The sequence below is a fragment of the Ammospiza nelsoni genome, chromosome 14 (assembly GCF_027579445.1).
Source record: "Ammospiza nelsoni isolate bAmmNel1 chromosome 14, bAmmNel1.pri, whole genome shotgun sequence".
Lineage (NCBI taxonomy): Eukaryota > Metazoa > Chordata > Aves > Passeriformes > Passerellidae > Ammospiza > Ammospiza nelsoni.
The window spans coordinates 9,263,232-9,551,589 of NC_080646.1; the positions used below are offsets into that span (position 1 = coordinate 9,263,232).

General features: G+C 39.6%; 3 protein-coding genes across 7 annotated transcripts; 1 reads left to right on the forward strand and 2 right to left on the reverse strand.

Annotated features, from left to right (window-relative positions):
- Nucleotides 1–3,132: 3,132 nt before the first annotated feature.
- ADAMTSL3 (ADAMTS like 3) lies at nt 3,133–172,331 on the reverse strand. Its single transcript, XM_059481814.1, has 30 exons — nt 172,140–172,331; nt 169,069–169,160; nt 141,668–141,787; nt 96,736–96,863; nt 94,539–94,584; nt 87,449–87,685; nt 74,351–74,477; nt 65,766–65,840; nt 60,478–60,635; nt 59,397–59,508; nt 56,625–56,763; nt 54,978–55,028; nt 50,774–50,978; nt 49,832–49,979; nt 48,961–49,045; nt 42,049–42,335; nt 35,191–35,320; nt 33,958–34,150; nt 33,158–33,337; nt 32,265–32,418; nt 26,462–27,533; nt 24,304–24,431; nt 23,791–23,919; nt 13,647–13,829; nt 11,513–11,632; nt 10,657–10,869; nt 8,439–8,622; nt 5,844–6,048; nt 4,877–4,983; nt 3,133–4,321 (listed from the first exon to the last, which is right to left on the reverse strand). Exons 2-30 carry the CDS (start codon nt 169,147–169,149, stop codon nt 4,099–4,101), a joined length of 5,220 nt encoding a protein of 1,739 aa, XP_059337797.1. The 5' UTR covers nt 169,150–169,160; nt 172,140–172,331; the 3' UTR covers nt 3,133–4,098.
- Nucleotides 172,332–178,413: 6,082 nt separating this feature from the next.
- Nucleotides 178,414–192,587, forward strand: LOC132079316 (lamin-L(III)-like). 4 transcript variants are annotated; one of them, XR_009419388.1, is made up of 13 exons: nt 178,770–179,164; nt 182,699–182,855; nt 183,567–183,692; nt 184,594–184,764; nt 185,643–185,768; nt 185,895–186,115; nt 186,791–187,016; nt 187,699–187,806; nt 188,637–188,753; nt 188,850–188,954; nt 189,088–189,158; nt 190,412–190,443; nt 190,989–192,587. XR_009419388.1 is itself a non-coding variant. In XM_059481817.1 (12 exons), the coding sequence occupies exons 1-11, from the start codon at nt 178,429–178,431 to the stop codon at nt 189,127–189,129; spliced, it is 1,473 nt and encodes a 490-aa protein (XP_059337800.1). In that variant the 5' UTR covers nt 178,414–178,428; the 3' UTR covers nt 189,130–189,158; nt 190,989–192,587. The 4 variants fall into 4 exon arrangements, 3 of the variants coding, with proteins under 3 accessions (XP_059337800.1, XP_059337798.1, XP_059337799.1); XM_059481817.1 differs by lacking the exons at nt 178,770–179,164; nt 190,412–190,443 and adding an exon at nt 178,414–178,502; XM_059481815.1 differs by lacking the exon at nt 190,412–190,443.
- A 760-nt stretch (nt 192,588–193,347) lies between these two features.
- On the reverse strand, nt 193,348–250,453 carry SH3GL3 (SH3 domain containing GRB2 like 3, endophilin A3). Of its 2 annotated transcripts, XM_059481818.1 has the most exons (13): nt 250,386–250,446; nt 248,163–248,243; nt 243,609–243,706; nt 239,902–240,015; nt 238,753–238,839; nt 207,575–207,643; nt 206,892–206,964; nt 206,273–206,416; nt 205,450–205,583; nt 203,929–204,087; nt 201,063–201,166; nt 199,708–199,835; nt 193,348–194,148 (listed from the first exon to the last, which is right to left on the reverse strand). In XM_059481818.1, exons 6-13 carry the CDS (start codon nt 207,581–207,583, stop codon nt 193,943–193,945), a joined length of 957 nt encoding a protein of 318 aa, XP_059337801.1. In that variant the 5' UTR covers nt 207,584–207,643; nt 238,753–238,839; nt 239,902–240,015; nt 243,609–243,706; nt 248,163–248,243; nt 250,386–250,446; the 3' UTR covers nt 193,348–193,942. The 2 variants fall into 2 exon arrangements, with proteins under 2 accessions (XP_059337801.1, XP_059337803.1); XM_059481820.1 differs by lacking the exon at nt 239,902–240,015 and having other exon boundaries at nt 250,386–250,453.
- Nucleotides 250,454–288,358: the final 37,905 nt, after the last annotated feature.

Sequence of the window (288,358 nt, forward strand, 5' to 3'; positions counted from 1 at the left end):
CTTACTCTGTTAATGACACAGCAAGTCAGTTTTACTTTTCTGTCTGCAAATTATTCACCTCCCTCAGATTGTGAGTGACAAAGGATGATGTAAATCTGTGAGGTCCTAAAAGCAGGACAGGAAAAAGTCCAATTGATTGTCATCTTTCTGTATCACAAAAGAAAAAATACACTCTATTGAGTCATTCTCTGTCATGCCACAACTGAGGAAACAAAGCCAAAACTTTTGAGGAAACAAAGCCAAAACTTTGCACAGTCACACCTACTCAGGTCCAAATGCTTTACACAGTCCTGGTACCTCTGGAGCCATTTACAGAAGCTCCAAATGCCCTCCAGCTCTCCTGTCTAGGGAGGGAGAAATGCAGTCTGAATCCATGAAGTTACATTTGCCTGCATATTCTGCTCAAAATGGCTCTTCTGCTGGGCCTGTGAGGGAGCCCAGATGCTTTTTTAAATTTTCACAGCTGTTTTTTCAGTTCTGAAGTCACTTCCCTCCCTTAAGTTATGGAAAGTCATTTGCTGCCACCTACCAGCACTGTACAAGCATTTTGAGAGGAAGGGAAGTGGAGGGCATACTCAGATACATTTAACAGTTCCTCTGCAGATGTGTTTCAAGGCTTTTTTAGGGTGGATGGGCATATTTCCTTTCATTTTGTCCATAATGTTTTCCCCTAAGTTTAATAGTGAAAGAGAGAAGCCTTTATTACTTTACAATTGAAAAAGCCCCAACACGCTGATTGTGCTTCCAGGAAAAGCATCAAATGATATTATAAACCTTCAGACACTATTCAATACCTGACGTCAACCTTTTCATAAGCAAATTACTGAAATGCAGACCAAGTGAAGAGACGGCTGGAAAACTAATATTTTTCCAAAATAACAGCTGTTAAAAAAGCATTTTATGATGTCATGCTAAACCAAGATGTAAAAGCAGAAAAACTATTCATGGATTCAGCTGCTATTCTGAGTGTGCTTTCTGTGTGCTCTGCCATCCAGCAGCAGGCTCCACAGCACTGCTGTACAGAGCCTTTGCTTTTTTTGGAGACTGCACAAATGGAATTCAAAAGGAAAATTAAGCCTTTGCCAATATTGTTATCTAGGATAACTCTGAAACATCACCATTAAATTGCTATGCATTTATTTTCTATTTAATAAATTTTTCCTTAAAGCTTTTATTGTTCATACTATTTCTTAGACTATTCTTTCTAAGGACTACACTTATTGGATATTCTGAAACAATTTCTTTTTCATGGAGGTATTCCCATCACTCACTAAATACAAAACATGGAGTTGTTCTGTCAGATCTAAATGAACTCTGCTTGGTGAAGGCCCAGAAAAGAAATGCATTTTTATTCCACCTTTTAAAGAATCCTGATTTCAGTGAATCAGACATTTGGATCTGGGCAAATTATCTTCCCACTTTTTCAGTCAGGCTACATCTATGTTGTCTCTTAATAACAGTGCAAAGCAGACTGCAGTGAAAATTGACAATATGTCTGACATACTGTTAAAAATAAGAACTAATCCGAGGCTTTGAAAAGATCTCAGAATTATGGACAAAGTAATTTGAAAAAATAACAAAGAACAAAAGCACAGTTACCATGCAAATCATGGTAATAAACAATCTCAGGGTGATCACAGTGGTGAATAATCAAACTATACTTTATTTCAGAAAAATCAAAACTACGTTCAGGAAGATAAAATCTTCAGGTACTGGAGAAGCAATAAAATAATCTACAGAGGAATGTCATGCCCATTGCAATCACAAACATTTACAGCACTGCTTTGGTATAGCATGCATACTTAACCAAAGTTAAAGCAACAAAAAAATGCTATGTGTTAACATTTGAAAACTTTAAATATAAAGGGAAAACATGAATAAGAAATTTTGGTAATAAGAAAAAATATATGTCCAAAAATCTTTATTAAACACTGTACAAAAAAAATATTGCACTTTTAAGTCAGACAATAAATATCTACAAAAGTATCTTACAAATGTTTAATTTAAAAAACTGCTTAAACAATCAAGACCCATTGCTGATGAAAAAGGTAATGATCAGGAATATCCTCTCCTTGCAGTCAGCCTTGGACACAATAGTCCACCCTAAACATTTTCTATACAGTAGTGCTACCCTAATTCTCAGTGATGCAAACCCTCTGTGCAGGATGCTGTGTCTGAGCTGCCCCCACAGCACTCCCAGCCCTCTGCCTGTCACACAGGCCAGAGATGGAACACAAGAGCCAAGTCAAAGTGAGCATTCAGGCCTCCAAAATGAGCAGTAGTTTGGAAACTACAAAAGGAAAAAACCTCTATTTTCTGCCTCCTGTGGGTTCCTCTCTGCTTAAAGCCCTAGTCAGACAATCTGCAATACGGAAGATAATTTACCCAGGAATATTATGGTAAGAATTTATCAACTTGCAAACGACTCAAATGGTTAATGGTCATGATGGAAAAACCATCTTGATGGAAAAATGCTGAACATAGATTTCTTGCACTTGTCTACCTTCACAATTAATAATTCTTCCTTGGACATTTTTCCCCATTAATGGAGAAAAATAGAATGATTATTCAAGACAAGGAATCTGACAGCTATTTTGGCCAGTTACTGGCTCCTCATTTGACTTGATGTGCAAGAGAACAGTGCTCACAAGTGTTTGTTCACAGCTCTGACAAGGAAGCTTCTGTCTCATTTAATATCAGTACAAAAGTATAACCATGCCAGAACTTTGATTGTACTTCAGAGACTGGAATTAGAATAGAAACAATTAAAAATGACACTTCATTTATTCAAAAGAGATCCATTGCTGCTTTGAAAATTGTATTAGGATTTATAGTTTCTGCATACACAGAAATACAAGCAGGAAAAATTCAATGTACTTCTGTGTATCCATCTGAGAGCAAGTATCCGTAAAGCACATCCTGTGAGATCAACCCTTAAGCTCAAGCTGTTTATGAAAATGAAGCTGCTGCCAAAATTTTACAGCTACAAGCCACAGCTTCTGTAAATTTAAAAATGGTGTTAAATATGATGAAAAAAAAACCCCCAGACCAAAATCCTGAGAATCAACAGTTGCTGCATTTCCAAAAGTTCTTGAAGTATTTTTGTGACTCTTCCTCATAAGTTAAGGACAGTATTTGTTGCTTTTAGGTAATTTTTTTTTTCACAGACAAAATTATAAATGATAGCCGGCAAAATTTTACAGATGACATGCCACAATATTATCTTGCTAGTCCATATGTGTTTAAAACATTAGAAGTTCCATTGCAAAGAATGAAAAATGAAGGCTCCCAGAAACAACACCTTATCCAGCACATCGATCCACAATGCTGTGTTTTCACTAGGCCCACATTGCCATTTAAGTGTTACAACTAATGTCTCATTTACAAGAATATACTTCAGGCAGGTTAGTTTAATGAACATTTCTTCTCATCTCTTTACTGCAGCATCATGAGCTTGCCATAGAGGACTTACATTTCTTGGCATGACTGACAACATCTTTGTTTGTAGGTGTCTATCAAGCATAACTTTAGTTGCTTTACAAATGTACAGTAGTGAGTTGTATCCTTGCATTCGCCTTCTGAAAAATATATTTAAACATTACAAGGCTTTATAACAAGCAAAAGAGAAATAGCAGAGCTTGCCATTGTAATTGTAAACAACTGATGGATTCCTGCTAGATTTGTAATTTTTTTAGGGTGCATTTCTGGCAGCAGTGGATTCAAAGCTAAGCAAGGTCACAAGTAAGAGGTGTGATCTCACTGCACTCATTTGCTCATTGTCTGTTTCAGAACACAACCCCATCTTGGAGGCATTAACAGCTTGCTCAGAGACTTCTGAGTCACCACTGGCACAGTCATGTAGGGAAGCTTGCAAAAAACTTCCTAAATATCCTGTTTCTAAAAGTGCTTTTCAGGCTTTAATATCAAACTGGCCTACTTAGAGAAAAGAAATCCCAGGATTACGAAGTGCTCCTTGGAGAGGATAGTTTTACCTTTGATGTACAATCAAATGCTTGTAGAATCAATAGTGTACAACTGTGAGTCATTTTCTAATGTAACTGCTACAAACTATTACTATGCTCATATTTAAATAAACTTTTACATACTGCCACAGGATGTGACACTGCAGTGTTGCCAGGTCGCTGGTCTCTTCCTCCCTCTGCAGAAGTGCTCAGCCACAGGTTTGTTGCTCTGCCTGTGCACGCAGGACACTGGTCTGGACTGGAAGCCAGTCCCACAGCCCACACTGCAGGGCCTCCAGGGGCCTGGCCGCCAGTACACATCACACCCCTCTGAAGAACAGTTCCTTCTGGCAGGAGGGCTGTGCAGGGGAATAAATGGCACTGAAATATTTGCTTTTGTGCTAAACCCCTATTCACACAACAGCAGAACTGAGCAGCCCCCACACCCCTGCTCACAGCAGAGCCAACTAGACCAGGATGTCAAGATTGTCTCTGTGCTTGGAATATCTCCAAAGATGGAGATGCCATCACTTTCTGGGTAACCTGTTCCATTTTTTCTTATATTTAAGTTGTAGTCCCTTTATTTAATTTTGTGCTCACTCATCACACCTTCTCACTCATGAGAAAACATGAGTTTCTTTAAACCAGTCTCTTAACTGTGGAATAGAAAAGGTAGTTTATATTTAAGGAAACTTAACTGACCCTTGAACACTCCATAATGGATGCTGTGTGTTCTTCAGGCATAACCCCTCCTGGATTTCTGAATTCATCCAGTATCCACAAAGGGATGACTCTCTACCTCCTTAACTTTGCTTAACACAGAAGAAATTGCCTGCTTGTCCTGCAGTGACAATCCTGTACCTTCAATTTGACCATCTAAAGAATCTAACTCGTAACATCTCCCCACTGTTTACCTCTTTCTTTCATCACAAGAGTTTGGCACTGAGGATCCATTCTGGAGCTGGCATTTAAACCCACGGTGCTGTGAGCCTGCAGGGCGGCCTGCACAGTGGCCAGAGCACTGCCAATGGAGAGAAAAGGGTGAGGGCAGGGAAAAAGAAACAGCAGAGTTAGTAACAACAGAATTATCCTCCTGGAGTTACCCAGCTGCACAGCCCAGCCATGACTTTTTGCATCTTGCCTTCTTCAGCCCTGTCACAGCTCAGTTTGGATAAGGCCTGCACATTTTTGGTTCTCTCTGTGTAATTTTGCCAAGACTTTCCTGCCTGCTGCTACAGCTAAATCCATTGTCTTCTCTCATCATGCCACATCCCTACTGCTACAGAATCCTTTCTGTAGCTCTGCCCATTACAAACTTGCCTTGCTAAAACCTGTATTGGGAATGCAGCAACAGCAATTCTAATTCATTACTTTGCACATTGAACAGTAAATACAAATCTTATCAAGATGAACACAAGTTTGCTGCATGAAGGAAGAAACAGAAAATGTAGGAAAACAGACTTCTGTGAATTCTGTGAGTTGAACAATTTCAACGTGCTGTTGAAGGACATTCATACATCTTTTTTGGGGACTTCACAATTACAGCTAGGCACACTGTGTACTAATATGACTGCAATAAAAGCAATAAGCTAGCTTGGAAAATGGAATACATCTTAATGGTTTAGCTTATAAATACACTGCAGCTAATACTCTGGTGTCAGGTCATGCCATCAACAAAAAAATTGCTCAGAGAACATAAAATGAAAAACCAAGATTTCTAATTTTCTGGTCTGAAAGATAATTATAGCCACAGAGTTTGGGCCTTGTGCAAGAGGACAGATGTTGGGGCACAAGAGGACAGATGTTCAGTCAGTTCATCAGACGACGGCACTGTCCCAGTTCCATAAAACAAGGAGGCTGCAGACAAACGCTGTCACTTACCTGTGTGGTGGCCTGTGGTGGCCCTGGGGGACAGGGCCGCCCTGGGCAGGGTGTCCTGGCTGCAGGCTGGTCCCTGGCTGGGCAGGCCCCTGGCAGCAGGGCCAGGACGCTGCCATTGGCCATGGCCTGGTGACAGGAGAGCTGTCGGTGCCGAAATCCAGAGCCACAGGATGCAGAGCACTCGGACCAGGGCCCAGCTACCCACCTGCAGCATGCACAGAATGCACATTTACAGCAATTATTGCTGCCCTGCTGGTAGCAATGTTTGCAAAGAAAATGCAAAAGAACCTGTCCTTGCAAGTTTTAGATGTGAGAATGATTAGAATCAGCTTCACTTGAGCAAGGTCTTCTTAATGTGGTTAACTCATGACAGCATATTTGCTACAAACAATGTTTGCTACCAGAATCTGTTACCAGGTGAGCCCTAGAGACCCTACTGGATATGACATGCCAGGAGGAAGGAGAGTGTATTTTCCATTACTTATAAAATGGATGGTAACAATTTAGTTGGCACTAAAGTGACAGCTGCCATAACTCATCTGAATTTATTACACTGAGATCTCACCAGACAATGAATCAAGCAGAACATGTTATTTATTGATTAGAAGTTGATAATATTTAGTCAGTCTTGGCAGCTAGGAACAATACTGGGGAGGCAGCAGGTGGTAATACAATCAAATTGACTCGCTCTTTGCATAAATCTAGAAATATAAAATGGACTTTATGTCTACCACAGCAGTGATAGCAGGAAAAAAAATTCTATTTTCTTCAGCAATTATTTCATTCTCCTACACTCAAACAGCATTCAAGGAAGATTAATCTTTTACAGTCTGCACCCTTGTCTTTTTCTCCCTTTTAAAGCTCAAGCACTTTTGCAAACATTTGGTGCAGTGCATGCACAGCAAAGCACAAGTTAAGTAGACACTCAAGGCCTTATATTTGCTTAACTCTAGCTCTCCACTGTGACAGAGAGAAGTGACCAAACACATGCAAAACTCTTTGAGTAATTAACATCATACATCTAAACATCTAAAGGCTTTATAATTCTATGGATGCTTTCTAAACAGCTGCCTTGAGATGAGAAGATTGTGCAGAAATCAGTAAGTGGGAAAATGGAAAGGACATTTTGCATTTCCCTCCCAAGTCAGCAATCACAGGGAAGGAGAGAGGCTAAAGGCACCAAGAAACACACACAGGGCTATTTTCCAGGCATCTGGGATGCTCTTCTTGTATAGAAAGCATGGAATATTCCATAAAAGAAAACCAATTAATATTTCAGCATACAAGTATGGCTGGAGGCAGAGTTAATTATGTTAGTATACACACAATTGCCTTCCATTGGTGATTACATAAAGGCAAATTAAAAGCAGAACAAATCTAAGCATATAAAAAGACAATTCAGTTCCCATTCTCTCTAGCTCTATGAAAGAACCAGTTTGTTTATGTTGTGAATACTCCAAGGCCAGTGATAATCAGATTATTTAGTCATGCCCTGCAATCCACTGCAAGGCATGACCTTGCTCAGAGGAGCCCCAGGACCTCTTGCACCCTCCTGTCATCTGCTCCAAATGCTGGAGCTTCAGAGAGAAATCTGCAACTGAAGCTGTGTTTCAAACTATTAGTTTGATTTCAGTATTTTTCTACTGGCAAAATGTTAGCTTTCTCTGGGCTGGCTGGAGTTCAGTATCACAATTTAAGATAATCTGTTTTTTGGCTGCTAATAATGAAACATAAACAACTTCTCCTGATACATATCTGTGGCTAGGTTTTCTGCATTTAGAACAGAATTCAGAACATACTGGCAAGATGCACTCTCACAATGTCAGCTAAGGTCTTAACACTTCCCTGCCAACAATTTCCAGTGAGGAACAACTCTAAAGTGTGTTTAGAGTTTTGCTGATGATAATGGCCAATTCTTTAAAGCAACAAAAAGCACTTATTTTGAGGATCCTGTGGGGTTTCCTGTTGAAAATCTGGAGAAGCACCCCGTTGAGCTGGAATGCTCAGTGCAACTCAGATAGTCTAGAGGATGGTTTTGGCCTTTGGAATCAGATGTTGTGATACACTTGTCTGTGACATGAATATTTTCAGCCCCATGATCCCCAGCTGATCCAGTGAGAAAACTGGCAGGGAAGGACAGTCAAGGAGCACTGTGGTGAGGGCAATAGAGAGAAATGAGGCATTCCTCAGAAAACATCTTGCTGAGAGCTCTGCTGGCACCAAGCAGAACAGGTAAACACAGAGTTACCCTGGCCACCCTAAACACAACAAGTTTTCCCTCTGGGCAGGCAAAAATTCCACAAAACTGCACATCCCAATGTCTCAGAGAGATCTCCAGCTCAGCTTTTGAGGTGTGGTAGCAGCAAGACATGCTGCAGCAGCATGGAGACACACTCAGCTCTTATTTATTCAGCTGAATCAAGCATTTCCCTGCTTGCTTGTGATCCATTTCCACATCTCTCCTGCTTTAAGGTTCATGCTGAAGTAAACCCCACATTCCACACTCAGAGCACAAACACAGAAACAATTTCAGGAGGTGGTGAGTGCATTTTCATACACAAAGAGCTGATGGAAATAGAGCAGAAGGGAGTTTACCTGGGAGGGCAGTTTTCTCTGTTGCAGGGCTGGTAAACAATCCCTGGCTTTTGCAGCTCTCTGCATTGGGACTCATTTACTCTCTGTTTCTCTGTGTTCAAGCACTGCAGGCTCCTGGAGCGGGTTCCTGAATGCCCACAGGTGGCAGAGCAGAGACTCCACTCAGCATATTCCCAGGTGAAACCTAAGAAATACAATTGGAAGCAGTGTGAGAGAGGCACTGTACATTAGAACTGTGTGTCACACTTTGATTGATTTGGCAGCACGCTCTGTAGGCTGGATAGACACCACATCCTCTGTAGAAAAGCAAATATTTCAGCACTGTGAAAAGGGACCATGGGCCAAAGTAGAATTTAGTTCTGCTCAGCTTCCCCTCCAGGTCAGCCCTCACCTACGAGCATGAAGCCCTCTAGAAGGCAAATGAGATCAGCACATGAAGGGCAGAGCCTGGCTCACAGTAGGAACTGATGAGCTTCCTTTAAAACTTTCATAACATTTTTATACAATGAACATTAAAAAGAGGAAATTGTAAATCAGACTCTCTAGGTTTCCTGCTGTTCCACAGCAAGTTTGTCCTGAACAAAACTCATCTTACTCCAGACACCTCACATAATTTTAGGATTTAAGAAAATCCTGTACTAAACTACAGAGAAGTATTTAATATAAAAATAATTTGCCACTGAGGCATCTGGCAAGATGAAAAAGGAATTTGTTCTAAAGAGCGTTTTATATTAAAAACCGATCACCTCTAACAATTACTACCTTTATATTTAGTCAAAATTCCACACTTACCCCTTCCTCCACAATTTTTTTTGACACTTGGTAAAAGATGAAGTACTATGCAATGTTGACAGATTTTTATGTGATCACAGAAGGAGTCAGGTTTTTCTATAATAACCAAGAATAATTGATAGCTACCAGCTGTGTCCACAGACTCACTCTTGCAGCACATAATGAATTCTTTAACTTATTGTTTTTCAATGTTTCCTTATTACTTCTGGATTTCTTAAAATAATACAAAAGGGCCTTTTTCAAAGTAGAAATAGTTAAATTTACTGACTGCAGCTATGATGGAGAGACTGTATTGTTTGTTTAACTAGGATGACACTGCTCAGAAGTGCCCTCAAAATGCCTACTGTGCAAAAACCACCAAGGGGGTTTTACAGCCTCACAAATGCATGGGTATGGCAGTGATGAAACATTTACTTAAGTGTCAATCACAGTTAAAGCTCAGAACTAGAAAATGGAATCACCCCAAAATACTGCCCAAGCTGCTTCATGTATGGAGAGGGGATTGGGCAACCAAAAGGCAATCCAGCTGAAGAATGCAGGTGGACAGTTCAATAACTGGGAGAAATTCCTACTGTAATGAGATCTAGATTAGATATAGGGCTGGACCTAGTTTTGGAAAAGTTCTATTAGGGTGTTTTCTGATTTGCATTTGATTTTTTAAAGTAAATGTTTTAATTGTAGATACATCTCAGTAAGATTGCTTTGCAAATGTAACTTATTTTATAACATCAGGCACCCCAGAGCCCTCCTCACTCTTGAACAGTCACCAAAACATCCTCATAGAGAGCCCAGGGAACTGTTTGAGTCCCTTGCAGATCAATCATAAGCCAAATCAAACTGATACATGGAGAGATAAAACATAGAAAAGCTTACAGCAGATTATGCTGGGGAATCCTACATGACACTCTTGAGAATTTCACATGGAAATCTGTGAATGTGCAGTGTGCTCTAGTATACTGATGTGATTAAGGGTGTCTGCTGTAAGATCAGTACCATATTAATTGTGATGATCCTGGAATATGACAATTACATTAAAATTCTTTTTATTATAATGAAGATACTTCCAAAGTTGACCTTTAAGTCAGTTTTGCTTCAGTTTGGTGGGCTACCATGGAGAAGTTTGTTGAAGGGGAAGTTGATAAAACCTGTCTGATTTAAAACTGTTTCAGCAAAGACACTTTCTCTCAGCTTCTCAGATACACAGGCAAGCAGAAAGAACCCCCACAGGATATTTGGATACACATTAATTACCATATCCAACTCTGAGTATGGCATTGCCTACTGACTTAAATAAGACCATACGTTAAGCAAAGTATTGCTGAATTTCTTTCAACAGAGAAAAGAAGGTTAGTTATCAGGAAAGTCTTTACAGAGTAAAAGAAGACATTTTAAAATTCAAGAATTTGTCATATAATTGTCAACAAACCTTCCTTCTTGACATTTACCCAAACTGACATTGGTTTTGCACTAGCTGAGGTCCGACATTGGAATTGTCCAGCAAATTGACCAGAGTTGGTGTTCACCTCTAGGATACGACCCCCAACCAGGGTTCTGTATTCCAAGGTCTGAACTTCCTCAACTGGGATGTCTCCAAAGAGCCACTGGACTGTATTCCTGTGACTGGGCAGCACTGGGCAACCTAAAAATCAACAGCATTTTAGCAGGCTTTTCTCAGCACATTGAAATGTTTGTAAACAAGTATGTACAAGTGTGTGACTCTGCATAAAGGACATTCTAAATAAAAACAAGAACACGCATAAATGCACTAAAGTCCAAGCTAGGGCCCAAAATCCTGACTGGCCCTTGAGGGGCCATCAGCTCTGTAAGCTGATGTGTACTTACCACACTTCTCCATCATTCCCCTTTCAGTAAGTTCTTATAAACTTAACTTCTATAGGAACAAAGTGAAAGGGGGTAAGCAGTGATTTAAATGGAACAAAGATTTCATCCCAGACACTACAGTATGCAAATAGGTCTGCAATTAAAGACCTTCTATCTGTTTGGGAAAGGAGTCATAAACGCATTAAAAGAAATTGCTGCATTTTCACTCCACAGGGCACAGGCAGGGATGGAAACAAAGGCATTCATTTATAAAGGAAAAAAAACCACAAACAGAGCCCAGCTGAATCACTTCCATTTTTTCAAATAAAGCTCAAAGATCAATTGCATGGCTTTAGTGTCAGGGTTATTCAACTCACAATTGCACTCACTTTTTTCCATGGGGGCCCCTCTATTTTAATAAAATAAATAATATTAATGAAAAAGCAGAAAAGACAACACACCTATCCTCAGTGGATCACCAGGTGCCACAGTGACATTTGTACCAATCCCAGATGCCATCAGGACACGCTTCCTTCTGCTTCCCTTCAATAACTGAGTGTTATTCTCTGCAAGTCTTTGTTCTGTAACACAGTGCATGAAGATCTCTTCTGAGCAAGAATTAAATCATGATGCCAAAAAAACATTTCATATCCAAATATCCAGCATGGTAGACATGAAGCAGAAAGTTAACAGCAGTTTGGAATTCTTTAGGATCAACTTCATTTATGCAGTTAAATTATCAGTCTAATAAACTACATGTGTACAGGGAAACAGAAATTATTTATGTTTGTGCAAGTTTCTGAATAATTCAATAAATCAATACATTTACTGAATTTGTTAGAAAAACAAGCCTGTAAGAGTATAAAAACAAGACTTACAGGATGTATTTCCTGTTGATCATGACAACATTATTTATTATTTCACTGCACGCAAAAATTGTAAGAAAAATAATTCTCTCAGTGGAATCTGGCCAATTCCTCTGTTCCATTAGGTAGAATTATAACAAAATGTTATAATACAGAAAAGAACATCTTTTAAAATCTCATTATGCATGGAGATAGCAAGATGAATGCAGAGTCAAATGCCCATCACTATAGCAACTCCTCCTTTTCCTCATATGCTGGAAGAATAACTGCCAAAAACGTGGGCAATCTGTCAGTAACACACAGTTCTTACCACTTAGTCAACATTTCTGTTTTAATGAACGTACATAACATCTATGTCTCTCCTTCCAGAAGGGTTTAAATCTTTTGCTATATTCTAAATTCTCCGTGTCATTTTACATTGGTTCGACATTTTTCCTCAGTGTGTGATTTCTGCGCAAAGCCTCCTGCCTGTCTGTAAACACCAGGGCAAAAAAAGTCTCCACAAAACCACGCTGAGGCCAGCTCCACAGGCAAAGGACTGGTTGCCTTGTCATCCCTTAGGGACTTTTATTGGAAAGGCTGCACAGACTTTGTGCTACTGCCGGACTGGCCCTGATCAGGCAAGCAAGCCCTGTAGCCAAGCCAAAAACCTGATGGCATGTTTCACACAACACTGAGCCCCTGCAATCTCTAAGTCCTGACAGCAAAAGTCCTCCCATTTCACTGCAGCCTTGAACAGCCAAAAACTTGCAGAATTTGGCCCTCTCCTATCCACCCCAGATTTATTTGAACTAATGTCACAGGACCAGGAATTGAAACAAAATTTAGACTCTTGTGAGCAATACTCCAGTCACGTCATTATAATGATATTACTCTCTGGAACATCCGAAGTTTTGATGTACTACAGGCAAACTGAAAGCAGGAAGGCAGCTTCAGTCTGCACTCATCCTCACACAGAGACTCTTATTCTGTCTCTAGAGCATCCTCTTCTGCCAACAGCCCCAAACATCCACAGCCTGCCCTGGGTGTGTGCCCAAGAAAGGATCTGTGTGGCAGGACTGGTCACGGGGAGCTGAGCTGCACTCTGCACAGCAAAGGGGTGGGAGAGCTCCTCTCTAGAGCCAAAGGATCCAATGACTGCAGGGGTCTGCAAGGCATGGTTGCATTATACAGAACTATATTATTAACCTGCTTACAATAGAGCTATCTAAATGGAGTTTTTTCTTTACATTTTCTATTCTGAGAGTTCGGGGCTCATAACCAGATATTTTTCTTTTCATTTCCCCTACATTTTATTAGCCTCTATAATTAAAAAAAAAAAAATGAACACCAAACCCGCAAACCAGCCTTAGCTTTCATTTTCCTGTGTTTCCCTGAAGATTTTCTGAACACTCAAGCCTGCCCCGTGTCTCTAGTTAGAAGCACTGGGCTCACTGTAACGCAACAGTGGATTTAGTTCCTAATGGGTCAGGTGGTTTTAGGGCTGATTATTTGTCACCTGGAAGCAAGAAGATGGAGCAACCTTAAAGTCACAAGTCAAACCATCTGTACCCAGATCCACATTGCAGGGAACACAAAATACAGAACACATCCAAGGGAATCGGATGAAATCAAAAAGCTCAAATTTCCAATAAAGTGTTAAATATGCCCCCAACTATTTTATGGTCGAACTTTGATTATAAATTGGCTGACTTTTGTTATCAGTAAGGAATTCTCACTTAGCACTTACCAGTTATGTGGAGAACAGATGCAGCCTCAGCTTTTCCAAGAGCATTGGTTGCTCTGCAGGTGTATGTTCCTGCATCTCGGGAGGAGACATTGCTCAGAAATAAAGAGCCATTCAAAACCAAGGAAGAATTGATTTGTAAAACATCCCTCTTCTTCAGCCATGTTACATTTGGTTTGGGAACACCTTTAAAATGAAAAGAATGAAAACACTTATTGTGAGAGATAAGCCATGAAGTCTGAACTGCTAACTGCTACCACAGCAGTCAGAATCCTGAGCTCCTTCATCATTTCACAGAATGGGAAAACATAAGTTTGCAGTAAACTACTACAACATTGCAGTAAAACAAGCAGTTTTCACACTCACAAGAAAACATCTCCGTTCTGAGCCCTATTAATAATTCAGCACCCCACTAAAAATAAAGCTCAAAGGTTAGATTCTGCAAATTCTGCTACCAGTCTTACAAAAGCAATGTGCTCACACACCTCACTCAAAGATGCAACACACTAAACCCAGCCAGGACCAGCTGATGGAAAGATCTGCACAGTACCTTCTCATTCAGCCTGCCTCCCACAGGGAAGAAAGGACAGAAGGGAGGAAAGAAGATTAAAATTTTTATCAAAAAATAGAAAAAAAAAAAAATGGAGTAACAGTATTCCTTTTGAAGAAAAAAAAAATATTAGAAAATACACGTGGCAAATTTATGCCAAAATAGCTGTGACAACTTCTCCAAGTTGCAGATGTGATCTGAACAGCTTGTAATGACAGAGGGTGAAGGAACAGAAAGAGTATTAATTTCATTAATAATGAAAAGAAGGGTTCTCTTGTTAAGCAATCTCAGTTACAGTGGTACAGAAGCTGAAGGTCTACCATCATTGCTGCTACAGCGCTTGAACTCTGAGAGCCTCAGCTCTTGCAGATAACTTGTCATTTTCAATTTTAATCAATAAATTACTCTGAATGCTTATTTTTAATGAAATTATTTTTCCACTGGCACGCTACCAGTGGGAAGACTGTTTTATTTTCCTCAAACACTTGCCTTTAGAAAGAGATTTTGCAAGTTGGCAAATCAGACACCTCATTGATGTGCTCTGGTTGAGCTGCTGCAGCAGAAATGCTCTTTCCAAGTTCCAAAACCCTGGGGAAGCCACTGGGTAAATTGGCACACGTGGCACACTGAGCAGCCACAGACATGCACAAAAGTGTGGGGATGGGACAAGTCACACATGGAAAAAAAACCTCTCACCTGAACCCTTTTTTCACTAAATAAATTGGTCAGTGCTCACTGAAGGCCCCTCAGCTAGGTTCTGCTGCAGGAGCTGACCCCAATGTGGGACGTTTGGAAGCTGCAGCCATCCTGAATGCTAATTCAGGCTCCTCTCCTCACAGATCATTGTGCAGTATTACTTTACAGATGATGTCTTCATGATGTGGAATGGCCTTTAGGAACAACTTTAACATTTCAATCACTGGCTTAGCACTTCCAATGCACACCTCAAGTTTTTCCTTTGCTGTAATAGGAACCAGACATATTTTTTGGAACCTGCTATTTCACTGAAGGAAAAAGCTCCCCCCGCCATTTTGTCTAGAAAGGCAGTGGAGAGAAACACTCTGGGTAATCACAGATTTTATTCTAGACAATTTAGCAGCTGTTCCATGCTTTTAAGCTCATGTAGAACTGTGTTTTACTGAATAAAGCTGATTAAAACAAGATCTGCAGAGTGCATGGCGGTCCGAAAACCAAGTTGTTTTTCAAGTTTCTAGAAGAAGCTTTATGCCACTTTGAAAAATCCATCTGGAATTAGGATGAGGTCTTGGTTTAAGGGTCTTTTTTCCATTTTACCCAGATTTCTGGCTAAAGTGTATAATTCTCAGACATTTTTCCTTTACAGTGTTATTTCCACAGCCATTCAGGCATATATACTCACTCTGCAGATGGGCTGAGGAGGTGGTGTGAGGATCTGAGCTGTTTTACTCTCAGACCTAGAGGTTTGCAGCCAGACTACCCTCACTGGCACCAAGGCCCAGCAGGCCAATCAGAGCCAAAAAGAAGCCAGAAGCAGCACAGCTGAGATGGGGCTGGAGTAAAAAGGTTTAAAGGCAAATTCCACAAAACACAAAAACGTTTGGAATGGTTCAAATTTAAACTTTTAACCTGAGCCTCTATCAAACATCAGTGCAATATCACCTCATGATAGTCCTCCCTCTGCTCTCATGACAGCATTCAGGAGTGTAGCTCATTCCCAGCATTTAACTGAAGTCAAATATTTTTCTTCCAAATGCTTTATATCCTAGAGCTGTCCCAGAAAAATCGCCATGTCTCTAATCTTCTACGTGTGCCTCATTCAGAGACATGTAGAGCCTTTAAAAATGTGAACTGGAGTTCAGTGTGCAGAAGACATCTGCAGAATAGCTTTGCCACTCATTTTAACTTCAAAACTGGGTATCTGTCACACACCTTAAACTCAAGTTATAGCAAATGATTCCTCTTTCTTTCTCCAAAGAGCTGTATTTGTTTCTCTTTGGGGAAAACAAGTGAGTAATACCACACACACAAGTAAATCGGGCCATTACTCAAGTGAATAATGTGAGCGCACAAACATAAATTGTAGGTCTGAGGAGAAGTGCAGACAGAGCCCTGCACCAGAGGCCAGCAGCCAGCCCGGCTGTCATGCACCAGGAATCCACCCAGGCCATCCTGGGGGGCTGGCACTGAGAGATAGACAGTGTGGGAAGGGGGGAATCCATGGAAAACAAGTGTTAAATAGAATGGGTGGGAGGGGGAACCCATGGAAAACAAGCGGTTAAACAGAATGTGTGTGAGGGGGAATCCATGGAAAACAAGCAGTTAAACAGAATGTGTATGAGGGGAAACCCATGGAAAACAAGCAGTTAAACAGAATGGGGGGGATGGGGAACCCATGGAACACAAGTGTTAAATAGAATGTGTGTGAGGGCGAACCCATGGAAAACAAGGAGTTAAACAGATCACACTAAAAGCACCAGCAATGCTGTGCACTCTGCTGCTCTCCAGCAGGTGATGTTACATGGACACCTTCAGGGTGCTCCCATTGAGGGGAGATGTTTGAGCTCAAAGCAGCAGTGGGAATAATCACAACACCCCTGCACTGTATTTCAGCCCAAACTATCAAGGAGTAAGATTTTTATCTAGGAGTTAATTATTGTTATGTGAACTGTGTGCTGAGCCCCTCTGAGCTGGCCTCTTCACAAGCATTTTGAGGACCCTTCAAGATTTTGCATTTCATGGTTCCATTTCTTTCCCCACCTCTGCATTGCATGGAAACCAATTCACTGTCTGAGAGTGAGACTGGGAAATATTGGACTGTGTGCTTAAGAGCAACTGGTATTTGTAATCAAGCTCCTTCTCTGACCTCTTCACTGGCTTTTGGTTAGGTTGCCATTAACAGAATTAAGGCAAATGCTCAGACTGAATCCTAAGCTAAGGGGAAGAAAAAAAGATTGCTTTAGAGAATTCAGGGACCTATTATAGACTGGAATAGAGCATGAAGAGAGGAGAAGAGAGGAGGACTCTGCAGCCAGGACACAGGTGAGATTTTTTTGCCAGAAATCTAACCAGGGCTTCTAACCTTGCCTTTCAGGGCAATCCAAAACTGTGATAAAATGCATCCAGAGAGACACAGTAGAGAAATCACTCAGAAAAAAAGGCTGATATTGCCTAATAGACACCCTAGAAGCAGATTAAAGAAACAAAGCTGGAGAAAAAGACATCCCTACAGTCCAGCTCCTTCACATTCTTGGGCTAAGCAGTACAAGCATTTCAAGCTCTTCTGGAAAGCTTCACTTTATCTGTATGTTCCTCTGGCCAGTGAAAAATCCTTTTCTGCTGTATGTCTCATGAGAGACAGAGTTCTTGTTTATATTTTCATTTCTGGAATTCCTATCAGGAGAAACTCCTACTCTTAGAGGACACTTAGGAAAACTAGCTTTAGGTGTGCATTTAGTTTTTTGCTTAGGAATACCTTGCATAAAACTCCATCTCATAACCCATCACAACCCCAGCATGCAGTCAGCTTTAGCACATTTCAGGTGCAAAACCTTCCATTGTGCAGATTTTCAGTGCTGCTTCTTTAGAAACCAGATTCCATATTTACTGCTCCTGAGATAAGATTTCCCTTCCCTACTGGCATGCAGCTCTGCACACTGAGCTAGGAGCTCCTGGGAAATAGCAGGCAAAGTACACAATTCCCACATTCCTCTTGTGACAAGGCTTCTCCAGGCTCTGGTGTGAAAAGCACCAATTTTCCTACTCAGAAACTGCAGGACCAAGTTCAAGCATACCATCACAACCAAAAAAAAGTTCAATTGTTTTTCCTAGGCAAGTAGTTAAGGCCTAAAACCTCTGTTTTATCCTTTAGAACTCATGTAAATAAAAACCTACGAGTTTTAAGCAGTTTTCTCTTTCGAGGAGAAATGAAACTAAGCAAAAATAAGCCAAAACCAAGTTGTTGTTTTTTATTTCTTCCTTCCCCTAAAGGAGCTGAAATTACTCCTAAGCTTTGGGACATATTTGTAGGAATTCATGGAGGATTTTGTCCTGTGCACAAGGTTGAATTTTACTGCAGATGCTTGACTCTTGCTTACTTAAAGATTGATTTACGCAGGGACGTTAAATAAACTAAAATAACTCCCATGCTGTCTTCTGGAGCATTTGTTCATTACAGAAATGCAGCAAGAACAGTCACAAACTGACTAATTCCTGGTTTGATCCACAGAGAGTAGGAAAAGGGGAAGGAGGAAGAGGCAAGAGATGGCCTGCAGCCACCTTTGTGTCCTTCCTACCCCATCTCCATGCGGATGCAGCTGAGGATGAGCCCAAAGACTCAGAATCCCCGAGTGCAGTAAAGATCCCAGGGGTTCAAATGGGAGATCTATCACTGGATCCAGAGAGCAGCACAATCCAACAATTATATCCTACAGCTCCAAGTCAGGAAATCACTTAGGCATGAGACTAAATCCATCCCTATCAGGGAATGCAATTAAACACATACTTAAAATTCAGGATGGCTGTAATTGTCCTTCATGAACAAAGATGCATTCCTGAACTCAGGCCTTCTTAGTTTTCAAAAAAACCTTGAAAATGCAAATCTTACTCTTACAACGGATCTAAATCCTCTTTAAAAGTCCTTCTATAGACCTAAGTGGCTATAAAACTTTAAAATTAGTTTAATCTATTTTTCTGACCTCAAACACAGGTTATTTTCCACTAGCACTGGAGCAGGTCTACAATACTCAATGTTCCATGAAAAAAGTCATTTTCCACCATGAGTGGCCCTGGGACAGCAAATGTTATGGAAAAAAACTCTAGCTCCGGATGGGACTGCAAAACACGTGTTTAAAAAAAGAGAAAAAAAAGGAATCTGCACTATAGGGTGCCCTTAAAATATTCAGTGTTCAAAAACAAATTTCCTCCAACCTTGAAAGCCCTGTGAAATATTACACACCATAAAAACCTTGGCCTACTAACTACCTGCTCTAAAACACTGGATATGTCTTCAGAAATTTCTCCCCCAGCTACGTAGGATCTCATAAAGTATTCTGAGTTTCCCATTCAAGAGCAAGGCAGAACTGTGCTGGCACAAAGCACATTTTGCTGCACTTCACTAGAACTTTGCCTTATTTCAGTGGCTAAATTTGCATGTCTGCCTTTCAGAGGAATCAATTCTGGGTCAGATATACCCACACAATGAATCATGATTTTTATTTACTCTATACCCCCTAACACCTCCAGTGCACTGAGCATAACCTACACAGCAATTGCACCCACTGCTACACCTTCGTATTTCCTCCAGCAGAATTCTCAAACTGCCTTTATATTCATCTGAGTTGTGCTTGGGCAATCAACTTCCAGTGAACCCTAAAGAGCCTAAACCTGCTGCTACTGAAATCACCTGTATGAACCTTGCCAGCTTCACCAGGAACACACCAGCATGGGGCATTTTGGCACTCAGTGTTACTTACCCCCAGCCTGCCCTCTGACTCTACCCCTTCTCTGGAAAGCTTTCAAAGCCTCTCCTGCTTCCCACCAGCCTTGCAGCAGCCCCTCTTCCTATGTGGCAGCAGCATCTGGCAGGATTTAGGTATTCTTACCAACATCTGGCGACCTCCTCAGACAGGTTCCCAAAGCAAGACCCCTTCCCACCCCACTCCTGAACCTCTGTCAGGTTCTGTTTAGCTCTCTGGCTGTCAAAGAGAACTTAATCTTTTTTCCAGCTGGAGAAGTTTAAGGCTAATATTTTTCAAAATCAGGCATTTAAAATAAGGCAACTATTATTTAGCAGCTAATGACTGCTAGAGTGAATTGTGCAGTGAGCCCCCAACAAAGACTCGGTGTGCATCAGGGCACTTCCACAATCCAGCACTGTTAGCACAGACTGATTTACCCAGCTGGAGTAATTATATAATTACACTTTCACTTCACTGAATAACAGTGCTGCATCACCAGGGATCACACTTGATCATCAGATGTTTATAATCATAAAGTAGATACATACACACGGACTTCAAAAATATGATTTTATCAGAAATCAAAGCACTATACAAGAATTGCTATCCTTAGTTAGACCAGAAGTCCACTTAGCTCTGCATTTTCTCCCCAACAACGGGCACCTGGGGATGTGTAGGCAGAGCACAAAAATCATGTCACTTATTGAACAACCCTTCCTCAAAATACCCTCCAGAAGTAGCCTTTAGCTCATGCCTGTTTCCGCTACTGCTCTTCTCTCTACCTCTTCCAGCTCTACTGTGTCGTTTTTGAGATGAGGTCAGCAAGTTGCAAACAGGATTCACCACAGTTTTAAAGAATGGCCCATTTATATTTTCTATTATTTCATCCATTCCTCTGCCATTAGTTTTGGTTTGGACAGCACCCAGCAGGCATGCTGGTGTTCCATGGAGCTGAGAACCATCCCTGCACAGACCCTTCTCTGACTGCCACATGCACTTGTCTCCCTTTAATGTTATTCGTTCTTGCCCTTCTATTATACTAATTATAAATACTGCCACTCCTTCCTCATAAAATAAATCAGCACACATTCCTTTAAACTTTTGAAATCTATTATTAATATCCTTTAGAACATAAAAAAAAAATCCTAAAAGAAATGAAGAGCCAAAATCCTCTGTATTAAAGTTCTATATTTCTTCACTGACACCTTCTAAAGGGGTTAAGCATAGAAGACAAAGAACAGCATCACAGTTACATTTGGAATAGTGTGGGTAAATGAAGCAACAGATGGAAAAATCAAAATCTTGATTTTTCTGGACCCATTTCAAGTTCCAACACTGACAGCAAATACTTGGTCCACCTTTGTGAAAATCCTGTGCAAAAAGATACAACAGGGTTTGTGTGTTTCTCACAATTTTTTATCAGTATGTTATTATTAGAGAGCCAAAATGTATTCGTAGGAATGCAGAAATTGGATGAAGGTGCAGATTCTACTTTTCAAGGCCTGCGTGCCAAGATATTTCAGAGCTGCAAGGAGAAGTGTAAACAACCTCAGCTCGGTGTGTGTCACTTCCCTGCTCTCACCAGCAAGTGGCACACAACGCACATTTTATTCACGTTTCCACTCTTCCCTCTATTCTACTTCAACTCAGAACTTTCAAAGTTTTTACAATAAATGGAGTCTGACAGTTTTGGTTTATTTTAGCAATAATCACAAGACGGTTTTTTTCTGAAAATACAATAAATGTTATCCAAGAGCAATTTGGAGCAATCAGTATTGATACTTATACCATGTGTGTTGATTGAAAAGCTCTTGGCTGTAAGAATGGAATATGAATCTACCCAGAACGTATGAATATCTCCTAACGTATGCTCGCGTGGGAGCTATAAAAGGGAGTTTATTATAATTACTGGAAAAATAGTCTTGTATAAACTAAAAAGAGAAACCATCAGTTTTTACAGTTCAGCTAACTTTTCTTATTCTGCTCTTTGATGCTTGTCTGTTCACTAGGGCACATTGGTCTTCAGAAATTCAAAGGGCTTTTTTCAATCTCAATATGATTTTTGGAGTGAGAAAGACTTTCAAAAGGATATAAGAGCCAAATTTGAAAACAAACTTGTACCCAAAAGGCCAATGCTGCACAAAATATTAGTTTACATCTTCAATAGGTCAATTTGTTTGCAGAAGAAACTATGGATTGAACAACTCTAAAAAGGTCCTTTAGGTTATTCATTCTACAGAAAAAACCCTCAGAGGTCACTGAGCCAAGAAATGTAAAAGCAATAATTCTGCTACTGACATGGCACTGATATTCTTCACACACACAGACACTTTATTCATTAGATGGTTTCTTCTTGTGAAGAACTGTTCTTGGGGCTAGCAGGAGTCCCCAGACCAGATGTGACACCAGTGAGAAATCTGCATGAGTAATGTCTGTGTGGAAGGATCCTGAATAAACTCCTGGCAGAACATGGAGAGCACAAAGGCTCATCCAGTGATGTTTCACTCAGTGAAACTCCCAGGGCAAACCCATCCTCTGCAGAGCAGTCAGGAGGAAGGGCAGCGAGGAAGAGGTGCTGCAGATCCAGCCTGACTCTACAAGAAGGGCTCTCTCATCATTACTTTTGCAGGTCTGATCATTCCTGTCATCTTTTATCAGCATTCACAGTGAAGTTCTCATCCTCCTACACTGCAAATGGCCACATTTTTGGGTCCCACCCATCAGACAAACGTACCAGCCTAAGGTGCTATTAAATTAAATCTTCTGAAGTCAGTGGTTTATTGCTTTCCATTAAGGAAAGAAGAACAGGAAAACTCTGCTTACATCACTGCAAAAGTTTTTCTGCTTCCAGACTTAGTGACATTTTAAGAGATGCAAGCTCTATTTTATTCACAAACAGTAATACTTACTTCCTTGGCAGTGACAGGAAATAAAGCAATTAGATAAATCATTTTTTAAGTCAACACTGGTGTCTCAGCATAACTAAAGTTTGGCTCACCAATATATACAATTCTAAAGCATTTGGAAATCTACAGTCCCATGTGAAAATATTAATTTATATTTAAATTGCTAACTGCTTACCCATCCTAACAATATTAATATTAACAGTGTGACATGAACTCTCTGCTGAATTTGAGATGTAGGTCAGTTATACAAGGAGTTGCCAAACTATAGTTGGAAAATATTACTTCATCAAAGAATTAGCCTTGGTACAACAGTGAATAGCAGAGCCACATGTCCTAATACATGTCAGCCTGGCGCCACTATTGTATGCAGAGCTATTTGCATATATATATTTCTATCACTACCCTGGTTCAGTATCAACACCCTCTGATATGCATTTCCCAACACATAAATGTGAGCAGCACACACTGGCTGCTCTGAGCTCGTTCTTTGCACTCCCTTGCAACCTTCGTGGTTATTTGCACTTTCACACATCATCTTCACAAACAGCTGAGCTCAGCTTGTTAAATGTTTGACAGAATATTGCTGCTGTGACTGAAATATTACACTTCAAACCTCACAGATAGAAATGGTAAGATTAAAAAGAAAATAGGTACCTTTCCAGCAAAGGGTTAGAAAGTAAAATGCAGCAGTGAGCTGCTTAATGCATGTTAATTCTGATTGATATTATTCTTCCTCCACAGATGTTGAGCTAGAAAATATCTGTATTCTCTCATAGCTCCGCACTGTCCTTTGTTTCCTCACTGCAGCTGCAGACTGATGGCTCTAAAAGGTGAGTTCACTTCACCAGCAGGTTTAAAGTTCTATTAGGCTACGGCTGGAGATTTCATTTTCAGTTTTAACAATAGTCTAGACAGATGTGCATCTCCAACAGGGGTAAGGAAAGTTCTTTGATGAGCAAGTCAGCTGGCCATGCTCACCACTGCAGCAAGACAGCCTCTCACCCTGGTGGGCTTTAAGCTCTCTAGCGAAGCCCTAGATCATTTCTTGGAAAGAAAGCCCATTTTAGGGAAACCCTGAACTTACAAATGTGTACGTAAATTGAAGTGACAGGCAGAAAATAAATAGGACTGCTGTGGGTGACATGCCTAATAAAAAAACATTAATGATCACTGACTTTCAGCCTTCACTGGTAATTTATTTAAGGTAAATTTCTGATTCCAACATTACAAGCAACATCACTGCAGTTCTCACTTACCTTTCACTGGACATTGAATCAAAATATTTGCTCCAATTCTTGCCACGATTGTACCTCCAACAACTGCTGAGAAACTGCTGGCTTCCAGATTCGTCATATTTAACACAGAGGACAAGATGACAGGCACCTCTTTGAAATGAAAGGGATAGTAAAGCTTTATGTAACTTCTAAACATAAATCTTTTATTTAAAGTCATCATGTTTGGAACAGAATTCAGTCTGCAAAGCAGCAGCCAGAAAAGACAGGTGGGACAGATACAGTCGGACTGAGTTCACACCTGCTGTGGTTTTAGAACAACAAGCCCATCTTATTGCTGCCTATTAAATCAGGCAGACTTTCATGGATTGCCAGTAAAAGAAACTATTTCACATTGCAGTGAGCATGGGTGTTTATATGCATATATTTATACACACACATATGTCTATGTATATATAAATATATATATGTGTGTGTGTTTGTGTGTGTGTGTAAAAGCCTGGAATGCCACTGTTTTTTGGAATGCCACTGTTTTACCTGCACGCAACAGCAGTGATGTTTCCATGTCAAAACCAGAGTCATTAACCACCAGGCATCCATAGGTACCAAGCTCCTTTTGAGTAGGATTCCGAATCTGCACTCTTCCAGGGGTGTCCAGGACCACCCTGCACAATAACCAAGGAAATACAAGGGTTACAACCCTGGTGCAAACCCAGCTGAATGCCCTTGCAAGAGTTACAGATAGAGCAGCAAAGCTCCTTTTTAGGAGTTTGCAGAGCCAGAACAGCACAGACAGCCCCAGCTCTGCCTCCTCTCCAGAAGCGCTCAGGGATACACACAGGGAGGATTGTGCACATCTCCTTCTCCTACTACAGGGCTGTGTCCTACTTGCAGCCCTTGGAAGGGCAGTGAGTTTACTACCACAAACCAGGATCCCCTGGGCACAAAAGTGTGAATAAATCAGAATACCACAATTAAAAGTATTAGGCTTGGCAAGAAATCGATCTCTCCGGACCAGGCTTGGTTTTCAGCAGGATTGGGGAATTCACAAATCTAAGGCCTGATCTGACTTTCAAATCACAATGGGGTTGGGGTTGTTGGGGCTTTTTAAAAATGTCACCATTGAAGGTAAAGTCTTCCACCAAAACCTCACAGGTGTCTTGAGTACTTTGCTTGTCCTCTGAGAGGATCACAGCCTGGGGAAGAGGCTGAAAATAACAACTTTTCTCCTCTGTTACGTTTCTCAGCACTATGTTACATGACTTGCCATACACTCAGCACATCTCAAAAACCTGCAGCTGGTGTTTTCCCACACTGAGTAGATTTACATAATAGATTAACAAAAAATAATATTAAAAATACCTGTATCTCAACAAAACAAGCCACCTCATGATGGCTCAAGTTCATCCCTTTACAAACCTGACCATTTACCTCCTCACACTCTTTCAGATGCAATGCTATTAACATCACTTTTGGGTCCACACACATATATGTAGATTTGTGTATAAGAAACCTTACTAGGAAAAAATTAGGAAGTAAACCTACTTTGCTTAATATATGTCTTAAGAGCAAGAATATCAATCTGGGCTGAAATTAGGAAGCAAACATACTCGTGAATAAACAAGACATCATCATGTCCACAAAAATTGAAGTATCACTTGCTACAAATGAATGGAAAATGATGCACATTTCACAAAATAAACATAACTGGTGTTTATTAACTGGTGGGAGCCACATGATTCCAAAAACATTTTCAATTTTTAAAATGGCTTAGTTTGGGTGTCTTTGCTTTAATTGATAGCTCTGCAGAAGTATATTTTTCTTGGCAGTGCATTTAATCAGTTAAATATGTTGAGAAATATCCAAAAGCGTCTTTATCATTTCTGAACCAGTTTTTTCGTTACTCAAGAGCTAGCTATAATTCCAAGAGGCTCACACACAAAGTTAATGTTAATATTACCAGGTGAGCTTCTAATTTATCAGCACTGAAGTAGAAGTATTTGCTCAGGCTTGAGTAAATATCTGATTGTAACAGCTTGCTGTACTCATTTGTCAATCTCAAATGTGATGGTAATACAGGTTCTTTATTAGTCTGAATTTCACTGTCCTCAACAGAAATATCTTAAAGTATTGAAAAACATCCATAAAAGCTCATATTTTTCTTTTTCAATTGAAGTTATGCAGCTCCAGTAATACCTAAATAGTGTGTTAAAGAATAGTGTGGGTACCATTAATATTTTCCCTTCTTAAAATAAGTAAGAGCTAAAACTTCTTTTCATCTATACCATGGCAGATGTTTTTAATGTGTTCCTACTGCATTTAGTATCTGAACAAATCCAACAGCCTCCCTAATTTGAGGGTAAATCTGCTCTTTTTCTGACACAGCTGAAATTATTAAAGCAGATCAAAAAATACAGCCAGGACATCCAAAACACTTCACCTTATAAAAATAGTAAATCATCCTATGTAGTATCCTGGAAATGGCCAAACACTTGGATGTCAGTAAAGCCAAACAACATGACAGACACTTGAAAGAATAAAAATAAATTACTTAACTAGAAAGACGGCAGGCCCAGTGGCCATGCTTATCTCATTTTCACAACAGTATGTTCTAATATTGCACAGCAGGGTGGATTTTTTCCATCGACAGTGGAAAGTAAGTCATTCAAAAGTAAAAGAGAAGCTATTTACTTACTTTGCAGAGGCTTTTAATGTCTCGCCATCTTTTGTCCAAGTATATTTCACTTCACTCATACCAGCTGTTTCACACAGTAGATTGACAGCATGAGTATTCTTGGTCAGAAAAACAGTATTTCCAATTCGTACAGTTACTGTTTTGTTGAAGGAAACTTGAGGAATTTCCCTTTGCCTCATAATAACTGGAACCTTCTGGTCAAACATTAACTTATCGACCGCTTTTGTGCTGAAACGTTCAGATTCGTTTGGCGATTTGCTTGGGAGTTTCGAGGGAACTTTCTCATCCTGGGCCCCCTTCCATTTTTCAGCAGCTGGTTGTGGATGCCTGGATAATTCAGCAATCAACTGGAAGATGAGCTGGGACGCCAGGTCATCGCTGACTTCTCCAGTTTCAACGAGCTGGCTCATGTTCCTCATGAGCTCCTCGAACTGAGCCGTGTCCATGCTGTAGGCACCCTGCAGAACTGCAGCCTCCAGGCGCTTGTTCCTGAACTCCCGAGAGCTGAACGCCTCTGCTGAATTGCTCCCAAAGCTCCCGAGGTTCCTCAGGAAGGGCTGATCATTGACTTGCCTGTCACCCATGTAGAGCTCGTTCTTCTTGCTCCACATCTGCCACATTTTGCTCATCTTGTGCCATTTGGCCCCGAGGCTGTTGGCCTCCTTGTGATCTGGGTGGCTGGGCTGCTTTTGGGGGGCTGGGGGCTCGATGAGCCTGTTGTCAGTCCCGATGAGTTTGAGCACAAAGGTCTCGTGCACAGAGCCCGCGATGCACCGGTACACGCCGATATCCGCAGCCTCCAGGGAATGGATTTTCAGCGAGCCTGACTTGGTGATGCCAAGCCTCTTGGAGTTTTCTAAGCGCTGTCCATCCTTCTCCCAGCGGATAAGGGACTTCTGGAACCTTCTCACGGGGCACTTAATGACCACAGAGGTTTTTGGGAGTAGGTAGGCTCGGCTTCCGATGGTAAAATTAATGCGCTTCTCCGGCCGTGTCTGAATATAAACCCGGTGAATGCTGACAATCTGAGGTCCATGGGCAGAAAACTTTGCTGGAAGCTTGGGCTTGATCTCTGCAAGAAAACAATGTGTTGAAAAGCATCTAGTCATTGGCAGTCATGCTTACAAAATCTGCTTTTCACAGAATGCTTGAAAGAGTTTTCCTTGACTTTGTTCAAGTCAGACTGCAACACACAGAGATTTTATCTGAGTCACAAAAATGCAAAAATATGAACAACATGAAACCATAACATTCCCTTGCTTTGGCCAAGAATTCTATTGCTTCTTCCCCAGATCTCCTAACAATAAAAGGATCCAGGCAACATATACCTACCTATGTGAAGGATGTAGATAGTGAACACATATATGAAAGGATATGTACACATACTATATATTACTCCATGTATATGTTCATATTCCAGTTATATTTCCTACTGCTGCCTCAGAAAGGCTAGGCATGATGGAAATGAAAAAATGGAATTAAAAAAATGTGAACACATTATCACTTTCCCCACATTTGAGCACTGTTGAGTGCGGAATGACCTAAATAAAACAAAATCTATCCAAAATGTAAGGCTCCCCTTGACTCTTATTTAAAATGTTGGCTGGCTGTGCTGGTTGCCTGAGTCAAGCCAAACTGATAGCAGTGCAGGAGGTGAAAGAAACAGTCAGTGAAGACACAGCACATGCAACAGGCAAAGCCACCCTGTAATCACATGCTGAGGGTAATTCATTAGGGTTGAAAGATGAGTTGCTGACAGTATTGTGCCAAGAAAGCAGGGAGGGAAGTGAGGAAAGAGAGAAATAAGGCAGAATATTGAAAGGCTGAATAGAGTGATCAGATGAATTACAAAAGCAGGCAATAACCGCATAAAGCTTTGTGCAGGCTGGGTATAGAAACACAGGGTAGTATGAAAATCCTCCTGCACTGAACTGCAGGCACCTGGATGCTGGAAGGTTTCCAGGAAGCTGCCTGGATGAAGATGCTGGAAGGTTTCTAGGGAGCTCCCTGGATGAAGATACCGGAAGGTGTCATAGACAACTTTTATGAAAATCCTTTCCTTAGGATTTTTCCTCCTGAGAAGCTGAGAGGCCTCATGAACAAAATGATTATGTGTTGCTGTGGAATGAAAACAATGATTATGTGTTGCTGTGGAATGCAACAGGTGCATCTGTGATTGGCTCATGTTAGTTTGTTTGTAATGAATGGCCAGTCACAGTCAGCTGGCTCGGACTCTCTGTCCAAGACAGAAGCTTTTGTTATTCATTCTTTCCTATTCTATTCTTAGGTAGCCTCCTGATCAGAACCTTTTCTTCTATTCTTTAGTATAGTTTTAATGTAATATATATAATAAAATAATAAATCAAGCCTTCTGAAACGTGGAGTCGGATCTTCGTCTCTTCGCCAATCCAAGGAGCCCTGTGATCACTGTCATGGGAAGGTTTCTAGGGAGCTGTGCTGGAAGGTTTCTGGGGAGCTGCCTGGGTGAAGATGCTGGAAGGTTTCTGGGGATCTGCCTGGATGAGCAGCCCTGTGGCAGGCTTTCCCGGCAGAGCTGGGCGGCACAGGGGTGTTTTGGATGCAGAGCTGTGGATGCCGCGGGGCTGACAGCGCTGGCAGCAGCAGTGCCCGCTCTGATGCTTTGATCAGCGGAGCGAGCCTGGCGGGAGCGCCGGGCAGCACGGACAGAGCACGGCATGAACAGGGACACACACACACACACCCCGAGCCCTTCCAGACCGGCCACACGGGAAGGGTCGGGAAACAACGCTGCTGGTGCTGGAAAACAGCCCCGCAGTGCTCGGTGACCCAGAGCTTTGGTATGTGATGCAGAGAAAGCTCAGAGCCCGCAGAAGGAGCTGATGGCCAGGAAATGGACACAGGGATCAAAACATTTCTCAGCTCGTCTGAATCTGAAATCGGTGCTGCTTTTCCACTTGGGAGATACTTAAATAAAAAGACAACTAGGCTGATGGCACAGAAATGATACCCGAAAATCTGTGTATACATGTGCTACAAATATGCTGTGAAGAAATAGGTGAAAAGCTAAATGCTTCAAGCATTCAATAAGTGTGTACACTATAGGAACTACACCCTGGAGTGCGTTCTTATGCTTATAAAACAAAATGGTTATTTTCAATGTTTTGGGTAATGAGTTCAGACCTGTGGGGATATCATGGTTTCATAATTACACAGCTTTTAAATTGGCATTTGTTATCCAGACACAAGGTTCCCTCAACCATTTCACATGGTACAACAATTAAATTGTTTTAGGCATTCAGTTTACTAAAATTATTAAAGTAGCGTCCTGTTTTTAATAAGTTATTGGGCCCCAAATATTTCTTTTCAGGGAAGCGTTCCAGTATTAAATATCCTACTTCCAAAACCCAACTTACAGACACAGTAAGTGTAACTTTAAACACACAAATTAAAATACTTCAGGCTGTGGTCTGTTTACACTAGTTATTCCAGCTTAGAATTAAACCCAGTGCATACTTATAAATATGTTAACAAGTCTCATCCATTTCATTTCTTTAAAAAAGACAGACCACTAGCTCTCATTAGCAGCTCAACACTGAAGGGTGTGTGTGTATTTTTACTGGTGACTGGTGAGCAAGGCTGAGAGTGAAACAAAGTTCAGAGTTGTGGATGGCAGGCCATATAAATATATAAGGTCACATTAATGTATGAGGCCACATAACTTTGCATCCTCTAGGTCCTTACTGTCATTCAATCTTGCAGCTGCTGAGGTAATGGACTGTTTGGGAGGGTAAAGGTAAATCTTATGGAATATGTGCTGGAGCCTTTGGACCTCATTATCACCTGATACAAATCCATCTGCATCTGTGACCTGTAATGGTCCTGAACAGCTTCAGCTGGGTTTCAGATCCTGGTGACCTCAGGGCTAGACTGGTGTTATTTCCTATTTCTCAGAGCCCAGAGTCAGGAATGTTTCTCCTTAATAAGCACTCCTAAGTCAGAAAACAGCTACAATTACCAGTCTCAGGGTAAAAGATTAAGTCTAAAATGACTCAGCATTGTCATGAGACAGTAAAAAAGGCACTCATGTGAGCCACAGAAGCATCATCTTGAGGAAGGAGATTTACAAACTGCTCTCCAAGGCAAGAGCCACCAACAGCACTCACACCACGCTGCTCCTCACCCATCAACATCGCTCCTTGTCCTACAGAGGAGATGTGGATGCAGAGGAGATGCCTCCTGGACATTCCTGGGACTCCAGAGCCTGCTGCTGTCCCAGCCCTGGCTCCTTCTGCCAGACCCAAGCAGGAGCTGCAGGTGTGGAGCAGCCTGACACCTTCCCTTGCCCTCCTGGTGCACTGTGAGAGAATCCCCAGGCAGATCCGAGCTGCAAAGGCTCCCCTGCTCCACAGAGTGATGGAAATGCAGGGAGAGGACAGTAATTCTCTTTATGGCTTTGATCTGCTCCCATTCTGGCCAATGCTGCTCCCTCTGCAGCCCCCTGTGCTGCTCTCTAGGCACCGTGCTGGAAGCTCACATGCTGACATTAATATCAGTCTGAACCAAGCAAATTGCAAAGCAGCTCCACTGCCATTCAACTATCCACAATTAATTAAATTCAGATAGATATGCAACTCAAAATATTTTATTAAACCTTATGCCAAGGACATTCCTGAAAGTCCACGGGGCTTTATTTAAGTGGAGTTTTGAACCTCAGGATTTTGGCATGTTAATCTGAAATGCAGGCCAGGAAAAGAAGTTTCATATTATGTATGAATCAGTAATTATTCTATTTCTTATGTTGTTTTGTGAATAATTTTTAAAGCAAAGCTTCAAAATGTATGAAGAAGCTATTTCTTCACAACACCATGAGTTGAGTCAAAACATGGCTGTGTCTGACCTGTGATCAGAACCAGGCCACTGATAAAGGCTTTTTATTTTCCCTCAGCTCAAAACTAAAAGCTCTTTTTTCCCCCCTGTCCTCTCAGCCCCCTGCTCCCCAAATCTGCAAACCAATACTCTCCATTACAAAGGAAGGGGAACACAGGTTCACACATAAGGAACCTGCATTTAGATCTGCCTATTCTGAATTAGTGGATGCAATTGAACACACTCTGTATCACAGAGGGTTTTCCATCACTGTTAAACAATTAGTGCAACTACCATCAGTATCACAACCCAATTGTGCCCAAACTGTACAATTTCCACAGACAATCCTTCTGAAGAAATTCTTATATAGACAGTAATAAAACATCAGATTTTTCAAATAATGTCTGTATTGTCACCACTCCCTGTGCAGCTAATGAGGCCAAGATTGTAATTTTTACAGGGAGAGATAGAAATTATGCCTAAAATTATCACTGGCACAGAATTTCAGGTTTTGAATTCCACCATGTTAAGCAAAATGTCCAGTGTAATACAAACATATAGAGAAAAGAAAAGGTAGAACTGGATCCTTATCTTTTCTAATGTCCTTTTTAATTTATGTTAAATTTATTAATTTTTCTCTTTTTTTTTCAGTTGGAATAGTGCAAATGATAAAGGAAAAATCAGGTCAAATGGTGCATAAGAGTGAGGGTGAGAGGTATGCACCATAATATATATTCAAAAACTACTTCTTGAGACCATAACCTTTGTTTTTGAGTGGTAGAAATAAAAATAAAAGCAATCCTGTTATTACTGGTATAGCAATTACGACACTCAGTTAGTGCCAAGTTATGTTGTGATAGTGTAGGGAGATGAGTGAATTAATGGGCATGCAGATTTCTCTTTATAAATAGATCATTCCAAATCAGCAAGGAACCAGATAAATTCACATACTTACTGTTGCAGGCATTCATCTGACAAGACCTTACAAGCAGGGAAGGAGACAGAGCACTGCACATCGATCCATTTAATGTGACATATTGGCCCTTTGCTGTGAGGTTTTGGCAGGCAACTTTCCTTCTCTGGATTCCAACACCGCAGCTTACTGAGCACTGTGAAAGGAAGGATGCAGTCAAGCTAAACCTGGGGCTCCACACCACACATGCTAATTTTAAACTAGTTTGTTTTGTGGTGGTTTTCTTTTATTTTTTTTTTAATTTTTTTAGTTCTGAAAGAATATACACACTCTACTTCATAAGAATCCTTGTGTTATCTAGTTATTAGACTGATTTAATAGTTATTAAACTCTCTCCACTTTTCCAGTCAATAAGAATATAGGAGAGACAGTTTTTCCAGCAAGCAAGTAATGAATTAAAGTAACACGACAGTGTTTACGCCCAGCCAAGGGCAAAACAGAGCAATGAGATCTGGTACCTTAGAGAAACAACTCGGCAGGTTCTAAACAGTCTCTGGCAAGTCTCCCAACCCTCTCTGAAACTGTAATTGCAGCTTCTAAATTCAATTTTCTAAATCATTTTGAATGGGGAGTGGTAGCAGGTTTGCATTAATCAGGAAAGGAGGAGGATGTATTCCAGAATAATGCAAAGATTTGTTTTTGGAAGCTATACCATGAAATTATTGATAGCAAACATGTCTGGTGGAAAGTCTGCAATGTCCCCCAGTGACTGAAGCACTGTGATCAGCCTGGCATGCACAGTTTAGTGCAGGACAGGCTTTGTGACAGCTTCTGCTGCCCTGGCAGCTCCAAACAGCTCATTTACCCAGGCAGAAACCTTCAGAGCTTTTGTTATAATGGAGGGGTTTGGTTCACCATTACTGAGGTTTGCTCACCTTGGACCATTCTCCAAAGACCAGCTGAGGAGGACAATCCACTTTTGCACAGGCTTTACTAGTTGGCAATTTGGGTTCCTGGCAGGTGTCATCAGGGTGTTTCAGGAAACTGCCATCTGTCAGCAGCTGCTTACAGGACACCCTGCGGCTCTGAATGCCCCCTCCACAGGTACGTGAACACTGAGGAGGAGAAGAATCAAACACAGCATTTACACCTGCATGGACATCTGTGCTCCTGAAAAATGACATCTACTTTCAAGGAGAAATCAAGCAGCATGGAAAATTCAGTGCTAAAATAGTTAATATACTGGAGATGAGAACTGGAGTTCAAATGTCAAACATACTACCTGAATGTATGGAAGTAGTAGAAATCTTAGAGAAAAACATGTGTCTTATGCATAAATCTATGTCATGAATATGTTAATAGAAGAAGGAGGAGGAGGAGGAAAAGAAGGGAAAAAGAAGGGGAAAAGAAGGGAAAAGAAGGGAAAAGAAGGGAAAAGAAGGGAAAAGAAGGGAAAAGAAGGGAAAAGAAGGTGATTGTGTTTAGAGAGCATAGGAAGAGAGATGATGTGTGGAATAACAGGTATCCAGCCTTCTGAAATCCTAACAAGGAGTTCCACCTCATCCTGTGACTACCCATCAGCACAGGAGTCTAGAGCAGTGCTTTTGGGTTAGTTTGTTCTGTGATGGAAGGTGAAACACCCACGGAAGGTCGGGAGCTGCCTTCCACGCAGCAGAGTTCCAAGTGTCCTTGACCAGAGGAGCCCATTTGGACTCTTGCCATGGCCCAGCCATACCTGCTGCCATTCGTCGGCGTGCCAGGCAGGAGGACAGTCAATCTGGTTGCAGGCCTGCAGGGAAGGCGGCCGTGGCTCCGGGCACGGGTGGGCAGCAGGAGTGGGCGCCCCGGGCTGCAGGCAGGACACGGCGCGGCTCTGGATGCCCACCCCGCAGCTCGCCGAGCAGCGGCTCCAGGGGCCGCTCTGCCACCTGTGCCAAAACACGACAAAATTCTCCTTCAAAAATCCACCTCACCCTGAGGAAGGAGCAGCCTCACCCAGAGAGAGCACAGCAAAAAGCACAGCTGCAGGCACAGTTATTGATCGATGGCTAAAACGCCCCTTGGGTTTGGCTGGAGCACAAAAGTGTAAATTGGTAACAAGCAAATGCAGAATTTATTAACAATAAAGTAATAAATGGTCATTTTCAGACAAATTTTACTCCAGTATTTACCTTTAGAGTGCTTCTCTTAAAAACAGCCTGCTGGCAACCTGCTGATGTTTACATTAATAAATGTAAATATGTAAATAGACCTTTCTTATATTTAGAAAACTTCCTTTAGATGCGTATATGTTTTCTATAAAACATCCTGTTCCTGTTAGCTTGTTCCCTACATTTAGCAAGAGCAGGTTTCTGCAAGCACATAGAAACAAATTTAAAAGGATCTCAGGGATGTCAGAGATCAGAAATGGGTAAACAAGTCAGCAGACATCAAAATTTCACATACGGCCCTTTCAAGTGATCAAAAGACCTAGAGGTTTTCTGGGATTTAGACTGGGTTTGTTCTTTCCCCAGAATCTCCAAATAAACATAAGAACTACATGGGGCTACTAAAAAAGCATTAAATTGAGATGCATTTAAATCATTATTTCATATTTTTTTTAAATTCAGTAAAGATAAAAAGTGAATATCCTCAGCTTTTCTTTTGTGAAATATCCTCAAAATTTTCCTTCTACTACTAGGAGAGTTAAGGCACATTTTCCAGCTCTGGCAGATATTCAACATGGAAGAGATTTATTTCAGAAAATGTCTCCTATTTCATCAGTGAGATATGAAGAGTGGAAAAGGAGCGAACAAGACCAAAAAAACACCCCAATCCCAAAACCTCGTTGAAAACGGAAGTCATGAAATTCCATCCCAAAAGCACGACCACAGTCCTGCAATCTGAACCCTTTCTGAGAAAGCCAATGTTTATTTAAGCCCCATTAACCCTTCCTTTGCCACCACATAATTCCATTATTCCAGGGTACCTCGGGGGGCAGAGCTTTGTGTTGCAGGTCCGAGTCATCGGGGGTGGCCTCTTGGAACTGTCACACAGGCTTTCACTGACACCTTGCTTTGTGTCCACGTGCAGGCACATGGCAATGGCTTCCTGTGTGCCTGCGTTTGAAAGGAAAACACACATGAAACACTGGAGATGGAGGAGATTTCTGTCAAGCTTGCTCTTGAACAATAATCAGTAAAAAAAGCTCTGGGTTAGATAGCAGGCTTAAAAGTAACATCTCAAGCAAAAAGGAATGCAGAGACAGTTTATATATTTAATACTCAGAAGATATTTGTTAATTATATCTTCTGTGATATTTAAAAGTCGTCATTTGACATTCTACTGCACTGAAAACCAATAAAACCCAGTTTCTTCTGTCAAGCGACTACCAGAGGCTGCATCCACTGGTTCAGTAATGATCCTAAACCAGCTGCTATCTCCATTGCCAAAATTGAGGTGAAAGTGATTCCTTCTCACTTACCTTGCCCTTAATAAAAACCTAAAGATCTGCAAAAATTGTTATAAAAATGCAGAAAACTTGCAAAGCTATAGTCAGGAGAAATGTTCTATGTTTAGTCAGCCATTCTCAGTGGCCAAGAGATGCAATGTTTTTGCTGAAGGCAGCAAATCTGACCCAGCCTAGAGCTTTCCTGACTAGTTACCATTCTTGGCACCTTCTGATCTGCAGCTCTTGCTACCTGGATCTTATTACTAAAACATGGAAGATTACTAATGCTCAAGTTTCTATGAGCAAAATGAAACGTAATATAAGTTTCCTTTAGAACAAGACAGCTTAGTGAACACACATTCAGTGAACTACTTCTATTTTAAACTTGTGCAATTATCCAATTTTATACATCATATTCTTTTAGTATAAAAGCCTTGCTCAGTTTTAAAGCTCACTCACATGCTCATAAATTACAAGACGGTTGTGATGTGCCTGGGGGATTCTGTGTATCTGGGTTGTTCTATATTAGCTATACTAATGATCCAAGTCCTGTAGAACAAAACAGCTGAAATCATAAAATACCTTTATTATTTCCAGGTAAAAATGGTTCTTGAAGAGCCACTTTCATTGAATTTAAATCCCTTTCCTTCTTATCTTTCACTTATCTTCAGTGATTTTATAAGGACACTGCTGACCACTACCCATTCTGATTCCAGAGGGCTGGAATACCTGACACAGAAAGTTCCACCCCCAGGCCAATATTTCTCTCCTGTACACAAACACTGTCATTTTTTCATAAACCAAAGATGTTCCCTTCATCTATAAGGAATTTTGAGTCAATCCAGTGCATTAGCCAGCCCAGGCCACAGCCCCCACCTGAGTCAGTCCAACTACTTCAGACACCTCTGCAGGGGTAAACCAGTAGCAATTTTCAGAATAACACAAATTCAAATTTCTTTCAGGCTCTCTGGTACACCTTGAGATCCCCTCTGGGACTCATTTGCAGTTCAGAAAGACCTTGTTATATAAATGTTTTGACTACATCCACACAGTGATGAATTTTTATAGAACAAAAGAGCTGACCTTAAATATGATTGATAACCTATTCAGTTCTCCTGTATCAAAATATTGATAATTCTATTAATGTAGAACACACACATTGAGGGAAAACTACTAGTCAGGCTGAGAATAAACATTTAACAACAAATACCATGACTGCAATACAGGCATGAAAATGCCCAAAGATGACAAAGCAATAAACATATGTTTTCTTATATAAGTAGAGGAATCAAAAGCTTTCTTTAAAGTCAATCCTCAAGTGTTTGTTTAACAGGAGCAGCTTCCCTTTCCCCTTACATAGGAAACGCACATTTGACTGTCTACAGGAGAAAAGGAAGCATTTAGAGTTGGGTTCTGACAGAAACAGGTTTGCCTTACCAGACAAGTAACAAAACCCATGCCAAGCATCCATATAATCTATATTTTAGGTCATAATCTACCCTATGCTACCAAGCTTTAGCTTTGCTGACCTCCCTGTGTTTCTGTGAGAAAACCTCGCTCCAAGGTGATGCTTTTGCTCTGGAACAGGTTGCACCACATAGAATTGTCTTAGCATCTCCCATAAAGGAGAGGAATGAAATGAAACTCCCCTCAGACCCTCTAAATTGTCAATAATGTCATGGGAACTTTTTATCTTGGTGTTATATAATCTAAACTGGCCAGCCAAATGAACAAGAGGCATGTCATACCAGGTGATGAGGTCTGTCTACAAATTGGCACCTGGAGTTCATTAAGGGGTTCCTGCCTTGCAGCAGGACCTGTGGAGCTTTAATCACATTAAGAGAAGAAAATGCTGATATGTGGTGTGTTTCTCATTTGACTAGAGTACAGAGCGCAAACTGTATTAGCAATTCTTCCCCACAGGGGCCTCAATGAAAGAAAACTTGCACCCTGTTTTGATGCTGTAAGTACAAAATGGATACTAAAGAGTTGTTAAAAACCCACCACGAAGTCCTTCCTGTTCCTTCGTTCACAGTTCAAGAACTCTATTCAATAAATAGCTGCTCCTAATTGATGTTAAATTTGCTTGAACTTAACTGTCAAAATGTCTTTACAATTAATCAGATTTCTCACCCCAAAGTATAATTTTCCATGAGCTGGGAACTTCAATCGCTGATAAACTTATTCTATGTCGATTGGAAAATGGAAAAATCTATTATTCAAACAAGCAAAGTTTTATATGTATGACTTTCTTGGCTTATAATATAAACATAGTAGATAATTTAACTAAAACATTATGTATGCAGCAGGGAGCATTAAGTATTTTTACAGTAATCTGATGCACTATTGTAGTAATTACCCTACTATTCAGTGAAATAGAATATTTTCTATTTTAACCCAGCATTCAAACCACATACATTTACATTCTTCTACAATCTTTTCTGTGCAATGAAATATACAGTGCTTGAAGCTGTTTTAAAAGAGCAAAATCCTTGAATTAAACCCAGAATTTCTCTTCCTGCATTTTTAAAGTTCAAAGAAAATGGGGGTGGAAAGCTGCAGTGCAAATGTTAAAAAGGTGGATCTATTCTCTATACCTGGAAGAGGAAGGACATTTATTTACATCAGATAGTCCCAGTTTGGTGGCTTCTTAAAAATATTTACTATAAGCTGAAAATAATTCAGAAAAAATGCCAAATAATACATATCCTTGAGCCTCTCAGTGCATCTATTTTATACTTCTGTAAGAGAGTAAACAACATCTGCAGCTAATGAAACAAATGACACAAGTGACCAGCTATCAAGGTGACTCCAACGCAAGCTGAGAGCAAATTTTCTCAGCTTTATATGTGAGTCTCTGAACGGTCATTGTTTTTCTTAGAACCCTCAAATTTGGCTAGAATCCATTAATATTCTAAGAATCTCAGGTTTCTCATAAATAAAATGGTAAACTTTTAGCTCTTATGGTCCAGACAAAAGCCTGAAAACACAACTTGACTGCACTCTGAAGTTACCAAAGCCACAGAGGCTATAGAGGAAATAACAGGAAGTGCATATGTTATGTATTGCTTAATCACATTATTTTTAGGCCAATGTAATGACTTTAGGTGGCCCAAATAACCACTTTTGAAGCATATAGAATACTACTACTAATAATAATAATTACATTTAACCACCAAAATCTGCCTCTTGCAACTAAACGTTTATTTAAACAAGAAAATGTTCAGAGATCTTTAAAGTGAAAAGCATCCCTTTAAAATATTGTTGAGTAGTAAATGATTGACAACACTAAAGAAATGCTATAGATTACAACAAAAACATTTCTCTTCAGGCATATTCTTTATTCTCATAATGATTATTAATTCCCTACTGATGATATTATGTAAATTATACTTACATCTGGGGCTCTCACATCACTGCCACAGTTCTTCAGATTGAAAAGAACACAAAACAAAACCAAAGAAACCCAAAAAAACATTCAGGGAAAATAAAGGCAAATTTTGAGATCCCCAAGCACGCAGCTGGCTTATTTTCAGTTTGGGATTTCTTCAGGCACTGAATAAAAAACCAGATCTTTAGATTTCAGACTGGTTACAGAACTTCCTACGGGTACTAAAAGGTGATGTCTGCCTATGACTAACAGGCCTCAAAAAATTTTATTCACACTCATGGAAAGACTGATGAAGGAAGCATTAATTATGCTAAGAGGCATAAAACAACTCGGCTGCACTCAAAACCTCAACTGGTTTGGCTCTTCACGTGCTGTGTGAGAAACTACAGAGGTTTGGGGCAGAAGGCACACAAGTGACCCGAGACTGGGGTGACTCTTGCTCTAGAACTGGAAAGATGATGTTTGATAACACCTTGCAAATCACCCTTTGTAAATCTAATGCCCAAAAAACCCAATGTTTCCATCTGCATTTTTTCATCTGCTTTGCAGAGGGACCAGAGGAGACTGAATTACAAGTCTAGCCTGTGTGAGGATTAAAAAAAAGGTGCAAGTGACAAGCTCTGAAAGAGAGATTGGGACTTTGCTCAAATATTGGCCATAAAAGCTTCCAGCCTGCTTAGAGCCTGCAGAATTTTCCCTCATTCAGAAAGAGTTAAGCACCAAGAAACGGGGGCAGGGAGTTCCGAGGATACAGAAATCCACAGGAATTTGTTTTAATAGCCACTGCTAGATGCATGCATACTGGAGAAAAAGCACCTAATATAATTTACATTACACTGGGTTATTCCAAACTCAGACAACATTTATTTCTTATAACGAAAGAGTTCATCTAATTGAAATGAGATTTGAACATAAAACTTAGCAGAAATGGATCAGCTCCTTTGAACTACACAATGGAAAAATAGTAGACAGTGAGATCATTAGCTAGTACATTGCAGTGAGCTGGAAACAGAAGAGATGTCTGGTTCCCTTAAAACTATTTATCGGCAGGTAATTTTTGGTCTGTTTGAAAGCCTTTGCCAAGGCAGCCAGAGGACCAGAGCTGATAGAAAGGAAAAATCACCTAACTAGCACACCAATATGGGGGTTTCTGAAGCTGCTCGTTGATAAAACACCCTGACAACTTCCCACATTTCCCAGGAGCATCACATAAGGAAAATGTCTAGACACAGTACCAGTGATACCACAGAAGTCTTAAAAACACAAACAGATATTGTCTTTCAGACTTCTTCAAGTGAGTCATTTCTACTGCATAGCAAACAAATTGTTAGATTACTATGAACACCTACAGGACAATTCTGGGTCAGGGAATCTCACAAATTCATGAAAGGGTCAGAAGTCAACAACAGAGTTCATGCTTGGCTCCCTCAGGAACAAAATTTAAGCTGAACACAAGATTCTGCTCATCAGTCATTTTGAAGTTCCTTGCAATGAAACTGCTGAGTTCAGCGCAGGCTCCTTAAATTACCATCAGTCTGCACACCAAGTGCAAGTTTTTATGGGGATACTTTTGCAAGGACAAACTCATCCTTGAAGATGCAGAATGCAATTGCAACATGTGCAATAGCAGGCAAGGACTAGAGATTATTTCAGCCTACATATATGATGATGTCCTCAAAATTCAAAAACCTTGGAGTTTAGAACACCTCTGGCAAAGACATTGGCTAAAAAGCAGTAAAGTGGATTTAAGATGGCAAGAAAATTGCCATTGGTTGTATGTTACAAAAATCAGCTGAGATACCAGAACTACAAATTTGGAATTAATGAATGGTTTGCTTCTGCTATATTCTCCACAATTTCCTTATTTCTAAAAACATTTATCTTATTAAAATATGAAACAGAGTCAATCAGCCACAATGGCTGTCACTACCATCTCATGCTGCTGCAAACACACTTGGACTACAGTCTCTCCTCCCCAGCCATGATGCCACTGCAGGTAGTGCAAGGAATGGGATGCTCCAGCTTTTGTGGTCACAGGTGCTGTTATTCCTATGGATCAGCCCCCTCAGTAAGCAGCAGTGTTAAACGATAAAGAGGCACTATCAGTCACTTACCATGCTGCTGATCCCATTCTGGGGCATCCCTCCTAGGTCCTGTCTTCTAGATTTGAGCTGGTGAACAGCACCAAGGAGGGAGGCTGCTGTCTGTGAGCTCTATCTCGCTCCCCACTTCCAATTGTTTCTGCTTCCCCTTTTTCTACATTTTTTATTTCTTCTATGGGTACAACTGTCTTCACTTCCCACTGATGTCAGCAGTCCTGTCATATATAGGTGTGTTCACAATTCCACTGCCTCCACTTAACACTTCATAACTCACTGTGCTCAGTCCCTAAGTACAGTGAGTAGTAGCAACACCAGCAGCCTTGTCTGGTAACATGTACTTAGGACGACAGGGAGATTCGATTACATCCAGGCAGGAATGTGCCTAACTACTTGCAGACAGATGTATGGCACAGAGCTCCAGGCAGTGATACAGAGCACCAAGACCCAAACCAGCTCCTGTTTGATCTCCACACCAGCCAGGCTGGAAGCAAGTCTCCCTAATTGCAGCTCTGCATTCCTACTGTTCTGCAGAAAATGGCAGATTTATAGAAGAAAAGGGATAAACATGGGAATTACTCTGAAACCATACAGTTTTGGTTCCTAGGAAAAGGTAGATCATCTGAACATCTCCATCACTGATGTATCAAACATACTGGTACCACAGAGGGCCTGGTAGCTGACCCTGCACCCTACTTTACCCAATAAGTTTTCCTCCTTTGCTGAAGGAAAGAAAGTAGTTTGAAATACTCTATTGATAACCAAAAATACATTAAAGCTTGTAGCTGCAGGTTTTCCTACAGATCAACATAATTACTTTAAGGTAACACTAACAGGAGGTGCAACAACACCAAACAATGCCAAATTCTCACAACCCAGGATAAATTAAGCAAAAATAAAAGGTACCTCCAAGACAAGTGGCTGAACATGGAGTGAACCCAATATATTCCCAGTCATACAGCACAGTGCCATCTCCAGCATGAGGAAATTCTGGCGTGTTGGGCACAGGATCACTGTCACAGGAGGCCTGGTGGCAGACTCGTTCTGTGGGGGGCCTCTCATCCTCACACTCCTCCTCGGGCAGCTCCACCTCGGTCTGGGTGAAGGAGAGAAGGATCCGGCACTTCACCTCTCGCACCTGGATGCCACTGCCACACGTGGCACTGCACGGGGACCAGGGCTCAGGAATGAACCTGCAAACATCGCAGCACTGTCATTGATCCCATGCAATTGTGCCTGTGTGTGCACAGCTAAAACACAGCCAACTAGCACAGCAACATGGGGGCTTCTGAAGCTGCTCGTTGATAAAATACCCTGACAACTTCCCACATTTCCCAGGAGCATCACATAAGGAAAATGTCTAGACACAGTACCAGTGATACCACAGAAGTCTTAAAAAGACAAACAGATATTGTCTTTCAAACTTCTTCAAGTCAGTCATTTCTGCTGCATAGCAAATAAATTGTTAGATTACTATGAACACCTACAGGACAATTCTGGGTCAGAGAACCTCACAATTTCATGAAAGGGTCAGAAGTCGATAAATGGGTGTTTATACACAGACCAGAAAATACATCAGAAAAAAACACATCAGAAAATACATCATACTGACGCTTAAGTAGAATGCACAATCAAGTATCTTATGTCTCACACTTGACTCTCACATCTGAGACCATTCACCAAAATTCACACAAGAAGATGTAGGAAAAGAGGAAGGATCATGAGGAACAGGGAAAGCTGTATCCTTTGCTGTAGCCTTTGCTGAGGAAAAAGGAAAACACCTAAATCTTTTCTCAGTCTCCTTCAGCAGGGAAAAAAGGAGAAACTCCAGGAAGATGCATCTGTACAATATAAAATAACTCCCCAGATACACAGACATGGGCATATGCCAAAAGTATATTTGCAATCTGCTTAAATCTGAGAGGTCCTCACCTTATGTCATACTAATAATCAGCAACCAGAGAAAAGAAGGTTTTTCAAATGGAGCCACATCCAGTGCACACCACAGCAGGCTCTTCTCTCATCTTCAATAAAGAGGTCTAACTACTCTACAATCCATCATTTTTATTAGAAAGCATTTATGCCCCTGATGAACTACAATAAAAGCTTGTTTTACAGGTCATGAATTTGTTATAATATTCTCTGATTTTGAGGGTCACATTAATATCTGAAAATAATTTTCAAAATGGCACTAGAGACAAGGGGTTGGATTTCATTAATAAAGTTGTCCTGGGTGGCTCTGGGGTGTACTTTATGAGAAATCAAATACAGACTTTCCTTGAAGTTTTTTTCCCCTATGAAAAGGCTGCAGTTGGTCTTTATTATATGTCCAAATGTAGCTGATGATCAAAACACCAGTGGGAGATATAGGAGGATAATTTGACCAATGTTAAAAATGTATTTGGAAAGAAAGATCCAAATTCAGATTCAAAGATTTGGCCCTTATCTTTGATAAAGAATGATCTTTCCCTTACTGCAGGAAAGCTGCCCTTACAAACATAAGAACAGTTGTGTAAGACAAAACTCAGTATTTACACTCTGCATACACAGCAAGCACAGAAAAATGTCATCAGTGTGGTTTGATTCTGTGCACAGTTTATCATCTTGCCAATAACTTCTTGCCAGAATACACAGAGGAAGAATCAAATAGAAGAAAGGAGAACAGATGGCTGGATAACCTGTAAGGATTCTCTAAGTCAGTCCTTGGGACAGTCACCAAGGCTGTGATTGGGACAGACCCCAAAAGTGACTTTTCCTGTGGAAAAGACTTTCCAACAGAGGTTAAAAGATTAACTGCTTATTCTTTAAGGAGATGTCAGTGAAATAGCTTTACAGCTCTGTACAAAGATAAATATATCTAAGCTCTTCAAAATTTCCTTGAGCTGTCTCAGAATTTTTGTTAGAGCTCAGTGGTCCTCACCAGACCTCAGGAAAAGGCACATTATCCCCAGCTCCTTTTGACACCAAGAGCTCCCAGCGCTCATCCCTTCACAAGTCTGATCACCTTCCAAGCTGGCCAGATTGATGTTATCAAGGATGCTATCAACCCAGTGCATGGCTGTGATCAAATCTGAGCAAATGCCAGGTTAGGAGCAGCCCAAGAGCCACTGAGTCCATGGCACAGCTGGTGGGGTCAACAAGTGTCCAGATGACTCTGATATAAACTTTAGTGAATATTCTGTGGGAAAAGCTGCAAAGGAAGGCTTTCTCCTACCGCAACAGATAAAATCAGCTTAATCCTGGAACATCAGATCTCAATCTTTTCAAAGACAGCCATGCAAACTACCTAGGGTGGCAAAATCACCCTCATCCAAGGAAATGCATGAGCCTAACTCAAGCATATTAGCTGTGCTTTGAAGACAACAGGATGACAATGAGTTCAGAGGGAAACTTGTGCTTAAGTGCTTTATTGGATCATGGCCAGTGTGCATAGGCTTAACAGAATGATTACTTTCTTCTCCTTCTGTGTAAAACAAAAAAAATAGGCGCATTTATACTTACGTGCCTAATTGGAAAAATAAAATTGATGGACTTTTATAGTTGAAAATAGTTGGTCTTCTAACCATACCTAAGTTTATAGTCTGAGAGTAATAACTTCTTTTGGTAAAAGCATGACAGCAGCATACCAGAAATTAGTGTTAGTTTTGTGTACTGTAGTTGAGTACACTTAAACATTCCAAAAATAATGTATCTCGAAGACATTCTTTTGAAATCCTGTATAAATTAAAGGAAATTTTGAACCACAGCAACAATTTCACTCAGCAACCAACTGATTTATAAAGAAACTCAGAAAATTCTAAGTATTTTTTTCCTTGACTTATAGCAAGCCTATATTAGAATTGAGCTTTTCCTGTTAAATATTAGTGTCTGGTATTTTTTCAGTGAAGTGCAAGATAAAAAATGAACACACTAAATACTTTTTATTTTACCTTGGCATTTGTTAAACTAGTCATGTGACTATTTACCTACTGAAATCCTAAACTATAAAACTTCTCCAAGGATGATCATGTTAAAGTCACACTAATTTCTTTCAACAGATGCCAATGGAGACTGCTAGTACAAAAGAAGAGCAAGGAACTGACTGAACACAGAGAGCTGATTTTTATCTAAATTTTGAGTTCAGGCAGATGGGGCTTTTTTATTTTTCCTTTATCTTGAATATGCAAAAGCAAAGCCTGTGACAGGTCATTAAAACAAACTCCACCAGACTCCTCTTTTTATTAAAAAAAAAAAAAAAAAAAAATAGAAAAATGCAAATTTGAGCAGGTACAACTTTTTATAATCAGCTTTTTTACCCAACCATTCTTCCCAATGCTACATGGAACTAAATTTTTCCCATGCCCATCTGAGCACGTATAAATTATGAAGACACTTCACATGCAGTGGAGGGCACATCCATGCTGCAGTGTTATCAGTCTAGCACTAATGGAAATGTGCATTCACCTGGCACATGCTGTAAAAGCAAGTGGAGGATGACCTGAGAAATGAAGCAGTGACCTAAACTATTGATGATTAAACTGGGACAGAGCAGCCCAACTCAAGCAAATCAAATCTGAACTAAAAACTGAACTCAGTGTGGCCCTCTGCAGCTTACTAAAGACTTGAAAAACACGGTGTCTCTTAATTTTTAATTTTCTTCATGCAGTTAAGACAGGAAATGCCTAAATTATGAGAAAAAAGGCAGGTCTAGCATTATTTGCAGTCCTAATGCACCAAGGGTCGTGGATAAAAGTCTAAGGAAGCACCTACAATGTGGTTTCTTACTGAGCAGAACTTCCATGGTGCTGGCACCCTACCCCTCCCTGCAGCACCACCCTGGCCTGCTCTGCACAGCCACACTGCTGCTTCATCAGCCTCAAGGGTAACACGTTGGACAAAATCACCAGCCTGCTTTCAGAGAAGGAGCTGTGAGAAATGGGTAATTCTCTATCACCAAAGGCACAGAGGGGACATGTCTGAAAATGACTCCAATGCAATAAATGGAAACCTTTATGGGGAACACTGCATTTCACATCACTTCTTAGCTCATATTGCTGAAAAAATATACCAGTTTTTGAAAGCATTTTAGTTTTTCCCTAAGCAATGACAGAGAAAGGCAGCTGAGGTGTCTGTTTCTTTAACTTACAAGTAATAAAAAGGATGCAAGAACTTGCTGGAGCTTCTCTGCGAATCCCACTGTAACTAAGAAGGCTCGAGGGAAGAACACTTAAAATAATGATTGGTATCAACTGTCATCACATTCCACAACTGAAAACTAAAAAGGTCAGACCTACATTTTTCTTGGCCTCACTTTAAGGACAGTCATTTTTTATTTTGCTAATAATAAAAAAAAAGAAGCTTTTGAACATTCCCCCTCTATGTAAATTCAGGACACCAGCCGTGGTAGACCACAGAGGCAGAAGTATTTATCTTCCACAAGCTACTTTTGGCATATCCATCACTTGTGGCTTCTAAAACACAGCTGCATTTATTCTCTTATTCATTATCAACTAAAACATCACACAAAAGCATAGAGAGAAAGTTGTCATAAAAGGATGGACTAGAAGTTGAGACTTCATATTGTGGTTTAAATGTGGATGACAAGAGAACAACTGAAATTAAAAGTGATTGCATTTTACCAAGGAAATCACAAGTCTCCTGCTAGGCAGAGGTGGGCTGTGAGTTATCACTGTGCCATGTCTAAATTACAGAAAACAAATTTAAACAGATCTGAATCAGAGAGAAATCTTGTTATAATTTATTCTGGGAGCAGGAACAATTTATTGTCACAGTTTCTCTTTAAATCTTAATCCCTGCCCCAAAAATCTGACTCTTCCTGGAAAGCACCAGAGCAGTTTGGGCATGAGGTTTAAAGCACTGATGGAGAGATTCTGTGGTTGCAAACCATTATTGTCCACGTGACCCACAGACAATCTGCAGAAAGGAATGAAGTCAGGCAACAGCTATTTCTCATCCCTCCTCACTTGCCAGCTCCCTTAGGAGACTAAAGAGCAAGCAGTGGGCAGCAGAAGACATTAAAATGAAACTCATGGGGAATCTGGTTACAGTGCTAGAGCTGGGTCCCAGGAGAGCCCAGAGTGGGGTGCAGAGCATCTCAGAGCATCTCAGCACAGAGAGGGGTGAGGGGAGCCAGCAAGAGGTGGCTGCAGGAACCTTTCAGACTTAGGTGAGGATGCTTCTGGAAATGGTGAAGGAAAGTCTAAGGACAGGATGAGGCTCATGAATGAAAGATGGAAAACATCTTAGTCTCCAGAGTAAGTGGAGAAGAAAAAGGCCACAGTGGAATGTATAATCCTATATTCATTCGTCTAGGAAGGATGAATAACTGCTGTCATTGTCAGGACAAGGTACAAGGCAGCCCATAACAAGGTTTCCAGCTCAGCTTTGTTCCATTCTACATCTCCTCTGAACCAGCAGTGCTCTGTCCCTGCCAGTCCTCCCTGATTGTTCTGTCAGACTGATGCTGGAGGATCCTAAAAACCCAGAAACTGCATTAGCTCATGGTTGCCACAGCAGGACTTTGTAATGCTAGAGATAATTTTCTTTATAGCTTAATGCTGAATCCTCTCTAAAAGTGACCTCATGTACCTTCACTCTGCTATCCTGACACTTAAAAGGCACATTTGATTGCATCATCCCCCTTTGACAATCACACTTTATTTTTATATCTTTGCTACTACCCTGTCTGAATTCAGGGCCACTGATTTGGAGAGTGAAATAACCCCTCACAGTAGGTTGACACTTGACTTGAGAGGCTAGAGCAGTGAAAAGTTTAAACTACAGTCACCATAACTATATAAACACCTGTTTGGCAAGAGGTTTCTTCTGTGAGTCATTGCAGGTGTAAAGATTTTATTACTCATGGTCACACCTGTTGCTGCATGTGTGCCAAAAATCAGGAATTGCTTGATGGAAGAAGAAAAATAAGCATAAGGTACACTCTGCTATCAGGGCAATATAAATCCAAAGCAACTTCATTAAGCTCATCTAAATTATTTCAAAATGACATTAGTTCAAAAAGTGCAGAATTCAACACAGCACAATAAAATACTGTTCAAAATCTCACCACATACAAAGCTAATACTTTCTAGAAATTTAAATACTTTAATGCCTATATATTGAATATATTACACATATAAATAAATACGTGTGTGTGTATATGAAATGTACACAGGGGATATAAGGAACTGTGTGGATGCCCTAACATATAAGGGTCAGGAACAAGTGTAGCTGGATTTAAATTGTGCTTTCATTCCCAGCACTTGCAAGGCTTAACCTCATCAGTTTTTAAGAGGACTCACAAAATCCAGATGTTATTTCACACATATACACATGTAAAATAGCACAACTTACCCCCATAGATGCAGCTAAGCACAGAGATCAGCAGGTTTTTCTCACTTTATGCATTGGTCTCACCCCCCAAGGAAATCCTGGCAACCCTACAAAGCACCTCTTAAGTTTTAATACCACCACTACATTCTTGAGGTAACAGCTATGACTGGGATAAAACTAAAGTTTTTAAATTTATTTCTGCTGAAGCATCTCCACATGCATTAATTAGGGCTTAATCAGGCTAAAATCCAGATCCCTTTGAATTCCTGAATGATATAGGGGCCCTTTAACAGTGTAGCTGTGTATCATCCAGAACAGGAGCTCCAGAAGCAAAGTTACTGGGATGTAAAATTAGGAACAGCTCACCACAGGACTCATCTCCCATGGAGGGCCAACTGTCAAAGCAAACTGCACAGCAATAATCATTGCAGAGGTCTGCAAAACACCCTGGAAATGTTTCTTCGCTGTAAAAGGCTGGGTACTTACGTTGGCTCTTCTGAGACTGTGATGGTCTCTTCCATCTCATGGGCCTGTTTAAACCATGGCAATTTTGCTTCCACAGGACTTTTTTCTGGTAGAGGACAAAGACTCAAAACATTCAGTAATTTCTCCAAAATCAAAGCAATATGTAAATGTCAGCATTAATCATCTCAGAATTTCACAGTTGACGTTGCTTATTGATCTAATGCTTTTGTAGATATACAGGATAATACATTGCTTATTGATCTAATGCTTTTGCAGATATACAGGATAATAACGCAAAAACTAGTAGAAAATTTCATCATGCTGTTTGAGCTCCATTCTTTGTTTTAAACTTGCAGAAATGGAGAAGGAAAAAGGAAAATAGTTTGAGTATAACTTAATGAGCTGCTGAATCATATTGAGAATGTTGACACCAGGACAGCACATTTTATTTAAAACAAACAAGAAAATCCCAGGTGATACATATGGAGTTTCAATCCCATTTCAAGTATTATTGAATACTTGAATACTTTTCATTCCCATTTTTCCCCATATTATTGAATCCTTTTCATTCCCATTTCAAGTATTATTGAATACTCCTCCTCCCTGTGTTAAGCTCATTAATTCTGGTTTTCCCAGTTTGACCAGACTGTATAGATTTAGTTGGCCCGTTCACTTCATGACAGTCTGGCCACATTATCAGCAAAAAATATCAGCAGGGCACTTTTACCAGCACCAATAATTAAAGCGCTCGTTTCTGCCAAAACTGGGAAAAAAACCCCAACCCCTAGTAAACTCCAGCTTCTGGCATTTCTGAAAAAGGTTACCAGGGGCTTTTAATTCGCTGGACAAAAAAACACAAAACAACAACAGAGCCAGACGAAACCCCGGTTACCTTTTGGCTTGTAGCAGGGCACTGGCACGATGCACTCCTCCTTGATGTGCAGCTTGAGCTGCGGGTTGCAGCCCCCGACGTGCTGCCCGCGGTGGTCGATGCACAGCACGACGCGGTAGCGCAGCCCCTGGCCGCAGGTCACCGTGCACTGGGGACACAGCAGAGCCCCTCAGCACTGCCCAGCACCACTGAGGGGCCCGCTAAGGTTTTCCCACTGAGATGTAAGGGTTTGTCCCTGCGTCGCTAGGTGGGTAAGGAAAAGGTTGGTGATGGGGGGAAAAGTCGAAGTTTTGGGGACGCAAGGGGTTTTTTGGGGTTCTGTGAGGCTTATCTGGCTGAAATAAGAGTGGCTGCGCACTGAGAATGCACCCTGTCACAGTGGTGATTTTCAGTCAAGGCTGGGTCAGGGGAGCTGCATGTTCTGCACTCTGGTGGCACTGATGTCATCTAGATGAACTAAGGAATTACAGGAGCGCTGGCCTATCTGACTGTATCAGATAACCACAGCCAGGACAAGCTGGCTTAGGCTATTGTTACTGTAATGAAAGGTAAGAACGCTGGAAAATCACCCTTGCAGACTTGCCAGCCCCTGAGACAGACATGCCTTTAACTATTACAGCCAGTGAAATACTACATTAATCAAGAACTGAGACATAAATGACCTGACTGCAGAGGGGCCTGACCTCTGTCTCTAACTTGTGCATGCAAAGCAGGAATTCAACAGGCACAAGGAATTCTACATTTGCATTTTGCTCCACACAGACACATTAATGTTTTGATTATCAGGCAGAACTGCTCAGAGCAAACTTTTCCCAGTACTATTGATTATCTTTCAGGGCTATACTTTTCTAATAGTCCTGCGCTAATAAACAAATGGTAACACAAGACCAGAGGCTTTCTTTAGAAAACAAGACAGAAGGTCCAAATTACTTCTCTACTTACTTGAGACCACTCCATTGCCACCCATTTAGGACAATCAAACAGATTGCAGGTCTGAATGACTTTGGGCTTTGGGGCATACATGCATTTCCATTCCTCCACTTGCAGTATCTCTCCATGGATGGTCTCCTCTACACACACAAAACTTCTCCTCTGAATACCACCTCCACAAGACACTGAACATGCAGTCCATGGGTTATGTTCCCACCTGAAAAAAAAACCCTCATAAGGCTCTTTCTTATTCCACTAACCTCTATTAAAAATGCAAAATATTGAGTCCAACCTTAGTGTCAATTAAAGCTTACTGGTAGTTTAGTTGTTGGATTCTTACCACATACAAATACATTGACTCTCAGACCTACCTTGCATTATTCAAGGCTTAAGTTCATGTGCAAAATCAGAAGTAGAATTGCAAATGTAAGCATATTTCAAAACATAACTGAAACTCTTATACATAAGTTAGAAACTGTGAATATACTGAGTTTAAATACTGGAATGAATTTATTTTCAAATAGTCTAAATCATCTAAATTGAATACTTTTGACAACTAATTTGCATGATCACATAGACACTTATTACCATTGTCAGAGACCAAGAAGCCTCTGTATTTAAGATCCCATGAAGTCTGAAAGACAAAGACAAATCTGGATGCCCTTAAAAATGTGTTCCTGAAGGAATTTTTATGGGATTTCTAATACTTTGGGTCAAGCCAGCCATTTCATACCAAACTGCTTTCATCCATAAGGACTGTGATGAAATTTAATTGTGGCAGGTACCATTTGGCTGGTCCTGACTGCAGTTCTGCAAGAGTTTCCCACCCTCATTAAAATTCCACTGAACAACCTTGTATTCACACTTTCCAGCTTGCTTCAAGCAAAAGGCAGCTGCTCATCCATCTCAGCTGCTTTGGCTCACTCAGCTGATTGCTCCTGCAGCAGGGCAAGGCACAGATTAAGGAAAATTTAGAATTAGAAAAGCCTGTGAATCAGCAGAGCTCTGGGTAGCAGCCTGCAATAGAGAGATGATAAACAATCTGCTGGGAAGAAATATCTTCAAAATGGACATCTATTCACAATCTTTACAATAAAGATGGAAAATGTTGCACCATCTGAAGTGAGAAGGACGTGGAAGTTTTTAGGCAACAAACTCAGCTTCATTCGCCTCTTAGCATGAATCCACATTTAAGCAATTACCTCTCAAAAAACCCTAATTTCAATGATATCCTGCTCCTCTCAAATTTAGACATAACAAGTTTCTATTGAAGTATTTGTCTGTAGGTTCCAATGACACCCATACAATATCTCCTCACCCTTTACTTTCCATCTCTTGCTTTCTTTCCATCACCCTCCTGAATCAAAGACAAGCCCTTGGAAATGATTGAGTCCTGCAGTACATCTTAAGGTTCATCAATGTCTCATTAGTTAAACCTTATCTCTGTTACTGCAGAGGCTCAGAAAGGATCATGAAAATAATTATATCTGTTCTGAACAATGGACTCAGCAGGGACTACAATATCCCACAAAATCAATTAATCAAGAGTAATCAGCTTGGCTATCATAAAGGAAGTTATAATATCAAACTCAATGAAGAAAAGGCCAATAAATCAAAGGTAAATTTAAGCAATCTACTTTTTATGATGCAGCAGGTAAATCAAGGATACTTCCTATTTTAGGCAATTCATTAAGCTGCCTACAAAAACATATTAATCATGCTTAAGCTCAACAGAAGAATAAATATGAAACACAGAGCAAGCCATGGGACATCAACCATGGAGTATACACTCAAAAGCATTCTGAATAAAGCTATGTCCTGAGATACTGATGTCAAATCACAATAACAAAGTGCATTTGAAGAGCAAGAGTTACAGTCTTCTTTGACTAAAAGGAATGGCCAGTGTTAACTAATTTTCTTTTTAAAAATCAGGAACTAAAGAGCAATTAACTATTTAATGAATTAGCAGCTCATGGATTTATAAATGTAAGGTTCACTGTGCTGTATGTAATGTAAGGCTTGCAAGTGTTTATAGCGTGAAGTTTTATAGTTGTTTTTCTTTATCCCATCAGTTTCAAACACACTCCAGATCCCATACTCCCACAAGAATTTTCAAGATGGAGTGAGGTCCATGGCTACTGAGGAAAAGGGGGGTCTTGGGCAAGCAGTCAAGGAGATGCTTTCCAGAACCCACAGCTGTCAAGGGATCCTCAACAGTCCAAGTCTGAAATAAATGGAGGCAGTCCAAAAGCTTTAAAAGAAAATTTTCATCCTGGGAAATTTTTCTATTTATTTCAAAAGAATTCTCCATCTGTAAAAATATTTCAGTGGGGCATTTACAACTGTAGCCACAGGAGAACCCTTTCAAGATCTTGTGGTGTGCACCACGACTTTCCCACAACTTCCTCGTGCGAATGGGAAAGCAGTGGTGCACTCCACAGGGCTGCCAGGCAGCCTCCACAGGGCCCTGGTGCTGTGGAGGAGGTGAGATGAAGGAGGTGAAGCCTGCACAGCTTTGCTCCAGCCTGCATCCAGGACTTGGGGTTTCCGCCCGCTTCGCAAGAACAGTCCCGGGTCAGCATGCAAGGAACAGGCAAGAGAGGAGGAGAAAGCAGAAAGCACAGGGTAATGCATTCCAGCTCCTTGCATGCAACAGCACAGACAAATCCTGCTGCACTGAAGCAAGACTTGCATCCACACTGGAGCAGAGTCACCTCCTCCTGCGGGTAAACAAACTGAGCTGCTGTTTTCTTTCAGCAATTCCTGCAAGAGAAGGTGTTTCTACGTCTTTGTGGTGTTTCCTTACAAGCCCTCCCAGTACAACACAGCCCATTTCCTCTCTCCTTCCTGCTGGCACCAGCTCTGAGCCCTGCTTGGCTGCCTGCTGTTTTACAGCCCTTCCTCTGAAGCATCACCCAGGAAGACCATGATGCTTTCTGACAGAGCACACCGAGGTGCTGAAATGAGGTGGGACTCTGCCTGTGGTTCTGAGTGTTTGAAATAAGAGATCCTGCCCACAGCTTTATCACGGACATGATCTATCTCACCACAGTGTCATGCAAACGTGCTGAGCACAGTAAAGCACAGAAAGGGGGATTAAATTTCTCTTCCAAGTGGTCTCCAAGCCCTAAGTGGTTCAGAAGATGAAATACTCCTGTAAATACATTAAGCTGAGTTCCAGGAGAGATCTCAAGTACAAAGGCATTGGCGGAAGAAATGGAAAGGGAGAGACACACAATGTAATTAGAGGACTCTACAGGATAAAGGTACAGAGGAAAATAATCCACATCTGTGCATGAAAGCCAAAGTACATCACAGGACAGCAGATCCACAAGGACAAATTGCTACAGAAATAAACTATGACATTTATATCAGCTGTAATCAGTAGCTCCACTAAGCTGTGCAAGTCTATGATTTCATTCTTATTACTTCATATCTTTACTTCTTTAGAAAAATACACATTATTCATTACATGACATAATAAAGCAGAGGTTCAACTCACATAAATATGCAACCAACTCATCGACTATAATTCTTTACATTAAAAGCAAATGTGACTCAATACTGTTTAATCCTAACATTCTTTCTAAAACATCTAAGGGTTCCTGAGAAGTTTTAAATCCTTGTAATTGATTCAGGTGTTAAAAATGAAAAAAAAAAAAAAGTAACAAACTGTTCTTTGATGCCCTAACTTAAGGAAACAGATATTTCAACAATTTTGTATTTTGAAAATGATGTGCCATCTTTGATGTCAATAAATAGTCTGTAGACCGTAGAATGTAAAGAGGAGAAGGATCAGTCCTCTCAAGAGAAAAAGAATTTCCAGAATCCTGTACATCGCAAGGTCTGTTTTATAAAATCTCATACATTGTCAAAAGAAAAACCTTTCAAGACAAGAATTCATACATGCAGTTTAAAGATGATCTTCTCAGCACTACAGCCAGAGAAGGCTGAGGGGGACAACTGTTTATTTTAAAGACTTCACATTGGTATTTCCAAGAAGAGCATATTAACCTCTGACTGTTAAGCTAATCATCCAGAGCACACTAAAATAAATCACAAGATTCAGAGATGTTTACAGGACTCTTGTAAACTTAACCTCCTGTATAAAAAAAAAATTAAATCAAAATATGTCCCATTATCTTAGTACTGAAGTAGTATATTTGCAGTGAAATTGTGCTAAAGCTGACACATGTGCTGTCCTGCTTATACATACCGAGGAAGTGGCTGGAAGTGATCATAGGGCATGATTTCTTTAAATCCATCACTGTCAAAGAAAATAAATATTGCATCATTACTTCTCATACCCAAGACTGTACATCAAGTACATACATTTATGTGATCATGCTTGAAGTAAGCAGTTCCCAATGTGAAATGCAGGAATCTTACTCCATTACACATGAGCCTTATGGTGAACCTTATGACTTGAATAATCTTACCTTTTCTGCGTGGATAAAGAATTATTCATACAGCTTCTCTATTTCATGCCACCATAAAATATTAAATGAGCAAGCCTCCAGCAAAGAAATTTATTATCAGTGACCCTTTAGGTCTGTGTTACTTCATTAACAAAAAGATATTCACATACTTCTATCTGTAACAAAGACTGCTGAGGGACATGAGTGTCAGTGAAATAACTACATCACAAGATTAATCCTAGATAGGTTCTGAATGCTGCTTAGGACCCTTCTAGAGTTTGTTTGAAGTGCATAGCACACAGCAGGTATAAAGCTGTTGTGGTGCGATGTAGGTATTAAATTCCAATATAAAACTTAATTTCCAATGCTAGGAAATATGGTATTATACACAGTACTACTTTCCTTTTCCTGACTGTATAAGCTAAATTTGCAAGCTAAAATATAATTACACCCTTTCTTTCCCCTAATTTTCCCATTCCAGCTTTGGAACATTTGGCACCCATTGCCATCAAGTATTACTGAAGTCTTTCTGCTTCATACAGTGATCAACTCTCCAGGAAAAACTCTTGAAAGTCTGCACATCTATAACTGTTAGAGGTCACTATCAACGATTATGTTCAACAGGAATGAAAGGAAATGGACAGTTTAGCTATAGGAAATGAAATCCATTGAGAGCGTTTCCTTTTCTTGCATATAACTCTAGCTCAGCCAGCTGGCATATTAATGTGAGGTTCTGGGACTTGATACTGTGATGTTATTTTAAGATTCTTTAGCACAGCCAGGAAACCTCACCAGACAATCCAAAAGTTAGTTTGAAATACTGTAGTGCAATTCAATACAGTTTATGTGTACTGTAGCCTTTACAATTTGGCACTAATATCCTGTGGCGTTTGTACCAAAGGATATTTACTTGGAATGATTTTTTTTTAATGCCTAGTTTTTAAAAACCCAAACAAATAGACCCAAGCTTCAATTATTAAATTGTCAACACTACAGTACCAATGAAGGACCAAACTTTTATGGTAGGCAAATGAATAAACCAAGTTAAACCATATGAACACTTGCACTGACTGGAGCTTCTGTCTGGCTGTTGACATGTTCTGAATGGCAGTATCAATAAATCCAAAAGGAGGCAAACTTTCTGTCCTCCTCACACAGACTCTCAAGATCCTCACACTAGTGCTGTACTACTCAGCAGTAGACAAAGCAGAATTAGCCCTTTAGCAAACTGATATTTGCAATATCTCTATATAAGCAAAATCTTCTATTCTGCAACACTAAATAACTGCCACACATCTACTGGCAGAGATATCAGCCTTTAACAATGCAATAACCAACCAAGATTAAGTAGCCTTAAAGGTAAAAAGAATTGAAATTAAGTAAATACAATTCCTGCTTCCTTAGTAACCGCCTGTGTCACACACAGATTTGTTTGCCATGCAGACCTGGAAGGGCAGGGATCCATGTTGCATTCCTTCAGCTTGGGCTTTGGCTTCTTATTTTCTGGGTGATAATGGCAGTAATGGTCAGGAACAACACGCTTCAGACGAATGTCCACACACTCAGCTGAATTGAGCTGATAACCTAGGGCAGAAGCAAAGTTGAATGTTGTTAATGGAGATAAAGTAAAACAGCCTTTTCTCCCCATAGAATTAATTTTCTGTCTTACTCTTTTTTGGTTTGCTTTTAAACAAGGAAACAGGAAATGCACAACCAGACAACATTTAAGGCAATTCAGCACAGCAGTTATATTAACCTGTCTTAACACTAAATGAGTTTCCAGCTCTTTATTATACTAATATTCTAAGAGTAGAGGCACACATATTTCCTTCTGATGCAGAAATACTTGTACTGCTCCAGCTCACCTGTCAGAAAGCAAAACTATGAAGCCATATGGCTCTAGTACATGTTCTACAATGCATAACTGCCCTCCTCCAAGGAGGAGTTACCAGTATGTTGGAGAGCTATATTAAACAGTCATTCATGCTAAAAGAAATAAATACTTGAGACAGAAAGCCAGAGGAATTGAAGATGGGATCCAAAAACATTGCTAAGGAACTGTAGAAAACCAAGAAATAGATTCAAGAACATTCCGAGTTGAAGAGCCAACAAAAGAAGACTTGAACTAACTACTCAGTGAAAAACAAATAATAAAATATGTGTGGAGAATGGTGGCAAGAAGGGATCTGGGTTTTATAAACCACTAGGTTATTTTTTGGCTAAGAAAAAAAGACTCATTCAAAAAAGCTTACTTGGACTTAAACTGAGGAGAGGAGGATGTTCTGGTATGTGCAAAGAAAAAATGTTTTAGACCACAAGAATTAAAATCAGACCGAGTCAACAAACTAGCAGCACAAGTCCCTGTGCCTACTGAAAATGCTAAGTATCATGTGTCAGTGGCTTCAGCTGTGTGTCTCTTGGCTGATCCAAAGTGTCATCAAGCATGAGAGTGATAACCATAAAGAGCTAAGCAGTTCCAGCGCTCACAGCATCTATGTTTCAATTCTTGCAAGTACTGAAAGGACCCAGAAGAAATGTCACTTGCAAACAAGAGAAACAATTTTTAAACACACTTGCTCATTCCAGCTTGACTGTGCTTTCTGAGATGCCCCTTCCAACATATGGAGATTACAGAATTAAAGACAAAGCAACGTCCAAGTGAGGAATGGCAATGCACTAATTCCAAATCTCTGTAGTGAGGAACCTTTTCTTTCACTGCCAGTACCAGATGCCAAACAGACAATCTGGACACTAAACCCAGATAAATCTAAGATAATAGGTTAAAGCCAAGCAGCTGCAATACAACTTCCCTGCATGCCATTCCTAACACTACTACTGTCATAGCTGCTCAGTTTTTGTGCTTCCTCAGTTCCTGCCCTCCCTGAGGACTGCCAAGCCCCTCTGACAAAGGTACCAGTTTTATATCATAGGCAAGCAGCCACAAAGCAGGGCTTTGAACACCCTGGATGGTTTCAAAGAGATTGACATGTAGCTATAATTTTCAAGCCATAACAGCAGTCTGAATAAGGCTGGATTTGAGCCAACACCTTTGAAGGTAAATATCTCCCTTGGGCTATCCAGTGTTTACATGCAGTCCTCAAAAGTAACTGTGATGCTTTATACTTCTTCCCTTGTCAGACAAGTTAAGGAAAAAAAAAAGTTATAAACACAGTGTGATGGAATCATCAGAGGATATGCATTGCCACTCAGAGCTCCAGCAAGGATCACACTTCATGAGGCCAAGTATCTCATAAGATACAGTAGTTTCCTGTGGGACTGCATATCAGACACATGTATTGTCTGCATTTCAGATCACAGGGAGGTGCAAATGCCAAAATGGATGGTCCTTCAAAAGATCCCCAGACTCTGCTTGTACTTTAAAATCTCTCACTCTCTTTATTCATGCCCCAAGTAACTATTTAAACCACATTTGCACTCTCCAGAAAATCCCTGTATCGCTATCACCAGGGTCCTGCTCTGTTTTCCAGGTGACCTGGGGAATGCTGGCTGAAGGGAAGCTGCTATCTGCAGTGTCAAACACTCCTCCTACCACGAGCTCACACTTTTTTTTGCAGAACCAGACATGACAGGCTGTGGGCTGGGCTGGATAAGCAGAATGAAGCTACACTTCATCTAAGCTGCAGGGCTTAAATCAGGAGTAGATGCTACAATACCACATGTGCTGCTCTAGCCACCATCAGGACTAAATGTCTAAAATCAGACAGCCAAAGGACTGATAGCAGATGTTCTTGAAATTGTATTTACTTATTCTGCCTTCTGTATAACTAATTCCTCAACTAAGTGTTCTAAAATTCACCCTCATGTATACTACTGAGGCTAGAAATACTTTTTCACCTCTTGATTATTCTTATTTTAAAATCTCATCATGTTTCTTTGCTTTCTTTCCCCAAATATCCACTATGAGCTGCAATTTTCCATTTTGAATTTTGTATTTTTATTTCTTAATGTTCTTACTCAAATGAACATCAGCTATGGAAAAACATGATTTCCAGTGACAACATGTAAAAACCTCTATGCTGATACCAGTTTAACTAGCCTAGCTGCTGCTCTGTCATTTATTTTGCTGAGAAATTTCCAGTGTTCAGGAAAGCACAAACATCTAACCATCTAACCACTAAAAATGCAGAACAAAGATTGTAAATCAGCTCCTTTGAATCTTGAGCTGTTATCACTGCTGAAGAATTGACATTACTTACCTCCTCCACACGTCACTGTGCAGGGGAAGAACTCTGTCTGTCTCCACTGGTGACTGATGGGTTGATAGAAGAAGAACTGAACCATACTCTCTTTTGATCCAGAGTACCTGGTCTGAAGAAATTTCCATTACAACACACATGTACATTGTGCTCAACTGCTCATGCCATTTCAAAACAGAGGTCATAAATAATAGCAGTGCAGAGTAAGATGATGACAGACAAAAAACTTCTAGAAATTTAGAGTAGTCATTAAATTTAAGTTCCCAATAGCCAAATATTTGAATGTGCTTTGTTTTTTCAAATTATTCAAGGCATTAATGTGACCATTTGATTATCTATCCTCAAATAGCAAAGTTCTTATCTGTATTCTTTTGGTTTATCTCTTTGTTAACAAAAATTTTGAAATTTACTGCAGAAAGAAGTCTAAAAGTGATCCAAGCACACTGTCAGGCAAGTCTAGCTGCACATGGTACTGGAGATGCAAAAGGAAAAGAACTGAAATTCTATTTCTACAATGCGCAGGTAATGACATGCAGTCTGATAATACTGAAACTTCTGTCACTTCCGATGGCAAAGTGTATGAGTGCCTTCCTTTGGCAGTCAAATACTGATATGCTCCTACTTATAAATATCTTGATGTGTGATGCAAGCCACTGGTTTGTGTTCTGGACAGAAAAAAATTTAAAAGGATTGGAAATGGTCAGTGGCTGGATGAGCAATGTCTGAGGGAGATTGGAGGTGCTGCTGGAAGCAGTGCTCAGGTTCAGTAGGTGGCAGTCTGCAATTGGATTAGCACTGCACAGGGTCACACTGTGACTCTTCCAGCAGTATTCAAAACAAAAATCCTGGCCATTTTTACCATTAAAGATCCTGTGGTACTTCCCACCACAGGAAAGATATTAAACATGTAACATTTTAGTTTTTCTGGATTTTCTTGGCATAAATGATCTCTGGACTGTAATTAGGATTTCTATCTTGCTAGCTAGATTTTGTTGTATTGCTACAAGCTGATGGACAGCCACCACTGTACTTGCAATGTACTTGCAATAACTTTGTAGATTTGTACATTCACACACCCCACCTTGATAATGAAATCTGCTCCAAGAGGTCCCTGGATCTTTATGATTTCCCTGTCTGTGCTCTTCTGAAATTCAACAGTTGTATTTTCAATGACAAATGTTCCAGGTGCATTGAAACTGTGCTCTCCCTTTTCTCCTTGTAGTGTTTTTGACTCTATAACTAAAGAAGAAACATGCCATTAGTAAACTTAAACAGCTTTTTGTTTTCAAGAAAGTCAGAAAGTAATGTTTACAACTTTGCCTTGCAAGTGCCAGCTGCATATGCGCAGTAAAAACACACCCAGAGAATCTGTGAGAATATGAACTGCTTCAGATTATAGCCTGATAGATAATTGCAAGACAAGTCAGTACAGGAATATCTGTCTGAACACACTATTCTTTCATACCAGAAGCACTTCTGAGACAGTTTTTCCTACACCAAGGGCTCTGTAACACTCGATATAAGTAAAAACTTGAGCAGGGAAAGCTGAAAGAAACTCAAAATTGACAGAATCAATATAGAGAAAAATACCTCATACTTCCATGCTACTCAAAAGCCAAGCAATCTGAGCAATCAGTCTCCAGAGAAGCCTGAACGGTGCCAAACCCACCTGACATTCACCTCAATACCTGAATCACTGCCCCAAGATCCCTAACTCAGCTTTGAGCATTTCCCAAGTGAGGAAGGAGCAGGGCCAGGAGGTGGGCAGCTGCAGGGACGGCCCTTCCCACAACAGCTGGCGATGAAAACCCTTTCTGAATTGTTCTCCACTCCTTGGAACAGATTAAACTAACAGCCCACAGCTTCCAGAAGACAGATGAAGCATTTTAAGATTAAATCACTTCCAGAAAGCTGACTGAACTGTAAGTGGACAAAGCTAAAGGAAGATATTCATAACCAAGGTAGAATTCTGGGCTCTGTGTAGTACAGCACACAGGCACAGCAAAATGCATGACTTGAAATACCCTGGTCTGGTTACAATCTACCAGAGCACTGCATGAGAAAAGCATGAATCTTAGATGAGCTCAGGCCAAGCTAAAAGGAATCTTTTGATGAGCTATAAATACCCTCTTTCTCCCACTACCTTGCCTTTTTTGGTACTTTAAACAAAGTTACCTAAGTCAGGCTAGATCATTTAGGTTAAAAGCATCTGGTTTTACCTGCACTGAAAACATACTCTGAGTGCTGAAACCCATCATTAACTGCTTTCTTCCTTCATATTTTTTAAACAAATATGCATTCTGGAGCACTCCAAAAAGAGAATAAAGAAATTATAGAATTAATTAAATTCCTTGAAAACATACCACAATTATCCCAAGCTTCTAAGCATTAGGTTCCACTGTGCTCATAGGTATAACAAAGATCACATACATGGCTGGAAGGAAGTTTCAGGAAGGATTTGTTTCTAGGAAATGACTTTATGTTAATCACAGGGTATGAATCTGGTGGTGAATAAACTGTACATCGTCAAAGAGAAAACATAAATCTCTGGGAATCAGTGTGCCCCACTGTCCAACACATTCCATTAGGAACAAATAGATATAAACTAATCCCAGAAAAAACAAGTATTTAGATGGTTACTACATATTTCTGTTTGTCACTTCTATGGAGTTTTCCTGTCCTGATTGCATTACAAAATAACCCTTTAAAATATACGGAACTCAGAATTCTTGGTTTAAGCTTCTGCAAGCCTTGATCCCAAACTTCATGCTTAAATCACAAACACTGCTTAAAACTAAGTAATAATGCATGGTGCCTGTTATTGTCTCATTTTTAAAAATAAGTGTAAAATCAAATCTTAAGTACTTCCAACTCAAAATAAATTCAGTAAGATGCTCAGGAGTCCAGGATCCTTTTGAAACTAACATTTAAGACATTACAATCCAGCTGGTGCAAAAAGATGATGAAAATTTTTATTTGGTGACCTCAGCTGCATTTCTGAACAGTCTTTTTACTACTTCTTTTAATTAAAAAAAAACATTTTGGATGTTTTTCCAAGAAGAAACCAAGAATACTGTTCAGCAACCAACAAGACAGTAACTCCCAGAGAGCTGACACGTTTACATTAGAGCTACACTAGATTTGGATGCAAATCATGTGTTTATTTGCAAGGTGCAGCTATGGAGCCACAGCCTGTGTCTCTGGAGGTGACACCACTGAAGCCCAGAACTGCTGCTCAGATTTGTCCTGTGTCACACAGGGAGATGAGGAGATATTCCCCAGCACAATGGATTACATCTGTTGCAATGCATTCCTGTGACACCAAGCATTTTGTGTATTTAACACTTACATAACATAATGATGCTTATTGGTGAGGAATTCCTCCCTCAAAAACTGTTCATTTATTGACTCAGAGAAGTAACTGAGAACACAGGTTTTATCAACTGGTTTCATGACAAGAAAAGTATTCACCAAATGTTTCTTTGTTCTGCAGAGCCCTGTTATAGAACATGCCTGGGAAGTTTGACTTCAGGAGTAAGCTTCCCCATCCTAAATCAATTCCTTGACAATCCAGATGTGAAGAGTCACATGGACAGGGAAATCTCTTGAGTGCTCACCTGTTTCTGTGCCTAGCAAGACAACCACCAGTGCCAAAGACCCGTAACTATCTGTGTTTAGTTACTTTCCCTCCCTTGCCAAAAATGGCAAATGCCTCGCCCAGCTTTGGGCAGAATCCCCCCATTCTCCTGGTGGCAGGAAGGAGCAGGGCAGTGAGGCACAGAAAACTCTCTGCAGGTTCCTCCCTGTGCATGAAGGAGTTCCCAGGGAAGCTGCTCCTGCTCCCAGTGCAATAAAGAACAAGTATGCTGCTGCCCAAAAGCTGCTTCTTTTCTGTGATTCATTTGTAGGTAGCACAAAAACAAAACATTCTTCTCAAAATGCAAGAAAAGCAACACCGCGCTCCTCTGAGCATCTGTCAAAGGCAGAGCAGTGCACAAACCCACTGCTAAAGGCTGCCACATGATGCAAATCTCTGTAAGCAGAGAAAAAAATTGACAAAAAGAAAAACATTTCAGTTCCTTTCAGTAACGTTTAACCTCCCTAAGTTCACGAACTCAGTTATCTAGCATTAGCCACTTGTAAAAATATTAGCTTCTGGTTTTCCTGTTTCTTCTGCTGGAGGATTAATTTCAGGGAACTTTCAGTCTTACTTTTGATTCTAATGCTCTTAAAACAACTACTAGAAAAGCCATGATACAGTCCAAATCTAAAACAAAGCCAACACAATGAAACATTTTATTCAGACCCATTTTTTGTGCTAATTACTCAGTTATTTTCCACCAAATCTTTCACCAAACCCTAGCAGGCAGAAATACAGAGGGGCCATATTTGTTAAAAATCCAAAGTTGCATGTTGACCAGTCTGCTGCCTGTTTAAGTGCCCAGAAACACAAACAAAGCACTTATTCTAACCAGCTGCAAAGAAATGCAGTCCTTGCTTATACACTAACTGCAGGTTGCAAAACAATGCTCAGAGCATTTGTTCCAAATCTGTTATGTGCTACATCTCCAACCACATTTCCATTTTTGATTAGTCCAGCAGCTGTGCTTTCCTGGAACAAGACCAGATCATAAACCCAGGATGAAGCCCCACTGAACACAAGATAAAGGGAAAAGTGCCAGACACTCCAAAGTGCTCTTCAAGTTTTTGCTATTGCTGCTGACTCCACTTGAAGGACAAATATATACTGGCAACAGGAGGCAGTATAAAACTTTAACAATAAGTAGTCCCTGCTTCACCTGTTATATTCAACTCATTGCAAGCCAGGAAAAATATCTCTGACAAATGGAACCTGTAATAGTAGATGTTTGGTTTTTTTTTAATTCTGGCTTTAATTCTACCAGCACACCCACACAAAAGTTGATGAATTTGCAGCAAGGGATCATTTGGTATTTTCTGTTAAGTGACAAACACCCAGGAACACGTACAGTGGGAGGGTGGAGAAACACCTCTGGGGTATCAGCTCTTGGAGACCTGGCTATGAAGCCAGAAGCAATTCTCACTTCCCTCCCCACAACAGCTCTCAGTTGTTTTTACCTCTGCAATTTTAATTTTAGGTAAAAAATGTCTAAATCCTTGCAGATTTGCAAACAGATGTGCTGGTGGAAGTGGTTAAGGGAACATTTCACAATTCCTGTCCAGCTAGAGAGTGAACTAACAAAGGTGATGCCAAGCCACAGCTTCTTTAGAGAACCACCCTGGGTAGGAAGCCAGAAGCACTCTGTACTCAGTTACTGAGCTGCTGCTGCATTCCTCAGGAGCTTTCCAGAAATCCCCCAAGAGCCACTCAATCTAGTGCTTTTTCCTCATACAAAGCTGAAACAACAACTTCCTTCTGCAGAACTACTTAAGAAAGTCCAAGAGTCCTGACCTGAACTGGTCAGGATCACTCCTTTACACATCCCCTCAACAGTTTTAAAGGAATATTATTTATTTCAATATAAATTCAGCTTTGTACTTTTTTAATATAAGTAGTATATCTAGAAGTTATTGTCACTCTGGAGCTGTTCTGAAGAGGGAGTTTTATTTCAGTTTTTTTCTTTGAAAGGATGTGACAATATATTTTGGAAAAGCAAACAAACTGATGAGCAATTTTCAAATAAAAAGTATTTTTTACTTCTGTTTACATATCTCAGACCTGAAGTTCTTTTTATTTCTATGATCCAGACTATATCTGGATGAAAAATTGTTCAAAGTTAAATTAATAGTTTATCTCATTGCTTGGTATTCCCTTACCATTGAACTGAAACCATCAATTCTCTAGGCAAACTAGGCCTACGGATAAGGAAGTTGCCATAAATACTGCCATCAGCCTTATAAGAAAATATTGGAAACAATTGTCTTGGAGAAGAACAAACTGTTTCTCATTGGTGGTATGCAATGAATAAAAGAATTACATGGAAGCAAGACTTCTGTAGTCATTCACCCAACTTCATTTGTACCTAGATCACTTGTCAGAGGCTTGAACAGAAATCTGGGGCTGAGTTATGCAAGGGTTGTTGGTTCACATAATCCTCTGGAAGTTGTTTATTTTGATGTTGTTTAAGAGTGTATTGTACTTGAGAGGCTTTATATTAGTTTAGATGGAAGGAATAGAAACCACCTCTATGTATTCTATTTCTCTTTACCAAGTAAACTTTCCAGTGTTCTCTAGGATTATCTCCAGGCTGGATATTAAAGATGGGAAGACGAATCAAGGTATTGAGGTCATGATCTTACCCATATTTTCCAAAATTTGAATGACTTCAGATACAAGGCTGTGTTTTTATCTTCTACCTATGTATAAATACATAAAACACTCAGTCATACCAAGGTGTGCTGGTCCTTTCAGGGTGATTCTTACACTCCGACTCCCATGTGGTACAGCAATCACAGTTTCTTCCCCTACAAACATTAAAGAACTGGTTTAGAAATTATCTTTCATCAGGGAATTTGTACGTCACATAATTAGACTGAAAACCCTCAAATGTGTCTAAGAAAATATTTCACAGCTTTCACAGTTTTTCTATTAAAAATAATATGTTATTTTATTAAGTACAGTGTACTGAGTCTGTTTGATATGTCATGCAACTATTAAGACCTATAAATGGACTTGTAAATCTTGCTTTCTCTTGAAAAATAATTTGCTATTAACAATAGCAACTGAAATGTCAGTAGTGTATTAGGAACATATTTACACTCTGCTGTCCTAGTTGTATTTTCTAATCACTGAATTGACATAAGGAATCTGCTAAGTAGTCCTTCCCCCTTACAAAAACCTGCAGCTGTTCAGTCTCATTTTGCCCACACCTCATTTCCTGCTGCAGGTCACAACTTTAATAAGTGGCAGGACTTACAGGAAATAAATCATCTACTTAACACTAACCCTTAACCAATTACAGACCAGTTAAGAGAAAATATATAATAGCTATAAGGTACATGTTATAAGGGTGTCTGCATCTAACTTACCATATAAGATCATTTCTTCCAGTAAGAGGCTCAATTTAAAATTAACTATAAACCAAACCAGCCCCCAACAGGACATATCAATACAAAACAGCTTTTGGCTGCCTGAAAGGCCTCTCCATATATAAATGTGCAACACACTTACTTCAGTGCATTTTACAAAGGCAGAAAGTTATTACTTCTCATTTCAAATGTAGGAAATCTGCGATTTGCCCAAGCAAACTGAGTTACCAGTCAAACCAACAGGCTAGAGACCTTCGTGCCAACAAAAGCAGTGCTCTCAGGAAAGGGTATCCACAGGGATATCCACAAAAGGAAGAGAGAAGCATCCAAGGAGCTGTCACCCATTTCCATCATGGCCCAACTGCATCCCTTCTGCAAGGCAGGCCCTGCCACACGTGCCCTGTGCACCCTGCACAAGATGCTCTGCTTGGTGATGAAACTAATGCACATTCAGTGGCTGCTGCAGAGGAAGTTCCTTTTCGCAGATTTAAAATGAAATGTGTGTTGAAAGTCAGTGATACACCGGCTCCAGAATTACCCATAAAATATTTAAGGGAAGAATAGTTGAGTTTAGTTTTAACTAAAAAAATAGTTTAAAAAGGTTTCTTTCCACTTCAAACTGGACCCCTTTATAGTAGATGCTAAATTATCAGCTTCTGGTTTACATCTCCTTAGCATAAGTATGATTTCCTGCCAAATGTTCAGAATACTTCAAGCAAATACTGCAATTATTTTTTCAGAAATAAACACCTTCTTATGTTACAGTTTTTATATCATCAATTTCTAGGAAGGACATTTAAATATAACAATTTATTTTGGATGTAATAAAATATGAGCTTTATTAATTTCATTCTTGTGTATTCCACCAGAGTGAAAAATACTACAGTAAAACAATAACACAACTAAGGAGTCCTGGAAAAAACATTAACTACCGAACCACTTAATATCTTTTTGCATCTTGGTTTTTCATCAGAGGAATTGCTAAAGATATCCAGGAGGTAGTGGGTGTGTATATCTTTAAAGTAAGGAAATAACTACTGAATTCACATGTGCTCGACAGTATTTGAGAGAAAGCAGGTTTGAGGGGCCCATCTGTGCTTACTTGGTTGGGAATTGAATCCCATCCTGATAACAACCAAGGTCAGTCACAGCACAAAACCTCCAGTAAAGGTCAGAGGATGGCCAGTTCAGAATGCATGACCTGCTGCCCTGAAGTGGAGCTGAGGGCAGCCCGTGCTGCAGGGCCACAGGCTGCCTTTGCAGATGTGCACAGATGTGCAGGACGGCTCCTTGGAGAACAGCAGGGCTGATCTGCTGAGCTCCCTGCACCTCCCCACAGGCAGACCCTGCAGATCCCTTTCCAGGATGCCTCACATTCCTTTTGCAGTACTACAGACATTCCACCCTCACCCAAGCACTCTCTGATATGGTCCAAAAGTCTCATGGGGGTGCTAAATTTGGTGTTTCTCTGTGGCAGAGACAATATTAGCAGAAAGTGTTTTATTTGCATTAGGGATGGCTGAGCTCACCGCCGCAGCAGCAGGCAGCCTCTGCAGCCCACAGACCTGTCAAGAAGTCTGACAGCAGGAGATTTTTGTAACCTGACTGAGATAATCATGACCTAGGGCAGTCTTTCCTTGAGATGAAGTAAATTACAGGAAAAAATAAATGTGGGATTTTTGGACTTCTGAACAGAGATGAGGGTTTGGAAGAAATGGGACAGAACTGACCATAAGGGTCAGTTCTTTCTCCTAAGGACAGCTTTGAAAAAATAGTTAAGGTTGTCCAGGTCTGGCTCCTAAAAATTATATATTCCAAAGGTTTCTGGCTCTCAGTTGAATGTAATTCATATCCTTAAAGAAACACAAGGCTCTGTAAACCCATTTAAAATGGTTATGCTGTACATTTCCCATTAAATCAGTAGGGTTCACACTGCTAAAAGCAGTGAACTCTTACAAAAACATGAGGGGAAATTGCTACCCTGAAATCCATACTGAGAATTTTTGATTAAATTTTTTTCCCCCTTACAGTATTTCTTTGAAAGTTAATTGCTGACCTTTGTCTACAGATGAAAACAAATTATCCCAAATCATCTGGAACATGCAGAAACACCAGACTCCAACATATGAGGTCAGATTAAGGCTCACCTTAAAAACTGAGAAGCAGGTGAGATATTGTCTCTCTATTCTAGCACTGCTTTCAGGACAGGCATTGCCAGCAGCACATGGAGCCATCTCCCTCCACTCTCACCCAGAGACTCTCTCAGAAAATGTGTGCACACAACACAGCACTTGCCGATTAAGCTCCTGGATTACTTTTACTTTAGATGTCATGGTTTGATCCTGTTTCTATGGTGTTAATGTGGATTTAGATTTTGGATCTCAATGAGAGCAAGATCAGACTCCCTGCTATGGTAAGACTGGGAGCTAATCCCCAGGATCAAAATAAAGGAGCCACATTCCTAAACTCAATCCAATTCAGCAGGTTTTATTTATTTTTCCATGTGGGCCATGGTGGACCCATTTACTGTTTCACATATGGGCCAGTTGGGATTTTTCCCCTCTCTCCTCTTATAGCAGGCCAGAGGTTTATTTCAGGTCTATAAAATGTGTTTCTTTCTATGTATTTGCTCAGAACTTATTTGCTGGCTCCCTGGTTCTGATCGAAGACCTTTGTGCTCTCAAAATACAAGGAGGAACAACTGCAGCACACAGGAACTAAAAATCTCAAAATATTTGGAACCTTATTGCAGTGGCTTCCCTCCTCCACTCTGGCATCAGGCATAATTCCAGAAGGCATTTCTGCTGGGTTTTGTGCTGACCTGCCTAATGAAAGCAAACCCAAATACATGCACTGGAGAAAACATAAAAGACATGCAGTAAACAGCCCCTCAAGAGAATGGATCTTAAGGAAATGCAGTACAAAATGAGTCATGAAATAGCCAATGTTCTTATTAAGAAATTTCTTCAAGACAAAAGGGACCATGAAAGTACAAAAGGAGGCTTCATACTATCTGTAACAGCCTCAAGTAAACCAACCAAAGTAAAGGGATGTCTAGACTGAACCAGTTGGTGCTGAAGACCCAGAATCCACACTACAAAATTGCAGGTGCCTTGTTGGGACCAATTCTAGTCTGATCTCCTGGACTGGATGTCCTATAGCTGCTGGAGAACATCGTTGCTTTTCTGGGACATATCTTCTGGTTTGGCTTCATCCAAAAAATTCCAATTTATGCTCTCCAAGACCACTCTGTGATGTGAACTAATGAACAGTATGTTAGGGCCATGGTGAAATTTGCTTCAAAAAACGTGCTCCTTATCCATACTGGAACACTAATGCATTGGCATCCTATCCCTCCCCACACACAGCTTTCCTGCCAGACCAGTCCCAATTCCCTCTTCTGGCTCTACAGATAGTTGATTTTTCCTCTTCCTCTCCAAGTGTTTTTGACTGCATCTCCCACCCAGATTGCTTATCTAATCTCAGTCTTCTCTTCCTCTTTCCTTGACTCAGTGTGTCTGCACAGCCAGTCCCACATCCTCCACCCACCTTCTCACATCTGCCTTTCCTACACTGCATGAACTAATGGCAAATTTTCCTGCTCAGCTCCTCTCATCTTTCCCTCTCCTCATGTGATCTCATCTCTCCCTGTCATAAGTCTGAAGCTCAGGAGGTTGGAAGCTCTCCACAAAATCTCTTCTGAATGCCTGAATGTGAGGTAGGAGGTATCACAGAGCTCATCCTGTGGCACCTGGTCCACACTGCAGTAAAGCAGAAAGTAAGAGTAAGCTCAAGGAAAAAATTTAATAGCTTATTTCTGGAAGAGCAACATGTATTCTAAGGAGGCTCCACACATGCAATCTGTTTGCAGTCAGAACTTGTAACAAGCTAGAGAACACTAAAAAGGATAAGTTTTCAGAAATTTCAGCCGTTAACATCCAAGAAGATTCCACTGAAACTGAAGGAAAAGGTTGGGGATTTTTTGTAAAGGTTGTATTAAAATATGTGTTGATGTTCACAGACATTGCAAAAGACTTATCCATGACCAGAAGATCATTGCCTGCCAAATTTCAAATCCCTGATCTGTGATCAAGTCCAACAATGGGGGGATTTTAAGACATATTAAATAAAAGGTTTCAAGAATGTTTTGACAGTGGGAAACAACATGTTTTTCTCTTCTGTGTCCTTGGAATATGCTGAGCTGTTTTGGCTGAATTTTCTCCAAAACACATAGCACCTGGCATGAGAAGTTACTGACACAACTGTCTAATTTTGGAAAATAACCCTTCATAGAAAATGAGGCATCAGGCAACCTTGACAATTGGGGTTGCTAGCTCCATGTATATTTATTTCAAAGAGGGAAAAATTACGTGAGGCAAGAAGTTGTCACAAACTTGAGCTGGCTGATGACACAGAAGAGGGAGCTGTGCCAAAGGCCTCTCTTTAGATAAATGACCAAAGTGAAATTAGGTTTTTGGTTAAGCATGCTTGGGGATGATGGCATACATCATGTGAGAAGAAGGGACCACTGGTATATTACAAAGTGCCATAGGAAATAAAGCACATGGCAAAAGGAAATTCAAGCAGTTACAAAGCCATCACCAGTGAAAGCTTTTATAAGAAGCTCTTCAGCAAAACCTTAAGAAAAGCAAATCTTGCAAGTATCTTGTAGTTTGGGAATCAAATAAAACCAGATTGGGACAAGTCCACACCTTCAACTTCACCCCCCGCTGAACCAGCATCTTGTCTTCTGTGTTGGTATCAGGACCAGAACATTTTTCTACCATTTCTGCCAACAATGGTGCAGAAAGGAGATATGAGGGTCCAATCCTACCATTTTTCCACGTGCACAAAGCGCAGTTGAGTTAATGGGAGTTCCATGCATTTAGTACTAGAAACTTCAGGCCCATGATATCTCATTTCCCAGTGGGATGGTACATTTTACAACCTATTACACTTTTTGTTTGAATATCGTTAGTCAAACCTTTAATCATTTTACCAGAATGTTAGAATCTGGCTTGCTGACAGAAGTTTAACTTACTTTGTCTTTCAAAGGCAATTAAGTGTTAGTGGAAAAAATAAACTTTTGAAATAATTGTTCCTTTCATATTTGCAAAACAGTAAGCTCCCTTTCACTGCTGTTTAACTTTCTGATCAAAGACATTAATTTAATGTAAAAACATATAAAAAACATAATAAAACAAAATTAGTGCTTCATGAGAAATCATTTGCTATCAATGCCTAAATTTCTTTGTTTTAAAATAAGGGCTAAGATAACCAAGCACTTTATTTTCCCTTATGCCTCTTTTTTATACTAAAATCTTTGGCTCTTGCTTTCCTTCCAGTTTTTTAATTTGCTTCATTGAACGGTAAAATTTACATCCTGCTCACAGCCTTAAGCTCCCTATTAAATACATTTCTGTCATGTGTCGATATTTTCTCAACACTAGTTCTGAAAGCTTCCAAATAACTCTTTGGAAGATAATGTGCCTCCCTCCACTGACATTTTACCACAAAGAAAGGATGGCTTTATTTCCACATTTCATTCACACACAGGATGATTATATGGAACTCATTGCATAGTGCTCAACAACTTGACCCAAAATATATTTTGGCACCATCACAATAACCAAGAAAAACATCAAGTTCTGAATTTAGTATCATATGGACTGTTTTGCTTATGCCAGTGGTAATTCATTCATATCATCCAGCCTACTGCAGTGCAAGATAAACCCAAAACTTGGCAAAACTGACATCTTTCCTCAGAATAGCCTTTCTTGGTCTTTAATTTTAAAGGGCTCTTAAGGAGACACTGAGTTATAACAGAGGAAACAATGAACTACAGGCATTCTTCAGAACCTTCAAGGCAATGGGAGACCTTCCACCAAGTGATGTCAGCTCTAGACAGCTCTTACCTGAGCCAGAACACCACAAGTGAAATTAATATTTTCTGTCATAAAATGACAGTTTCAAAACCAGATCCCTTTTACCACTTTGTTTTTACTGTACTTCCATCCTAAGCGGCAATTAAATGTGAAACTTTTTATTTCACTTATCCTGAGCTATCCAATCAGAGTCACCAATCCATAAAGTGTATTTGGGCTGCCTTAGAACCAGCTATGGTGTCCCCAGGGATCATCCTTCTCCAGGAGAAACTCTGGTGCTGTAAAGCTGGAATAAACAACACAAAAACCTTCAATTCCAGCTGACCTTCCCATCAGAAAGGGAAAAAGCTATTTTGTGCACATATATCCCTATATATCTGTATCTATCTAGAGACACAAAACAAATACAACCTGGAGACACTACAAAATATTTGTTTTACAAGTGTTTGATCTGTGCTGATCCGAAGCTCTGAGTCTTTGATATGGCAATGAATAAAAAGTGACCCCCATGAAAATTCTTTTTTAGCTCATTGTAAGCATTCAAGGCATTTTCTCACTCTTTCATGATAAAAAATTTTATAAATTAGTGAACTACACTCTCCCATCAATAAAAAACACCTTTAGTCAAAGCAAGGCAAAGGCTAACACTGATAGACCATCTAATACGTAAAAAAAGGCTCTTCAGCTTGTGGAAAATTATCCTTTTAAAAGTCACTGCCACACAGCCAGGCACTTTTTAATTTAGATTATCTTTGCTATATACATGTATTGAATTACAGAAATTATGCTCCTGCACAGTGGTACCCAACACCCTTGCAGGGCAGTACAAGGCACGACACTGCAAAGCAATGAACATTGGGATAACAAATAAACTACTTCAAGTTACATCCAAACTGAAGCCTACTGAAAACAGAGGCATTAAAAAACCAATGGGAATAGTTATATATACTGCAATAAGATTTTAGCCTGATTCATTAGACAAAGCTCTTTCAAAATCAGTGCACAAGTGAAATCTTTGCAGGTTGAAATACAACAATATTAAAATATAGGCAGCTGTCAGAGGCGGGGCTTCATCCATTAAAGAGAAAACCTGGTTGCATTTCAATTTGGAGCACTGACTTTAAGACCACCCTTCTACCTAGTGACTTTGCAGGAAGGTAGTAACCCCAACAGCCCCATCTCTTATGTGACAAATACACAATGTGAGTTCAGAAAAAGAAAAAATTATGTGAGGCAACTATTCATATGATAAACACATGGGACATGTGCTGTGAGATTCCAGGGAGCATCATCTGTGAGGTTGGAGAGCACCAGTGTCAGAGGGGAGTCTTTGTTTGGAAAACTTTGCCTGCATATCAAAATAGCCAGACTCTTCAGACTTCAGCAAAGGGTCTAATTCCAATACGCTTCCTCTTTCCTCTTTTATATTCTATATTTTTGATATTACTGAGACCTACAGAGTTACTGCCAGTAAGATGCTCATCATTTTGAGAAAGAATGGTGGATTTTGAGCCCAGTACACAAAGAGATGGAAGTATTAGTCCCTTTCACTTTGTGCTTTTTGTACTAAACAAGCTGTATCTTGTCCGTGATGTTCAACTGTCATCGGACATCACAAAAAAACCCACCAAAAAAAAATTAAAAATAAAAAATTAAAAAAATCAAAGTTAATTTGAAACCAGGTACTTACAAGCACAGGCCACTATTTCCATAAAACCATCTATAAGATGTTTCCATGGATTGCTGCAGCATCACATATACTGCAACATGAGGATACCCTCTAAAATAAGATGTGCATCTTGACGGTTATTCCTGATAGAATGAATTGAGTAGCTCTATTAAAAAAAAAATGCATATCTCAAATTCTTTCCTAGCTGTATCCTAATGTGCGGCATCCCTCACGGAATTTCAGCAGACTAATCCAGCACAGCCTTCAGAATAAGTAGCTTTGCAAAACTGCAAACAGGTATCTGGCTAAGAGGTCCCTGCAATATACACGCTGATATACAAGAAGAAAACACAGTCAAGGATAAATCACCACAGGATCAATTTGCAACCTACTTTTTTCTGGTGAGACGTGTGCCTTGGCCTGTCCCCTCACCAGCCTGCACGTGGAGCCATCTCCTGCACAGATCCCACAGTTGTCTTCCTTGGCGTTGCTCCCGAGCTGCCGATCGCAGCCCACGGCCTGCCAACATCAACAGCACAGTCACAAGGAGGGCAGAGCTGCAGCAGACATGCTCAGGTTTCTGGAATTTTATTTATTATGTTATCCTTTTGATTTTATGAGTTGGCCTCATTCTATCAAAGCATATCTTGCCATTTAGGATTTTAAAAGCATGCTGTCATTTCCATGATTTTAATGATGAACCACAACAACTGATACATGAAGCTATTCAAGCATAGGAAATACATGAATCTGTTTCCCACTACTTATGTGAATGAATACCATTGAGCATTATTCTTTCCGAGACAAGGCATAGCTAAGTTATTTACAATTTGGTTTTCATCACCTGTTTAATTATGTCTGAGAAAGGATAAATGCAATTAAACATTCCAAGTTAAAAATCTAAAGGGCACTCAGCCCTCAGCTTCATGGACAGGGAGTTGAGGGCAGTGCTAACATTCTAGTGTCTTGTCCATCCAGAATTTAACTGGCACTTGTGTAGATCTATTTGCCATTTACATCAATATCAATTACATACACATTTGTTAACCAGCTTTTAAAAAACTTGGACGATTCACTTCTCACCTTTGGATTTTTTCTGGATTATGACTATAAGACCCATTCTATAAAACTTTCCAAAGATTATTATAAAAACACCCAAACTTAAACACTGCCAAAAATTCAAAAAGCAATTTAAAAAAAAATCCTGTCAACTGAAAACCCTCCAAATTATAATGAAAACATTTTTCCAGGTTTTTCTTTTTCTGCATATCAGTCAACTCCACAAGAAAGATGGGAGCAAGAATGGAAAGACAAAGAATAGACAAAAATTGACTAAAAGCAGCTTCCTGATGAATGGAAGATAAGTATTTGGCCTCACCTATCTTACTGTTCACCATTTCATAGAAGAATTTTCCAGGGAGTACCAAATGCTGAACAATGTGGTAAAAAGCTGATCTCCAGCTTCAAGTTTTCTCAAGCCAGCCTACCTGGCTCTTGCATTCACACACCCCCGAGAAGGGCAGTTAATTTGTCATGGGTGTGTGTATATTTAACAAAAATCCAAACTGACAAACGGATAGAAAACCCTCTGGAAACTCAGAGTTAAAAGCAGTGCTAGAATTCTGAAGCTGGCCAGCACACGCCTCTTCCTATATAAAAATGCTTGGAAGGGGCAGCTCAGCTGCCAAGATCCTGGATCTGCGCTGTGCCAGAGCTGACACACGATCCCCTCGGAGAGGTGAGGATCCAGTCCACACATAAGAGGCAGGGCTGAGTCAACACACACACACAGACACACAAATCACACACATCCACTGCCAAACACGGAGAAACGCAATCTCAAAGTTTCACATGTCTGTGGAAAAGAAAACAAAGCAGCCCCACCTCCCCCTTCAGCCCCTCTCCCTTATTTTCCCAATTCCTCACAGCCTGAATTCCCTTTAGAGGAGGGCATTCATGGGGACAGTTTACTGTCCTTTACTTGAGAGACCTGCAGGCAAGGCATCTCCTCCCCAAGGGCTTCAGATTTTCCAGAGAAACGTATATTAGCAGCAGGAAATTATTTTATTCCTGCAATTGAAGGGGTCCTTAATTCTAGCCCAGCAAAGAATTAATTTTAAAAATAAATAAGGCACTTAACACTCACAGTAAATCATTTGGGTTTTAACAAAAAGTTAGTTGTAAAAATAAAGCAAATGTACACACGTGTGAACTCAGCCCATCTCAGAACAGGTGCTTATTTACCACACAGGAGGCATGTGGGAACACTGCTGTAATTTAGGCATGGATTACAGATCAAAGGATTTGCACCTGAAGTTGTCTTTAGAATTAGCTCTGGGCTCATTATTGACACCCAGAAAAACATGAAAAGGTTGTAACCAAATGACTATAAACAAGTCTATCTTCACATTTTATAAACAATTAACATTGAGAAATGAATGAAAATATCATTTAAGAAGCAGAAACTGACTGGGCCAGTCCGTGAATCAGAAAGCAGATGAAACTTTATGGGTATAATAATAATGTGCTCCACAGACACATTTGCCTCAGCATTGACAACTCTTTCAGTTCCCAGCTCCACAACAGAATTTCTTTTCTGACCTTTCAAAACTCCTGTGTTTTTCCATTTCAGTCCATGTAAGGGGTCTAAGTGCAGACCCGCAGCTGACAGAGCTGTTGCATGAATTAATTTCCTAAATATTGTGAAGCATGCAGATGGTGCAATGATGGAGACCATACCAGAGGCTGAGAGAGTCTATATTTCTATTTGGAAGACCTTTAAAGTTGTTACTGCTCTCCACTGATCCTCCTGCCCTTATTCATATAAAGATACTAGTAGAACATGGAGGTAAGCTGTGAGTTAATCTTTCCACAGATATCTCTAATACATCTCTGTTTCATACTGATATCTCCTTTTCTATATCTTAAAAAACAGTTTATTCACTCATTAATTAATTTCCAAGGAAAAAATAAGTTGCATATTGCAACACCCTGTGTGGAAAAGTGCTATTTTTCTTAGTTTAAGCTCTTGCATATTTGCAGGCTACAGATGCTGCAGGTCTTTAGTGGGAGGAGGGCACTGAGCAAGCAGAGCAGGACCAGCCCACTAGAGCCCAACATGACAATAACAAACATCCAGCCTGGGCTCTTCCACACAGCCCCTGTGAAAACAAACTCCCACTGGGTGTAACAAAAATCACACAACTGTGCAAACACAAGGCATTGTTGTGTCCTACACAAAATGTACAAAAAGATAATCAGCGCAGCAGCACGCTTTGGAGGGCTGTTTCATATAGTATTATTGCTTATTTTTTAATAATACAGAAATGCCACAGAAATAAAACAGGAGTGCTAGCTGCAAGGGACCTGGATGTGGGAAAAGGTTTACAGCTCCCCTGACAGCAGAGGTGGTGTGTTCAGCTAGAGGCATTCACCCTCTGCAGATTTCCTTCCCACATTATGTTTACATCAGCTGTTACAAATATGAATAGCAAACAATGATATCTGGGAACACAATTTAGAAAACAACTCAAATTATAATCACAATTTTGACTTGAAGTGAGCATAGAATCCCATATTTTGTTTAACATGAAGGACCCAAAAATTTCACAGGTTTTTAAGCAACAAGCCACAAATTTAGAGCTAATTCAAGAAGGAATTTTAATAAGTGAACTCTGGGATGGGACATATTTCAAACCTCAGAGTCTAGAGCCAGCCTTTTTTATCTGTTTGCAACCCTTGATCAGGTATGTCTCAGGTGAGCTGAACAGCCACAGATCCCACCAGAAGAGGAAGCTGTAAGGTACAGCCTTGGAAACAGGGTCCTAAAAGCATATGGCATTGTGGCACAAAATATTATGAATTTAAGGTATTCTTATTTCAGCCAATAACTACTGAAGAGGAAAAAAAAGTGTTCGATGAAACATTTTGAAGACAGTAAGTTTGGTTATTCGCAAATAAAGCTGCAACAAGGACAAGAAAATGATAAATGGCAGCAGCCTTCCTCCACCCCAGCCAGCCAAAGAGGCTGATGATTTTCACAATTAAGGCATTTTGTGGGGTTAATTTACCCCACATTGCTTGCTGTTTACAGAGCAAAGGGATCAGCTGTAAATATTACAGGCAGACTGGGAAAACATCTGCAGGCTTTTAGGGCATAGTCAGAAATAATATTAGGTGATTTTAACGTAGGCTGAATTAATGAAACAACTGATAACATAAACTGTGTAATGGAAGGGTTGGAATCCAGTGAATTTAAGAAATTTGTAATCATAAATATCATCATCCCAAAAAATGATACAGGTACTGTAATGACCAGGTTGTAATTGAGCTCCTCAGACAGCAGGGAGAGTATTCACCAATACGTAACAAAACAAACAGCAAGTAGAAATTCAATATAAGAAGAGTATTGGGGAAACAAGCAGTTTGTGAATTTATAAAATTGTCCATGGTGGGGTACAAATGAATTTGGATATGGCAGGATTATTTTCAGAAACAGGCCTCCAATCCATTAATATTTTCGGACAGAACCTGAATAAGTTGCTTTTCTGTTCTTACAAAGGGGAAAAAAAAAAAAGAGCAAGATGAAAAAGAACTATATAGTTTACAGAATTATGTATACTTTTCTCACAAGCAGCTCAGATAGAAAGCATCTGGTTAAGCAGTGAACAAAACCCCTCATCTGCTCCAACAAACCTTAGCGTGGCAGTGCTGTTGTGAAAGACAATCCTGAAGGGTGTTAAATACTTTGGAGCATGCTTAGAATAGTTCATGCAGGTTCAGAAAGGCAAAGGAAGAGCAAAAGGTCAGGGTATAAAGTACAGCAATATGGATGAAAGAGAAGAATGAAATCACTGCTGATATGTTAAACGTGACTATGGAACATTAAAAATATTTTTGCAAATGTGAATCCAAAAATCACTCAGAAGCTCATGTAAAGCTGTTTCTTTAGGTCATATTCAATTAGAAGTGTTTCAGCTGAGGAATTGGACTTAAACAAAGAAATTAATGTAGCATGTTAATTTTGATTTGTGAAGGTCCAAGAATAATCTGTTAAATTCAAAAGGCTTCCTTTGTTAAGATGTTTATAATTAAGTATGATAAGAAAATTGAAAGGACTGCAAGATGACAGAATTTTAACTGAAATTCCAATATGGTAAAAAAGCACCATAGTGAAAAACAAGGCAAATCCCACCCACACCCTCCCTCCATCCTTTCAGAGACTTCTCTTAATAAGTAAAAATACAAACAGGACTAGAATTGCCAGTGCAAAATCTGATACAGAATTAAGTTTCAAAATTTCAACATTTGTTTGTTATACCATTGCTTCAGCCATCCTAAATTCAATTTCAATTATTCAAGTTTTCTGGAATGCCAATGACTCAAGATGATATACTTCAAATAAATAAGCTGAAGATAAACATACGCTTTACAAAATAAAAATATTTATTTCAGAGATGAGTAAAACCAGACACCTCTGTATAACAAGCATCATGTAAGTGTTAAGTGTCAATATTAGTATCAAATGCATGAAATCATATCCAGCAGTATAGATAATTATAAATAATATTTCTCTTTCAAAATGAGCTTTCCCCCTTCTAGGGCCCTCTGGAGCCAAAGATCCAGGTATAGCCAGAAAAAACAAATATTCTGAGTTCTCCTTATAGAAGCAGCCACAAAAGAATAAATCACTGCAATTTTTATTTGTGACAGATACATAAATTCTATGAAACATTAAAACTGAAGCTGCACTTGTGCTATTATTTTTCTATCTACCATGTCTTAGACTAAGCTCTTTAGCAGACATGGAATTTAAATATTCAGCAATGTATTTGTTAAATACTATATAATTTCCTAGTTTGACTAAGAAATTTATTATTGATACAGACTCTCATTTATCAGTGATTCCATTAAAAATATTAGGCATGCTTCTGTTTTGCAGTGTTCTGTTTGCTTGAGGGACTGGCAGTCTGGTTTCAGGGAGTAATGCCCTTTATTAATGTGATTTGATTTAACAATATGAAAACAGAAAATCAATTCAACTATATCTCAATATGACATAATTACCATCCCTTTACAGCTGCTGAGCAAACCCCCAGGTGTCAGGAAAACCCAGCTGAAAGCCACTCTGGGTACATTTCTATTCATGTGCTTCCAGGGGCCTGGCTCTTCCAAAGGATGCACAGAATGTGTACTCCAGGAACAACCTGCAAGTGGAATTTCAACTCCAACATACAGATGGCATTTACTGAAAATCAGCTGAAGCAGAAAACCCAGCAAATCATTTATGGGGAAGTGCCCAATGTGCTTAAAATGCCAAAGAGGTGCTGTACTTCTGCTGAGCACGGAACTGCACTGCAGAATGCACAACTGGAGACAATAATTGTATTTCTCACAAGAATGTGATGGAGCTGCTGCACAGGAGATCCTTCCCTTCAAGGGCTGAACAGTCTGTGATTATCTCAGTACATGTTGTCCAGTGGTTCTTATTTTAAAACTGGCCAGCAGCAGATCTGAAAGATGGCAAAGGCTTTGTGTCCCAGGTGCAAGTGCCTTCCACTGCCTTTAAAATTTGTTAGGACTTGCAAAATATAGTGTGAAAATAAACTATTAAACCAAGCATATCCAACTTAGTGATCTGACTGCCCAGCCACCAGGATAGCAGTATTTGGACTTCTTTAAAGCAAGTTATTTATTTCAGGCTTACAAGAGATGAGAACTGAGATAAAAATTGAATAAGAGCATCTACATACTTCTAAATGTTAACAGCATTGCCCAAAATACAAGATAACCTCCAAATTACTTCTGACAAAAATGCCTTTTCCAAGTTTTCAACTTGACTTGTTTTATTTCAGCATTTACTAGTAAAGGAAGAAAACAGTGAAAAATCCTTACATGCTCAAAAAGACAAATCTCTATTGCAGTTTATTAGAATCACTCAATAGGGAAAATTAAAGTCATTTGGGTCTTGCTCAGAGAAAAGAGATTTCTATTTCCAGAAACATAGACACTCACAAAATCCCAAGCTCAGAGAAATACAGGTTGTGTTTCATGGCACAGTTGCATGTGCTAGGACAGTACACAGATCTCATTGCATCAATGTCTGATATTTGCTGCATTTTTCCCTGCTCTACTTGTCTGAGCACAGAATCCAGCACAGGCAGATGTCAGGACTGACTGCACGCACACAACAAATAACTAATTTTAAATATGGCTATGGGAATTCATTGTAATAAAAATGAATTTAAAAACTGTCATGTGAAAATCCTGCTCTCCCTTGGTCAATATTTTCCACGTCTCTTTGCCCTGCTGTAAAACCTTGCTGTCATTCAAAGCCCATTTATTCATGGACTTTGCAATCTCTGCTCTCATCCTTCACTTCATGATAGCTTCGGCCTGCACTTTATTCCTACACAGATAAAATATGTCCCCAGAGAGAACATAAAGAAAAAAGCTCCCAGTGTCTCTTTCCCATGCTCATCATCCACAAGTAATTGATTCTGACAAGCAGAGGGAGAGATACCAGAACATCCCTCCAATTAAGCAAGTTTTTTTTTTTTAATTTACTTTAAAAGTAGTGTGGAATCTTAGCTTTCAAGCAGTGCTTTCAAGCCCTAGTTTATCCTCACTGAGGATTTATCTTGGTCTAAAGTCTGATGGCTTTATCTGAGTCATGATTTTCTTCTCCCATGGCCCTGTCCCACAACTCTTCAGTTATGTCTGAGCTAACAAAGGCCTGATTGTGGCACGGGTTCCCACATCTCTGGAATCAAACCAGCCCAGGACAGTAGCAGCCCAGACAGGCTGACACAGGCTTCAGCATGTGCTAATTAACAGAATAAAGCCCCTCCAGGCTCAGGACATCAGGGAACTCCCCAGCCCATGAAGCTGCATCCCAGCTGCCAAGGTGAATGGGCAGCAGCCGTGCTGGGAGGAGGAGAACTTCCTCTGATTGAGGATTTTCAGTTCCTCACAGGTAAGAAATCAGGCAGCAAAGTGTGTCAAAATGCAACCCTCAGAATGGAGGTGCAAAATAAGTCAGAATGATGGGCGCGAGGAGCCGCTCCACGATGCTCAAATTCCCGAGACATCCATACAGAGGAAAAGAATGTAAAGCAATAAAAAGCCCCCAGAAAATAAAAAAATACAGTGCATAAAATTCACTGCATACTAAAGGACTCCTAAAAGGACTTTCCACATATTTCTGCTGACATTTTATATCTGAAGGCAAGAGGCTAAAGAGTGTTCCACAACTCTGTAAATCCACTTCCATCAAATAAAACAAAGTGCTTCCAAAACCTTTAACTCTTACTACAGGATCTGTCACATGCTAGAGGAGCTGAGAGATTATAGGACCACCCAGCAGGAGCAAGTACCCTTTCCCACATGGTCTCCATATAAAAAAACACACATACACACAGCCAGAGGATAGGACACAAACTCCCAGTGAGCTTCTTGTTTGTGAGAACGCTTTCAAACAAGAAATCAGTATATGAAATCAAATTACTTTGCTCCTTTTCTGGCTGGGTTCAGCCAAATCTGCCTTGCTTGGTGAAGTTGGCCCTGGGGGATTTGAAGGTTACTAAGGCTCTACTTCAAGATGACACCCAAATCATGAGTTTTTCTGCTATCACTGCTCACATGATTTAGGTCCTTGCTAGGCTGGGAAGTAAAGTCACATTTGCACTCAGCTCACTAAAACAAAACAAAACATGGCAGTGAATCACTTATGACCAAAGAGGTATAGATAAGACGCTGGAGATCAGAAAAAAACCACTACTCATCTGACAAGAAAGGATAAACTTCCACAGTAAGAAATCCCTATGGAGACCATTCTCCATAAGAAACAGTAGGAGAGAGAATAAGATAAGACCTGAAAAGAAACACCAGTTTCTAGCAGAAGTGGGAAACTGCAAAAGAAAACCAAGTGATCCCAAAAAATTCTTCAGTGTCTGAGAGTATCCCATTATTACCTGCAGTGTCTGAGAACATTCTGTTATTTGTTATTTATAGAAGTTCAAACACTGAGTTGCCAACAATGTCATCACAAGGGAGTCACCACACCAAGGTGGGCAGGGACATTCAAAGGGGCAGGAGCAGCCCTTGAAGGGTGGCTCCATGGTCTGGGCAGTGCCAAGAGCTTCCACAGATGAGAACCCAGCCCCCTGAGGCTTGGGAGGGTGACACTGACAGGGCACCAGGACGTGGCAGCCCCTGCTTTGCTCAGCCCCATCCTCCAGCGGGGCTTGTGGAGAGCCACCAGCATCTCCCTGAGCTGCAGCTGGGGCCCCCACTCCCAGTTCTATGGCCCCTGTCACACGTGTGCAGTCACATGAAGTTTTTCACATACAGCTTTCTGAGAGCCAGAAAGTTTTGTTGGATCTCCCTGAGTTACTGCCAGTCTTTCTGTGCAGGGTCCAGCTCTGGTGCAGCAACACACAGACAGAGCACAGGCATCTACACAGGGGTTCCCTCCTGCTCCAAATTCACTTTACTCTGTGCATTTGCTAATTAGTGGTACCCAGGAAAAAATGCCAGGTTTAGTATAACAGCTGGCCTGACACAGAGCTACCTCAAAATCCATTCTTCCTATGAATCACTCAAAGGCTAAAAAGAAGAAAAGGGTAACACAGACCTTTTTTTTTCCTAATTTTTAAATATTAAAAAAGATCAAGAGTAAGTATTAATTTAGGGGGGGGAAAGAGCTTTTTTAACAGCTATTTAAGAATTAACTACTCAGACTAACGTGTTAGAAACACGTCTGCAGTAACTCAGGATGGAAAGGGAACTTTCCTTTCTGAGTCTCTGCACACCAAACCTCCTGTGCATCTTGGGCAGTCCTTAAACTTATTTACAGGCAAAAAAAAAAAAATGTAGCTGCAGGAACCAAAAGAGAAAGTACACAAAACAAACAGTTTGAGAAAGCAACTCTCAGGATAAAAGGAGTCAAGATTCAGAAGAAATTAATAAGCTGCTATAATTTTAAGTTTAAAACGCAAACAAAGCTTATTTAAAAAATGAAGTGCAAGAGCCTTCCAAGAGCTTACAGAAACTGTTTTCAATGAAAACTCTGACAGATATTTACATCCAGCTTAGGAGTGCTTTGGTGGTGAGTGACACCTACTCGCCATAGGATGACATGAGACAGAGGAGAGCTGGCATGGCAGACGTGGATGGTGCTCCCCTTGACATGTGGGATGTGTTCTGATGTCAGCTAAATTTATGCCATATGCTACAAGGCACAGTGTAGTGTCTGCCTTTTTTGGAACACAAACAACTTGCTGACACTAAATGGAAAGTTCACTGCAGGATTTACATCATCCTTGACCTAATTGTGACAGCCTAGGACAGAACTACTCAGGCTGCTCCTCAGGACTCCAGATTTTTTGGGTGATGCGTGTATTTGTTGTCCAAACATATTACTCCATATTAGGAAAATTATCACTGTAACCGTTTCAGGTGCTGGCACAAGTAACACCCCATTCTGCATTCTGGTAGAAAAAAAGCAGGTCTGCACAAATTAAAAACAAAACCCAAGAAGAGGCAGGGCCCCAAAGCAGGAGGAGTAACTGGGTGAATGTTGCCCACATATGTGTCTGACATGCAGATGTTTTTAAATGTCTCCACCCACAGCCAGATGGGCACAGCAGGAACACATTATATGAAAAAATGTTTTGGGAGTTATGCAGGGACTAGAAAAAAATATCAGAAGTGTGAAAATCCTGGCAGTGAAGTTTTGACCTGTCCCCATTTAACACAAGAGGCCCAGATATTTGGGTTGATAACAGAAGCAGGACAGTAATAAACTAAGACATGATTAAATGGTTTGACTGAGTTAAGCCTCAAGCCACCCCAAAATATCTTAGTAATTTTCCCAATAAACCTCTCCCTGCTCCACCACCTTTAGATTTCACCTCCTGTAAAGCCTCCCACCTCCTATTCAGAGCGCAGCTTTGTCACCTCACAATTTTCTTGGACAGAGTTTATTTAGCTTGATTTGCTTGATGAGGGAAGTGCAAAGGATCAGAACTGAAGCTGGAGAACAAGAATTCACCATCTTTGTAAATTCAAATGCTGCCAAGGTGAGAGCTTGAGCAAGAGGCAGAATTAGTGATGCATCCACCTTAGCAGGAGCCAGAGCACAGACAAAAGTGAAAAAGGAGGGGAAGTTGAGTCAACTTCGAGACAATAAATGATCAAAACCAGCACCAGTCTCCTTTACAGAAAGTCTTTGGTGCTCCCAGGCACAGAAGGGAAGATCCCCACACCGGCAGAGTGATGTGCTCATTTAGATGAGTTAGCTGTAAAAGCACTTGCCAAGCAATTTGCTGGTTGTGCCAATTACATGTCAGAACCCACCAGACAGATCTTACAGCAACAATTGTGGAGAATCACGACTGTGCTGTTTCTCTTAAGAGCAGTTAACTAAATAACCATGTCTTTCTGGGAAAAATTAGGCGTCAATTTGTTTTCTTTCCCTGCTCAAACAGGAGTAGCACAAAGCTCTGTGTTGTTTTCTGAGAAAGACCCAACCTCCCACAGCCCCTTTCACAAATAAGAAACATTTCACTCTTCCCCCAAAACAGGAAAAGGTTATTTAAATGCATCTTCATTTAAAATAATTGAATCTACTTCATTTTTTTATCTCAATAAAATTATCCAATTCTAAATTATCAAATATATACTTTAAAAAATGAAAATTTTAAACTTGTGCAAAAATACCTCAGGAATAGCCAATGACTTCAAGAAAATAAAGTTAAAACAATTAATTGTTTATGAGCATCAGCAATAAATTTTAAAAATTGAATAAGTTACAGCACAAGACATATTCTAAAAATGTTTGTTCCAGACCTTTTTCGTGAAGGTGTTGCGTCACACTGAAAAATATTTTTTGGAAATTGGAAGAAACTATAAGGAAAATAAAAATGGGAGACAGAGAAAAGAAACTGATTCTCCTCAACAGTGTAAGAGTTCCAGTTCCTGCTTTTGGAGTTATTAATTTCTTCTCCACCACTTCATTTATTCTAAAAATTGATTATTTACATTTCCAAGCATTTTACATCATACATACACACAATTACTACAAAATGCTAAGAAGAAACATTGAAAGCAGCCCTTTTAAATATACCTCCCAACTGTTCTTCAAAAAATTGGATCCACTCTGGGCAACGAGAATTTTATGCCATATATGAGGGATGGAAGAAGGTGTTTGAAGTCGCTGTGGGAGACACTGGTACCCCACAAGCCCTTGAAAAGCCAAAGCTGCCTTAGATCCAGCCTGACACTCAGGCTGCAATGGGCACGGGCAGCAAAGGCTGCTGTAAATTCACCTCCTAGAAAAGGCTGGGCAGCCCTCCTGGGTAAAAGCCTTTTATTGGGGTGGGAAGCATCATTAAGAACATGGCACAAGAAATACATTATTTGGCCTCCAGTAAATACACCATTATACCTCCAGAGTTTCTGGAGGAATATCCTATATCCAATAGAGGGTAACAAACACTGCTGGACCCAGAGTGAAGCAGCATTGACAAATGGAGTCTCCCTGTGAGGAATCCCTGTGTTCCAGAGGCAGCAGATGCACCCTGTGCTGACACGACTGGCATTGGAACTGCAGCATACACAGAAGTCACATAAAACCCACAGCAAGGCCCAGATCATATATTAGTGCTGCTATAATCCATGCACCAGTCTTCTGCCAAATGTGTCAAATTTTCCTCTATAATAGAGCTATTTTTCTCACTGGGCCATATCCTGCATTTTTGAGTCACACACATTTTAGACATTTAACAGAGCAACAACCATTTGCAGAGAAAGAAAACTAATTGCAATAACATGTCCATTCTCTATAAACCTCTCTGTTCATAAAACAGGTTTGCAATATTGTTTTGTTAATGAGACATGGGCAAGACTAGCAAATATTGTAACTCTCTGCTTTAGCATAACTCTCTGTTTTAGCATAACTAAAAAATAATAAATATATCTAGGAAATTATATTGCCATCCAAAGACTCAATCAGTTCATGCAGCCACAACATACAGTCACTCATCCATACAACAAGACAGACCTACATACTCACACCTGCCATTATGGGCTGCATCCCATAAAATGTCCCATTTTCTCCTTAACAGAGATTATGAGACCCAGAAAATGAATAAAATTAAATGGAAGGCTCTGCAATTTCATCACATCCACACAGATACACTAAATTTTGGAAAGCTATAGCTACAATAACCAAGTTCATTAACTTTTGCATGCATAAATAGAAGAGTGAATTAATTTTATTGACCCTTTATCTACATAGATAAATATCCATGGCTAAGGCAGTCAGGAAGTTCTGTGTCTCCCTGAAAAGAGTTATCTACAATCCATTCAACAGCACTTGCAGATACATCTATTCTATTAAATAGAACAAAAATCAATCCCAAAGCACCAACTGAAGGGCAAAGTGCCTCTCAACAAAGGCCCCATTTAGACTGACACCATGAACATACCTGGCAAATTCCACTGATGCACATGTCCAAGGACTCAGTGTTGCAACGGGTGCCATCCAGCACTTTTGGGGCAAGCTCCACAACCAGGTTCTTCCCCAGAGCCTGACATTTCAGGGCACAAGGCGCCGTGGGATCATTGTACACAGGGATCCACTCGTACAGGTGTCCCTGGTATTTGACATCATTGTAGGCAGAACACTGCTGTGCTCTAAAGTCACCAACATCTGAAGGGCAGTCCTGAAAACAAACAAAAAATATATTTTTCTAAAACTAGGGAATATTTTGCATTTGCAGTAAAGTTATCCGATGAATAACACAGAAACTCTTCAGGCAGGCTTGGCTCAAGAACTGATCTGCTTTGACAAATACGCCACACTACAAAGTTTTACTGTGTGTATTAAAATAATTTATGTTGCTTAATCCATTGCTTGGAGTACAAACACAGAATATCATGCATATTCCAGCAATAACAACATAATTGGTATAAGAGGATAATTAAAAATGCTAATTTTTACAACACCAAGTAGTACAGTTAAAGTCTGGTTCTATAGTAAGAATTGGTTTCAAAAGGAATCTATATATATCAAGTAACTACAATGTGATGTCTGATATTTCTCTTTTCAGTAGCTTTTCCCACTAAAGGATTTCTGAGGCCTCTATGCTCATTCATCTGTTCATATGCCAGAGTAATGAAAGAGGTATTACGGCTACATATAAATAAAAAAGGAATTTTTGTCTAATTAATTGTTTGGTACTGCTTGAAAAAAGCACAAGGTATAGGGGAAAACACCAGAACTTTCAGTGCTTAGTCCTTTATCAAATTACAAAGCACCTTCACCTCATGGAAGCAGTAAGGCTTAATTTTTTGGAATAAAATAAACTTCAGATTGGTAACAACTGATCCTGTATTTCCAGTTCTAATCAGACAGTTCCCCACCTTCTCCCACACAGTGCCTCAGCATACACAGCAGAAAGACCAAATACAAGAAATGCTTGAAATAAAATGTTCTAAAATTTTTTTTTACATAAAGCATTGCACCCAAACAATGATGTTAGCATTAAACTATAGTGACAGGAATGGAGATGAATACTGATTGATTTGAAAATAACTTTGGTAAAGTACTGGCAAAGGAGTTACTGTGTCAAACAATTCCTCACTGCAGACTTCATCTGAAAGTATGTCCAGTGTCAAAGAGTCCATATGCCAGACTGAAAGGATATTCTTCCAAGAATTCCAACTGCACATATAAGCCAGATGTGGGGCTGATTTTAGTGAAGTTTTGTTTTCATTGGATGGAAGACTGAAAGATTGTGATGTGTCAGGCGAACTCATGGAACTTATTAGTAAGTATTAGTTGACAATACTGATCCCAAGCACAGCTTCAACCTTATCAGTGAGCTGAACCTTCCCTGAATAAAGCTGACAAAATAGCAAGTGCATGATACAGGACTGGAGAGTAAAATATACAGGAGAAAGTTTTGAATTTCAGTCCAATGCCCCCAACAGTATTGCACTCAGTCTGAGTTTTTTTTCACCATGGCAAACAGTAGCCTAGACCCGTCTCTGAATTGGTTGTAATCTACATAAAATACCTTTTAAAAATCAGTATTCAATCTACTGACCAACACATGGAGTTTTGCAGCTGAGTCCTAGGCAAGTTACTGAACTTTCTGAGCAAAATTTTCAGCTCTGTCTAATGCTACACCTTACAGTGACAGTAATTTGGAATGATACTAAAACATTTTGAATGATTTTTAATCTGGGATAATGCTAGTTTGAGCCATTTATTTAGAAACTATACAATGATGGAATAAGACACAGGGAGTATTTTACCTCTACAAAATCCTCCAGTGAGAGCTTCTATGAACATCAAGTAAATACTGTGAGAGGCCACACATATTTGCTGCAGTGTCACTCCCCAGAAATTCCCCAAGTTTGCACTGGTGTAAATGAGAGCAGAATTTTGGCTCTGACTTATCTGTCACCTCTCATTTTCCACAATAGCAAGTCTAAAAAGCAGAGAGGACTTCAGAGTTCATATGGATCCCATATGGTTCCCTCCCACCAATGCAAACAGAGGAGCGAGTAAGGATCAAAAAATAAAAATTGGATGTTAGATTCAGGTGAAGTTAGAAGCAGTGTTTGGGAGCAGAGTCACTCAGCCATGCACAGCTACATTTTCATCACAAAGAATTGAAGAGTGGCCTGTGCAGCAGCAGAGTGACGGCCTTCAGCTGAGCTCTGACAGCCTGCTGTTACAGCCCATTATCCCTGGCTGTTGATGCCATGCCAAGACACAAACACCACAAAGTCAGCATGTCAAGCCCATGGTTACTGCATGTTTCTTATTGATTCCACACAATGCAGCTCCTTCCTTCCACTCCCTCCTGGCTGCTTCAGAGCAAGTGAATCCTCATCTCCCTATTCTCCTTTGGCATCTTCAAAGAGCCCAAAGTGATTCTGGCAGCTCCATTCCCATGCCAGCTCCACCTGCCTGTTTGAGCTCTGTGCAAAAGCAGGAGCATAAAAGGAGCATCACAGAAGGGTACCAAAGAGCCGAAATTATTATCATTTGCATTATATCAGAGTTTGGACGGCAACCAAGTCCAGATCGCAGTCTTCCAGGGAACAATAAATATTTGTGTAAAGAAAGGAGTTTAAAGAGAAACACTACTAAGCACAGAATGAATGCAATCAAGACAACAAGAGGACTTGTAAATATCAGTTTAATTTCATTAGAGTGGTTTGGAAAAGTGAAAGGGGGTTTAAAAAATAGTAAGGAAAAGGCAGGGCAAAGATGTGAATGGTAGGCAAGGGTAAACCATGTTCAGGAAGTGGGCAAGATCATAATATCAGACAATGATATGGGGAACCCAGCCCTCATCCTGTTTGTGCGTCTCTGGTTTTAATCTATTTCAGACATCACTTCATTCTACCATTTTCTCTTCCCTCTTCACATTTTTTCTTACTTGATAATTATTTTGCTACTAATCTCAGGATTTCTGCAATTTCTTAATTTCAGCAATAGCTTTTCTATCACACTCAATCCCCTGAACCAGGCCAGGCCATTTGTAGGTTCATACACTGCATAAGGAGCTGAGGACATATCTATGAGCTCTAAAACATGAAAATGTTGGCAGAAACAATCACACCCAGACCCTGCAGTGGAATGAAATGTATTTATGACATGACTTATGAACATAGTAGACAGATCTGAAAAAGATGCTTTAGACATGACTACCATGAAGATTAAAAACACACACATAATGTATATATATATTCCCTTTTTCTTTTTTTTTTTTGGTGACACACAATTAAAAACTACTGCATCCAAGAGATAGCTTCTTATGAAATGTATCTTTGAGCTTTGGCAATGAACATCCTCAGCCTTTGAAAACAAAGAACCTGGGAAATCTGTATCTTTGTAGGCAATGTTCATGTACAAAATATGAAGGTTGCATCAGACCCTGTGGCTCTTGCCAACAATTACTCTACTGAAAAAAGCACAAAAGAGAAGGCAAGAAAATTCCCAGTAAAAATGATGACACCAAAGAAAGTCTAGCCCTTTGTCTAGTTTTATTCTTTGAATCTCATTTTGTTGAAACCCAGCCAAAACTGATGAAGTCATTGTTTTGTTTTCTTTCTGAAATTAGCTTCAGGTTCCATGTTTTTCCTACACAATTTTCAGGCCACTTCTAAGCTGAATAAAGATACCTGAGCTGGAAACCACCCCAACCAAGGGAGCCTTATGGTGCATCAGCATTTTAAATATAAACTGAATAAATATATTATATTTATTAAATATAAATATAATATATTTATATATATATAATATATATTAATTAATATTTATTATATATTATATTTATATATATATTAAATATAAACTGAATAAATGAACAGATTAGAGAGAAACTATGTAAGTCAGGTGAAACATTATAGTCTAAAGTAGACACAGTACAGCCAAGATTTTCTGAACGGGGTAAATTAAGTGGATGCTGGGACAGTTATAGATAAATGTGTTGAACAAGTGTAAGCATTATCTGCATATAATAAAAGTTTACAGTGGAATTAAACATGGGGCTACCTTTTACAAAATAGTGTTTTTTCTGACTGCAGAAGAATCACTCTGGCAAAAATATAAGAGACTTTTTGGCACACAAGAATGTGAAATTTATGGGGAAATGGCCCAAATAACTTGTTCTGTGAATAGGACCCTAAAGGATTAACTTAAACACTTCCACATAGTGCACATCATAGCATTAGAATGTAACACTATATACAAAAACTGAAACTTAAAAAAGGGGTACAAGAAAGACTGAAAATCTCATTGAGCAACATACAATGGATAGTTTATTTCTCTAAAGTCTCTGCATGGAAGGCTGAAAGCACACATGCAGTTTTAGGAAATCGTGCACCTGGCATCTCAATTATGATAGAAAGATAAGCAGGCTATACATACACCTTAATCTTAGCAATTATTTTGTTGTTAAGACCTTGAATTAATTTTTTGATTGAAATATCACTAATATTATTCTGGAACTATGCTTGAGTTCAATGAACTTACTACTATTCCATTACAAATCCACATGAAACCAATTTTCTGGTAAAATGATTCTTGTTCATTTCATTAGAATGACACACATATTAAGTTGTGCTTCATTTGTACTCCCCAACATAGATGTTAGTGGTGTAATGTATCATGTAGCAAAATTACATTTGCAGACAGCTTTACACTGTGTATTTATACCGAGTGTCTCATGTGGTTACCAGTAATACCTATTAATATGGAAAGAAGCTAGTATAAACTCTTAATTTTCAAACTACAGTTTCACTCCTAAAGTGAGAAGCCTTGATTAGCAATAATGCTTTTGGGAAAATTATATCATTTGAAACTAAACTGGCCTAGTAGTCTCAGATTTACATTAGGTGTAAGGTCCTGTTTCAAGGTTAACTCAGATCTAACATGGAGTTTGAATTCAGGCATGCCAGTTTCAGAGATCAACTGTATTAACAGTGGAAATCTCATTAAATATATTTTTCTCAGGAGTTCTTCATTATCTAACCCATAATCTAGGAAAAACCATTCCTGAGAAACTCTGACTGTATCTGCACTGAAATGGGAACCTGATCCCTTTCAGACATGCCCCAAAAGCAGAACTGTAAAGGCAGTTTCCTGTCTGGAAATTAACATTTGAATCATCATAAATTCAAACAGATTCACATGCAAGGTGCCTGCCACTTATCGCTTTAAAGTAAGTCCTAGAGTTAAAAAACAGGCTCCAGTGACTTCAGATAAATTCTCTGGGAGTTCAGAGAGGATATGAGAATCACCTTAATTTTCTCTATGATGAAGCATAAAGCACCATCACTTCCATTAGATTTCTACTGCATAAATCTTAAAATGAATAGTGTCCACAGCTTTACTAAAATACAACAGATATCCTAAGAAATAGACCTGTGCATGAGAGCAATAAACATGCCCAAACTGACCTCACCACCCTCCCTGGGCAGTTCCCCAGGCCTGGTGCTGAGGTACAAGGGGCACTGGGGTGGCCTCCCTTGCAGGAGGCTGCAGTGCAGGGGATCCAGCACTCAGAGGTGTTTCTGTGGACACTGCACACAAACAGACATTTAGATAAGCAGGGGATAAGTATAATTTTGTTCATTGCTTACATCCTGACCGGCTGCAAGTTACCAAGTTATCACACAGATTTTAAACATCAAGGTATTTTTGCAGGGAGCATTTTTATGTGTGAGCTCGTGCACCAAGCTGCTGGGCCTTTTCTTCTGAAAGGGCACGGGGCAGGGTTTGTCTCCAGAATCTGATTTCTGCATGCACTGGGACTGGTTCTTTTATCACTTCCACTTGCTTCTGCCAGCAGGAACTTCGGCTGCTGTGGTGGGAAATCCATCCAGCACTGAGCAGTGGAGTCACAGCTACTCAAGGTGTGAGCAAGCCTTGTCCTCAAGGAGGGCAGGAGCCAACTGGCACAGCAGACTCTGTAGGTGTGGCAAGCTGAAAAGCAGCAATGGGCAGTTCTCCTAGGAGATGCACTGATTCAATATTTACTGGGCAATTTCCAGTGTTGGGAATTTTAAGGAGAACCTGTCCCACTCCACAGCTGATGGCAAAAATAACGGGATTGGCAATGACTGAGCTTACACATCCTTGGGCACAACTCAACCCACAGGACATTCAGGCCTAACCTTTTAGTATAATTATTAATTATTTATCTGCCTGCTGTCTTTCCTGGAATATCACATGTGGCTGTCACACTGTACTGTGAGTTCAGCCAAGCAAGGGTGAGTGCAGAGCATAACCCACCCTGCATGACTGTGTTTGCACACACCTTATGCAGACCTGGGGTACCACAAAGTCCTGCTGAGCTGCTCACCTGAAGGGCAGCAGTTGTTTAAACAGCACAAAGCACAACTGCAAGTCAGTGGAACACGAGTCATGAGGTTTGCTGTACGTGAATGGTTTTCATAAAACGTGTCCATAAAAATGAAATGTGGTTGCATCACAGCAACAGCATGGTCAAACCTCCAGCTCCACACTCACTCATGGGCATTGTCTGTGCCAGTGCACCTAAATGTGCATATTCTTGCACACAGACATATAAAGACCTGGGTTTAAGCAAGCAGAGGGAATATAAAGAGTAATTATCCTATTTAAGATCTTACAGGGACCTCTTTGCTCACATGAGGAGAGTCACCTTATCAATAACAATCACAAATGATCCCAAGCTCAGTTTAATGCTTCATCTACAAGACAGCACCCTCAGGAAAATCACTTGCTAGTTAAAGATGAGAATTGATCTGTTAATCCTCCAAAATGTGTAACTCTCCTAATAAGTGATATAAAACATTCTGAATCACAATTGGCACTATAATTTCAAAAGAAAATGTCCATTTGGGAAGTCTAAATTTGAGACCTCATGGTGTCATGCAGACTGAAATGTTTAAAAATGTTAATAATGATGGAAAGAAAATTATGCACCATAAGGTTTTAAATGAGAAGCAGCATTTCTTAAACTTTAACACATTTTTTTGAATGAGTAAAACAGGATTAAAGGCCAGACTCACATTACTACTGCATGTTTTGTATCGAATATTCCGACCTTCACAGTTCCTAAAAAAAAAAAAAAAAGAGTAAAAATGGTTACACTGTATAATAGCAAAACACAACCTTGCCTGTTTTACAGCTAGTTATTCTCGAAAATTAGGCTTTTATTGCTACTGCCCTACCATAATCTGGACTCAAAATACAAGGTTTAAATACAGAGGGGATCTGGGTATTCAGCTTTACACTGCTGTCTCTCCTCAGCAAAGAACGTGTGACTTTCCCTATAAGCCCCATTTACTGCAAACCTTATGAAAACCACATTTATTTTGTAAAAAAGTCATCTGTAAGCCTGCTCTATGCTGATTGCAACTGAGTTATTTCTAACAAAAATGATGTGACCTAGAGGAAAAGATCAGAATATCTGAGTTATAATTTTAAATCAAACAGAATTTTCATGGACTGCATGCAAATGTGCCCAAAGCTTGTGAATCCTGACATCCAGGCAATTCAGACCCTCAGTCTGTTGTTAGTAGCTGAAATAAAAGGCATGTAATAGAGTCACGGTTATTTATTGTGGTCTCATAAATCTGGGGAGGTTGGGTTTCACACTTTTTTAAAGATACACTCTGCCAAAATTCTCACTACCAAACCAGCACTTTTGCACAGTGTAAGATAATCTTCCATGTTATAAATGGCAATATCAGCATTTTGAAAGAACTTAAAACATATTTCAAATGACTGGATAAGAAATTATAATTAGTGATTTCTCTAAAATATGGAACAGTGTTTTGGAATAATTCCTTCATACCAAAAAGATGTGCCTTACATTAAAGAATCTGAGAACATATAACTGATAATTTACATATATTTGATTAAATTTTCTTCTTGTTGCATGAAAATAACATTTTTTTAATAATGTCTGAGAGAGACTGAAAATAGCATTTGAAAAGGAAAAAAAATGGATGCCTGAAGCAAGAGCTCAACTCAGCTGAAGGTACAACTGTTAAAGCTCAAAGTATTTCAAGTGTCCGATTTCCAAGCTTTTGCAAGACTTACTGCATCACAAGATGCAAATTAAAAATGTTTATGATACACACAAATGTGAAAACTTTGTTTCACAGTTGTACATTTCCCAGACGTTGCTACAAAAATCAAACGTAGAAAAAACCTTTTAAACTATGCATTTGTCAAGGTATGGAAAACACATGTTTTTCACAGGGGAACACATTAAAAATATTAATAAAACCGCAGTGGAATTTATACTGCTACCATTTATTGAGCTTGTTTCACAGTCCCTAACACATTGGTAGAATATCAAGGCTTCTTTTTAAAATGTTTAAGAATAATTCAAGTGAACCAGGTAATTATGGATGCCAGCACAGATGCCTCACAGCTGGCTGGGATCTTTTCTTGCCTGACTACAGGCCTAGTGCATTACTCCTGCTTTAAGGATTGTGCCAACAAGTCCTACATTAGTCCAGTTTTACCACTGGGGTAAAAGGCTTTCACTGCCTCTGTTCTTCTCTTCAAGTCACACTAAGGCTTGTACATGAAAACATGCAGCTACCAGGGAACTGCATAGGAAGAGCTGGCAGGGAAGAATCAGAGAATCAATTTGGTTGGAAAAGGTCGCTGGGATCATTGAGCCCAGCGTGTGACCCAACGCCACTTTGTCACTTTAGGCCATGGCACTGAGTGTCCTTAAACACTTCCAGGGACAGCGACTGCACTGCCTTCCTGGAGGGCCCATTCCAGTGCCTCACCACCTTTCTGAGAAGAAATTCCTGCTAACATCTGACCTGAATCTCCCTTGGTGCAATTTGAGACTATGGTCTCTCATCCTTCCCTCCCTAACAGAGAGCAGCGTTTGACAGATCCATATGAGCAGCACATTATGGCAAATCATGTCCAAGTGCAGGCTAAGTTGTACACAGGTAACTCACCTTTTGATCTGATTACAGTGAAAGGGACTCCCCTCTCTATCTGACCATACCAAATAAATAATTCCTGCCATTCCACAATTACATCTCATAACACATTAAAGTTCAGAGGTAAAGCCTAAGTTATTTGTGTATTACACACATGTATTAAAGGCAGTATTTTATAACATTTGATCTATCTTACACAGAATCAGTATCAGAAACAGAAGCAGCCAGAAGAGGATTGGAAATGTGCCAGAGCTGCAGAAGAGCCCCCACACACCAGCATGTGGCTCACCTGCCATTCAAGCATCTCCTCAGAGAGTAGGAGGCTCCCCCTCCACAGGTCCGTGAGCAATCACTCCAGGCCCCCCAGGCATCCCAGGAATCATCCTTATCTTCATCTGAGCGGGTGGTTCTGGAGTTCTGAAGGAAAAGAAAAGAAGGTGGAAAGGAGGAAAAAAAATAAATGTTTTGAGTATGTTTTACTGCTTGGCATTAATAGTACCAATTATGTTATTTTGCTGCTTATTTACCATATTTCAAATTTACTACTTTAATGCATAATAATTATATGGGGGAAAGCAGAGCCTTTGAAGATCCAGTGCAGCTCCTGGCAAAGCACTGCTGTGCCCAAACATGCTGCAGTTTCCAACTCCTCTATGCACAATTTGCTGTGTAGGAACCAAACAGTCTCAAGCACACAAAAAGGCATTGTGTTCAAACACATGATGGGCCTGTTACAATGGAACTAAGATTTTTAGAATCCTATATTACACCCAGCTTAAGATTAAAACACTAATTTCTCAAACCACCACGGTGACAGTTTGCACATAAAAATACCACTAACATAAAGTAATGGCTTTTGGCATCATTATGAAAGTCAGATTGTGCATAAGAGTGAGGCAGTGAGTAATTTCTCTCAGGTGGGAGAGAATATTGACCAATATTTACTCTGCCCCAAAAGAATCACCACTGAGAGAACATGGCAATTTAATTCAAGCTTTAAGAAAACAACTATTTCCAGACAAATTTTTATTCTCATTGACATCAATGTTCAACTTGTCAAAAAAAAAAAAAAAGGCAAATTGCTTATTAGAGAAAAGCATCTCTATTTGAACACTGAATTGCAGAGTTTGGTCTAAAATCAGTGGCTTTTTAACTTTCTTGCTCTTATAAATTTACAAATTTTACAATTGCTTACCGTAAAGCTTTAAAAGCACTCCTAGGCCAATCTACCATTCCAAAAACGATAGAGCCCAGCTCTGCCAAGATCCCTGAGGAATTTTCACACTGATGTTGGGTTTTCTTTATATCAGAAGCCAAGTCTGAAATGTCTGGGACTGAAAATGGAACCAACTGCCTTCAGTCTTGACAAAAAAAGCTCAGCACTTCCCAACAAGTCACTCAGCACATGAAAATAAATCAAGACGAACAAGAGGGTCACTTCTTTCAAATTTATAGGTGTAAAATTAGTTTGTTCTCTGCAATCCCAAAGCAAATGATTGGGTTTTAGCATGTTGAGGAATGGCTAAACTTGTGATATTAAAAAAGCAACACATGCCACTCTTTTTCAGAATAGCTAGTTTCTTTTGATAAAGCAGTGACAATGCCTAAAATAATCCTAACTTCATCATTGTATTAAAACCAGCCACATGATATTAACAGACAGAATGTCATCCAAAGCTCTAAACAAAGTCCAGTTGTTCACTTCCCAAACTGCTTTGATAAAAGCCATTGTTCTGAACTGTATCTAATTAAAAAGCTGTAAATACTATGGCGATCAAAGCAGAACTTTATGCCAACAAAGCCTTCTTTAGAATCATTGACTAATTCAGTGCCCACAGTGTTGATTTAAGCCCCAGATAGTTCAAGCTATTTGTCCCATGGGAAAGAGTTAAAAGCAGCTTGCACTGACTTAGTAATTTACTACCAAAATAATATTGATTTACTAGCTGTCTGGTTTCATAAACTCTACACATTACATTTGTCTTCACCATGGTACTAAATTGAAGTAAAATAAAGAAAAGATCACCAACATCATGATTTACACCAACAAAGCCTTGGAAAATCATTTAGGAATTAAACTGAGAACTAATTGCAATTGGACACAGAAGGACATTATTGTACGTCAGGACTGCATTCCCAGCTTGCTTGACTTCAGTTTTTCATGTCTTTATTGTCTTCAGTCATAATTCTAACATGGTTCAGCAGTGAAAAATTGAACCATATTAGAACAGTTTTGCCTTGAGTGCCTTAATTTTGCAACAGACAAAGCACAACACTTATATTTTCCATATTCATTGTGGAAGTATTTGTGCACCAGCACAAACCTAAAAGTGTGCATGGACACGCACATGTGCACCCATGATGTTACATGATCAAGCCACAAGCGCTGTAGTGAATCCAGATAAAATAACTTAGACCAGCTATAAACACAACCTAGATTGCTTGCTGCTCTTGACCTAGAGCAGGATGGGAAAACACATCACTGGAAGAGTTGTGAACACAGGGTTAGATGCAAACATTCAGTCAGAGCAACAGCTAAAAACCTATCCAGAGTTTCTGCAGAAATCCGGTGTATGTGATAAAGGTAGACTCAAAATATTTCATCCCAATCTAACTCATTTTGAAAGCAAAGAAGTCACACCACTTAACATGGACCTGGACAAGGATTGCTTGAATCAGGGGGTAAGGGAAAACAAACCCTTGAGTTTTGAAGCACTTGGTGACAAAGACAGAGCCTCCAAGACTGAGATGACAATTGGCCAAGGCTCCCTCCAGGTCTGAGGGCCAGTGATGTGCAATCTGAGCTCTGTGCTGACAACCCTCAAGTGACAGAGACTGTGCTGTCCACTGAGGATTTTACTGGAGTGTGGCACTGGTAGATTTGAACAGAGGGGAAAGTGTGAGTGCCAGTTTCCCTTCTTCTGTCCAGGGCTCTGTTTTTGTTTCTGTCACATAGGGGCACATACTGTACCTCCGTGTTCTGCAAATTATTGGTGTGCATGAGTTCTCAGGCCATACTCCCCTTGCAACCTATGACCCAAAGTAACCCAGAACAAGGGCACTGAGGTAAAATAAATGAAATCCAGATGTTAACAGGGCTGATCATTGCTCCAAACCAAGGGGATTTTTACTGTCACTTGTAGCACCCAGTAAATAACAACAGCTACATTGACACACACATCACAGAAATAAAACACAGCGCTTTGAGATGAAGAAAAAAAAGATTATTTGGCCAAACTTTTGTTTGGCTGTTATGAAGGATGACATAATTGTCTTGAATTTGGTCATGCAGACTTCAAAGGAGAAGTGGTGCCAGAGAACCAAGGTCAGTTTATGCAGTTTTATTATTATTCAGACAACTATTACATAAGGCTTGGATATGTAAATGTTTAGCATTCAGTGTAACAAAGATTCAGCTTCTCAACAGAAATGCCCTGATACCTTAGATGTTTGTTTTTGCAGAGTTTTTAGCATGCAATTTTTCTCTGTTAGGTTCCAGAAGAGATTCTGAGCAACCTTTGGTCAGCAGATGTAGCAGTGGTACACAGAGCACCCCTGGGGCTGGATGGATACACAGAAATTCAAACAGGTTAGAGTGATGTGGCCCAGAAAATAAGTATTTGTCATTTCAAGTAAGGACTTGGATGTGGAGGAATATTTACCAGCACACCTGCTCTTATGCCAATGTCACTGCAGCTCTCTGGGTGGCTGTGCTTTTGTTTTTCTCACAGCTGCTTACTAAACTGGTTTGTATTAATTCACTAAGGCTTGCCAAATTCTAAAAGAAAATCACCAAAAGGAGTTACAGTGGCACAGTTATAGCATATTGCTATTTAATAACACATTTCTTATAATTAAATACAGAATTTAGGTTCTTCAGATCAAACTCATCCAAGGGAAGGAACCTGTTGAAGAGTATAAACACCACTTCTGTACCACTGAGGGCCTAAATTAAGCAATACCCAAAGCTCAGTGCTGGCCCCTCTCCCAGGAGTGAATTTCATCCTTGATGGTGTTTTGAAAGGAGATGAAGCATTTCCTTTTCATTGCTTCTTCCCACTCTCACAACCCATAAATACCATTAACACTGTCCTGACTTTCTGAGTGCTCCAAAGCACGAGGTTATCTTGCTCTTCACTAATCTTCATGTGCAGCACTGCTCTGTGCCATTTGCTTCTCCTCATACCTGCAGCAGCTCCAAAGAGAGGTAGCACAAGGAGTTATGGCACTGAAGGGAGCACACCCTGCCTGAGCAGCCCTGCGATGCATTTCCCAGATCCCTGTTTCCAGACACCACACTTGGTGGGAGAGGTATCAAATTGCAGTGATGACTGTACCCGTGAGCAGGAAAGAACAAGCATTTACCTGCAATAATCACTGCATGTGCTATTCACCCTCAGAACTGGATCCTTCACTTCAACTCTGGCTGTTATGTCTAGAGCTTTGAAACAAGCTACACTAGAAATCTCTTTCTCTGCTAAGGTCACATACTAAAATAATTTACACCTCTGTTTTGTAGTCTAAGTGAGGTGCAGAATGCAGATTACAGATCTGGGAAAAACCATTTCACTTGTGGCAGCGACTAAGTAGAACAGTAAAAACATATTTCCAGACAAATAAGAATTATTAATAAAAGATTTTGCCTTGCCTGGTTTTAGCTTAAAAACTCCTCTTGTTTCCTTACAACAGGTTTCAAGACATTTCCTGGTATAATTCTACCATTGTTGAGTGCATTATATATTACCTAATTGTGCACTGTATATGTCATTGAGTTTAATAAATATTTTACTTCTATGTACCAAAGTAAATTATGTATTACTCAGTATGTTAAAAAGAACCTATCTGGAATTTTTAAATCCTGGAGAAAAAACAATGCATCATTATTTTAGATTGATAAAAAACACCTGGGAGTAAATGCAGCTATTTTCAGCAGATGTTTAGAATTATTAAGTTTTTAAATTGTTAACATTGTTAACACTTAAATTGTTGCATTACCTATTCCTTGCACTTGGCCTCAGCCCTGCAAACTCACTGCAAAATGGAACCTGTGCCCCATAATAACAAGAGCATTTCAGAAACACAAGCTGGTAAAGCTCAGCAACAAGGTGAATCACCAGCAAGGAATCAGCCAAAAGGCAAGTGATGAACTTATTGAGCTGCAAGAAAAAACACATCTGGGGGCTCAGATGGACTTTAGATCTCTCAGCGTTGAATTCTGCAACTTATTTTCATTCTACAGAAGTTTTGAATAAATTAAAATTTTGGAGAATAAAGCATGCACAAGTGTCACACACAGGAAATATTTACAGCATAATTCATTTTCTTACTAAGCTGAAGGCGAATCTCAGCGTGGTTTTCAGAGCTATACTGCATCCAGATTTTTTCCGTTGTCAGAGTGTTGCAAAACTTCACATTGACACAGGCCTGCTCTGCAGGAGTTGTCAGGACAGAGCTGGAGGTTTTGGCAGGTGGAGCAGGGATACTTGAGGCTTTTGGCATCCAGGAAGGGATGAAATGTTGCTTGGCTGTTTGGCACCTATGAGCTAGTTGAGGCTTTTGGCACTGGAAGGAGTCTGTATCCCTCCTTCCTTCTTTGTGAGCAGTAACAGAGGGAACATGGAATTTGTGGGCATGGAGAAGAAGCTGTGGATCCCTCCCTAACCAGCCCAAGCAGAAAGGAGCTGCATTACAATACCTGACACCTACAGCTCTTTCTGCTGCTAAGGACAGCACCTACACATTCCTGCCAAAAGGAATCGGTATTGAAGTACTTAAAGCATAATTAAAATTGCCATTTTTCAATTTCTGAGTTAATTATGGGTTTACAAAAACTCCAAGTTCCAAACTCCAAATAGAATTACACTAATTCTATTTTACTCTATTTTATTGACAGATTTGGTGACCTACATCAGAGTCCCTTTCATCCCATTGCTGACTTGACAAGAGAAGCACTTGCCTCTGGCCTCTCTGAACAACAGCAAACTGGTTTCTTTTCTTGGATGATATTCCTTAAATTACTGTTTTGACAGAAAACATCTAGAAAAAAAAAAAACTTTAAAAAACCCTGATACGCACATCCTGCAAATACTGGAGCATTACATCATTACATTGGCAATGCAGCTGAAAATCTAGACTTAGCTGCCCAGGCTTACACTCCTGCTTGCCCAACTAGAGCCATGTAAACCCTGGATCTGCTTATCTGCAGTGGTAAATATTGTCCCAGCATTAGAACATAGAGAAGATACTCTCCTGAGGACAGGGAGGAAGGCTATTCACTGCCCTTGGTGATAGTCAGGGAGAAGATCAAGTCTCTAATCAGCTTTTAGGTCAAACCATCCAGGACAGCTGCCCAGGATGAAAAATATGAAAAACTTATCCCTGAGTTTCCAGTATTTAATTGTCTTCCAAGACGAAACAGTTCAAGTGACTTCATAGATAGAAATGTATAAATCTGAACTCTCAATACAGATTTATTCCTCTGAATCTGCCCCATCTGAAAGGGAAACTACACTGAGAAATGTTCAGCATCACTCAAATTCCCTCCTTTTCTAAGTGATCTGGAGAATTGGAACTTGAAATTTGCATGTGTAGCTGGCAAACAGCTCCAAAGTCACAGACCCTGGAGAGCACACAGAGGTTCTGAAAGGAAACATAACCAATAAACCAATATAAATTGTAGCACACTCTGCCCACTTTCTCAGTAGCCAGCCTGAGGCAAACACTTGGCAGAGCTTGGAAGAGAGATAAAGGCAGAACTTTAAAATGGGCAAAAAAGACGGAACGGAATGCTTTATAATGCTTGTTAGAAACATTATATTCTTTTTAAAAAAATCATTGATTATATTAACATTCCCCAGGAAGAACTTAGAAGTTATATCCTAGAATGTAAAAAAAACCCAAAACATTATCATCAATTAGAAAACATTCTCCACAATATGGTATTTAAATACTCAGCCCTTGCATGTAGTTGTGCAAAGAAAACTTGGCACAGACACAATGAGAGCTTTTAAAGGTTATGCATTATGTCCATTTTACAGATGAAAATCTGACCTCAGGAAGAAGGATGAAGTGCTTTGTGAGAGTGGCTCAGCTGAGAATTTTATCTCAGTGCCCAAAGGCACATTTTCACGCACCTTGTAGAGCTTTTCCACCTCCTGTTTTGCAACTCTAAACTTTGCCCTTTCCAATATGGGTATGTACAGTAGGTACAAAGTGTGAGGGGGAAGACAATCTTCAAGACATTTGGATATGTTAATTATCTCTAGGCCTACTTAAAAATTTGCATTAACACCAGTTCATATATTTCCTGGAGTTCATAAAACAGTAATAATGCATGAAAGCTTTACTGAATGCATATTCAAAATTTGCACCTGGATCCAGTGGGTTTTTCCACCTTCACACAGCACAGCACATGTTCTCCATCCAGCACAAACAGTGTGACAGGTCAGCCAGAGTCCAACATGCACAATGCCTCAGGTGCATAATAGAAAAAGAGATTCCAATTTCTGGGAAGTATATCTGGCATTATTTTTTTGAATTAACTTATTAAATGTATTTGCAAACATCCAAACGAAGGTTCTTTTAAATGCTTTACCACGCAATTTTTAAAACAGGTCTCACTTGAGTGCATTCAGTGGAAAAATAAGAGTAACACAGATGAAAATGTGGGCATTATGTCTGTGAAAGGAGAGGACCATCAGCTTTCAAAGACCACACAGGGGCACACTGGTCCCACTGTCAAATATACAAAATCTTTCCTGTTGAGGCTTATTTTTCAGGGTTTTTTTTTTCCATATTCTGATGCCATATGAAATTGCAATCCTACTTCTGTGCTTACACATTTCCAATACTCTTAAATAATGTTTTCCATGTAAAAAAACAGTACAAACAAAAAGAAACCCTGTGCATTTCTCCTGAGGGTCAGGCAGCTATCACAGACCCATCTCCTCCTGATAAAATTCCTGTGCTGGCTTAGGACTCCTCACATCCTTCTTGATGCGCTCATTTGATGGAGACCCACTTGCAGTATTTGAGGAAGCCATTCCAGGCTAAGGAGAGCTATGGCAGGAATGCTGTCAGTGACTGAACCTCCAGACTAAAATCAGTCAGGCAGCAAACTCTGAGTTCACTGTAGGAGAAAAGGGACAGGGCAGAGCATGGGGGGAACTGTTTCTTAATCTACAGGTGAGCTCCAAGAGCCACAAACACCACCAAAATCTCTCCTGCTGATTTGTGGTGGCCCAGGTGGCCTTTACCCAGATTACCACAACAAACAGAAGAATGGGAAAGGCTGCTCTGCTCCCTTGAATGCCCACACAACCCTATTAATTATTATATTGTGCTGAACTTGTTGAAGGGATGATTTTCCAAGACTCTTGTGCACAAAACTTACAGGCAGGTTATGGAAAAGTAAGTCAAGAGGGAGTGTGGGCATTTAAAATTACATATTGTGCATGCTATTTCCCTAACAGTTTATAACATCATAAACAAGCTTTATTCTGACACAGTGACACATGAGGTATTTGAATTAAAGCAATACCCTAAAAACCATCACTTAAAAATACACAAGTCAATGACACTTATGTACAGTGCCTTCGTATACATGCTTTTGAAAGAAAAGTTATGTTTTCACTATTTGGTTACAACTTTGTTTTTGTTTTTTAGGAAAATGTTCAGAGAATTCACAATGAAAAAACCCACAGAAACCAATCCTTTTTCTCAGAAAAAAGTTACTGCACCTCTAACTTTTAAAAGAGCCCCAATACATACATTTTAAAAATTTGTTTAAAATAATTTTCCTAAGTTGAGACACTGTCTGCCAAGTTCCTGCTAGAAGCAAAATTTTATGGTTAACTGCCAAGCCTATGAATAAAAGGAGTTTATAGGGGAAATACTGACAGAAGAATAAACGGCAGCAGGAGCAGCCAGTGTAGGAAAGTCTTTCTTGTGCATTTTGTCTATCCATAATCTGCAACATTCATAACCCTGAATATTAGGATATCGCAATGCTGCCTGCCTCAATTTCATATCAGGATTATCCACAGGGCCAGATCAATAATTTGATTATAGGTATCTGAGACAAGGCATCCAAACTCCTCATCTGTGAACAAGTGATTCCACTCATGTCTCCTGCCTCACCCTGCTATTTAATACTACGTGTAGCACTTTTAATGGCAATATTTCTATAAACATAATGCAAAACAGATCACAGACCATAAGCAGATACAGCAGGCAACAGAACAAACGTCAAAAGGGAAAATATTAAATCCATATTGCTAGATGACAGCAATTATACAAATCCTAATTTCTATTTCTATAAATGGAGACAAATTCATAACTTTTGAATTTCAAAGGAATTATTTTATGTTAATTTATTTTTACCCCTGATTTTAAGGTAGATACCACTTTTTCAAGAGCCATTTTAAATTAATATACTGAAGGAGAAGATTTACTAAGCCTATAACTGAAAAGCAGTCTGACTAAAATTCTGCCCAAAGTAACTCTAAAACTTGTCAGCCTGATCATGGTACCTCTTTACTGTGGCATAAATCAAATTTAGCCAGATGAGTTTTCTTCTCAGGGAAAGCAGTTCTTGCCCCTTTAATCATGAGCTGATCTTTGGGTGATATTAAGCAATAGCATAAATGATCCAAAATCAAAATTTCAGTGTTTCTTTTATTATTCATTTTAACTTAGAGACAAATATAATTTTAAAGTTTGCTCAGTTCCACTGGCTCCAGCTGATTTCCTGCCCTTGAAGAACAGTTTCATTTTTTAATTTATTGTTTGAAAGGGGTTGCTTACACAGGGCAGCCTGTCTTGAAGAAGTTGGGAATGTTCCTTGGTGGGCACCTGCACCAGTCTAACAAGTCCTTAAGCTGCTTTTGCTCTACCAGAGCTGTAACTTCTGTTTAATCTCTGTTTATTCACAGAGATTATGTGAATACAATCTTATTCACAATCAAAATCTTGTACCAATTCTGACATCTCAAGCTTCCTCCACCTATCTTGCCTCACAAGCAGCAAAACACACTTATCTAAAAACACCTCCTGACAAAGTTAATTTTTTAAAAAATAAAAAAACCAACCAAAAAACCCAAACATTAAAATCTCTTGCCTAAATCTCATCTTGCACAAGACGTCAATATTCAGAAGTTCTGAGGGCAGCTTTTGGATGTAACTTATGAACAATGTAAAAAAAAGACTGGTGCTGAGAAAAAAAAAAAAAAAAAGAAAAAAAGAAAAAGGGTCCATGTGCAGAGAACAGTTTCCCAGAAATGCATTTTATGTGGGATTAAAAATGTAATATTCTCTTGTCATTCCTTTCCACTTTAAGTCAAATAAAATATAATCCACTGAAACTCATTTGATATCTGGTGAATAGTTTTCCTTTTATTGATTGTCTAGCTTCCAGCTTGGGGAGAAAAAAACCTGTCTTGGGAACAGTTACAATGGCAGCACAGGTCTACATCCAATTCCCAAAGAAGGAAGAGAAAAAGCCACTGACTTCAAATAAAGGAAGATGAGGGCTTAATTACACATGTGGGGTAAAGACATATATTTCCCCATTTGGAAAAATGTTAGCACAACTTGCTTCTCTTCTGTGTCCAAGTTCCTGGCTTCTAATTCTCCAAAGGCAGAATTACCCAATGAATAGCATTCAGGGGAGAAAAAGACAATTTCATCTATCTTGAGTTGACTCTGATTTTGTTCCAGATCCCGACTACTGTGTGTGTTTCACCACAGCATCTTTAGCACTCGGCACAGGGCAGCAGGCCTGGATATGGAATATTAGCATGACTCTTTCCATATCTGTTCAGTGCCAGTGTTTCCTATTATCAGTCCAATATTTTATGGTTATTGTATTAGCTTCCCAGCAGTGCCTTCTCAAGTTCTGTAGCCTGAAACCTCAATTAACAGATGCTAAATACAATAGTTGTTTTTCACTTTTAGATCTTGTGAAGGCCCATAAAAATGAGTGGTCAGTTTGTCCAATTTTCTGAAGAAATTTTCCAAGATTTGAATGGGCAACATATAAAACCACTAAAAATACTCTTGGCAGCTCATTCATTTGGATTATGTCCCTTCTGCCAAGCCAACTAATGAATAGCTTATTCCAAGATAGGACTTCCGCATGAATTTTTTGTAGCAAAGGTAAGAATATCTATTTATAAAATTCCCTGGTTGCTTGTATTTGAAGGGTTTGGAGAAGGGAGGAGTTTGGGGGGATTTTGTGGGTTCTGGCTTTTATTATTAGCATTTGGACTTAAGGAAAACTTGTGTAAATAAATTAACCAATAAACTCCCTTTTTTGTTTTTAATTCTGCTGTATACTCTGGTAAATGAAAGAAAACCAAACTATCACTGTCAGGCACTTAGAGAGTAAAGCTGGATATAAAAGCCATTGAGTCTGATGGAAAGTATCTCACTCACTTGGTTGGGTTTTGTGTAGGACCTACAAGGACCCCTGAATTCCATGTCAGATACAGCCAAACTACAGATGGGGATGTGATTTCTTACACATATGGGCAGATAAAGATCAAAGAAGAGGGGAAAAATCTCCTACATACTTTTCCCAACTTCATTTCTTTTACCAGTCTCCCCTGGCTATAAAGTATTTGTTTAGACTCTAGAACTATGCTTCTTGAAATACCCTTAAAAAGATCCACTTAAGAATACATTTTTACACACACACACATAGATTTAAATAGTTTTTTTTTCAACATCTTTAGCATAGCAAAGTTCCTTTTTTTTGGCATGAAAGAGGGAGATATCTTTTATGTATTTTCCCATATTCCATATTCAAATTGATTTTGAAAGCCTGAAACAACTTCCTGCTTGGTTGCACACATTTTTTCCACTGAAATATATAAAGCTGAATTAATTAAGGGACGCTTTCCAGAGAGCTAGGAGATCAATGAGCTGTGCAGTCCACAACACACAGTTAACAGATTTTATGCGAGTTTATCCACTGTCAAATTTCAAGCACTTTTAAATGTTCCACATTTTATGGCATTACTTATTTCTCTTCTTAAAATAGATCCTCAAAAGAGGCCTCTTTTTCCTCAAGAAAAGGTCTTGTTCACCATTTATCAGTCAACTCAAGGACCACAATATAATTATTTTATCATATTTATCTCACTGAGCACAAAGGCAGACAAGCACCTGTATTTTTCCTCACTGATGCACTACATCTATAAATTCCATAGTTTTTCCATGCACACCATTCAGCTCTATTAAAAATTATCTGAGTAGCAACTCGTGGATTGAAAAATAAAGAACAAGCGTCTTAGCCTTTGTAGAGATGACAAACAGATCACTTTATCTCTATATCTCTTTATCTCTAAAAAAAGATCTCTTTTAGAGATAAAGGTAAAAGTATAAATTTGGCTTGTGACCTCATTCTCCTTTCCCCTTTGTATGTTCAAAGCCACAGAAGCAGCTAGATAAGAATAACAAACAGTAAGGGAAGCTAGCTACAACAACAGGGAAATGCTGGGTTTGGAAGGCTCTGCAATCCTGGTCAACAAATAGATCTAAAAACAAGCTGGACAAATATCCACCAGGAGCAGCCCACTTGGATTTGATCCTGCCTGGAAGCCAAGTTCAGACCAGGGTGTCTTCCAGAGCCATTCTGCCTTTGATCTGTACCAGATACTGTGGTGGGGGAGAAGGGCTAAGGTACAGCTACTCTGAGGAAGCAATCAGGATTAAGAACACCAAAGAAACAAAAGGCCTGCACTGTTTTAATCCACAGGCCTTGCAATGTCTCATATTTGGCTCAGAGACAAGGTCCATCACTCAGCTGTCTGCTCTTTCCAAGATGTGTGTCCTGGTTCAGGCCTGCCAGAGGGAGGCCTCTTCCAAAACACGTTATTTCACTATATATTTCCCACTTTAGGCAGCATCCTTCAAATCATCTAACTACTGTTTTGCTCTATTCTTTTATCACAAATCAACTTTGTGTTTCTTATTTAGTACAAAAGCAGCCTGGATGAATCAAGTTTTCTGTCTTCTGGAGGCTGGCTATACATACCTATTCCCAGATGGTCTGTCTGGAAACAGATATATTGCACACCCAAAAGCTACTTCTCTTTTGGGGCCTTTAAGCTTGCTGATGAACAGTTCCTGCCCAATTTAGATCATTAACTGAACTCCCAAATCCTCATCTGCACTATAAATACCACCTATTGTACCAATATATTTTCTCATTCTCTTGGCGACCATGGATTAACAGCTTTCTTTAGAAACAACTCATGAAACACTAGGAAACATCATAAACACAGACAGCAGCTGCTCTAGCCACATCCATCTTCACTGTGCTTAACCTCAGCTCTCAGCGTTGCACATGGCTGTGTGGAAGACACTGGGCTCTATTCTGTGTGATCTTGGAGAGATGCAAAAGCCCCAGGGGAAGCAAAGAGAATGAAGAGGGGTAACCACCCACTCACCACTCATGTATGTTCTGAATCTGAACTGTTCTAGAGGCTAGTCCCCTCCCTGCCCTTCTGACACCTCTTTTCACAGCAGGGCACGGACCTTTCTGCAGGCTGCCTTACAGAGGATCTGACCTTAAGTCAGACTTTATATTTGTGTTGCACATAGTCATAAACCTATAGCACTACTAAAGACATTTTCCTCAGCCCCAGCGCTGCTTTTCTGTACATTCTGGGGCAGGTAAATCCAGATTAAACCCACTGCTTTTATTTTACCTCACTCAAATAGTTTATTGCTTTTGACAACTGGGTCTCCTGCCTTCTAGGCATCCATGCTTCTAGAGGGACAGTTTAATACCATCTATACATTGTTTGTCTGGGTCCTACAGTTACACAATCAGAATTCATATTAGATGCCAACAGAGGGTTTTAAAACATAACTATGAAAACATGAGAAGGATTTAAAATCTACTTTGTGTAATTTGGCTGAAGTTATCATGTTGCAAGGGGATCTATTCATAGGCAATCCTATGGGGTTTTTTTGCCTAGTTCTCACTAGGGAATGTTTTGGAAGAAAAGTATAAAAAGACATTGTTTCCTTATTATATAATACTCCTGACTTATGCCAAGAATATTCTCATCATAACCATGTTCATAATCTCAAAGACTGAGCTATTGCATTACTTGTGTCTATACAAATAATAGGCTTCTAAAAATATGATTCCTTGACAGTTTTTGAAAGGTGACTTACATATGATTAAAAAGCTGTGTGCTTGTGTTTGCATTTCTGATTTGAAAATCCTATCCAGTAATTAAAAGCAGATCTCAAGTGTTTCTGCACACATACAAAGTGAATACAAATCTAAGTCAGAAATGCATTGAGGGAAAATTAAAAAATCCAATTTTGCTGGCATGTAACTGTTTAGACACTACCAACAATTTTCCCAAGAGAAAGTTCCTCAATTAACAGTAAAACTGATCACGTTTTTAAAGGAAATCTCTTCTAAAATTATAACTTTAAAATGCTAATAAAGGAATTGACAAATCAAAGAGCATTGAAAAGTACCATCACACCCATTTTGATACAATGCAAGAACATAACACCTGAAGCAGTTAATAAATTCTCTGATGGAAAACAGGAACAAAGCACTGATTTGGTGCTTGAGAAGAAAGATGTGCTGATCATATCCTCTGACCTCTTATAACACCAGCAATAGAATTTACTCTTCCTGCTTTACTGAGCAACACAACTCAAATATGTCCTTTCTTTCTAATTTTTCAAACAGAGAGAAAGAAGCACATCCTGAGCTGGACTTAAGGGATACTTTTCAATTGCATAGCTAACAATTTTTATTACATCCCCAAATCCTAATTCAGAACCCAAGCGATTCCTCAGTTTTTAAGCTCATAAAATCGAATCTCCCAGTACAAACAATTTGCATGTGTCTCCTATATGACCCATTTTTTGCATTTATGAACTCATTCAAATATGCTTCTTCCAAGCAAGTTTGCAATAAGGAAGTGTTTTACTTAACTGACACAGATGTCAGTAAAAGATCTCAGCCTGTCAGTACAAACACTTTATACAAAGGGAGAGAACTGAAAATTTATCCAGACTACAGAGAAGTACTAAGGGAAAAAAAAGGCAGAAAGGAAAAAAAAATACTTTCCTGATTTTCCATACTTAGTTCAAATGTTATCCTTGTCCACTATGCAGAACAGGAGGCTCCTATAGTTTGATGGAGCCTGGCAAAGGACAGATTCCTTAACAAGACTTGTGATTAAGGAAAATTGGATAGGATGTGGAGACAGCTAATAATACTTCTGGAGGAATATGTAGCAGCTTTAGAGGACAATATTGTGTGCACGATTGTGCCTCTTTAAAGGAATAATCTTTAACTGGAAGAAAAGCTGCACAGTTTGAAGGTCAGTAACCTCACTGCCAGTCATGGTTGAGTACCCAAGGGACAAACAGAGTTTACAAAACATTTATGCTCTACCTATTCTCCTGTTTTAGCAAAACCCTGGAGTAGGGCACTTTATAACAGAGTAAACCTCTGCCTCCATCATGGTCCTGGCTGAGTTGGACAAAGAACTAAAAGATAGTAAAAATTAGACTGCTTCTCCAAAACCGTTTTTCCATCCCTTGCAGTACAAAAACCAGCGCATGAAGAGAGTGTTTCAGATTTCACTCTTGCTGCAATAACTGCTCCCTCATTCAGCTTCTGGGTCTAGCTGAGAAACTGGGAAGCATCTTCAGGACCAGAGCAGAGAGCTCTGTGCTGTGATCCTACCACACAGTGCTCTAGTAGTCCTCTGTGTCAGAGACAGCCAAAATCCCCACTCAACACTGACTGTAAACCCAGCTTGCCATAATGTTAACCTCCCAAGTGAGGAAAAGAATTGTATTTAAAAAAAACACGGTCCTCTCTGCCAAGCAATCCCTTGAACTGGCCCAGTTACTTTGCATAAATCCCAGCAATGTTAGGGGAAAAACTCTGAAGAGGGACTACACCCTCCAGTAATTCAAAACCACAGAGCAAAGATATCCTGCTGTAACATACATGGTATTCCAGGATTATAATTTTTGCTTTGAGCCACCTTTCAACGTAGACCAAATGGAAGCAAAGCTCATTCCTGAGTGCTCCGAAGCCAGTTTTGTGTCTCTCACAATTATGTTTGAAACCATAATGACAGATTACAGGAAATGAACATATGGACAGGGTGATTTATAAACACTTTTAAACAATGTAACTTTTATCAGTTCTGCTACATCAATCACCAATCTAGGAACAATTATTTTTTGTATAAGATACTCTCAAGAGTGGTCAGGACAGGATTTGTTGACAGCCTATCTTAAAAACAGAATTATAAATTGCCTTCACTTTCTGTGCCAAGGTAATGGCTCCATACAGATAAGGGAAATCATGAGCTTCCCACAAACAGAAGAGCATAAGCAGAGAACCAAGGAAACTTTGCTGTGCACACTAACAGAGAAGCAATCCTGTCAAATAAACTCTGATATTAGGTGTGGCTGGGAGGCTTAGTGGTAATTATAAAACAGTTTAACTTTTGGAGAGCATTTGATCTGGTAGGCATAGCTTTAAAACCAAGATTTACATAATCAATAGTTCACATGAATGTAAATGAGTGGCAGATTTCAAGTAACTCTCATTAAGGAATCAACAAAGGAAATTAGGAACTAGGTACAACTATTAATTAATAAATAAAAACAGTTAAGGCGAGCACTCTGTAGTCAGAATAAGAAAATAATTACAACTGCACTTACAAATGGTGATTTTTAAAAACTGGTTTTTAAAAGCTGTCCACAATTTTGGTTGTTATATTTTTATAATTTTTTGAAAAGCTGAAGGTCCAAAAAGTAATAACAAAAATGGCCTAAGGGCTGAGACAATATCTTACATATGGACCTTCACAGAGAGAACACAGGATTACAGTATTGCAAACATCTTCCCGTGAGCAGATCACAGGTAATAGGAGTTTATTTATATCAATGAATTGTGGGAGAGTACAACAAACCAGCCATTGGAAGCTGAAATTGGACAAATTCAAATGAGGCACTGAGCATGCAATTCTCACACAAAGCACAAAGAACAACTGCTTGGCTTGAGGCAAAACTGGATTAATTGAATATACATAAGGTCACAAACATCACCTAATAGTACTTTTCCTTTCAACTTCTATGACTATCTTAATAACATGGAAAACCAAGTCTAATGCAGCATTTTATTATGGGGGTTCCTGACAGCTAGAATGAGCCACTGAAGAAACTGGAACTGCAGGAAGGAATCTTAACCCACAGATTTTTAACACAAAGATCACTGCAGCTGGAACAATACAGCAACAACAGGCCCCCAGCACAGCAAAATGTGTAGAATAATGGATTACAGCCTTAAGGCTTCTTTCTAGAGACCAGGAGTAACCAGAGGATGGATCTACCAAACTAACTGGTATAAAACAAACAGTTTTAGAGGAAAGGAAAGGAATATCAAAAAAATCAAAACCAAAACCAACAAAATCACAGGAAAAGAATAAGCATCTACAATGCAATTCATAGATTACTTCAAGCTCCCAAGTCAAAATTTATAGCTCCTGATTTCAGGAATCTGAAACTTCTGTACTTTTGAATATCAGATCCTATACGTTGTATAGGCAAAAACTTAAGAAAACAGCAATGAAAATTACTTTTATGTACATATATATAATCTACCTTTGCCATAAATCAAGAAAATCTCATTATCTCAGTCTGAACCACGTCAGAATTTCAGAAGGGAAAAAATGCCTTCAAAGAAGATAATTTTCAGTACAGGCTATGTCCCTTACTCTAATCCTTATCACTAGCAATTTCTCGCCAGGGGAGCTACCAGGCCAATTGATTTATAGGGGGGAAAAAAAGTGTAGAACAAAATGATCCGTGTTCCACAGACAGCAAGGAGACAGCAGTATTTTAACAGAGCAGCAGAGGGCATCGAAGCATAGTAAAGCTCAAACATCACTCTGAAGGGAAGCTGCCTTTAGGTGACAGCACACGAGCAGCATGGACAAGTGTTTAGGACAGAAGATCTGGGGTCCAGGCACCTCCTCTGAAGTCTGATGAAGAGCAGCTACAAGTGTTTGCATCAATAACTTCCTGACTCAGTTTCCCAAACAATAAGTGAGATTATGTGCAACTAATCCTGACCCCACACAAGGCAGGTTTGTGTTTCAAAAGTTGATGTGGATGTAGCACTCACCTAAGAGACAGCAGGAGATAGTCCAGTTAATAACCTCTGAGAGAAAATGCTAATTAGACACTAAATAATATCACTGCAATGTACACTTTACAGTCCAATGCTGCCCAATGCAAAACCAACTGAACTTCAAATCATACTTGGAATTTTACCACTCCAAGTATTCCCATCACAAGGTCTCACATCTCAGGGCATGAAAGCCAAGTGTGTAATACTTCCTTTGGAGAGCTGCCCAGGGTAGAATGGCCTCATTGCTCTTGTCTTGTGCCCTCAGACCTGCTCCAGCAACATCCTCTGCCTGATCCAAGATGACCATCAGCTAAAGGGAAATATTCATCTGCAGCTGAAATGGTCAATAAGAATGTAGCTGGAGGAGAATTCTGAAGAAAGCTGCCATAAGTAACCAAGTTGGAGATTCAGAGTTTGGTTATAAACTTTAAAAGAGTAAGCTTCTTGTCTTTTTTTTTCTCTCCAAATGCTATCACACACAAAAATCAAAATGCAATAACAGCTTGCAGTTGGCCAGTGCTTTTCCATATTAAACCCTCCCCACACACACAAAAAAGAGTAAAATATGACAATCTGTTTTAGCAGGGAAGTGGCTAATAACCCACACAAAAAAGGGTGAGGAAAAAGACAGATGTTTCTTATTTTCTTTAAACTGTTTTCAACCTTCTTTTTTATGTGCTTTTTTGAAAAAAACCCAACATTTCTATTTCTATAATGTACAGCAACCTCCCACAGAGACGGGAATCCCACAGGAAATTTCTATCAGTTATCTGCTACCTAGACTTCTGTTCCATGAACTTGATTTACTTTGGATTAATTTGCATTTTCTGAAAATGAATTATTCTGACATTCATTTTTCAGCACTCCAATCATGGACTGCTACCCTGCAGCCACCAGGAGCAAGCTCACAGAGCAGAGCTACTGGGCTGTGAAGACTCTTCTAGGAGTTCATAGAGTGATACAACACCAGTTTACCCATAAATGAGGATTGGGACAAAAGCAGCTGTCTCTAACTTTGTTGTGAGGCCTCACCAGAATGGTAGGAAAGCAAGCAGACAGAAGAAACCCTTTTACAAGTGCTGTCTGTTCTGGTTTTCAGCCTTAACTAATTCATGCTGCTGGGTCAGGAGAAGACCCCATCCTAGCCCAAAAAAGGAGATTTCTCAAACAACATGCTCAAAGGTTAGCTATGCCTGCTCTCCATCAGCCACATCTCCCCTGCAATAGTAATGAGGTGAGAGAGATTTGCAGCCTCTCAGACCACGGTGCTGAACCCCCTGGAGGCCTCAGCCAGCAGCACATCTTGGGGCAAACTGGTGCAGAATAAAGCACCACGACTGTCTGGCAGGATGGTGAAAACAGCAAGTGCTCCCTCCATGTGTGAGGTAGGGCTGTAATGCCCAAGTGACACAGCCTGGGAAAGCCTTCAATAATCCTTCCTGTGCTTGTGCTGAGAGCCACACATCAGGGACTGCACTCTTGAGTTATTTGCTGCATAATCTTTTCATCTGACAAGGGCAAATAAACTACTCCAAAAAACCATTTGCTTTCTTGCTCTACATACATCCAGAATATATTAGTTTAGTCTTCCCAAACTTCAGCTGAACTTCTGAGTCAATTACCAAGGTTGCTACTAATCTTCATTCAAAGGATAAATTGTACAAGAATGGTATTCAGCTTTCCATGAAAAATCAGTTGTACAATTGCCTACAATGTCCCTCCCTAGTCATCAAAGTAAGCAAGAGCAAAATCTGATCTGATTTTTTTTCCTTTTCACCAAGACCATCACTGGTCTTCAAAGCATACTTCAGGATTGAATATTTTTAAAATATATATACTAAAACAGTTAATTTCAAATTCCCACCTACAAGAGTTCATCTACATTTTTAAAAAGTATTCTTATTCAAGAAATGCCTTTTTCAAAGAACAGTGACTCCTATCTTTTGTGGAGGGAAAAAGCCCATGGACTTGTAAAAAGCCAACTGTTTTATTTCAGGAACAATGACTCCAAGTTTAATCAGGTGAAAAGAGGTACTTCAGAAAGTTGCCTGGCTTTATTCTAATTACACACAAAAATTGCTGTATGTAAGTGGAACAATCTGTTTTTGAGCCATTTATGGTAACCCATCAGCCAAAGCCTCAGCTGAATGCAAATCATCCACAAGACAGAACACCAGAAGTAGAGATATGAGATTAAAATAACAAACTGGGTTATTTCACTTTTGTACTGTCAAATAATGCTTCTTCCAGAAGCTTGTTTAAAAGCTGTGCCCTTAAAAATTGCTCTGGGTTATGTTCCTGATGATTTTTGGCACCAAACCCAATGTTTCTCCACATTAACTTATTAACAATGAATGGAAGTAAATCACCAAAAGTTAAGGGAAAAAGTACTTAGCATGTATTTTGAAAGTTTATAAACCATGTTGATTCCTTCCCTTGGCCTCTCTCCAGACAAATTTACTGGGGTGGCTGAACTGATTTACTACCTGCAGGAGATTTTAAGGTAGGTCCAGCTCAGAGACAAACATGAAAGCTGTCTTGGTCTCATCATAAGAGCTGTGCTTGCAGGGGGATGTACAGAGGTGCTCTTGGCACAGGGGAGAAAGGGCTGAAGAAACTCCAGGAGAGGGAAGAATATCAGCCCTGGCACCAGGACACAGCAGCTCTTCTGGCCAAATGCTGCTTTCAGAGCAGAAAGAGCATCTTGTACAGCACCAGGCTCCTCCTGCTCATGCAGCTCTGCACCACACCTGTGCTGGAAAATGTGGGTCAGCAGTGACATCTCCAGTGCCATCCTCATCACTGGCTGTGTCTGATATGGAGGAACAGAGAAGGAAATTGGGGTATTATAGAAAAAGCTGAACTATCTTCCATGGTGAGTGGTGAGAAGATGGAAAAGGACACGGTGAGAAGATGGAAAAGAACACAGATGTGTAAAACAGTAAACAAGAACAGCTCTTTACTCTGCTCAGAAGAGACAGAGGAGTGTCTGGGTGTCAGAGTATGTCCCAGCAAAGCAGTGAGTGTGACAGCTTGTAGGAATAATGAAGGGCCCAGGAAAATGATAGCATTGCCAGGCTGAGACTCCCAGAAGCCTAAACCTATACCAGAAAGTCCCTACAAGTTTCACAACTGCCTCCAACAACAACATTTGTTTCTTAAATGGAAGAAAATGAGAAACAGCTGTCCCTGGGCATCAGAAGCAGGTGTGATGCATCACTTCAGACAGAAAAGAATGAAAAACCTGATGGGGATAGTTATATAACTTGAAGAAAACAAAAATAAAACCAACAAAAAGAAACACATCAACCAAAAAACTATGAAGAGAGTACAGAATATTTCATTTCAACTCTGTTAAGCATGTTATATTTTTTCCCTTCAGCTTGCACATCTGATTCTTAACTTTTAATTAAATAGCAAAAGAAATAAACTTTCCATTCTTCTTTTAATGCACTTTTTAGTGAAAATTTATGTTACCATATCTCAGTTACAGTTTCCATAACTTCTTTATTACTTGAGTTAATTAAAATTAACTTTTATAAGGAGGCTAACTTCATAAAAAAAGAACCAGTGAGATAAAAATGTAATTGAAATAAGAACCCTAAGATGGCCAACAGCACAAATTACAAAAACACAAGAATGCTGAGCTAAATTTGGTAAGCTGAACTTCAAGGTGACAGAGCAAACAAAGAACCCACAGTGTCCACAATTTGGCTATGAAAAGCAGTACAAGAGGCATTACAAATCTTTCCCTCTAACCTATTGAATTACATGTTTGTCATTCCTAATTAGTTTTGTCATTGAATATACACATGGAGAAAAGATTTATTAAAGAAAAATAACCTTACGTACACACTGGATCATTTATTCTAATTAAACAGCATTCCAGACAGAAATACAGCTTCAGCTATAGCCCATTTCATCAATAGAAGATGAAAACAGTTCAGATGAAAGGAAAACCAGAAATATAGGCTCAATGAGAGCAATATGGGGGTCACCAGAAGGAACAAGGGTTTCCTAAGCACAGCAGTGGTGCAGATTTAACTCCAGCTGTTTCAGCAGCTACCAGTGGGCTACAGGAGGTGTTTGCAGAACAGATGTGGAGCGCAGCTATTCCCCTCTCACACATACAGGAGTGTGTGCCCCAGCCTGGGGACAGAGCTGGGGGCAGCTAGCAGGAAGAGGCACTTAAATGGGAATAAATTTTATGTGGACCAGGGCTCCCCCATCCAGAATCCTCAGTATTTTGTGGTCTTCTGAAAATACCATCATTTACTAACATGAAAGCAACTACAACAACATGCTTCAGGCACATTCGTTTTAGAAGAAAAACCTGAAATCTGATCTCTGGTCTTAAAAGCAAAAATTAAGGTTTCCTGCATTTTGCTTTCAAGAATTTCCTGACCTTATTCAAATCTTAAACATCCCTGACTGGGGAGAAGCATTGTTCCACCACGTCAGAGAGTGATAGGACAGCACTGAACAGGATCTCCTCTGGCACCAAGCAGGCAGAGTGATTTCTGATCTGAGTATTAAAGAGCTACTGCTCTGCTGGGCAGAGTGACAGCACCAGGAGCAGCCCATGTGCTGGAAGGCACTTGGAGAGTTAAAACAATAAGTGAGCATTAACAACACTGGTTCTTCTGTCATTGCCACTCAGTTATGAAAAATGCTTCTCACTTGTCCACTGGTAGCTCCAGCTCCTGCACAGCCTGACAGCAGGTCATTCCAGGAGGAACTACTGTACAGCAAACCACAGCCAAATTATTACTTCACACTGCCTCATTCCACCTTAAATTAGCAGGATCATTTCTTTAATGAACGCTTTCTTGGCTTCTCTTGCACTTCAGAGAAAAGGGATACAATAAGCTGGTTAATACACAGCATGGTTTAAACACTGCATTTACAACTTCCAGGCTCTAGTAACAGCTCAGTCCACAGAGCATCGACCACAAGTATCCACCCAAATAACTTGCAAGGGCTATGTTTTCATTGTGCAGTAATTACAGCTTTGGAATCATTATGGCTCAATACAATCACCCCTGTGCAAAGAGCCTAAACAATTCTGGATGCAGCAAACCCCACAGATCCTCCCCAGCCGTTGTGTGATTGCCTAAACACACTGCACCACATCATTAATTCAACCACTTTTGCTCTGTAATACCAATCAGGCTATTCCAAACTTAAAATAATATCTAGTGTTATTAACTTGGAAAACACTTAATAGTACATAATCCTTCAAATTTGAAAGGCTTTCGCTTGCTTGGGATTAATTGTATCTGTGGTAAACATTCACTACAAAAACCTGTACAAGTTTCAAAAAATGACACAATATATTGCCACAAGACTCATTAAAATTAAGTTGACACAAGTCAACACCTAAGACTGGTGAAAAGATATTTAAAAATACAGCAGAAGTCAGACAGCAAGAGAAAAAAATGCAACCAGCCTCATTGGTAAGCCCAGCATTGATGCAGAGCACTGTTATCAGAGCATGCAAAAATTCAGAAAGGGAAAAGTGAGTTATCAGCTTTGGAGAAGCTGATAGGTTAATGAGTACAACTAAAAGGCCATCTTTCTCATATTAACAGCTCTTTAAAGGTTTTTAAAACTGGACTGAAGTTGATAATCACAGAAACAGAAGAGGAGGTGGGGGGTTTTTGCCTGGTACATCCTTAGGTTTACACAGGTTTTACTTTTCAGATGAAATCAGACAGTTCCACACAGGTTCAGGCAGGAGATAATCAAGGCACAGGAGTCAAAATGCACAGTAATAAAATGACAAGTGAGAAGACATTATGAATGCTGGCTGTACAGACAGCTTTGTGCCTCTACTAGCCTATTTACTTCATTTTTTTTTTCCAATTCCACACAAAATTTTTGAGTTTTCCCTCAGAAAATACTATGTGAATGCTGCTCTTGAAGCCACAGTTCAGTATTCCCAGATTTTACATCTCACAGGTAAGCCCTCCATATCTCCAGCACAGAAATAAATAGCATTTTTCACTGTACTTTAAGTATTATTACACATAATTATTTGCACTATGCTTTGCTCAGATATGACAGCCAGATGTGTCTTGTAATCACACACAGACAGTTCAAGGGTATAAATGTTGGTACAGCAGGAGTTTACAGAGCCATGCCCACTTGAGGGAGTAGCTCTGAGATTCTGAGATGGTCAAATAGGAACACTGAATTTCTCCATAAATCCTTCAGCAACTATCTCCATTTTCAAGTCAACGTGGTTGCCAAAACTGATGGACTCTCCAATTCCCAAAGGTCTCTGCCTTAGGGGAACCATAAATATACTACAAAGGAAGGCACTACAATATTAATGATCTGGCCTGTCTCCTCCCATTTCCTAGCTTGGGCTCTTACTGTGTTCCCCAAGAAACACTTTCAGAGGTTGAAGTCATTTCAGCCACAGAAGAATACTGCAAGGATGCTCAGTTTGGTTCAGCCTCAACTTCTGCAGCATAATGTCTCAGCACTATTTGGCAAAACCCAGCCACACAGATTTGGACCTTGGAACATTAGAAAGAGCTTATAATATTAAATTCAGAAAGAAAGCCCAAGGAGCAATGAAAAAGCAAATTGGGACGGTGCATATTTTCCTGTTCTATGTGAAACTATTTGCTTTTGCCATAAAAGGGACTTTGCACACAGCTCATGAGGAGCTCGCACACAGCCGTGCTCCCCAGCCTGCCGCAGCCAAGGGCAGATTCCCTGCAATCAGGGATGAGTCCAAGGGAAAACGCTGTCCAGAACCACGCGCCAACAGACGACCCATTATGCATCGGTCCCACCGGCTGCTTTGCAGCCAATTTCAAAACCAGCAGCATCAGGGCCAGCCAAAGCAGCAAACCAGTGCCAAGTCAGTGCTATAATTGTTTGTGCCATTAAGCATAAAGAATGCCATTGCTTCCTAATCTTACAGAGAAAAATGAAGCATGGGAATGATGACAATTACTGCATGATAAATTATTTTTAAAACCCTATGCGCTCGTTACATCACTGCTCACACATGAGGAAAGGAATTTTGAGGGTAGTCTTATTTTTAAATTCCCCCCAAACCCCCCCCCCCAAGAAATAAATTATGATGTCAAGGATGAAGCTTATTAAAAAAAAAAAAAAAAAGGTTTTCAGGGATGGTTCCTGCTTTGTTTTCTCCTATGAAGCCACATGACATCATACATAAAAATAAGCAGGAGTGAAACTTGAGTGCATTTCATCTCTGAATTTGGAGAAGGCATTCAGCCCTGCCTAGTGCCAGGCCTCCTAACAGATACTCCAGTAAGCCAGGAGAGAATAGCAGTGAAGGACCCTTACTCCATGCAGTAAAAATACTCAAGAATTTTCCACACTATGCACAGAATCACCTGATGTGAGAAGCTCTTTTGCCTTCCTTCTGCTCTGCTGTCACATGCACCCACTGTGGGTACCCTGATGCCTTGTGGCCATCAGCAGCCAGAGTAGGAATCTGATATAATTATCTGTCAGAGTAAGGGTGTGCCTAGTAGTGCATGTGCTCTGTGAAATGAACCAAAAGTATTACTACATTTTTATATGTCTGTGAGTCTAAGACACAAACTGTAAACTCTTCTCCAAAGGGAAAGATAAGATGAGAAAATTTTGATGCCATAAACTGAAGTCAATTATGTTACCTCACCCTTCACCATAAACAAGGAAAACATAAAAAGAAGAAAGGATCCTAAAGAATCTTGGCAAATTCAAGTTTCAAACAGAATACTTATTTAAGTATATTTCTTTTAACTTAAAAGTCTGCAAACTCTAAGGCAGCATAAAAAAAATTAGTATTGATTCTTCTTTTTTGCATCTAAGGGGATAGAAACCACTTTCTCATTCTCCTCCAATTCTTTCAGGGAAGTACAATGTCTTTACTCACTTTGAACCAATAATTCTGGAATAGAAAACTCTAATCCCTATCACTGTGAGTCATCCCACCCCAAATTTTTCAGCAGTTAGGTGCAATACATGGTTTGGATTTTTTCCCTCTCAGTCTGTTCCACCATCCCTTTGAAAGGTACCACAAAACCTACTCATTTTTTAAAGATTACATCTTGATTCATTTCCCTGCTATGTATTTTTATAGGTGTAATAGAGCCACAGTTCTCCAAGCTCCATAGTTAATGGACTTTGGAAGAGAAACAGTTTTGTCTTTCTTCTAGTATTACAGGAAACCCTATCACCTTTCTGAATCAAACAAATACAGATCTGTATCCTACAATCTTTAATATGAGCTCCCACTAATTTCAATGGCTGTTTTTGTTCTCCCAGGAGCAGCATTTAGGCTGAGAACCCTGGGATCAGTCCCTAGTCCTGCTGCTGCACTGCTCCTGTCCTACAGGAGAGGTGCCACATACAGTACATTTCCATCCTGCTTTATTCATCTTTATTTCAGCAGAAATAAAGATTTCTTTTCTTTCATTTCTGCTTTACTTAAGCAGAAATGTAGATAAAAGCATTGTGTTTGCAAGGAGCAAGGACTCAAATTTTTCTTGGACCAAGTGGGGGTGTCTGCATAGAGTTTTAATTATTCCAAAAACAGAGTCCCCAGTGCTCAAAGACCCATGCCTCCTTTTCACTCCAGAGTCTGGTAACATCCTGTGCTCTACAGAGGAATTAGGACTGAAATAGAAATTTCCAGAAATACTTTGCTATCTCTGGAAATACCAGGGCCATTTTGACAACACTTACTATTATTGTGTCAATGTTGCAATTTAAAGTACTTTCACAACCAACCAAAGGCAATTTTCCAAAGGTTACTACCAAGGACTTCATTGTTCAGTTGTTCCTTATGAAGGCAGAAAAAGAGCAACTATCTTAGATGTTATTTGTGGGAGTTTTATACATATACACGCCATGTACATTTGCAAATTTTATGCATCTACTCAAGCTAATAGTATCATCCAGTGAAAGCTACTCAAGCCAGTTAATAGAGAGATTATCCCTAAACTCCAATCCACTTTTCAAAGCAAAAAAGCAATGGAGAGCTCCCCATTGAAACCCCCAGGTCCTTAACACACCAAACTCAGTCCAGCACTGCAGCTGATCTCAGCTGCTGGGTCAGAGCTGATGCCCACAGAAATCTCCCTAAAAAACCCTTTGGCCATGGACTTTAGAGCTCAAACTGTCAGCCTGGAACCTTCCATGCACTCTACAGCCATGCACAGGGATGTGTGCACCTGAAAACCACTGCAAGTGTAAACCAAGCAGGAAAATAACATCCAGAAATGAACAATGATCATTCAAGTCCCAAAGACTACAAAATTATTTAACTATGGAATTGCTGAGCCTGTGCATACTACTTCCCCAATCACTTCCAACTGCCACATTGGGGTTCTACAGCTTTCTCACACAAACTTTTTATGTTCTTATTCACATATTCAAACCAATTACCCAAAATCCTTTGGTCTAAAAAGAAAATTATTTTCTTTTAAATTCTGAAAGCATTACATCATATTGCTTATCTAAATTCCTTTATAAATTCAAACATTAGCCTTGTCACAATCACAACATTTATATTTAAGGCTCTTTTCAGTCATAGCTTGTTCACTTTGTTATTTCAGTAGTGTTGTCTCAGTGAAAACTGACTTCACTCACTCAGTTCTCCATGAACAAAAGCTAACTATTAAAGTTTGTATGATAAGAGAGAGCTGGTTTATAAATCAAACTGAAGCCCATTAGTGAGTGGCTTTGAACAAATATATGAACAACTATAGCCTTGAAGTCAATTCTTATTTCCCAGTGAAGCCAGACTATCTCCAGGTGATAATTTTAAAAATAAATTAAAGAGATAAGAGAAATGTGTTGTTTAAAAAGCAATCATGAACAATTATATACTCTCCTCTTCATACACTGTGTTAAAAAAGTCCAAAAGCTCACCCAATAATCCCATTAATACAATAAAGGCCTGCTACTTGTGGAAACATAGTAGCAACAAAATACCCCCATTTAATTTTGCCATGAACTGATAACCTGGCAAGAAAGGAAGGTAGCTATAAAAAGCTACCTACAGATCAGTCAATGGGTTACATTTCTAGATGTGCCTTAAAAAAAGTCATGTCAAAAAGCAACACAAAAACATTTGTCATTGGAACTGCTGCAAATCCCTAAAAACACACATGAATATATATACTGCCTCTGGGCTTCCATCAAACACAAGCCTGGAATAAACTTAGCACCCAAGTAGATTGGCATCAATTCCTTTCAGTTTTACCTGAACCCTTTGGTTATCAGACATACCTTGGCAGGAGGGGTGTGTTTAATGCCTCATCTGTTTCTAACTGACATCTAGTACCAATCTGAAATATTTCATTTCAATTTTTAACAAATACATATGACGCTTTTAAAATATCCATTTCAGAAAAGTTAAAGACCTCCCAAGTCCATTACCCTGCCATTTAGAAACCACAGCGCTTGTAGATTTATAATAAGCAATACACACTGATGTTTTTACTCATGATATAACCCACTAAAAATCTTAAAATAATGCCAAAATAACAAATATAAAGAAAACAGTTCCATTGTCTTTATTTTTGTTTAATGGGGCATTCACCTCTGGAACTCTTCAAAGGGCAGTGTTCACAGAATGGTTTACATATTCTGTGATAAAAGAGATCTATTAACTTTGTGATGCTCCACCCAGCCCAGGATCCCACAGCACTTCACAAAGCACTATCTAATTACACAGAGGAGATAGGGAGATAGAAATGCCCCCCCTGCCCTGAAGTCCTGCAGGGATAAAGCATGCAGAGGACAGTTTACAATGCTCTGGGTCTAAATTTGGAAAGCTTAGAACTTTAAAAAGCATTTATCACATCGCACAGGATCCAACCCTCAAAGCTCTGCATCAATGCATGAGAAGATGGGTCATGCTGAATACATGAGGGAAACTTAAGCCTTAGGGAGAGTCCAGACCCAAAAAGGGTCTCAGCAGTGAGACACTGAGCCAGAGAAGTTACCCAGACCCCAAGAGCAAAGGGCAGACCCAAAAAGGGTCTCAGCAGTGAGACACTGAGCCAGAGAAGTTACCCAGACCCCAAGAGCAAAGGGCACCATCTAATTTGCTCATTCAGAGCCACCACCTATGAAAGTCCTGGGCATTTCTGTGAAAACACACAGAGGACATTTCAAACCTACTCCTCCTTCAGGCCACAGATAAAAAAAACATAGTCATGATAGCTGGCCAGCTTTTAAACCATCCATTTTATGGCTGGCAAACTCTTATCTCAATTCAGTCTTAATAGTGATTTCTACTCAAACTTGAGCAACCACAGAGTATCCTCAAATGAACTTATCTGCAAAGGGAAGATTTCTAAGCAGGGGAGTTCTGCTACTTGTGCCAAGTGGATCATCCCTCTTTCCTCTGAAGGTAAATGTTGCACATGTCAGTAAGTTTCTGAGTTTGTTAATAAATGATACAAAACCACAAGTATTTCCAGTTTAAAAAAATACAAGTGTTAACAACTATAAAGTTATATTAAAACATTAAGAATAGTAAAAATTGTTTATTTTCATATAATTCTCCACTTGGCAAAAATGTAGAATACCAAAATCACTCCTATAACCAGTCAGAATTATATGAGAGCAACTCACTGGCAATACATCTAGGATAAACAAAACTTTTATTTAAATGCTACCTTTTACCTTAGTCATGACTTTAGGCCAAAATACTGCCAGGTAAAGAAGAGGGAACAACTCAGGCACAGAACATACCTGTCTGGTAATTCTGAATGAATGCCTAATGCTGTCTCCCTGCAGCGCTATCAAGGACCTCCTTCACCTCAGAAAATCTGTTCAAAATTTTTCTCCAAAGTAAGAACAAAAAAGCTTTTTCTAGGAGAAAAAGCTATTGCCCATGCTCCAGCAAGTTCAACTCAGCAAAAATATTTGAACACTTTTAATCACTCCTCACGAAAAGTCAGATTCAGCTGACACACAGCTAAGCTTTAATGTCTCATGGCTATGAACTGTCACCCTCCTGCCTGAAACCTGGTGCCTAACTGCACCTCAGAAAGACAAAACAAGCCTGAACATCCTCTGGATAAAAACCCTAGGCCCAAGGGAAACATACAGTACATGGGGGCAGAAGATTTAATGTGCACAGTTTATACATGATATAAACTTCCATGGCACCAAGCAGATCCTTCAAAAGAGGTTCATGTGTAAAACAGAATCTAATTGAACTGGAAATCAGCAGTGCCCCACTCTTCAGCACCCAGTCTCAGAGGCAGAATTGGGTTAACTCAACCCTCTGCTTTTCCTAAAGGCACAATCCTGTAATCTCCGCACAACCTGAGGCTGCAGTGGAACAGCCTCCAGATTGTGAGCTACAAAACACCATATCTTTATGTAAAGAAAGGGAAAACTGCTTCATGGTTTAAAGGAGACTGAGGTCACCAGAACAACTTCCACAGTGACATCCCAATGCTTTTGCTTTCAGTGTTTTGACAGAAAACACAAGACCAAGCAAAACAATGAAAATGGACAAAAGGAGGGAGTGGGTAACTCTGCCTAATACCATGCTTAATGAAAACTGGAAGTAATTTTAACAAATTATATGTATTCTCAGTACCTTCCCTTTCTTATTGCTCACCCATTTTTGTGTCCTGTGTGTAACCTTTAAAGAGCTACATAAGCATTTTCTTGATCTATAACGATCTTTCAACATGGCTGTCAAAAATTTACCAATCAGGAGGTTCAGAAGTTGAGTTTTATTAACATTTCCTCTTCTGCACAGGGAATAAGAGAAAGTAATTGATACCTTCACTCTTCATGCAAAAAATGAATGGCTTCAAACAATTTTCATTTAAGAAATTATATCCTCTGGACAATACTTAAAACAGCAGGAACCATCCTAGTGTAAGCATATAAACCTATAAAGTTACAGAGCTATTGCCAAACCAACTTGAGCAGTATATGGATGCATTTGCATTCCAGCTCACTAGCAAAAATGGCTGGAAATTTTCTTCATCTATGCATGTCATCCATGAAATGCTGGGTTAAGGAAGGAATTTTATTTCAAACAAATAGGTTAACAACTGTAAGAATTGCTAAGGAAAATGATTGTAACAAGGAAAAAGAAACCCAAATGAGCAATGCACAAATACTTCAAATAATAAAGATTAGGGATGTCCCTGAATCCACTATAATTTCATATATTACTTTAATAAATATTTATTAAAGCACCAGAATTAACATGCAAAAACTAGTTAAACATTGGTGATACCATTTCTGACTGCCAATGTGTTTAACTCAAATGTGTGCCTGATCAGCATGGCATGTATTTCCCCACAACTAGTACTCCAAAAAATGAAGTTCAAGAATGGAGTTCCTGAGGCTCCAAATACAGACTTGTGACAGCATCAAATTTCTTTTATAAAATAATTCAAAGACAACAGTACAAGTGAAACAGTAAATACTCCATAAGGTTTAACTGAATTCACAATCTCCAACTGTACAGATAACAGGGACAGAGAAATTTTGGTCGGCAGAACAAGCACAGGATCAAACCCCAAATAAGCAATAGTTTATGCAGACACCTAGCAGTCTTAGATGTACAGATCTGTCAGTTAGACCCCCCTCTCCCTTTTTAAATCCCATTATGTTTTTGCTTGTTTCCATCCTATTTCAGTTTTAAATTCACAGCAATGGGGCATCATTACCAGAGACTGTGGTGCTAACATCTTGTTTCACCTTAAAAAGGTTTCACCTTAATGTAATGTTTGCTTTAGGTGGGCACTTTGTTGCATTATTTATAGTCTGGAAAAAGCTGAAATCATTCTAGTAGGAACTCAGCTGCCTGTGGCTGGGGAGACTCATCAGGCTACTGGAGTGTCTGGGGACTTGCCTGCAAAACACACAACAGGGGCTGGGCAGAAGAGTCAGGGAAAAACCAAGATCAAACCAGACAATGGCAGCAACTCCAAAAACAAAGCAATATTCAAGAAATTCAGTCTGAAGGACTTTGAGCTAACTGTTAATATCCTATAACACCAATTAGTGACACCACCCTGCAGACAAATCAGCTTCCTCCTTGTCAGCTGCAGTCATTTCAGATCTCTCCTTTCCACCTCCAAATGCAAACTGCTGCCAAAGTGCAGCTGCAAAAGTCATCTCTCCTCCCGCATTCTGTTGGCCTCTTGCCAAGTCATTTTCAAGTTGCTTGTCTTCACCTACAAGATCTTGCATAGCAATAAATAACATAGAAATGACCACAGTGTGCTGAGGAATTACCAAGTCCTTTCTAAAAGCAAATGGAGGAATAAGACCTTTGATTACCGCCCTCTCCATCAATTACAGCCCAGTCACACTCACACCCTGCATCCTCCCCCACTGCACACTCCCTTGCCCGGGCTGTCAGTCCCAATGAGAAGTGCAGCTTCTCAGCCTCCCCCTGCTCCAGCATCCCACAGAAAGAGGCAGATCAGAGAGAGAAGGCCAGAGTGTCCCAGAGCAGAAGGGAACATGTGCAGAACAGCAGAGCCCCACACAGAGAGGTTCCTGTGGGACTGGTGCAGCCACAGGGCTGCAAACAGAACTCACCTTTAGTTCATTTTCAGACCTTTTACCATGGGCTGCTCAAACAGAACTCACCTTTAGTTCATTTTCAGACCTTTTACCATGGGCTGCTCAAACAGAACTCACCTTTAGTTCATTTTCAGACCTTACACCATGGGCTGCTCAAACACAACTCTCCTCCAGCTCATTTTCAGACCTTACACCATGCCCAGGGCTGCTCTAAGCAGGTGGCTCTGTCCTGATCCCTGCCTGCAGCTTTGTCGGGCCTGTCTAGCAACACATTCAATTACAGTTAGGAGATTAGATGACCAAAGATTAACTAAACACCAAATAGAAAAAAAATCCCAAGCCTTTTGAGACATAAATCTTGCAAATATGGTTCCATAGAGCACAAGTCCAGATTCCTGAATAGTTTATTATTCTGTAAAATCTTCACTGTAAAAGACTGCATATACTTGAAATTTGCAAAGGTAGCAGCTTAAGTTATTTCTAGTCAGCTCATAAAAATCTGTCTTTAGCACTTTTTTCCTAAGAAGAAAGAAAGAAACCCAGACATACTCTAAGCTTAGTGAAAAGATAAGACTCTGGATATAATACCAATATGACTTCACCTTTTATTTTTTAAGGGTCCGAAACAATACTGGATGAAAGTTTATATGTAAGCATGAGGGATCTGCCAAAAAGAAAGTGAAAACCCAGCAAATTATATTTCAGACACCTTAACATATTATGCACCATACATGCTGTCAGCTTCACTGTCCTTTCCTTTGCTGTAGGCCGAATGCTTGAATACCAATCTTATTAAACTACAACTCTGAATTTATCCACTCTATATAACATTCCAGATGTTGTACCAGCTGGGAACAGGCCCTTAGGCCATCTTTGGTTGATCTCTTAGTCGCTTTCCAGCTTTTGCCAGGCATTCATCCAAAAATATGAAGGAAAGTGCTAAAAACAGATGTCAGAGTTAATGTTTTTTTCTTTTTTTTTTCCTTCATGGTAGGAAATACAGAAAACTTGCACCCTACACCTATTCTATGAAATATGAATGGTGTCAAAGAACCATAAGTTAATTTTAAATTAAATCACAATGTAGAAGAGTTAATTTTTACACTATTTTTCTGACAACAGGCCAGCCTCCATCAGTCTGTTCTTTGAAAATATTATGTGGTCATTTAGCTTTTTTCATTAAGTTGGAAAGTCTTCTGATGTCGTCAATCTGCAAAAATGGTTTTGAGTCCCTCATTTAAGGAAAATAATGGTTAAAATGTAAACTAGATTGATTGCAATTCATGGTAAGCTTCATGTCAAGGCTGGAGTAATGGGAGTTATTAAATCAGTACACATCTGAGCTCTGAAAGGGGAAGACCTGTTGGCCCCATCATATTACAACAAATTATTTCAACTTCCACTCACTGCAATACGAGCAGGACATGTTCAGGTCTTCCCAAGAGGTGCTGCCTCTCTTTGGGGTCCTCACAGGAGTTTAAGCACGGAATTTGAAAGATCAGGGCTGGAGAGGAGGTCCTGATCCTGCTGACACTGTGGAACGTGTGCCCCTTCTCTTTCGGGGTAGCTCTGACGTACGTGGGAGTCCTCACAAGAATTGAGTTATGCACGTGCAGAAGTGCCTCGGCTGTTCACTCCAAGGTCTGTGCAAGAGGAAATCTATTTTATCTGCTCTAGACAGGGTTCCAAATCTTCTCTCCACACACACCAGGATATTAACAAACATATGCAGAACCAATTCTCAAAGCCCTCGTGGTGCTGCCCACGGAGCCTCCCCTCAGCATGCAAGACCTTGGTTTCTGGTACAGCAAAGTACAGGAGATCATTCCCATTATAATTGCACCTTACAAGGATGATCATCTCTTTTGTCCCTAAAGACAACCCTTTTAAAATTAATTTTGGGGCATTAGTCTTAATTTAAAATCATTTAACTGCACTGCAAAAGGATTTCTCTTAAGAAATATTTTCACCCTCCTTTTCCTTGCCTCGCATTCATTAGAATGCAAAGCTGAAAGTATGAGAAAAACAGACTATCCTATAGCCTCAGTATTGAAGAAGCAGGAGAAGAATGAACATTAACTGGCAAGTTCACTGTAAAGTATAAAAATACCTGCAAAAAAAAAAAAAAAAAGAACAAAATCTTTTTCTAATGGAATAAAAAGGGCAGGACAAGTTTAAAACTTAGCCCTAGTATTTTAATAGTAGACTTAGGATATAATTCTGATTCATAGATTAGAATGCAATATTGCCCTGAATAGTTACCACTGGAGCCAGCACTCAAGGTGGTAAAATTTCATGGTTTATAGTCTGATATTTGAACACATTTTATGTCATCTATTAATAACATCAAAAAACATCCAAGCCAATGCACTGCATTTCTTTTAAGTAAAAGTGATGCATTCCAAGTCTTTTTTTAATAAACAGTAAAAAAAGGTATTTTTTGCCATATGTTGTGTTGATGTTATGAGACATTATGCAAGCTGCCTGAAAAACCACAGCTTGTTTCTTCAGATTTATACCTCATACAACCAAATTACCTAGACAAAGGAAGGTCACTGACCTGTACCTACACATATCAGCAAATACGTGTATTTTTAGCAAAGATTTTGCATTAGAATGGAGTAGTAAACTACATTTTGTCAGCATTTAAGTGATTTGAGTACAACATAATTACTGAAACAGATCAAATATTTTGAACACAGGATTAATTTCAGCATTCATGGTGTTTAAATAGGTTTGCTTGTAGAAATCACAGAAAATTCTGTGATCCTCACCAAATCCAGAAGCTGGAGAAAATACAGTTCACTGCACACATCATTTGGACACCAGATTTGACAGAAACAGACACCAGTGAATGTGTCTGTCTGCAGAGAACTGAGGCTGTAATGCTGCTGGTGCCTTGCAGCACCCACCCTATTTCACAGCAGCTCCCTGATCAAACAGTCCTGTAGTGTTTCTTTGGGGGTGCCTCAAATCAATGGCAAATCTCTTTTTGCAGTAAAAAATGAAGGGCTGATCCAAAGTCTATTGAAATTACTATGATTTTTGGACCAAAGCCTAAATAATCAGGTAAAGGAGAACATATCTTGTATTTACAATTGCAGCCATCTCCCAGGGGCTATTTAAAAAATTACAAAAACATCCCACATCATACAGCAGCCTATTACTACTAATTTTTCTCACCCATGTGCAAATACCCTAGTCTGCTTCATGAACCTGTAAATCAGTTAAAGGGTTTGGTGCCATTTTTAAAGTCCTTTTTCTCTTATGCAACATAAAAATGTTAAATGAATAAAGGCTTATACCATCAAAGCACAAAATATCTTACAGCATTATAACACAAATAAACAAAAAAATTTACTACCAATAAGATAATTTTATAAAGCTAGATTACATAGGCTCTACTAGAAAAAGGTCAGGTTTTACAGTCTTAAGAGTATTAAAAAAAGTCCAGATTGTTTCCAGTTCTCAGAGGCCTGACTGCCTTTCCTTCCAGACCAAGAATCAGCCTGTATAAGAATAAGTTGCCTGTCTATGGGAAAGTGGGGGGAAAAACACAGAGAATAAAAGGGAATGTTTGATTTGCCAATCATTCCACAAAACATGGGACCCACAATTTGTGTCAAATGCATTACAGTACTTAGGGCTCATGTTCAAATACAGCATTTCTCTTTACCAAAGGCCATGCTAAACACTCAACCAAGCACTGAGCACCTCCAGTTAGTGCCTCAAATCCCATGCAAGCATCTATTCCTATAAACAATTTCAGACATGCAAAAAAATCCATTGACAGTCACAGAACATCCTGCATGCTGGAAGTAGCACCCAAAATTTGTGTTTTCTAGGAGGAAATTATTTAAAGGATTAGTAAATAGCAACAGCTTATGGTCCAAACAATAAAGCAAGCAACTGCTTTATATAAAACAGAAGAATGAAGAAAAAAAATCAGAGCTTCCATAAGATGGAAAAACAAGCAAAAAATTCCATATACTTTTTTTAAAATACAAACTCTCCCAGTTTTGTTTCTGAAAGTCATGGACACACTCTGTACCCCTAAGGCTCCAAGCCAAGGCTCAGCAGAAGTGTTGGTGGGATGCTACACCTACACCTGACACACACAGCACCATCAGGAGAATTAAAATGCCTCAGATCCTACAGTGACACAGCCTGCAACACATTCCAAGCTCTGAAGATGAAAAATACAGTTGTCAGGGGTGATCCTCACAATGAACCTAAATTACCATTAATGTAGGTAATTTTCTTCTGTGTAAGAAAATAGCATCTGAAGTCTAATAGGAGAAATAATTTAGCTTTAATTCTGACAGTTGTTTTGAAACAGTAAAGAGCAAAATTACTGTTGGAATTGGAAAAGAGATTGTTCTTTAGTTGTCCCAAGCCTGGTTCATTATGCAAGTGTTAATGACATCAAGAAGCATTTTAACTATTTCTAGAAACAAAGTCAATCTAGAAACAAAGCCAAAAGATGCAGATTTTTAAAAGATGATTTTTCACTTCATCTTCTACATTAGAGGCATACAAACTGGAAGAAATTCAGGTTCAAGTACGTCTCTACTAAAAGGGTCATTGTGACCTTCAGTCTCTCCTATAAATAATTTTCCTATGCTGGACAGGCCTGAAAGGACGACTGTTAAGTGTATGAGGGATATTATCCACATGCTCAACCATTTAAATGCTGTTTAAATTACCCACTGCCTTGCAAAACAATGTAATTCTATCAGAAACACCTTAACATGGGATGAATAATTTTATCAAGCAAACATTTTCCTAATCATTATTCTAGGAACAGCATAAACTGAAATTTCTTTCAATTTTTTACTAAGGTTTCCCATGTTAAAAGAAGAAGCGTTTATAAACTCTTACAGGGCTTTAAATGTTATCTCTGGCAGAAATGACACAGAAAAAAAATAAAATCCATATTGATCACATTCACCCTTCATGAGAAATTCAGCAAAACAATTTTGTCTTCTCATTTGTGTAAAATTTAGCAGGAGCTTAAACAGCTCAAGAAGGTCAATAAATTTAGCTGAATTATCAAAAAACTAAATGCAATCTGCTCTTTCCTTGTTTAAGACCAGAGAAAAAACAGTTTCAAAATGTTTGTGCTGTATAAGCCAAGTGATTAATGCACCATCAGGCTTTATCAGCCTAAAACATCCCCTCACCGTGGATATCTGAAGAATGACTTTCCAGATCCAAGCACTGCATTTCCCACAGTACTTAAAATATATCTTTTTGATTTAGAAGTACTTCTCCACTGTATCTCAATGAACTCTTATTGATAGATGACAGCAGCACTACTGTGTAAGCATGGGATTATTTCTGTTACCTCCAGACCTTTCAGTCTTAATTTAGAAGGCTGAACCTAAGCCTTTATCAATGTCAAAATTCTTGGGTAAGAACATGTATCAACTTCTGGAGGTTCACCAGGGGCACGAGAAGGTCAGTGGGAAATTCACACTGCATTGTATCAATCTCTCATTATTTAATCATTGGGCTCCTCTAAAGAACGTCCAATGAGCACCTATCTGTATAATGTCAATTCATCAGGTGTCCTGTTACTAGCCCAGTGTAGCAGAATTGAGTTAAAGACTTTACAGTAGAATATTTGCCCAAGTACACATCCTTCTGTCTCCTCCTTGGAAAATGAGAAGTTAAAGAAATATTAATAATTTAAAAAATACTTTTAATCTACTGCTAGAAATTAAAAACATATTTGAGAAAACTTAGAATTGCAAACATTACAACATGAAACACTGATTGTGAGGTTAAACATTTCAGTCTTTTATGAAAACTGTTCATGGCAGAGATGCTAGAAAAGCAAGGTACTTAGTATTAAAGTGGGTTTTTTCTGTGTAGCTCAACCTCAAACTGAATAAAGATCAATTTGTGGCCCCAAAAGTATCTCTAAGAAAAAAGGAAGAAAATCAGTACCCCCTACATAGCCTTTTATCATCCACCAGAGCAGCCCCAATATCTGTCCAGCATCCAGGGGTGCAAGAAGAGAAACAACTAAAAGCTTTGGTCCATTCTCCTTTCTTCCTTGATAAATCACTCTGGGGGATGACCTTGCAAACGAGGGGCCACGTCTGCTACCTGGGACTGCTCTGCCAGCTGCTGAGGTGGGTGCCATCAGGAGGAGCACAGACCCAGGGCAGTGAGTTTCACCACAGAACTCGCTGGAACAGGATTACAGCCTCTTGGAATGCATTTGGTCCAAATTGAAATGATCTAAAATGTGTTTGCTGCAGAAACTGCGCTGTTACAGATTCCCTGTGAAGGCTGCTATGCTGCACAAGGTGAAGATCTGCTGGCTTCTGTAAGTGTGATTTACACACAGAGACCTTTGGCAGGGCTGGGACTGAGGCTGTAACAGAAAACAGGGAAGTCTGTAATTCTTGGTGCACAAAGAAACACGGGCTGCAAACAGCAGCTCCACGATTTGCTCTGAACAACAAAACCCTGAACAAAAATTGGTAGTTGGTGCTTTTAACAAGTGCCAGCTCCCCATTCAGTTTGCCAATAAACAGAAGTATTTAAAAACACTTTTCAGTTCACTAAGCAGCCTATCATACAGAAGTAATGATATAATTACTCGTGCATATGCTGCTCACACACTCCCAGCCAGCAATTAGCCTAAACAAAAGTATTGTTTGAATAGGATCATGCCTGAATTAGGCAGTACCAGTCCCTCTAAGAGTACTTTTGCCTGAAGTTAAGTGGTTTTCATTTTCTCTTAATCCTTGCCTCCTTTCCCCTCCAAATCAGAAACACATTTCACTTGATTACAGAGCTAACTTCCTTACCCAAAAAAAACCCAACAAAAACATATTCTTTAAAATAGAGACCAAAATTAAACCTGTGAAAAAAAAAATAAAGATATATATTAAAAAAGGAGTAGAATTAAAAATATTATGGAACACCTAACATCACCATCAGTTTAATTTTCAGAGAAACACCAAATGATGCTTTTTATCTTCACACAGCCTCACAAACACATGCCTGTAAACTCTTTAAATATGATTATAAACTCATTACAGACATCTGTAGGATTAGTATGGAGTACTACAAACCTGACCTAGTAATTTGTTATTTACACAAGTTGTCCTAACTAGGAGAATGGAAAGACTTGCAGGACTCAAGTCAGTGAAATCAGTGTTATTCTAATATCAGCAGACTGGCTGAATGAAGACTGCAAGGTCAGTCTTCTACAAAGCAGAAAAGGACAGTTTCTAACACAGTGCTGAAATTCCCACAGCCACATATTAGTGGTTGCAATTCTGGTGCTTGGATAAAATTAAGTTTATCAGTTCATTCTCCAAATACACAAATAAAACCACCAAGTGTTCCATAGTGGAATGTTTTCATTATAGGAGAATTCCTGAAATAGTTTGTGGCCGCTTGAAAACAGTTTGTTTATTCAAAAAAAAAATCTCTAAATGAAGAGCTAGACATTAAGACTCAAGATGTTAAGCCTTTTTAATAGTTCTGAATACTTTTTTAGGGTATCCACAAAAATGGTTTGCCAGAGAAAAACACGAGTTTCAGGCTCCTTCTCAAATCAGAGTACTGAAGCTTTATGTGCATGGGAAGCAAGTGAGCCACTAACTACAAATCTTCCTCCTTTCCAGGGATTAGAGCTTGTCTTCACTGATGTGTTAATTTGCAGTGATGTCCCTTCCATGACTCATCCCCAGGCCTGAAAAGCGTGGCTCCATTTCTCTGGTGATTTAGAGGCAAAAGGGAAGAGAATAAAAAGGCTCAGGCTGGGAGCAGAAGCCAGCAAGCAGCTGACACTCCAAGCCAGGCTGGGACTCGGGTACCCCTCCAGAGCAGAGCAGGGAGGATGGCGATCAGCAGCAGGTGGAATGGGGAAGGAGATGAAGGAAATTGTGGAAAATCGGCTGTCAGCCCAGTGGGACACATAAGACAACTTCTGCCCACACAAGAGTTTCCTAGGTGTAATATGAAAAAACTTACAGAACAGACACAAACAGGTATTGCTGCTGGACTACAAAGAAAAAGGTGGAGTAATAGGAGTAAATCAGTTTAGTTCAATATTAATTTTTAAAGTAATTCAGACCCTCGGTTCCACTGCATTCTTTCAAATTAATACTTTAAATGTCATGCTCCTTTTCCTTGTGAAAAAGCAGAAGCCAAGACAGACTATTTCTATTTGTGGAAGACAAGTCTTTAATGAGAATATTTTCCTGATTTTGGCATTCACTTTAGAACAAGGCACTTTTCTAGCAAACCCAAAGAAAGACCAGGTATTAAATGAACTGTAGCAGCTGCAGCCTGAGTATTACAACTTGCACATCTAGCTGAAAACAGACTGACCAGTTTCTACCTTACCTTGAATAGCTAAACACAAGCCTGATAGTGCAGATTTTCGTTAATATTTGTTTAGAAACACTAGATTTCTTTGCCAAGATTGGACTACTTAGAACCATATGTCTAATTCCAGAATCAGGCTATCCTTGTTGTGAGTTTAAACTGGTAAACATCATACAATTTAGAAGAAGCAAGGTCAACTGGAAAGCTAACTGGTCAAGCAAACATTTTCTCTCTTTAAAGATAAACTTATTTTCTTTTTTCCTTCCCCTTTTTTACCCACAACCCAAGAGAACTCTCAGCCAGCCAGCCAATCAAAGTGGAAATGTACTTCAAACACATTCAGCCCAACCAAGTTTTCACTGCTGTCCTTCTTGGTGGTCCGTCATATGGAATGGTTTTAATACTTGGAAGCAATACCTTAAGTGTCAGAAAACAAGAACGTTTTATTTCTGCAAGAAAGCTTTCCAGTACTACTAGTATTTTGGAAAAGAAAAAAATTCCTTGTAGTAGATTAAAAGGTGAAAAGCCAAAAGAAATCAGAAAGAATACTAGGAAATTGTTCCTTATGGCAAGGTTCAACATGTATCTCAAACTTGTAGAAATGGTTGTTACTTGTATATTCATTTAATAATTTAATTTATTTTCAGACATTTATTCAGTTATTTAACTATTTTCATTAATGGTAAGGGGGCCATATTTTTTTAATCTCAGATTTTTTACAGCAGTTGAAGTCTTTGGCTATGCATCAAAATCTGTTTGGTACCAAGTTAGGTTTAAACTGCATTGACCCAGTAAAATCTCAGAAATGAAGGATGCAATGCACTGATACAAGATATCATATGGTCAACAATGCAGAAGCCTTTAGAAAATGTTCAATTTAGACATTTCTACATTTCTGTCCTTTGGGATCCCAGAGAAGTATTTGCTTTGAATCACCGTTTTTCCCTGAAGATACAGCAATAAATGTGTCAAAACTATAATATCCCACTGTATGCAGATACCACCCCAGTGTCAGTATTTAATCAGATCTTTAAAGGTATCTTCCTCTATAATCATAGAAGTGGTAAGAAAAAGAAAGATATTCACTGAATTTTGAAAATATCTAGCCAAAGAATTTCATCTGCATGTAATTCTTAAATACACATAGAGCAACAAAATATGCAAAGAGGTTAGTGCAGTCTTGTACAAAAATGAGAGCACAGTCCTGCCAGATTAAACCAGAACAAAATGTACTATCTTGCATGTACAACATGAATCCATGTGTAATTCTGCTGGGCTAGAGCAGAGTACAGTGTGTTCCTATTAATATTTACTCATCTTTCATTTCAAACTGTAAGCTTGTCATTTCAGATAGCAAATACTTTTGAATATTTAAGTAACAGCTAGTTCTATTTTACTGAGATTACTTACTAACAAAGGAATGAATGATTCTGATTAAACTGGCTCCCTGCTTGAAAAATATCACACACAACAGCCAAAGAAAACCCCTTGAAACATTCCTGTGTTTGGAGGATGTAAGGAAACTAATCTTGGATCATGATGATGATGATGCTGCTATGTAAAAATATTATCCATCTCTCACTGGAAATTAACTGGCCTGGAGAAAAAGAACAGCACAAGGGGGCAAAGGGCACATTGGGAAGATAGGGATGGATGGTTTTCCTGCAAGTGTCTCAAGATTGCCTAGCCAAAAGAACAGAGGTTGTAAGTGCACAAGGTTATTTCAATTTGCCAATTTTCAGGTGTAATTTGGGATGCACAGGAACACCAGGACCCTGTGGGGATGCCCAGAGGACAATTCTGGACATCAGGGAAAAGGAAGGAATGTATTTCCCAAAGGCCAGCAGCCCTTCACAGTAGGGCAACATAGAAAATTAATTGCTAAAATTAAATTAAGGAATTAAGGTGTGAGAAGATGCTGTGTATTCTTAATTTATGTGGTAACCTTCCAGTACTGATTCCACTTCTATGTTGGATAGGTTAAAATAGGCTTTCAATGTATATATATTTCTCTCTTTTTATTCACCTCACATTTATCATGTATCAAACATATCCATTCCAGCTTATAAAAATTCAAGAGATAACCCAATGAAGGATTTTCAGCCTCTGGTTTTAAGACTTCCATCCATTCATACCATAAATGTCAAAAGAAAGAGTTGAATGAAGCACAGAAAAAAAATATCTAGTTTTCTTACCCAGTTTGACCATGATACAATTGAGTTTTGTATTAGCATTTCAGCAAAAGTATAATTGTAACTGTGTATTATTACAAACCTATGATTCATTTCCTAGAAAATCAAGGAAAATCTTTTTATTCACCAGAGAAATCCTTGTATACTTGCAGGAAGGTAAAGCTAGAGATACAGATCAGCTCCCATCTGCATTCAATGTATTTGTAACTTTCAATATATAATGCTTAGGGACTGAATTTTCTTCAAAAGAAACTACTACTAATACAGTTGCTTTTACTTTTAACATTTTGATGTTTCAGCACCACTTTCAGTTCCAGGAATTCAAACTAAATTTCATACTGCTAAGTGTCTGGGAAGAGCAGGCTTCAAAACTAAATCACATTTATGAAAGAACAGAAGCTGGCCATAACCTAGATCCAATTCAGATCTCAATGGAATTAATGGAAAACTTTCCAGCAAATGGAATTCTTTCCATCAAATGGAATTGGGCTTTGAACTGGCTTCTGCATAGAGCTATGCTGGTATTTGAGGCTTTTTCAAGGGGATTCATTTTGTTTGTTTTTTAATCAGCTATATTATTCACATATTCCAAACAGTCTAGTCAAAGACTCAGACTAAGCCTCTGTTATATTTGATTTATCATCTTCTCAAGAACGTGCTCCATTAAATGGAAACTATTCTGATCAAAGTGTATAACCTTTATAGTGTTTTTCAACTACTGTCATTAAATGCAGCCTGAGTTGCAGCTGCATTTTACTGTCCTGTAAGTTATTGCTTTCCCAGGTGTTTAGTCCAAGGAAGGTCTTATCCAAGAACCTTTTCTGTTGATAATCAAGACCCTCTAGGGAAGCAAAAGTATGAATTTTTGTAAACATTTAAACTAAATTCAAACAGTTCACAGTGGCTCAGCATGCTTTCTATGGTAGCTTTTCTGCTTCCTTTTGTCTGTCTGAAAACATTGTCAGATTAAAGCTCAAATAAACTCACCTCAGTTCCCTCTTTTAGGATAGTAATGAGCAAACTGTTTTCTTCAAGCAGCTCCAGCAAGGAGCCCATCTTCCAAAATACATCTGCCCATCACTGACAGAACCACACCTTGGGATGCAGGGCAAGTCTGGCTCTTCTCTCACTTCCACAGGGAATGTTTCCTAATAAACTCCCTCCTCTTACATTGAGAAATGTACTCTAAGTGTCTATGAATGTAATTCAGAGAGTTTTGATGTGAAATTCAACTGACTCCTGGAACACATTGTGTTATGAGTAAATTTCCACAGCACGCCACACATTTCCTAGGTTTACTTCAGATCTTTTGCCAAGATTAACAGCATTTCTTTCATGTTGCTTTCTTTACATTTATATCTATATTCCATGTTTAACATAATGTTTCTATGAGTCTGGAGAAAGCATTAAAAATTTTTAACCTAAAAAAAAAAAATTTGTTTCTTTCTAAACACTGTTCCATCCATTATTCCCATTTGTTTCTTTATAATTGGCCCAACCTTCCCTTACAAAAACTTCATAAACTAATACAATATTCTGACTTTTCATAAGCTGGAAAGTGCAAAATCTGCCTAACACTTATTTTTCCATTAAATAAAATGAGTCAATTCACAGAAAGGGCAATCACTTCTAATTCTACATATTCTGCAGATGTAACTATAAATATCAAAACATCACTAAAATAGTGCTGCTTTTCTCTCCATTACCTCCTATTAATATTTTATAAAAGTGGTTGCACTTATTTATGAAACTGAGTGCGTTAATTTGGATTTTGTATAGCATGTTATCATTCAACTTGCTATCAATTTGATGTGGCTTCAAAAGATAAGACACGCTCTCAATCTTACTCTGTTCCACAGTAATATTTGATATCAGAGTCCCATGAGCCAATCCACCTCTATAATTTTCACACGTGGCACACTGACCTGGTCATCATAACGGTAAGTGAGGAACTGCTCCCCCGTGGTGTCCTCAAGAAAACTCCCCTGTGGAGAAAGTGCAAACTCAGGCAGGAAGTATGCACCTTGGGACTGCTCTGCTCTTGTCTGCAAGGAAATCAGAGAGGTCACGTTACACCTACTACAAACATAAGTTTTTTTTTTTTTTTAACTATGCATATAAGTACAAAATCAAGACATGAACTTCTGGAGGGAAAAATAGAAAGTGTTGTGTTTTAAGGCATGGTATTTCTGGGTGGATATTTTGCTGTGATGGAGACATACTAAATACATACAGAGGTTTAAATCAAAACAAGATGCCTCAATTGCAGAATAATCTACTAAGCCAAAGGAGATCATCTATGGCTTATCAAACATCACTGCTCAAAGACATTCAAAAAGCAATGTTACACTTTCTTTTTCCTCAGACACTTCACTACAGAAGTAGCTACTGCAGGTAACTGGCTTTTGGTTAAATGCAACATATTTTATTTTTACAGGAAGAAACAAAGACAGAATCATATCATGAGGGCTCATCTAGTCCAATAGGAAGCCATTACACTGAATTATTTTCCTATCTTGCAGGAAGATATTACTGCAAGGAAGAAATAGGAATGACTGGAGCTAGCACAGGCAGTGCTCCATATTAGTTCAGGACGCTGTTCACAACTGGGGAAGAGCATTTGAGAACAGGCTGGGAAAGGAAAAAGGGCTCATTTCAAGCTACACAGGAGTTAATTCTGTCAGAATCATAGCTGGCACCTCCAGCTGGGCTGTCTGACACCTGTCTGATTGGAGAAACAGCTTGAGCTTGGAGCATCTGTGCCTGGTGAGACATCACAGCACACCTGAGGCTGCTCAGCACACCCAGCCCGTGCTGGGCCAGCAGCATCTCCCTGCACTGGAGGTCTCCAGCAGCCCAGACATGCAGCAAATGTTATTCACAGACTTTCCTGCCCTTACTCCTCCTGCATTTAACACTGCCCTGAGAAGCCAACTGGTTTGTATACTAGAGAAAATAAGCAATCATCTTTTGAATGCAGAATGAATATTGAGTCCAGCTGTGTAATGAGGACAGGGCAAGGAGATGAGCATTCGCTTCCAAAAGGTTGAAACCTTTCAGGGAAGAAAAAAAGGCCTGAAATGTGCAAGTTACTGCTGGACATTTACCCATGAATAAACTTAATAAATAGGGGTGTAATTAAACAGTATATGTATTGACATTTACACAGCAATTTCACATGAAAGCTGGCAGCTGCCATCACCCAGTTTCTAGACTCTTGGCTAGAACTGTACCAAATATAGGTGCCAGCTAACAGGAGATTCCTAAAGCAATCACAATTTAAAGCAGTTTGTGGTGGAAAACGAAGGTAAGACCCACTGCACTTTCTCTCTTGCAGTAAGTTCAACTTCTGAAGCTCACAAGTTATCTCAAAAAAAGCAGATGGCATGTCATTTGCAGGATGGTCTGGAGAAGCTTACAGGGCTTTTGCTGACTCTGTTGAGAGCTGTCAGCATCTCGGACTGCAAACCCCATCAGTCATGACAGCATCAGATTAACATACTTGGTTGAAATCAAGCAGTCTTCATGCAAACTAGAAATAGCTTGCAAAGGACATGTCTAGACTGGGGTAAAGGTCACGTTTCAGCAAGCAAGACTGAACAAGACTGTAAAGAGGATTTTTTCATCAGTCCTACATAGGAGTAATTCATATTCACACCATATTATCCTTACATTTCTATAAAGCTTATTACAGCAGAGATCTCCTTTTTACTCTTCAGCCAACTGCCCTCATTGATGCACAATTAAGTAATAAAATATGAAGAACAAATCCACGTTTGGTAACAACAGTTCCCCATAAGGCCACGAGAAGAGGCCTGCAGTGCTGCCTGCTGCAGAGCCTGAGCTGATGCAAGCCCTGACACGAGGCACAGCCCAGACACAGAGGGGCTGACATAATCTGGCATCCTTCCCCTGCTTCCACTGGGCTGTCACAGACCTCTGCGAGGGAACACGGCAGTGATGTCATCCCGGGATTTCAGCGCTGGGCTAATGAAGAGAGAGACGCATTCTAAACCTCAAGTGGCCTGGCTTAAAGTACTTAGCATTTCTACCTCGGTTTTGCCAGGTGTAAAACAATTACAACACCTACTGACCTATCTTAACAGTGCATTGTTTAGTTTATATTCTGTAGAACACTTTGGAAAATAATCCTGTTAAGTGCTAGTGATTAATAACAATATTTTTGGAAGATTTTCCTAATTTACAGGCAGGAGAGAATCAAAATTAGCCCACTATATCTCTTAGCTATTGGATATATCATACTGTTGCCTAATCTCTCATAAACAAATTTGTCAGTAGGATACAGAGCAGTAAACTTGTTTGCATGTCTCATCTTTGTAGTTTAAACATTTAAAATATAAAGTCTTTGGACACTAATCAGTATTATGCTTTGAATATAAAACATGCCAATATTTGAAGCTGAAACAGCAATTTGAAAAGCATAACAAGAAAAACTAGGGGTTTCTAACACACATTCCATTTTCTTGTGAAAAGCTCATGAGCAGTTAGGCACTTGAGGAGAAGAGGAATGCTTGCTAGATTCAGGCAAGCAAAACCTGGATTCCAAGCATGGAAAATTCAATGTAAAATGCAGATATTTTATAAGGTTACACAGGAGGTTACAATGGAAACTGATTGTCAGCTGCAGCAATAGGTACTGCTACCTGTCTGGTATAAGTCAAGTAGGAAAGAATGCAGCCAAGCACTTAATTAAAAACAAACAAACAAAAAAAAACAACCACTAAGAACACACTATCAGCTGTCATAGCAAACTGATGTTGAAACCAATGACTTGCATCTGATAAACAACCCAAACTGAAAAGTTAATTTTTAAAAAAATCAAATCTTCAAATGTTCAAAGAACTCTTTTTTTTATCCACTCACCAAAGCAGCAGAAAAATATTTTTAGCACCTAGATGCAGGCACCTCCAAAGAGGCTGCATGTTCCCAATGCACTTTCATTCATACATTGTACTGAACACAAAATAGAATGTTTCCACTTGGTCCATTTTATTCCCCACTGAGGAATCCACCAATGCTCCTTATGAGGCTTTTATATTTCTATGGGCACTTTGGCTTAAACATAATTCAAATTTCAACACTCCATGGGTTTATAGTATATTTGAGATCATCTCTGAATGACTTAGCTAATCTGATATAAATTCATGTTTTAAAGTAAAGACTATAAGTGCAAGTTTCAGAAAACAATTACATTTCATGCTAGTGCTTTAGGTCTGTTTAATGGCCAGTTTAATCTCAACAGCTTTAAATTAAATGTGTCAAGTTACAAGTACACTTAAGATTTAAAGCAGGCATTTTAAACCAGATTTTATGATCTTAAGCATATGAAGACAGTAGAGGGTGATAACATAGCCAAAGCAGATATAATACTAATCACTACATAAAATTCACTGACATTAATATATCATGCAGCAAGGAAGTACATATTACCTACTGACAAAAAAATAAATATAAAAATTGGAAACAGAACAGTGTTTGAAAATCTTCCTGGTCCGTTAGGACATGTAACTTATTAGTCAGAAACTGAAAAAATAAGGCCTTCCATGCTACATCTTTCCAGCTATGTGATCAAGGAGAGCTGTCCTGATCAGCAGAAGGGGGAAGTGTGAAAGGCACTGGGTTTATTCCAGCCTTTATTATGCTGGAGCACAGCTTTGATGCCAGCTGTGATTGCTGCCTCACTCACCACTCCCCACCTGAGTGCTGAAAGACCAAATTACTCTTCCACTTTCAACTGCACAAGACACAAAGAGCTGCCTGTATGCAAGCTCTGGCTTTTAGATCTCCTTCCACCAAGAGCTGCATGTTGCCTCTGCTGCTGCAGAGTTTCATTGCTCTGTAGAACACTGACTAGAAGCTGCTGGAGTTGAGGATTTTATTTTATTTTTGAGAGTCAGAGGGATGGTCACTGAGTGCTTCCCAGCCAAAGCTGCCATTAGCAAGGCTGGGAAGGACTGAGCTCCCAGTGACTGAGCAGGAGGTGCTGCTGGGGCACAACTTCTGGTTTGTGTGACCCAAAATGAATCCCTGTGGCACATTCTGAAACCACCACACGATGCAAAGTACTGCTCTTGAACTGCTCTTTATTTCCTTAAGACCCAGGATTCATGTCAGCTATTTTCATCCAGCTTACTTAAAATTATCAAATCACTAAACTGTAGAGTTTTCCATTACTAAAAATTATAAATATTAATCATTGGTCATTCCTTTCAAGTTAGAGAGCAATAATTTCATCCAAGGATTTAAACTGCCATTGTAATTTCTGATAAATTAAAAATCTGGTTTAGTCTACAGTTCTTGGAGATAATTTGATACTAAGGCCAAGACAAAGCTCAACCAAACCTCATAATGGCATGCTACTATTCTACTTAATCACAGCCACGAGGAGACTTGAAAGGAATTGTTCCATGTTTACATGTAGACAGCGGCAGCTTTAGAAAGAGAGCTTTCTATTAAATCTGAGCTGTGAAGGTCAAGAAAATGAGAAAACAGAGGTGTAATAGCTCAAAGAAATTATCTGAACATAATTAGAAATAAAACATTAATATTTCAGGTACAGAGGAATTTTTAATTTTAGATTTTCTTGGCACCAATGACCACATACAGAGAAAAGTAAGAACTCTTCCTTTTATGTACCCTTAATACATATAAACATTACCTACACTTAAATCAGTCATTCCATAATTAGGCCTGTGTCCTTGCTAAAATTGGGAGCATAAGGAGAGCAAACTGAAGTAATGCAGAGGAAAGATTCAAAATTATCTATTCCAAATGCTGAAAATTACAAATGCCATGTTCTTCCTGAAACTGCCTCAATATCTTACTTCTAAAAAGAAACACAGACAAAAGATAAAAGGTCCAATCAACAAAAGATTTACAGTTATGCACAAGTGCACTACCCTGCCCAAAATAAATTCTGTAAAGAAAAGAGAAATACAGTGAAGGCAGTTTGCTTTCCATAGTTTTGTGGCTCTTTTATTAGTTCTTGTTGGAAGTGGAAAATGGGCAGCATTCATTTCCAAAATCATTGTTTTAGGGGGGGAAAAAAGACAAGAAAAGCAAAATGAGAAAAATTATCTGCATTCTTAATGACTTGCAAATACATGTTTGTCAGATTAATATGCACAGCAAGTCCAATCATATACCAAAATGTGTGTATTCCCATTTAATTCAAGTTAAATATGTGTCTCCTGAGCTGCTGCAGCATTTGATTTACGCCCCAGGGAAGTAATATACCAGCTAAGTAGCAGTTTAGTTTAATGGATTTTCAAGGACTCCAATACAAAAATGTTAGATTGAGCACTGCACTGCAGCTTCACCACAACATGAGAAAGTGTATTTCCAGATAAACAATGTCACACTAACAGTTCAGAACCTCAGCTATCTCCAGAGCAAGCAATCCTGATGAATAAACATCTAGTAAGGGTCAGATTAGCTTTTGTCATGGCCAAGATCTACAGAAACAGCTTCCTAATGCTAGACACTCTGAAACATTTAAAGACCCTGCAAGGGAACTGAGTTTCCACAGCAGCTGCCAGCAGCTCAGCATTTCTGCAGACCAGGCCAATTATTTAATTATTAATATTAAACTAAGAGGCCAGCATTTCAAATCAGAATTAAAGTATAAATGTCATTTCTGCTAGAAAAATGAAAGAGGACTTGGCCGAACTGAAGTCAAGCACTTCATAGAAGAATCATGAAAGAAAATTTGGCTGTCAGATTTCATCAGGGAAGTCACAACTGAGACAATCTGAAACACTGAGTCTAAAGCTCTGCTGGGGACTGAACTAGAGTGGGAGACTCAGGGATTGTTCTTCCATGTTCATTCCATATTAAAAACAGACTTAAGACATGTCTGATTAAACCCAAATCTAATGATTTTTTCCTCTCATCTCTCATTCTAGGCCTGCTCGAACACGAAGAAATAAAACAAGCTTGGAAAAATGTGTCTCTGAGTTGAAGATACATATAAAGATAAGCAAAAGACAATTCTTAAGTATTTTGGATAAGCCACCATTTTTCCAACACAGTAAAACACTGCCAGCAAGCAACTCAGAAACTGATAGCTCAGCTATTGTTTGAAGTGCCTATCACTGAAAATGAACCTAAGCTGTAGCTGTAATCATATTCACAGCTGCAAGGAAGGCACTGCCTGCATCACCTCTGCTGCTCAAACCACCCTGCGCCCGCTGGAGCGCTCGGAGCCGTTCCAGTGCTGGAATGGGTTTGAGATCACGTCACCAGAGCTAAAGTGCTCAGCCTAAACCTCTCTGCAGGCTCTCAGTTTGTACAGCTTCAAGCCAGCACTGAAACAGCAAGAACAATGGAGAGCATTTAGTTTTTTAATTAAGATCCTGTCTTTCAGTCTTTTCAAAAGGACATTTTTACCACCATGTTCCTTGATTAAATGTAAATACATTTTCTTTGGCATAGCTTGGGCTGCAGGCTGAGATCAACACATTCTGAGATCTTTTTCTGCACCCTCTAAAATTTATACTAGTGATTAAGCTTTTGGATATTTATCAACAATTACTTATGTTTTCTCTTGTTATTGTCTGGCTAAAAGATTAAACATTTCACTGAAAGGCTGCAGCAGTATTTAGCCAAAACTTCATTTATTTTCAAAACCCAGCTTAAATATCAACTTCACTTCATATTTTTAAAAGAAATATTTCTAAAAGAAATATGAACCCTGAAATTTTCCTACTTCCAGTGAAGCTTCTTCTAAACACTGTGTTAGGCAGACTCTGCCTTCTTTCCAAAGAATTGATCAGATGTGCCTAAAATTTGCTGTAAAAAGAGCAGCACCAGCACCTGAAGCTGCTCCCAGTGATATCAGTGGCAAAGTTCTCAGGGACCCTCCCACAGAACCAGGGCCCAAATCCAGGTGCAGCAGGACAGCATCCCTTGCAACACAACAACTGTAGGTCTGTGAGCAGCACTGCTTGCTCAGGTCTCTCTAGTTTTGTATAAATAAGAGCCAAGGGGCAAAATTCAGCACCCAGAGAAGATAACCTTAAAAGCAGTTCACTTCCAATTACTGTCAGAAAGTCAGTGACTGTGGATCAGATCCTGCTTTCAAAATATGCAATACCCAATTATTTCTCCAAGTCTTTAGCTTAGCCTTGGGGAATGGGTAAGGGGCACAGGTATGTTTAAATCCAAGAGAAAAGAAATTTTATAGCATCTAGATAAAACAATCTACACTGGTGAGTGAAGATTCCACCTGCATGTTCCCCAAAGCTTGTGCTTTGAGGGCATGGAAATAGTTGGAGGATGTTTTCAACCTTTTTTGTTTAAGATTGAATCCCCTTTATCAACTCTCCTCTGTGATGAAACAGTGAAAGGAAGGAATATCTGGAAATGAGACAGAAAATAGCATTTCACTTAAACCCCTTCTAAAAATCGTGCAAGACAGACTAAAGACAGTTTAACAGGACAAAAAAATAAAATAAAACAATAATAATCATGATTAAAAATGCACAAAACAAGGGATGCCCAGTGTAACTGCTCTGTATTTGCTGACTGATGCCCAGCCAGTCCCTGAGTATTAGCCACCCATCCCTGGCTAATTTTCCACAGTTTTATTGTTTAGTTTGTTCCCACCCAGCATGGGATATCCCAGTGGCCACTTGGACTCCCCTGTCCTGGCTGTGCCCCCTCCCAATTTCTTGTGCAGCCTCCTGGCTGGCAGGACAGTGTAAGAAGATGGGAAGTCCTCAGCTTAGTGAAAGTACTGCTCAGCAGCAACCAAAACACCATTATTCTCATCCTAAATCCATAATACAGCACTACACCAGCTACCAGGTGGAAAATTAACTCCACACAGCCAAATCCAGGACATTTTGTTAGTGTCCTTTATCACGAACACCACGTGTGAAGGATTTATTTGTTGTTAAAAAAAGGAAACTCACAACCCTGCTTGTCTGTGATCCCAGTTACAGGTCCAGTTACAAACTGGAGGAGACTGGGACCATAATCTTTGAGGAACTGCAGATTTCTTCACAACAGGCAAGGAAGAAGAATAGTTTAAGGCTATGTAGGATTGCTGTCAGAAGCAGCTGGACTATACAGCTCAACAAATCAACACATGCACTGAATGAAGATTCACGTTGCTTAAGGAGCAAAGGAAAGAACCAAATGAAATGAGAAAGGACACAGGGTCATTCCTTTAATGGGTGGAAGAAGCCTCTACCATGAAGGGCCAAGACCCCTAGGCACTAGCACAGACCTCAGGATTACTCAGTAAAACCACAAAATATTGATGAATAGAGGCCTCATAAGAAGAACAAGAAGCTGTAGAAGCCTAATCCTTTCCTAGTGAGATAAACAGCACCCAACTGGCTTGCAAGACCAACATCCCCCTTTTCTAATAAATTACTCCCTCTTCATTGCCTTGCCCAGTATCCACACTGGATAACTACTCTAATAGTGCTGAAGAAATGTTTAAATAAAAGGTGTGAATGCTCCTAGGTAACCAAAAGTTGCAGTTTAACAAAAATCCTCCTAAAAACTAACATAAAGCAAAAATTCTGGACAGGTGAAAATTCATGCACCATTTTGTTAACAATTCTACACAGCACTTGTGAAATGCCTCTTTGTTTTCACCTGGCCACAGTGACATGCCCACACTGGTGTGACAGCAGGACTCAGGATTTAAGGAAAAATCCCTTCCACTTCATATGACCAACTTTTCTTCATGCATGTCTCAACACCCCAAGAAAGACAATAAAAGTGGTAGCAATTTGTGTATTTATATGTGAGCAAAATGGAACCTAGTCCACTGTTGGGCACAGCAAAAGAGTCTTAGCACCATCAGGAAAAACAGGAAAAGTGTGAGGGAATGCAAGACTTCTCACAATACTTAGCTCCCACACAGTATAATATACAGAACTAAAAAATACACTTAATTCTTATATATTCCAGTATTATTCTATTATTCGTCAAGACATATTATGTGACTCAAAGTTGTCAATATCCTCATTTACAATGGCCACTCTCAGGAGAGTCTGGGACTTCTGACTCAGATTTTCCCAATGCTTTTTAATTTAAATTATAACCTTAATGTTATTAATGTTATGTTATGTTAGTATGATTATTTATATTTAATTTCCTTTTGAGTTTTTTTCTTTAATAGTGATATAATTTGAACTGACACAGTACCATGCTTTTCATATACTTCACTTGAAATTGTGCCTGAGGGCAGTGAAATTCTCATCCATAAGCTGTGTGAAGAAAAAAACTCTGGCACTCAGAAGCCAAACACCTGCTAGAGCTAGTGGCAGATCCAGATTTTTAAGAGAATTCCTGTTGCATAATGAAAACACAAAGAAGGGAAATGTGTGGGGTGATGGAATGGTATTAAAACCACAGCACTTAGGGGGAAAAAAAGACTCCTAAGCCACTATACACTGCAGAGCTAAATGCTGAAGATTCTGGCATTAAGGCTGTTCGTGGGTGCAGTTAAAACCAGAGGCTTTTGTCACGTGAGGAAACCTGAACAGTGACTCCGTCACATATTGCAGGGCACTGCCACGCCTTCCACTGCTCATGACAGAGCTTTCTCCCGACCCTCAGTCTCTGTACATCTGCTTCTGATTCAGGTGGCAGGGACAAATTGGCAAGTATTCAGCCCCCAGGAAAGGCTGCCCTAGCATTAGTGATCTTTCTTCATTGCATGCTGTTTATACAATGTTGTCATCAGCAACAGTGTGATGTTTAAAATGAACTAAACAGGTAGATGAAATGGATGAAATTGCTCTGCTACTGTAAATGACGGCAAATTCTCATCACAAAAATTGACCTGGAAACAGGCAAACTCTCAGCCACCAAGAACTGGAATAATTCATCAGCATGAAAATACATCTTTTGCACAGCTCCAAGATCAAATAGCCCAAAAATCAAGCAGGAGAAGCCAAAGGGCATGCAACTAATCAACTTGGACAGATCAGGAAGAGAGAAAGCTGCTGATAATCAATATCTGCCAATAAAAAGCTTCTCAATGACTGAACAGTTCCTGTGGGTGCCACAGGAGAGCTTGGCTAACACTGCTTTTCATCCACCCTCCTCAGCAGAGCCCCAGGAGCACCTGCTACCATCTTATCAACATTTCTTTAAAGAGGGGCTGCATCCCAAAATTCTGCTCACAAAGACAGACCACCCTGAATAGGAGTGCAAATATTCAAAGTGGTTCTCCTCCCTGTTGCCTCTAGCTGATGAGTCCTCTCTCACCTGGAAGAAACCAGACTGCAGAGAAATGCCCCAGCCAGATGTTCACTCCCAGGCTCACTTAGGATTTCCAACAGCTCAGCACACAAATGCTTTTAACATATGGTGAGGAAAATGTGATTTTTCCACTGCTAGTTTTCCACTACTTCTGATAATTTTAGAGATATTAACCCAGTTCTTTGTCTACTCTTCTTTCTCCATTGCAATGAGTCCCTTTGCAGGGTTTATGGACTGAGCAGCCTTGCACATTGAGTTGGTCAGGCACATTTTCACAATAAGGAAGCAGTTAAATGGTCATGGTTCTGCTGGAGGAATGTTGGTTTAAGGCTATTAATAAGGCACATGAGGTGAATGCCTTTCAGCCAAGCGCCCTCCACGTGTGCACACCTGTTTCAGCACGATTTTAAAGAGAAATTCCCCAAAGAAACTGTTCATAGCACGCAGCTTTTAACTCTCAAGCACATTTCTGCAAATACTCAAAAGGTTTGAAGCTTTTTGTGCTTTACTGGTGTCAGGAATTCTGATACACCAACCATGAGGCAAAGCATGCTACTCCATAGTAAACCATTTTTCCTTAAGAAATTACTTTTGTCTTACCATTTGTCTGCCATTGACATTATTGACAGTGGCTTCCAGCATCATCATTCCCACCTGATGTGCTACTGCTGAAATGGCTTCCCAGACTGAGGCCCACTGCTCAAACACTGCAACTCACTTCTCCAAGCACTCTAATTCAGCTACATTTAAATCTCAGCTTAACTATTCCTTATGTCCAGTGATGCCAGTCTTGATATTTATGATCCATCCATTTTTCAGCTTCCTCTCACTTTTTGCAAGGGAGAAAGGGTGGTCATTCAAGTGTATTCCATCTTTCTCTCTTGCCAGTGAAAGCATCTCAAGCAGAGCAAGGTTTTAACTGTGTGCTGTACTGAGCCAGACACACTATGCAGCACTAGAAATTAAATGCTAACTAGAAAAAGGTTCAACAGCAGAACAAGAACCAAATAATGCAGCTGTGTAAGAGGACAAAGCATTAGTCTGAAGATTGTTGCCTCCCTGGTCACAACTCATTTACCAGCACTAACTGACAGCATTTCACGTGTATGCTCACTAATAAGCCACTACTTAGATTACTCTGCTTTAGCAGCAAACCCCAGAGCAATTAAAAGCTCACATGACAGGCACTGCAGGCATCTGTTCACTGACAACTGTTAAGACTAATGGTCATTAGTTTAATGACTCATTTTTATTCTTCTCTACAATGTGTACAGTAATGCTGGAGGACTGATACGGCAAAGGGGAAAGGGCTCTTACTGAGGTGAGAAAAGATAAACACAGGCCCTGCTGCTGGAAAGAATGAAATAAATCCTCTGAATGAAGCAGAATTGCTGAAATGTTAAAAGACACAGCTGAGCAAGTCAGACATAAAATGAAAATAGAAACTGCTAATTCAGAACAGGGTGCCTGCTCTAATCAGGATAGTTTCAACACTACAACTTTATCACCCCTCTTCCATGTCCAGCAAGGAAATTTTGTTAAGAAATTTTAAAATGATCCAGGTGATTACAGAAAGGCATGAAGGATAAAAAATGGACAGCACTTAGGAACATCTGTAATTCAAAGGCAAGCCATTGTCTAGAGTTTTGGAATTTAACAAGTAATGATGCCCTATTAAATGTTCTGCATTTTCTTTAAATATTTTAAGCACCAAGTGTCTTCCTTGTGATTGATCTTATAATATAGTAATTTTAGTCTTCTAATGGCCAGTATTTCAAATGCAACAAGTAGCAAGTAGAAGTGAGTGAAAGAGTCATCACAGAAGGAGCACAGAAAGATGGGCCCTGTGATTGTATTTATCTTGTATTCTCATTCTAGCAGCTGGGTGAATTCCTGCTCTCAGTGTGCACTGCTCTGGGAACTTGGCCCCCACGTCCACAGCACAGATTTGCCAATACATACCACCTGCACTCGGAGGGAACGGAAGACCTTCCTGTGGAGGAATATCTTCCCATCCTGTGTGGGTGTACAGGAGCAGATGTGGATGCACAATGGATGGTTCCCAGGACAGATGAGCTGAGACAGGTCATAAGTCATGCACTGCTTTCCAATTATGATTGTCTTTCTACAGGAAATTTAACAGGATAATTTTACTCTGGAACATGGCTCTGGAGTTTATGATGGCATAGCAGATGGACAATAGGATAAATGGTCATTTCCTTCTCTTTACCAGCAGCTTGAAGTAGGTAACTGGAGGAAGTGATAATTTTTCAGCAGGTACCAAGTTACTGCCATTTCACTGAACCTACCAGCATCAGCATCTGAACTTAGAGATCCACAGCTGGATAAAAAGCACAGGTTGTCAGTTAAGCTACTGAAAACTCTCCTGATTGAACAATAAAGGCTGTGGAGGGACTGACTCTTATTGCTGCTGCTGGTACAATCAAATCTCTCAACACATTTACATTGCACACAAAATGAGCAATCAGCTCTAAGTGCCATGGACATCCTTTGAAGGCCACTCATTTGGCCTCTCCTGCTCCAGCCAAGTGGAAAACCACTGTTTTCCTTAGAAGTAGGATGACTGCTAAGGAAAAGCTTTTCAAAAGTAGCTTTTATGCACGGAATTGTAAAAGAGTACACGTAATCTTGGGTTTTCCCCTTGACCTTATCTTTTGAAAAACTGTCATGCCTCTTGTAGGACATGGGATAATCTGCTCAGTACTTTTAGAAGCAGCAAGGGCCAGGGGAAATGTGGAGTCCCCAATACATGCCTCATGTCCAACCAGTGGTACAAGATCACCTACTCTTGTATACCTAGCAGCTGCTCTTTTACCACTACCATTTGCACTTAAGGTTAGACAGAATAGTTTAATTTTAAAGATTTACAGAGGGGCACTATTCCTACAGAATATTTTTCAACTATTCCTGAGCACTTTTGGAAGGTTCTATGGCAATAACCTCCCCTGAATTTTCTTATCCACAGTCAGCTCTTAGTTTGCCAGTACAAGCTAATGTGAGCTCGGAGGCCAACCCTAACAGCTCAGTATCTGAAGCTTTAGCATGGTTCCAGATTCTCATATGTTTGTCTTTAGCATTCTAAGACTTTTCAAAATACAGACAGAATCCAAGAACAATGGACTGTGCAAAGGGAGGGAAATAAATTCATCTGCCCTTTTATTTAATTGCAGAAGATTCCTTTTGCCCTATACGTCTATAACTTCTCAGACTAAAGACAACCACAACACCAGAAACTACTGAAGCTGGAACCTTCACAATCTGGTGAATTTACAGTAATGTGAAATACTGTGATCTTCCTGATTCAGTTGATCTATTCTTATCCTGCATAATTATACATTTCTTCACATTCTTTTCTTCACTGCTTTGCAAAGTGAAAACAATAGGAGTCTCCCTGTTAAGCCATGCTGGAGTTATCTGTGGCAGTATTCCTATTTTCATTTGCACATTTTACAGTCCTGGTTTCCTCTGCACCCTACACAGAGTAAAACGCTATTATAAGAAGCCTAAACAGCAACCATTTTAAATAACAAGAGCCAAATATAAATCTTAACCTGGGTATTTGTCTGCAAGATTGGCTGCACTTGGAATTATCAGTCCAGAACATCTCTATTTCAGAGCCCAGTTCTTTTGGCCAAGATAGATGTTCTTTTGTCATGATTATAGTGAAAAAAGCCAACTTGCTGGCCTGACTCAGGCTGTAATTATTCTGTGTCTTTATACGACCTTTTTATAGTTCCTGGTGGAAAGACTGAAGGAAATCCTACACATTGCGCAAGGTCTAAAATTTTTTGCCCTCTTGCAGAAAACTATTCAAAAATGACTGAATGAGACTTATCCCTTCCCTATATGATTTTTCATTCTTTGAATTAAGATAATGCATACAGTGATTCCCCACATTTTGTGCTGCTCCAGCTTTAATAACAAAGGTACTGACTGTAAACTGTTCTATGAAAAAATACAACCTTTTTTTTTCTTAAAATAAAACCCAATTACCTTCTTATATAAAACCCTCAAAGAAGCAGCTACACACTTTAAAAGTAAGACAATAATTAAATCTCCAGTTCAAAGGTTCTAGGCCAAGAAGATTTAATATGGTCCCTAAATCTCAAAATAGTTCAGAACTCTTCATTTCTGCTATTTTAAAACACAGTGTCATTCCAAATTATCTAAAAGTCATAAGAATCCACCAATACCTATTCTAAATCAGTGTGTTCTGTACTAATACTTCCTGGGAGGCTGGGGGCCAAAGACATGTAGGAAAGGGAGGGTCTCTGTCACAGTTCTCTGCAAGGTATAGAAATTACATCTTAAAAAATCTAGTAATGTAATGGGAAACCTTGTGCTTAAATCCTCAAGTCTACTGTGAGTGGACAAATACAAAATCAGGGCATCCCACTTAAATAAATATCTCACCTATTGCTACTAATTATATTTTTCTCTTCTCATGTAGATGAAAAACAGCCAATTTGTACTATTTTCAGAATAATATTCAAGGAACAGAGGAAGTTATGTACAGCACATTTTAAACAAAGTCAAAATACAGAAATCAAATTCAACTTCAACTGAGAAAAGTTTTAAAGAAATTAAAGTTAATAGAATAAACCCTCCTCTGTAAATCTCTTCTTATAATTTCCTTCAGTTAAAGATAACAACATATTGGATTTAAGTCCATACATAACATATCAAATGCTTTTTTTTACAGAGGATCTATTCATAGCAGCTTGTATTTGCAACATATGCAGCAAATTATATTATTAAACACTTAATCCCAATAAAGTTTAAATTTCACCCCTAACAATAAAGCTTATACAGTTCTTGCTCTACTTGAAATCAGATTCTACAAATAAACAATAAAAGTCACAGGTAGGTATCATGACAATTAATAATTGAACATTTGAGACATATTTGAAACACAGTTGGTTATGTGGAAATGTTCTGACAAAAAGTTAAGACTAATCATTGAATTTTTTGCAGTTGACAAATAAAAATTATAGAGCAAACATTACCAAGCTGTAGGAAAACATCAGCTAGGTGAGAGCCTTGCAACTCAGCTTACATGGCTCTGAAAGGCAGGAGCTCTCATGTGCCCTTCAGGGCAGGCAGGACTGAGCCCACTGAGAGCCCTGTGCTGCCCCAGAGCCTTGGGGAGCAGCCGAGTACCCCTCTCAAAATCCAGAGGGAAAATCCCTTCTGACAGCCCGCAGAAACTGCACTGCTCCAAAAAGAGCAACAGACACAGGTGAGTTACACCAGCATCTTAAAGCTGAACAGGACAAATATCAGTGAGGAGAACTGGACAAATTTCAACACAAATACCTGCAGAGTAATGAGTTGCTGAAAACAAGATCCATTAGAATCAAGAATGTCCCCAGAAATCCAAATTTTATTCCTACTCAGGTGCTCCTTACATTATTTCTGACCTATCTGGTGTTAATTATGCAGCTCTGAACAGGATTTTTTTCCTAAGCTACTTCACGAAAAGAGTCAATTCCAACACAAAATCATGCAAGCAGGTCTCTATTTTACAAAGCCTATCATGCCACAGCAACTCCCAGAGCAGGTATTCAGCCTGGCAAAGGGCATGTCCTTTCCAACATGAAGCACCATTCCTCATTTTTATCACCCCATATTCTTACTCAGCTGTGCAAAAAGCTCTGATTGTGTCTGATTTCTCAACTAAAAATAATGCTGGGGTAAATCTTTGTTTCATGAAGCAGCACTGCATCTTATATGTATGGAAGAGTCCATCAGGAGCCTGCAGCTTTCTAACACTTAATTCAGAATAAAACTCAGCTAAAGACAATCTCAGTTTGCCTGAGACTTTGTTAGTGCAATCACATATGCCACACATGCAGGTATTTCCATATAGCATACACACAGGAACAAAATTTAAAATTTCAGCAGCAAATTGAGACATTGCACACCTGAAGCAGAGAGCTGACTTTTTCTAGGGATGTTAAATGCTCCCCATGAAAAAATGTGCTAACTTTTCTCTGCAGGCAAAGGAACAGACTTGGTGCTTTTGATTTCACCTAAAGGTGCAGATGTAATTTCTCAGAATACAGATGTCTAACTCTTCCAAACCCATCTACCCCTGACACTGAAAAAAGAATTGAGTCCTTCACTACAAGAACAGGTTAATGGGACTGGATCTGTCTCCTATCAGCTGGGGAATCCCATTATTGAAGTCAGTAAATTGCTTTGGTAACATGGAATAAATTCATGAAGGTGTACAGCAGCCTGATTCTGGGAAGAGCTGGGGAAGAACTAGCAGGTGCAAGGATGTTGCACTTAAAAAAACTTTTTCTCAGGAGACTGGATAGAGTTGATGACATGGGAAACTTGGGTTGCCAACTTTCTACATAGTACATAACTCTGGGAAAATTAATTGGATTATGAAGGTCAAAGAGAGAGGCCAGCCCATTATTGAAAGATAATCTAATTGAATTTTGCCAATTTTATCTGAATGATTGCTCTCCAGATGAAGAACTAGTGTCACATTTTCATTGCTGCTAGTCTTTTTTCTTCACTTCCAGGCTCACTCCTTTCACAGACCCATCTGGAACTAAGAAATCTCGTCAGTGGGAATTTCCCACAACCAAAGGGTTAGTTTTGTGCAGCCAGCTAATCTTTCTCCACACTTAGTGCAGCTTTTCTTGAGAGAAGATTACCCAAACTCAGTATCTCTACTCTCTGAATAAGGCATTCTTGAACAGAATAAGATAATGCTGAGTGGTACCAGTGGAACCTAAAGGTTGGCTTTGACTATTCTGACCCAGACATGCACATTACTAGTTAATGTTTGCATTATTCATTCACATTTTGTGCCAGAGGAATCTTACTCCATGAGTTAAATTTTATTCATAGCTCAAGTCTACATTCAAAATAAGACTGGGCTAATATGGAAGCAAAGACTTATAAAAATTGAAAACTCCCTTTGAAACACATGCTTTCCAGTAAGTGCAGCTAGCAAAATGCAAAACACTGTCAACATTCCTGCACCATGATGTCAATTTTCATCTGCACAGACAAAATGCTGCTACATGTAGAAATCAGCTCTGTCTTCCTCACTGGTCGTGTACTCATGTCTCCCTCCTTTCACTCTCAGAACTGCAGCATGCACTGGAGACTGAAACCCCTTAAAAGGTTCAGAGACACCTGAAGATAATAATTCTGGCAAAAAGCCACATTAATTTTTAAAAAATGAGTTTCCAGATTCAGCTACAGTTTTCCTGAAAAACAATGCACATGCTCTGAGGACCAGTTTTGATGTTTGCCTCCACAGCACTTCAGAGGAACTCCTGCCAGCAGGAAGGACCATAACACCTGATAAAATGTCTTCAGTGACACAAAATAAAAAAGTGACTTGTAAAAAAATAGAAATCACTTCAACTCTTGCAAGGTTTATAAGCAACAGGAAAATTAGCTTTATTATTTCTGCTTCTTTTTTTTTCAAAGTGACAAATACAGCCATTTTTCAAGAAAACAGCTGCAGGCAACACTTCAAATGCCATCTATCCCTAGCAGTGATATGATGAAGAGATGGACTGAGTAACACCACACAACAGAAAATATGACAGCCAAGTAGTTAGCACTGCTGAAATTCAGCCTCAGCTTGCTTCCTATGGGCAGGTCTCCCTTCAGAAAACTTCCCACTGATGCTGTAATGTTGAAGTAGAAAGCCTTAATTTTACAAAATAAGGTCTCACTTGTGGCACAGAAACCTCATGAAGGATCTTTTCCAGAACTGAAATCTTGTAGAGCTTGGAGTACAAGAGCCCTCATACCATCACTGATTTAAAGTGAGCTTTTGGCAGACAAGGAATGATGAGACACTCAGTACAGGGCAAGAGGATCAGGCCTTTTCCTCAGTATTCTCAAAGACTGGCCTTAACATTTGAAATAGTAAAAAGAAAGTTTATAATTCCTACACTTCCCCCATTTCTAAATAGTGGAATCTATGTGACACATTACAGATGGTCTAAATTCAGCAATAAAAATAAGCAATTATAAACAAATGCATCATTGATGTCTACTAAGAACATAATTCAAGCAAGTTCAAAAGATCAGAACAAAATGATGTTTTGTTATCCCAATCAAGGCCCTTCTCAAGATGGTTATCTACAGGAAGAAATTTTCCCCAAGAAAAGCTTAGTGTTCCAAGAATATCTCAGGTTCCCTTGAAGAAACCATGCAAGTTGGGGCTTTTTAAATTAAAATTAAATTATAATTTTTATTTAGGTGTTAAACAAATATTTCCCTTTTATTGTCACACTGCATAAGGGAAAAACTTTCAAAGGTTGGGTGTTAAGAACAGGTGATGCTAACAGGATATTGGAAAGGCCCATGAGACTTAGAAAATTAAGTAAAATACACTTGCCCACTGATCTAATTGCTTACTAATTTTCAAATCTATTCCCACCAGATAACTAATGGCATTTTAAGCCCAGCTCCTGGCATTAAAAATACATTTATAGTTCCCTCCTAGCAGAAGATACACAGCTGCATGGTAAAACCCCATATGTTAAGACAGCATTCTGGAAGTTTTTCTTATAGTTTTAACCAACCTATTGTGTTCCAAAATTAACTGGAAGAGGGAGGAAAAGGAAACGGGAAAAGCATTTGGGTGTGCAGTCTCACACTGAGGAGAAGGCAAGTGCAGGGAAAATGTCTGGAATATTTGTGTTTTACAGAAGGACTGATCACATAATGGAAGTGGAACTTAAGCTAAGCCATCAGAAGCCATTTCTCTATTTATCTTCCTCAAGAAAATACTAGTGTTTGCTTAAAAACAAGAAGCTATTCCAGCAATTAAGCCTGAATTTCCTCAAATACTTGAAAAATCATTCTAAAATTCTAACATTTGAAAATATATCAGAAACGTGCTAAAAATGTTCACATTAAAAATTAATAACAATATAAAAAATGTTCCCAGCAGACAAAAAGAAGCTCAGAATATAGGTACCCATTTAGGTTTAGAGCAAAATCTCATGTCCAGGACAATCTTCCAGATACTCCTGGAGTTTGGAGCATGTATTTCTTTGTTAATATTTAAATGATGATTCATAAGTGACATAAATCTAGAACTGGTTCTAGTTCTATGATGTTCAAGTGTTGCCCTGAGGAACACCAAAATGACCTAAGAACAGCTGAACTGATTCTGACCAAGGAACCATCCAGCCTATCAGCTTCCAACACCCAAAAAAGCACATCCAGAGCAAGAATGCTGCAATATTTTCCTGGACTCACCTTCCCAGCCTGCTGGGGTTCATCTGTACATTACTGTGGAGTGGGCCTTCCCAGCACTCACCCTGCCTCCCCTGACATCCATGTAACTTTCTACTCAAAAAGTATGGCAAGGAGTGCCAAATACCATTATCATGACATGGAAGAACTCCAGGCTTCATTGTTTTCAGTCTCCCACCTAGCAGTTTTACTTAAAGGCCCTCAGTTCTTACACTGAAAGAAAGAAGTGAGCAGCTGATTCCTGCCTAACCTTTCCACCCCACTCATGAAGGATTTGAGCTGTATACAGTGCACCAGCACAGGCAAACCAGGAATTCCTACAGTGAAAGGATGATTCTCTTTGTCTTACACCTCCCTTTGACATCATTTCCTAACATTCAATTAGCACTCTTAACTGCTGTTCTATGAAAAGACTTGTGTGAGAATCACCAGTCTAGAGGAAACATGTGATTTGTTAGTCACATAATCCACCTTATATTCATATAAATAAAGTTATAAAATCAGGGGACAAAACCAGAGCCTGTTCAAGCAGTCTTATCAGTTAGTGGCTTTAAAATCCCCATAGCACATACAGCCCATCTCTCCAGGAACAGATGTATTTTCTGTCCTGCTTTCAACAGAAGTGCTGATGAGATCAGCTGAAAGAAATCGTAATATCACATGTACCTGGCAGTTTACAGCTAGGATATTGCCTAACAAGCAGACAATACTCAAGACACTACTGTGCTATTGGGTTTTTCAGCCAACATCCATGTTACTCAACCAGGGAATGGTTTTAAAGTATTTGAAGACTCAAGAAAACAAAACACCAAATGAGTAATGTGACCTTGAAAACATCTAATAAGAGAAGAGTCTCAGGAGAGGAAGACAAATTACATATTAGCATATTTCTTTCATTATACATCCACAGAGAGCACTGAACTTCAGCCTTCTGCTTCCACACCACAAGAAGCTGCAGTAGTCAGAAAATAAAACGTCCATCTGAAGAGGCAAATCTGAATTTATCAGAACAAGTACCTGTCCCTTCACATTTCTCCATCCCAATAGATAGCCTGGAAGGGCCACGTATATAAGCAGGGAAATTGCAACAAAAACAGGGGTGTTTGGAGTTAAGTTAATTTCTTGCTGAATCAGCCAGCTGGGAATAAAGCCAGTTCCTGCAATCTTCTCTGAGCTTCAGCAAGGTGCATGCCAGGAAACACTTACTGCCAGAGACTGAGGAAACACAATCCCTCACTCTTCACATTCTGCAGCAGTGCAGGTGTGTCCATGTCACCTCACTTCATTGGTTCTAAAAAAGGCAGGAGATCAGGCAACTAAAACTCTTCTCTACACCTTGATTTACCATACAGTGAGTCCCTATAGGTCCTTTCACAAATATACACTGTAAATGTTGCCCTGTTTTGCTTGCCTGCGCTAACAAGAGACTACATCCTATAAATTTTAAGCAGATTCAATTTTTTGGCAAAGCACCTGATGACAGAAAAAAACCAGCATTACATAAACACAGAAATACATGTTTCTACATATAAACAAACATTCCACTTATTTCATGCTACAAATCAATCTCATTAAGCAGTTGGGACCTCCCACCAGGACACCAATGACAACCATTAGCATACAGCAACAATCTAGTAACTGCAATCATAAATGCAGTTTGAATACTGCTTCACAATTTTTTTGAGCTAACTTGCATTCACTGTGTTTCTAGTGCATCCAGAAGCATGACAAACTGACAATTCCTGGAAACCACAGTTCTCAAAAGAGTCTGAAAATATTGTTCTCATTTTCTCTCCATAATGATGTTAAATCTAATAAATACAAAATTAGAAACAGAAATAACATTGTTGCTAAACACTTTATGTAATATGCTCTCTGGAAGGGATTTATTAGCCCAAATTCTCAAAAATTGCCCTTTCTATAAACACATGACACTTGTACTTGCACTTCTCAAATATTATCAAATATGCACTTGAGTACTAGAATTCACACACCAGAAGCCTATTATTTCAAAAGAATTTTTAGGGTGAAAATTTTGGTTTAATCAGCTAAATATGATGAAAAATACTTAGCCAGACTTTTTAGAAGTGCCTAAGGCACCTAATGCCTGGCTCCCATTAAGTTAATTAAAATTTACCTTGTTTTGAAAAATCCAGCTAAGCACTTAACAATGCAATTGAGTACTTAACAGTGTTTGTGTTTAACATCTCGGGTCTTGCTGAAAGACATCAAAACAAAGATTCCACAAACCCTTCTGAAAATACTGCTCTACCAGCATTACTTTAGAACTCTTGTATGGCTGTCATCATCCAAAAAGGAGTTCACAGAACTGTCCTTCCTCCTGCAAGCTGAAGTGAGGGAATTTTGAAAACTGACCCTTAAAGGGCACTTGACAGTCTATAGTCTTCAGCTAATATCAAGTTCTCCCCTTACAGGAAAGGAAGTTATGTGCATGAATTCAAAACCTAAAGGAGTTCTTGTCTATCACTGACAATAAAGTGAGTGCATGGAGCACACCAGAACTGCAGTGCTGTACAGTTCCTACATGGGTCTCAGTATTCTCTCTGGGGCCATGGTTGTATCCAATGTCCCTTCTGGAATGTTGTGCTCACTATCAAACTGTACTTCAAAAACAAATCCATTCTTTCACCATGCACAAACTGTCCCTGTTTTGCAGAGATTTTGCATAATGAGAATGACACTGGAATTCTTCAAGTGTGATTCTGTTGGACTGTGCACAGCCACAGAATTATCATCAGTGTTGTTAACTGTATAAAACTGTACTGACACATGGATTTGACTAAACTACAACATTTGCACAACATGATACAAGTTACACCTGAGATTTCTTGCATAGACTTACAATGCCAACAGCTATAGATGCATTATTATGAATCTCCTTCCACTATCACTGAATTCACTTTACTACTTGATTGCAAGCCATATTCAAGCTCCTGGGGATTCAGGAAATCATGGAGAAATGTTTAAAGAAAATCTTTAAGCACAAAAACTGAACATAAGGACAAATATGTGAACCTCCAGGTTATAGAAGTAACATCAAATAAAAAGGATTCAGATTTTTAAATGTAGGTCCTTGCAAAGCAAAATGCATTATACTGGATGGTTAACTCTGGAATTCTGGATGCAGAGTAAGAGCTTTAATATCAGTACAATCAATCATGTACATTTTCTGTGATGCAAAGGCAGGAATGGAATTTGGTGCACTGTGCAAAACTGCCACCTCAGTGCTGTTTATGCCCCAATTTGGTAAGGAATATGAGGGATGCATCTGCACCAAGCAGACCTGAATGAGGAATTATCAGTGACTAAGCATTCAAGCGTCTTCTAAACCAAAGATCATCCTAGAGCATCATTTTTTGACTCTTTCAAGAGAAATTAGAAGCCACTGGCAGTTGTTAGAAATTATTCCTATCCTTGAGGCTTCTAAGTATACCAGACTCTTGGATATCTGGTTTTGGAAACAAAAACATGCAGCTCTACACACAAATGATCTGAGAATTTCTGTCCAACTTTCAGTGTAGCTTCACTAAAAGTTATCACCATAATGAATAACTTAGATAGTAAAGCAGTGCCTTCACTGATGACTTTTGGTCCTATCCCACAGCTGACTTTAATTTTATATGCTACATTTTAAAAAGTAGGTATTCATATATAGTTTGTGCCTCAAGTCACAAGAAACATCAACTTTTCAGGCAATTCCACTGTTGGATTGTAAACCAGGGGTAACAGCAGTTCAGATCCTATGAGCACTGGCTGAGCAATCATTATTAGTCATAAATTTAAAGCATGTTCAGAAACTTAAGCATAAGTTTTCTGGTAATGCAGTCACTGAGTTGCAACCTTGTCAATAGCAATGAATATTTTAAGTCAGAATACTTGTACAGAGTCTCAGATATGTTATTGGTCTTTAGAAGCAGCAAATCAATCTTCACACTAAGAATAAAACCACAGGCCTTTTGGGGCTGACAGCAAAACTCCAGATGGGTGCAGAATTGCCACCTGCCTACAGAAACTGACAACTGCTTCAGGTTTAACTCAGGACTTGCCAATCTCTCCTGGTATTTCTTATCAGGGTTACTGGAGACTTAAGAATGTTGTATGGCATGTAGCTCAACCTATTTTCTGGACATCAGTGTGCAATACATTCAGTGACTGTAAAACAATAATCCAAAGGTTTTCCATGAAGATGCTCTCCAAGTCCACTATGTCATGTAATGGACATCAGATTTTTGGCCTTGCAAAGCTCAGACTTAAAGACATTTACTATGTTGGTAGTTTTTGGCAGATTGGTTATGGCAGAATCATTTTGAAGACAATAATGTTTTCAGTATGTATATACTTCATTTCCAAAATATCACAGACAGTTTGAAAAGACCATAATGCAGGCAGGGATTGCAGGAACATAAATCATGGAAGCAACCAACAGTTTATTGAATGAATTTATGACCTATGAAACTTTCCCTTCCATAGAAACCAAGACTTAATGCTTCTTAAATACCCAGACATGGTGTCTTTGCTGTTACTCCCTCTGCACACATTACCAACCCCATGGTCTTTGGAGGCAAAATGCACTGACTTGTAGAGGGTTTAATTTAGACCATAGGAACCTAAGAAAATATCAACTTATTCCTGATTTGAAAACAGCATACCAGAGAATAAACCTAAAATGAATCCATGTGTAAAATTCTTGATATACATTTGCCCATACAAATCTGATAGCCATCGTTTCTTCCTGCCAGTAATCCATTAGTGAGACTATAAAGATATACAGTCCCACATACATTTCATAACAAATATAACAGCATCTAGTTGAATGGTGTAATAAAATATCATCACAAGGTTAAGAAAGACTTGGTTACCAGGCTGAACATCCTGCCTTTTCAATTACCAGTATGAAGCAATGTGTACTCAAGAGATCACTTCAAAACAGCAGAACTGGGCTTGGACTTCTCTTTTGTTAGCTTAACCTTCTCCTAAAATCTGTAGAATTAATAGCTCTCCTGCTACAATGTGAGGAAAATGAGGAGCCTTTTAAACAATATTTAGCAATAAATTCAATGCTAGGGATGTTAACATTCCCAAATACACATAATCAGTAGAACAGAGTAACAACTTTGGATAGAGCCATCATTTAAATCTTTAGAAACAAAGAGTTACTACACCATGTTGCTGCTGCCATTTGATAGACAAGTATCTTGTTTGTTTTCAAGAAAAACATCCATAGGTAATCTGCTTGTATTACCACTGGCTTCAGACTAATGCAGTTCCATTAATTTCATTTATATTGGCACATACAAGAAAAGGTCAGCTCTGTACTTGCAAAAGAGCATGGCCAAGCCTTACCCACAAGGGATTTCTTCCTGAGTGATTTATGTCCCAGCTCCTGGTCACAGAGCAGATTTAACAATCAGCCAGCTCAACAATGCTCAGGGGTAAAATATTCCCTAGGTTATCCCAGGAAACCCAATTTACCTACTAGTACAGCAACTAATTTGCCATTGACAAAATAATTTTGTCAAATTTGAGACACAGCTCATCTACAAGAGCAGAGATAATTTTGGAGCCCAGCTAAACACCTCACTGCTCATTACCATGCTGTGAAGAATCAGAAAGGACTCCTATAAGCAAAGTTAAGTTCCATTGCTTCTCAGGAGCAGCTACCTCTTTTTCACAACTTCTCATGTTAAAGTTTTCTTTGCATTACATTCATACCACATTCTTTTAAAATGGTCATTTTTTTTATTCTGTACCTGCCTCAAGCAGGATGAAATTAATCAATTGCACATAAGTGATATGACATAGACTTGTGACCTTGCCCAGCATCCAATTGTTTCTAATGGATTAGCTCTAGACATAAGCACTTGAATAGCCAAAAACAACAGAAGTGGAAGTTATGGTACAATATTAGGGTAAAATGACTGTGTGTGGTCCATTTAGTATGGTCCCAAGCAACCAATTAAAGAATTAATGGTTATTGGATACCAAAAATGTTACATTAAATAATAGAAAATATCTTTATTGTGCCTAAAATTGTGATAAAACACCTAAAACTTAGGAGGAAAAAGGCCTCCTACAAGATTGGGGTTAAGTGCTAATAACTCTAATATGCCAAACAGATTACAGTATTTTAAAGGACAATCAAGACCATAAAATTTGACCTGGATTGAAGTGTTCATAAAGCTACTCACAATAGCCAATTGATTACTACAATGTGTTTGGGTTGTTTTTATTATAAAGAGACAAGTGAAGCTATGCCAAACCATTTGTGGAGAAGAGGAAACTATGCCACTACTGGTTCCAGCTCTGCAATAAGAAAAATATGAAAGAAAAAATACAAGAGAAATACTTTAAAAGCAAAAAATGGTCCCTTCATAACCAAAAGGCACAAAACCAAAATTAACATGTCCCTTCTCTGAGCTTCTATTCTTATCTTGAACAGAACTATTAACAGAACTCCATGAACTATTACCTGAGTGTTTTATAGGGCTGGTTATTACAGCATCACTCAACTGCTTGCACACAAAAATACAAGCTTAACAGGCCCAGCAAATCTGTAACATTTTTGTCCTTGCATAAGGAACATGCAGGCAGAAGGCAGATCTCACTGCAGCCCTATCTGCTCAGACTTGTGAATACACTGTGTTTCACTGCACAATTAATACAGATGTAAGTTTTTACTTTAATGGCAAATTCTTTACTCAAGTAACCAGTGCACTGGTCAGCTGCAATCACACCCACAGAGAGGTGGTGTTCTTCACCTGCCAAATCACTCACAGCACTCAGCAGTGCTACTGAGGATGCAGGGGAGCCCCATTCCCGCTACCTTGAACCTCAACATCCGCCATAAACTGATCACAGCTTACTGAGCTGTCTAGCACAGTCTCCTCAGTTTCTTCATACTCCTTTTGCCTGCTGTATTGTTCTTCAATTCAAAATTCTTCAGTATGTATGTTTATATCCTGCCCAGCACATCAGGCTCTGCTTCTCAGCGTTGCAATAGTAAAAACAGTACACAACAACACTGATCTTATTTAAAGAATTTACTTTTTTGTTGAAAACTACAACAATACTTCAGAAAGAGGTTCCTATTTATTATTTTTTTTAATTCTCAGTTTATTTAGTAATCTTTTTCTAAGGATTTATTGAATTTATGTGTACTTAAAACTGAAGAATCCTTGAAACGTTGTGCTGTGGGAACTATCAGTATAGAGAATGACATACTGTAACACATCTCTGCAGCACACAGCACACCATATTTCTTGAAATACTCACCTCTTGGAACTGATTAGGCTCACATGTCAGGCAATAGATCAGATGGCAAATGTGGTTTTTCCTCCATGGTTCCTGTACTCATTCAACACTTGCAGCAAAGACCTTTTTGGGCCACCTTCCCTGCCTTCCCACCTCTAAATGCTTTAGATGTTTCTACCAAGGTATTTCTACAGCCTTGTCACTTAGGGCACCTTAACATTTGTCAGGTGCTTAAACTCCTGGGGGCAAAGAACAGCTGTGCTGCCTAGAAAGACCCATGGCATTACACATCTGGAAAGATCTCCCTTTGGTCACCCTTTGGTAAAGTCAGCTACAGTGTATTAAGCAGGAGAGAGAATATTCATTTCCCACATGAATGTCTTTGAAAGTTTGGTGAAAGGAAAATATTCTCATTGGGAGACTTTTAATTACAGAGCAGCTCCTTCAGCAGTTTTCTGGTTTAAAACAGTAATGCAAAGTGGGCAGCAAGATCACCTGATGCAGGATCAGAAATGATAACAGCAACAAGTTCATTACCTACCTGTAGGTGAGCATAGAGAGCAAAAGCAAGCCAAGTGATCTCCCAGGACAGCCCGCTGGCTTTAGGGCTGGCCATCCTCATGCCTTGGGGCTCTGCGGAGAGAAATTGTTTCAAGTTACAAACAAAATCAAGTGGGCTCCGCCAGGATTTCAATGACTAAAGCAAACTGGGCCGGCCGCTGGAAGCGGCGCAATGCAAACAGCGCAGCGCTGCTGTGCTGGCCAGGGCGGCAGGAGCAGCGCATGCCATGAGCACAGCCTGCAGGGTGAGCAGCTCCGTCAGGGCACGGAAAGGGACCGCAGCGAGGGGCCGGGGAGCTGGCAACAGAGGACAGGCTGGAGTATCTCCTGAATGTAGGAGAATTTATCAAATTGGGAGCCCCTCCCACCTTGATCTCTTGAATGTAAAATGCAAGGAGTATAGAACTCCTGATGTGCTTTCCAGCACTTTCACCGTTCAAAGATGAAAGGCCAGCCCTGGGATTTCAGCAGTCATTTGCACTGCCTTTGAAAGCTCAAAGACTAAACAATCAGGGCTTAATAATAGTTCAGGAAAAAAAATCAATTTAGTGATCATCACAATTACAAGGCCAGCATGGGCTTGACAATTTAAAATTGCCAAAACCACCATCATGTAATAACATTAATAATTCTGTTAATTTCTTATGCCAATGCACCCTATTGCCGCAGGCTATACAATACCAAAGTGATCTCAAAGCAGTGAAAGTTCTATGCACGCCCAATACACACACACAGCCCTCCCTCCCCTCAGCCACCACCCCACAAGTTTGTCAAGTCACACAGTGAATACAAACTTCTCTTTCAAATAAAGTGCTCCTTTCTAAAAATAACAGGCATCCCAAAGGAAAACCATCTACAAAAACAGCTCTTGCACCTGTTCAACCGAACATAATTAAGATTTCTTACAGAAATCTTTTTTTTTTTATTCCCTCCCCCTAAAAACATCATAAAGTCCCCCTTGCTCCCAAAATCATTAGCACTCCTGGATGCTTTTGTCGTTCAAAAGTATCAACTATGACAATAAAAGAAGACACATTATTTTTCCCCTCTGTCCAGGCATTGCCGAGAGCCCCAAGCGGCCGAGCACGCCAGGCTCCGGTGTTATTTCCCAGGTGCCGGTGCTGCGCTCCCGGAGCTCCGCCGCGCCCTCACGGGGATCCTCCCGAGCGACCCTCGCCCCGCACCGCGGCCGCCCCCCTCCCCTTGCCGAGGGACCCGGCTCGGGGCAGAGGCTCTGGGCTGTCCCGTCCTGGGCTCACCCACCTGGAGAGGCGCGCCGGGGAGCGGGCCGGGCACGGCCGGCGCACGGGAGAGCCTCGGCTGTCACGGCACCGGGGATGCAGCATCCTGCCCCGCCAGCGGCGGCCCCTCCCTCACGCCAGGCCCCAGCCCACCGCCGCGCCCCAGCCAAGGTCCTACAGGCTGCTGGCAGCGGGCCGCCCCCGCCGCAGCCCGGCCCCGGCCGGAGGCGCCTCCACCTGCGGCGCGGGGCCCGGCCCGGCCCGGCCCCGCTCCGCCGCTCGCCCGGCGCCCCCCGCGCAGCCGCTGCCTCCCCGGCCAGCCCGAGCGGGCGGGCGGCCAAGCGAGCCCGCTCCCCCCCGAGGCACTGGCGAGGCTCCGATGGCGGGGGCCGAGACCCCGGCAGCCCGGGACCAACCGGTTCGTCTTCCCCCGAGGGGCTAAAGCTACCGTGAAGTCAGACCCCGAATCTGATGCAAAGCAGCTTCCAAAACCGCAACCATCCTGTGTCTCATCTGCGAGTAACTCTCGCTATACAGCTACAAATCTGCTCGCACACCGAGTAGGTCTTTAATCATGCTGCCCTCTACAATAATTTTAGGTTTCCTACTGTAAATCTGGCGAATATGCCTCGTACGACAGCTTTGCTCTCGTTCTCCCTCTGAGCTTCGAGCTTCTAAACAGGAAAGCCAAAATCCTCTACCTTTGCGCTACGGCTTCCACTGATGTTCCAAGCTTTCGCCGAGTCCGCTAAGAGCAGCACGTAGAGAAAGGGCTCTGATCCCTGCCACTGAAGTTAAAAATATGCTCCAGCGAACTAAACATAACCGATGAAGAGTTTGTTCAAATATGTTGCACTGGAAACTTTTCCAATCTGTTTAGGTTTCTCACCAGCACGGGAAGGCGCCTCCTCTATTGTTAGGAACAGAGTGCCCTCTGCTGAAACCAGCCCGCAGAGCCGCACGCCCGGCACGGAGCAGCGCCAAGGATCGCGGGGACCCCGCCGGGACCCCAGCGCTGCCCGGGCTCCCTCGTCCGAGCCACTGGAACCCACAGGCTGCGCTGGTTCAGGTCTCTCTCAGCCCGGACACCGGAGGCGAGCTGTTCTTCCCAGTCCGTACATGATGACAATAGGCTGTGTAACAGGCAACAGTGCTGCTAAGGACCCGATCTCCTATTTTTCTAATACTACTCAGCTGAAAGTGTATCAGCTTCCCGGAAAGCCTGGCTTTCCATCCATTTCAGTTGCCACACTTACTTAAACAGTCCTTTCACTATGACATCAGTTATAACCCTGAAATTATCTTCAAAATTTTATACCCGTGAAGGTAGCATACACTTCAGACTTCATCACAGCTGATTTTAAAGGCAGAATTTAGCCACTAGATAATCTAATGCAGAAAGTACATTTTCCTTTGCTAAAACCATGGAGATTAAGCTGACCCTCAGTACCTGCCATCTTCTTAGGAATGTACCCAGCTGGCAACATCCTTACTTAGAATGTCTATCCTCTTATAATTAATGTATCAAAGTGTTATAAACATCTGTTCATCTGCAATAAATTTAAGTGTAGAAAAATTGTGTAGTACAAAGCAGCCTAGATTAGCTCACATCAGATTCAGCAACTCAAGCCAGGTTGCTGTTTACACACATGCCTAATTCCTCATGTGATCCTGGTCCCAGGTTAGAGACTTATGTCTGAATTTTTACAGCACATAGGAAAACAGAGGTAAGCACCCACAAGCATTCCCCCCAAGGAGATTTCAGAAAGCAGCATTACAGTAAACACCACAAGTACCTTGTGGTACCTACCTTGGAAAGTAAAGATCAGGAAGGTCCTACCCCACCTGCTGAAATGACTTCAGTGTTGTTAATGCCATTCTCCCCCATAATCCATAGGTCTGGTTACATTACATTGAAATCATCCTTTTTGCAAAGAAGATAAGTACCCAGAAAATAACAGTATTTGGAGCATAAAAATAGCCTTAGCCTACTACTAGAAACTACACAGGGGTTTGGAAAGCACTTTCCTATGTGAAAACAGAGCATTTTCCTATGTGAATGCTGATTTTTGGTCTCATGTATCCAATTTAATTTCTTCACTCAGCCTCACTACACACTCCTGCTGCTTTATCTTTTCTCTCTAAACTTCCAGTGAATCTGGAAGCTTTGAAATCTTGACTCCTGTTGGAGGTCTTCATAACCTCTTCTGCTGAGCCAAACAAAAGCTGATTGAAACTCAGGTGTCCAGGCAAGATGTGATTGAAAATAAGCACTTCAAAATTCACAGCACCTGCAGCTCCATAGCAGACTCATTAACACACACCCTAAAGTTAAAAGGGCCACAAATTAAAGGCTCTCATCGCCTAGTTTTCCTACCTGGAGAAGTTTGTTAGCAATTCTGTAAAAACTAATTAACCACTTGAGTTTAAAATAAAACATCATTCTCTAAGAAAATGCTTGACTTCCCTTTTGCTTACCCTGTCTTGCACAGATTACAAACTCTTCAGCACAGAACTTCTGCTCTTTGCCTATTACAGTGTCAAGTGCTTTTGGTATTATCTTCCTAGCACTTCTCACCACACAGTCTTTTAATTCCTACTCATGCCACATTAGCCAGGCAGAGCCAGTATAAGATTTTCGAGTAACAAACTATAGCAATGCTTTTAATACTCAGTTCAGATGTATTTGTCTATTGCTTTCAGCATTTTTTGTATTCCACATGTGCATTGTTTTGGCTGGTGTCTAAAATATATATAATTTAAATTACATGGAAAATGACAATTCTAAAGCTTCTACTGTTCAAAAAATTGTGAAATATGGATGTTTGCACTTATTCCATTGAACACATAACACAATGCCATCCATCTGTACAGCTGGCATGGTCTCTAATGAGGACAGTGGTTAGAAATATGATGGTGTTATTCTTCATTTTACACAGACTTAAGACCATGTGTCTTCACTATCAAACATAACCATGAAATAGTTTGTAATTTCTTGATTTATGGTCATTGCAACAGAAAATTTCAACTTACACTTAACAGTGTGGGCAGAAATGGCAGAGAAAAAAGATTCTGCAAGATATAGCTGCCAAAGGGCCAAACTGAAAAAAAAATTAAATCTCTGATCTGGCAAAAAAAAAGCCTCTGTTAAATCACATGATAACCACCAAATTTCACTCTTTGAACATTAACAGAAAACAGTCATATTTAAAAGAGAAACTCAACACTTCTCTATTTATCTTTGTCCTGAAATGCAGGTAGACATACCTCTTCAACAGATTCCACTTATATATAATTATTTCCCCAAACCAAGTTCAGCTACACAAATCTGATGACCATGGAGGCCATTCTTTCATCACAACAAAAGTCTTTACTACTCAAGGGAAAATATGTTTGGCCAAACTACAAATTTAAAATCCATTGAAACAGCGCAGAACAACATTTGGCTCATAAATCAGCATTCTGAATAACATATAGCAAAATTGGAAATATCCTGCAGAGGCCCCATGCAAAAACTGCATTTTGGTTCAACATCTCAAAGTTATCAGTAACAGAGCTGCACCTGATTGAATAATGAAAGCAAAATGTTAAATTTCCTGTAGCTAGAGTAATGAGAACCCTGACACAGTCTAATCAGTTTTTTGGCCCTGCATTGTAGGTGCACAGGGTTCTTGTTTACTCTGAAATAACAAGCCCTCCAGGGCAGAGAACAGTCACACACTGTCACCCTTCAAAAGTATGTTATACCCTATCAAGAGTAAAGCCTCTATTAGTAAAAAGGTACAAAGTTCAGCCACAGCACCTTGTCTTTCATTTCTTGGTGTTATGGAACCCATTGCTTTCCATGTAGATCCTTGCCCTGGGCTTTGGAAACAGCTCCATCACAACAGTAAGTAGAAAAATAAAATTGAGGCTTTCAGAAAGGAAAAACTGCTTATGTATAGATATAAACATAGTAGAAGAAAACTACTGTCTTCTCAGTTTGTGTTCAAATTACTCTAGAATTGCCTAAACAATATATTCAAATGGTCACTACTTCAAGTATTTGAATAAATATTTGTCCTTTCTTGTCTTTCAAATTCCTTTTGGTGCTTAAGCAAAACAATTTGTGGTTCATTTCCATATTTATGATCCTATACTGTAAGAGCAAAACAAACACACCTTCGAATGGCACAAACTTACTTTTTCTCCTAGCTCACAGATCACAGCCTTAACTAAAATGTTAGAATAAGCATTTTGAGATAAACTTATAATACAATTGCATGATCATTTTGTGGGTTTGCAAAAATATATTTTAGAAAGGATTTAGGGGATTATATTGGCCATAATTAGAAAAATGTAAATTTATATTGATAAAGTTTGAATGCAGATAAAGCAAAATGAAAAACATTGCAGAGGTAAAATTTCAGTTTATCTACACATAGCTCTGTGTTAACAGATAGTCTTTCTAACTTGCAAAATAACATATCCCCACTGAGATTATGGTTTTGAATATTGAACTCCTGAGCTTGTCTACCACTTTCTTTTCATGCAACAGTGACCTGTTTTCCTCATTCTGTGATGGCCCTCACTTCTGTGATTGTGCAAAACAAGATGTTACTGAGAGCTATGTGGAAGAGGCAATATTTGGTGAATAAACAGGGGCTCTGAGGAAATCAATTAAATTGCAAGTCATGAGCAACAGACAAAGGTCAGCAGGACATGCCCTTGCTGTAAGGGCTTACTGGGGAAGAGCAAGAGCAAAGCAGGTGGCCCATGTGCCACAAGAGTGCACATCACGACACAAGCACCCACCACAATGCACACCAACACAAAAATGGAAGAGAACATAAGGAGCGAACAGGGAGAAGGAATAAAAAAATTAAACATTAGAAGAAATGCATGATGCAGCATGGGGGTGAATACCAGTAACACACAGAGCAAGGCTATGGAAAGAGAAGATGAACACACACTTCACTGTGTACCTTCACACAGCGAGGCAGGTGCTGGGCACAGCAGTAATAATGCAGTAATAACGCCAATACACACCACACATAGCAACAGCTTCTGTGTGTGCAGCTGAGAGCAGTTTGGTCACTGGCAGCTGGAAACCAGGACAGCCTAAGCAAGGAATTCGCCCAGTGTCACCTATAAAAGGCTATTTTCTGGTGTATTTTCTACCAAACAAAACCTATTGTTTACTTCTGTATCTGGTAAGGCCAAAAAAAAATTTAATTTTTTCACCTGTTACCATCTTATAGACAGCTGCTTGTTCCACAGCAGACAAAAACCATTATAAGCCAAGTGACTTGTACTGCTCAATTTAACCAGGCAAATAGAGACATAGACTGGAGTCCTACACAGTGATGTGTTCTTCAAAGGCCTTTTCCATCTCTGTGTGCAACCACCAATGAAACAGAAACTGCCCTTTAACCTTTCTGGTGGGTGAGCTCTAATTTTCTCAGGGAAAAGTACCTACTCTAGTACTGTAGCAACAATTATCAGGCCAACAGAACTCAATTTGTCCTTGTTAGCTCTGGTCACACGGGAGTCACTAACAGCTCTCTGTGAACAGACTGCTTAGGATTGATATTTATATTTATTGATATAGTCCAACACCTCAGAGTAATATCATTTGAAACAGTACCACTGCTATACATAGCAGCTCCTTAATGTGGTATACTGTTCAGTGATACCTTGTTTCCAGTGGGTGTTTAGGAAAAGACCCTTGTGACTTTCAAAGAATAATTATCCAGATAAATACACCAAAATGCTACATGGTTTTCCATTGCTCATGCTGATTCTGCATTTATGCCTATATTTGTCAGTGCAATATTGTCACAATAGCCAAGCCTGATTGCTTACTATGTACAGCCACAATTGCACTTAACCCTTGAAAAGCAGATATGAATTCAAGCATTTTGTATTGGGTCACAAAAAAATGAATTTTAAAAAAAGATAGCACAATCAAGAAACTTCACCTTAACAAAGTACGTAGCAGACATGTCTCTGTCATCCAAAGAGTGGCAAAGTTACAATAACCAGGCAGGGACAAAATCAGTCCATGGGCCAGCAGAGCCCACAGCTCAGCAAAACCACAAGAGAGCATAAAGGGTGGGGTGCAGGGGCAGGGCAGAGCTCCAGCAACCCTGGGCACAGCGTGGGCAGAAGCCTCAGCTGAGGCTGGTCAAGGTCATGACGGCTGTTAGTGCATCAGGAGCCCTGACAACACTCTGGGACAATCCCACACACATTGCTTGCACCTGGAGTTAGTTAGAAGATACCTATAGAAAAGGATAACAAAAAGTTTGCTTCTACTTTTTCATTGTATTGCTTCATTGTTGTTTTCTTTTTTTTCACCTAAATCCACCAACTCAAGTTTAAGGGCTTATTAAGATACTTGAAAAAAACCACAATGGTTTTTATTCCAACTTTGTGGCACTTACTGATACGGACTAAATCTCCCATGTCTATATTTTACTGTAAAAGGACTATTTGTATCATATTTTTACTGTGATTTATTCTGGGATGTGTACCTTTTCCCGCATTTCCTCCCCCCCAATCTCTTAATCCTGGAACATTCCTATACATCTTTAAACTTGAAACAGTGGGGAAGGATGGCACAGGCTTATCTCTGCAGGAATTCCTCAGCTATATTTGTGGTCTAAGCAATATAGACTATCAAAGAAGAAGTCAGAAAAAAATGTCACAAAGAAAAGAATTAGCCACATATTTTCATTGTGCTTTTTTTGAGTTGCGTCCTTCTGTTCTCGCACAGGGAGAGTAGGTAAAGAATACAAAAGATAAAACTAGTTGGGACTATTTTTGAACTATTTCTTTCAGCTGTTTTTGTTTGCATTTTTACAAAGCCTTGGCAGAGAAGGAAAAATATTCTTAGAATAGCAGATTTCTTGCTTTGTCCTGCATGTGTTCCAAAACCGTACAATGTATTTGAACAGCTGGCCAGTAACATGCAATGATCAAGCACGGCAATGACACATGATCACAGTGCTCTTTGTAGAGGACTGAGGTTTCAAAGCTGAAATAAACCCTCAGATGTACACATCTTGTCTTAGAGGTACACGTTCAGATTTAAACCATGCTTTTTATTTTTCTTGAATTGAGCTTTCTATTGGCAATGAAGGACAAACAAGTACTGATTATATCAAAATAAAGCGCTGGAACAGCTCTGCAGGAAAGAATTTCCTGGTGGTGTTGTTCAGACGAGAACCAGAGGAGCTTAATCTGGCTCTATGTAGCTCCCATGCTGTACATGGCTTTAGAATCTTGAAATTATGTTTTGGGTTTTTATGAAAATGTGTAAAGATGGTCAGAAAAAAAAAATCCATGTTGTGGATTCACACCTTGGTCTGTATCCTCATCTGTGCTGTCATTCTGTATCCAGGGGTATAAGTGACTTAATTCTAAACTCCCCAGCTACACTCTTGGGGCAAACTATGTTGTTCTCCTATTTTTGCCTGCCTGTCCACCTTTAGGGAGGAGCCTGAATTTGCACCTAGACTCTTCATAAAAAACTAGCTTTACACTTAAAGAACTCTAAGAGGATGCCAGATTATTTTTCTGTGTTGTGAATAGCAGCTTAATTTAAAATCTTAATTGACATTTCTTGTAACTGCTACAACAAACACTGTAATTTACAGTTATAGTAATGTTCTGAGATTTTTATGCTCATACTTAATGAGTTTCCTACAGCAACTGCTCTCAAAAATGGAAGTAAAAAAGGGTAAATTAAGTAGCTGGTGGAGAAAACTGATAATTATCACTGTTCACATCACAATTGAAGGAATGCTGAAGCAACCTTCTTGCTAAACACTGATTTTTATTAAATGTAATTAGTGTAAGGCTTTACAGACTGCTTCACGCATTTGTCTTCACGCAGGTTCTCTTTCTACACCCATTCTTCCTTTTGCTCACGCAGCAGCTTTTAAGCAGAACACTATATAAGTGGGATGGCTGACAGGAAAGCTAAAACGCCCACGAAGAGCGGAACGGTTATTTTCATCAGCTGAACAATTTGCAAAAAAAATAAAAATCCCAGACACAACAGTCAGAGCACTGACGCAGCAGCATGCTGGAGTGTGAGCATCATTGCAGCTGTCATGCATCTTCCTAAAGCCGCGATTTTGGTTTCGCCCCGACCCCTTACACCGGTCTCCGAGAACGCAGGGCTGCGGTGGGTTTTTCCTTCCCCGCCTTCTCCGGGCAGCACCATTGGACTGATAAGATGCAGCAAGACACATATGAAAGATAAAGCAAAGGGGGGGGCTGGGAGAGGGAAAAAAAAAAAAAACGTTTTCTCCCGGGCTCGGCCGGGCCGGAGCGGCCGCAAGGCGCAGCCCGAGCCCTTTAAGCTGCCCACCCCGGAGCGGGCCGGCGGCAGCTGGAGGCTATTTATACCGGGGCGGCGGCGGCGCTCGGTGTCCTGCGCGGGGCGGTCCCGGCGGCGGAGGGGCCCGGAGCGCAGGCTGCCATGGCCACGGGGCTGCCCTCCATGCCGGCCGGTGGGAGCCGCTCCGCCAGCCGCGCCGCCGAGTCCCCGCTGAGCCCGGCGCGGCTCAGCCGCCTGCAGGAGAAGGAGGAGCTGCAGCAGCTCAATGACCGCCTGGCCACCTACATCGAGCTGGTGCGGGCGCTGGAGGCCGACAAGTCGGTGCTGCAGCGGCAGCTGAGCGAGCACCAGGCGAGCAGCGACCGGGAGATGGGCTGCCTGCGGCTCCGCTTTGAGACCGAGCTGGCCGACGCCCGCCGGGCGCTGGACGACATCACCATCGAGCGGGACAGGCTGCAGGTGGAACTGGGCAAGATTGGCGAGGAGCACCGGCAACTGCACGTCTGGTCGGTGCTCCGGCCCCGAGTAGGCCTCCCGGCCCGGGGACACCCCGGGGAGCCGCCTCTTCGGGGCTCCTGCGGGATGAGGGGAAGGGGATGCTGCTGGCAGGAGCCCGTGGGCTGCGGGACGAGTGCGCGGTGACGTTTCGTGTCCAGGTCGTGCAGTGTGATAACCCCGAAGGTGTTGCGCTCTGGGGTTAGGAGATGTCTGGATGACTGTTCCGGAGGTGCTGGGGTGACACTGCTGAGTGCCTCTGATGCTATAGGGTCACATCAGCACCTGCCTGGGATGGGCATGGGACTCCTGCAGAACGTTTAGTGCTGGGTGCCCTTCTGGCCTGTGAATCCATAGATGCATGGGTTTGGCACCATGCCTGTGTTTACAAACACTGAAGATGGTGGCAGTTATATAGAAAGTTATGGAGGAGTGTTTGTATGGAGTTAGTCCATCTTTTTTTGGGCTGTTTAGCTCATACTTTGCCCAAAGGGGAATATAGATAGAATATAGTTCTGGGAGCAGTATGGCTTACCTGGTCCAGGTTGGTTCTGCTCAAAAGTTTTCCTAGTGGCTTTTAAGTCTGAGATGAGCTGCCTGCTGTTTTAGCTTGACTTTCTTGTAAGCTGTGTGTCCTGAGGCTGGAATAATCATCTTGACTAAGCTCACCAAGTCTGAACAAAGGCAATGTTAGTGCTGCCCCATCCTCCAGAAGGAGGTGTGTGAGCAAGTGTCCCATCCCAACAAGCTTCCTCTATAGAAATATGCAGCCTGCTAGCTCTGCTAGTTACTGTAGTGCCCCGTTGTACCCCCATATCAGTAATAGACTTGTAATAATTTGGATGTCTGCAGTCCCCTCACATCTTGTTATAAACCTGTATCAGAGCAAATTCAGGCACCAGCTTCTTTAATGCCTGGAGGAAGTATTGCCTCCTCGTAGACTTAAGTAGCTGGTCTAGTTGGGAATCAAACACGTTTTTACTGTAAGCTTCTGTTTTCAGCTGCATAGTTGTTGGGCTTGTCTCTGTCATGCTGGGTTTTGGCTCACAGATCTGTTTCATAAATCTAGCCAGCCACTTGAGTGGACAGCGAGGAGAGGGATAATGCCTGTTATAAGACTTTTCTGCTGCTCTTTGTATAACTCTGGCTTTGTTTGTAAAGCTTTAGACTTGGCAGATATGCAATTCTCTAGACTGTTGGGTTGGGTTTTTTCCTTTACAGTAACCAGGTCTTAGAAGTGGTTAAATTTACAGCCCATGGGAAATGATACATGGTACATATTGGTTTCTGAAGGGACTAGACTGAAGTCCTAAAATTAATGTGTGTTGTATCTGGGCTGCCTAACTGCAAATGTTTCAGATGACTTGGAACAAACTTTGAGGGTATTGTATCCTTAGATATATACACACCCTTTAAATAACCTGGTGGCTGTTTAACTCTTATAGAATGAAATGTCACCAGATAATTTCCCAACAGCATCAACTATTGGCCCTTATTATTCACTGATTAAGAGACTCAAGGTTTTTGACAACAGTAAACTGATTGCATTTGGTTTTTTTCTTACTACTTAAACAATGGTGACTGGAAGCAGGCCAAAGCTGTTTGGGGAGGAGGAATTGTAGATAAGCATATTGGTTGAATTTGAAGCCTCAGGAAGGTCAAAGCAACTGCAGTAACACAGCAGAGAAAGACAAGACCAGTTCCTTTTGTGCACCAGAGAATGTGAATGTGCATTTTGCTGCTGAACAAACACAGTGTATCAGCTAAGATTATAAGAATGAATTCTCTACCTGCTGCTGACATCCTCTGGCCTTGATAAACTGGAGTCTGTTTCAAACACACCTGTTATCTTTTGGTAAAATTGTTTAAATTCTCAAGTTCAAGCCTATGTGACATCCTGATTTACAAGGAATGTGATTGGCAGTGCCTTAAAGTTTTTGTTTGTAATTGATAGCCTACTATCTGTAGGCCACACTAAGCTCTAAACTACAGCATGTTATCTTGTTTTTCACTGTTAGTAGAGCTATGTTTCTCCTAGAGTCTGGGTAAAGAGTAAATAACTTCTAGCACAACACAGTCAACAAATGCCTCTGAAGAGCAGGGCTAGAAAAGGCCTTGAGCAAGCACCTGATGTAGCCACATTCCCCAGGCCTGTGCTGGAACCAGCCAAACCTGCATCTCTTCCAGCAGATACTGTGTAACCCTTATTTTAAATTCCAGATGATGGAGATTCCAGAATATCCCCCCCAGGCAGTGTGCTTTAGTGGTGAACTGCCAGTTTCCTCTCCCTAACATCTAACCCACATATTCCTCCCTGCAATTTAAGCCCGGAGCTTCCTGTCTTTCCTGCAATAGACATGGAAAACAGATTCCCTAACGCTATGCAGTGGTCCTTCATGTATTTAAAAATTGTTCTGTCTCTTGTCACTATTCCCTTCTCTAGACTAAACAACCCTTAGTATTTTCCAATCTTTCCTTGCAGTTCAAGCTTTCTGAAGTTGATCAATCCTGCAGAATTACTTTGGACTCTTGCCAACTGGTCTCAGTTATCCACTGGAAAACTCATTCTATGAGTTGACACAACTTTGCCACTTGGCAGAACTGGTGTTGCCAAAATAAATTGGGGACTTCCTTTACTCTTTGTAATCTCAAATACAAGTTTTGAGCAGGGACTCTGACTCTGGATAGTGGGCAGGCAACTGGAAGGATTTTAAAAGTTGGAACAGTCTGGGGAATTATGGCAGTGTTCTTCACTGACGGGAGCTCGTTGTGGGTCCTTCTTTCACTTCTCCACTGTGGTGCCGATGGCCACTGAAGGGTGTTGGTCATTCTGGTGGTACGTGCTGTTCCACTGCGTGGGTATTGGTCCGGAGATGATATGGATATTTGATATGGATATTTGCTCTGAAAGCAAAGCTCCCCTCACGCTGTACCTGCCCTGCGGTGTGAGGGAGAGGAGGGAGTCCCCCGCGGCGGTGGCTGAGGGCCGCAGGAGGCAGAGCCCCTCAGGCGGGGCAGCTCCCGGGCCGGCCGGTGGCCTCCGGGGGACAAAGCTGCCTGTGTGCTGCGGGGAGGAGGAGCGGCACCGCCGGCAGCCGCAGGCGCGCTCCGCCCCGTCAGGGACCCGAGCTGCCCTCACGGCCCGGGCCGTGCGGGGCCCTGAGGCGCTCCCTGAGGGGCTGGGGCCGCTTGTGCTGCGGGGGTGTCCGTGCGGGATTGTCCGGCCCCGGTTCCTGAGCGTGCCCAGCCCTCCCCGTGCAGCCGGGGACCTGTGCCATCCCTTCCCTCTCCCCTCGGGAATGCCGTGGAAAATAGCTGGCTTCCGCTTGGGCTCCGCTCTAAACGAGCTGGAAAATGGGTCAGGAATCTCTCCGGTATAACAAATGATGCTTGTCGGAGGGCCCTGTCTGGTTTGTTTTCTGCTCTCACCGTGAGCCTGACAAACCTCTCCTGTCTTTAACCACGGAGCCTTCTGAAGGGAAACACATTGAGGACAAATTCTGCCACGCTAGCTGTACTTAACAGTGTAAAACTCTCTCCTGTAGGAATTCCAAAAAGGAAAGTGATTTAAACGTGGCCCAGGCTCGTGTGAACGACCTCGATGCCCAGCTAATTGCGAAGGAAGCTGATTTAGCAACAGCCTTGAATAAGAACCGGACTTTGGAGAATGAGCTCCGTGAATTAAAGGATCAAGTACTCAGTGTAAGGCTTGCTGTTGGAATCTAAACTTGGGTTTTCCTCCTGCAGTTTTTGCTTCATTTTCCTCAGTTATCGATATTTAAAAGCAGTGAAGGCCTGGTAACTATGACAGTGACAGGTGGACAAAAACCTTGCTGACAGCAAATGCTACTGATGGTGGTTTCCTTAAAACTTCCACCTAAAGGTTGTAGGTACCTTTAATTCTATGAACATAGGATGTACTGTTTCTTGTTCCAAAGTCTAAGCAAGATGAAATGTTCTGCTATAGTCCCTGTAGCATTCTCTAACACATCAGAAGTGTGTAATACTGGAAGTGTATATTAATTTGTCAACATAGGCTGTATTTAGAGGATTAAGTGTCAAAAATTATATTAGTAGTAAGAAGTTTGGAATAATTACAGTTCAAAAGGGGAGGAATATATATGAACAGTACAATTGAATCATCAGAAGTCTACTTTGAGGAGTCAAATTTAGCTGGTGGGATTAAGGGGTGTTCTATATTTGCCTTGTGGGAAATCTAGTCTACATAACAACTAGATAGGATACTATCTGTTGCTGATATTTGGATCCCACTGACATAGGAACTTAGAGTAACCCACTTCATTCAACCAATGTGTTTTGATTGCTGGGGTAATTAAGTTGAATGACCAGTAACAAATTGGCTGCCTAATTTGAAAAAATACCTCTTAATTTTGATAACTCTGTCTTTTCTAGCTTAATCTGTCACTGGAGGATACTAAAAAGCATCTCCACAGTGAAATGTTGAGGAGGATGGATGTAGAAAACCATATGAAAACATTGCAGGAAGAAATGACGTTCCAGAAGCACCTTCATGAAGATGTATGTTTTAGCTTATTAACAAGGCATCTTTTAAGGTGTCCATGATCCTTGGATGTACTTAAAACCCATCTTAACATTGCTTTTTTCTCTAAAAAGGTAACTAGCAACCTGTGGCAGCCCATCAGCTCATAACATCCACCTAAATAGGAAGGCTCAACAAAGTACTTAACCTCATGTTAACTGGGATAGTACCAATAGGTATCTGGGATATGAGAAATTTGTTAGGCTGCTCTTCTAAAGAGAACAGAAATCCCAATATATTATTTTGTGTAGGTGTTAGTGCCTATATTAGTTACTGCTAAGTGATTCCAGATGTTTACTTGAAGCCTAAAGTAAGAGAAGTAATTAAATCTTCTTATTAAACAACTTGTTCCCAACTTTCTTAGCACTTCTCAGAGGTGTCTGGTAACCCTTGTGAGAGAAGTCAGTACATACAACTAAATGAATAATTGATATATGAACGTAAACCAGCTTCCTTCTTACTGTTAGGAATCTCAAAGTGTATAGTTTGATAGAGAACTCTAATTTTTCTAACTAACTATTACTTTTTGAATAAAACAAGAATAGGTGAAGTAACAGTGCTTAAAGAAACTGAACTGTACATGCATGTGTTCTAAGTTAAAAAAACAAACAGAATCTATCTAGTTCAAAGCATTAGTCTTGCAAATTAAATATTTACTGTATTTTAGTTTAAGCAATGTTGGCAGTGAGGTGGAAAAACAATAGTGAGGCAGCAAGGTGGATGTGCCAGCCTTAATGGATGAATAAGATATGCATAAAGATGAATTACTGTGTACTCAATGATAAATCTGCTTCAAAAGGGATGGACTTGTGAAGCTGGTACACTAAATCCAGTTTCAAACTGTCTTGGCTTGTTTATCTTCTGAGAAATTTCTTCTAGGAGCTCAAGAAGGCAAAAAGAGTCCATGAGAGAAGGATAGCAGAAGTAGAATCTGACCATCGAAGAGAATTTGAGAGCAAGCTCTCAGATGTTCTGCGGGGGCTCAGGAAACAGCATGAAGAACAAATTCAAGGCTACAAAGAGGAGATGGAGCGAACATTCAGTGCAAAGGTGAGTTTGGAAAAGATGACATTAAAACAAAAGTGAAGTTCTCTGCACCTTGACATAATTAAGGTCACACTGGCAAAAACAGCTGATAGTGGAGCCCCCGCATTCACTGCACAGCTTCTTGGCCTAAGTTGTTATGGAATTTCAAAGCAGTGTCAGATTTGACAGTAGGATTTCTGCCAGCATTTGATCCCAAACAAAACTGGTTCAGGCATAAATACAGGGAGGGATTAGAGGTTGATCATATTTCAGACTTCTGACAGATTCAGGACCAAGGTGTGTTATGTTTGTATTAAACAATTTCAGTCTTGAATAAAATCTAACTTTTCCTACACACCAACTTGCATGCCAACTCAGGGAATTCCTTTGGGTGCCTGTATTTGTTTCCACTGAAAATTCTGCTCTTGAAGGAGCACTTTATCCTTTCTTGGGATATCTCAAGATTGAGGTATTTGTAGAGCAATTCAGTGCTGCTTGTAAAGATGCAGGAACTCTATAATAATAGACCTTTTGGTGAAGAGTGATAATAGTTTGATTTGTACACCCAATATCCTGCAGTTCTATGCTTTGACAAGCAGCTTCTAAATATATTCTCCATTAGTCTTCTGGAGAATCAATTTACTTAATATCCATACCAAGTCCTCATACATTACTAACTGAAATATCCTAATCCAGAAATCTTCCCTACCTGATTATTGCTGACTTTTTCTGATATAAATGTCAAACTTGTGTAAACCTCCCTGGAAAGCTACAGAACTTTCTGCCCTGGACTTTATTGCTATCTGCACACTTCAGTAATGATAACTATTTCCAGGTGTAACAGGTGAAAATTATTTGGTGTTCCTTCCTTGTTTATGTGTAACTCAGTGACTTATTCACAGGTGGAGAATGCCCAGCTAATTGCAGCAAGGAACAGTGAGTCTGCCAATACCACTCGGGTGGAGCTGATGGAAACACAGAAGAGAGTGGATACTCTGATTTCTCAAATTAATCAATATCAAAGCCAGGTTCTGTCTTTATTTGTATAACCTTATAATTATTTTAATTTATTCTCAATTCAAAATATTGGCCTCTTCTCTCTATTCTTCATTTACGGTTTGATTTTTTTTTTTCCCCTCTCCCCTTAATTTTAGATTGCTGCTTTGGAGAGCAAAATAAAGGAGCTACAGAACTTGCTGGATTACGATCGTGATCTCCATCGACAGCGTTTGGCTGAAAAGGAGGAAGAACTGGCACAAGCTCAGAAGCAGACACAAGCACAGCTGGAAGAGTATGAGCAGCTCTTAGAGGTGAAACTGGCTCTAGACTTGGAAATAAATGCGTACAGAAAGATGTTGGAAGGAGAGGAACAGAGGTAGGCTATGATCTTCATTATGAGAACTTGCTTCATTCAAGTCCTCTACACTAACTCTATCCTTCAGAATGAGAAACAAACATTAAGCACATTGTAAATATAGTATTTCAGTTACTGAAGCATCATCTTCTGTAAATGGCACTTATGTCCCACATCTACCACATGGTGTAGAAAGATGAAGTAATGTCATAAATCCAGCTGATAAAATTCAAAGGTCCATTAAACATTCTTCAACTTTCTCAAAGTGCTACACCTTAGAGATGAAGAGCATTCAAGTTCCATGAATGAAGCTGGGAACTTGGATCAACTCCTGTCCATGCAGACATGGTATCTTGCATGCATGGTGAGAAAATGAACTCTCAATACATGCTAGGAAGGGTCAAAAGCTTAAAATGATTTTCAAAAGCTTGTGTCTGTTGAGACCTTAAAGGAATGTTTAGTGCACTTGTGAATCTTCTCTTATCAATATAAGCCTGCTCTGGATGCTGGGGCTATCTTCCAAACTAAACAAACCACTTAGCTACTCTTGCCAATAAAAGTAAAGTTTTATATTCAAGGCTCCATGGAAAGCTGGGATATAGGAAGCTGTTAGGCTTGGTTGTAGTGGGAGGGTAGGCATGAAAAGAAGCAAAGTACATCAGACACTCAGGTGAATGTTATCTGACTCCCTTCTAGGCTTGAGCTGTCACCCAGTCCATCTTCACACAGCACAGCAGCTCAAGCAGCAAGCCAGGGCCGACGATACCTGCATGGGAAGAAAAGGAAAATCAAAGAAACCAAAAAGAGGGAGCGTAGTGCTGCATTTAAGACTATTCAGCATGTTTCAGCTACTGGAAATATATCTATTGAAGAGATTGATGCAGATGGGAAATTTGTCAGGCTTAAAAACCACTCTAATGAGGTACTTCCATTTCAAGTCTGCATTGTAATGTCTGACTGCTCAGGGATGGCTTTGGCTTAGTGACAGACTAGAGACTGAACATTTGGGTACTGCAGGTACTCTGTTCCCAGGGCTGTCTGGGAGGTGCTTTTGGGTGGAGGTGCAGGGACTTCTATTATGCAGAAATTGAACATCAAATTCAGGCTAACACTGCCAGGAGTACTACTCACCCTTGATGAACTAAATAGGAAAAAAAGCTATCCAATAGTAAATTGGATAGTTTTCAAATTAGTTGAAAATACTTAAAACAGCTAAAAGATTGAATATAGTTGGTGATATCTAATCTATGCAGAGGGTTTATCTGGCCAATTAGCTGATTCTTCCACTAGTTTAGTTTGAAAATCCAGAACTATTAGAGTTCATCATCAGGACTTCAAACATATGGCTTGTAGTTTAGCCATTACTCAAGTACCTGAAATGCAGAATGGCCCATGAAGTTTTAAGGTGCTCATATGTGTATATATATATATATATATATATATGTAGTTGGTAGGTGGCCATGGCAAACTGCTTCCTCAAAATTGTCAAATACTTGTATGCTACATGAGTGGGATTAAAACTGGCTCATGAGTCTGGGAAGAACCTTGTGTTTGAATTATCTGGTGTTGGTCTGTAATGCTGAGAGAAATTTCTTGTCTCACAGGACCAATCTCTACATGGCTGGGTGTTGAGACGACATATTGGAAGTGTGGCAGATGTTAATTACAAGTTTCCTTCAAGGTTCACTCTTCAGGCAGGCCAGGAAGTTACAGTAGGTATTGGGTTTGTAAAACTTCCTCAGAGCTCTGCTCTTAGGTTAGATGTCAGTAGAGATTCCTGTAATATGGAAAACAAAATAGATACTCCAAGTCTCTAAAGAATTAAAGCTCTTATTTTATGTGTTGATGGATAGGGGGAAAATCCTTGAAGCAACTTGATCTCAAATGCTAATTACATTTCCTTTAAAGCTTGGACTGAACTTGGATCATCCCAGACTGCAGTGTGCTCTAATTGTAAACAGAATCATTGTATTCTAGGGGTTTTTTAGGTTTTCCCATACTCCTGTGACTTGATAAAAGTTGTGTGGAGACTCAGACTCTTGCTAAAATCTTTAGCCTATGCCAGGTCAGCAATGCTGAGATCATGATTTGTAGTACTAACAGAAATACTAGCTCTAAAATCATACTCCAAGTACATGTAGATGGTGATCAAAGAGCTGAACTCTACACTTGCTACTCCAAACTGTGGAGGCATTTGTTCAACAGATCAGTGAGTGACTCCAGGTGGGAGGCTCTTGCACACACAAGTTGCTGCCCTGAGCATGTCTGTGACTCAAATGCTCTGTGTGGCCAAGCAGGGCTACCTCTACAATGAGAAGCTGTTAACAGCCTTTTCTGCACTGTTTTACAATCTTTAGCTAGAAAAACTTTACCAACCATTCTTGGTAGTCCTGAAAAGAATTAACTTGCCAGGGATTACAGTGCTTCGGTTTCTCCTACTGGATGTCTGTGGTATTAAAATGCTTAATAATTATATATGTTAGACTGAATTGTAATCTAACTATAGAAGATCCTTCAGAAGCTCACTGTAAATCTGTTGCAGATCTGGGGTGCAGCTGCTGGTGTTAGCCCAGGTCCTAGTGATCTGGTATGGAGGTCTCAGAGATCTTGGGGAACTGGAGATAATATTGGTGTTACACTCATCACAGATGATGGTGAGGTAAGTGAAATAATAAAATTCTTCTACTGTCCTGATGCTAAACTTGTTTGTGCTTAATTCCTGTGGGGTCTTGGTGGCAATTCAATTGTATTCTAGGAACTTGCAGAGAGGAAGATAATGCTTGTACCCAGAGAAGAAGACAGTGAGCAAGATGATGATTATGAAGAAATAACTGGAAGTGAAGTGGAGTTTGCATCTCAGGTATGCTGCCTGAAGTTTAAATATACGCTGTCAGCAGAGTCATTCAATGGCTATTTCTTTTCTTTACTAAATGAAAATACTTCTTCAAGTACTCTTCATATCCCACAACTCTTAATGTTTTTCTTGATGTCAGACCAAAAGAAGAAGAAAAAAGAAATGTTGTTTGGTTTCATGATAGTGGTTCCTGTGAGCATCCTTAAGCAGGTGAGATGGTGAGAATCATGCTTGTCACCTCATAGAAAATTTGCTTCATCAGTAGTGCTGCAGTCTCTTGTCCCATGTAGGATGTAGCTTGCATGGCTTTGTGTCAGAAATGCAACTGAAGTTTTGCTTATTCTCTGAGTATGGTCAAGCAGTAGCATTAACTGTTTGCTATCTTATTACTGACACATGGAAAATTCAACCTTTAATGTCCATATCATCTACATATCTCACTGTGAATTAAAGCTGTTATCCCAAGAAGAAAATGCAAACACTAACTACTTCCGTGGGATGAAGGGACTTCACATTCCAGTGTCCCTAAAGTGCTTTTAAGACAATTTCAGTGTGAACTTAAGGTCAGTGTACTTATAAACTTTTGGCTACCAACTTGCATGGTGTAGTATCCTGTGCAAGATATCCAGCCCCCTCAAATACCTTGTGACTGACCATAATACAAGTCTGAACTGATGCATTTTGGATGCTCCTACTGTACTTTGATATACTTTTAGCTATCTTTAATTGCTGAAATGATCTAAACAAACTAATATGAGGGCTTTAAGTTGGTCCTAACCAAACAATTGTAGACTGTACTTAATTCAAGTTGGTTTGTGTCTTGACCTGAAACAGTACAATGGTACAAACTCCAAAGCCTGAGAGCAAGGGGATGCTTAGCTAAAAACTCTTCTTCCTACTGGCAAATGTTCAGCAGCTCTTCCTAAAACTGATCCTACACAGTTACAAGGAGGGTCACATCTTACTGCACCAGGTTAAAGCTCCCACTACCATTTCTTAGATATTTTCATAATGTATCTGTCTGAAAACTAACTTAAAAGTACCTTAGTACTGTCTTTCTGAAAAAAACTGTACCTAAACAGGCAGTTACTGCTGGGTTTTGGTGGTTTTTTTTCCTTTTAAACAAAATCTGGTTAAATATCTGTTACTGCAATACCATGTGACTTAAAGGATGTTTGTCAGTCTCCTGACTTGCATGCACATTCTTGTAATATTTTCAGTCTCACTGAAGGATGGTGAGACCCTGTTAAATGGGCTATTGAGGAGGGCTATAATGCTGTTCTGCCCTTTGGGCTCTTAGTGATACAAGCTTCTTTTCATACTCAGAGTAGGCTCTCTCCTCAAGGATGGCTTCTTTTTATTTTAAAAGGCATTTTTTGAATTTACTTATATGACTTGTTCAATAATCAGTGATGGAAAGCAAAAGTAACATTTTTCCTTACACTTCTAATCTGTTTTATCAGCAACTTTACAATACAGTTGTGTGCCATTTATGGTAAGAATCAATTCTAATACTTCCAATCAAATTTTAATGTCATTCCTGTTTGCTGAATTCCTGTCAAACTTTTGATATTAGTATCTATATGCTTCTGCTGCCTTGGTAGTACTGAAATGGCTGCTTGGCAACAAGATAAGTTCTGTTTACTTGCAGTAAAATAATGGGAAGAATGCATGCTGTGCTTTAAAGGAAGGCAGTGTTTCCCTGTTTTGCTTCTGCTTTTATCATCCTAGCCAGGGCAGCACATATCTGCATGCCACTTAGATTCTGCTGCTTGGGGAGAGAGGAAGTGATGGGCAGTCTGACAGCCTTTCATTTAGGAAGGCACAGGCTCATGTATTGCATGGACTTAAAAGACTTGTGTAGTGAAGTTCATGTACTGCCTGTTGAAAATCCCCTTTGCTTTATTAATAAGTAACTAAATTTACAAAGTGCTAAAAAACCCTATCTGCCTATATGAGCATCAAGTAGGTAACCAGCAAGAAATATTAAGTTTGTACACATGCTAATTAGCCTAATGTTTTCATGTTTTCTCTCTGCAGCAAAATGAAGATCCCAGCTGTTCTGTCATGTAATGTGGACAGTAATCTGAAACCACATCTCAGTCCCAGGTGACACAGACTGTATGTGTATTGCTATCTTCTGTCATATCTGGAATTTGGAACTCACATATTCCATCTGATGTCTTTGTGAGAAGCATTGTCCATAACATGATGGAATCTCCTGCCTTCTGATACTGGACCCTGGCCTTGGATTCACTGATACAAAGAGCAGTAGAGTACAAGCTCCATGTGAAGTTGTTTTTACTTTTACACAAGAATCTGGTTTCTGTGACCTGCTGAAACAGAAGGGTACAGAGTTTACAAAGCTTCTAAACACGTGCCCTAGGATACTTGACAATGAACATGAGGCTGCCTCAGCTTTCTCAGTATTCTGACATGGAGTTCTCCGAAGGTAATTTCTCTTTCCAGCCTGAGTGAGAAACATGGGACTGATCATACCTTTGCACCTTGAGCAAGTCTGAAGTAAAACACTGTCCTGAAGAGTGATGAGTGGTCTGAAATGTTTCCTGCTCAGATCCTGATGCAGAGATACATAAAACTGGTCTGGGTCACTTCCTAGAGTGAAACACTTTAGAATTAAAAGCAAGTTGTCAAAAATATTCCTTCCTGTTATTAAATGTTACTGTTTCTATAGTCTAGCACCTGGAAGTTCCTGTTTCAGTATTGTATATTCCTAGGTACAGTGTATCACAGCAGAGCTGTGCCAGCCTTAACTTAGACAAATGTATCCTGAAAATGTGAAAAAGCATCTCATTCTGACAGAGCAGGTACTGTGTCCTGTGCTGCTGGCACTGTTTGATTGGTCCCAACAGCTTTCTAAGGGGCTGGAGAGAAACATATGCTAAGTCAAAACTCAAAGCTAGAAAGCCCCAACTAGAGTGAAAAGCACCTCAAACTCATTGCTCTTGGAGCCCTTATGGGCTAAATCTCCATGCAGGCTGCAGCTGTGTGTCTGTGGGACAGCTGGGGGAAACTGGTTATGGGCCACTGTGCAGCTCCCTGTCACTCTGGTAGCTCTGTGCTCCATGGAATGCTGTCCTGTCACCCTCAGGAGGGGACAGTCAGCCTCAGGGTACTGCTGTCACTCTGTCCCTCCTCCAAACTGCTCCCCTGCTGGCCCTAGGGGAAAGGAAGGGCTCTGAGCCACAGGAAGTAAACTTCCACCTGAGAGCAGGAGGGCAGGGGAGCAGCTGAGCCTGCAGATTTCTTTCTGTGCTGCAGTAGTGTTTTGACTGTCTTTTTACCTTGCCAAAGTGTTCAGTTCCAAATTCAAGACCTGCCCTGTGTGCGGATGAAGGTGCTAAGGTGACGTTTTCCTATGCTAGCTTAAACTCTTGTATTATTTAAGAATTCTAATTTTGAGACATCAAGAGTAGATGCTGGTTTAAGACTTGGATTTTAGCAGATCCAAATTATTGTTCCATCTCAAACAATAGAAATGGCTGCTGCTCTAACTTTGCTGTATTTATCTTTATTTCTTAAAACTTTTTTAACTATTAAAGGTATTTTTCATGTATATAAAAGCAGTCTTGGATTTAAATATTTGCAGATTAAATAATAAAGGTCTGTCTGTTCATTCATTTCTGTTGAGTGGTTCAAAAGACTTTGCAGTAATAAAACTGGTGATTTTAGGGACTGCAGAGAGGAGAAACCTTCAGCAATGCATTATGCTCTCCTGTTTATCACTTACTTGAACTAGAGCTGAACTGCTATGAGCTTAAGAGGAATCTTCAGTAGACAGTGTTTCTGTAAAGAATCCAGCTCTCTTCTCAAATTTGTCTTGTATGGGCAACTGGCAAAAGACTACACCTTCCTCCAGGGCTGCTCACTTACTTTGGTCACTACTACATTACTAAGCCAAGCAGGAGATGGTAAACAAAACCAAAGTGATTCTATCCGTATCTGGATAAGTACTTCTGATGCCAGACTTCTTCCTTAATTTAGAGGCTTTTCTGTTATGTTTTTAGTTATTGCATGTTTTTCCAGCACTGCCTATTCTTCTTTCTCCTCCTTTCCATCCCTTTCAGCTAAATATAACAAACAGAAATGTATTGAGTTCTCATTTGTGTGCAGTAGGCACCAGTGCTACTCACCCCTTTCTCTCACTGGAGTTCTCTACACACCCTATGGAACTAGGAGCAGTTTGTACTTAGTTCCAAGAACTTCTCTCTTTTCCTTCTGCTAGAAAAAGATGTTAACAGACATAATGCTAAACAAGCAGTCGAGAAGTAGCAAGATTATTCATGCATTGTTTTTTCACTGAAAGCTGATCTATTCAGCAAAAGTGGCCTCCTGCTCAAACCAGTGCCAGAACCATCAGTACAGAAGCAGCAACCACTTTTCTTACCCCACAGAAATATTTATTCAGTTTGGTCAGTAAATTATACCAATTTTCAATGCTGAGAACTTGTACTTAGTACAACATCATCTTAATATTGACAACAACCACTTTGCCTTTTGTCAACATACAATGCAAAAGATGAATTAACTTGTTCACAATAAATAATGGTGTGATAGATGAAAACAGCTCAAGGACATCAGTAACTTAGGAACTGGTTACAGTTAGCTTCACTAACAGTATTTTTTAAAATGGTTTTCAATAGTAAAATCATTGCAGCCAAAGATAAAAAAAAAACCCACATACAATAATAGCAAGGAAATGCATTTTTGGAGCAACAGTGAGCTACCAGTAAACACTTCATACAGTGATCTTCAAGGCACAAAGCAAAAAAACTGGGTATGGGTTTTTTTGCAGGTTGAAAAATCAGGGGAGGTGAAATTTTTTTGAATATAAAATAAATACATTTTAAAAAGACGCATACAAAAGTCAGTAAGTCAGTCAAATAGCAAGGCTTTCACAGAATGCCACACTGACAGAACATTTGTGAATCCATTTCAGTCATGAAATCATGTTCACAGCTCGAATGACACGATCACTGAGGCAAGGGAACTATCACTTCAACATAATTAATGGGGAAGAAGCCAGACTCTCCATTTAACATCCCCTCATACCAATTCTCATCAATCTGATTGGTCAAAGTTATGATGTCCCCTTCCTTAAATCCAAGCTCGCCTTCATTTTCTGGCTCAAAGTCATAGAGAGCTTGGCAGCAAGGCTGATCCATGTGCACTGAAGAACCTGCCCCAGTGACAGAAAAAACAACCACATTAATTGAGCTTCACAGCATCCCACCAGCCCCTCAGCACAAAACAAGGGGCCACAAATGTAGCCCTGCTGTCATGTCAACAGCAACAGCTTTTCCCTTGCTTTTATTCATTAACATCTGGTGCTTCTACATTTAAAATACAAGACTAGTGATAATAAGTTTAACACATAACTGTTCCTTAAGTTCAGATGCTACTCCTCTTTCATTCCTAGCTGCCTTCCCTCTCAAAAGGATGTTTATCTCTCCAGCTGAGGGTTTGAGTAATCAGTTGTCAAACCCCATGTGCTCTCTGTGGAGCAGCTGCCAGAGGAATCGGAAGGGCAGGAGTTGAGGAAGCAGAAAAATCAACAGGGGAAACGACAAGGAATCCTTTAATCAAATGGCACTGCAGCACAATGGTCCTGTGGGAGCACCTACCAGGGGCAGGGGCTCCTGCTCTGTCCTACAAACACACAGCAGCCTGACAGACCCCTGGACTTTCACACCACACTGCTGGGCAGGAGTGAGGTTCCACCCTCACCTGAGCAGTGACAGTTCTGGGTTACTGCTCCCCAAGCTCGTGTGCTCCTTTATTTTACACATCCTCCATCTGAACCAAGGCAAGGGCTATGGTAGAAACAAAGGCACTTCACCTGTCAAATTACTTTAGGGATGAAAACAGTTTTCTGATACAGTATCTGGCCGTTCTTGAGATTTGCAACGTTTATCCTAAAAAGATCTTAATTTCAAATCACCCTCAAACATTAAAAAAATAAGTTAACCTTGTTAACTTGTTAATGCAGTAAATACCTTTTTTAAAGATATTCTTATGGAGGAGTATTAATTCGCCTGGATTGGTAACATTTGTATTTATGAATCATTAGAATACATTTTATTAGAATAATTATGTTCAAATTCTAAAGCTCAACTCTGTAGTCAAGGTCTACTCCATGGTTCAACTGTATGAGTTCAGCCATAGCAGGTTTTTTAACAACATATGTAATGTATCCAAGTAAAAGTCTGGTAATTTGAAATACATTTATAAATGAAGAACAGGAGAAAAGACTTAATGCTGCTGCCTTGTAAAGAGGAGCACCACACCTTATAGCATGACATCTCCAGAACACCAGTACTTATATTTAAATTATTCAGGTTGTCTTTTTGGGAACATTGCAGCAATACTCAAATATTCCAGTCTTGAGTCTCCCAGCTGTCAGTTTTTACTGGGTAAACCTGCTTGCAACTGGTAATGCAGTACAGATATAACAGATAAAATGGCCAAAATGCATTTTAACCTGTTAATCATGGTAACACATAGGAAACTATTAAAGAGTAACTGCTCAGACTTTCTAGATAAAGGAATTAGGAGAAGTCTCTAAAGGAAACCAGCTAAGAACCAGTGGTGATCACTCAGAGAAAGCAGACAGGTGAAAGCATCTTTTTAATTGACAATAATACAATTGGGGGCAATATCTGGTGTTAAATCTGGAAAGTAGGAATTGCTTTTCTCTTTTGTGGGCATATTTTACCCTTGATAGCAACAGAAGAGAGCTTTTATTTATAACAATGGAAGAGAAGTGCCAGCAGAGACTAAGTAAACCTTCCCAGAGCAGCATTATCACAGTGCCAGGCTCATCCTCTGGAAGGCTCAGGGTAGTGACAAAGTCCTACAAGGAGCAGCTAAATTAGAGTTACTCTAATACACTGGTACAGGTGAAAGCTTGGTTGTCATCTATTTGCTGAAGGACTCCATGCGGAAAAGAGATGATGAGCCAGTTGCCCAGCAAAAATGGACTGCTTGTGTTTAAAAAGAGCAGAGTTATTCTCAGCCTTTGCCAGGTAGGAGTGGTAGCAGCTCTCTGGAGCTGTCAGCAGCAGAGGGCGGCGATCCCGGTAATGGAGAGCCGCTCCAATGGGGCTCGTTTGTTACTGCAGGCCAGTTAGTTCCTGACACTGAGCTACCTGATCAGAGATGGATCACATTTGGTTCATTTTCAGCTCCAAAGAACTGCAAAGAAACGTCTGGCAGCCTGGAAAAGTTTTTAAATAATGGCCACAGCCAGCACAACCAGTTTCACTCCAGGCTGTAGGATCAGTCAAAGTCTTCATTAGAGTCAGGCAGCTGCTGCTACTGTATAATCCAGAGAGACAAAGCTTCCCTGACAAAGGTAAGGGGGCAGCACTGCCTGACACACACTGCTTAACATCACAGAACTGCTGGCACCACTCCAGCCTTTTGCTGTCTACTTGCACAAATGTTGCAGAGGTTTTAGCTAAATAAATTCTGCTATTTCTGCCAACAGGGTATATGTTAATTTGCGACTCCATATGCACCTTCTTTATTTCTCCAGTTTACATCCCTGTCACAGTCAAAAAAGAACTGTCATTAATTTCCAGACCATTCAGACCTGCACAGCACAAAATCAGGGTGAGCAAGAAGCTGTCTGTGATTCCTGGAATGTTACAGGATGAAACCAAAAAGCCATTCAGTGATGGTTTGGGTTTTTTGTTTGTTTTCCCCAAACGGAGGGTGTTACCTGCATCTACTCTGCCTTCTATACCATGCTGTATACATCAGGTAGCAAGACTGCACTTTAATAATCACAAACTGGAAGCTTGCTAGGATAATTAATCCCAGTCTCCCTCATAGCTGAAGTGAGTAAACACTTAGATGCTTATGTTAAATTCCAGCATGTGGCAACCAGATCCATATATTTCACATCATAGTCAAACCTGACAAACAAACTGAGTGAAAGGCATGATGTAATACAGCAATTAAAGAGCTCTAAAATGAGCCAGATGATGCTCACAGCTGCAGTTCATTAATGAGGATAACAATGAATTAGAAATAGAGAATTTTTTATCTGCATTTACTCAAAGCAGCCAAATAACTCGCAACAACATAAAAATTAAGTTTATGTGAATCTAGCCCTGCAAAATGTGTGTAAGTCATAAGTAGTAAATATTCCTCACATGTTAGAGACTATACAAAGGAAAATAGCGTTTCTACTCCAAGAAGCTGATAGTTGAAAAAATATTGTGGAACATGGGAAAAGTAATTCCCATGCTCAGAATTGTACCATGGCAGTTGTGCTGAATGTGTCACATCTTGCTTTGAACTGTCCTGCAGATCTCCATGGCTTTGCTGAGTACCAAGACACTACTGACCCTGAGGGACAGTACCAGAGAAATTAAAGATCTGCATTTTGATAGGGTCAATATGGAAGTGGGGAAAATGAATCATGGAAGTACTTGTTTAAGTAGGATGGGGAGGTCAGTTTCCTAAACAAAAAGAAAGTGATTACAATGCTATTTCCTCATCTCATGGAGACTTTAAGACATTTAGCAGTTTTGCTTAGAACTGCCTGGTTCCCATTTCTAAATCACAGATCATAAAAAAACCTTATCTGTTTCATGATTCTGATTTGAAAAAGGGACAGAAAGGTTTTCCCATTTATCATCAGGGCAAATTAAACCCACTGCAGTTCACAGAAATCTATATGGACGATATTTGAGTAGGAATACGAAAACAAACGAGAATGAACAGAGATTTCAGTGATGATTTGTACCTGCTGGGGAGGTAAGCACAGCATCTACAGCTCCTTTAGGAGGAAAAAACCAGCATACATGGTCTTTCTAATGTTAATAGCACTTAAGCATGGCAACAATTATCTCATACATCCTATTTCTCCTTTTCATCTCTTTTATGGTAGTTTTATTTTGTTTCCATTCTGACAGCACTAAGCAAGGGAAGCAAGTGAAGTGACAACCCCTCATTCAGTGAGATGCAAACAGTCCATAGATGGAGTCAGTGAATGGAGGTGCCTTGCTTCTTCCCTATCTTAGTGATCAGTGGTCATTTATTTTCCAGTTTTCACTGAATTTCAGCTCACAAAAACAGAGATTTTTCTTTAACTAAGTGGGCTGGAAGCAACCTGGAGAAGTCATCATGTGACTTTCTCCAAAGGCAGGATTGATTATCCTTAAAGGACATCTTGGAACAACTGCTGGATGGCAAGACAAACCACTGTAATGCAGTTTGACACACTGGCTTATAAACAAATCCTGAATCTGAATCTCCTTTCTCCCCTGCACATGCAAAACAGGAAAAAAAAATCCTATATAACTTTGTAAGTAGTTGATAGGGCCAAAACATTTCATGGTGATTTTTAATGAAGTTGCTGTTTTTGCTACTTTCATCCAGATGTGCTGTGAAAATACCAAGGAAGTTACTGATCCCTGCAAACACCTCCAGTGCTTTGGATGAAATGTGTCCTTGTGTCACAGCTCTTAGGAACCTGAGATAATGCACAGAGGGGGTCGTTTTCCTCCATCCCACAATTTACAGCAACACAAGAACTCAGCATTCAGGCAGCACAAGGAGCTTCAAACAAATTGAGGAATCAGATCTCACTGGGTGGATTTATGCTGCCAAACTGCTGCAAATCCCCTTCAGTATGCATTGCATAATGGTTTCCTCTTGTAGCACAGTGTAAGAAAATTCAAGAGACATTGGAAGGAGCATGAAGTTACAGCTCCAAGCTTTATTCTTTCAGTTTTAGTTCGCTCATTTCTCTCCCAACAACCTTTAAAAGGAACCTTTAAAACACTGGAGGGAAGAAGAAATCAGAGAGTTAGGAAAAAAACCCAAACCAACAAATCTTCAGGAAAAGATCCTAGACGCCATGCCAACTACAGAAGGGAACCTTTGGCTCACTAATTCTCCTCTATTTTCCTTCCAAATAATGTTTATAGAAAAATTTCTGTCTTTTTCATTCTCTTTCCTCTGCATATTGTCACTGGGGTTTTGTTTGGGGTTTTATGTTTCTTTGGGGGTTTTATTTGTTTTGTTTTTTTAACTGGGCTGATCTCATCATACAATGTAGTTATTAAGGAGAAAGGGCAAAATAATTTTATTCATGAGATGAGGAAAAGCTGCTTTGATGTGTTATTAACACAACTTTCAAAAGTTGCCTTGTTTTTTTATGAAATCAGGGCCTCATCAAAGGAAAGGGTTCTAAGCCCTCACCAACAGGTACCTAAAGAAATTCAGGTCATACTTTGGTGCATAATTTAGGGGATAGTAAAGTTATAAGATGTTAAAAACAGTAAGGGTGCAAGTCATCTCTGAATTTTACATAGCTAATATTTGAGATCCTGTACAGATCATTTATGCTCTGAGACTGTGGAGAAAAATTAGCATCTGGAGATACTCCAGATTGTGATCAAACACACCCACTGTAGGCATCTGTCTTTGCAAGAAAAGAACTGTTTTCTGCAAGTGCCTCTCCCTCTCTCTCCTCCCACCCTCAGTGGCAATTCAGAGACCTAAAAGACCAAGGAGAATGCCACACCTAAATTTCAGATGGTGAGAGTCTGTTGAGAGGAACCCTGATTCACTGCTCTGTTTTGAAATCTGGGAAACAATCTGGAGTCAGATGCACAGATACTGATGCCTGATGGATCCACTGTTCTCATGGTACAAGAAATACCTCAAGCAACAATCTGGCAAAACATCTAGAGACCCATTAATTCTGTGGTGAAAGACTCACCTGATGATTTTACGGAAGAACTATAGGCAATCCCATTGTGCTGCTGATTATCACCAATTTCCAGAGTTGCAGTTATTACAGGTTTTGGCTTAAATTCCCGCTTAGGCCGACTGGATGCTACATTTATCCTGTAACACAGAGAACAGCAGCAAGAGATTTACTTAGGAAGAAAGGGGGAAGAAATACTTACAGAATTTAAGCTCAGGTTAAGTGCTTTGCTGTTTGAAAGGTGAAGTAAAAAAGTCTTCTGCTGGTTCTGGTTTTAGGCTTCTTTTGGTTGGTTTGTGTTTTGGTTTTATGGCATTGGGTTTGGTTTTTTGGTTGGTTGGTTGGCTTGTTTTGGGGGGGAGTGTGTTTTTACTAAAAGCTGCTCAATTCTCATGCAATACTTGAATTTCAACAAGTCCCTAATTTATTTAATACTTTGGTCCTGCTGACAAAGGCATAAAGCTTAACAGCCTGAGTTTGAGAAGTGATGAGCACCCACAGCTGCCACTGAGTTCAGCACAAGTTGCAGGAATGAGCTCCCTGGAAATCTCAATGCAAATGACATATGGAGAAACACATCCAGGACAGAGGCCCAGGGACTGCATCTCGCACATAGCCCTTTTGTTAGGGAATACAAGAAAAAAACATTTAGCCAGCAAAACTGTCTAGTACCTCTAGCTGTGTGTGCCCCAGCTGAGAGCTCCTTGCCCCCCTGGCCCCTCCAGCTGGGATGGCACAGGGTGTCTGCAGACAGAGCTGTCCTTATGCCAGCGCTCCCCCACAGCCACCCTGACTCTGCCTATACCCACCCAAGCAGCTCTCCTGAGCCTGCCTACACCACAGTGACATCAGGTCTCTGGTGACCTGAGTGACACACTAGTGACAGCAGCATTTCTCCCTTTCCTTAGGCTGACACAAAGTACCTGGGCCCTTCATAAGTGTGTTAAGCACAGCTCTGTTCCTGGCCAGCTGGCTGCTCCTAACTGTGCTGTACAATTTTGTTATACCCCTTAATCTCAATAAAAACAGGCCAACTTTCAAGCAAATCTTCCAAAACACAACTCCAAGTATGCAAGTTGAAATAAACCTCTAAACAAAGGGAGGCTGTCCCCATTAACCACCACAGATGGGAGAGGCTCTGCACACACTCAGAGCTCCCTGGGCAGATCCTGTGCTACATTAAAGTCTCCCAGCACAGCAAGGAGCTGCCAGGTGGCAGGGTTTTAAAGCCATGGAGCTCAGCCTGGCACAAAGCACAGCAAATGTGCATCCGGAAGGTGGTGCTACAAGATCTGTTGCTTCAGACACTTTCCAACATTGTGAAGCTGCAGAAGAGGTTCAGCATTTTCTGAGGGGTTCTGTCTTACCGGTTTTGCAGCTTGCTCTGCAGGTCCTCCAAAATTTCTGTGGATTGTTTATGGTAATCTAGTGCTGCTTCTACAAACACAGCTAACTGGCTGACCTGTTCTACCTGAAAGACAGAGGAAAATGGTTGTAAGGGCTCTGCAGTACATTCAGCAGAAGGATAAACAAACAGATCATTTAAAACAGACCTGGTATCTCAAAAGACCACAGTACCTTGTAGAGGTTATTGGAAAAGAGCACATGTGATTCCAGCAAAGAAACTGCCAGCTGGAAACTGAACAAAACTGAGGTGTAACTTCGAGTTCACTAACTCAGGGCTGGGTCCTTAAGTCATTTCCTTTCACAACGTGCAAATCCCTTCTGCTTTCAACTTCCAAGCCAGCTGTCTGTCAACACCCAAGCCCAAAACATTAAAGAGGACATGACCCCTCAGCAGGTGAAAGTGGAGCTTTTCTGATCAATGCTGGAAGAAATTACACTGTGGCAGCTCTTATGACTCAGACCCATTAGTGTTTATTATCAATGTTTACAAAGTGCAGTTCTGAAATGATCTGGACTTACCTCACTAGATGGCAGCATTTATAAACTGATAAATGAAACATGATTTATCTACTTGGATTTAAAACATATTAGCCAATCATTCAAAAATATGAATGATGAGGAAAGGGAGAATGTGAAGGAGAAAGAAAAACCAAAATATTATTATTCATGAAGTAACAAATAATCTCATTCCCCTAACACAAGCTGAAAAGTTCAAGCTGTATGGGGTATGGAGCAGTAACAGATATTTGTCTTCTTCAAGACAACATTAAGAAGACAGACCCCAAGAAGTCTGACATCTTTCCATTCCATCATGATGTCTTCAGACATTGGATCATAAGAAAATATCTGAGTAAACTTTCTACAAATGTTTTATGGACCCGTGGCAGTTTTGTGTTATACTTTGTCTGCTTTTACTCAGTTAAAAAGATCATTAAAAATTCTGCCAGGACTACAAGAGAGCCAAACACTGTCACACAGCACAAAGAAATGAAGTGCACAGAATCAAACCAACAGCTGAGACAATCCCATCACAGTCAGAAGAGAGCAATATAAACAGCAGAGGACAACACACAAAGTGCCTGAGGTTTGGATGTGTGGTCAGAAAAAATGGATAAAGGACTGTCCAAACAACACAACTAAGAGCTAGGAGAAATATGGAGCTGTGGATTAGGAGAAGAGAAAGAGAGACTGGGAAAGAGCCAGAGAAACTTGAAGGACTAAAAGCTACTTAGGAAGATGAAGCTGGGACTGGCTGTGTGGGAATGGCAGGAAGATGGATCTGATAAGAAGTGAATGCAACAGTGTCAATGTGGGAGGTCTGGAGCTGGCTGTGCAAAAACCTGAGAAAAGTGGGGATCAGGATTGAGCCTGGGAAAGGCACCTGGCAAGGTGGCTGGGAACCAGAGCTCAGAGAACAGACTTCAGGGCAAGAAGACCAAGGGAGGGAGACACTTGGGGAACTGGAAAGGATCAGAAGGAGGTGATTGCAGTTAAGATCTCCACAAACACAGTGAGACCATTTGGGGTTAGACAACAAGGCTATAATGAGAAGTTTTGGGAGGACAGACAGACTGGGTCACCACAAGACTGGAAGGGGAAGAGCACAGAGTTTTCTTTAAACAGAAAGAATAGGAAATGGGTATAGAAAAAACTTCAGAGGGATATACAGTTCATCCCCTTACCCTAGAATGCATAACTCATCTGTTTTCTAGTGGCTGAGCTAAACCAGTTGAATTCCTGCACTCTTTTATCCTTAGTTTGGTGCTCTGACTAATGATAAACAGTACCTGAAACATTTGTCAGCTGCCCATGCAAGACAGAATTGCTAAACACACATTCACTGCAACCAAGCAACTGGTAGAGCCTACAGTGGGACAGAGCTGAAATTGTTGATAAGAGCATGTTCCAGCTTTTGCTGCCCTCATTAACTTACACTGGTAAAACAGCAAGAGGCTTAACTGCCTTCCACTAAACACTGCTGTAACAAATGTGTCCCACTCACAAACAGTTCAGGAGCTACAGGCTGCTTTATAACTGGGTGTGCATAGAGAGAGAAGTTGCTTGCAGTTAAATCTTCCCACTTCACAGCTCCTCACTGTTGCAGTTTGCTCACAGAAGACAGCACACTTTTTACTTTGTGGCTTTCTGTGATGCTGCACAGGCCCAAATAGGTCCAGCTCTCTTTTCCTACAATTCCATGATTATGCAGGAGAAAGCACATCCCACTATTCCTCTGTGTGTGGACAGAAGAGAGGATTATCCTGAATGGCCACAGCTGCTCCTTATTTAGACATAATTTTATGATGGACTTGGACTCTGAGCCAAAGTCCACATATCTGAGCCCAAGCCACAAATTCACTCTATGGACTTTGCAGAGCCAAAGAGTAATAGTAATGATTTTCTGAGGTAAAATCATTCAGAGACTCCACATCAGCAGGGAAGTTTTGACTATAAGTGAGCTAAAATTCAGAAACCTTAGAGGATACATGCCCTTGCTTATATTTTCAGCTGCAGGTCTTGACTACACCAATTTCCCAACCTTCACCCTCTCACTGACCAAACTGCATTTTACTCTCAGCTAGTCCTACTTGGCTACTCTGTGGCCATCTTGTCTGAGTCACTGTACCTCCAGAAGAAATTATTGAGTTCTCCCATCCTCTGATGTGCATTATGTTCTTCTCTGACAAGGGATTTAAAATTGGGAAGAGGCAGAATTTCTGTTTTCAGACCTTACCTCCTGTGAAGGATGGGACTGGCTTTAACCAATCCCACACATTTGCCCCTACAGGATGTACTGCAGCAAACAAAGATGCAGCACAGACTTACATCATTTTCTAAGAAATTGAACATGCTTCTTTCAGCCAGTTCCTTTGACTCTTCAAATTTTTCTACTGCTTGTTTAACTTCTTCATCAGGTATCTTTCCAAAACGCTTCTTTTTATAATCATAATCCAAGCGGCGCCCTTCCAGTTTCTTCAAGTGATGCTAAAAGAGACACAACATTTCTGAGAAGGACCAAATGGGACATGCCCAAACAAACACACTGTGATTTCAGGAAATATCAGTGATGGATGCAAATATATGCAGACTTGAGGAAATACAAGGCTCAGAGACTTGTACAGTCCCTCCCTATGACCCAAGGCAGCACCAGCACAAAAATGAATCAAATTTTAAATAGAGCCCTTCAGCAGCACTTGAGGCACTGGCAGCCTTGATTTGCCTATTTTAGACACCCATTTCATGGACTTCACTAAATGTGCCACAGTACAGATTCTCTGAGCTGTGGAGAGAAGCAGGATCCAACTTAAATATTTGTGCATTAACATATGCTACATATAATTCAATTTTACATTTTGAATTATCTTCAATAGGACAACTAAAAGTTAAGGGGTTATATTCCCCTCATAAAGCGGTGCTCCAAAAAATCTTGTATTCTTCCTGTCCTTGTTATGTATCAACTTGACACTTCTATCTGATAAAACTACACAAGATTTTCTGTTGCCAAAAATCCTGGGACTGACAGACTCACAGAATGGAGTCAAAGTGACAGTACAAGATGCTCATTAAAGCTAACATCAAACAATTTCTTTTTATCAGTTCAGAAGAACACAACTGAAAACAGCTATGCTTCAAAGGAGACAGCTACAGACATTACTGCTATCTTTCTGCTAAGCTTTCCATTCATTTATGTGTAAACAAATAAAATAACTTCAATTTCTGCATTTCATCAGGGTTTTAACTTGCCTATTACCCAGATCCATTGGAATCAACACTCAGACAGACTGCCTGGATTTCTTGAATTGTCACACTGCAAATAAAAACACTGAAAAACTCAACTCTAAAGGTTAAAAATGTGTTCCTTAATATCCTGTATTTTTTCCTATAGTGGCATATGGCACTTCAACATTTTATGACACTATTCAGATCATTCTGTGTTTGCCCTGAAAAGCCTTTTTAACAGTTATATTCATTCTCCATTATAAACAGCTTTAGGCTGACAGAGATGGTAAGATAGGATAATCACTAGCAGTAAATCACAGCACACTCACATGTTCATAAGCATTAATAAAAATGTTCATTAAAATAAAACAGAAGAAAAATAAAGAACATAATTCTCTTCACTCTGCTTGTACTGACTGTACAAGCAAAACAGCAAATTGAGTAAGTTAGACAAGGGAGAGATAGTCCAGCATTCATCCTAAGCAGATTTGTCACTATTTTGCTAGACAGAAAATCTATTACGACAAAATTTATTTACCTTATTGTTTTCAAGAAAAATATCTCAGGAAAGTAGGGTTGATTTGACTCTGATTATTGCTAAGTGAAGCTCTACCCTGGAAAACTTACCCCAATCTCTTTTAAGTCTTTATCCTGCAATAACTGTAGAGGATCAATAAAATTTTGTTTGACATTAATATCAAGAGAGTCCTTCACTTCTGCCATTTGCTTCATGCTCTCACCAGCATCCAGTAGTGCAAGTCCTGTGGTAAAGAATAGGCTCTTATACCTCAGGATATGTAAAAGCAGAACATTTGTCTTTTAAAACAGCCATTTCAAATAGATATCTTTGTATCTGCTGCAGTCCCTTGAAGAGTAAAAAAGAAAATAATGCAAGTCATGCTTGTTCTCTATACAAAACTGGAACTAGTTCTGTTCTAGTTCTGTTCTGGAACTAGTTTTGTTCTGAATTACATTTTGGGTTATTTTTTTCCCCAACAGATACCAGAGGAAAAAAGAAAAATTTCTCCCTAGTGTACACAAGTTATTACTAAAACAATCATCCACTGTTACTGTTTATTTCTTTCTACAATAATTTTTTCTTTAGTTTACTTCTCAAATTGAGTAGAGCCATTTTTATATAAAAGTTAAAAGAAATAAACTGTATTTGAGATTTGAGAATCACTCTAAATTATTTAGGTTTGGTGACTTAGAAACTAAAATGCTTAATAACAGGATGATCAGCCAGCATCAGTAACAGTGTTATCAAACCCACCTGCAACAGAGGCAAATGTGCAGGAGCATTCTGCTTCTGAGCTGTGTCAACCATCCCCTGACCCTGCACTCAGCTTTCCCTCTTACCTGCAGTGGCCACCTACACAGGTTATGTCAGTGAGTAACACTTTGCAAAGGACTTTATCTGAAATCTTGGCAGAGGAGATTCACAACTCACCAAACATAGACTCATCGCCCAGCTCTCTGCCATACCGTATCATGCAGTCTCCCAGGAGTCCCTCTGTCTGGGGGTAGCCTGTGGCTTTAACTTGTCCTCTGATCTTTGACATAGTGTTCAGCATTCCCAGCTTGGCCCTGTATGCTAAGAGGGACATAAAAAAATAAATAAAATTGATAAAACCAGTTTTAAAACTCATCTATTTAAAGGAATAAATTATTTCACAAGCAAAGTCACCAAGCTCAGACTGGTGATTTTTTGTTGTCAGTACCTCATAGTCCAAAGTTGAAAAAATATTCCATTCAACAATATGGGTCATATGAAACTAGTTTTTATTCCCAACTAAAAAAGCATCATTTCTCCAGGCAAATATTTACTGACACTCACATTCCTTTGACTAGTCCTGGCTGTGAGCTCCTTGATTAGAAATACTGCAGACAGCAAATGCAGGACACAATCACAGCCAAAGTCAACTTCCTCTCCTTGCCTAGAAGAACTTTGCAGAACTCCACACAGAAACCTCACAATAATGACCTAATTAGCTTTTATTTACCTAAAATAATTTCCAAGTAATAAAACAATGTTCATGAGAACCCAACACCTATTGTTCCTATCCTACCTGGATTTGGCTGAAGGTACTCCGTGGATTTGGACAGAAGCTCTGTTACAGCTTTATTAGTAATATCAATTTTCTGAAAAAGAAAAGTAAGTCTACTATGAACATTAAAAAATACATAAAAAGACAAGAGCAATTAAAAAAATCCACATAACAATTGTAAAAGCAGAAACTGGCACTAACATTGTTTAATTTGCAACACAGCTCATCCGTGGATAGCAAACATATCAATTTCATGTAAACTTCTGAACGTGGATTTAAACCAAAAGATATGATATTTTACCAGGAGAAAATCTGGCCCAAGTAGTCAGATTGTTATCATTGATTTTATCAGATGCAAAGGCTTTGTGATAGTTACAAAGTCTCACTAACAGCACAGATTTCTCTAAACTCCCACACAGCCAGAGGAAGGCTCTGATGAAGAGGAATTTCTGTTCACTGTCGAGAGGTGTCAGTGGAACCTGATCTCTGCTCAAACAGCCTTTGTGGGTGTCTCCTCTCCCTTGGCTGAGCTGACAAGGCTCAAGGACAAATTTGCATTCACCCTCTATTCTTTCTGTTTGGAAGCACATTATAGGGTTTCCTCCCCCAGGTAAATCTACAATACCATTCAAGCACTTGAAACATGAAATATTTTTGATTCTGTAGTAGCTTAATATTAAAAAACAAAATGTGACTTTTCTTACCCTTTCCATCTCTTGGAATTCCTCATCTAGCTTTGTTCCTTCTGCTCCACTTATTTTTTCACTGAATAGCTGTAAAAAGATAAATTTAATACACAAAAAAAAAGGTATTGCTATTAAATTACAGAATAAATATCTCTGAGAGTTACAGGAATTGACTCCAGATCAGAAATAGCCAGCATCCATTTGAGGTAACTGTGCAGGACAAAAGTAAACAGTCTTGTAAATGAAGCCCTCCCTTCAAGAGAGACAAAGGTACCTGACACTAATTTAGAACAAGCAAACAAAAAAATGCTTTCTCATGCTTGAAGAGCTTGTACTCTACAGGCATCTCCACACTGCAGATTTCAGCACAGGGACCAGTCTGACTGCAGGTAAATCCACAGCAACCTTTTCAAGTGGGTCTCTGCAGCTTTGTACTTCTGAGTGCCTTCTGTGTGCCAGCAGGTTCAGGGATGTAACTCCCATTGCTGCTGCTGGAGTTGTGTGCAATTCTGTGGAAGGGACAGACTTGTGAAAATGCTTCACTGTGAGACTGAGAACCTTTAGACCAAAATAAAAATGCCAGGTGTTCTTCAAAAACTCAAAGCACCAGTTTCAGACTGATTTCAATAAACCTTCTGAAAAGGCTGAAAGTTACCAACTTTGGTGGGAGAACTCCAGACTGTTGGACCTGACTGTGGTCCTCACTGAGTAAATCATGGCCAGGAATAAGCCACTGAGCAGAACTCAGCCATCTGCTGCTTGCAGTGCATGGTACCTGCACTGTGACAACATGAAAAGAAAGCCAGATCCTCACCCAGTGTGAAACAGCCTTTGAAAGCATCCCTCCATTAGACAGTGATTTAACACATATTCAACATTAAATTCCTTCAAAAATACCTAACAGTTCCCTGTTTTAATTGGCTTTTATCACTGAAACTGTCACAGTGTAATGAGAAATCCAAGCCTAGCTCACTGACTGCTGCTGGTCCCCAAACCTGTCCTCAATAAAGCGTTTTGTTTGTCCTCAGCACCTTCTAAAAGGGAATGCACTGAATTAGAAGGGCCCTGGGGACTTGCATAACCTGAAAATGGGTCAGGGCTCTGAGCAGTGCAATGGTTCCCTGTTCTTAGCCACTGTGCATGGCATAGGTGAGGCGGGAGGACACTGCCCTGCCAAAAACCAGCAAGGAGCTGATGAAGCAGAGCTGGGAGCTCAGCAGTGGCTGACCTTGCATCAATATCACTGCTACCACACAGAGAACAGTCCTGCTTAAGGGAAAATGTGAGTTCAAAGACAGACGTACAGCTAATTATTCCTACTGGCTTTAGAGCCGCACTCACAATCTCCATGTTTAATATGCCAAGCAGCACACACACTTGTCAGGATCATTTCTCTTCCAGAGCACTGACAGAACAAGCACAAAAGCAGATAAAACAGATGGAAAAGCCCAAATACCAGTGAGCTCCTGTGGGTCATCATCTTGCTGCTGTAAGACATGACAGCAGAGAAGTGACCTGAGGTCACACGAGGAGCAGGACACTGCCCTGGTCTCTGCACAAATGTCTGAGCAGGCCTTGAGCAGACACAGAAAGGTACATGACAAGGCTGCATGAAAAGCAGGAATTCCTGTCAGGAGTTCTGCAGCTCCTCCACAAAAACAGCTTCTGTCTCCTGTCTGTGCACTGTTAATTCCAAAAATAATCAATGCCATTTTCCACAGCCTCACACATGTCTTCTTTCTCCAGCAGACAAGGAAGAGATCTGTGGTTTCCCAAAACCCTTTCCAAAGGCTGAGTGCAGTGGAGGAATTACTCTTCTCAGGCTTAAGCTGCAAAACCCACATTCAGTAGCACACAACTGTCCCATTACAGATAATCCATTTATATGATGGTGAAAAATAAACCTAATGAAGTAATGTGATTGACTGTGAAAGTGTAATCAACAACAAAATTCTAAATCTATTTTACAGTGACTTGTGGACACAACTCCTCAGAGCCAGCCAGGGGATCTGCAGACACTGTTTCATACAGACTCTGAAGACAACCTAACACACACCTACACCTGGGGAAAAAGTCCTGATCATAAGAAAAACAATTCTGTTAAAAAGCTTTCCCAGTTCTATGCAAACATTAATGATACTGCAATTTGTAGCCCAAGGACACACTTCTTCAATGGTATTCACCCTGAGCTCTAATAGCCTTTGAAAAATAATGCTCCATAAAAAATGATTCCTTAAAGTCTGTAAGCCATCTGAGCTATCCACAGTACAAACTGGTATAAAGTTCTAATGGTTATAATAAATTTTACATCTCTACAGTTTATTTCATATTGGTATAATTTGGAATAGCTGTACTAGTAATGCATTTAGGAACAAAAAAGCTTTTGTTCTGATCATACTGAATTTAGGAGTCGTAAAACTAGCATCACCCTTCTCACAATTAAAAGTCACAGGATATCCAATTAATTATTGAAAATGGATGCACAAAGGAGACTGCTGCTGAGTTTTAGTTCCCTGACTATTTGCTGAGCATCATTTACATGTTTTATATCAAGCTGCAAAATGCTTTGAACATAAACAGAGGATGCCCAGCTGAGGGGCTGTGTGGTTAGGTGGCAATATGTGTCAGGCTTTATGAGCAACCTCACCAAACACAGAACTGCTGCCATCACACGAGGAATGTACTCTGAGGGAGCTTGGAATTTCTTCTACAGGAAGAATCCTTCACCTCCAAATTCAGAACCTGGGCAACATTTGACTGGTCAGGGCCACAATTCATGTCTGTGACAAAAAGCAGTTCCCAGCAGGGGCCAGCAGCCCTTTGCTGTTCCACTGCAGGTCAGAAGCCAAAGCCTTCCATTAGTCCTGTTTCTGGGGAAGGCTTCCTCCAGATCTAGCCTTCCTCTGGATCAAAACCCACACTCAGAGAACAGCTCTGCAATAGGAAAAACTACTTTATCTTCAAGTGTCTGTTCAACTCTCTCCATCACATTTATATTAGAGTTAGTGAGAGAAAGAAAAAAGCAACAAAGCTTTATTATGAATATGAAAATACTTTCAAATCAGCCATTTGTATTATCACCTCTCATTTGAAGTTACACATGATAGCAAAGTACTTTCAATGGTAAAACCTGCATGCTCTACATAAGACCTTTTTGCCTGAAGAAACACTGCAGTTGTACACAAATGCTCCTTGCTTGTTACTGCTTGCTAGATCCTACTGCTCTTTTTAAAATTGAAAAATTAAATATGACGTATTATAAACAATCTGAAAGTCTCTGGTGGGCTTATGTAGAATTTTACATGAAAAAAGTGCAATAAAACAAACAGGCTCTGAAAGAAACCCCTCCAGATATTATGATTTCTATTTTAGTTCCGTATATCCAGCTACAAATCAAAATGCAACTTGCAATTTTGTTACAGTCTGAAAAGACAAAATATTTATCTGCTAAGGCATTTATATTCCAAGAAATTATCTGAGAAAAATATTTTTCTATAAATCTAATATTGGGATTTTTTTCTCATTATAATTCTTTGTTATTCTATTATTTTCAGATAATATAATTTTCTTTTGATGTGTTTTGTTATGATGAAGCATTGCCTCAACCCTGGTGATGTTAAAATCCTGGAGAAGGCCTTGAGTAATCTGATCTAGGGGAAGGTATCCCTGTCCATGGCAGGGAGTTTTGGGACTGGATGATCTTTAAGGTCCATTCCAGCCTCTTACCACTCTGCAATTTCATGAACACAGCACATGAGCTGTCTACACTTTAAAGTAAAATCTACAGCTCACCAAAACTCTAAACTAAAAACATCTCAAGATTTAAAATAAAAATAGTGAAAAATTATGTTAAAATATTAAGATTTATCTCTATTGCAGAGGAATAATATATTTCTCCATTGTTATATGGATTATAACAAACAAGCTTCAGAAAAATGCCATATTTTACTGATTTTTTGTACATCATATCCACTGAATTACACTAGTTTTTCATATTTCACTATAGAAGGTTACTGAATATAAGAAGCTGCCAAAAATATCCCAGATCAACAGAGAGCTGATAAAATTCTCAAAACAATTACCCTATTTTTTTTTAATATATCCACTGGGTGTTTTATAATACAAGACAATGGGACTCTTGCCAGCCAATACTTGCACACGTGCTCTGACCTTCTGTTTCACTTGCTTTGCCCTTCTTTTGCAACACTCCAACCAGGACTGAACCATCACAGCTCTTCTGTTGTTATTCAGCTACTGCTGAAAGAAGTGGCTTGCCAGAAAACCTCTCCTGCACATACCTGGCCAGGAAATCAGCCCATGCTATTTAAAGGTTGAATGAAAGGTATCAGATTCTATTAAAGGCTTAAGAGCTTTTAATGACTCTTTACAAAGTTACAGCATTTATTTTGTTCTGAAGGACTGGCTGCTGAAATTATCTGTTGAAACTTTATTGGGATAGAAAATTCCTACATTTGTCATAAATATGCACGCTGTCAAACCCATGAGGCAAAACCTAGATTTTTTTATTCTGACAAAAAAGCCAAGGCTATGAAAAGATTTTAAATTTATTTCCCCCTCTCTCTAAAAAGGAAGCAAGAAATCAACTGGGAAAATGAATAGATTCATCCCAAAGTTAACACAGGCAGAGCCAGGAAATAATGTAACTGTATGGCTACATTTCCCATAGAAACAGAACTGGGCCAAACTGCAAAAATGCATTAAGTACATCTTAAATACAGTACTTAGTACAAAATACTACATTCCAGTATGGTTAACACACAATAGTTACATTTCTCTTAATAAATCATTAAAAGTTCCAGCAATTTCCCTGCAGCCATGTAAGTGTTTGATTTGGTTTAATGCAATGTGACAATGCTAACAGCTTTCTCAAGGATCTTATTTAAGCCTGTAATAAACAAAGGGAAGAATAAGGTGGCTGGCAGGGCAAAGTCAAATCTCTTTGCAGTATTCAAATCCTGAGGGGAGGGAGAGATTTTCTTCTTTGTCCTCTTCCAGAATGCACTATCAGATTAGAGACCAAGATTTTAGCCTCTTTTCTAGATCAAAAGTAGTTTAACCTCAAATATCTGTAATTCCCTGTTTGTTGCTTTCAAGTTCTATTACAATGTTATGCATATTACATGTTTTTCTTCTTTCTTCTTTCCTGATTTTTGTATTTCATATAATTTGCAAACCCCAACACTCAGAAAAAAAAAAAAAAGAAGGTTACCACTAGTTCATGTACCACAGACCACCAAGAACTTGACCTAAAACACAGTTTAAGGTTTTGCATCTTAGTAAACATATAAAGGAATACACACTGGCAGAGCCAGCTGCACAAAGCTTGCCACCACGATAGAAAAATATTTCTTAAAAAAAAGAATAAAATATTCTTCTTTACCAACTAGGTGAATGGGCAGCTACTAGGAACCCCTGTGATTGATTTCTAGAGGTTTTTCTACAGGTCTGGATGCTCAGAAGAAAAAGCAGTGTCCCAAGCTGAGGAACTAAGCTAAGGTGCACATTTTCAAATTCAGATCTAAACAAAAGACTAAAGAAACACAGTACTTGTCTCTTGGGTACAAAATCATCTGCAAATGAAAATGGTAATATATACCTGAATAGATATTGTCTCCTAAAATACCCCTACGACACTAAAGGAAAAACCAAAGTGTTACACCATCAAAGTGTACTGGTACTTGGACCTCTTTTAATTACACTGACATAGCTCATTCTATCCTAATGCTTTGGAGAAAATACAAATCCCTCATTTTAGAGGTTTAAGCACTCAAGGATGGCAGGAACTCTGGAGTCACCTCACTGCGTTGTGTTTTCAAAGGAAACAAAAATTCTCTTGCTCTGATGTACTTTAAAGAAAAAAGATTTATTCCACCCTCCAAAATAAATAGAGGGTCTACTACAAAGTGCAGATGTTTCAGTCACACAAATACAGAGCACTCTGGCTCACCCCCAGCAAATCATTGCAGTTCATCCTCAGTAGGTGCTGAAGTGCTTTTCTGGATGGAGCCCTGAGTGCTCAGCACCTCAGTGTCAAGCTCAGAGGGTCATCACCTTCACAAAAAGCATTTTGTAACTTTTTCTTCCACTAAACTTTCAGCTAACAGTGGCACAGATTTCCACAAAGCGTTTGGTAAAATGGTAGAAAAGATTTCTGACAGCAGCAGCAGGAACTGGGGTTTTTTTTTTAAAATTAATCAAGCAGCTGAATTGGGTTCTATTGCTATTTAATCAAAATTATGGTGTGCAAGAATCTGTGCCCTAGAAGTCAAATACTTGTTATTGCTCTCATGGCAGCATAAGTGCTATAAAATATCTCTGAATTTAACAATGCATGTACACAGGTATTTAAGAAAATGCAGCTTTCTCTTTTGGTAATGGTTCATACATAATTATAAAACATAATAACATTTTGGAATTTATGTGAGACATGAACACATTAAAAATTATAATCACATTGAGGATACAAAATTCAAGCAGCATTCTGTCAGTACCCATGGCAGAGTACACTTCTATAGTAATTAATGGAAACAAAGCAGTACTGCATAAAATTGGATGATTCACCCATAACTCATTACCTACAACAAGCAGCTGCACCAGAACTCCAGAAAACTACATACATGGCTAGAGGAATTCACATCCTTATGTTTCACTGAAGATGTCTATGCTCAGATATTTGAAGTAGAAACATAAAGAACATGTAGGACATGCTTGTACTTCAAAGACACCTCATGACTATGCTCACACTATCAACTTCCTTAGAGATTTCTGATGGACCCAATGGAAAATCTTGTCCCTGCAGCCAACAAAATTAAAATACCACAAATATCAATCTCAAGGGTCTGTTTCCCAAGAAGGAAAACATACTTCTACCAAGAGATCTGTGAATCATACAAACAAAGTTAAAAAAATGCATGAGAGTACTGCCACAGTGTTTATATTCACAAAGAACATTCCTGTCTCACTAATATTGATGAATCCACTATTTCATTACTTGTAACTTCTCAGGCAAACAGCAGCAACAAGAAGATTATTTTTAGGAAGAAGGTGCACTGAGTGACACAAGGATATGCCCCCTAGAGAGGAATAGAAGAGAAAGGTGTTTGTGAAGCAGCTTGCCTGGGAAGGGGGGATCCAAGGGTGCCCCCAAACACCTCTTTCCCACATGGAAATGTTCTGGGAGCTGCCAGGGGAACGCAAACTCAGAACTGAGCACATCACTGTTGAAAGGCCCCTATGCCAAGCATTATTATCCAATCTACTTCCTAACATGGAGCAAACTGTTCAGCATGACCCAAAGCGTAGAGAAGCCCAGCCAGGCAATCAGCTGAGCCCTCTGGAGCCACCCCTCCAGCTGCCACCCAGCCCACCAGAGAGAAGTGCCCATGGACACAGGGAGTGTCTGCCCACAGCTCCCATGAGGAACCCATGAACAGCCTCAGCTGTGGAGTGGCAGCTCAGCTCTGGCCAAGGCCCAGTTCTGCAGCTCAGTTCTGCTCAGAAAGGCAGCTCCAACAGTGCAATCCATGTGCTCTGGGATTGAGAAAGCCTTGACAAGCCCTGGTACATCTAGGGAGACTGAGCAACAACAGCACTCCCCACTGATGTAGGGATATCAGTAGGCATTCCAGATACACCTCACAATCCGAGGTGTCTTTCAGCAAAATCCCCCCACCAACCCACTTTGCCCCTGATTGTGTGAGATGCTCACACCCATGCAGACAAGAATTTCTGCTGCTTTCAACTCTTTTATAAACAGCTGTGCTGTACCATGTGGTGTGGACTCTCCTAACTTAGATCAACTTGTATAAATAAGGAAGAAGCAGGAGCAGAAGACACCTGGGTACATGTCAATGTATTTAATCAACTTTACAGCCTTTGCTTGGGAAACCCAATCAAAGAAAAAGGAAAAGGCACAGAGCCCAAGAACATGACAAACAAGGTTACTGGTGGAGGAATGTGTCTTTGCTTGAGGAAGGACTTACACAATCCAAAAAAAGATGGAAGAAAAATAGAGTGTTATTAGTCGAACAGCCTAATTTCATGCAGTCTAAAGAAAAGATTCTGCCATGTGGGAGGATTATCACAACATAAATTTTTTAAAACAGAAGGGCAGCCATTTTAACCAAGCTAACGAGAGCTCTACACAAAGATCTGCCACACAATGTCTGTGATGTGGGTGTCTGACCAGAGCTCACAGTTCCCAGCACATCTGCAATTCTTTCTGCTGACGGGAATTCCAGGATGTGTTAAATAGCTTTTGATTCCTGCTTTTTCAAGACAAAGAAGGAAAACAAAAAGGAAACAGACCTGAGTATATTAAAGGTCTTGATAGATTGAGAAATTCTGTTCCTGTGCTTTAGAAACTCATCATCTCTCAAGAAAGCAGCAAAAGATATAGTAACACCTCTTGGTCTCAGAGAAGTCTACAATTGATTAGGTAAGACAAAGTATCTGGCATTAAACAACTAAGTCTTCTGCAAAAACAGGCCAATATGCCAGCCATGGTCCTGCATTTTATGAAAGTAAGTAATACCTAGTGAAAGATTTATTAATCAGTTTGATATTTGCTATTTCCGTTTAAAAAAATTAATCTTGTTTATTTGACAGTGATACTGAGAATTTACCACATATGCTTCCTGTGCTCTTCCTAGTGTATTTCTTGTATGTTATTTTTGCAAGAATTAAGCACAAAATTACATATGGCTTGGTTTGGGTGGTTTTTAAAAATTAATTTAGTAACAGAAACATCAGACATTGAATTCTAGCTCTGATATTGCTTGACATTGTTCTACAAGTAAGCCTATGCCAGAAAGAGAATTTTAAGTAGGGTCAGGAATGCTGGGCACTCGATGTTCCTTAGTCAACACTCAAAATCCTGTAGCCAGCTGATCTAGTCTGCACACAATCATGCAGACTTTTAAATTAACCTTATTAACCAAATCCAGCCAAAGTATGTGCAAATATAGACTGTGTAATCTAGACTTACAAAGAAGTCTGCACAGTGAGAAGGGTGCTGTCACTTGCTCTAAGCAAGCATGTACTTTGAAAGATCTTAGCATATTTCAGAATACTTTATCCTCAGCGTGTAATGGGCAGCTTTACCCTTTCTGTGACGCTCCAAGGGTCTCAAGTGCCTCATTAAAAGCAAGCCCCTGCTACTTGTGCTGCTTTTCCACATGTCTGGATCCCAGACTTTCTGCTCTCAGCAAGAGCTACTCCTCAGCCCTTTGGATGCTTCAGGAAACATGGGGAACAAATGGGGAACAAATCCATACAGGCTGAAACCACACATCCAAGCTCCTGATACAACATTAATGTAGGGGAGGAACTACAAGACTAAATGCTTGAATTTGGGTTAAATTGACTCGTCCTTGGCCACACAGTAAGCTGCTAACTCTGAAATGAGAATGCAAGAGTCCCAGATCTTCACTATCCACCCTGAGGAATGCAGTCTTAAATAAAATATTCTTTCTGTATTTCTGAGCATGCAAAAGAGGGTGAAGTTGTGTTTATGGGACATGAATTGTGAGTTGCAGAGTTTATTTATATAGGGAATGCAATTTCTTTATTTATTTTGAAAATGTAATTCCAGATTTTGTTGCAATAATTAAGAGATGAATGCTCAATTTACGAAAGAGAGATTTTACTGTACACAGTATGCAGAAAAGTATTCATATCTATTTTCCATGTCAAAATAGATATGATAAATAGTTTCAAGTTTTGAAATTTTGAGTGATAACACTTCAATTCTGCAAAATGATGTGTCAAAGGACATTCTTTTCCATGCAGGTCAGAAGGCCCAAGGATTAACAACTTTTTATTTTGCTTCAACAAATACAAGCAAGTAATGAAAAACAAGAATAAAACAAAAAAATACAGGAAAAAAGATACACGCATAGCAGTATTTATGAAATAACTCAGTGGCTGGAATGCTATTTCTGGATGAATTTTATATGATTTTTCTTCAAAATAATAGAATTAAACAACAGCTTTTACACACACCCAAATGTGCATATACTCACTCCCACATCCCCTTAAGTAAGCCAAGAGGTATTAGAGACCTGGATGCTTTTGAACACCCCACCAAGTGCTTATCTAAATCTCTAGGCATGTAAATACTTCTTAAGAGTCTAACCCAAGAGACTCACCAGAGAAGCACACAGGACTCAACACTGAGTTCTGTTTCATTTCACATTCTAGTCACAAACAGCTGAGAGCAGCTAAACTACTGCTACTGCATTACTATTACTTAATGTCTTCTTTTGAAGAAATATTCTGTCCTTGAGTTTCATATGGCACAGCAGAGCAAAGGCTTCTGTTATTTACATTCAAAAGTAATTGCTGGATAGATTGTGGGTATTTTCTTAATCAATCTATCCATCCATATCATGGAGTCATCAGTATGCCATAGGGCACATGCAGTTTGGGGCAGCCTCTGTGTATTACTGCAGTTATCACAAAGAGAACTCTACAGGATTTGCCAATATTTAAACTATTGCTTGGCTGTGGAGTTACCTGTACATGTTTGTACCCATCACCTCCTTGCAAACTACAATGTGAATGGCAAGATCCACAGCACTGTGGCCTAACACATTTCAAACAGGATTAAGAATTCTGGTAATCAGCAAGTATTTTTTTCACAAAAATTATCTAGATGATTAAAAAGTACACAAGAAGTTGAATACTCTAGAAAAAAAGGCAGACTTGCACAACAAAGCTCAGACTGATGGCTCCTGGCTTGGCAGAACTGCCAGTATAAATGAAAGGTAACTTTTGCAAAGAAACACTGCATGATTATTTGCAAAGCAATGGCAATCCTACCTACTCAAAAGGCACATGTAATAATATTATATTATACACAGAAGTTCCATTTTTACAGCATTCTTTTTTCTGCAATGAATGCACTGATTTCTTCCAGGAGTCCACTCTATGCCTCCTTTTCTTACTTCTCAAATCCCAGTTTTCTACACTTGAAAATTAGCTCAAGCTGGCACTTCTCTCACCAGTATGACCAGTGCCAGAGTTTGCAAAAATGAAGTTTTAAAGAAAGCCATGGCAGATTTTATTGCTTTTGGAAGGGTAGCATATTTAATGCTCCATAATAATTTAATTCTGAGTCCTATTTAAAACATTAGCACTTCAAATTCCTATAAAGAGGTTTTCTACAATTTCTTCTTTTAGCCTGAGGATCCCAGTTTCAGAGCCTCTGGTGAGGAGTGGCCCAAAGCTGTACCAACCACCACAGCTCAGACACTGGAGCAGAGCTGCAGGAATGGAACATGCCCCTGGCAAGAAGGGATGTAGCAATTCAGAGCATTCCCTAAGCACTACCAGCTGAGTTCCCAGGGTCTCAGTGACAATTTACAGTGCTGGAGCTCCTGTGCAAGGCTGAAGTACAAACACTGCTTGCCTCCCTGGAAGAGAGAGAGAGCAAAAGTGATGCTCCTGTCCTACCAAGGTTAAATCAATGCCACAGGTTCAAATACCAGAACAAAGCCTGCTCTTTGTTAGGCTATCATCATCTCTGAGACTGAGAAGAGTTTGGCTCAGTGCTCAAAAACTGAAATAAGGAGGAGGGAAGGGTAGAGCAAGGAAACCATTTTGCCACTGACTGATTTTATACCTCCAGCTCTGTGCCAGGGCAGTCAGCTCTGTCAGGCACTCACCTCCTGCACTGGGTTCTCCTGGCATGCCCTGGGTGTGCTCACCTCACCCCACAGCACAGGAGTGCAGAGCTGTCACTCTCACATCTCTTGAGTATTTCTACTAATCTTTGTAAGTTTTCTCTCTCACAGAGACCTTAAGCTAGCTGTGCATCCCAAATGTTGCTTTCTCCTTATTTACTCATCACTGCTACCTTAGCACCTTTCTCTTTTCCTTTCGGTCTCTTTTCACTAGCATTGCTTACATTTAGTTTGTTTTTCTCTGTTGCCTCACCCCTCATTATCACTTACCTCTATGCCTTAGGTTTCTTCCAGTTTCCATTTTGTTCTAACACTTCTCTCCACCTCTGCTGGATGGCCTGCTACAAAACCTGAGCAAACCTCATACACACACACATCCACACTTTTTCCAGAAGGTCTAATCATGATGTTCATTCCAATGCTCAGCCAAACTCAGAGGTACCAAGAATTGTTCAGCTGTTGTTCCATTTTTGTTGCATAAGTGTCAAAAAACATGTTCCCACAGCTAGGAGCAGTCACTTGATAAATTGTTCAGAGAAATGACACTTACGCAGGAAATGAAACATTTTAGAAGAACAAGTTACTTTGTGCATCTACAGATGATAAAAATTCATTCAATTTTCCAACTTAAATATTCTCTCTCACAACCCAGCTCCTCCTTCCCTTTTTCCTGCCACTGTCTCTCTTCTGTTCCCATCAAGAGATGTATATACTTTTGTTCTCTTCAGTGTTCTGTTCAGGAGTCATTTATTGGTACACTCTCATGTTCTTTTATCAAAGTGCAAGACTGGTTCATCCTGGTAACTTATAATTTCAGCTTAAGGTTAAAGGAATAAAGAGTCCTAGGACAGAAATACCGTAGAGAACAGCCCAGAGAAGTTCATGTACTTGCTGTTATTTTGAGAAACAGAAAATAACAAAAGGAGCAGGAAGAAAACAGCCAGAAAGAGATAAAAACTACCTTTGCTTTCAAGGAGGGTTGCAATAAACCTTTCCTTGAAAACCCACCTTTTATCAGCTTTGCTTCCTATCACATAGATAAGCACCCTTTATGACTCCACATTTCATTAAATTTGACCTCCTGCCTTTAAGTTGCAAAAGCACCTTCCCTCAGATGCCCTGACACCTGAACTTGAGAGCACAACAGATAAACATCAGCACTTGCACTGGCTGGGAACACTTGCCAAATGGCTTATAAAGTACCGAGTGCCAGGCTCAGAAATTGCAATACACCTTGGTTCTAAATCACCTGCAAGAATAAAGGCTTTGGATTAGAAATCTGTCACTTAAACAAAATATCATCAGCATGTGTTTAACCCTTCATTTTTCAAATGGGACTTGAGTCTCCTCCTACCTTCAGACCTGCCAGCAGCAAAACACTTTTTGATTTAAGCTTCAGATGAGAACTACAGCTCTATCAGGTAATGATAAATACATGAGCTAGAAGCATACAGAATGTTTAATGTAATTGTAGCAAAAAATGTTTAAAGGAATATATTCCACCACTTAATAAACCTAAAAGGCTAAGTCCTTTCTCTTATAATGCACACAGTATTTGTTTGGAGATAATTTTCTTTGCAAAGGTTTTTGACAGGAAAATATTAAACAATCAATAACCACATGCAGATAATTATGGCAGGACCCTCAAGTGTAGTTGTAAAAAGTTTTTTTTATTTCTTTCCCATAACAGAGCAGCTTTCTCCACTTCCTAATTACACACATTCCTTATTCCTTTTAACCACCAGCACAAAGTTTAAACATCAGCCACTGAACAGTGTGAAAGGAAATGTGCTGTACATTTAAAGGAAAAAAGAGCAGCTGTCACATAGCAGACACTTGATTCCAGCCACAGAGACCTAGAACACCTCAATAGCAGTGGCCCAGCACTTGGTCCAGTAAAGAACAATTCAAACACAATTCTTCCCCCTCTGCTCCCCCACAGCCCCTTCACAAATGAGCTGGACCACCCAGTGATTAATGGAACTTGTTATTAACTTACCCAGACAATCCACCCAGCAATATCATTATCCTCAAATTGGACTTTTACCTCTGAGCCCTACAGGCTCTTAAACCAGCTGAACTGGGGCTCAGCTCCTGCTTCTAGGTCTGTAATTCTGAGACACATAGTAATTGTCTAAAGTCTTAAATGCTTTAAACTTGAAATCCCTATCAGACTTGGCATCCTTCCCAGATAACTACACTGCCTTTCTGAGTGCACCCAATAACTGCAATTTTCACTTTAACTGTTTGACCACAGCAGTGGGATGAAAAAGTAAGAAACACAGGCTTCACAAAGGCACTTCCAAACCACAGTGTTTTTACTTGATGCCTTTGGTAGCTACTGAACTTTGAAGGCAGCAAAACCACTGAGAAGTGCCTTCCAGAGACTGTGTCCATCTCATGGCAAACTCAGTTTTTCAAGTTACCCACATGCCACCTACTCCTCCTTGCCTATAAATCCAATTTGTGGCAAAATCCAGATACATTTCAACAACAAAAATCATATTCCTAAATAAAGCCTTGATCTCTATGCCATTGCATAAACCATGGAGCTCCAGCAACTCTCTCTCATGCTTTCTCCAGACTTGTTCCAATTCTCTGCACAGAAAGATTTCCCACTACCCTTTGATAACATCAAATGTGGTCCTTCCAAGCAGCACTAAATGATCATTCCTACTTACTGCAACTGTTCAGTCAGAACACAAACAGTTGCTCTGAAGCAAGCCCAAATGAATACAGCTCTGAGGCCAGTATTTCAACATATGACAAAGCAGCTACTCCAGTTTGACAACTGTACTTAGTCTTTAATCAAATCTTAAAAAGTATTGAACAAGGAGAGTAAGATACTGAACCCTGAGAAAATGGAGGCACCAATCAAACAAATCATTAGCATGACATGGTGCATACACCAATGCAATGCTGCCTATGGGCTTAAATTAGATGCACACAGATCTTGAAGAAAACCATTATCATGGACAAAGGACAGTCTTGTCCATATATGAATAAAGTCCAAGACTCTAGACTCTATAATGTGATTTTGCATTTCTATAGAGAGTGACTCATTTCGCACCAGGCAGTGACACGTCACACTATTACTGAGCACTTCAGCCCAACTTGTCTGCTCCAGCTATTCTTCAGCACATGCATTGTACAACAAAAACTACTTTGTACTGCAAAACCTTGAACTCTTCCTGACAAACCTCCACTGTTTCCTAAAGAACTCAATAGTGATGCTTACACATGCATTTCTACATCTAGAAATTCAAAGTCATCATTATTGTACACATCTCTAAGGGAAACATCTTTGTAAGAATTCAAATGCAATAAAGTAACCAAAGTTTTTGGACACAGACACATTATTTTCTCTGCAAGCCTACTTAAAAAAAATCTAACAGTGTCAGACCCAAGACTGCCCAGTTTTCAGAAGAAAAAATACAGATGCTTTTAATGAGAAAACCTGATTACATTGAAGTCTCTGACAGTAAATTAAATTATTGATGTAAGACTTTAAATAGCCAAGAACAATGACGAACCTGACACTGTGAATCTCCATGCTCCACACTTTTACTTCCATATTTCATTACACAAATCTAAAATACTGTTCCCCAATCTGTTTGCAATCTTGTTTGTGAAAGTGAGCATACTCTAAAAAGAGAACTGTAAAGCCATCAAAGGGCCATAAAAAGATACCCACAGTGATTACCCTTCCTCACTTTTTAATTTCACTGACTTCTCACTCAGCTGCAAACTCATGCTTAAAAAAAACATTCTCAATTTCTTTGAAAAGTAAATGTTGGGGTTTTTTATTCTAAACTATGGCCTTCCATCTCATTATGTTGGCAGTTGCTCGTCCAGCCAATCTAATGAGACAATGTGCACAAGCACTGCAGACGAGTAGAGGCAGTGGGTGCATCCCACAGGCCCATCCTCCTCAGGGTGACCAGGACAAGCAGCACCTCAGTGCCTGTCAGAACCATTTTCTGCCTCTCTTTCAGCATTTTGTTTCAGGTACAACTGAGCAATGTTTCATTCTGCTTCCTCTGCATGGAGAGGAGTTGGAGCTGTGAATGACAAGTCACACACTGCGTGCATTCCACTGGCTGTTACCACATTAACACTGCTTCCTCCCTCCACAGGTTCCAAGTGCAAAATTTCACTTGGCAGCAATAACATTCTGATTTGGCCTTAAAACAATCCCCCTTTCTGAAGCTGTTCCCTGTGCTTGTAAGGAAGGTGTGGCTTCCTTCTGACCACTCATATATATCCACTGCAAAGATGAGAAAGGGTGATTGTACCATAAAACAAAATCCTTAAAATCAGAGATTTGAAGAACCTTTTTACACACTTCCTTTCCAAGTAATATGAGAACCTTTCCTATTATCTTCTTCCTCCTCACTCCTGTGTGATTTAAGATGTTTTTATATTGGACATCTCTCATGACTATATTCAAAAATTGCTTTTACAGATGCTAATAATAATTGTGAAAGAAGTCAAAACATTCTGGTTTGTCCAGAGTATTGAGAGAACAGGAGAAGTTAGACCATACTTTTTACTGATTATCTTGCCCCTTGCTACCCTTAACAATGTCACCCTGACCTGTGTCTCTGCTGTACATCCCTTGTCCCAGTAGTAGTTACTCCAGCTGAGCAGAACTTCCCTCCCCAGACTCTCCTCTCAGCTGAAATAAAGGCACTCCTTCCTCCACTTAAGAAATGTGTTCCCTCTCCTTCAACAGCATTCTCAGTCTTTTGCTGAAGCCTGGCTGAAGCCTCTCAGATTTCACAGAGCTTGAGGTGCTGCTTTTATCAGGAACATTGCATTTACCTACATTTAGGCTGATCACCATTTCACTTAAACCACTCACCTGTCCTGTTTGGATTCCAGGCTTGCTGGATTAGGGACAGATCTTTCTGTCCTCATGTGATATATTATCATAATCACAACATTCACCATTAACCCAGGGTGAGCTGGTAGCAGAGATTCCTTGTGGGCTCATCATTCAGAACTTCAGTGAGATACAAATCCCTTACAAAGCAGAATTTATTCTAGTCTCTGAACAAAACATTCTAATAATCATTAAGGCACTTTCCCACAGCTGCTTAGCCTCCTCTAAATCCTTTTCATCCCTGTCGAGACACTGCCTCCACTTCCCCTGCACTGGTAGCAGCAGCTCTGGTGTGCTGTGAGCTCTTCAGAGGGTTAATCCACCTGAGAGCTGCTCACACACTGAGCTGGGTTGATTTTGAGATGGATAAGCTGCCTCTAACAGCTTAGAGTGTGTGATCACACACCCAGAGCTGACTCAAGCAGGTGGACAGGACCTTACCCTGAAGGTAGAGCAAAGCAAGCACAGCCCAGGGTCAGGGTGATGCAAGTTGCCATGGAATTCTGTGCTGCCCCTGACAGCATCCAGCAGTTAAAGCTGACTGCACAAACACTGTCCCTGCACAAGCAGTGCAAAGGTGTGTGTGCAGTGAGGGGGTCTGACTTCTTTAATGACCTCCCTGCCCTAAATCAGTACTTTAAATTACCATTCAATACCTCTTCATTTCTGCTCACTTCCTACAACAGCTGCAATTGCCACCAGTCTAGTGAAAATCTATGCTCTGCCTTGTTCTAGGGAATGTTGGCATATTGTCAGTCATAGTTCTGGAAGAGAGCACTACTCTGATTCATAGCTCCTGAGAGGAACTGAATACACTTCATGTTCCCAGAACATTATGTGACCAGTTCCAGCACAATGCCCAGGAATTAAACCCAAAAACTGGATCCTTCACTCTTTTCTCAGGTTAAACTACCTACCTTATTCAATAAGATGGCTCCCACTAAATACATCACTGATTGCAGCACAGGCCTGAACTCCGGAGGGTCTAGTCAGCTTTCAGCACATCAAGAGTCACAGATCTACCCATGGATGTAAAGCTGGACAAGTATTTTACACCTTACTGTAACCATAACCCAGTGTGGCACCTTGTAGCCGGGTCCTGCATGAAGTCTAACTAGGTTAGAGTTGCTACAGAATAGCCAATTTTTCTGTGAGAGTAACATGCTGTTGTTGGTATTTCTTTCACACCATCTGAAACAAAAAAAAGGTCCTAGTTTGTCAAATAGGAGAGATGAAGCAACACAAAGATCATAGCCTGCATATGCAGAGCAAGAAATTAAAATCCTTAAAACATGTAAATATTTTTTCTTCTTAAAACATGTAACTGCACTGCATAATTCATGATTACCCAATTGCCCTCCTGCATTTCCACCACCAGAGACTTCTGCTTATTTGACAGCTTTACTGAAAATCCATTTAAATACAAATCAGCTGATATAAAAGTTCAATTTTTACATTTTATTTTAAGGCTGAATACATTAGGCCACCTTATTAGGACACCAAGCACTTACACTTCAATGCCCACATGCATGATTAGAAAGATCACTTACACACAACTGATGTCAGAGAGCCCTGTCAAAGAGCAGGAAAAAGTCATGGATAACCTAATTCAGTTTCTGTAAAGCCAGAATATATTCACATCACCTTTGCTGAAGTCACACCTATTCACTTACATTCAACACCAAAGCAGTTTATTTGAGTCTTAGCAATTTCTTGGCAAATAGTTTTAAGCACCAGTGCAAGCTAACTACAGGATAAATAACACAGACAAGATGTGGGTATTTTTAATAGTGACTTACAGCTTTAAGCTCAAAACTTATGTATTTGGGGCAAATATTTTTAAATTTGTCAAAGTACAAGGGCTGCTAGCACTAAAAGATATGTTGCAAATACTTTTAAAAGTTACTATAAGGCTACATATTTATCTAAAGTAAGAACATCCTTGGCAGTGCCATAGCTTAAAGTGACAGTTTTAGTGAAGCCATTACCAGCAAAAATGTGGTCAAGGTCATTCCCTACAGAGCCCCAGGAGAGCTGTGCAGAGGAAGCAGAACAAGACTGTCAACAGAAGCTCTACACAGCCAGATACACCAACAGTCAAAAATGGTAATTTTCAGTTGATTTGCTTTAGAATTAACTTCTCCTTACATTAGCATGCTATTTCTCATCACCACATCTGCATGTTTATCAGCAAGTCTACATTTTATGCATGAAAAGTGACAAATAATCTGTTTATTGCTCTTTCAGAAGCTACTTTCCAGACAGTAATTCTTACAGAACCCCATTCCACATAATCAAGTAAGAAATTTGTCCTTCAATGTTATTAAACTGCTGCTTACATGTTTTAGCACTTAAGACAAGCTGTGTGGATTTTAAATCACTATAAAATGGACTGAGAACTCCTTCTCATACCCTTACTTTTTACTGCACATTATTTTGATTTAAATGGCATCATTCCTACTTATCTGAGCTGTCAGTCCTGTAGCTTCCTGTGCTTTTGGTACAGTGTGAAACACCCACGTTCTTCTGCCACACAGTCAGCCCCCACTGCTTGATACTCAAGACAATCTACCTGGTTCTGCTGTACAAGGATTGCACACCTTCCCTTTGAATCAGCAAGCATATTGTCTGTGCTGCTTGAGAGGTTTCTTGGTTTTTGATTCTTTTTTTTTTAAGGCATTTTAGTTCACGGTTTTCCCAAGCCTAAGTTCATATCCAGCATCAGAGCACTGTGAAGCAATGTACCTCCAGTTCCTGGGTCTGCTACAAATGCAACTGAATTTTTAATGGTCTTGAAAGTCTCATTCCTCAAATATTTTGAAAAATCCATCAAAGTGCTCCTTGCAGCACTGCTGACTTAGCAAGGATCCATGGAGGCCCTTAGAAGCACTACCCATGGGGAAAAAAGAAAGAACTTAAGATTATCTTACTCTTTGCTAATGCAGCCTGTGCTCATCATGAGTTGGGAAACCTAAATGGAACACACAGGTCTCAAGCACTTTCTTGTATCAGAAAGTTTGCAATAATCCATGCTCCTTTCATTCACTTAATAGAAAACCTCCATGTATCACAGTGAAAAGTGAAGCAAAAACCCCACAACCATTATTTCATCAGTTTGTTCACCATGACTAGTTTGGAAAGGAAGTCACTGGACATTTTTGCCTTATTTTCGTAACTCTATTTCAAAACCTGCCAGTGGTTTTAGGCAGCAGGACACTGGTACACACAACACCACAAACTCAAATGTAATTGGGGATAACAGGGCTCCTCAGCTCCATTTCTAAGACAGACACACACTGTCCTGAATCTCCCCAAGGCACAATTTTTCCTAGTAGTGAGAGCAGCACTGCAGAAATGCACCACTGACTTCATCCATGGGACAGAAAAGAACTTCCCTCAGCCCTCCCACAGAACTGATCTCCACTGTTAAAAAATTAAACAAATTACAGAGAAAACTGAAATAATTTCCAAGTATAATTTACGCACAGAACACAGATCCCTGCAGAATTCCCCAAGGAGACATAAAGCCCCAGTGCAGAGGAGGTCAAAAGGCTCTGTCCTCCTCTGGGGGGGCACACGGCTTTGCAGCAAGAAATTGCTACAGAAAAGGCAGCACATCCATCAGCAGCAAAACAAGCCAAGTCCCATGAAACAGAAACCTTTAACCACAGCTGAACAGATCACTGAAGGGAAACTCTTAATCATCAAACTCACAATGAAAATGCCATCATTCTTGCATTCTCCACACAAAACAAAGCACTAGATATGGCCCTTTGGATCCTAGGTAGTTACTACAATGTACAGCGGGAAAAAGGCAAGTAGGGATTATTCAGAAGCTAAATCCATAAAATGATAAACAGTTAATCTTAAAGGTAAGTAACAGTTGCTATCTTCCAGTGCCTCAGGCAGCCAGTCATCCAAGCAGATCACACCAAACACAGAATTCATCCTAACATCTTTAAAAATATTATTTTCTTTGGCAGAAATTTCAGAAGAGCAGACTGGAACTGCTGGTTCTGAATTGATGAAAGGTCTTTGATTACCAATTTCCTCATTTAATGGGTCTCCTTCCCCCTCCCCCTGCACACATCTCCTGTGACCCAGATGCCAAGCTGGCAGGTGCCACACGCTCTGTGGGAAAGACAGACAAAGCGTTCCCGTGTTCGTGTGTTCTCTGACCACACAGATGGCACAGGCACCAAATTTCACCTTCTAGCTCTGTAAACAGGATGGCAAAAGGCAAAACATAATTTTGAATCAAAACACTGACTTTGTGACTCCCAGTTCAACATTTTGTTTATGGCACTTAGTACATTTCACACACACACACACATTCTCTGCTGAGGAGATACCATTACCCAAAAATCCCAGTTTCTAAAAGATTGTTTGCCCATTCCAGAGGAGTACTAAATACAGTAAAGGTGATTGAAAATTACCATGTTCAGCCAGTGGAGTTATATCACATTTATATGGAAACATGAAGCCAAACCCATATCTACATTTTGCATTTATCAATACATATGTAATATACACTAAAAACCAATAAATAATTTTTTTTAAAAAACCAATGACTGGACATTGCCTCTATAGTCTAGAAGCACAAAATCTACTTTTGGTTCTACCACTGACCAGCTCCTTATCCCTGAACTCATGTCACTTTCTAGTACCATATTTATTGGCAACTGTAAGGAAAAGAATGAGAACAGTAACATCTACCAGCATTTGCAAAACACAAGGGAATAAAGGGGCTGTTACTACCTAGGACTTATGACCACTGTTTTTTTATATTTTATTTCTTTTTTCCTTGGTTAAGAAAAATATTTAAAAATACCTTCTCTACTTTTCCACCTTAGATCTGTAACCTGACTGCAATCATAGAAAACAGAATTTTAGAACCCCTTGATTTCCTTTGAGTCCTGGATTTCTTAAGTCATGTTCAGTTGTTAACCAGACTAATTTCACTGTAGTCATTACAGTTCATTAAACACAAGTACAGTATCAAAAATGCACCTCAATTAGGGTGGTAAGTAATCAGAATTGATTCTCCTCAGAGGCTTGGCATTGTCCTTTGAATAGTAAGTATGTAAGGCCAAGTTATTTTTGTGTTTCACGTGCACAGCTGCTGCTATCTGTGATGTTGCAGGAAATTAACTGGTATATTCTCCCATCAATGCATAAAACTCTCAGTAACTCTGATAACACAAACATGTACACAGTGACAGGACACTGGGACTCCAGAAAATCAAATCGAAGGTGCAACCTGATATTTGAATGGCTCTTTTCTAAGTGGACTTCTGAAAAGCATTGTTAAAACCTACAGGTTCAATTCTCAACTAGCCATAAAACTCCAGCAGTGCCTTCCTCTCCATGAACAGAAGAGACCAACACTGAGAACTCAGCACAGTATAGAATTAGAGTATGGCAATAAACTGGGGTGAAAGTGCCATTAACATAAACAGAAGCACTTTGTCCTTAACACTATCATTATAAGAGTAAGTCTGGGGTTTATGTGCTTTTTACAGAAGCTGTGAAGAACGGCATGCATTTTATATTTTATTTACATGTGTGTTTACAGAAACTGCAGGTGCACTGCAACTCCAAGTAACTGCAAGCGCTGCTGAAGAAAATCTCAGTGCAGTGCTGCTGCTGGCCTTGCCTTCCTTGCCCTGGCTGTTTGTTTCTCAGCACTGCAGGATTCTCAGGAGCCTGCACTGCAATTCCCCAGCATGTGCCGCAGTGACTCAGGCAGCAGCAGGAGCCTGGCATGGAGTGCCAGCTCTCACTCCAACTTCCAGGATGCCTGTGCAAAACTCTACAGCAAAGCCAAGCTATAAAAGGAGATGAATTCAAGGAGAAAGTTCAGCTCCCACTCTATTATGCCACTCTCTATTCTTTTTCAATGCCATTCAGAATTTAATATATAAATATTTGATGTGTAAAATATAAATAACCTCCTTCCAAGTAGCAGCTGCACCTCTGCTAGGTTTCTGAGTTACTGCATTATGATCCCCCTTGCAGGCTGTGGGAGCTGCATTGTTCAAGGCTGCAGAGCACATGACCTCCACCTTCTGCTGACTTGTGCTGTGCTAATGAAGCACTCACAGCTTTTGGTACACTTCTGCCTCACTGCCAGGCCCCTTTAGCAGCTGATAAATACGAATGCAGAAGTACAGGTATTCATTTAAAAACATATCAGGCAAAAAACTAAATTCTCTTGTCCTTTTCACCACTGTCCTGCTTCCACAATTCTGTAAGATGTGAAGAAAAGTAAATCCAACTATCAAATAAAAATTAGGAACAGGACAGAAGCTTTCTCTGCATGACTGTCATGGATTTATCATGCCCAAGTCACACTGGCTGAGAAAGGACAGTATCTCTAACACACTGTATGATAACAGCTTATAGTCCTAGGAAATAAATATAACTAGATCTAGGCAATAAAGTTTCCCTTCATGTCTCACTGTCAAGTTCAAGTTCTCTTTGTATACAGTTTACCAAAATATTTCCTTTGCTATCGAGCCCTTGTGTAATTGAAGTTTTTTGAGTACTGACTCAATGTCAACATGGACCTTAAAAGAGACTTAATATTTAAGTCTAGACTAGTATCTAGAGCATAACAGAAAAGAAAAATAGTCAAGAGAACAAGAAAAAAAAATCACCAAAAAACACCACCACCATCCATAATAAGCTAACAACAAAATCCAATCACACAACTTATTCTGTCTGGGGAACAAGGTGGTCTTGGTTCTGATCTGGCTTTCACTCCAACATATGGGATCAAAATGACACACAAATCAATGGAGAAAAAGCAGAAATCTGGGATATATGAAGCAGCATCCCTGCAACTGTTGGTGACAGCTGAAAGTTTAAAAAATATTAAAAAACAGAAAAAAGGCCATTTAAAATTGCTAAAAAAATGCAGCACTTGAAAAGACAAATGCCATTCAGGATACATAAGAAATTAAAACACAGAGCATATTATTTATATACTTATTACACTAGGTTAAAGATTTTGGTTGTTTTGGTTAGAAAATCTGCTTCCCCTTAGGCTTTGTCCATAGACAACAGAACCAGGTCCTGGCTCACACTCTCTTGGAGCTTCTCTTCCTTCACTGGCAATGGGAGAAGGTTTAAGAACCCAGCCTGCAGAGGCTACAGGAGCTCTTGATGACCACATTACAAATAAGACAGAAAATTAATTGTGAATACTGGCAGATGTGTTTCTTTTCTCAGAAAAGCATTACTTTCCACTACCTCTAAGAACCTAAGCCTAAGAAATACAACATTAATAAGTTGTTGAAAGTGAAAGTGCTTCTATACACAGCCTTCAGCTATAATTAATTTTAAAAAATGTATTTATTAAGTGTGAATTCAAAATCAACAGATTTCCTATGGCAGTATCAGGACTGAGCCTTCAAAACACCCTACGGGAGGGAGGTTCTGAGCTCAGCAGCCTCCAAGCACTTTGAAAAATCACAAATCATTACAGAGAGATCCTAGCCTGGCTGTGGTTTTAGAGCACAGCAGAAATTAGAAATGAATCTGACACCTATTAAGGCTTTCTTATTCACTCAGTGCTTCTTGCCTTTCCAAGCTCTAAAAATACTCCCAGCAGCCACCAGAAGATGCAGCCTCCCACCACCTGGGTTATCCCACATGCACAGAGCCAGGCCGGCAGCAGCAGCCGGCACATACACACACCTACAGCAAAAGCCTTCAAACTGAAAACAGCAAAACAGATCTGATCTGGCAGGGCTGAAAGCAACAGGACACAAACTCTCACTGCAAACACAACTCCACAAAACTTAATTTAAAAATACATTTAAAAAAAAAGTTGTATTTTATGGGAGTTGCACATGAATTAATCAGCCCTGAGAAACAGCCTGCCCTGCTTATCAGCCAGTGAGAGGTGGTGAGACACTTCACAGGTTCTGCTTGGTATTTCATGAGTTAAATGAGTTATACTCAAGGAATCATCACTGATATTTAATGGAGAGAATGGAAGAGATCCTCATTGCAGATCACGTTCAATTAAAGAACTTCAATTTAAACTTATAACCTAAGTAGAAAGCATAGTAAAGAAAATACTAATAACATGAAGGGTGTTATCACTTCATAACAGACACAAACTTTGAGATACATCCCAGCTGTCTTCTAGAGCTCACTGCCTGACACTTCAGTGAAAACCAAACATGCAATTTTCAGTGAAAAATAAAAACAATTGAGTGAAACATTCTAGGGGAAAACCACCCAAACACTTCCTGTGAATTACTGGATTACAAACAGACCCAGGGTGATTTTTACTACACCAGCCAAGTTTGCAAGAGCTTGTCATGCCTGATTTTGGCAAGGGCATTAGTAACCATGAAAATTAGGCTGCTGACCTTTCATAAAGCAAACACTCATTTACTTAAGTGTAACTTCAGACAAACCAAGCTGACAAGCATCAAACACCCCAGAAGCCCCAACTGCATGTATCAAATCATAAGTATTTTTGTTTTCCTGGACTCCTGCACTTGGAATTTAAGCCTACACACAAAGGTGATCATCACTAGTCAACAAAAGCTGTACATACACAGGTTTTTTACAAGCACAGAATTGAAATGTAGTTTTTTGCAAAAAAGTTCTGAGGTTCAAGCAGAGTTTGGAACAACTCCATTTATTTTACCTAATCTTTTTATAACTATGTATCTATACTACTCTATATTTCATTTAGAATTGGAATTTATTTCCATTGAACAGACGTCTACTTTAGCATGGAAATAGTATATATGTACCATTTTTGACATTTATTCATATTTCTGAATGAATTGTTAAATACAGACTGTCTTAATACACTTGCTTCAGCCTTCAGATTTGTTGTCTTTAGGTTCTGTTAGCTTTCAAATATTATTCTTATTCCTTAGTCACATGTCCTGACAGTAGTCTCATTCCCTCCAGTACTCCTCAACGTCCTCTGGGACATTTGCCAGTTTTTGTCATCTGCCCCCATTCTCCTTTGGGAACACTAAAGGAATTAATTTCATTCTTTCCCCAAGCAATGCCTGTCTCTGCTGTTAACAGTTACCACTGGCATCTTTCATCCACTCAGTACACAAAGGTCTCTGTCTCCTTAAGTGATCCCACAGTACTTGGAAATTTAACAAATCTTCTGTAGAGAAATACCTCTCATGCTCTGCATTTTCTTGCTTTAGCATTTTGTAAAAGAATTCTTCTAAAAGATGGAATCCCAATATTGCCATTTTTCATGTCCCACCTTATTTTTATTAGTTCAACAACTTTATACATCTGGGCATGACTGAGCCTCTGTGTGCCTGAGATAAGCAGTTTCATTGTTTAGACATGGCTGGTTTGATCCACTACATATATAGGCTATTTCTTCTGTTATTTCCCCGAACATCTCATCTGAGTTCTTACAGAATGAGCTTTTAAGAAGGGTCTTCTGTTACCTTATGTACAAAAAAAAAAACAAATTAACAAAAAAAAAAAAACAAACAGTATCTTATTCTTGAACTTTAATTTCCTAATAATGACAGACTTTTTCAATCAACTGATTTAGAATTTCTTGCATTTGAAAATAAGTTGAAATTTTACCTTTGACCCATCTTGAGAAGAAGAATATTCTTATGAGTTATGCATTGCAGTTCCTCACTGTATGGAATATTGGAAGTCATACTGCGACTTTCCAATAAATGCAGTCAAATTCAATATATTCTAGAGCTCCTTTCTGCCATTATTCCTGCCTGTATCAGATCCCACCCATCCTTTTGTTTGCTTGTTTACCTGACATGTGAGCAGGATTAAGTAACCTGCACTGTTACCAGTTGCTAGACAAGAGGGCTCTGCTGCGGTTACCTCTCAAACTTCCTCAGTTATGTATCATCTGCTTCCTGAGTTACAAACTCACTACAGGAAAGGCTGCATCACTTCCCAGCATATCAGATGCACAACAAGCCAAAATCTTTAATAAATTGTCATTGGATTTGTTTACAGATTCAGCATTTTCTCAAAGGAACAGTGAAAGTTAACTAAAAGATACCAATTCACAACATTTTTCAGGATCAGTACATTCCATGAAAGAGAGCACACTACTGAAACATTAGATACAAATATCTAGCATCTCTGTATCCAAACAAAGTGCAGATTCTACACTTGGGCTGCTGACAAGCCACATAGCTGAAGGAAGACCTAGAAAGACAACAGCCAAGCACTCAAAGAACCTTTCTTTTCCTCACTCCCACCAAGACAAGAGTAGCTGTCAGATTTTACTGAACAGGTTACTGACTCTAATTTCAATGTTACCATTATAATTAATGACATCCAGCAGAAATACAGATCTCTTTGACTTGGAATGAGCAAGCAAAGCAGCTGAGACTTCCAAAAACCTTCAGTGGAAGAATCCCACTGCAGGCACATCCTAAAGCCTCTGCATCAATGCGGGGTTTGGCACTGGCACCATCCTGCCATGGAATTCAGGCTTCCTGCTTGGCAGAAAGGTGCTTCTCTCTTAAAAGAAACCAGCTAAACTATTAAAGCAAAGCACATATAAAAGAGAAAAGAGATAAAGGGGTCAGAAGAAGCTGAAGATTCACTCTAGAGAAGATAAAGAGTACAGGATCTAGAAAACAAGGGAAAACTCTAGAAACATCTGATACCCTCTACAGGACAAATGCAAGGCATTCCAGGTAGGATAACAAACCAGCAATTCGTGGCAGATCAAAACAATGAACTCTTTAGGGGAAAGCTGCTCCCATACACGCTGTAGCTTTAACTGAGGCCTCAAAACACGAACACGAACCCACCGCTAAATAACAAACGTTATTAACTAAAGGAAAGACCTGAAGCCCCAAGCAAAAGAATGGAAGGAGCACCCTTGTGCTGTGAGAACAGCACAGGGAGCTGACAGGCAAAGCCACAAGCGCAGGACGCGGGGGTAACGCTGAGGGAAACACTCCCGGGGCTGCCCGGGTGATGCTGCCACACACGGAGGGGGGACCCGCCGCCCGTGCGGGAGCGGGCGCTGGGCGAGCCGCCCGTGACCAGCAAAGCCCGGCCGGCCCCGCCGCGGCCCCCGTACCTGGCTGGCCTTGTGGAACTGCTTCTTGAGCCCCGCCACCGACATGGTCCCGCCGCCGCTGCCCCGCGGCCGCCCGGGCCCAGGGCCGCCCGCGCCCGGCAGGTCCCCGCGCCCGGCCCGGCCTCGCGCTGCGCCCCCCGCGCGCCGCCGGGAGCATCGCCCTCCGCGCGCCCGGCCGCCGCCGCCCCATTGGCCGCCGCCCGGCCACATGCAAATGTAGCGGCAACGCCGCCCGTCTATTGGCTGCTCGCCGAGATATGCAAATGAAGCGCTGGGAGACGCCCACGCTGCGCTGTCGCATGGAGACAGCGGCGGGAGCGGGCGGGGGCTGCGAGGGGACGGCGGCGGCGGGGAGCACCCACAGGGCATCCACTGGACATCCACAGAGCATCCTTCCCGCGGGGAGCACCCACAGGGCATCCACTGGACATCCACAGAGCATCCTTCCCGCGGGGAGCACCCACAGGGCATCCACTGGACATCCACAGAGCATCCTTCCCGCGGGGAGCACCCACAGGGCATCCACTGGACATCCACAGAGCATCCTTCCCGCGGGGAGCACCCACAGGGCATCCACAGGGCATCCTTCCCGCGGGGAGCACCCACAGGGCATTCACAGTACATCCCTCCAACGGGGAGCACACACAGGGCACCCACAGGGTATCCACAGGGCATCCCTCCTGCGGGGAGCACCACCCGGGCATCCACAGGGCACCTCTCCCGTGGGGAGCACAGCCCCAGTACCAAAAGGCCAGTCAGCTGCCTGGTTTCATCTGTCTTATTTACAATAAGGCTGAAAATATCTCATTATGGGTCTGTCTCATTTCTTGTGGTTCAACGTAGCATCTCTGTCTGAGCTCATTAACCTCAGGTCCATTATTGTAGGTGGTAATTTAATTATAGCTTTCAAAACATGAAAGCTCTTGAAGCAGCCCTGAACACCTGGCTGGTGCTGTGCACCAGAAAAAAATTCACTTGGTAGTGTGGCTCCATACCTGCAGTGATGCTGCTCAGGGATCCAAAGGGCACAGTCTCTCTCTCAGAAGAGCAGATAGACTAGAAAGGGCTCTGCTGAAAAGATGTTTTAGTTGTTTGGTTGGTTGTTGTATGAGGGATTTATATACTGAAATATGACTGTGTATCAGGAATGTGCTGATATAAATTAGAGATGTGGTTCTGCCTTCATGGCAGAGCAATTCCAAGCGATGCTCAAATTCTGGGCAAGATAAGCTCTGTGATAATGCTGCTTGATCCTGGCTGTAAGGATACTTGGGAGTTATGATTCAGCTGAAACTCATGCAGGGACCTGGGGAGCAGTTCAGAGATAAGCTTTGCTGGCTGCAGCAGGGCTCTCTGTTACTCACTGTCATGCTCACTGCATTTTGATTGGGTTGGGAGAGAAAAACATTTTCAGAGTGTGTTATAGTTACTTTAGAACAGCAAGGAAGAAAAAATACAAGAACTTTCATACTGGTTGACACAATGTAATTTGGGAGAAAGGAATCAGTGTTCCTACTTAGAAAAAATTATTATACCACTGAGAAACAAAATGTAAAGACAAAGACATTAATGAGTTAAGGATCTGGCTTGACAAAGGACTCTCTGTAGAGGAGAGGCAGAAGAAAAGCAAAGAGGAGAGCACCAATGAACATTTGCTCTGGAAGAAAAACTGTTAGGTGAAGTCCTTCAGGGATTTGGTAATGTTTGAAAGAAGCCTTCCATCACCATGTTATCTGGTGCCACCTATGTCTAAGGAAAAAGCATTTTTGGCCTCCTTACAAGTAAACATTATTACACCACAGACATCTGATTTCAGCAGTTGTTTCTCCTCCATAATTGAAACTGGCAGCAAGATGTTAACTGTCAGAGCCAAATTAGTTATGGCTTAAATTAGTGACACGTTTGTAGACACCTCAGGTGAGGAAATAAAGCCTAAACTAGGATATTTGAGCTCCATAAAAGGAATTAAAGCAAGCTCTTACTGTACTATGGAATTAGGGAGACAAGGCAGCTTTGGTTAATCTTCAGCTTTAGGAAGGGCTGGACCAGAGCAAAGGAAGGAGTTTGAAATAAATCCCTGTGGAGGGGAATGAATGGATTATGGAGCTGCTGTGGGTGTTAGCTGTAAAATTGGATTAGATAAAGAACTTTAGTGAGGCTGTATGTCTACAACTTCTTTTTTTTTTTTACAAAAAAATCCTGCCCAAGGATAACAGCCATGTTGTCTCTGCTGAAGAATTTGCAAGTGGGAAATTCCCTGTGGGAATTTCACTTCATAGCCTAATTGATACAGAGAAGATGAAAACCTAATTAATGAGCCAACTTGTGTAGTCCAGGTACTGATGACTTGGTGGAGGCACCCTGAAAGACACTGGTATTCAGTTCAGATACAAGTAAAAGTTATAGCTTTAGCTAGCAAGACACAGTGGCTAAGGAATGTCTAGAAGGCTCTGTAATCACATAGTTATATCTCATGGAAAAAAAGGGATTGTAATTTGCTGGGTGATAATCCTTGAATTTTATGCAAAGTTAGTGATTTAGTCTATAAAATGAGAGAAATTATAAATACTACCAAAAAAATTGCGGAGTGGTTCAGATAAATGCTGATATGACAGAAAAAGCCTTATATTAAAGTTGCTGTAAGTACAAGATAGGCTAGGGCATAGCACTAAAAGGGCAGAGTGAAAAATTCTTCACAGAGGGGGCCTTCAGGACAAAAGATGTCTGGCTAGTCAAACAACAATTACACTTCCACTACTCAGGAAACATTAAAGTGCATGAGAGGAATTCATAATGGCTCCAACATGTTACTGAATCAGGTGTGCTAAAATGGACAATGAAATTTGCACAAACTGAGAACTCCTAACTGGGCTCAAATCAAGGTAGTGACCAGAAAATATGCACTGCTGGCTCACATGGGAGAACCGTGCTTGAAAATTGGTCCTGTGAAATTCAAATAAGATAGAGTCTTGAATAAAAGGTTAAATTTATAATTCACTTGCATTTCAGTGTGGTTAATACTATGGGGAAAGCACTGTCATCAGAAACTCAATCTAAAGATATGATAAACAATCTTATAGGTGTTTGGTTTTCAATGAACAAATCATCTTACTTGTAACAGCTGAAATTGCATTAGTAGCCACACAAAGTATTAGGTTTCCAGTAAAATGAAAACTAGAAGTATTTTTTAAATTATCTAGAGGCATCTTAGTATTTGAATTTACTTGGAATTTGAAGCCAACTACATTCACATTCATTTGAATGTCTCTTAAAAATAATGAAAACTGTCGTTGAAATATAGTCGGGGTCTTTGGTGGTTACTACCATAAAAGAAAACATCAAGAAAGGGAGGAAAGATGAGTTTGCAATGGAATTCTATTGTATCTGATTCTGGGCCATGCTGACTACATTATTAAAGCTTTTTTTTTTTAATATTTAGGCCATAGGAAAATATAAATTAGGGTGCATCAGCTTATCATGCAATACATTTCAACACAAGGCATTAGAAGGAGACTTTGGAGGTACTCACCTGATCCAGGGCAGGAGCAACTACAAACAACAGTGAGCAAGACTCTCAGACATGGTGTGATATCCATTAATGGTCTGTAAGGATTATCTGTATGTAATGACAGTGCAGATTACCTGGTTAGTTTTCATGTTAGTCATCAAAATTGTGGCAATATGCTGTGGTTTTGGTCACAGGAAGAGGGCATACTTGAAAATTATTGTTTAGAAAACAAGCATTTGGAAAAAAATTATTTCCTCTAGGAAAATGATGCCATTTGAAAGAGCAGTTGGCCAATAACCCACAGTGGCCAATAACCCACTCCTCAAGAGCAAACTTGTAGAAAGCCTTCAAAGTAAAGCAGGCTCAGATTCACCTAGTTTGACAATTCTAGAAAAAAAGAGGGGATTACTAAACTCAATTGACACTGATTCTTAAGTTTTGACCCAAACAAATGAAGTAATATAAAACATAGTGTTCCAGAGTGAAATCGAAAGGACTAGAACACTTGGTGAAATCAGTCCCAAATGTCATCCATTTCATTATTTTATAGATGTCACACAACAAACTTGGGAGCTGACATTGTGAAAGCAATGCCAACAGCAAATTATCCAAATAACAAGAACAGAAGAAAATCCTTCTGCAATATATGCCCAGGACAGTAAGGATATCTCATGTGGCTGTTTTAGCAGCCTTTCTATATAGTTAAATTAAATAATTATTTGTAATTAAACAAAAAGAATTGGTCACACAAAGATGTGTTCATGAGCAGGAGCAGGCCAACACTACATTTTTGTTTCTAGAACACAACCAAGCAATTCTGCAGATCAGCACATTCTGCACAGATCAACTGGCTCAGGTATTTCTGAAAGGGCTTTACATTGCAGCATACATTTCATAAGAAATCATGAGAAACGGAAAGAACAGACAGTTTTCCCTCCACAGGCAGCCCTGGCCAGCACTTGGAAAGCTCCTCATTCCAAAGGGACACTGCTGGCAGTTAGAGCAGGAATATGTGACCCTGGGGCCAGCAGACACTCTGGCTAACCTACTGCAGTTGTTTAGGATGCTTATGTTTGCTCCCCAGATCTCCGAACTAAATGCAGCTAGTGAATTATTTTTGGCATATGTGACTGTTCTTCTCAAGCTGACTTTCCATATGTGTTGCTTTACCATTATGCAGATCTTTGCTTTTCTTGTCTCCTTCCCGTGTTTGTATTCGACATGCTTCTCCATGATACTGCACATACCTTCTGTCCTCACTTTGCTAAATCTCTGGCTGTTGTTCTGCAAGTGCCAATAACAAAACAAAAGTTTGCTGGGCCTTCTGTCATTAAAAAATAAAGATGGTTCTAATTATGTGTTTCTTTTAAAAAGACATATAAACAATTTAGGTGAGTTCAAAATCTAGACAGAGTATTTTTTTAAGTTACATATCTGTACAGTCTGTACTATAAGTAGATACTCTAATTTTAAAAACTCAACAATCTCCTTTTTTTGTGTATGCAGCTCTGTCATTCTGAAGTTTCTAAAAATTAGCAGTTCTAATCTTGCAAATTATATCATGTGGATGGACTCCGGGACAGCTCCAACTTTGAGATCTTGTAACTTCTAGGTGCCTGTGCTGTTCCCGGTATCACTAAAACAAAACAGGTTTTGTAGTTAACATGTTACCTGGGCACTCAGTGCTCTCAGACAACACTAGGCTGCTCAACAAAAATTATTTATGTGTCTAAATTGAAATAAAGATATGACTGTCCAAAGTTACTCCACAGTGGAGTCAAACCTGAAAATACTGGAGTATTACTAATCCAGGATACACAGAGCATTTTTATTTCCTCCTCACTTGCAGTTTTCTACTTGACAAACCATTGTAAGATGATTTCTTTTGGATAAGTCTATTGCCCTAAATGGAAATATATCAATTTTCTGACCAAATTGGAGAAAACACCACTTAAACTTCAAATCTCATTGTAGTCAGCCGTGGGAGCCGTGGGCTGAGCGCGGCAGCGGAACCGAGCACCAGGGTCCAGGGGCAGCTGCTGCATGGAGGTACAGCAAGGTAACAAATCCACCAGGAAAAAAAACCCTTTTTTTTCTATTGGAAAACACCAAAAATAAATATGTGGCCATTTCTGAGCTGAAATTTCTTAACCTTTTTTTCTGGGGAAGAAAAAATTGTATTTATCTATTGTAGAACCTATTTGATTTAAGAGAAAAACAAATGTTGATGGTATCATCAATAAGCACAGAAGGACCATCTCTCTTTGAGGTGGCTTTTTTAGAGTAGCTATGTTCCTTCCTATTAAAGAGTAAGGCAAAATAAACTTTTGATGAGTCACTGTAGTAATGTGGAGAAATGTTACTTTGATTTAAACAGATCACACCTGAGTTCTCTGTGCTGCTGATTCACAGGTGACAAAATAAAGGTACAAAATAAAGGTTCAGATTTTCTGCATACAGCTGCCTGTGTTCATCAGAAAATGCTGACTTTCATAGCTGAAAATGCCAGCACAAAATATGAAGTTGAAATGTTGCTAGAAGAGTAGCACTAGCTTCAGAAAGGTGTGAAGGATATTCATAGTAATGTTAAAGTTACCATATCATAAACTATGGTATAATTCTGCTTCAAAGCAGAATGTTGTACCATGCTGGTGTAAGCTGGATCACATTTGCTGCCTGAAATCCCTCTAGAATTTCATGTCACTGTTATTCAGACACAGAAAAAATGTTTAAGTACCATCTTAGTAAGTCTTGATCTTTATAATGATGTTTTTCAGTGGAAAAAGGCCACACTGAAGAATAGCACAACTGCCTTGCCTTGCTTAGAGAATGCAATGTAAAAGCTTAAAAAAAAATCATTATTTATTCAGCTTTATCTGAGAAAAAAATACATAATCATCATAAATCTGAGTAAAAAACTGCAAGGACACAGATTGCCTGTAGTGAGAGGAGACAAATAGTAAAATGAAGTAAAAAATCCAGTTGTTTATCTTCTCCATGTGTAAGTAGATGCTTAATTCTATTTTAACTTGCTTTATATTGCAGAACAGAAAATTTTATCAACTCTGTGACACGGGGACCTTATATAATACACAATGTGGACATTTCAGAGTTGGACTGATTTGTAAAAGCAATTTGAATATCAGTAAGTATCTTGTAGCAAGTTTGTGAATATTCAAGCATACCTGAATTTAACAAAACTTCTACAACATAGATGTTGTTTTGCTTTCAGGGTAATTTAATAGGTCTTTTGGGATCTGCCGTGTTTGAACATCTGGGAAACATCACATGTTGTCTGTTGATCAATGAGGCAACAGGAAAGGCATGATGTGACACAGATGTTAAATATGGCAATACTCCATAGACCAACTGGATCACAAATGGCAATGATCAGACTTTGAAAAATCTGATTAAGTTTCATTGACTGGATAAAATTCAACTGGGTTTTTTTCCCCCCTCAGATCTCCTAACTGTTCTTATAACAGTATTTAGTGGGTATTATTGTGGTCAATGAATTATTGCAAACTGGCTTATTTGGAGGAACAAAACGAGGTAACTGAAGAAAAGGACTTTTACTATCAAATACTTTACAGGAAGATGGATATAACTTGCCAGATCCCTGCTGTCTCATCATGAAGATTAATGTCTACTACTGGATAACTTTGCCACTTCTCATAAAACAAAGAATATATAAAGCAAATTTATTGCATTAGTTTAAGCCTCAGTTAATTGACTAACTGCCACTATAGTAATAAACCTTTTTCTCTCTCATATGCAAAAGAGAAATTGTTTATACGAATTCCTTTAATTGTTACCCAGGAATGCCACCTCCTGGCTACATATAGAAACGCCCTTTGAGAGGGAGAGGGGGGAAAAAAGCAGCTTTCATTCTGTAGTTTCCATAAAACCATTTCAATTAAATATATGTTAAAAATGTGTGAAACACAGGCATGCCTCCTGTCAGACTTCCTATCTTGCTCGTTGAAATGTAAAGCTACTCAGATATTTACTTTTCTAAAGAAATTGCGTGGTTTAAAATAATAAACACACCTGACACTGACTTTCTGTAGAAACAACCTTAAAGCTGTTATATTTAAAGGTAGCAGCTGAATCAATATCATGAATGAAAATCTGACCTTACTGACAGGACTTTTGCCACTGACTTCAGTGGGGCCTAAACTTTCAGCCTGTATTTTTTGAAGTTGCTCTTATGAGCTGGGTTCAAATTGTCAGAAGTTTTGAAGGAAACCAGACATATCTTCTGCAATTCAGTGGGCACAGGACTATCAAGGGGAAACTGATTGTGCTAAACAATGATGGTAAAGGTTTTCAGAGTCAGAGACCTCTCCTTCCCTATGACCAGACCAGATTAGCTGTTGCTTTTATTCCTTGAACTTGTCCAAAAATAGACTTGTTTGGTGTTGCGAGTACAATAATATGTTCCTTGAAGCAATCATATTATTGTGCTGCAATCGACTCCCAAACCAAAGCAGAATTCTACTCTGGCTGCTAGGATAATCTTCAGACAGTAGGGCAAACAAGCCAGGGAATTTCTCTCACCTGTAAAACAAATAAGAAGCATTTCTCCAGTGCATGAAGGAGACTATTTGGGCAGACAGCAAATGAAAGCCCCTGCAATTACAGATTACTGCATTTAGCTTCTGCCTTTTTTTTTTCTTAACCCAAATATTACAGCTGTGATTTCTCTTGCAGACTTAAATTCCCAAGTTCATAGGTAAAAATAATTTCACTGAGACCAATACCACACTTAGATATTTCAGAGGGAAATAGGTTCTTTTTGATTCTGCCCATCAATTTCTTTACTGTGTCAAGTATAACATGGCAGAAATGGAAATGGAAGCTGCCAAATCACTTACCCTTAATGGGGACACTGGACTGCTTTCAATTTGCCAAATCTGTGATTCTATTATTTTTTTAATGTTGTCAGATGGGCAGTAATTTCAGGATTCAGCACCTAGTGAAAGAGGTTGAAAAATAGTGAATGTTCTGTCTTAATAATGGACATCTGACATGTTTGATAGACATTTTTGTTACCATTAAAAACTTTCTATCTAAATACAGAAGATACAGGATGGAAGTTATGAATTTTATTCTTTTTCCTTTTTAAAGTTATATTAATTGTAATGAGCTTTGATAGGCTGCAGATGTGTGGTTCTTCTACAATAAATAAAAATAACATGAAGCTTTATCAACTTTCTTAATCCCTTCTTTGGAGGAAGAAAATAAAAGAGAATAAATTGAGATTAAGCTGTATCTCTGCTGTTCCTACAGTGCCATTCTTGCTTGTCTTTCCTGATGTGCCACCTTGAAACCATGACCCAGGCAGTGGAACGTGGAAAGCAGGTACCCACTTACTCAATCCATCTAGACAAATGTCCAGAGTTTGCTATTTCTCTCAGCTGCCTTCTGAGAAAGCTGTAAGAAGCCATTAATAATTTTGACATGTATACTAAATTTTGACAAATATCATAAGTAATGGAAAGAACATTTGGGAATCCTGCGGGTTTTTTTTCTTTCAACTTTGACTTAAAACATTACAGGGCTTCTAAGATTCTTACAGTACCATGCTTTTTCTTTAATGAGGGTGATTATGATCAGGGTGCCAAAGAAATGATTGCATGTGTTGGGTGACTCTGTGGGGTTTTTTAAGAGGAAGGCAGGGTTGAGGAGACAAGTGCTCAAGGGAAAAAGAGAAAAATGTTCCAGCATGAAACTGTTCCAAGAATTTGCTGTAACATTAGTGATACTATCTCCTATCTGTAGATGGCAGTGATCTCCCACTGCCTGCTTCGGGAGGAAAGGGGGAATGGTGGTGGTGAAATCCTAAAATTAAAAACCACTGTGCTAAACAGATGTGGGGAAGAGAAGTCACAAGGTATATGCCTTGTACTTCATTCCTGTGAGGAGAAGATGTGTCATGCCACTGAGAATCTATTAATTTCTATACCAAAGGATTTTGACAACAAATTCCAGAATATTGTGTTTTGAAATCTATCTATGATTTAAACCCTTTGTTGGCTTTTTGGACTTCTTGTACACACCTTAGACACATTTGATTATTTTAAACATGTTTATTCAAATAACACCTGCTGTTTTCCTTCCAAACCCCTCTGGGTACTTAGCTACCTCCTTCATCAGTTGTTCAGCAGGTCTATTACCCATTTCATTTTTAGCTGGTTTTCTCTTGACACTTGCATTCATTTTCACTTTCATTCAAATAAAATGCAGTAAACAGTGTGGAAGTTTATCTGGATATACTTCAGTGAAGGGTGTGATGTAAAGCTCGCTGAAAGCAGAGTTTTTATTAATTTCAGTTGGCTTATGATCTTGCCTCACAAAATCTCCCAAGCTTGATCACCAGCAGAGAGAATCTTCAAAATGCAACATAAAGTCACTATTTTCAGTTGTGGATTGTTTTTATTTTAACAGTTCTGTCTGAAGAATTTCAAAATGTAGTACTTTTCATAAAGATCAGACTATAAAAACTACATTTTTGAAGTTCTATTTCAAGTGCCACATAGATAGCATCAGATTTTAAATGAAATCTAGACACACAAATGCAGATGAGGAGCCTAAGAGGATTTCAAATACCATCTAAATAGTATTTTAAAATCTGCTTCTGAACTCTATAAATATCAAGGAGATTTTGGGTATTGTGGGGCTGAAGATGCCTCCAATGCATGTATATGCAAAGTGGAAACACAGAAGTACCTAAGCCAGTTATTTCTTATGAGCCATTGTTCTTAGTAGAAAGTGAATCACTGCAAAGAGGAAAAAAACCCCAAAATATTAATCTGCTTCTAAGGCACCCCAGCCTAGTGTAAATAGCATGAGCATTAGATACCTTAGAGTGACTTTGAGACATTCCTCAGCAAATCATGAGCAGCTATCTGTTTCAGCTCCTTCCATTTAACCCTGAGTCTCATTCCTTGCTGCTGAAAGAGGTTTTGCAATATCAGCCCAGCTCATCTGCAGCCACTGCTGTTTCACTGCAGTCGAGCAGAGGCTTGTCATTAGCATGACCAGTGGCAATTTTGACCTCTAGTGCAGAAAGCCAGCATAAATTACTGAGCATTGCCTAAATCCTTTTTGGAAAGCTCATTTGGGAGTTTTGTCCTTGTGCACAGGAATGTATCACATCCTGTGATGTGATCCTGGAGCAGAAAGGATACACACTCCCCATCCCAATGGCAGGCTTTCCACACTTCGCTGTAGTAAGACAAAACCATCTACATGGCATCACTGTATTAAAGCTTTCTATACATGAATCCTACATTTTCTCCTCTGTGTTTTGTCACCTCTTTCTTGCCATGCCAAATGGCTTTTCCTCTGACCACACTCTTCAGTTCTTTGAAAAGCAGCAGCAGTTTCTCTAACTGATCTGTCATATTTGCTAAATCTGCAGTTCTAAAATTGAATTTGTTTTTTGAATGAGTGAATGGTTAATCTTTATTTTCCATTGTCACAAAAATAATCCATTAAGCTGTTCCCAGTATGTAGTTTCATAATATGCATTCTCAAAAAAAAAAACCCAAAAAAAACCAACAAAACAAAACAAAAAAAACCAGGCAGCTAAGGAATTGTGTATTAAGGAATTGTGTATGGCCTTATTGCCTATTATTTACAGATCCACACATATGTCTACATCCAGACTTGCCTATTCCCTCACACCACTGGCAGGGCATAGTACAGAAAATTAATTTTATTAGCACACTTATATTGTTCTCCCTCCAAAAAAGACTATCGTGAGATAGTAAATAAAACCTAGGTTTAATATCTCCACTCATGCTCTAAATGCACACAGTAAGATCCCTTCTTTGGGAGTTACATTTGGTCACTTCACAAAAATGTCAACACTGGAATTTTGCAAAAACCCCCATTTACTAAGCTGTTGGCTCAGTTTGCTTTATATACACATCCAAGAATATTTGCAGTTTGAGCCAAAGTGTGCAGGACTCCGTGTGATTCTCCCACAGCTTCCAGTGACACTTGCAGTGTTTCTGTCTACCCTTCCTCCCTTCTGCTTCTTCCCATCCTCATTCTTTTGCTCCCTCTCTTCATCTTTCTAATTCATTCCACATGCCCTTGAATATGTACCATGCAAGCTGCTGTTTTGCATTCAACATTTGTTTGTCCTGGGACTTATCACAGTATCTGAGAATCTCATAACTTTCACAGATTTTTATCCTCCTGAAGCCTTTGTGAAACAAGGAAGTGTGTGTCAATTTACAGGTGGGGAGTGGTCACACTGCAGATTAAGTGAGGTGCTCAGAGCCCTGCTTAGCCGTGGGAGCTCTGTTCAAGCATTTCTTGGCTCCTGATCTCCTGTATAGATTGAACATTCCTGTCCAACTACATCTCCTGCAGTGCACCACAGTCTCCTTTCAAAGTGAGGACAGGCCATCACTCCAGCATTTTTGGCTTCTGGGAGATACAAATTGGATGGGGAGGCTCTTCTTACATTAGAACAGGGATGTGAGACACAAATTCAGAAATTTCAGAAAACCCTAGTGCAACTTTTCCAAATCAAAATTAATGGATGGATAGAAAAGAGAATGTGTGTGGGAATGGGTTCAAATGTCTGACCTAGATTTCCATTCCCCCAAAAGAAACCAAAGCATCCCAAAGTAACCCCAAAAAAACCATGCAAAGCAGATACTTTACTCATAAACAGGTAATGATCTAAAAATGCTGGCTTCTGAAGAAAATCCTGTAATGTCTCTAGTTGCATCACAGACTGGAAGAAAAGCACATATCTAAGATTTCATTAGTGTTATCTTGTCTTTCTCATTTCAGAGTATCTGCTGTAGATGTACCCAGCATGGTTTTTGCAATAAAATTCACCTACCTGTACATCCACACAGTAAGTCTGTTAATGCTGGTTCCAAATTAAAATTTTTTGAGTTATCAAAACATAAGGCTGTGTATCCATGTTTTCCAGCTCAAAGGGGAAGCTTCCAAAGCAGTGAAAGGAAGGCTCACATAAGGACTGAGGCTGGCAACATGTGAAATTTGGGTGCCAGGTTATTAAGTATTCTTATTTAGCGACGATGTGAAACTCCACAGTGAGCTCTAAAATATCTTTGCTGATACTGAGGTAGTGACCTCTGAGGCTTTCATGTGACTGTGCTGCCAATGGGTTGTCTGGTCCACCAGGGTGCCACTTTCCTTTGATTTATCTTTGAGTCTGAGGAATTTTTATTTTTTTTTCTGTAGTAAGAAAATCCTATTTCAAATTCATTATTAGAGCTGGCCCCAGTGGATAAATCCTAGTAACTAGATATTTATTTTCCATGGATATATGTACTGGCTTTAAAACAAGCCTCATGCAGATAGATGTCTGGTTTTCCTTATTAATTAAGGGAGTTGGGGAAGGGAAGAAAAAGGGGAATATAAAATAGCTCACTTACCTGAGAAAAGCTGTGCAGCTGGGTGTGATCTGTTGTATAATTCAGAAAATATGCATCTAATCAATTGTACTTTCTTGGAACCTAAAGAAAATTGGTTTATAGCAAACGTTGTCATACAAACTTGGTGATAAAATAAACATTCTGATTACTTCTGCACATTTCTGCAGACCAAATACAGTCACTATAAATGAAGTTTAAAAAATAAAGAGAAAGAACAGAAAAGTAACAAATTAAATGTTTGTGTAAAACTACTCTGGTAGTGAGCCCATATCTCCTATTCTTGGGATTCAAACTGCTTTGCCTAGTGAAAATGTTTCAAAACTGACATGCAGAAAGAGCTTGCATTCTGCTGCAAGCATAACTTCCACTGAACTGTGTAAAAATAAGGCAAGATACAATGTCAACACTGAGAAGAAAAGGTTAAGTTACAGTCCTTGTAAATTTGATGGGTACTGCATAAGAAAGCCTTTTTTCAGTAAATCAGTTTAGAGCTTTTTTCTGTTCAGCATTAAAAACATTTCAGCAAAATCAAAAGTTTCTAGATCTATCACAGAACTGTGAAAGTAGCATTTCTACAGGCTACAAAAGATATTTTAAATCTTATCAGAAATCTCATCAGGGGACTTATTCTGCCTGCTGAAATTTTGCAGGAATTTGCTCTATCACCTCTATGCAAACTGCCTAAAGTCACCCACAAAACTAGAGATGAATTTTTAGAGATGCTCAGTGTTTGATGCAAGAGAGACAGTAAGGAGAGGAGTCTCACCTCCACCCTCCCAGCAATTCCAGCTGCTGATTGCACAGTCAGATGCTGTGCAGGGACCTCAGCCCAGGAGTTTCTAGAATTGTGCTTCATGCTAAGCACTAACAAAAATAACCAGTATCAGCTGCTCATACCCTGAATATAACACAAAGGCTATTGCACCTTACTGGATTTTTCTCCAAAACTTCCTCTAAAATTACCTTTTGCACAAAGGCAATCAGCAATGCAGTGGGTGTGCAAAGGCTGGGAGTCTCCCACACTGAGCTAGGCTTGAGACGATGCCAGTTACTGCCATGATGGGATTTTTCCTTATATTTTTACTCTCTGAGTAATCCTCTTTCTCAACATTTTTGTTCATCTATTTTTTTGCTTCATATTTTCAGATACATAAATAGATGGAAGCATTTTACAGGAGTTCCAAAGCTTCCTGAGAAGTGATTGACCTTTCCAACACTTGGAGTATGTGCACTTAATTGAAAAGTTCTCCTCTTGATATATTTTCTCTAAACAATGGAAAAAATATCTATGTTAAACAGACCCCATCCAGGTATGTGTGTAAACTTGAGAGAAGAATTCAAGGCAGTTATTTATAAAAGAATGAAAATATTAAGTATTATTTATTTAGTGCCAACTATATTCTTGGTTCTTATCTGTTCTTACAAGCAGCACTCTGTTCATATATGGAAGAAGCAATTTGAAGCCACAGCATCTGAGCTACAGTAATTTTCATATAATGGCAATGAAAAGATGCCAGCAAAGTACCTTTTATGTGTGAGTTAAACTTAGCTTTGGTTGACAGTGTGCCCACTGCAAAACATACACAATACCTATAGGAATGATAAACAGAGCTTTCTCCAAAGAAAGATTTTGTTTCCTACTGTTGTAACTTAGCTATTAATTTAGTTTATAATTTAATCTATCAATTCCTTATCTATAAAGGGGATGCATCAGGACTTCTCTGAGTCTTGTTCAGGCACATTTCAATGTCTTGTGAGAGGAGCTACCCTGCTACAGGTGTTGCTCCACCCCTGTTACTCCACAGCCCTAGTCAAGACTGGGGGCTCAAACTGCAACTGTTATATCCAACATAATATGAAACATTAATTTTATTATGGTAGCTGCAGGCATTAAGACTTTAAACAAGGAATAAAAAAATACTACTGTTTGACACATAAAGAATAGCAAAGAAAGAGTTCTGGAAATGTTTTAAAATACCTTAGTAATATTTTCTGAAGCTCTAGACATATTTACTATAATCACATCTCTCTTTAAGTCTTGTAAGCTAACACCATCTTATTAACTTTTAATATATGAAAAATATGCACTATAGGAAATGCAATGTTACTAATGAGGTAAAGATCTCCCCCCTCACTGTTATTTCCTGTCCATCTCCGTGGTAAGTAACCATGTATCTTTGTATATGGACATGCACAAGATAGATAAGTGAGATAGCTACTTACCCATCTCCAGTCCCAGAGGAGCTCGATTAGCCAGTGAGAAGGCAGAGGCCACATCAAACCAACGCTCTACAGAACAAACCCAAAGAAGTGCATTAAGATTCTGCCCTTGTAATGCCAGCTAGTGAGATTTTCACACATGGAGAATACTGAATAGGACCTTCTAAAGCTAAAAGATCCTGCAATCACATTTTGTCCCACCAACTAGTAGCTCCTGCTAAGACAAATACAAAGAAATCTGCACTAAGAACATAGAGAAACACTCCCAGAAAATATCTCAGACTTTTAAATCACAGCAATATTCCCCTTGTTAAAAAGCAGATGAAATGTCTTTGCTTGTTAAACACTGCATTCATAAAAGAAAACTTTTCTTTGCTGAGGATTGCACACAGATTTCGAGTACTTTTCTGCAAGCCAAATACAGACATCATTTTGTTTCTGATATAAAATGCAACCCTTCTGCAACCTAATCAAAAGTTAGGCTGCCAGATCCCAAATGATACTAAAAAAAAAAAAAGGTCACATTAAATTTCTAAGGGTCATTATTAAAAACATGTGGAATGTTCCCTCCAGTACCTTTGGAATTTAATTGCATGCTGTCTGGACACTCAGAGTATTCCTCTTAGGCAAGGAACAAAACACGCTGATGTTAGAGGCCACACTGAAAGCACACCCTTGCTTCCCCTTGCCATCCCCTTGTCCCCAGACCTCCCTACCCCTCTGGCCAAACCCTAAGGACAATAAGCACAAGAAATAGCATGATCATGGAGGAGTGCTTGAAAGTACTGTTAAAACCATAGTTTCTCAAGGGTAAGAAGAAAAACTCAAGAAAAAGCAATGTAACTGACTGGTCCAAATTTAAACAAAACCCACCCAAAGCAGCAAACCAGACAGAGCAAACCAGGCTCTGAATTAAAGCCAATTCCTGTGATCTTTCAGGTCGACCAATGGCTAACAGCAGCCCCACAGGGATTAGGAGCTCTGCCTGCTACTAAACTGAGCAACCCTAAATGTAAACTCACTCAGCTCTTGTAGCCATGTTGAACATCTACTGGAGTGTGACTCAAATCAGTCCAAAGAATTCCAGTAGAATTTGATTTAAAGGGGTTATTCAGATCTCCCTGATACCTCCTCCTGTTCCAACTTTTCTGTAAAAGCTGACTCAATACAAAACTTGCAGCACTTCCATGAGCTTTAGATTTCCTGACCTCCAGCGAGTGGGAGGCCTATTGCAGTTTCCCTGGAAGTCTAAAAACACATCGTTTTTTGGAGGGGCACATTGAGCATTCTCTCACTAAGCAAAGTGCTGTCTGTGCTGAAATTTAGTTTCCATAAATAAAATAACATCTGATAAATTCCAAGAATATCAGGGGATGTCCATCCATGCAACGTTACAGCATCCTTGCTCTGATTTACTGATAATTAGTTTCCTAATATTAGCCTGTTGGAACTTTCTAAAGGGGTATGGAGTTTATTTATAAGCTTTAGTACACCTGCTCATAATTTATTTAAAAAACATTCCAATCATTTATTTTATAAATCAATTGACTTCTACTTATTTCCTTCCAATTTACAGTGAAATATCATCTGCCTGTTGTTATTCTGCTTATTTAAGTTGGGTAAGTGTCCTTTAAATACTATGGTGTAGGATGATGCCCTGAAATAAGTTTTCAATAACAAATTTATTTTAAAATTCCATTGAAAAGTTCAGCAATAGGATGATGAGAAATCATCAATTAGGGCCATGCTGATGAATTAGGAATTATTATTATCTTAGCTTTGCTTTGAAACAAGCAGAAAGAATATGCAATCAAACAGATGAAAATACCATCCATAAGGAAAACAACTAAAAAAGGTAGAACTAGTATCAATGTACAGACTGTTCTGTGAAATCATATTTCTGAGCTTAAGGAAACTCACTGGGATCTGGGTCACTGGGTTAGAAAGAACTGTGTTAGCAAAAGAAAAATTATTGTCTTTCTAGCTTAGTTTGCTAGACAACTAGGGGAACTGATTTCAATAAAATGTTTCTGATATTATATAGCAGGGAGCTGTGCTCACTGCAGCTAAAAGCAAGTTAAATTCTTAGCAAATAAATGGGTAGAAATGTAAATCTGTCCTCTCTGCCCTACTTCTTCTGCCTATGTACCACACAGTGGGAATTATGCAAGGACATAATATACAAAATGTACATATCTAGGCTCTGCAAGAGCACTACATAGAAGCAATACATTTTAGAAGTAGAAATCAAATTTGCTTTTAATCTCCCTTTATGTTTCTTATTTTAAAAAAGAGGAAAATTTGAAGACTTCAAAAATTAATGTAATAACGTCTTAGAGAAAAATTAGCTTACTATAAAAGACTCAGTTGAACTTTAAAATGTATAGCTAAAAGTCCTGAAATATTTTATGGTTTACCACCTAACATAAAACAACAACACAGAAAAACAACAGCAAACACACACTGCTGCCTTAACAAGCAGATCTTTTCATGTAAAATAAACCCATGCAATGAGTGCTACACTGCATTAATAGACATGAAAATCAACAAGTTCTCTCTTCTAGGCAAGAATTCCTTGTAGCTCCGTGCTAAAATCTATTGCAAAGAAATTAATACTCCCATAAGAAACTTCAGATGGCAAAACAGTAGCATTGCAAGGACATTTGAAATAGGCTGGAATGGAAATTTATTCCCAATGACAATACTGGGTATTCCTACTGCATGGAAGGCTTTGACTTGGATTACCTGGTATTTGGATTGTATTTTGCCTTGCAAGACTCTGATCTCACAGTGAATGATTACAAGCATTCATAAGTGCTAAGGGTGATGTGAAATGTAACTCATTTTGTAGTTGGGGAATATAATCCATACCTCACCAGTAAAGGGATTGGGATACAGACTGCTTAAAGGGTTTGACCCAGAAAATTCTTCAGAAATGGGCACTGAACATCTCTGTCAGGTTCCACAGCTGTGCCTTGGCCAGATGCTGTGTGCCTGCCTGGTGTTGACCACACCTCACTGCCAGGGTGTCACAGGACTCTTTTGTCCAGAGTTTCACCCTAAATACATGTGAAATTACAGGTAAAATTCTCACATTTTGAGTCTGCAGAGGAAATTTGGTAAGGCATCTTGCCTCAAAATTCCTTTCACTGATATTTAAACTTTTTTTATCTTTTCCCTGGAGGGGAAGACAATCCTACTTCAATATAAATTGCCACACAGGAGAAAAGCAGTAATTTCTCTTTCTCTCTATTTGAAATCACCTCTGCTTAGATATTCAGGTGCAACTACTATAAACTTACAGACCTAAATAAAAGTACTGATATATTTCAAACAAACTGGTGAAATTATTTTAATGTTGCTTGTATAGACACGAAAACCAGATGCACGTGTAATTCTTCTGCTCACTACAGGTGAAAGGCTGCAGATGGATGTATGTTTTAAAGCACTCTGAGATTATAAAAAAAAAAAAACTAACAAAGATTTCAGCTCTGACTAGATCAAGTCTGTGACCAACAGGGTGAAACTGAAGGTATTCAACTTCTGCAAAGCTGCAGGGGCACAATCACTAATGAACAATCTGTCCACCTTCAGCAGCTGGGAATTTTGTAGTAGCCCTCACCAGGGCCAGCATCTTTTATGATTTCTCTTTTCTTTGGTAAGGTTCTCAAAACCTTACATATTTTGATATAAACCCAGTCCCTTCTGCATCATCTCACTTCTGAATCAGCCCCTCAAAGAACACTGCATTGGCAGTAGGTACTGTGCACAGAATAATCTTTGTTCTCTGCCATATGCCCCATGTGGTATTTTAAAAAATGACTGATTGCTGCATGATTGTTCTGTTTTCCCCTGTAGCTCTTGGGCTATATATCTTCAGGTGTGTTAAGGTACCCATGGTACAATGCCAGACTAAAATTTGCCTTAAACAAACTCCCAATAGCTCTGATATCACTTTTAATTTATATTATAATTTCTAAATTCTAGCTGTTCCCTTGTGACCTTTTCTTTTTCTTTTTTTTTTTTTTTTTCTTTTCCCACAAGTACATCTGGAGCTGAGAAGCAGTTCTGTGCAGGAAGCAACCATGTGTATTAAATGACACCCTTCTGTGGGACTTGTGTCTCAGGGCAATCTGACCTCTTTCACCAGAGTGGCCAGTTGAGTCCCACAAGTTCTGGGCAGTTCTTACTGTTTTACCTAAAGCAAAAAATTCCTGGGAGTCTCCACAAATCTGAACCGGCATCTGTTCTTTTCCTGTTGCTTCTTCTTTGAAAATATAAACAGAATGTTAATTACCTTGCCGTGATTTTATCCTGCTGCTCAGTTTGTTTCCTTTTAACTTCTGAATCTATTACCACCTGCCAATTTGTCTAATCCTCTATTCTGGCAGATGTAAGGTTTTAGCTGAGATTACTGCAATGATCCTGAAGAAAAATGAGCCATATTCCACTGGCTCAACAAGATTCAGAAAGACAAATCTGTTACAAACATTACTTCATCATTTGCAAGAACTGGAATCTACACACAGAAACTTATTTCATAATTTTGTTCATGGATGTATTCAGACGAGCTTGATGATCTCTCACATGAAAGAAAGTAAGTCACAAGATTTGTGCCTCCAATACTTTCAGTGTCCTTTTCATTTTTGTCATGTTTTGTTCTTAAATGAATAATAAAATAAAATTTTAAATAATTGGAGATTCTTCCCTAGTTCTCAGCACACACAGAAGAAGAAAGCTGAATCAGCGTTTTCACACGTGCTTAACTCCATAATTATGTGCTGTGCTAAATTAGAGAGCTGTGCTCAGGTTTCATATTACAAGGATTACTTTAATTCTATATGGGAAAAAAAGAATATTTTACACTATATTTTAATAAATAATTAATATTAACCTGCATCTATTAAATAAAGGTTCAAACTTGCACAGTGCCGTAAGCTCCCACTGGATGGTGTTTATCGACTTGCAAAATCAGGACCTGGTACAATGGAATTTGGAGAGAACTTCTGTTTCATACTGTGCCAGTTCAATATTGCTAACTACAGGTGTTTAAAAAGCATAAAGTGGTCCATCAAATATCAAAAGATTAGCTTATGCTTGCCAAATCTTAAAAAAATAAATAAATAAATTTTGGGCTCTGCTTATTTGCCTTCTGGTTTTTGATACTCCAGGGTTCAGCTGGCTCATGTTTTCATGTTTTATCTCTAACCATAAAGGCGAGAACTCTTTTTTGATGGAAGCTGAAGTTTGCATCTACTCACTAGCCTGCAGGAGCAGACTTTAGGAAAACATCAAATATCATTAACGCTCATGGGAAAGTCATGAAAATGGGCTATGCTGGTTGATAACTTACTAATTTACAAATTTTAGTAATAGTCATTGGTGCTTTGAACTACTGATGTGAATTAGCCAAGTTCTACAACTTACTTAATAGTCTGTGTTCCTTGTGGCATTGAAATTTCTGTGGCTTAGAAACCTACCCTACAACTGAACACAGAGCTGCTTGCCATGTGAATCTGGAACAGATTTGCTCATAGAGCAGTGGGAGGTTTACATTTTATGCTAGAATAGAAACAGTATTTTAAGAGTAGATGGAGTATCTTCAGACATTTACTCCAATCATTTCAATAATGAAACTGCTCATTTCCCCTTTTATCATTCTTTGCCTCCAACAAGAAGCTCCACAAGGTGCAATTTCATCCCATGGATTTTCATTGTTTGCTATGTGATGGATGAGACATAGTCAGAAGTGTTTTGAGAGCCATTTTCAGGCTGGAACTCTAAAATTCTGAATATCTACATCTTTTGGTCTGTCTTAAATACAGGAGCTACTGAAACATCTGAAATGGTTCAGATTGGTTAGAGGAATGAATAAGTGAGTAGACAAGAACTAATATACACTTGGGCTCTATTGCTGATGTATCACAGCATTGTTCCAGTAGTGAACTTCTCCAAAGAATTAAGACTGCAATTTGAAGGCTCGTTCCCCTGTCATTTTTGCACCTGCCTAAATTAATTGCCTCAAGAACTGAAAACAAATACAAAGATGTAAAAATTTTTACCCTATTTGCTGTGAAAAGAGTAACTGAGTTCTTTTCTTTCATAAACGACTTAGGGCTTGACCTGGATTCTGGGTGACGTAGAAAATATAAAATCTCATTCTATAGCTCATACCCTACAACCTATGAATCTGTCAGTTCAAACAACACTGCCGTGGTAATCACAAAACAAAATTAGCTGAGAATGAAAGGGAAACCTTTTTCTCATTATCTTTTAAAAATCTCTTGTGTTGCTCAGTAGGTACAGTAAGCAGAGAAGAACTACACCTAAATTCAAGCATGGTGCTTTTATAAATTGAACGAATAATAAAAAGCATTTCAAATTATGAGTTAATTAAATGTCTAGATATTCTCTTTACTGTTGCATTCATTTTTACACAATTTTAGGATTAACAAACTGCCATGCTCAAAATTACAACTGAGGTACCAAATCACTATTTATGTACCTCACACTGTGACAGTGCTTTGTGAAGCAGTCTCAGTATATATTCCTCTATTGATAGGTGTAGCATATTTGTTTCTAATGCTCTGTAATTACTATTAGCAGCTGAATAAGCAGAAAACTATTCACTCACCTAATAACATGCAAATATTTAGTATTTTCAATATTAAGCATTCTAAAACCCTGGAACATTCAGATCATGCAGAATTATTTCACTGAGGAATGAATAACCTTGCTTTCAGTTCACCTAATTGCCTCTGCTGGACTCCCTGGCTTTGCAGCCAGACATCTTTAGCAAAATGTGCCATGGTCCATCACTGCAATCACATTGGAATTTCTGTTAATATGCATATCTTTTGTTGCTCATTTCACGCTATCCATGCTAACACAATTATTAGTAATTTTATATGAATATTGAATTAGTGGGATTTATGCTTCCTTACAGTATTATAAATATACATTTATTATTATACATAACATTTAAAATCTACATTTATTATTATACAGTATTTTAAAATCCCCATTTGTTCTTTGAAATAAAGTAGGACACTTTAGAACATTTCTGTTTGCATGAAGTCAGCAGTAGTTTGGAATGGGCAGAATGCAGGTTTGAATTTTTGCTTTAGTAAACGTTAATTACACAGGCATTTCCTGCACAAGGAATTACTCTCTCAGAAATACAGAGCTGTGTTTTGAGAGTCAGTATTTTTAAGAACTTGGTTTTTTGCTTTCTTAACCAAAAAGGATTTTTTTCCCTCAAAGTTTATTTATTGCTTTGGTTTCTTACCCCCTGAAGTACATTCCCAAGATTTTGATTTTCAATTTGGAGTCCTACTGTGCTTAGAATTTCACTGAATATTTGAGAAGTGTCCTGGCCAAGGAAGGCTTGCAGAACTAGACACTTTTAAGCATAGAAGTATTTTTAGTTGCAAATATTAAAAAAATGCACTCGCAGCTGTTCACACAGCAGTGATTGGAGTGGTTGGAGTACTGGAGAATGCTGATACCTTGATCTGTTTTATGAGTGCAATGTAGCTGTGCTTCAGGCAGAAATTCTTCAGAAGAATGAGGAAAAAGAACATGAAGGGAAGCTGTTTAAATTTTTAAAAAATAGAGTTACTTTTTTGTTGTTTTTAAAAGGAACATAAATAATACTGGGGTTCAAGTACATATATACTAATATGGAAATACATTTTCATTAGGGTACACTGTGCAATTCTGCTTTATTAAAATTATCTCAAGTAAATGCTGAAACATAAGAATTACATACAATACTGACTTAGAACTGATTTTGGTTTTTTTTCCCATACTGCTCATGATTATCAAGCTGTCAATTGATTGAAAAAATGAGTGTAAGAACATGGGCAAAACTAGATTTTCCAGGGGTTTAGTTAATGTGATCTGCATGTCTACTTGCCCAGTGCCCTCTTCCACTTTTCCTTTGACCCATCTGAAAGGAGCACCTGCATTTCAGCATAAATGTGTTCTACCAAAACCCAGCCAACCCCAACAGCAGCCTTGTTATGCAACTGATCAGTGTCCCATCAAGCCCAGCAGCCAGAAAAGCCAGTATTGACTACAGAGTTTTGAAGCCAAGCAATTGATTTCAGTCTGCAAAGACCTCCTGAACTGAAGCTGGCAGTTTCCATCAGTCTTAGAAATCTGGTTTCAGACTTTAGAGATTTAAGACAGCAGTTGGTTCAGAGAAATTTGTTAATGTTTGGGTACTTTATACAAATAGAACTCTCAAGTTTTTTTTGGTTTTTTTTTTTTTGTTTTGTTTTGTTTTTGTTTTTGTTTTTTTTTTTTTGATTTCTGCAAGACCTGCTTGGAAGAAATCATGACTGCCAAGACTGAGCACTGATACTAATTAATAACTTCCAATGCAGTATATATCAAACACTGCATTTAAAGAAAATCTGGTTTATTTGTTTTTATTTCAGGAAGAGAACACATAAAATAACTGAACTCTGTAAATAAAATAAAATTATAAATTAAGATAAAATACCATCCTTTTTCTTTTTCTCTATAGCCTCATGCATTCCCTTCAAACATGAAATAACTTCTGAAGGAAGGATGGCTGTGGTGAAAATCAATATTTTTCCTCTAGCTGAGCCTACTTCAGAGAAAAGTCAGATCCTGCCTATGCCCTCTGCTTGCATCTAAAAATTTTAGGTTTCATTCCCTGTGGTAACTATCATAACTATACAGCTACTTCATACAGTATATATTGACTTTGTAAACTGTGGTTGTTCTGTGGTGTGGGGATCAGTATTCTGGACTGAGCATTCAAGTGTGGAAACAGGAAAATTCTGACATGTTATTAGATGCGTCCTTACTCATGCTCTTTGTAAGACTTCCTACATATCCCTGGATAGAAAATCAATGGTTACGTATGAAGTATCTGTGGTTACCTATTGGAAAGCAGCAATATGCTTCTTGAGCTTGTGAAAGAATCTTGGCTTTCTTATTTAGCAGTGAAGGACTGCAAAAGACAAAAGCAAAGTTGACTAAAGAATATCATAATCCTTAGTTTATTGCAAGAAGCACCAAAAGACACAATGAGTAGGAAGTGAAGACCTACAGGGCAACAGTACCCTGCAAACCACAGCAGAAAGGTTTGCCTTTGAGCAGAGCAGAATCTACTGCTTCTGCAAAAGAAGAAAAAGTTAATGAGGTAAAATAACCGAAGATGAAAGAAAAGTGACTGTAGACACGAAGAAAATTAGAGAGAAGGAAGGTATTTATAAACAAGAATTAATAAGCCTCAGAACTTAATATAAGCTATGAACAGTGTTTGCACTACTCTGTTTTTAAAAAATCATTAAACAATATAATAAATTTTCAGTAGAACATTAGTTAGAAACAGGGTTTCATATAATTATCAAATAAGAGATGATTTCCTGCTCCAAAGAAGTTTCTATCTAAGTTTCAGTCAAAAAAGTCAGACAAAAATATATTGCTAAGTGGTCTGTTGGGTTTGTTCAAAGTTCTTAAATCATACTGGTCTTAGCATCTGCAGGTTATCATATACCTCACATAGAATTGTCACAGAGTTGGCAATTATTGCTTTGTAACACAAGGTCTACTCCCTCACATTTCAGAAGTAAAATCAAAGCAGAGGATGTGCCCTTATGAGGCTGTAGTGTCTAGCTGAGGAATCACATCCTAATAAATATGATAGGCCAGATTCTGCCCCTGGTTATGTGCCTTTGTCAACCCACAGACAACATTAACTACAAAATAATATAAAGTGACACAGGGATTAAGCATTTTTACAGCTTAGAAAGCAGTGAGCTCACCTTAGAACATCCAGGTATTCTAGGCTTAATGTACTTACATCTTGCAGCTGCAAAATGTTCTTTCTGTGGAAGATACACATTACACAGCATGCAGGTGGCAGTCAGATCCTATCACTATTGGAAAAGCAGTTTATTAAGCATACACAGTGTGACAGGGAAATGGAAGATAGCCAGGAATTTGATCTTACCTGGTGCTCTGTGCTGCTGCTTCACGGTCTCTTGCCATGCTCAGAAGTCCTGTGCTTTGTATTTGCTTCAGGCCTAGAGCGTCAAAGTGTATCAGTTCTTTTACAAAGCCACACAGCATCAGTATGACATGTGAAACTAGCCAGTTCTGCAGCTCTTTACACTTCAAATGTTTTCATGATATTGAGCCTTACAATAAGAAATGTCAACCCAGCCTGATCTTTAAGCCTTTCACCATTGAATCAACACACGTATGTCACAGATATTAAACAGTAACTGTAGAGATGGATGAATGAGTTTGTGGAAAATCCTGACCCAGCATGCATTTGCTCCAAAAGCCTTCCCAACCCTCTCTAAAGTTCCTGTCACATCAGTGGAGATCTTATTTTTATGTTACTTCTTACTAATTTCCTGGTCATCATCCTGCTTGCTGCTGATGTAGTAAAACCACATCCATCATCATAACCAAACCCTTTAGCTGAGTCTACACAGCTTAATTATCAACCTTCATTTTGGTAAGGTAGATAAGCAAATACCTACTGTAAGGAACAACAGGCACTCTACTGAAACAAGCAGCACATGCTAGAAGTGAAGAATGTGCCTAAATACTCTGCTGTATTTTTAATCTTATATAACAAGGCATTTTTTCACAGGAAGTAGATTAACTCTGTAAATGAGGCAAGAAGAGGAGTCATGTGTTTTGGGAAGCATGGGCCATCAGTGTATCTGCTGTCATATCTCTACATTCTCCATTTTAATATTACATATCTTCCCTTTTCCACTACTTTTTTTCCTCAGGTTTTCTTCCCCTTTATTTTCTGCTTTTCTCCTTTTGCTTGCAGACTCCAGATCTATAAGGACTTTGCTTCGTCACTTTTTCTTGTAAAGAATTAATGTAGTACTTCTCCATTATTTTGTGTTATTCTGCTTTAAATGTGTGAGTTCCACTGTCCAAGCAGAGCAAATGACCTGTGTGGATGCTGGTGAGCACCTTGTTCTCTGTGGCTAACAGGGTATAAAGCCTGTCACTCTTAATTGCCACCACAGACAACCTTTCAGCCTGAGTTTTGAAGTTCAGTCATGAGCTATATGGTATTTCCCAAGCTATTTGCACATGTTTTAACTGAAGGCTGTGTGTGTGTATGCAGCCACGGGTCATTACACAAAGTGAAACCACCAGCTTGTGTGTCCTAGGCCACCAAACAGCCACCAGCTGATAACGACTCAGTTATTACTAACCAGGGTCAAATTCATGCCAGTGACCGAGGAGAAAAGGGCTCCATTTCTCATTACTAACAGTCTGAGCTCTCCAGTCCCTCTGACCACTGCACTCAGGTCTTCAAGTAAAAATAAAAAATAAAAAAAAAAAAAAAAAAAAAGAAAAAAAATCAGGAAACGAAGCCAGGTATTTCAGTAAAATGCATGTGTGGTATATGACCACATTAAACACCATCCAGAGAGTGAAATTCTTCCATTCATAATCTGATAATGCATTCTCAGCACACAGACACCTTCTTACACAAAACAGCTAAAAAAATATCAACTAGGAATTGGTATGATAGAGAAGCATCTCCAGTCTGATGAGTGAATAACAGACATTTAGAGGAATCCTTAAATACTTTTCTCCTTGATAGTCCCTAACTTCTCTGAATGAATCACTCTGGTGTGCTCAGTAAATAAAAAAGATTCACAGAAGCACCTCAAGTGTGCTTTAACAGAAGAAAAGGCATTTCAAAGTCTTCATTAACTCATACCAAGATAAACTGTAAAGTTTAAAGACATTTCCTTTTCTTAAATCCTAAGACATCAATGAAGTACATTTGCAAATATCAAAATAGGATCCCATTATTCAAAAACTGAATTTTAAATTATTTTCCCCCATTTCAGGTTCTTGTGCAATACTTTTGTTTTCTATTTTGGGATCATAAGTAACTGTTGTAAAGTTTCAGGATATTTAGACAAAAAGGATTCAAATCTGCAGGATACCTTTAATGTGATAGTGATCCAGCAAAGAAATTGAAAATGCATGCTTCAATTCAGTTAAACTGCTGATTGCCAGAACACCTTTTAGGATTTAGTTCTAACAGATCGAGGAATTTGAGGTCTTTAAAGCCTAACTAATTTAAATAATGTATACACTCAGCTCTTTACTTTCCTTAAAATGATAAATAGTACAAAATCATGAACTCTTAAGTTCTTTCCCACATTATCTGTACTACATATAAAATATTTCTGATGTAAATGTCCTGAAGTTGACAAGATACTCATTAAAGTAGGAGAACTCATAGCCCCTAGCATAGCAGTTATGCCACCCTTGTCTTTTTTGAAATACTAATCCCAAACTCAGGCTTGGTATGTTAGTAGAGAAATTAATTTTTAATATTTCAGTTTACTAGAGATTTGCATCATTTGGTTCATGAAGAGCACATTATTCAGCTATTTATTTGGGCTTTTAGATGTATTCCTTCTGTAGCAGGCTATTAGCCACCTTCAATGCAAAAAAATGTGTTCAAATATTGTGTCCAAATTAGTTCATTTGCCTGAAAGGGAGTGGGAGGGGAATAGTGATAGTAAGAAAACTCTTTGTGAGTGTTGTTCCAGGCATGATAGCAGCCTTGCCAAATCCAGGTGTTCAAAACCCAGAAGACAGTTCCCAAAACACAAAATTGGATCAAACATCACAAGATTAATATCTGTTTGTTTTTCTTTTGATTTACTTTATGGCTTCTGAGATTTAATTTTTAAATGAAAGCGGAGATTCTTACCTAACCACGGAATTTTGGAAGCCGTGAGTAAAAGAAGAAAATTATACTGAGAAGTTCATCTTCTGTTGCTCAAGATCTACACTAGAACTGCAAGGAAGAGACTACATGAGCCTTTTCACCAGAGCTGCACCACCTGGACTCCCCAGCACACTGTGAACCTCTGGGCTGCCACTTAATGTAGCATCAAGCCTGCTTTGTGTTGAGGAAGTGATGCAAATGAAAATTAATGGCCCAGTGAGTTTGGTCCTGGAGGAATCCAGTAGCACATCCTGAATCTAGGGTGATTATTTGGGTTATTATAATATAATAATAGATAACATAATTACAGTAAGTATGATTACTTGGATTATTCAGAGATTCCATTATGTTTCTTCTGTAAAGGACAGTCTGTGAACTCGGAGTCTAAATTTCACACATTTGAATGATTTTGCCTCTACATAAACTAAGCTGAAGGAATAGATGCATGAAATCTCAGAGACTTCCCATGAGTTTAACATAAGCACCTACAAGTTTGTGATCTGTCCAAGAGGATTCCACTGCTCATCTCCACAATGTCAACATTTTCCCCTGGATGCTGTTGCAATTAGCCTTAAAGACTGGTCCAGATTCAAAGCCATTTCCATGATGCAGAATGTGGAAGGAGAGGCAATGTGAATATGCTGACACAAGCAGGTCTCCCTGACCCTTTCCTGGGACAGCATTATTTACAGTGTTTAGGAAACTATCTGATCTCTGAATCTGTTTGTCTCTTCAGTCTAGTGAGTACACACCTAAACAGTGCACTAGTCTAGTCTGGCACTCAGAAAGCATTACTTTGTTCCTAACCTGACCATCCCAAGCTTATGCAACTCTGTTTTCTGTCTTTACCACTAACTTTTGAATCTATTGGCCAACATCAAATAAATTCGATAGAAGAGCAGTCATCTCAGAGATATTAAGTTCTACCCAGCTACAGGAAAACTGATGACTAGATAGATGACTGGCCTCATTAAGAGAAAAACTGCAATGTGAACTTAAAAGTTCTGTTTTGTCTGGCTCACCAGCTGGACAATCAACACACAGCCACAGGACATGCTGCCTCTTGCCCTGCAAGTAATTAGGTACAGCAATGAGACCTCAGGATACTGTGTATGGACAGCAAGAGAGGACAAGAAAGTACAGGTGGAATATTTGAGGTCCTGGATAGAAGAATCATAAGGTACATGAGACAAAACTGATGATATTACTATCATAGAGTCTCACAGACATAAGCTTGAAAGACAAAAGTGTAGGTGTTGACTCATGACAACATTCTTCATCACCAGGAAGGTGTGCAGTTGGTGCTTATCAATAACGTGCAACTCTTCCTTTCTGATTTTTAAGACAAGAATGCATATCTGAAAATCAGGTCTGTTAGATGCTCAGTCAGAAGTCAGTGCATCTACATCCAACAGCAGAAACCAAAGATGGCACAAGTGGAGCTAAGACAATACCCTCCACAAAACATTTATAGGTATTTGTTGTATAAACTAAATACCAGAGCCACAAAGAGAAAAAAAAAATTCCCTCCTCAACTATTAAAGCACTGTGCATTTTCATTTTATTCTCTGACAATTGTGGATATTCTTATCATGATCTCTAGTTAGTTTTCAGTGTGCTGAACAGAACTGAGCTAAGATCACAAAGGTGAAGTTACATTTTCATTTGTTACCCTTTCTCATCCATAGTTTCAGCAAAATGCATCCCAATAGAATAAGGAAAAATTTAGAACTGTATTCTTTTCTTTGCCCAAAGATCCTAGGATGCAGATGAACTGAAATATGAAGAGCAGAGCCATCATAAAGGAAATGATCATGCATGGGGTTTCTTCTGAAAATAGTTCTACAGATTTTGAGTGGGGCAGCCAAGTAGAAAACTGGGTACTGTAGTCTCTGAGTGCTCTTGAAAAACATTTCTGATACACATCATGCTTTGGTAGACCCATTATACTACATGATTAAACAGCAGAGATAATTTTCTTATGATGACTTCAAAAAAGTTGTTTATCACCATGCTATTTTCTCCATGTAGAAGGAAAGCAATGACTGTACAAATTCTTCAGCATAAGGTAAGAGAATAAAGACAGGAGTTTTGATCTACATCTCTGACTCATGTTCATGAATTCATTAACCTCAGTGGACTCATTCACCTCTGTTTTCAGAGTTAAAACTATTCTCAGTGAAAGATGAATCTGCAAATGGTAACATTTCCCCAAAGTCGTGGCTGACAAAAGCCATTTCATTGTCTGGTATATATTAGAGCGCCGCTAGGGCTGCTGTGAATTCAATCCCTCTACCTATAACCATCAAAGGACTGATGCTCCAGCTGGAGGTCAACAGCCACGCACAGCAGTGACACTGCTGGAAATGCTGTACAGGAAAAATTCTTATACCAGAGGAATCAACATCTGGAGGTACCTACAAAGTCTCTGGTCCTGGAACAGCACATTCCACTCAGAGCTCTTGAGCAGGGATTAGCCCCTGATTAATTTATCCATCACAGTATTTCTAGTGGGTTCATCAACAAGATAACTTGTTAAGAAGTGCTTAACTCCCTATTCAGTTGAGCATTATTATTGACATCATCATTTCTCATGGATCTTTCAGTGAATTTACAATTAACCAATCCTCAACTTCAATCCACAAAATCTTGGCATGTACCAATAGCAATGGGTAACAGTTCAAAATCAACAACATGAAACAAATATCACTACAGTGCACAAAAATCTATATTTTCCCAGAGCAGAACAAAGAGCATAACTTAAATGTTTCTTTTTATAGTCCATTAAGTTACATTTACTGAATTTCCCTATAATAAAAATATTATCTGCTAACACTTTCCCTAATAAATAGCAGTACTCTCACGAGTCTTTAATAAATTCAATGCCTGTAACAATCTTGAGGAAACTAATAATGCTATAGCTTAAACAATAGTGGCATCAGTCACTTCAGAACTGGTTTGCAGCAAAAGCATCTCCTCAAAGTATGGAGCACCACAACTCCCACTGAGCTCAGTAAGGCTGGTACAGTTTTAAAACTTTTGTGTATGTGTAGGAGAAAAATAGATCAGTCTAACCCACCCACAGCTTATATATTATTTTCTTGAGAAAAGTTCAGGTCACAAAAATAAATGTTTAAATTTGCACGCTCTTTTCTAAACTGTATTAAAGCAGATCATATTCTGACATATTTGCTCTTGGTGCTTCCTGATCCTTGAGTGTTATTTTTGATACACAGCTGCAGATCTCATTTATGCAATCTCAGTGTTTTGGGTTTGCATTAATGAAAGCTGTTAGAAGTAATCACCTGCCTTTTGCTTCTCTACATCTTGATCTTGTAGATTATCAGCATGAAAGAGAAAATATTGACACAGAACTACTGATGCAAGTGATTTTTGTCATAAAGCAGTTTTTTGTCATCAAGAGCCATCGATCTCTTTCTCTGCAATGAATTCCTGTTGCTTTCTAGATTGTGACAATCAGGGCTTGTCAGGACTATCCCATGTATAAAATATTTGTGCCAGCTGGCAGTTCAAACCAGCATAGCTCACTGTGAAAATGTTTTGCCTGGATTTTAAACTCAGATCTAGGGTTAAACTAAAGATTGTACCAACTGTATGTCTTAAATCCATTCATTCCATCTGACCTGCAAGTACACATCTGCTACATGTTAGCCTTACCCAGCCGTCTGACAGTGGCACACATTTGAATCCTCATCATTTTGATTAAAGACTTGGTTTTGTTAGGATGTCATGTACAGTATATCAAAGGAGATCAGTAACCAGTCTGAAAGTCAGATGACAAAGAAAACAATCAGCACATGCACAGTTAAGCAGAGTTTCATGAAAAGAAGGCTTAACATAATGAGTCATAATTTGGAAAAGTGTCTGTAAGTGGTCTCAGTACTCTGAGCTCACAGTGGACAGTTTAGGATTTTAGAAACAGTTACTAAGTACAGACAATCACAAGAGGTGTGCTGTCATGGGCTCTGTACTACTCTGAGTACAAATTGGTTACCTCAGATCATCAAATTGTACAACATTCAGATTTAGGACAGACAAAGCACAATATATTTCAAAACATTTGGTAATAATCTTTTTTAAGTTTTGGAGATTTGTCCAGCTGTTCAGTAAATTGTAAAATAGAAAACCACCTTTCCTTTAATCAATGGATAATGAAGAGCATTTGTCTCTTACTTGTAAGAGTATCTAAAATACTAACTCTGTCTTTGCTTAGTAAAAATATGATTTTTTGCCTATAACATTAAAAAAACCTGCTGGTCAGCCTTCCTGACTGATTTCTGGTTTAAATATCCTAACCTTTTATGTTTCCTATTTGTGTTTATTAGTGTATATGTAAGTGTATCTGTGTCTGTGTGTCAAGATCATTATTAATCATAGTAATGGCAGGGAGAAAAAAGAAAACTTCTAAGCCCACTGGAAGAGCAATAGTGTTCCAGTAAGTTCAAGGTCTGCTAGGATTAAGGTTTGGCTGATCTGAGCCACCTGTTCTTCAAGTGAATACAAAAAGATGTGAGTGTAGTTCCTGAAGAAGAGAGCATGGATTAGCTGGTCTTAGGAAAAGACAAATCCAGATATTTGCTGAGCAGAAATGGTCAGTGTTAGCTGCCAATCCTACCAAAACAAAGTTTAGGGTCTGCTGTTTGTACCACTTTCTTTGATGGTTACCTCTCTACATGTCTTTATCTGGTATTTAAAAGGTAACAGTTATTTATGTAAGCTCTTTATATAAATATACTAATTTTTTCTCAAGGTATACAGGATAAAGGGTTAGAAATCTTTCAGCTAACTTTAAAACTTTATTATTAAATGAACTAAATTCTTTTTAAAACAGAAATCAGGGTTTTTTTAATGATTCACCAGTCCTTTTGTTTATATCACTCCAGGATTTCACAAGTGAGTAATTCATAATCACTTGAGCTGTCCAGTGAAGGATCAGGCTTCCATCCAGTGTACATATGGCACTTGTGCCTTCAGGCTTAGGGCTTTAAAGCCTGTAAAGAAATGCAGTCAGGCATAACGTGGACTACCTGTGACCGAGAAACATGTGCTCATTAAAGAGCACCTCTGCAGGAGAGGAGCAGCACACAGGCTGGGAAAGCTGCAGCAGGGTGGATTTCCTTGGATCACTGTGCTAAATGCATTTGGAAGGCAAAAAAACACAAGCAGAAAGATATTACAGGAACACTCCTACTAACTGGGAAATGTTGATCTTGAACATATGATCAATGCAATTCCCAGGTTTCCTTTTAAAATCATCTGTGTTCTTTTAATGCACTTAAAGGCAATCCTGTGTTGTATCTTCTGCACTGACGCCACCAGAAAGTTTTCCATGGTATGCCAGTATTTGTGCATGATCTTCAGCAGGAAGCTCTCCTTTGGTCTCCTAAGCCATGTGCTATTTATTATAGAACTAGGATAGCAGCTGATATTTTCCCAAGCAATTATGTGAATGGGGACCACAAGCTCTTTTGACTTTCAGTAAAGCTCACCTGAAACATTTAAATATTTTGAAAATTTCAGCAACTGAGTTTTGAAAAAGCTTTTAAAATAACATGAACACAATCCTGTACTTAATCTTTATGAAATAAATATTTGTCTTATTTTTGATACTCAATCCCTCTGTATCTTAGAGCAGTCTATAAGCAAAGATAACTTTTACTTACCAATTTGAGTTCACAAGGATTTATAAACATTAATTTACTAAGACTAAGTAATAGTTTCACTGTGATTTCCTTACTGAAAGTCTTCACAGTCATAAGAAAATTGAATTGCTGTATTGCTGAGACCACCATATCATAAGTGATTTTGACTTGTCTTGTACCTTTCACTGCCCTAAAAAACACTCAGTGATCTTATCAGACCAGAATCCACTGATTAATAGGATGGCTGCAGTAACTTATTTTTCTGTTAGTGCTTGTTTAAGCTCTGTTAAATCATTCTCTCTTCAGTCACTGGATTAAACATTGGGAAAAGACAAATTGCTCTTATTCAGCATAGTTTTCTTTACTGAACATTGCAAGAGAGTTAAGGTGATCTTTATTGCAATGGACAGCATAAAAAATTGTAATACAGTTTAGGCTCTTATTCACTGTACATTCATTAGCACTTTTCCCTTCCTCCTCAAGTTTTTGTTTCTTCATAGTGACCACAATCAGATGTCTGGTATACTCCTCCAACATACATCCTCCCCCAACACTGTTTTTTTCAGGATTTTCCTTTCCCAGGCTGTTTGAAAGGTTTTGTAGAGAATATATTTTAATATGCAAGGTATTTTTAAATATAATTGAAATCTATTAAAGGGATTTTTCTGTATTAATAGATAAATCACAGGTTTATAGTAACAGTACATTTTTAGGACAATCTGCAGATGCAACATCAAATTTGTGTTCAGTTTCAGTGATGCACAAGAAGCATGTGCTCATATTCTTTAGCTATCTTGTAAGCTACTTTCTTTATATCCCTGCAGAACAAGTAGTGCCATGGCTATACACGTAACATCAAAAGCTTTCCCTCAAAAAGCAGCACAGAGTAGTTCCATTTAAAAAATGAGGGGATGAATCAAGCCTCCCTCATTATTTCTGGGAGATCTGTCACATCTATTTCCATTAAAAGAACACTAGAACATGAAAATGAGCCTACTGAGCCACATCAAGAGTCTCTCCTGCCCTGTATCCTACCTTGTACACAAATGGATGCCTAGGGAAGAGTAGCAATGAGACAAACTCCAGAACACAACAGTCTCAATGCTACTGATGTACTGCATCTGAGGGTAAATCTTTGCTTAGTTCCTTTCTCAGTGAGCATTTCCATTTACATTTAATCTTGTATTTTCTTCCAGTTTCTACAGTTTCACAGCTTTTTGCTTTAACAAACTGTAAGTTGTTTTAGGAATTAAGTTCCTACAACAACCAAAGTCCATCTTTATCATTAGCAAAGCAGACTGACACTGGCAGAAACTAAGAACTTTGCAAACACAAAATGAACTCCACAGCATTGCGAGATAATATGCATCTACAAAATGCAGTTTTCCAATTTTCTCTCTTTTGTCTCACTTAGGAAAAAACCAGAACATTTCAGCAGCAAGTTTATGGAAGCCCTGTTACAACAAGAGGCTTTCAAAGGTACATGCTCGTTCTCGTAGCTGGGGCTCAGCCAGCAGATGGGGCTATTAAAGTCACAGGAATGAACCAGAGAAACACTGTAATTTGCAAAATTAATGAAAGTGTCTAAGTACTAAAGGTCAGAATAAAGTATACTTTACAGCTTAGAAGAGATCCAAATGCAGTCAATGGTACAATAATTTACTGTATTTTTTTCTAATGTGTACATGTGCTGGACAGTTAACCAAAGGTACTGTGCATATTAATTTCTTTTGAATGGGTGGAATTTCATTGCATGTGATGAGGCCCACTTTTATCAATGTGACACTTCTAAGGTAGATCAAAAAAAACAAACCCCAAAAACGTGTCATAAATGCACACCAAGTACTAAATCAGCATAATTTCAGTGTTTTGAATTGCCATGGGAATAGCTGAGTTCCCATCAAGTTAAGTCTTGCAGAGGTAGCAGTCATGATTCTGTTTTCCTAATGGTGCTACCATCACTCCCTTCCCCGTTGACTATTGTTCATGTATAATTATAATGTGCCTGCAGAAATCCCATTAAATGTCTAGCTTTTGTTTGTAAATTATATGTATCGTAAGCTTTATGAACTGATTTGTGTGTTAAAAATTCACAGAATTCCAAGTCAAGAGCCTTAGAGTATTATTTTTCAGTAAATGAAAATAGCGTGTCAGTATTTTAAAATGGAGATTTGGGCCCTTTTCTCCAGCTCAACTGAAACTGCCTTTCAAATATTACAAAGGAAAAATGGGCATTGCCCAAAGGCTGTCTGTTTGCAAGCAGCACAGCCAGTGAGCAATTTATTTATTAAGGGCACAGCAAACATGTCATTCAGCTGTACACTTTGCCCAAATCTAAACACAAAGATGCTGCTGTAGATCTTGAATTCTTGAATTGCTCTTCATCCTATCAAAATATATTGCTAGAGTACTCTTTCTAATCAAAATTGATCTGAAAAGTGATATAAGCAGAAAGAATTTTCTTGTTTAAAAATAAAATTTCATCTGTTTAGAGATCTGAACTCACATTGGATGCTGAAGAAAAGCACTAAAAAGAAAGCAGCCAAGGAGAAATGAAGGGATGTATTTCATAAAGTATGAGGTCACCCTGCTGTCTCAGCAACCTTGTCTGTCTCTTTATATCACTGTACTTAGGTATTACCTTTCCACATATTTTATGTCTGGAAGGTTAGGATTAATATTTGCTGAAGGGTGTAGGGTCTACCAAATATTCAGGCTGCCCAGCTATACAGTAGTCTGCAGCTGAGATTTGGACTTTTATAAAATTTAAGGTATCAAAACTGTTACCTGCTTTCTTAAATAGCAAGGAGTACACACGACAATTTTAAACTCTGCTTCTAATGTCTTTCCCTTACGTGAGTTTCAAAACATTTGGCTTTTATACATCAATTAGTCTTTGTATATTGAGATGGAGCATTACATCCAATAAATCTGGAATTAGTACATTATTAGACATAAGATGAAACCCTGGCTTTACTGTAGTGCTCTAAATTTTACCTCACTGTAGAGCTGAGAAACATGGAAATGCTAGCACTGGTACATCAAAGCATTGGAAAAATTTAATCAACGGCACCTTCAAGCTATTATGCATATCAAGTGGCAAGATAAAATCATGAATAACAAAGTTCTGCAAAGTGGTTGCACAAACAGTGTTGAAGCAATCTTATAAAAGCGTATTTCTGCTGGACTGGACATGTCCTTTGCATGGAGGACACCAAGCTCCCAAAGGAAAGAACATGTAGTAAACTTTTAATGTGTGAAAGATCAAGAGACCAACTCAGGCAGAAGTAAAAAGATGCCCTGGAAAAAAAGAAAAATTACCCTTTCCCATTGTGACACAGGTAGCAACACATGTGGCAAACAAAACACGTTGGCGAGACCCACTAACATCTGCTGCAGAAAGCTTGGAAGAAAGACATGCAAGCCAAGAGGAGAACAGGGTAACTGGCAAGCAGAGAGAGCATGAGAGTGGGAGCACGTGCAGGGAAACTGCAGAAACAGCCAGGAAAAACGATCCCAACGTACGGAAGCTGATGTCACACAAGCTCGTGCTTCTCTCGTCTTCAGAACAACAGGCACCAACCAACGATGACAAACTCACACTTGGACCTTCATGCCAACCCTTAATCTGTGCTGCAGCAGCTAATGTTATTCTTGGAGCTAGACAGAGTCTTGCCTAAACAGCAGTAACCTAAAAGAGTATGTTCACTTCAGCTCCATTAAAAAATGTGGGTGGGGTGAAATACATGGGAAAGAAGCAATCGTGAAAGCGATCCATAAGGAAGTTCATTTCGTGCTTCTAAAAGGGTTTGGCAATAAGCAATTGGGGATTTTTTGATCAGGGAAAGGTCCTTGTACTAAAAAAAAAAAGAGAGAGACCATTTATTACAGTAGATTTGAGAGAAAAAGGGTTCAAAGGCATCCATTTTTATAAAAGAAATCATCTAATTTTTGTATTTTCTGCTTTTCCCCTGGCAATGTCTGCTCCAATTCTTTGTTGCTGAGCTTAGGAGACTCTTACTTTCACAGGAGACATGAAAGAAGGACATTAAGTTCACGTCACATCTGTGAACATGTTGCCATGTCAACAGGCAGTACTTTGTGGCTTAATTATTGATTGACTCATGTTCCTTTAGGACATAACACAAGCAATAACAGCACACCAAGAAGCTTTTCTAACTTAGATACCTCTTTATGCCATCTAAGAGGTGTGGCACTTCCAACCTAGGCATGGGTAAAGTCTGTATTGGAGCTTTAGCATAAAAGACCCAACCACAGCCATCCTGCATAAAGAATATGCAAACATACATAATTACATTAATGACATTGATAAGGAACTGGAATTAGAGCCCTTGTCATTTAGATAAAAACCCTTAGCATGCACAACTCCAGCTAAAGAAGAGATTTTATAGGTAATGCATGGATTAGTTCCTACAATCACTCAGTCATTCAACAAGTCAGATACAGCAACCAGAACAAGTTATTTCCAGGCATAAACTGTGAAGTAAGAGAAGGTAAAAATTACAGTGCATTAAGTAATCCATGGCAGCTATTCATGCACACATTGTTCTCCTGTGGTGGGTACAAAGTTGATTAGCCCACTTTCATTGACCATCAAAATATCTAAACTTACCTTATGTTTACCAAGACATAAAGCACATATGCTAATTATTAAGTACACAGTATCAAATACTACAAACTACCACCCTAACTTGCCTCACAGGAATTTGTTCTACAGCTACATTCCAGTTAAGTGTCTATATGTACAAAGCAAGGACCTATAAACAGGCAGAGAGGAGCCCTGGGAAGTTCCAAGAACTCTCAGTAAAGTTTGAGGGAGATAAACAGAATGGGAAGAGAGATGAGATATTTTTAAGATGAAGTTCTTAACAGTACAATATGTTCCATTTCACAGTTGGGTAAATCAGTATTATCTATGCTGGAGTCTTATGAAGCCTCCTTTGCAAGAGTAAATTCAGATCTTGTATTGGAAGTATAGTCAGGCAGGATTCCAAGGAACACAAAAGCAAAGAAAAAGGGTAGGGTATTGGTTTTTTGAAAGAGGATATTTAAATTAGGAGAAAGACATATTGAAATGCAAGACACATTCCTAATCTAAAAAGAGAATATTTTTTTTACAGTATAGGTAGTCCCTTTGAAAATTTCACCTATCACTTAAAATTTTAAGCTTAGCATCCTGGGAATCGGATGCACAGAAAGAGGTGGGCAGCATCTTGGAACATCCTTTTGATGTGTGTGGTCATGTTCACATCTTGCTAAGCTTATTATTTCAAACCCAAGTTGTAGACACAGTGGTGCTCACACTCCATTTGTCACTGCTGTACCATTACATACATGCCGTGGGCCTAAATAAGTGCTCCTTTCTGCTTAGCTCTTCTTCTGTAACATACAGAAACAATTAAGATATGGCTTTTATTTAGAAAGTTATATCTGAACTAAGCAAATTTTAATTAGGAATACTGCACCATTTTTAAATCAGGGAGAGAGAATTCTTCTAAGTATGTTCTTTGAAGTAATTTCTATATAAAATTGTATTTCTTACAGACACATAAGTTATGCTAAAAGATATGTTTTACAATAAACTTTAAATTTCTTTTTGAATTAGGTGTATATTTATTTAGAGATGCATTTCACATTTGTTGACCTGGCAATTTTGCTTTTCAGCATTTCACTGATTATTGGAATTTACTGTTGTTTCATGTGAAGTATCCTCTCCCAGTCAGAAATCTCATCTCATGACTAAGAAAACACATTCACTCATCAGATCTACTGATTTTCCTCTGTGGCTTGGATCAAGTCTGTCCAGGCCTCAGAACCTCCCCTGTGTAATCAGGAAAACAACACTTGCCTTCTGCTTTTGTTCCACAGTGTCTAGAACAGGGCTGGGACAGTCTCAAATAAATATAGCATTCAGCATACTGGGATTACAAACTCACAGTTTCTTAGAGCAATAAATGAATAATAATGAGCCTGTTTTAGTTCCAGAGGAATACATCCATCCAAGCCATTTATGTAAATAAGTTAACTTGATACACAGAAGCGCTGCAACCTTACAAATTCTACTTCTCCCCATCTGTAAAAATGACACTTCTAGCTCCTCATTGCTCTTGCTTAGAGCTACTTTTCAATTTAATGAGCAAACTTTTCTCTTGCCCCTTAACTCCCCTCTCTTTAAGCATTAATCTCTTGGGTAAAACATTGTCAAATGACTCCTGAAAATCTGAAAATATAATATCCATGCTACACCCTATCTTGGCAGTGTTATCTTCAAAGAGTTCCAGAAGGCTAGTGAAGCATGACTTTTTTTTTTTCCTAAAGCATGTGTATACAACTAATCAGGCTGAAGGACGCTTTTACAAGATACTCCTTCCCCTAATCTGTTAAAATTCTTTCAAATGTCATTCCTACAGATGAAATTACCCTAACTGGTCTAATGTCACATGGTAAGATCTTTATTAAAGTGAAAGAAAGTAACAATAGGGAAAAGCATAAAATTTGTGAGGGCTTGACATACATTACAGCTTGTGAAGCTGTAATAATCAGAAAAGTCCTCATCTGCCTCAGAAAGTGTTACCTGAGTTATCATGTCATGATGACTCAAACTTTCTTCTGTCTTTTAAACACTGGAGTTACGATGACTCCTGGCCACCTTCCAAGGAGCCCTCTGACTGCCTGGGCAGAGAGGAGCCCCCCAGGAACCTCAATTGTTTTATACAAACTGAAGAAAGCAATATTCCAGAGTACTCCTTTTGCTCCATTTGTTACAGAGATAACCATTAGAAAGGAAAAGGGCCATGGACTTGTTCCCCACAAAACTAATCAGTAGAGTCAGCAGCTTAAATGCAAATGCCTTCTGTTTCCTCTGGATTCACACAAAATTGACATTACCCAACTCAAGTTAATAACATTGAAAAGCATATATTTATACACCTTAATGAAAAGCACCATACATTCATACTTTCTTGTTATGCCACCTTTCTTCTGCAATTTATATGGTCCACTGTATAATGCAGTATTCCATCTGCCAACCACTGAATGACAAACCAAAATTTTGTGTTCCTGCAATTCCAATTTCCCCATTGCCACATTTAATGCCCCCACAAAAAGAATCTCTCAGCTGGCTCAAGACAGCGACTCTAGCTGGTATGGCCTTCCTAATGAATGATATCATAGCCTGACATGTTCACTCCTTAACAGAGGTACAAGAGGAAACAACTTGAACCAGAAGTGAAACAGAACCATGCCATTTTCAGCAGTATGATTAGATTGCTTATTTCTTTACAGTTCGACATGCATCCTTCTTATCTACTCACTGTGCTGAGCCAAAATGCCAAAAACATAAAACATAGCTGTATGAGGTCACCGTGGCCTTAGTAATTTTTTTTACTGAAGAAAAAGAAAGACATGCTGTTCATTCTATTGAATTTATATACTGATGCATGATAAAAATCCAACCTCAACCAAAGATTCATGCAGGGAGACTGAACAAAAACATGCAGCTGGCACACACCACATGACTTTTTCTCCTAGTGGTTAGGAGTGTGATTACTCTTAAATGCATTTTCCAAAGATTCTAGAACACAAATAATTTACAACTTTGCTTATCAAATGCTATAGCTGAAGTTTATAATAAAAGTTACAATACAGTAATTATTACATAACAAGGCTAACTGATTCCCAACAGAATTACCCCTGTACCTTTTATTCTTCTGATAAGTACAACTCTTCTTTTTTCTAAAGCAGTTCTAAACAAATTATGGACAAATGTTGCTTCTCCCATATGTAGTAGGCAATAGCATCTGAGTGACTGTGATTGAGTGAAATCATCACAGCTGGGGAAAAGGAAATTACCTGAGGGTGAAGGGAGTCAGAAAATTATCTGTTCCAGGGTCCAGAAGGTCTTCTTGGCTGCTGGGGTCTGCAGTGGCTGAGTATGAATGAATTAAACAGCAGAGTGAGAATAAAAGGCAATGCTCTTGAAGTTGAACAATACAAACTAATGAAACCTCTGGCCTAGGTTTTATATATCTATGTGCTTGTACTTCAAAGTCGTATTTAGTCACACTTAAGAGTTCAAAGACCCTGAAAATAAAGAATACTTTATCCAGGATTGTATTTAGTATTGTGTAATTTGAATCCCTACATGACTGAGAAAAGTTCCAAGTGATTATTGATGAAACTTTGAGCATAGTTCCTCACATTTCTTCCTCAGCCAAATATAAAAATGAACCGTGAAGTTTGGTTATTTATTCGATATTGAGTGTTATATTAAGCACTCCACTAGGCCCAGCTGTTCTCTCAAATACTTTTAAATGGGCTTTCTTTGGCTTATCAATTCACTGATTTAGGAGTTTGTTTACTTGCACACGTCTCTAGGTGTATGACCATGTTATATCAACAGCTGTAACTGTTGCCTGTGGATATTTTCTTGGACAAAATGGATGACTCAATGCCTCTTCTCACATGAATTCAAGGTGTGGTCACCTACTGCAGTGTGTTTCTGTCTGGAATAGCAACTTCTCATGACATGCAGAATAGAAGAACAACTTGTATAATGCTTTTATAATGCTCTCTCTGACCATTCTTTCACATTCCAAGTATTTGTGGTATCCTATGCCAGCTACTTCTGACTAAGAACATCAGTTAGGAATATCATTTACTCACAGCTTTGCTTAGGAAAAAATTACTCCTTCATCATTGTTCTTCCTGCTCAGTAAAATCTAGCAAGAACTCAGTAAACCAGAAGTTTTTGGCTTCTTTTCCAGCTGCCCCAAAAAAGGTATGGAGATGTCATCCTCTTCACAATGAATGACAAATCAGAATTATCCCAGTAGGATGACCAATATACAGATTCTGGTAGTACAATCCAATATACTGAACCAAATACCTTCAGGTGATCAAGAATAAAAAGGCCCAAGTTTTGTTTGGTTAGTTTAGTTTTTTTTTGTTTGTTTGTTTGTTTTTTGTTTTTTGTTTTTGTTTTTGTTTTTGTTTTGTTTTTTTTTGTTTTTTTTTTTTTGTTTTGTTTTTTTTTTTCCGAAATCCATTCTGAACAGTCAACAGTGAGCTACAGGGAAAAAAAAAAGCCAATTTAATAAAACTTTTCTGGAAGCTTTTAAAGGAACAGTTTTCAAAACTGGTATGGAACTCTTGAGTGTCCTCTCCTAATCACTGCTGGCTAATGAAGCTTGTGGAAGTAGATCCATTGCCTTGACTTCACTCTGCCTCTTTTTATTGATCAGAATCCCTCAAAAAGTAGAAAGAACATAGATTAAGATTACACAAAACACAGTGGAGATTACAACTGTGGCTATACCTCTAGCAAAGCTTTCTAGTAAGGGGATTGTGGTTGCTAGCACATACATCTCCATTTTAATACATGCATGTTTTGAAATAAACAGAAATGCTCATAACATATTTGCATTCCCAAATATTTACATTGATTTTGGCATACCAGCACCAGTATTCAACACAACACTGGGGGATAAAAATACAAGTAAGCATCTCAAACATCCCATTTTGATTTACTTCCTTGTGGATTAACATCTGTAGGTGGTCCCAGTGCTGAATTGAGACACTCTGTTGTACAGGCTAGCTCATAACTCCAGGGTTTAACGTTACACTGCACCATGAAGGAAACTCCAGTTCACATTCCAGCCCTTTCACAAAATAGCATGGAAACTGTATACACTCATTCCAGGTATGAAATTAATCTCTTCCTAGTGCTCACTGGCCTAGTAGCTTGGCAGCCTTTCAGCACTATGCTTTTAGAGCATCAACACATTTCAAAGAGGAAGGTAATGTGTCTTTAAATTCCTGTTTATAGAATTGAAGATTCTTTGATTCTGTTTCAAAATCATGATGATCATGACATAAAACAGGAGAGCTGTGTGTAAAATTAGTTGTCTGTAAGATCTCTATTATTCACATGCATTTTAAACCTTCTGCATTTCAAAAGATCCATTTACTTGAAGCAGCTTAGTGAACTTCAATATTCTGGTGATTGTATGCTATACATTTACAAAAGATTCATTCAAGAGACTTTTTCTGTTTGTATGTCCCACATTTTATTGCAAAGCCAAATAAAGAGTAGCAGTAGTAAGTTCATGCATAGCATTAAACCAATATGATGTTTTTCCCCCAAGCTGCTTCCTTTCTGAATAGTTATAACAACACTTGGCATTAAAGAGTATCAGTATAGAAATTATACATATCAAAAGCCTCATATTATCTTCTCAGATTGCCTGCTGAAATATGCTTCATTTATTTAATTATTTGAAATTTTTTGTCTGATTAATAAGTTGGTTCTGTAAACAGTTTATGTGATTAACTGTAGACAGTTGGCTGACATTAGTTATTGTTTCCACTAAGATTCAATGAGATTGCAAAGGGCATAGAGAGATTAAAAGGTTCAAATTCTATACATCATATAAGCATTAAATTATATTTGCTTGTTGCTATATGAAATCATATACAGTGGTAATAATAGAACTGTAAAGCTGTAACCACACCTTTCAAATTGATCTTCCAGAACTGTGTAACAATCTCTTAGCCTGGGTTAAAAGATGCTAGTTATTTTGGCAAAAATGGTGCTAAGGTATTTTTCCCCTGTTTTTTCATATACACTATGCACAAGTATAGTTTGTGTATGTCACACAATGAATACATCATAGTCTCTTTTTCATACAGAGTGATTCATAGGATCCCCACCTTTGAGTCACTATTTTTAAATGAGTTTATCTTCTCAGGAAGGTAAGTCGAATTCAGACAACTATTCTCTGTTTCTGTCACTGGTAGCTCTTCTTAGCTGTGGAAGCTTCTAGAAAAAGAGAAGGAAAAGGTTAATTTCATTGTCACTTGCCCAAGTTTTACACCAATGTAGTTTTGCACATTGCTGTGGGATCACTTCCCCTTTCCACCACGTTAGAAGTCCAATTCAGACTTCCATCGAACTCTTGCCATGCTGGCTGACAGCAAAGGCCATTCCTTGGAGCAGCCAAGGACTGCGCTCCTCTCGGTGTCCGAGCTGTGGCCTCCTCCAGGGCCGGAGCGCTGCCTGCATGTGCGGCGGGGCTCCCCAAGCCTGCCGGGGCTCCCCAAGCCTGCCAGGGTCCCCCGGACCCGCTCTTGCCCCTCAGCCGGCGCTGCGGGCCGGCGGCACCGAGGGACGGCGCGGACCGGGGGCTGCAAAGCGCGCCCAGGTGCGGCGGGGCGGAGCGGGGCCACAGCCGGCAGGTGACAGCACACCTGTGACAACCCCACCTGTGACAGCCCCGCAGGTGACAGCCCCACCTGTGTGACAGCCCCACCTGTGCCCTGCCCCCGGGCCGGGCCGGCGAGCGTTAAATACCGAGCGGGCAGAGCCGCCCGCCCCGCAGCACAGGGGGCGCCGCCGTCGGTTCGGGTCGCCTCAGGGCTGGCCCCAGCGCCGCGTGCCTTGTGGTGCCGTCAGCCATGGAACCCGTGAGTACCTTCCCGGCGGGCGGCTGCGGGACCACGGGGTTATGTGGTGTTGGGATGAAGGGCACCCCCGCTGGAGCCTCAGGGTCGGGCCGGCGGCTGGAACGGCGCCTTGGGGGAGGCCGCTCGCTGCCAGGCTCCTGAGGGGGCCGTGCGGCGGGGCCGGGCCTCCCCCGCTCCCCGCCGGCCGCACGTGGCGGCGCCCGACGCCGAGGCGGCTCCGCGGGGCGGCGGGGACCGAGCGGCTCCTCACGAGGGACGGCCCCTGCCCGAGCCCCAGGAAGGCTTTTGGCTTTAACTTTTTGACTTGTTTTTGTGTGTATGTGTTTTTGCTTTTTTTCGTAAGTGCTAGAGGGCGCGATTTTTTGCCCTTTCTATTAGCAAGCTTGGGCGTTGCGCATTTAGGTGATGGTTAATTGCAGCCTTGTTAAGCTGTTGATAGCAGTCCGGGAAGTGATTTTGTGGTCGTAACTTATTGAAATATACACGTATGTTTACGTGTTCACTGAGAAATTGACAGCAGTATCATAACTTACTGAAATATACATGTAGGTTTACGTGTTCTCTGGGAAATTGACAGCAATATCACAACATCCTCTGAATCCTCCTGGAAGACCCTCTGGTTTAATTGTGCTTATTCTGCTCTGTCGGGCAAATTCTCAGATTTAGCTTTGATTCTTGAATTTTAAGTGAGTTACACAAACTGTGTTTTTGTGTCATATGAGTTAACATTTTAAGGTTGATTTCCTCCTCCATTCAAACATACCAACTTGGGTTTTGGCAGTGCCTTTGGTTTTTCAACTACCAAGAGTCTGGGATATGGTGGAGCTCTTGAGAGCAAGCATTCTCATAATGCTTATTACTCACAGGTGGATGGGCCTTTTTCTCAAGTATAATGCTGTCTACAAAAAGGCAGCTCTAAGGGTCACACAAAAATGTGTTAATGCCTTTCTTTCTTTGCACTGTGATACATTTGCTCTTATAATGTTCTCTGCAATTCTTGTGGCCCAGTTGAGGATAACATGTTACTTTCAAACAAATGAACTGCTTACCTATGAAATAGATTGTCTTAATTATGCCATTTCTTTTGGTGTGCTTTTCCAGTGGACAGTTCTTCAGTTGCTATATGTTTGCTTTGAAGGACAGTTTGGAAATAGTGAATGTATTTTTTAATCTTTCAGGGATGCTGGGTGCTTCTACTAAAAAAAGGAGGAGGAAAAAAACCCACTCCTTTGACTCCTTTATAGTCTCACATGAAAAAAGGAGTGGATAAAAGACACTTAATCAGCTGTTGCTGTGTATAATGGCTGTCCTCATTCTAGGTTTTTCTCCCTTCTTTGTTATTTTTAAACCATTGTAATTAGATAAAGAGTGATGGTATTAATTCCAGTTGGGATAGCAAACAAAAAATATACCATGTGCAGGATTTAATTATTTTAGGTAACAGAGGAGTCTGACAGCCATACGTGCAAACTTACACCTGGACTAGAACGTGTGACAGATAAATCACAAAACTCCATTGTTCAAAGTCACAATGCCAAAGATAGCTTTGAGAGCCTTCAATGAAGGGAGTTCTTAGGTGGGATAGAAGACTGGATGTAAGTTTTGAGCATTTTTGCCACAGACCATTCCAAATATGTGACCATCTTGCTAATGCAGAAAGTTTTGCTTGAGGGAAGGCAAAAGCAAAAGGCTGCAAAATCAGGTTCTCAAGCTAGAAATGATGTTTGTCTGGGCAATCGAGTCTGTTACCTTGTGTATTATGGAATTCATTTAATTTTTTCTCATTATGTGCTTTTCCAGGCACATGGTTTGCTCATCTCACATAAAAGGGTAACACTGACATACTGGGGATCTCTGGTTTGTCTTTTGCTCTCTGTAATGGGATAATCAGATAATCTTACTGTAAGACATAAAAGTGAGATGTGGTGCACACATACATGCAAGTCCCTTAGCATTCTTTAATGGGATGTTTCAATTTTGCAGCCTGTTTTGTGGGTTTTTTTTCCTAATATATATTTTGGTGTTATTTTTCATGCAAGCAAAAAAACTTCAATAAATCTCATAGAACCATGGTCCTTGGCAATATGGGAGGATTCAAAGGACAGGGCCTGTTGAGGGATCATCACATATTGGATCTTCATTTCACTGGGCTTATTGGTAACAAAAAACAGACTACTAAAAGGATAACTGGGAAGAGAGCAGACTTCTGTTTTTTAAATGGATTTTGTAGCTGTTTGCTGACAACTTGTTTGAGAAATCTCTATTCCTGAGCTCTTTACCCTTTTGCATTGGCCCCCATCTGTTCTTGTCCTTCCGATCTCCCTTCAAATCTGTCACCTAAGTATGTTTCTTGTCCTCTGTTCCCCAGGGAGGCAGGAACTTGCAGAAGGAATTTTATTTTTCTTCTACACTGTCTGAATGTTTTGAATATGTGGTGTAAAGGCATTCATTCTCCTCTCTGTTCTGGTACCTGTTGTTACACTGACCCACTTCCTTCAGCTAGTAGAAATATTTTGATTAAAATTTATGTTCAGTTGTAGCATACCCAGCAGTCCAGAGCTTCTGCAGGCTCTACTCCTTTATAAATGTTTATGACTTAACCCTTGCTGCGCCATTGTGCTGAGGAGGCATTCCCTTTCCCACACAGGGAAGAGAGAGAGGAAGGTGCTCTGATATTCAGAGGTGTGGAGCCCTGGCAGGACCTGCACATGAAACCCCTGGTGTCTTACAAACAAGTTTTCTAAGATCACAGAGGGAACTGGGCCAGGGGCTTGGGTGCATCTCTTCAGCTTACATCTAACAAACACTGCTAGTGCAAAGCACTCAATTACATTTGCATTTCTTTCATTCTAGTCCAGTTGTCACTCAGAATATTGATCCTCACAGTTTGCCTTTTATTCATCTTGGTATGCATAGAATTTTTTTATATCTACTTCTGTGCCCATTTTTTAAGTACAAGCATATTTATAAATATATGAATCTCTGTTTTGGTATAGACTATTTAGTAGATGATGATGTAATTCTTTTTTTTTCGGTCTATCCCTCATTGCTTCATACTTCCAAAGTCAGTTCTTACACCATGACTGGAAACAAATGCTGCTTCCTAGTGCAAAGTAATGTATGATACATGAAGTGTCAGGCAATTCATCAGGAGTAAGGAGGAGATGGCCCTAAGGCAAACAGTTTGCTCTTTAGAATATAATGGTTACTTAACCCTTTAACTTAGTGAGCACGTGTATGAAGAACAAACTGGAGGAAAAAACCCTTCTCAAGAAGAAATACTAATTCTCTGTCTTGAGATGTTTGTATATGACTACAAACCCTCAGCCTATCAGTGCTGATATTTATGAGCAATTGATTTAAATTATAAAAACTGCGTCTGATTTTCTTTCTTGTGAACTGTGGATAGTTATTTCAAGTGGTTTTGGTAGCATGTTCCCTGAATAAGAAATAGTGGCAGGCATTTTAGTGTCTTTCTGCCAGCCTCGATTATTGTATGTTTGTTTTCAAAAAGAGCTGCAAAATCTGTATTACTTTCAGTGTGATTTCTTCCACAGATGGAAACCTAAAGTGTATTCTTTAAATTGTTTAAAGAAATACTGATGGTCAACTTGAATTCTAACCTACTGGAAAGCAAATTGGAAGTAGTTTTAGGAAGTGCAATATTAATAAGTACATTTGTTGATAGTGCAAGCCTTGCCTTATTTTTTGTTGCTTTACTTTTTTTATGAAAAGCCACACAGACTAGAAATTTGAACACATTTTGCACAGGAGGAGCAAATGAAATTGCCTAGATGTCTGCTTTTAAATCCACAAAATAAACCTGGTGAAGAGCAGGGGCCAGCCTTACTCTAAGAGCTGTGACCATTTGCTTGCTGTTATAGCCACAGATGCTTTTACCTGCAATAGTGTACAAAGAATCTTTGATACACTTTACATCTACTGTTATTATTTTGAAATAAAATTGATTTTGCCTTTTTATATGAAGTGGTATGCATTTATATTTGCTCATGGCTTTTTTTAGTTGCTGTGTAATTACTGGTAGGTCAGTGTGTGCTTCTAGGAATCAGTATGTTTATTTTGTTGCCTTTTTTTTTTCTTTGGTACAATTTTTACAAAGAAAAAATATTTTTAACAATGGTATTCTTTGCATGGCTGCTGTTTTTATTTTAAAATAGCTGATTTAGACCCAGACTGAACAAAGTGCTTAAACACATGTGCAACTTTAAGCCCAGGGACTATTCACAAACTTAGAAGTTGCATGCAAATTTTTGTCCCTGGGGCAAGATCAGACCCAGAGAAAGAGTTGTGGAGTTTGCTGTACAGCTTTTGGATTAGAAATCCTCTTGATTTAAGGCCTGAATAGTTTGTTTGGCTGAAGGGCAGTTAATGGGTGTTCTGATTGCAGAGGGTAGAGCAGTGTCCTGGGTCTGCAGACATGAACATAAAACTGTTAAGAAGTTTTCACTGTGATTTTAGGTATGGGACAACAGCATGGTATGAAAAAAGGAATGTTTTCTGATGCTAACCCTTAACTTCTAATTCCTGTCTTTAAGGAAATACAAGGGTGGATTTACTAATTGTCACTGATAGCTCTCTGTCTGTGCTTTACTTAGTCAAAGTTTCTGGAAGAAGAGAATGTTGTATTTTTTTCTGTCCTTCCACTCCCCACCACCCTGCAGAAAAAAAAAAAAAAAAAAAAGAAAAAGAAAAAAATAAAGCAATTACTTAGAAAAGGTTCGGCACAAAGCCCTCAGCTACTCCTGAAGGGGTTAATGCAGCAAAACTCTCGGAGACATCTGGCAGAAGCTGTGGGTGTTGGGTGTGGCAGATCCCAGGGCCGTACCAGTCTCTACAAGGGAGCTGTCATCCTCCTTGATTTATCCTTCCCTAATGTCACGGGCTATGGATGTTGAAACTGTGGCTAGAATGTGAAATACGAAAAACATGAAGATTATGATTTAGTGTCTGGGGAGGCTCATTGTTGGCCTCTGTTCACAAGTTGTAAGCATTGGAGGTAGCTTGACACAGGTTACAAAATCTGGTATGTAGCACAAAAAAAAGGCAAGAATATTTTGGCGTTTGGAACTCCTACATGTGTTAGTGCACAAAAATGAGTGACGGCAACAATTAAATCAAAGGCTGTGCTGATGATATATTACATTGGAAACACATTGAAGGTGCTTGTAAATAACATTTAAATAAATGTACTTTCTGGTCCTTCATTTGCAAATAAATGTAACAGAAACAGTGGATGAAAAAATAAAGAATTAACTGTCTTCAGTAAAGACAGTTTTCATAAGTAACTGATAAATTCATAGAGCTCAGATATAAGAATATTGTGTTCATGGTTTGGCATGAATGCATCAATAAGAAGTGAAGTTTTAGTATAAATTTACAGGCAGTTTCTTGAAATTGAAATAATGAAATTGATTTTTTTCTTTAATTTCTTCTATCCTGATACAGTTAAATATTCTCTAATTACAGTGGTTGGCTCAAAGTGAGTACTGTGGATTTTTTGTCAAAGTATCCTGATATAATAATGTTAACTAACTGAAATAAGTTTATTGCCTAAAATTGTTTTCTTGTTTCATTTTCTTGAAGCATAATGATGAATAGGACTGTGCTTTCATGATGGTAGAATACAGATGTCTTAATCATAGAAGCTGTTAATACTTAAGTATCAACTTAAAAGTATCAGCTAATCATATCTAGTGTGTAAACTGTTTTCTGATACAGCATGATGTATATCAAGTTTCATGGGTAAAGTTCTTTTGTTTTGGACATACATGTATTATTTGGATGGATGATAATTCCATTATTATCAATAAAAGTAGTGTATTTTAATTAAACTGCTCTCTACAATTTAGCTTCCAAAACAGAACATTCTTGAGAAATATCTAAGAATGTAATGTAAAATCTATGTTTGAAGAAGCTGTAATTTGGCCAGTTGGTGCAGAAATTCATAATAAATAAGTTCCAGATGGGGAAATGCATTTTGGTGGATTCAGGTATGAATGACCAAAGGAATAAAGGGTATTTGTGCTGAGGAGCAAAAACAGTGCTGAATTTATATTGAGGGAAAAAATGAATTAGGATTTTAAAATGCTAGTGTAGCATATAAAACAATATGTTGTTCAAAGCCATATTTATGGTTTTTTTCCTGTTTCTTATTTTTTGTTGTAGTTTGGGGTTTTTGTCATCTGATTTGTTGAGTTTGCAGTCATTTTAAAGGACAGAAGTACTGTTGTGCTGTTAATGAGGTATTTTCAATTGGTTGAGTCTTTGCCAGAGACAGTTCCTCACACTGGCAGCTGGGAAGTTGTTTTCATCATAATGCACCTGCATGTATGAGGAAAATGCTACAGATCAGTTTATACACTCAGGAATATTTGTGAAACTGCTGGGTTTAGATGTGCTTTATCAAATGTGTTAAGAAATTTGCAGGATTTTCTGAGGTTTGGAGTAGGATTGTGTTTTGAAACGTTGCTGACATTGTATTCCCTAGGAAGTTCCACAGCTGGAATTGTATTGGGATTTCACACTAACCTGCCTCAAAGCAGGAAGTAGCTGCTTTTCTGATTCCATTTTACATTGGAGCCTGTCTTGGCATTGCTTTATATTAATTTTGTACAGATCTGGATGATACAGCTGGTGCAATAGGAGCTGAGGGATGGTGAAGACTTAGGTATCAAATATGTGTTACTCAGTGGATTATCTTTCTGAATATCTCTGCAGTCTGAATCTTGTTTGGATTACCAGGTCATTTTGTTTCAGTTATGGTGTTGGGATCTTTGTGTAATCTTATCTTTGCCTTCTTGTGTTGTCATGTAGTACCATCTGTGCTCATCAGCTGTAACTGTCTGGAGAAGTCTGGAGTAGTGGAATATGGAGCCAGTAAGAATTTGTTAGAACAATGTACTGGTAGTAAAAAAAACCAAACCAAAACAAAAAAACCCAAAAAATTAGGATCACAATATTGTAGGTATTCTCTCTCAAGATAATGGAGTTTTAGACTAGTCAGGATGTCTGGCGGGAGTTTGAAGCCAGAGAAAATGGCTTAGCTATACAAGGCTAAATGAAAATATAAAAGGCAGCTACATGGATTCATTATATATGTATAGACCAAGAAATGAACCAAGTGATGATCTGTAAGGTCAGACAATGATGTGCTAAGAAATGGCAGCGTACCCAGCATCTCTCATAAATATAGTATGTTTATAAAAACATAAGGATTGGCATTTTTCAGAAACAAAAGCCTTAGTTTTGGCATCCTGCTGTATGCATGAAAGTAAAAGATTTGAGAAACCCTTTACCAGCAGAGTCTTCTGCTTCCTTGTCTCCACAGCTGTTTGTATGAATGGCACTCACTAGTGTGTATCAGACACAAGCTGTTATTCATGTCTTGTCATGATCAGTCAGTTGCCCTGTTAAATGTCCAAAGAGAGTGTTCCTGGTAAATACAGGAATGGATTTCCAACAGCCAGGCTTCTCTGCTGTTTTGTATTATACCTACCTGCAAAAATGAGATCAGCTGCTTTTCCACTTATGGATGCCTTCATTTGGGAGATATGTTGAAAAAGTTGTCATGGAGAGAAGAATTGTTCTTAATAGGTACAGAAAGTCCCTTTTAATTATAGAAAGGGATCTAGGCACACATAGAAATTCAAATATATTGGAAATATGTTTCCCAAATCTTTGAATTTTTTCAAAAATCATATTTCCAAAGTGAGTACACCATTTGAGGAAGTTTCATGCATTTATTAAGAGCTTAGTTTCAGATTATGAGAAATGTGTTTTTGCTTCATCTTTCACTGAGTTGTTTTTGTATACTTAGTCCACTCACTCCCCTACCAACTGGTAATGAAGAATCTAGAAAACTAAAGTGAAGTTGTCTTATTTCTTATACTTATCTTCATACAGATGTGAAAACTTCAGAAGGATGACAGCCGAGAATTGCTTTTCATTTGCAAAAACATTGCACACATCTCTGAATCTTGCTGTACTTAGCAAAGCAGCTTTATTTGTGCAAGGAAAAGTAACTTTTTTTAGAATAC

Excerpts from the sequence above, each read along its gene's own strand:
- ADAMTSL3 (XM_059481814.1), bottom strand. The coding sequence starts at position 169,149 with ATGAGGATGGCCAGCCCTAAAGCCAGCGGGCTGTCCTGGGAGATCACT. Across the intron at positions 27,534-32,264 it reads TCAGATGAATGCCTGCAACA|AGATCAAGCCCAAGCTTCCA; the intron begins GTAAGTATGTGA and ends GTTTTCTTGCAG. Across the intron at positions 4,322-4,876 it reads TCTTGTGATGAAAGAAAGAG|CCCTCCTGCCAGAAGGAACT; the intron begins GTAAACAGTGGG and ends TCCCCTGCACAG.
- LOC132079316 (XM_059481815.1), top strand. The coding sequence starts at position 178,800 with ATGGCCACGGGGCTGCCCTCCATGCCGGCCGGTGGGAGCCGCTCCGCC. Across the intron at positions 185,769-185,894 it reads TTAATCAATATCAAAGCCAG|ATTGCTGCTTTGGAGAGCAA; the intron begins GTTCTGTCTTTA and ends CCTTAATTTTAG. Across the intron at positions 187,017-187,698 it reads TTAAAAACCACTCTAATGAG|GACCAATCTCTACATGGCTG; the intron begins GTACTTCCATTT and ends CTTGTCTCACAG.
- SH3GL3 (XM_059481820.1), bottom strand. Across the intron at positions 206,417-206,891 it reads GTACCTTCAGCCAAATCCAG|CATACAGGGCCAAGCTGGGA; the intron begins GTAGGATAGGAA and ends TGTCCCTCTTAG. Across the intron at positions 204,088-205,449 it reads AAGACTTAAAAGAGATTGGG|CATCACTTGAAGAAACTGGA; the intron begins GTAAGTTTTCCA and ends TGTCTCTTTTAG.